Source organism: Marmota flaviventris, chromosome 3, assembly GCF_047511675.1.
Source record: "Marmota flaviventris isolate mMarFla1 chromosome 3, mMarFla1.hap1, whole genome shotgun sequence".
NCBI lineage: Eukaryota > Metazoa > Chordata > Mammalia > Rodentia > Sciuridae > Marmota > Marmota flaviventris.
The window spans coordinates 45,750,226-46,038,583 of record NC_092500.1 but is presented as its reverse complement, the minus strand read 5'-3'; the positions used below and the strand labels follow the sequence as shown (position 1 = coordinate 46,038,583).

At 36.8% G+C, this 288,358-nt stretch overlaps 3 protein-coding genes, 1 non-coding gene and 1 pseudogene across 6 annotated transcripts; 3 read left to right on the top strand and 2 right to left on the bottom strand.

Annotated features, from left to right (window-relative positions):
- The first annotated feature begins 4,324 nt into the window (after window positions 1-4,324).
- Rab21 (RAB21, member RAS oncogene family) lies at window positions 4,325-32,651 on the top strand. Its single transcript, XM_027922555.2, has 7 exons — window positions 4,325-4,740; window positions 16,675-16,734; window positions 17,460-17,567; window positions 20,752-20,815; window positions 28,212-28,266; window positions 28,751-28,839; window positions 31,544-32,651. Exons 1-7 carry the CDS (start codon window positions 4,594-4,596, stop codon window positions 31,684-31,686), a joined length of 666 nt encoding a protein of 221 aa, XP_027778356.1. The 5' UTR covers window positions 4,325-4,593; the 3' UTR covers window positions 31,687-32,651.
- An 8,735-nt stretch (window positions 32,652-41,386) lies between these two features.
- LOC114086862 (disks large-associated protein 5 pseudogene) lies at window positions 41,387-43,842 on the bottom strand (annotated as a pseudogene).
- A 40,074-nt stretch (window positions 43,843-83,916) lies between these two features.
- Tbc1d15 (TBC1 domain family member 15) lies at window positions 83,917-146,272 on the top strand. 2 transcript variants are annotated; one of them, XM_071609678.1, is made up of 17 exons: window positions 83,917-83,999; window positions 101,485-101,583; window positions 101,764-101,838; window positions 104,007-104,145; window positions 109,161-109,371; window positions 119,457-119,559; window positions 120,880-121,077; window positions 122,889-123,017; window positions 123,966-124,069; window positions 125,102-125,196; window positions 131,906-132,022; window positions 137,380-137,420; window positions 140,462-140,561; window positions 140,772-140,869; window positions 142,993-143,109; window positions 143,615-143,701; window positions 144,927-146,272. In XM_071609678.1, exons 1-17 carry the CDS (start codon window positions 83,970-83,972, stop codon window positions 145,143-145,145), a joined length of 1,962 nt encoding a protein of 653 aa, XP_071465779.1. In that variant the 5' UTR covers window positions 83,917-83,969; the 3' UTR covers window positions 145,146-146,272. The 2 variants fall into 2 exon arrangements, with proteins under 2 accessions (XP_071465779.1, XP_027778270.2); XM_027922469.2 differs by having other exon boundaries at window positions 137,320-137,420.
- On the bottom strand, window positions 115,650-115,791 carry LOC114088815 (small nucleolar RNA SNORA66). The gene has a single exon (XR_003582067.1). It is a non-coding gene; the product is annotated as a small nucleolar RNA SNORA66 (small nucleolar RNA).
- An 11,542-nt stretch (window positions 146,273-157,814) lies between the features above and the next one.
- On the top strand, window positions 157,815-248,645 carry Tph2 (tryptophan hydroxylase 2). 2 transcript variants are annotated; one of them, XM_027929241.2, is made up of 11 exons: window positions 157,815-157,919; window positions 160,551-160,703; window positions 163,287-163,470; window positions 163,579-163,679; window positions 168,498-168,565; window positions 187,326-187,522; window positions 192,929-193,064; window positions 211,461-211,587; window positions 239,706-239,801; window positions 248,209-248,342; window positions 248,471-248,645. In XM_027929241.2, exons 1-11 carry the CDS (start codon window positions 157,815-157,817, stop codon window positions 248,643-248,645), a joined length of 1,476 nt encoding a protein of 491 aa, XP_027785042.1. The 2 variants fall into 2 exon arrangements, with proteins under 2 accessions (XP_027785042.1, XP_027785053.1); XM_027929252.2 differs by having other exon boundaries at window positions 157,815-157,923; window positions 160,537-160,703.
- The last annotated feature ends 39,713 nt before the right edge of the window (window positions 248,646-288,358 follow it).

The window sequence follows — 288,358 nt, the reverse complement described above, 5'->3', positions numbered from 1 at the left end:
TTAGTGGAGAAAACTGAGACTGAATCTCAACATTCAGAGGTTGAGAATGGGTGGAGAATTCAGCAAAGATGGAAAGGAAGCAAGCCAAAGGAGTAAGAGAAAAAAAAAAAGATTTTGATGACCTGGAAACAAACAGGGAAACATGAGTCATGAAAGAGAGAATCATCAGCTGAGGCAAATCTGCTGAAATGTTAAGAAAATTGAGGATAAAGAAGTGTGTCCATTTGGTCTGATTTAATGTTCTCCTGGAAAGGCTGGATTAGTTGCTACTCCTATTGTTCCATAATTCCATATATGTGTTTTATGGTATATACCATACCATTTACCATACTTCATCGTAACTGTTTTAACTACCCGTGGCACCCATTAGTGAAAGGTGAGTGACTCACCTGAGATGGAAATTCAACCAAGAGATTTTATTGGGGGGCTGCCCGAAGGGGAAGAAAAGGAGAGGAAAAGAGCAGCAGCCTGAGCCTGCAAGCTTCAGTTTAGGAAGGGTTGCTTAGGCAACTTGGCGGGTGCTAATTGGCAGGGTGACTCAGGAATGGGTGCTGATTGGCAGGGTGACTCAGGAACCAGCGAGTAGATACTGTGTCCGGATTGGTTGAGAAAACTTTTGACTTTGGCGCCGCCCTCCGGAGAGGAGGGGGAGAGGTAAGGGATGACATGATGTTCTTCTAGAGATGGAAACTTAACGTCGGTGGGGAGAAACTTGATGGGGGAAATAAAACCAAAAGGCAAGGTGTCCCACACACCCAACAATTAGATTTTAAGTTCTATGAGGATAAGGACCATGTCTGATTGGGTCACAATAGCATAGTGACTGGCATGTAGTAAAATCTGAATAAATAATTTTTCAGTGGTGAAGGAATAAAGAATGAATGAACAAAAGATGTACAAAGGTCATTGACACTCATTCTCTTTCTCAAATGAAAAATAAGAATTATATCTGATTCCTCAACTCTAGATATTTCATCAAAACTCAACAATTAAAGTCCCTGGACAGTGACACTGGAGGCCATCGGTTGGTTGTGCTGGGGATTGAATCCAGGGCCTGAAGCATGCTAGGCAAGCACTATACCTCTACATCCTTGACTAAGGTTGGTCTTAATACACAGAAATAGTATAGGAACAGTAAGAGGAAGGAAAAGTCCATCAAAAGCAGGACTCAAATATATTAAAATGCTCCATAAACTCAACTTTATAACCACCAGTTCTTCCGCTGTTGCAGAAACTATTAGAGCTGCACACTACCTTTCTATGGCATTTTGTTTTATCATTTGATGCTATGCAATATATTCATTGTTAACTCGATTTCACCCATAAACTTTATGGGATTGTTTGTGGGGAGAAGCTTATGTTGGTGCAAAATAGCTGCATGAATTTGCACCTTCTCATGCCTCAACTCTTTCCCGTCAGGAATCTATTTTGAGTTATCTACTCAGTGAGGAGTCCTCATATTTTTGCAGCTCTTTTTTATCTAAGGAAGAACTGGAGTTCTATTTTTGTGTATGTGTGTGTGTGTGTGTGTTTCCCTATCGTGTTTATGCAGACCAATCAAAGTCGACTGCAAGATTGATCTAAGTTCTAAAGAGCAGAGCATTCATCTTAGAATAGGCGTATATTTCTTTTCATGCTTGGACTAATGTAGGCTACTTGTTTTCTGCCAATATGCTTATGTATTAGTTTCCTATGACTGCTGTAATAAATTATAAATAAACTTGGTAGCTTAAAACAATATATATTTTTTTCTCTTCCAGTTCTTGAGGTCAGGAGTCCAAAATTAGTATGGACAGAGCTGTACTTCCTATACAGGCTTTAGGAACTCCTTGTATTTTCCAGCTTCTGTGGTTGATAGCATTCCTTAGCTTGTGGCTACATCACTCGAATCAATGCCTCTGTGATCACACTGCCTTCTTTTCTGGTATGTAGGATCTCCTGCTTCTCTCATAAGAGTTTCTGTGATTGTAGTTGGGCCCATCCTGATAATCCCAGATAATCTCCCCATCTCAAGATCATTAACTTAATCATACCTATAAAGATCTGATCTTATATATTTGGGGGCCATTATCAGCTTACCATAATTTACAGCTCAAAAGTATACCAACTACTTATTGAAACTCATCAAAAGCTTTTTTTTTTTTTTTTTTTTGCAGTTCTAGGGATTGAACCCACTGAGCTATATATCTCATGTCCCTCCTTTTAAATTCTGATACAGGGTCTCACTAAATTGTTCCGGCTGGCCTTGAATTTGTGATCCTTCTGCTTCAACCTCCCAGGTAACTGAGATTATAGTTGTGTACCAATGCTCCTTGCCCATGAAAAATTTTATACACTCCTCAAATCCCAATGTATGCTAAGCCCAAACAATTATTTTGATTTTAAACATTTTATTTTACAATAAAATGTTAAAATTGTTTTGATTTAGTGATAAATGTAAAGTGCTACATATAGGTTCTAAAATAACCATACTATTTAAAATTATCTGGGATGCATATAATTTGAACTTAAAGAATTGGCTAAATTGAAGAGAGAAGAGAAAGCTTAAATAATAATCATATAGCTTTCTGCATATGTATGAAGATGTTTGACAAAGAATAGTGATTAGATGCATGCTGTATAAATTGAATCAGGAATAATTAACTGCAGGCAGAATCAGATTTCAATCCATTACAAAGAATTCAGAAAGGGCAATGGAAGAGGCCTCCTCAAAATGAAATCACTTCCTAGTTCTGGAAGTGTTCATGAATGTGCAAAGGCCCTGAGGGAGGCATGCAGAGAAAAAAGGTAGAGTATACATCCACAGGTACAATCATGAGAAATTTAATAAAAACAAAATCTCTTTAATGATTGATTCTAGATAGCACAAGTAATATTACTCTTCTCCAAACTAATTTTCTAATTACAGCCAGCCTGATCTTTTAAAAAGTCATATCTGATTATGTCAGCCCCTTAATAACATTCTGCACTAAAACCCTTCATTTGATTAAAGGCCCTTTCTATATTGACTCCCTGGCTTCCTTGCCAGTCTCATCTGGAGTTTTTACCTGCATTCTTGTCATGTTTCAGTTGCTCAACTTTAGAGTCCTTCCTACCTCCAGCTATTGAACAACTTCTTCCAAACCTCAATGCCTCTATCCTTTTTGCCTAGCATACTCAAAGATAGCTTTCTCCAGGAAGGCTTCTTTAACATGCCAAACTAATTGGTTTCCCATGCATACCTGCAAATTTCTCTGAACTGCTTCAAGATGAAGCATTCATTGCATAGTTGATTATTTGTCTTACTAAAAGGTAAGCTCTCTGAGGACAGACATTATATCTTCTTCAGCACAAGGCCTGGCATATAGTGGGCATATGCAAATATTTGTTGGCTGAATAAATGGACTTTTAAAAAATTTGGTTGAAGTGCAAAAAAAGACTGATGGGGGAAAAATGTTTGCCTAACTGATAGCAGACCTCTAGTTGCAAAACTTCAGAAATACCGCTATGGTTTCTTAAAGGAATGTATTTCATAAAAGAAAAGGGAGGCTAATGAGGAAAATTAAACAATCATCAAACAAACTGGGTCCATTAAACTGGAGTCAGCATGGAATACAGAAATCCTGGGAAGCAGAGCACAACAACTTAAGATATATCATGCATTCAGTCATTATTACCAAATATTTGTGGAGTGCTTATTATGTGCCTGGCATTTGGGGCAGGCTGGGCATACAAGGTAGGCAAGTATTACACAGTCTTTGTTCTTACAAAACATACAGCCCAATCGGGATGGACAAATACTTTGCAAAGTAATTTCATTTCAAAGGTAAGCCCTGATAAAGAAGGTATATCATTGTTATGAAATACCTAATTTAGTGGCAGGTAGGTAGGAAGGATAGAAGAATGTCGGGCATGGACTGGGTGGTCAGGAAGCCTTTCTGAGTTATGGAGGCCCTGACGGTCTGGGAAACTCTTAAGTTCGATAACCATAATTTGGAGATTTCAAAGAGAGATTCAAGGGCACCTTGATAGATTTGACTCAGTGATCCCTGGTGTGAAAGGTCTTTTGCCTGGTCAGCAAGGCTTGTCCCTGGGCAAGAATGACAACATTCTGCACTTCATCCCACCAGAGCGGGACCTGTCACAAAGTGCTGGTTCCTTGTTCCCGCAGGGTTCCACCAAGGGCAGGGCAGCCGCCGCCCGCAGACAGCCTGGCGGTGCCCTAGACGCCAGACTTACCCAACTCCACCCTGGGAAGAGGCGTGGAGACCCCGCCCACGCCCCGGCGAGCTCTGCCGGCGCGTCCGGGGGCCGCCCCCGGCCGCCGGGGCCACGTGACCCGAAGTGTGACGTAGGAGGAAGGAGACGCCATTAGAGGGAGGTGGAGAGGGAGCGCTCTTCGCCTTTCCTCCGGTGCCTGACGTGGTGGCTAAGGCCCTTCATTCTCGGACTTTCTCTCGGTCCTTCCAGGCCTCGCCCGAGGACAGAGAGGAGCCAGCGCCGGGTCGGCGGGCCGTTGGCAGGGCGCGGAGTCGGCCGCGGCCGTGAAGGCGCTGCCGCGGCTGTGGGAAGCTCGGCGCAGTTCTTGTGCTCGGGCGGCCAGGAAGCGGCGGGATGGCTGCGGCCGGCGGCGGAGCGGCGGCGGGCCGAGCTTACTCGTTCAAGGTGGTGCTGCTCGGGGAAGGCTGCGTGGGAAAGACGTCGCTGGTGCTGCGCTACTGCGAGAACAAGTTCAACGACAAGCACATCACCACTCTGCAGGTGCGGACCCCGGGCAGCGGGAGGTGGCGCCTCGGGGCCCCCACCTACCTGGGGCGGTGAGGACTTTGCCGCCCGAGTCCGCGGGATCTGGGCTGGCAAACTTCAGGCCTGTCACCTCCACCTTCGGATTGGTTTTCCGAGTTCGCCTTGGTTTCAGGCTAGGTCGGGGCGCCGATTGATGGTGAGGACAGGCTGTTGGACGGCGGGGTGGAAGAACCCTGAAAAGTCCCAGTGTCCCCGGTGGTAGCTGCGCACTTCGGGGAGTCCCCTTCCGTGGACTAGTTTTTCCCCTTTGATGAGCTTCCGCTTGGGCCCTAGGTGTTTTCACCCTACAGTCTCCGAGTAGCAGGGCTTTTTCTGTACTTCGGAAATAGGAACTTAGCTGCAGGTCTGATTTTGCGAAAGGTGATTTGCAACTTAAAGTACTTACTGATGACAAAGTGTTTATGCAAGTTCCATTTTGTCCTGTTAGCAGGAATGGTAAAACAGCCATCTCTGGAGGGTTTTTGAAATGACCGCTTGCTGGTGCAGGTTACGCAGTTTCATTGCAGCCTGCGTGGGTCTGACTTGTGGGTCACTCATTCTGCGAGGTCGGTCGACCCACGTTGACACGTCATGTGAATACTGGCCAGCAATTGGTCCCCAAACTAAAAGCATAGACGCTGCTACTATTCATTTCTTTAACCTGTCATGAAAGGCTGACTTTCTTCTGTACTTATATGGGAAAACGTTAAAATATAATCATTAAGAATGAAGCCAGGCCTTTGAGGAGTATTCTCTCCCCCACACTCCTGAAGAAATCGGTTTGCATTTGTTAGGAAAAGTTTATCCTACTAATCTGGCTTGGTAAATTTGGCCAGAGGCAGTAAAGTCTAGTGGACATTTGAGTTTGATTGCCTAGATTATATCCTGTCTTAATCCATTTAATTAGCTGCTTAAGTTTCTTAATCTGTCTGACCCTAAATTTCTTCTTCTGTTAAAATGGTCATAATAATAGTATCTAGCACATAGGGTTGTCAGGATAAGTATATGTAAAAGCACTAGGACTTGATGCAGTGTAAATACCCTATTTTTAGGGCCCCAACTTGCACAGTAGATTTTAATTAGTAATTGTGAAGTGTACAAGAACATGGATGCTATTTAATGGAATGCATAATCTAACCATTGTGACATTTGATGTTTGATGTTATTATTAAACTGTTGGGTCTAGAATATAGGAAGATGCTGTGATTCTGATTCCATGTTCTATTTTTACCCTTCTGTTCTTAATCCTATGTGAAACATAATATCTGAATGTCAGATTATAAATTGCCACAAGTTAATGATGCAGTGGTGCCAAAGCTCAACTTTGAACCCTGGTCTGACTTAGGATTTTGAATAGTTAACTTTGACTGCGTCTGGATATTGATAAACAAATATTTAGCAATTTCCTTTACGCTAAGATCTAAAATGAAAACTATTATAATTGAGATCTTAATGGTTTTTAAAAAGATAATTTAGTATTCTAACCTAAAAATTATATTTTTATTAGACATCTCAAAAACATGCTCAAAACTAAATACCTGAGAGAAGTCAGTGCAAACCACATAGGAAAGAATAAAGTTATAGTAGATCTTCAGTATCAAAAGCATAAAAGACCTGATTTTTATGTTTATATAACTCATCACAGTATCTGGATTTTTATAGAATTGAGGACTTTGTTGTATACCAATTTATGGGAACAGTACTCTAATCTTTTTCTCTTAGATATCAGTTCACCTCATTTTTTTTTTTCCTGAGAAGTGTGATTTGTGTGACCTAGGAGACACAATGTTATATGCCTTTAATTTCCAAAATGAGAGGATCATGCATCAGAAGATATGAGAAGAGTTCACTTTTTTCTTGTCAAGAAACTTTTCTTTTTGGTTGTTGATGGACCTATATTTATTTGTTTATATGCGGTACTGAGAATCGAACCCAGTGCCTCACACATGGGAGGCAAGCACTCTGCCACTGAACCACAACCCCAGCCCCAAGAAACTATCTTTTTAAAGTACTTTTTGTTTTGCAAACTATGCTCTTATCCATTCATATTTTTTTAAAAATAGTATGACTGATTAGAACCTGATAGTTCATGATTCACTGTTTCAGTCTTTTTTTTTTAATTCTTGAGTCAGTTGATTGTCCACCTTTTTATTTTTTAACATCTTGAAGGTAAAATGAACTGATGTCAGAGAAAGTAGAAAACTACTGAGGTGGCCCATTTCCTTTTTATACAGGTCTAATTTTCAGCAAGTTTTTCTTTGTGTCAAGTCAAACTCTGTTTTTTTGTAGTTACCACCCTAGTTCTGCCCTCTGAATGTTGGTCTCATATGACATCACTTCTGATAGATAGTTGAAGATAACTTATTACATCCCCTTGAGTCTGGTCTTCTTTGGGTAACACAGCTCTAGTTCCTTTAACTGGATCTCCAGTGACATTATTTAAAATCCTTCCACTATTTTTTTTTTAATTTTTACTTTTGTAGTTGTAAATGGACAGAATGGCTTTATATGTTTATTTGTTTTTCATTTTTTTTGTATATGAAAGCAGAATGCATTACAATTCATATTACACATAGAGCACAATATTTCATATCTCTGGTTGTATATAAAGTACATTCACTCCAATTTATGTCTTCATACATGTACTTTGGATAATGATGTTTATCACATTCCACCATCATTTCTAACCCCCTGCCCCCTCCCTTCCCCTTCCACCCCTCTGCCCTATCTAGAGTTTGTCTTTTCCTCCCATGTTCCCTCTCCCTACCCCGCAATGAATCAGTCTCCTTGTATCAGAGAAAACATTCAGCATTTGGTTTTTTGGGTTTGGCTAACTTCACTTAGCATTATCTTCTCCAATTTACCTGCAAATGCCATGGTTTTATTCTCTTTTATTGCTGAATAATATTCCATGTGTATATATACACCACATTTTCTTTATCCATTCATCTGCTGAAGGGCACCTAAGTTGGTTCCACAGTTTAGCTATTGTGAATTGTGCTTCTATAAATGTTAATGTGGTTGTGTCTTTGAAGTATGCTGTTTTTAAGTCCTTTGGGTATAGACTGAGGAGCGGATAGATAGCTGGGTCAAATGGTGGTTCCATTCCCAGTTTTACAAGGAATCTCCATACTGCTTTCCATGTTGGCTGCACCAATTTGCAGTCCCACCAGCAGTGTATGAGTGTACCTTTTTCCCCACATCCTTGCCAACACTTATTGTTGTTTGTCTTCATAATAGCTGCCATTCTGACAAGAGATTTATTAGAGTAGTTTTGATTTGTATTTCTCTAATTGCTAAAGATGATGAACATTTTTTAATATATTTGTTGATTGATTGTATATCATCTTCTGAGAAGTGTCTGTTCAGGTCCTTGGTCCATTTATTGATTGGGTTATTTGTTTTTTTGGTGTTTATCTTTTTGAGTTCTTTATATACCCTAGAGATTAGTGCTCTATCTGATATGTGAGGGGTAAATATTTGCTCCCAAGATGTAGGCTCTCTATTTACCTTACATATTGTTTCTTTAGCTGAGAAGAAACTTTTTAGTTTGAATCCATCCCTTTTATTAATTCTTGTGCTACAGGAGTTTTAGTAAGGAAGTTAGGGCCTAATCAATATTATCAAAATGACCATACTAGCAAAAGCACTATATATATTTAATGCAACTCCAATCAAAATCCCAATGGCATTCCTCTTAGAAATAGAAAAAGCAATCATGAAATTCATCTGGAAAAATAAGAGACCCAAAATAGCTAAAGCAATCCTTAGCAGGAAGAGTGAAGCAGGTAGGTAGCATCACTATACCAGACCTTAAACTATACTACAGAGCAATAGTAACAAAAACAGCATGGTATTGGCACCAAAACAGACTGGTAGACCAATGGTACAGAATAGAGGACACAGAAACTAACCCACAGAATTACAATTAGAGGTGCCAAAAGCATACATTGGAGAAAAGATAGCCTCTTCAGCAAATGGTGCTGGGAAAACTGGAAATCCATATGCAACAAAATGAAATTAAACCCCTCTCTCTTACTATGCACAAAACTCAACTCAAAGTGGATCAAGGACCTAGGAATTAAACCAGAGACCCTGTGTCTAATAGAAGAAAAAGTAGGCCCTAATCTTATTTGTTTTATTTTTATCTGGTGCTGAGGATTGAACCCAGTGCCTCGCACATGCTAGGCAAGTGCTCTGCCACTGAGCTACAGCCCCAACCCTAAAATCCTTTCACTATTTCAACATCTCTCCTAGAGTGTTTAATCACTCTTAGTCATCATCCTTCTTTTCTTACATTTTCTTATATTTGACCTGTTAAAGTTCAGGTACATCTGATTTGCTTCAATGATTAAAGTCTGTTAATTTATATATTTATTAGTTATTTTGCAGTACTAGGGATAGAACCCGGGGACAGAACCCAGGGCCGCACCCATGCTTGGCAAGCACTCTGCCGCTGAGCTACTTTCCCAGCCTTTTTTTTCTTTTTCTTTAAGTTTTAATTTGAGGGTCTCACTTAAGTTACCCAGGCTGGCCTGAAACTTGTGATCCTCCTACATCAGTCTTCAGAGTAGCTGGGACTATAGGTGTGTGTCACCACAACAGCAGTTAATGTCCTTTTAAATTTGGATTTTGTGGGCTGGGGTTGTGGCTCAGTGGTAGAGCGCTTGCCTAGCATGTGTGAGGCACTGGGTTCCATCCTCAGCACCACATTAAAAAATAAACAAATAAAAATAAAGTTATTGTGTTCAACTATAACTGAAAAATATTTTTTAAAAAAATCCTTGATTTGGGGGGCTCGGATTGTGGCTCAGTGTAGAGTGCTTGCCTAGCACACATGAGGCACTGGGTTTGATCCTCAGCACCACATTTAAAAAAAAAATGAAATAAAGATATTGTGTGTCTAGTATTTTTTAAAAAAATCCTTGGTTTTGTAATTCATGAACAATTGTTTGGCCTTCTGTGGGCCAGGAACTTGATGGGTACTGGACATATAAAGGATAAGATGTTCTAATATTTGGTAGCTACTTTTGACTTTTCACCTGAAGATTTGGGAAGAAAGCCTCCAGTGTTCTCATTAGATCATTAATAAAGACTTAAGAAGAGAGAGAAGTCCAAATACAAAGCTTGATGGCCAGTCTCACTATAGTCCAGTGATACATAGCCAGAAATGAGTTTCTCTTGAGAGCCAGAAATGAGTTTCTCTTGAGATATGAAGAATCTTAAAGAGTGGGACTTTTTCAGACTGAACATGGCCACAGGCCATTCCTTCCTCCTTTCTCTTAAATGAGAAACACAATTATTGATGGAGTGTTGTTCATACTGATAATGGAAGCAGAAAACGGTTTAAAACCAACCTTTATGGACTGCTACCTATTGGACATATATCCTTTGGTGAAATTTAAATAGTTATTCCAGCATTAGTTTTGTCCTTACTTTTTGCCCTAGCCACATCAATCTTGCCCACAAGGATTATCATGAGATGTTTTGTCAAATGTTTGCTGGAGACAAGATTTACTGTTTTTTAAGTTTAGATCTATCAGGAAGCTATATGATGTGGTGGACAGTGAAAGGACTTTTAAGATAGATAGGTTTAAAAGCTGATTCCCATTTCATAGCCTTTATGATCTTGGCAGGTTATTCTGTCTCTAAGCTGACTCTTTATGTATAAAATGTGAGTGCCTCACTCATGTATCTTTTAAGTGGATTACATTAAAGGTATCACATGTAAAGCTCCTAGCAAAGTGCCTGATGCATGTTTGTTTAACAAATATTTGCTGTTGAATGAATAGATGGTGCTTACTTTTTTTCTTTCTTTCATGAAAACTCAAAAGAGGGAATGGGGTTATTTGACTTGAATTATTTTGAGAAATTTATGTTGTATCTGAGGGATCATTATATTTTAAAGTTATTTATAGACTTTTTATATAAAAGAAAAATATATTCATATTAGAGGTTTGACTTGGGTTGACATTTCAGTAACTCACTTTTTAAAAAATTGTATTTGTTGTTTTGTTTGTTTTTAGAGTATGATGTTTGCCATGCTTTAGTGTTTTAGTACTTCTTTATTTTTCCAGAGCTTCTCCTAGTTTCTGATAGTTATAGAGTAATCTATAGATAAGTTTCCTGGCCCAGGACTTGAATTATATAAAGTACTCAAGGTCTCCTGTGTGGTTTTCTTACTGATTTGAGGCTTTGATAAATTTGACAAGACCGAGGAAGAGGATTGAAGTTATGAAATTTATTAAGGCAATATTGCTGACTCTAAGCAATTCAAAAACACTTCTGTTTTGTATCTTTTATATGTCAAACATTGTACTAGTGGGAAATGTAAAGATTAGTAAGACACTTAAGCTATCAGTTTACTTTCTTTATTCTTAAAGAATTGTGGGTATTTCAAATTGTAATCACTTCCTGTCTTTGGTATATCTTCATTATATCTGTACTCCAGGGTGATCATTTCCTTTTCTTTATATGTACCACTTTTTTGCTTATTAAGGAGTTTAGTGAAGATTATGTACTCTAATTTAAGTGACTTCTATCAGTTTTTACTAATCTCATCTGTAAAAAGTAATCTTGTTTACAATAGAACCATCATCTCCTCTTCTAGGATTCCAACTGTGGAATTCCATCTGATTTCCTGGAGTCTAGAGTAGGTACCTGACACGTGGTTAGCAAAGTAATGCTGTAAGCTTGACTGGACAGGTAGTATCCTGACAGTTTGGCAAATGAGAAAACTAGGACTTAGATTAAATTTCCAAGGCCCCATAAATAGAAACTGTGTGCCTTTTTTTTTTTTTTTTTAAAGTCAAGCATACTACCTTTTTTTTGTATGCGTGTGTTACTAGGGGTTGAGCCTAGGGGCACTCTACCACAAAACTATATCCCCAGCCGTATTTATTTTTAATATTGAGACAGGGTTTCACTAAATTGCCCCCGCAGGCCTTAAATTTGCAATTCTCCTGCCACATCCTCCCAAGTGGCTGGGATTACAAGTGCAGTCACCACACCTAGCATTTTTTTTTTTTTTTTTTTTTTTTTTTTAGTACTCCTTAACCTTCTTAGCAAGACTTATCATTTAGGTCTGAGAACTGGTTTTGTGTTTTGCATCATAGTCCCTAGACTAGAAATCTTGGTGTCCTTGTTTGTAAGATTATTATTATCTGGAAGCCACATTGAAGTATTTTTATCCCTTTATTATTTTATCACCTATATGTAGTTTTTATCTTTTTTTTTTAAAGAAAAGACTTCCTGAATTGTGGAAACAAAATTCCCAATGTGTACATATCCCATATCTGTGCCATTTTCTGCTTTGTGCTTTAAGCAGCTCCTTAGAAGTGACTATTGGACTTTGCATTTGAAAGTCTTTAATTGGCACTAAATTGATCATAATATCTCTTTTTAGAAACCAAGAAAGGAAATTTAGAAATATTCTTAGTTTTCTGATAACTAATTTTTATTGTCTTTTGCAGAGGGCTAATTTTAAAATTGTCTGCCTGAATCCTGTCTTCTGGAAATGGTCATAGATACTTATATCCGCAACATTGTTAGTGACTAACAAGAATAATGCAACTAGGTATATGCATAGCAAGTACGGGAGATAAAAGTAGGAAGATGTTTGTCTATAATTCCGTTATTGTGTTGTTTGCAACAAATTCCTCATGTTTATAAAATGATGCTTTAGAATTTTGCTTTGCTAGTAGTTAGTAAGCATAGTAAATGACTGGTTATCAAAGAACCAAAAGAACTTTTTTTTTATCAAGTAAGTTATTTTAAAAGACCTTTCATTCATCATATGTAATTTGTTCCTGTTTTTTTTTTTTTTCTATACTCTTTTTTTAACATATTTTTAAAAATTGTCATTCAGTATAATTTCAGAGAAGATTTTGGGTAAATAAACACCAGGTACAAATAACAAATGTCAGCTTGAGCTAATAATAAGAAGATTGTTGATTTTTTAATGTCCCTAAAGTTTGGAAATTGAAATCATTGGGATTCGAAGTAGTGTGCTATTACTCAGGGTTTGGAGGAAAAAGGTAAAAGATGTCTGATTACTTTGATCTTTGTAACTTTGTGCCTACCCCAAGAATATTTTGGGAGGTGAGTTGGTGTCAGAAACACTTACTGTCCAAGTGGAGGACTGCCAGGTTAAGAAACGTGTGTGTGTTCTAGAATAGGGAACTTTGTGCAATGGAAAAAACATTCTGGTGTCAGACTTTCACCCATTGCAGCATGTGGCTGAGTTGTGTGACCTGGGAGAGTCACTGTATTTCTTTGAATCTGAGGTTTAAAACTGAAAAATAAGGGCTAATTATCTACTTCACAAGGTTGTTGCAAACATAATGAAAAAGCCCAATCACAGAGCTTGGGACATGGTCTGTACATTTTTTTCCCTCCTCTCTATAGTCCTTTGAATCTTTCCTTTTAAAAATATTTTTTTTTAGTTGTGGATGGACACAGTATCTTTATTTTCTTAATTACTTTTATGTGGTGCTGAGTATCAAATCCAGTGCCTCATGCGTGCTAGGCAAGCACTATACCACTGAGCCTCAACCCCAGCCCTCCTTAGAGTCTTCTGAGCCCTCCTTAGAATCTTTTTGAGTTGCTGCTATTTAAAGTTATTCTCCTCTTCCCCCCCCCCCTTTTTTTTTAAAGAGAGAGAGAGAGAGAGAGAGAGAGAGAGAATTTTAATATTTATTTTTTTAGTTCTCGGCGGACACAACATCTTTGTTTGTATGTGGTGCTGAGGATCGAACCCTGGCCGCACGCATGCCAGGCGAGCGAGCGCACTACCGCTTGAGCCACATCCCCAGCCCCTCCTCTTCCCCTTTTTGATGAGGGAGAATTCACTGAGATGTACCTAGGCATTTGTAAGTTCCTCAGAAGTGTGGAAAAATTTTTTTTTTTATTTATGGGGGTGGGGGGCTGGAGATTGAGCACTTGACCACTGAGCCACTTCCCCAGCCCTATTTTGTATTTTATTTAGAGATGAAGTCTCACTGAGTTGCTTAGTGCCTCTCTTTAATTGCTGAGGCTGGCTTTGAACTTGCCATCCTCCTGCCTCCACCTCCTGAGTGGCTGGGGTTAGAGTCATAAACAGCCTGGAAACTGTTTTTGTTTTTTAAATGTGTAAATATCTCCAGTTTTCTTGTGAGTACATTCTGGCTTTCCTAAGATTCTTAAGTCCGTGATCACTTTCCCCTTTCATGTTTACTACAGTAAAACAGAATTAAGAATCACTGCCCCAGAGTAAGTATAACCACAAATGGTATTTTAGTAGTCTGACCAAATTAAGTGTGTGCCTTATGGAACTGATGGGGATGGGAGGACAGATTTCAGCCTTCTGACATTGGCTGCTAATTTGATTTTACATTAAACTTTTCAGATTTACTCTCAAGTATAATTGTATTTTTTTTAAAAACCTGTTTTCTCTTAAAGAAATAATAAAATACTAAAAAACTTGGGATGTATATAAAATGAGATCCATTTATATTACAGAAAGAATCTTTTTGAGAAATTGGGACTAAGAGTGGGGAAGTTTTTTAACCTGAAGTAAAAAAAGATTTAGTAGGGTTCCCCTCCCCTGCTTACTTGGGATTTAATCCCAGGCCTCACTCACTGAGCTATGTCCCCCTGTATCTCCAGCCCTGTTTATTTTTAGTTTGAGGCAGTATCTCACTGATTTGCTCGGGCTGGCCTCAAATTTGCAGTCCTTCTGTTTTATCTTGCCAAGTAACAAACCAAATTATTTTAGCTCAATATGTGATATACTAATAGAGCATATTATCCAAGGATCAACCAGGAATGGTGGCATACACCTATAATCCCTGCTACTCAGGACCCTGTCTCAAAAATAAAAAGGTATAGGGATAAAGTTCAATGGTAGAATGCTTTGGGTTTGATCTCCAGTCTGGAAAAACAACAACAACAAAAAAATAGTTTCCAAGGAAGGTTTTAGAACATCTGTTAAATAAATTCAGTTATACAATAGCATTATTTGAGGTCTGTTATGGAAAAGGATGCTGTGGCTTCCACTCCTTCACTAGAGAAATGTGTGTTCAGCTATCAGTCTGGGAGATACCATAGCATAGTGGTTATGAGTTGCATCTGAATTTCAAATCCTACTGTGTTACTGTGTGACCTTTGGCAAGATACCATAATTGCCTCAGCTTCCTCATCTATAATAGTTGGAGAATAATTATATCTGACTCACAGGGCATTAGAATTAAATGACATACTTGAAAATACATACTTGAAAAGCTCTTAGACCACTGCTCATTTCATTATAAGCACTGTGAAAGAGTTAAATAAAAATATGTAATCTAGTTAACAGAATGCTTATCCCTATAAAAGGGTAACTTAGTAGTATGAGACAGTATATATGTGTATTACAAGATTAAGTTCCCTTTAATTTTTCAGATTAGTGTTCAATGTGGATTTTATGCATAGAGTAAGAAAACTTAAAAATCTAAGGAAGAAGAGTATAGATCAAGAACTGGATTTGGAGAGGTGAAGTTCAGATAGAGAATAAATAATAAATAATCAAATTAGAGGGGGATTTTATGAACAGACAGAATTAGAAGGAATATAAATAGGCTATAGAAGTTGGAGAGGAAGTAGAGAATATTGGAAGCTATCTTAGGAAGATAAGTGTGGACAAAATTATTGTAGATGTCTTTGGGTACAAAGATAAGGCTTTGAGATTTGTATATGTGGATTCTCCATCATTCACAAAGGAGAAGCTTATAGATTACTTTGTAACACAAAGTAAACATTCAGTAAATGTTAGTGGTAGCAGTAATGTCTGTAGTGGTTCACTGTAGGGAGGTTATTTCATTGTTTTTGACTCTTTGCCTTCTTACAGACTATGCTGTGATGAGCATCTTTTTCATAAAATTACGATTCCTAAGCAGATACTTAATATTATACTTTAAGCTCTCATGGGAGGGTGATTATAAGTTTCAGAAAGGATGTGTTAAAGAGAAATAAGGGGGATTTACCAGCTCTAGTCAATTCCTTTTGCCAAGAAACCCCATAGTAGTCATCACAAAAGGTCATTATGGTACTAGCTGCCAGCAGGGAGTTTTTCAAGCATACTTAATAAAAATGATAACCTGTTAGGGAACTCTTCTATGAGTAATAAAAATTAAAAAAGAAAAAAAAACAGGGAGGCTTTGGGAAGGTGATTTAGCATGTAGAGCACTAGATCAGAGGTGTTTACATATGGCATAATACAAAACCAATGGTCATAAAACTCCATAGGAAATATGAAAAAAAGACTCGGGAAGTTTGGGGGTGTGGTTATATATATATATATGTATGTGTATGTGTATATATACACATACACACACACACATATATATATATATATATATATATATATAGTGAATTTGTAAATGCAGAACCTTTTTTGACTAATATTGATATACAATAAGTAAACTACCAAACATTTCTTATATCTTAGAAATCTCTTAGATTTTTTCATCCTATTATTATTTAAGGAAGTCAATATCAAATTAAATGCTCTAGTAAAAAAATTGTCCCACATTTAGAGGGGAAAAACTAAGCAAAGTACTATATTGTGTGTGTGTGTGTGGGGGGGGATGAATCCCCCTACACATGCCAGGTATTCTGTCACTGACCTACATCCCTAGCTTTTCTTCATATTTTTAATAACTTTTGTTCATAAAATAATCTTATTTAGGATACTTTTTTTTTTTAGATAGGAATGTAAGTAAGTATTTTTCTGTCTTTAATAAAAATAATGTCTGGTTATAAAATAAAAATTCAAGGATTACTTTTTCTCTCAGATAACTTGTTAAGATTCACCTTGAATGATTCATCTATAGTTTTTGGATAAGTAGCATTATTTTACATGAAAAGCTGTTTAATGTATTTCTCTTTTCTTAGGCATCTTTCTTAACAAAGAAGTTAAATATTGGTGGGAAAAGAGTAAACCTTGCCATATGGGTAAGTTAACTTTTTCATCTGTATTGAGTGGTATCTGCCTCTTTTTAATATTTTGATAACTAATTTGTGGAATACTGATTTTTTTTTCCTAGGAATAGGAATTTGAATTTCTCTATTTTTTTTGAAGTTAACTGAAACTTAGGCAATTTTGTTTATGATTTTAAAAATTCCTAAAATCTGGTTAAGAATTATATTTAAATATTCATGTCATATTGACCCTAGCTACAGAAGGATCAACTCAGGATTCTACTTCAGAGAGTGGATAGGGTGGGTGGGATTGGCTTCCCTGCCAAAGTGCTAGCTCTCTCACTGGTGGAGGGTAGGACAAGGATAATATAGTAGCATCTCTGTAAGCAGGTGGTCCTGGTGCATACTCGCTTTTATTTCTTTTCTCTATGGGGGAATCTGAATTTAGGGCAGGATCTATTCCTGGTTCATAATGTAGCGTTGGCCATTTTGACCCTCTAACATCTGCTTGTTTTTTTAGTAAGGTTGCTGAGAAGAATTGGGAGAGGGAATTGACCTTTGTTTAATAGTAAAACATTTCATGTTAACCTAATTTTTTCTTTCTTTCTTTTTTTTGGTAACCTGTTTCTTTTAATAGTGTTTTGGGATTATCTGACTTTATGCTGTTTTTTCGTTGATCAGAAGTTCACTGAAGTTGCAAAAGCAGACATGCAGACATTTTTTCTTCTGGTTTAATAAACGTTTGTTGCTTTATTTAGGATACAGCAGGTCAAGAGAGATTCCATGCATTGGGTCCAATTTACTACAGAGATTCAAATGGAGCAATTTTAGTTTATGATATAACAGATGAAGATTCTTTTCAAAAGGTATGCTGTTTACTTTTGGGTAGATGATTTAATGAGAAGAACGATGATTTTTCGAGTTTCCATTTACAGTTAGTATGCAGTTTGCATAAAAGGTGACTACTTGTTTTTACTGAAATGTTTAATTTTTATTCATATTAGAGTAATTAATCATTTATTGCATGGCTTTCTCAAAGGGAAATAATTAAAGTTAAGCTTCAGAAAAATACAGGGGCTTTGTTTCTCCCTTAAAAAAAAATCTCATTTATTTGATTCTGTAGATATTGGGCACCTGAAAACTTGGTGTAGCTATGTGGGCTCCCTTTTTGTGAAGAGAGAAAAGGAAGAGCAAAAACCAGTTTAAGCTCTTTCTCATCACTAAATATTCTGGAAGTTACAGGGTAAATTTTGAAAGGACAATATAAGTAGTGTTTGTTTATTTAAAATTCCTTCGTTTTTTTAAAAAAACTCCTCTTCAAACTTGCACTATAAATGTAAGATTTTTAAAGTTGTTTGGGATCAAAAATGATTTACCATTAAGCTTACCCTCTGAATTCTCATGGCAATCAGGATTAGTTATTTATTTGACCTTCCTTCCTAAAGCCTTTTTTGGAATAAATTTGTCAGCAATGTGTAATGAAAGTGGATAATTTCCAAGGCAAAATCTTTTCTTGCCTTGAGTTACAGGTTTATTCTTGTTCAAATTTCTTGCCTTTTTAGTTTAGTTTTGCTCTTTTTTTTTCCAGTAAAATCTAATGGAGCAGATAGATATACTAGTTAGCTCTTGGATTATTAATAACATGGTAAAGCAGTCCAAAGAGTAGGGAAATGAAATAGTATGTATCTTGCTGATTTAATGATTTTTGAAAGTTATTTTGGGGCTGCTTTTTGCTGTTTATTATCCCTTCTTGGATTTTTGCATGAAAATAAATGGTTTAAGTATTTTGTTGATTAAAAGAAAGTCTAGAGTTTTGGATTGAAAAGTGCCAGTTACTTATTAATACATAATAAGAACCCCAAAACTTCATGGCTTAAGAAAGGATTTATTATTTCTCATGATTCTTTGGGTTACTAGGTATATCCTGTGCTTTGTCTGGCATATTGTTCCACCTAATTACTCTTTTCTCCACATGCTTTCTCAACATTCTTTTTTTTTTTTCTATCGTTGTTATTGTTGTTTTTGGTGTGGGGGGAGAGAGTGTCTGGGGATCAAACTCAGGGTTGCTATACATAGAGATACATCTCTAGCCCTGGTTCCCCTTGAATTTGAACTTGTATTTCCCCTGCTGCTATCCGCCACCCACGTTGCTGGGATTACATGCATGTGCCACCGTGCCCAGCTATCATTCTGTATTCTTGCTTAAGCTTTGTGTATGATAACTGGATTTCAAGAGTACAAACGTAGAAGCTGCCCAGTCTTATAACATTAAGTCTGAAACTGGCACAGTATTACTTCTGTCACTTCTCTTAGTCAAAGCAAGTTACAAGTCCATCTGAAATTCTTAGGGTGGGGAACTTCACTACCTATTGATAGAAGGCTAGGTGAAGCTATAACCAACTTTAATTCACCTCAGAATGTACAAGGAGGCCTGTGGAACAGAATATAATTGGAGACGAATAACAAATTACTTTCTGTGTTTTTACGGTTTTTATGGTACTACGGATCGAGCCCAGAGTTACTTCACTAAACTATTTATACCCAACCCTTTTTATTTATTTATTTATTTATTTTTGATAAATACCTCACTTTTGATGCTCTTGCCTCAGCCTTCCAACTAGCTGGGATTATATTGATTGAATACTGGATTGATTGATTGTGGTGCTAGAGATCAAACATGCTAGACAAGTGCTCCATCACTGAGCTGTATCCCCAGCTTAATAACAAACTTTATAAAATTTGATTAGATTAATAGGTTGTAGAGTACAGGGAGTAAAGTAATATGTAATTGGATTCTGGTCTGTTTCTCTTGGGATGATGAGGATGTATATATTTTTTTTTACCAGTTTTGTCATTTTTTTTCTTATGTGAAATTGACTAAATGCTTTGAAATCTTTATGTATTTGTGAACCAAACAAAATATGGGGCTGCACTGAGAAAACTGGTTTAGCTCTTAATAAAGATAAGGCAATGATAATTAATTACCTTTGGTTTTTATAAGGATTTGGGGTTGCTAAAGATAGTTCCTCTGTGTTCTTGCAAGGAGTGTGGAGCTGTTATATTTGTACTGTAGGACCAATGTACATACAGTAAGTGCTTATCATATATCTAATGTGGTTTTTGAAATTTATAGATGTATATGTATTTTTTAAGGAAGGTGTGATTTGACTACACACAGATTAAATTTTGTTACAAGAAAAGAAAGCAGATGTCCCAAGTTTGTTCTTTATCTTGTTCTTTTATTATAATCCTGTTACTTTGTTATAATATTATAAGCACATATTCAGAAGATTAATTTTCTTAATTCTAGTTTACTCCCAGCTGCATCTGCTGCTATGATATACTTCATATATAGTGGAGAATCAGTTTATTACTAGAATTGTCTTATACCAGTGGTTCTCTACCAAGGGATGACAATGTCCGGAAACATTTTTTGGTTGTCACAGCTGGAGGATACTATTGGCTTCTGGTGAACAGAAGCAAGGGGAAGCTATTAAATTATCACACATTACACAGGGTAGTCCTTCACAATAAAGAATGATCTGAGCCAAAAAAAAAAAATATCCAATAGTGGCAAGGTAAAAATATGTATATGGGCTTGTCACACATTAAATGATGAAAATATATTTTGCCATATTCTCTTTTTTGGTGCCCATATACATTTTTTTTTTTCTCTTTAAATGTATGATAGAGAAGTTCTTAGGCCCTCTGTTTAGGAACCAATGACCGTACTAAAGACTATTTTAAGCCCACATTGACTATAGACATTTATTATCATTTATCATAGACATTTATTGATATGCTTTGGTAAATAGCTTTGATTGGATCTATCAAAAATTTATAAAAATCTGTAATTAGAGGTGCATCTGTGGATACATACATATTTAGAGAGAGAGAGAAATCTTCTCATTTTATGTGTTTTGCAGTATAATCTGATAATAGGAAGCTATTAGACATTTTGTGGTATTTTGCCAATGTTGAGTATTTAGGTGATATTATAGTACTAATTCTAATAGGATTTGTTTTAATATTTGTTCTTTTTATACACAGGTAAAAAACTGGGTCAAAGAATTACGGAAAATGTTGGGAAATGAAATCTGTTTATGTATAGTTGGTAAGCTTCATTACTTTAAAAAATCCTTTGTTTTCTTAATGTTTTAGTAAAAAAGTAATTCTTTTTAAAAGTGACATGAGAAAGAAATAATTATAGTATTTTAGTATTAAATATTTTAGAATAACTTAGTATTTGGAGGTGATTTTACAAGAGGTACAAACCCTATACTTCAGGGAACACCTTGGGGAACAGATTGGATGCTAACCTTTTAAGGCTTCAGGTTCTCTAGTCTTGCTTTATTTAGTTTAGCCTTTGCTGTTTTTCACTATAAGATTTTGTTTAAAAAAAAAGTTTAGGAACTATTTTAAATAAGATTAAAGGGGCGGGGGCAGGGGTTGTGGCTTAGCAGTAGAGCACTCACCTTGTACGTGCAAGGCCCTGGGTTCGATCCTTAGCACTACATAAAAATAAATAATTAAATAAAATAAAATTATATTAAAAAAAAGAGATTAAAGGGGCTGGAGTTGTAGCTCAGTTGTAGAGTGCTTGCCTAGCATGCATGAGGCACTGGGTTCGATCATCAGCACCACATAAAAAAATAATAAAATAAAGATATTGTGTCCACCTATAACTAAAAATAAATAAATAAATAAATAAGATTAAAGCTGATTACTTAAGTCAGTATTCTTGTTTTATACATTTAACTATATACATTTTTGGAACAAGGACAAATTTGATTGCAAGGATGCAGTAGATAGATTATGATCCTGGGGTGGAGGAATTTTGTTAGTGGGTGAAATAAGAAGACTTCTAGAGCTCAGTCTTAGACTTCTAGAATTTTTCTTTGGTTCCCTTTATCAGATGATTATTTCTATGATATATTTGTCACACAATAAAAGTATACTAGGAACTATCCTCTGCACTCAACAGAAATTATCTCATACAATCCTGTAACCCTACAAGGGCTTTATAGAAGAAGCTGAGTCCTGGACATACATACTTGCCCAATGTCAGGCAGGTATCAGAGATGGGATTTGAATTGAAATCATTTTGACTTGTGTTCTTATGCTATTAATCCTTAAGATGTGTATTGTCAGTCTGTTTTCTCCTTTTCCATGTGGCTGATAATAGCAAGAATGAATTTAGAGAAATCTGAGTAGTTTTAGTGGAGGATGAAGGTGGTATTTAGGTAAATGAAGAAATGGTCAGTGTGGGAAAATCTTGCTTTTAGCCATAAGAATTATTTTTTTAACTTGAATTTATATTTCTTGCATCTTGTCACCACCAGATTGGCAACTTTACAATCTCATATCAGGGCACAAATTGGGTGGTGTGGGGTGGGGTGAGAAGTCAAAGAGATACCTTTGTCCTGCCTTTTAGTCTAAATGTTAAATGGTTGACTAGATAGCAGTGATATTTCGGACTGAAACACTAGAGTAACAAACTACATAATGTTTGACTCCAAAGTTGCAGTTAGTCATTATGAGGTTTGTGTAAAGTCTTTGTGTGGTATATGGAATTTATCAAGAGTAGAAAAGACCACAGTTTGTAAATGATTGAACGTTTTCTTTTGGAGGATTGTGTCATCTCTCTAAAAAGAAAGAAATTACTAACACATACACATAAGAAAGAGGAGCCTCAAGAGCTTGTTACTTAACCTAGGTCCCTCACAAAAGTAACATTAAAACAAACAAACAAACAAAAAACCTGGCTTAAATAAGCTCATGAATAGTTCATTTAAATTGTATTTTCTTAATGTTCATATTATAAGAAGGTTTGGAACGACTAATATGACATATAAAAAGTTCTCACTCCCTGCTACTGACAAGTATGTCATGGAATTTTAATTAGAATTCAGAGTTAGAACAAAGCTCATTTACTATTGTTCCCAAACTCAGCTACCATATGTGGTGCTGAGGATCAAACCTAGTGCCCCACATGTGCAAGGCAAGCACTGTACCATTGATCTACAACCCAACTCCCTGAAGAAGTTTTTTTAAAAAGATAAAAATTCTTTTGAGTGGCTTCTTTGAATCAAATACTGTACTATAATTGTGATTTAACCTATATGTACTATTCGATAATTGGGAACAGTTTATCTGATCTGACCCAGTGCAAGAATCTCATTTAGATCATCATGTTACTCTTGTATGAAGATTTGTGGTAACACTGTGTTTTTATCAGAAAGGCTACTTTTTAAAATAAACGAATTTTGTTAGTTAAAAACTGATAATACTCCCTATAATCTTACTGATTTTGTGTGTGTGTGTGTGTGTGGGGATAACCTGGGAGTGAACCCAAGGGCACTTAACCACTAAGCCACAGCCCCAGCTCAGTGGTATTTTATTTAGAGACAGGGTCTCTCTAAGTTGCTTAGGGCCTCTTTAAGTTACTGAGGCTGCCTCAGCCTCCCAAGCTGGTGGGATTATAGGCATGTGGTGCCACTGCAGCTGGCTTACTGTTTTAAGTGTACTTTTCATTGAAATATAATGTGTATTAAAAAAAGTGTACACATCTTCAGTAACAACATAATTTTCACAAAATGAAAATTTCATTGTGTAAAGTATGAAAACCCCACTGACACGTCTTTCTTACCCCAGCACTATTATAGTTACCTTTTCTTCACTGCCCTTCACCCTACACCACTACCCTGACGTTTTGCTACGTAAAGTAGTTTTGTTTTGAATTTATATAAATGGAATCATATAAAGTCTTGTGTCTGACTTCTTCAGCTTTACATTATGTTTACAAGATTCTTCTGTGGTGTTGCACATAGTTGTAGTTGATTTTTATTATCTTCTTTGTTATCTACTGCTTTATGAATATTCCACAGTGTATCCGTTTTGCATTACTTCTTACCTCTTGATTTTTATTTTGTTCTCTGTGGTAGTTCAGTGTTTATTCTGTCTTCTGTTTTATTACATTTAGTAAATAGTAATAGTACTTCACAGTACTCTATTGAAGATTTTATAATTATTTGTAAAATGCTTGGCATAGAAATAGACATCTGACAAATATTCTTTTCCCTTTGCATAAGTCAGCACTTCAAACATTTGAAGCCTACTTGAATTATTTGCATGAAGTCTTTAAATTCTTCAGATCCTTACTTTTTTTTTCATTCGGCTTACCTTCTAGACTTCCTAATCATCATGATCATTTTCTCTTAGGTTTGTTCCAGTGTATCAGTGTGTCTCCTACACCTGAAAGAAAAACTAGAACCCAGATGTTAAGCTGATGTATTCTTTTAGGGTCCTCTCCCCTTTCTTTTGGTACTGGGAGCTGAACCCAGGAGTCTTTACCACTGAGTCCCTTTTATTATTTTGAAACAGGATCTAAGTTGCCCTTGAACTTGCTATCTCTTGTGGTAGCCATCCAAATTGCTGGGATTACAGGTGTCTACCACCATTGCCCAGGCTAGCCCAGAACTCCCGGGCTCAAATTATTCTCTCTTAGCCTCTGGGGTCGCTGGGACTACAGTGCTTGCTACCACACTCAGATTCTCTCTCTTTTTTTTTTTAATATTTATTTTTTAGTTATCGGCGGACACAACATCTCTGTTTTGTATGTGGTGCTGAGGATCGAACCCGGGCCGCACGCATGCCAGGCGAGCGCGCTACCGGCTTGAGCCACATCCCCAGCCCCAGATTCTCTCTTTTAATACTTACGTTGTCCTATCAAGATTTGTTAAGATAGCATGAAGTTTTTAACAGCCATGTCAACTTATTGTCTCTTTTACGTAGATAATAGTATTGTTCAGTCAGGCTTTTCCAGCTTGTTCTTATGTAATTTAGTTATTTAAATCTATAGGTATTTCAAATTGTCATACATATTTGAACCTTGGATTTACAGTCAATTCATTTTTTCATGCATAAACTGAATACTTAACCATCTAGAGTCTTCTTTAAGGCACTCGATAACCATGTGTTAATCAGTTATGGAGAACCCCGTACTTTACTAGCAGAGACCTTTTCCTGTAGATTGTTCCTCATTCATTGAATGGCAGTCTTGGCTGTGATTGTTCTATTTAAACTAGTATTCTGCATCAGACTTATCTTTAACACTTGTGTATTTATTAAGTAAATATTGCTAATCATGACTACCATTTATTGAGTGTTGTGAACTATATGAACTACATGGTATTTCATTTAGTCCTTCTAACAATACTACAGGAAGATGATTTCCATTTTATGGATGGATGAATGGGCTTAGAGAGCTTTGTACTTCACAAAAACATGTATCAGGATAGACTGGGAGTTTAACTCAGGTCTGTGTGTTACTTCAGGCCAATATCCTTAAACAACACTGTTGTTTGCTATGTCAGGTTTTGGGCCTAGTGTAGTTAATACATAAAATAGGTATGGTCCTTATCCTTTCAAAGCTTATTGTAAAGGAAGTGAGAAAAAAACAAGTTACCATTGTATATTATGATTTCTGCTACGAAAAGGGAAGTGCAGAATGGAATCTTGTAAGACCACAAATGCAAACCTGTCTAGATTTAGGGAAGTAAAGGGAGATTTTCTAGAGCACAAATGGTTAAACTAAGTTAGCTAAATGCAGCTAGTCGGATGGTGGTAAAAAGTGTGTTACTTGTCATGGAGTTTAATTCTCTATTGATTTTTCGTGATTATTGATCACCCACTGTGATGAATGTGGCTGATATTAATAACAAACTCTTTATTGAACAGATACTATATGCTAGGGATTTTTACCTAATTAACCCTGCAAGGTTTGCTACTATATTTGTACATTGTGAAACTAAGAGAGGTTAAGTAATTTACCCAGGATTTTAGTGCTATGAAATAAACTGGGATTGAAAAATGTTTTATTTTCTTTAAAAGTTGTGTGTCTTTTACTAGGAATTGAACTCAGGGATGCTCTATCACTGAGGTAGATCCCCAACCCTTTTTTATTATTTAGTTTGAGACAAGGTCTCACTAAATTGCCCAGGCTGGCCTCAAATTTGTGATCCTTTTGCGTCACTGGGATTATAGGCATGTGCCACTAAACCCAGCTGGAAAAAGTGTCTTTTCATTATGCCTCACATATCCAGACTAAACAAAATATAATTCTAATTCTTTATCACTAATTAGGCCTTCTCCCCTTAGCAATGAGCTTATCTCTTCTTCCTTTTTTTTTTTTGCAGTATTGGGGATCAAACCCAGGGCTTTGCATATGCTAAGAAATAAGCAAGTGTTCTACCACATTCTTAATTCAGATATGTATTTTTTTAAGATAATTAAACAGTGGCTTTCTCCTTTCCTCAGTCCACTTACAAAAAGAATTAATAAAATCTTCATCGTATACTTTCCAAATAGATTTTGATCAAGTAGATGCTTACTCTGCTGGTTGCCCTTGTTTTCAGGTGCCTTAAGCCTTTCAAAAATCCATGTAGCGGAGATGGGGTTGTAGCTTAGTGGTAGAGCGCTTGCCTAGCACGTGTGAGGCACTGGGTTCAATCCTTAGCACCACATAAAAATAAATAAATAAAGATATTGTGTCCATCTACAACTACAATTTTTTTAAAAATCCATGCAGCTGCAGAGTAGTATCAAATCAAATAGGAGCTTCAGAGCCTTACTTCCTTAGCTGTCTTGCTTTTGAAAAAAGAAATTACAAAGGGTTTTGAACTTTGGAAAGAAATCAGTCACTAACGAGTCAGTTTCCTGTGACATTTTCTGTGCCAACAATCCATTGTGATCACTGATTGTTCTAAGAAGTAGTAGTTATCTAGTAGAGGGATTTAAATTTTTTATTTAAATAATTAAGTCATTAAAATATCTATGATAGTTAATAATGGTCTGATTTATTAAAATTAGTCAAAATTTTGAATGTTATTACATGATAAAACAATTAGTAATTTCCCTCAGTGTTCGTTTGAAACAGTAAGATGATTGATTACCTTCTTTCTCTGACCTCACTCTTTTTTAGGTGTTGATGATTCTGGTGGAATTTTTAAAACAAAGCATTAAAAACCTAAGAAAAAAATGTTTATAGGGTTTTAGTTGGTTGGACCAAAAGTTTTCTTACTATTAGGGGACTAAATTGTTTAACCTTTTTAAAGGTACAATCTTGTGCCTATTAGAGCCACTTGCCACCAGATGGTGCTTTTTGCATTCTTTATAGAATAAAATAACTTGTTTTCCCTCTAGTTACTGTCAAATATACTGGCTACAGTATTTAGCAGATTAAAAATTTTATTGACAAATTATAACATAGGAAATCAGAATTAATATAGAACTTCTTACTAAGGTAGACAGGTAACTGTTCAAAGTAGAAAAAATTCATTACTGACTTCCATGGTACTCACTGATCTTTATTGTTTTGTCTGCTTCTCTCCTTCTCATCATTAGGCTGTAATGGCAAATAGTTTCTTGTAGCTACCAGCAATTAGTGTTTAATTGTTTGAGATTCTCAATATACAGAACTGCTGGATTTAAACTTTTCAGTGCTAAATATTATATCTTTCGTCAGGTGCTTACTTGAATACTTTATCTAAAACTTCTCTAAAATTTTCTTCTCAACTCTATAATGTCCCAAGGGGAAAAAATGACCTTGATTATAAGATTTCTTTTTTTTTCTCCCTAGAATTCATAATAGAAGAAAAGAAATCTTTGAAGTGTTTTTCCTTAAGGTCTTTTTCCCTATTCTTAACTGTTGCTTCAGTTACCTTTAGCACTCTGTGTGTCTGGCCAACTCACCTTAACTTTTGTCCTGTATTTAGTAAGAACTCTGCAATTTACAGTATCTTTATTTTTGTTCTGGTGACTTTTTAGCATAATCTTGGTTTGGTGCTATTGTTTAAAGAGAGCTAAATTTATTTCTTTTCAGCAATTTAAATCTGCATGATATGCATATATTAAGTTCTAATAAGTCACTAAAATAATATAGTTTTTGTCTCTGTGATGGTAAAGTTCTTAAAAATCCATACATTTTAAGTTTTACTTTAACTCATTTATATTATCTAGGAAACCAGAATCTGTTAGGGCCCAAGAAGTTAGCTGAATATATTTTAGTAAACAAAAAGATAGCCATACTTAATTATTGACTGGCTGTAAGTTGATTGGGGAACATAGAAAATTTTTTCCTCTTTAGCCATTAATGTTTTGCTAAAAATTGTAAGTTTTCCCCTACATTCCCTGGGGAGTGTTAATCCCTGGTATATCTACATCAAAGAATAATATATCTCCTTGAAAAGTAGTTTTCTTTGACACAGTCTGAAAATTTAGGGATATGCATTGATCCATTTGAGGGAAGATGATTTGTTCATCTTGACAATTGTGAACAGCTCTCATATGATAGGGATTAACTTTATAGTTTTAAGACATTTAGAAGTCTGATAGGGATTTGTATTATTTTTTTCAGGTAATTAAGATGGCAGTTGTACATTTAGAATTGGCTTAATTTTATTATAAAAATGAATCAATGTTAAGATTAGTATTTACTTTTTTCAAATTAGGTAATAAAATAGACTTGGAAAAGGAGAGACATGTTTCCATTCAAGAGGCAGAATCGTAAGTGTCTGGCACCTCTACCTGCACACCCCCACCCCACCTTGTTACTCCCCAGAAGTCTTCCTCTTTGTATAGTATATATTACCATTTAGATATTACTCAAATCTCTTAAGGTTTTAAACTGTTGAATTCAGTGAAACATGTTTATGTTGGTAGTTTCTAGAGTTTTGACAATATTTAAAAATATTCTGCTTTCAGTTCCCATTTTGATTCGTTAAAAAATAGAATTATGTTAAAAAATTACCATGTTCAAATAGGCAGTGAATCACAAAAGCTTAAGAATTTGAGTTTCAAATTAATCTATAAAAATTTTAAGTCTTATTATTTGTGTTATTTAAAATTTGGTTCCATGTACAGAGAAGTTAAACGACTAATTTTAATTTTACTACACTTGGGTAAATTAATAAGTCATTATTATGTTTTGCTGCTGTAAAAATTTTTTAATGTTTTATATCAATTGCTGATGTTATTTTCTTTTTTTAAGGTATGCAGAATCTGTAGGAGCAAAACATTATCATACTTCAGCCAAACAAAACAAAGGAATTGAGGAACTCTTTCTTGACCTTTGTAAAAGTAGGTATATTCAGATTTAGTGTGCCTAAAAATGGCTCTTTTTAAAGCATTGGTAGTGTTTCTAAAGTGATATTTTGACAATTTCCATTAATGTCCACATAGATGATTTGTTGCATCTACCTGTACTACTGTTTGTTTATTTAACTTATTTTTTAGAAAATTTTAAATATCTTACTTTAGTTGTGTTTTAAATAGTAATTAGCACACATGGAATGATATGAATGGTATGTGCTAAGTGCATAAAAATATATGCATCAGTATTAAAACACCTATAAGAGCTGTAACAGTCTGTTGTAGTGGGTGGACCTTATTTAGATTCTGATTTAACAAACTAGTGAAAAACATTTGTGAAACAATTAGGAATATATAACACTTGATGGATACTTGGTGATTTAAGATATAATTGTCAGTTTTTTAGTGTGATTATAGTGGTATAATTAAACTTTTAAAAAATTCTTTGAGGTGCATATCAAAATAATTCACGAATAAAATTGTTTCTAGGCTTTGATTTAAAATAATGATACAGATCTTTAGGTATGGACAAAATCAGGTGATAAGATTTCATTATGCTATTTTTTTTCTACTTTTACCTATGTTGAAATTTTCTATATAAAAATTGTTTAAAGTAAGTTTTTTAAAAATATGTAACCTGCAAGGGAAATACGTTTTTAAAAAATATGTGACCTGCAAGTTATTTTCTTATATTGCCAGTAGAATGCGTATCATATTTAGGAAAACCCTGGTATATGCAATAAGAGATTGAAATGACTTTGGCAAATTGTATTTCTTAAATTTATGGACCTCAGACTCTTGAGAAATTTGACGAAACTGTGTCTGTGTCTGTCTGTCTCTCTCTCTCTCTCTCTCTCGCTCAAAATGCATACCTTTATAAACTTTGAAGTAAATTTCAGTTTTATGAAACCCTGAAGTCATTCATAATTTTTCTGGAATAGTGATTATATAAATCAGATATTCTTATCAGCAGCATCACTTGAGAATGTGTTAGAAATGCAAATTCTTGGACTCTGCCCCAAACCCCACAGAATCATAATCTCTGGAGATGGCAACAAAAGTCTTTATTGTAATGACCCCCTGCCCCATGATTCTGATGCACACTGAAATGTGCAAATCCTTCACATGAATCAGTTGAGGATCTTGTTAAAATATGTAATTTGATGTTGCAGATTTGCCATGGCTTGAAGTTCTCATTTCTATAGGCACCCAAGTGGTGATGATGCTAGTCCTCACACCAGACTTGTAGTAAAAGGCTCTAGATCCTAATGGCTTACCAATGTGATAAATCTCACACCTTCATAATTTTTTGAGTATTCTCCATATGTTTACTTAGAAATCATGAACCACACATAAGTACTAATGTATATTATACATTTTAAAGTGTACCTAAAGATAGAAATTTTGAAAGGTTGAAAAAAATAAGAAATAGATTTCATAATTTTCCTTATTTCATTTAATTGGATTATCCCACACACCTTAATTTGGAAGCCATTCTTTACAAGCAGTCTCTGAACCCAAATGTTAGAATCTTCATCTTATTTCAGGGACTCCCTATTTTTTTCTCTCATTTTGTCAGTTATGTATTTTGCAAATATTTTCTGCTAGTCTGTCTTGAATTTTATTTTTGTCTCTTAAGAGCAAAAGGCTTTTATTTTGTTTTGTGTGGTACTACGGATTGAACCCAGGGGCATTTTGCCACTGAGCTGTATCCCTAGTCTCCCCTGCTCTCTTATTTTAAAATTCTGAGACAGGGTCTCACTGTGTTGCCCAGGTTCCTGCCTCAGCCTCTCAAGTAGCTGGATTACAGGTGTGTATCACTGTGCCTGGTTTAAAAGTTTTAAAATTTCATTGAGATTGAGTTTATCAATTTTTAAATGATTTTTTTGGGTCTTATTTGAAAATCTAAGCCAGAATCACAGAATTTTTCTCCTACAAAGATTTTTATCCTATGTTTTTTTTCCTAAATTTTTTGCTTTTATGTAATTGTGTTTAGGTAACTTTTCCTGATTTTTGCATATGGTGTTGAAGTATGGGTTAAAGTTTATTTTTTACATATACTTGTTCGGTTCTGGTACCATTTCTTGAAAATATTATTCTTTCATCATTGAATAGCCTTGGCAAATGCGTCAGAAATCAAGTAACTATGTATGTGGGGGTCTTTTTTTTGGACTTTATTTTCTGTTTCATCTTTCATGAAGCAGAAATTGTCTTAGTATATCTTTATCAGTGAGTCCTCCAACTGTTCTTGTAAGCTTCTTCATCTTAAACTCTTATTCATTCAAATATCATTCACTTAAATTATTGAAGAATAAATCCTTCGCCCTAAATATCACTTGTACTTGGAATAACTTGAATTTTGACATATCACTGATATGTCAAAGATTGTATGTTTGGAAGATTGTAAGGATTATACTTGTACAGTTATTTTCTCAAAGCCAAAAAAAAAAAAAAGTTTTTTTTTCTATTGCTGTCACTGTGGCCAATATACCACTGGTTATATTGATGCTCGCTACTGAAACTAGTTCTTGAAACTTGTGTAAAGCTATTATAGTGAGCTAAGTGTTCATTATATTTAATTTCCTTGTTCATTAAAAATCAGAAATAGCTCTCATAGTGGTATACTGAAATTATAGAAAGAGGAAACTCAAAGATTGTAGAATTAATAATTTTTGCTCTCTCCCTATCTTAGGGATGATAGAAACGGCACAGGTGGATGAGAGGGCAAAAGGCAATGGCTCCAGTCAACCAGGAGCTGCAAGGCGAGGTGTACAGATTATTGATGATGAGCCTCAAGCCCAGAGCGGTGGTGGAGGATGCTGTTCTTCTGGATAACCATTCAAGCCTAAGAAATTAAAAAACAAAACAAAACTGTGGATCATTGCCCTCAACATGAAGACTGCCATATTCCAAGTCACATTATTTTACCAATGGAGTTATAGAATTAACAGTATTTTAAATTACATTTATAACACTGCAGAGACCTTAAGTGCTAAACTTAGTGGAGTTTGTGACCAGAGAATTGGCATTTTCTACAAATGTTAACAAAGCAATTACCAATGGCCTTTTTACATATTTTTTTCTTTAATGAGGAATAATATGCATGTAGAAAAGACCTACTTAAAGGCTTCATTTATATTCTTTTAAATCAGATCTTTATTTAATAACTTATATATGTTGTTGGAATGATATACATTTTTGCAGCCCTTTGTATTTTGTGGTAGTTTGAATTGTATCACTTCTAAACAGCAAACTGTTTTTGTTTTTGTTTTTGATTAGCAGATACCTGAAGTACTATTTTTGCAGGGTTTGCACAGGCCCCTAACTGTCTACTACTTTGATATAATCTATATACATCCTGTATGCTGAGCTGGTAAAATACGTTGTAAATTACATATTAAATATTTTATCTGCTTTTACAAGCGCAAGGTGCAAAAATATCTACAGTAGTCTCATTGATGACCGTAAAGTGAATTAACATTTGGTGATAATGTCTTAGCTTTTTGACTGATACAAAGATCATCGCTCCCTTTCACTTTTGTCTTAACTTAAAAGTGGCGTGTTTAAATTTTCACACATATTTTACTTGAATTATTGCTGTTGTCACATTTTTTGCCTTTCTAAGTCCATCTGATGATTGAACAGCAGCATTTGCCTTTTGGTTTGGATTTTGGGTTTGTTTTAGAGTTTTTTTTTGTGTGTGTGTACAAGAGTGTGTGTGTGTGTGTGTGTGTGTGTGTGTGTGTGTGGTATCAGTGTATGTTGTTGGTTTTTTAATAAAAAGAGATGACTTCTGCTGATTTTTGCTTTACAATGGTTACCTTAGAAGAATTTGAGTGGAGCATGCTGAGTTTCACTTCTGCAACAGCTTTAGATTTCTTAGGCTTTATAATAAGCTGGGTTCACTGGCATGAGAAAAGAGGAAGAGGTCCCAGATTGTAACCACTCACGAAGACTCATTCATATAGCATGTTAGTGGTATTTATGCTCCTGAGGCAGCACTTGTGAGCAAGTCTGTTTGTTCATTGCTTGTCAGAGATGAACACAGAACATTCTGTTCATTTTATAAGAGCTATCCTGAGCTTCTGTAGAGGGAAGCATTTCATGTAATGCAGTTATAGCAGACACTGGAAAGATTTATTATAAAATTATATTCTTGTATACTTTGTAAATTAGTCCCTCATTAGACTGCTTCCTTTTAGCATAGGACTGAACTTAAATTTGTTAATTTTAATAGAATCAGGTGCTGCTCACAGAAGGAACACAGATTGTAGAAATTAACATGAATTGTTCTTGTTCTAATATATATATATTTTTCCATTTCTGTCATGCTTGGAAAACTAGTAAATGTTATGTCTAAGTTAAAATGGAATGGTCCCTGGATTTACTTATAAGAAGCAGAGTATACAATAAAGCTGTTAGCATGAGCGATTAAGAGGATATATGGGGTTATAGTTACTGAAGAAGTACTATCATATTTTTAAGTTAATAGCTTAAACCTTCTCAAATGGGTTAAAAGTTGAATGACTTGACACCTTGATGTTGTGATGTTAGAATTTTATCGTAGTATTAAATGTTCTCTAAGCCCTCACTTAACATTCTTTATTGTCCTTGCCAAACTCAGCATACTGACCTCTTATGTTATGTGTTTGAGGATGGTGGGAGTGGGAAGAGTTGGAGATAAGCTAAAATTGTCTCCTTTTATGGGATGATTATGCTCTGTATAATCTCTTGGTTTCCTGTGAAGTCAGTGTTTATTCAGGGATAGAAGAGGCAGTGGGAATCTTGAGTCTCCCATGAAGGTTATGTTTTTGCCCTTTTGGCTCTTTTAGAGGGAGTAAAGAAAGCTTTGCTGTTCCTACTTTTAAGATGATAAATAAGCTTTTCTCATTGGAGTGAAATGTGTTTTGTAAACTAGAGATGAAATTCCGCTTTATTCCAAAAGTTAGTTTTAAAACCTGATAATTGGACAACTGTACTTCCATTTTTTACCCTCTTTATTATTAAATTCCAGATTGGAATAATAAATGGGAATTTAAATTAAATTTATTATTAAATTTATCTAGTTGCCAAATTATTGGTAGGGCATAACTATTTTCCATATTTTTTCCCTTACCTTTCCATGATTTTTGTGTATTTTTCTTAACCTCAAGTATTTTGCCCGCCCCTCTCCCCCTGTGTGTGTCTGTCTCCCCCCTCCCCCGTCCCCCCCTCTCTCTCAAACTTGTAATTCAGGTTAATTTAATAGCAACAATAGATAGTAGGTTATTTCTGTTGTTTTGAATCTCAAAAGGTCTTTAAGGTAGGTATAGGGTGAAGGAGTGATGAAATTGGATCAGTCAGCTGCAGTATGTATAAAAGGAAAGAAAAAGAGAGGATAAACCCCAAGCTAGGAAGTTTTTCTGATACTTTCTTCATTTCTATGTATCTTTTATGTTCCTGTCCTAATAATTGTGCTATTAGGAAGAAAACACAAGTTATGATGTTGTATGTTAAAAAGTATAGGTAGGTAGAACAAATATATTTTGAACTAATAAGTTGAAAAATTGGTTTTAGGATAGTCATTAAAAATTCTCGAGTGCTTAATATTATGTTAAAAGTATATAATCATTCTTTCTGTAATGATGGTGGGTATTCTTGTTTTGCTTTCTGACTACAGGGGAAGGTTATTTTTAAAAATGTATATTGCAACAAGGGGATAACATTAACTTGAAAAGAACAAAACATTATGTTATTGTATGAAATATGAATGTTTGAATTTGTTTTGTCTGGAGTATCTCCTGAGACTACCTAAAGATATGCTTTTTTTTTTTTTTTAACTAATAGAAGTTATTAATGGGGTTCTTTTTCTTTGGCATTAATTAAAGAATGATATTTTCATCTTTAGGTTTCTAGTAATAGAAAGTAAAATTGAGGAAATGGGAAAAGAAGGTAGTGAAGAATGGAATGGAAATCAAGTAGATATTAAACTCTACAACCTGACATTTTTAAAATCACTTTGAAAAATACATTGCTTTTCTCAAGTAGTTTCTAAATAATGCAAGAGAGTCATTGTGCCAAATATTTGAAGGATTTTTAAAAGGTAGATTATGATACTGTGTTTCTTTTAACATATAATTTGCAATTTTCTGTAATATAAGTGCTATTGGGAGTCTAGATCATTGCTCGTTTCTATTACCTCCATATAATATAATTTGCCCATAATATAAATTACCTCTAGAGGTAGTTTGTTCTGTGCTTTTAATATTCAGATTTTATCTTCTGTTCATTATTTGAACTTTTCATGGTTTTCTTTGTAGTTAAAGTGTGACAAGGAATACATAATTTGTGATCTTTTATTATGTTGGGATCTTTTGGTAGAGGGTGTAGACAGTAGTGGCCAGTAGGAGCAACTAAAGATAAAGGACTGAGTAGATCCTTAAGTACTCTTTTTTAAATTAAAAAATGCATTACCTAGATTTTAATAAAAAGCAGGAATTGTTGAATTACATATACTTGATTTCATCATAGGCATTGATTTCACTTGCTGTTCTGTTATTTTTAATCACCTGTGACAGTAGTATATTTGGTACTGTGGATGAAAATTCATACCATAATATGTCTTGACTTTGATGGCCTTTCTCTCTTCAAGAAAACAAATTAATTACAATTTTGAGCAAAATTTTCCTAATTGTGTTTTAGTGTTATATATAATAGAACAAATTAGAAATTCTTTTAAGAGTTTCCAATTTGAAGCAGAAATACTTCTCTTCTAAACAATAGCACATTAATTTGGTACACTTCTTAGTGCTGCTTATACTATCCAAGATTTATGTCTCATCTCTTTTCTGAAAAGCTTTTATGCTTTTTGAGTGTAACTCTTTTTACTGCAACATTTTCCCTTTAGTAAATATGGCAAGTTAATGTTACTTGCTGTACCTAGTAAAACTTTTATTCTTAAAGCATCTTGTCCTCTTTAGAAGGCTTACACATATGCATCTCATGAAAACAACAAGAGATGGGGGTTGCCTTCTTAAATGGCCTTAATTCCCAATATACCAGTTCTTACTCTTGATTTTGGTATTTCTTATCAAATATCTACTCATTATCAAGTATTTAAGAAAAAGCAAATAATTTACTTAAATGAAACATGATGAAAAAAAAAAAGATGAAGGATAACAATAATTAAAGTACAATAATGTTGAAGAAAGACCACAATTGTATTTGCTAAACTGTTATCTTTGGCAGTTTAGGGAAACCATCATATGTAGTACTTCCTAGAAATATAAGAGTTCCTTTTTTTTTTTGGTATGTATTATGTAAGAATACATTCTAGGAAAAAATTAAAAAGAGATGTTGTCAACATGTCCCTTTATGCCCCCTTCCAAATGATAACTATTGCTCTCTTGTATATGCTCCTCAATCACCTTTTCACTAAACATTTATATACATACATGTTTCCTTATAGAAATACATAGTCTTGTGGGTTTTAGTTTTGTGTCTTATTATATACATGTTTTGCAACTTTTACCAACATGTCCAGAAGATCTTGGTTCAGTAAATACCTGCTTTCTCCTTTTCTTCTGTGTCTCTTGGGATATGTTTTTGTTTTGTCATGTTTTTTTCCTTTTAATAGCTTCTTAATTTGCATGAAGCCTTCCCAAAAGGAATGTGGTCAATTAGGTGGATCTCATTGGCATCATAGAATAATTTTAACCAGAATTGTGTTATCTCCTAATCTTGTGAATCAGGAAACTGGAAAGTTATCTGCTAACAACTCATTTGAAGTTTATTACTTTGAGCCTGTGGTCCCCTTGCCCCCCAAATAAAATAAAACTTAGGCATCTACTTTAGCAGATTTTTTACACATTTTTATACAGCTCTGAGTAGTTAACTTTTGTAACATTGGACTTCATGCTACCCAAAATTAAAACTTCTTTGTGTGTGCCTTTAATATAAAGTAAGAAGCAAAAGTCCTTTTTAGATCTCTCTTTACCCTTCACCCCACATCGGTTCTTAGAGGTAATTATTGTCAACAGTTTGGCTTAGGTTTGTGTGTATCATAAAATTTTAGAATTTTTCAGTTTCCCAAGTAACACTTCTACCCTGTGTTAAATCTCATCCTCAGTTAATCCACTTACCAACAAACTAGAATCGCACTTGAAAAAAATTTTTTTTAGTTGTAGTTGGACACAGTTCCTTCCTTTCTTCCTTCTTTCCCTCCCTCCTTCCCTCCTTTTTTAATTTCTTCCTTTCTTTATTATTATTATGTGGTGCTGATGATGGAACTCTGTGCCTTGCACATGCTAGGCTAGGCGCGGGCTCTACTGTTGAGCCACAACTCCAGCCCCAAATCACATTTTTTTTTTTTTTTAAGAGCATACCTTTTTAATGAAATGTAAGTCGGTGTCAGCTCTGAAAGTAGGGGTTTACATACCTGGTTTACATAGGGGAACTAGATAGCTAACTGCTTTCCTTTGTAGTTGGAGTTTAAGATGGAGAACAGAATACTTGACTATACTCCAAGATGTAAGTAGTTCACCCTTGGCTATTTGGTCCACTAAGCACACACATTTGAATTAAGCATTTGATTAAGTGTATAGCTGCCAAACTTTGAGGTGTAGTAATTAGAATGCCATTAGTTGAAATTGACTGAATTTGAGGTAAACTGGACAGAATGTTTTAAAAGTCTTGCAAATAATGCATTTTCAAGCCAAGTTGAAATAGAGAAACATTTTCTAGCTTAGAGGGGGTAATTAAGTGACCCTCTATTCCACATTGCTTTTCCAGATTTTGTTGTAGCACTGAGAAATAGATGGACACCTTTTGCTTATTTAAACAGTTGCCATTTTATTTTGTTTGGTTTATGTTTTCTTTTAATCTAGAAGAAATACAATATAAAAAGCAATCATTGGTTTTGTCTTTGACAGTGTTGCCTTGTTACACAGAAACCCAGGACACAACGCATTCCTAGTCATATTAGGCACTTTCAAAGATTACAACATAGGATAGTTTGTGTATTTCTAGATTCATTTTCTAATTCAAGAATATGGATTCCTTCTTCTTACCTGAAATTAAAGATATAGGTTAGAAAGATATAGTTTAATGAATATCTGAATTTTCTGATTTTATTTCCAGTGCCATTTAAGGATATGTTTGATTACAGTATGATGGAGTTAAGCCTTCTAGGGCACTTCTTGGCCCTTTTGGAAAAATACAGTAAAATCAGTTTTATAAAATGCATTCCTTGAGCTATGTAGAAGTAATTTCTATTCATCTGCATTTTGCATTTTTTTTAGTACTTAGGATTGAACCCAGGACTTCATCTTAGAAAAGATGAATAATTTTAATAATATAGTGTCAGTTCTTAAAAATGGAAAAAGCCTATAAAGGTAAGACAAATCCTTTGAGGCTGGACACGGTAGCACCTGTAATCCCAGCAGCCGGGAAGGATCACAAGTTCAAAGCCAGCCTCAGCAAAAAGCAAGGCGCTAAGCAACTCAGATCCTGTCTAAATAAAATACAAAATAGGGCTGGGGAGTGGCTCAGTGGTTGGGTGTCACTGAGTTCAATCCCAAATAACCCCCCACCCCCACCAAAAAAAAAATCCTTTGATAACTATAGGCTTAATCTCCAGGGTGACAAAATTACTTATCTGGTCTAAAATCTGTGTAATATACCTCCCATATTGAATTCCATTTTAATCTTTATACATATGTGGGCACAATACCTTTATTTTATTTAGTTTTATGTGGTGCTGAGGATTTAGTCCAGTGCATCACATGTGCTAATAAGCAAGTACTCTACCACTGAGCCACAACCCCAGCCCCACCATTTTGACCTTTTAAAACCTGACCATAATCTTTATCTGAATAGTTAATTGCATGAGTAACTCCTCCTTATCAAAAGGTTTTAGGCAGCAGTGGTGGCCCAAGAAATTTATTGATGAAAACCATGATTTTGAACTTTATTGAAGATGGGGCATTATTCAGGGAGAGATGACAGATTCTGAGTTCTAGTTTCTAGGGTAACAGTTTACTAAATGCTAATCTTTGGACTGTTGCCTTAAGGCTGACATTTTATGGTTCTTATTCTTCAACATTTGGTTTGCTGCTCTGCCAGGACTGAAGCTGCCTCTTTCAATCAAAAATTTAAACAACAATTCTAACAAGATATATAATTATTTATAAAGTAATTACCACATATGAGCAATTCTTATCTGTGAAATGTTTGACAGGATAAACTTTTAAAACTAGGGGTAATTTCTTTAAATGAAGAATTAGATGTAAAACAAAGTATAATGTTGATTGAGAGCAACAATCTAGTATATGACTTTATAAAAAAATTCTAAGAATGTGGGTGTATTTAATTAGAGAAATTAAAGTGGGTATGATTTGTGATTGTATTAAAAACCAAGAATCCAAAAGTAGCCACTAAAAAAAAAAAAAAAAAAAAAAGTTGTGAGAGGATCACAGCATTTGTAATGTAGACGTTTTAAAAAAAAAAAAAAAAACGAATAAGCAAAAATATCTGCCACCCTAAGCCAAGCACTGCTTTGAAAGAAAACAAAAGGTTGGTGGGGGTGGGGGGGAACTTGTATAACTTGTATTTAGTGAAAAATGGAAAACTTTAGGATGTCCTTAGCCTAATAATGACTTAAGTCAGCTTAAACTTTAATCATTAGGGAAGGTAAGGATTGGTTCTGTGATCTGCAGTAACTTAAGGCTTAACTAGTATCTCTTTCTCTGTCAGCAAGAAATTAGAAGCTTCTAGCTCCCAGTCATTTGTGTGAATAATTCTAAATTTTTCATGTCATATATTTTACCAGTGCTGTCCTTGATTTTCCTTACCATTTATACTTTTTTTTTTTTTTTGGAGTGCTATGGATTGAACCCAGGGCCTTGCTTATGGTAAGCAAGTGATCTATCACTGAGCTACAACTCTAGCCCTGTCAACACATTTTTTAAAACCTTATTAGGGTTATGCTTGTTTTTGGAAACTCTAAAAGTGGAGAGTCAGATCTGTTCGTCACTATTTTTGCCAGTATAGTATCCAAAAAAAAAATTCATCTCTGATAGGAAAATTTTTAAGTATATGTGAAGTTTTCAGCTTTAGTTTTTCAAGACAATTTTACTATTTTTTTTGTTTTTGTTTTCTGATTTCTTGTCAATTCAAAGTCGCTCATGCCAGTTACCTTATAACTAATTCAACACATTTGATGGGATATGCAAGGCAAAGCATTACTTTAGCAAGTAAACGGAAATGAGTTTTTATTATAATGTACATACTAGGGAATGCTAAAAGGAACCTCTGCAAATGTCCAATCAATCAGATACTCCAAGAATGAAACAGGAAACAAACAGGAGAAGAGGTAAAGCATAAAATAACATTGAGTCATACAAAATTCAGGTTATCACCTAACAGTGATTAGCTGTGTAGATGGATATTTATCTGTTTATCCAAATAAAGTAACCAAAACCAATTCTAGTTAATTTCATTTGAGTACTGTTGTCAGGGCATCCATGGTGGTGATATGAATTCATTCGTTAGACCTACAAATCTCAATTATCTGCCTTTTGATAGAATAATAGTAATTTTAAAATAGGAACATTTGGAAATTTATGCTTCATTGTTGAGATTTGGGAGTAGTATGTACACAGTCAATATAGAGTCCAAGGAATCTAAGGTCAAGGAAGAATTGATTACTGAAGCAATAAAAGGACATCCTTATGTGGCTTGAGAAGAGAGATAGGAATTGCTCTGGGGGTAGCATCTCATAGTCTTGTGGAAAAAATCCACAAATACCCATTTTGGCAGGCAATTTCAAGAGCTGTCTCGCCTGTACTTTCCCTGAATTTTCATCTGTTTCTAGCTTTTACTTCATCTTTCAAAAATTTAATTTGGAGATTAGAATTTTTACCATATTTTAAATGGCCTGGAGAATAAATGAATTATATATATTTTTTGATTTTATGTAGCTTTTTTACCTCTTGTAGTACTAGGGATTTAACTTTTTTTTTTTAAACTTGACAGAGGGTCTCAATAAATTGCCCAGGCTTGTGATTCTTCTGCCTCAGCCTTCTGAGTATCTGGGATTACAGGCACTTGCCATCGTGCCTGGTGATTAATTTTTTTCTTTAAAGATGATATGTAGGTAACTGGTATAGTTTGGTTTGTTCTTTCTACCTAGGTAACTGGTGTAATCTAAGTATAATTAGCTTTAAACCTCTTTTAAACAAGAGAGAAGATAAAACATACCTTTCATTATACATGGTTAATATACGAAATATCCCCACTTCCCCTGAGAAATAGTATATCCAAAATACACTTGCATATGTGAGGTACTGGGTTCAATCCTCAGCATCACATAAAAATAAATAAATACAGATAGTGTGTCCATCTTACAACAAAAAAACATTTTTTAAAATACACTTAGATGACATATATAAGTTGATTGAATAGAAGTGAACACAAATACATCTTGAAACTTCCAACTGTTTAAGAATATTTCACAGCATTGGTAATATGAAGAAAATGTTTAGATTTATTTTTAAATTTAAAATTCTTCTGATTGTTCTCCACTAAGGGGCCTTAGAGGTGAAAAGGTAATTAGACTACCACCAACAGAGATGTGTCTGGCATGTTCTTGATGTCTCCTCTCTATCTGATTACTGAAGTTTAGACCAAATCAAGAAGATGGCATTCAGTAATGACACTTCTATTATCAAGTAGTACTAATTGAGAAGGGTTAGTTTCTTGTGAGGTGTTATTTTGTGATAATATATTTTTTTCAGGGCTACTCATCAAAACATCTTGTGAGGTAATTGAAGACTCTTGTTCCTTTCTTTCTGCAACATCTGAAATTTCTCCCCTTTTGTTAATTCCATATTCATCATGGTTTATTTCAATTAAACCTTGTAATCTAGGACACTGAGCATCTTCTACTATGCTATTCCTGCTTTCAGAAATATTTGAAAACAAAATTTTCTTATCAATGTGTTCACTTTTGGTGCTCTGCGGATCAGGATTCTCTGGTGACATTATATGTCTTAGAAGGTCCTCATCAGCCTCATTCTCCAGTATGGCTTTGCTGATGGACTTAGGTGTTCCATGTCTTTGAGAAAGACATTCAGAGGAAAGTACTGAGAATGATTTAACAGGACTCTTTAGTTCTGAAAAACCCAGCATGGAAAACTATTTTTTCAACTTCCTTTGATATTATAGGGGCTGTTGCCCCTATATTATAGGAGTGTTCTTTCTGTTTAATTTTCTCTCTCATTGCATTTTTTTTTTTACGGCAGTGAGGTGGTTTCTAGGTGCAATCCTTCCACCATCATCCTATTTGTGTTTACTTGCCATGCTTGAAACATTGTATTTTCCAGAAGACTATATTTGTGGCATTATTGTTTTGCCACCCAGATTCCTCGCGTTTGGTCAGATTGTTGAATTTTCAATTTACATCTTTCTGAAAACTCATGCCCCCAAATCCATCTAGATTTGCACAGGTAGTCTCCATTTCACCTCCTTTATATTCCTAATCATTCATCAGTCCTTCAAACTGTTTGAATCTTTCCTTAATAAGGAATTTTGTTTGACCAACTGCTGTGCAAATAAGATCTTTAGCATCATCTAGAATGTCTGGTTCAAGCTTCCTGTCCCACTCAAGGCAGTGTGAAGTCAGTTTTAGTTTCTGACTAGAATATTTCTGAAATATGGCATATCATGTGTTGGCTGAGATATCTGACCTTCATTTAATTCAAATGATGAGACATTTTTATTGAAAGGCCATATGAATTTTTAGTAGTAGCTTCATTTTGATTTAAGCTATGTTCTTGACTTAAAACTGTTAGAGAACCCAAAGGACATTGTAATTTATTTGAATCTTGCTGGGCTGTCTTGGTAGAGTAAGTTTTACACTTTTGGGTCTAGATTTCTTTTGCTTCTTGAGTCTTATCACCTTCTGGTTCTAAAGGGTTCCAGGTATAAATGGGTGTCAAGAAAGCATTGGCACTTGTGGAAGTCATGACTGTTACTTGATAGGTCTTGAAACCATCCAGTGAATGAAACATAAAACCATTAGGTGCAAAGGAATTCTCTTTGTTTTTTGCAGGATTTTTCTTAGGTAAATTTACCATTTTTGATAAGATTTCATCAGAATCCCTTCCATTTCTTGCACTCCTTTGTGAATCCAAAGTATCTTCTTCATTATCAAGATTAAAAGAAACAACCTTCTCAGGTTTTGTTTCTTTTTCACAGGTCTTCCTTTATTTGGTGCCTTTCTTTTAGGTTCATGTCATTAGTGGCTCTTGTGACTGGCTTTCTTATAGTGTTAGTTCAGACTGTTCTGACAGTCTGTATTGTTGCTTGAGAAACCGATTTGGTCATTCTCACTGATATGGGTATAACAGGCCACACAACTTTTTTCTCTTTGTCTAATACTTTCTTTTCTGAAGTCTGTCTTTGACCAGGTCTAATTGCTCAAACATCAATCCCATTCTCAATCTTAGTTTGTTCAATTTGGTCTTTGGCCTTTAATCTTGTAATCCATGCAGAAGATGGAAGAGCCCCCCCCCCACCCTTTTTTTGGGCTCATTTTTCATAGCATTTTGATTTGAGAAAAGAAAACAAGATGCATCAGGTCTATAAAGACCCATTTTAAGTAATCCCCATGTAGCTTTATCTCGCTGTTCTTTTAAATTTTTGAAGTTGGTTTTCTTTGTATTTTTGGAGCATTTGTTTTTGTTCTTCACTTAGGACAATTTTCATTGACTGGCTTGATACTGGCCTTTTCTGAAGCAAGCTCTTGTGATGTCTCATCTAATTCAACAGGATGTTCTGTCTACCCTACAAGACTGGAATATTGACATCTTTCAAACCAAAGTGTGTATTTTGTTGGTATTCCTTATGTCTGTTTTCTTTCTGCGACAGTGATTTCCTATGAGTAATTGTAGTTCTAATCATTTCAGGACTTAAATCCTGTCTGTGATGACTGGCAAAACATGTTTAAGACATCCTGAGACACTTTCTAGTGTGAAACTTCAACCACACTAAAAGTACAAGAGTCCTCTGGGTCTGGACAACCCAAGTCTGGAAAGCGTTTAATCTTTTAATGTTTAGTTTATATCCATTTGATTTGAAGCTTGACTGATGATTTCCTCCAATCACAGTATTCCTAATGTGTGTAGTTTTTAAATGAAACCATATATAACTTCAGGAAAACTGCTAGAGACAATGTATGAATATTGCTAAGAATGTTTAAGCAAATATGAAAATGAAAACCCTTAGTTAAAAAGAGCTGAGACAAAATTACATACGAGGAAGTGAGGGGAAAGGGAAAAATAATACAAGGGGGAGAAATGAATGACAGTAGAGGGGATAGAGAGAGAAGAGGGGAGGGGAGGGGAGGGGAGGGGGGATAGTAGAGGATAGAAAAGGCAGCAGAATACAACAGACACTAGTATGGCAATATGTAAATCAATGGATGTGTAACTGATGTGATTCTGCAATCTGTATACGGGGTAAAAATGGGAGTTCATAACCCACTTGAATCAAAGTGTGAAATATGATATATCAAGAACTATGTAATGTTTTGAACAACCAACAATAAAAATAAAAATAAAATAAAAAGAGCTGAGGATATAGCTACTTGTAGAGCAACCCCTGGCTTCAATCCCAAGTAGTGGAAAAAAAAATATGTGTGTGTATATATATACACATACATACATACATATATTTTTTTTGGAAGAAAGTCAATTTTGCTATCCTTTGTTGATAGGACTGATGAAAGTACAAATAAGCAAGTGAGGCAGTTGCAGAATTTAACAGATATTTTGTTTCCATTTTTAAAATAGACATTAATTATAAACCAGTCTATGCAGAGCATTTAGCTGGTTCTCTCTAAAGGATACAAAATTATTCATGTCCTTTAGGAACTTAAAAATCTAGGGGAGAATACTTAACAGATGTGACGGAATGAATGTAGAAGCATTAAAATGGGGAAAGAGGGGCTGGGGTTGTGGCTCAGTGGTAGAGTGCATGCCCAGCACGTGTGAAACCCTGGGTTTCATCCTCAGCTCTACGTAAAAATAAATAAATACAGTAAAGTTATTGTGTCCAACTGCAACTAAAAAAATATTTTTCAAAAATGGAGAAAGAGGTAAAATTACTACTTGATGATAATGCAAAACTTGAGTTCACTGAAAGTCTTAAAACTAATAAAGTCACTGGGTATAAAATTAATCACAGAAATCCAAAGCTTTTATTTACAGAATAGCCAATTAGAAGATAAAATAGAAGAAAAGGATCCATTTAATGTTAGAGCAAAGCAGAGAAAATACCTATGAATAAAGAAGAAATAGGCAAAAGCACAAATATAAAACTTGTGTTTTACCTTAAAAGGTCAAACTCCTTGGATGAAAAGGCTTAATGTCATACACATGCTAGTTTTACAAATTTCGTGCAGTCTCAATAAAAATATCAGAATGTTTTAAAAAAAAACTAGATAGCAGATTTCAAAGTTGCTACAAAAAAGAAGCAAGGATGGGGTTTAGCTCAGTGGAAGAGTGCTTGCCTAGTGAGGCACTGGGTTCGATTCTCAGCACCACATACAAATAAATAACAAAGGTCCATCAACAACTAAAAACGAAGAAGAAAGAAGAATCATCAAAGCTAGCCAGCAAAACTAAAAAGCAGACCTACCTTATAAAATATTTAAACAGGCTTTTCAGTCACTGAAACAGTTTGGTACTGGCATATGACTACCCAGATCATTAGATGACAATAAAAAGATCAAAAATAGATCCAGATATGGGGATTTAGTACAGGATGAAGGTAACATTTCAACTCAGTGGGGAGAGCATGGTTTATTTCATTAAAAGGTTGTAAAACACCTGGATAACTAAAAAACAAGTTTGGGTCTATACCTTATACCCAAATAACTTCTAACTTTAAATGTGAATACTGACTGAAATTTTAAAATGCTCCAGAGAAGGCCAAGCTTGGTAGCTCATGCCTGTAATTCCAGTGACTGGGAGGCTGAGGCAGGAGAATAGCAAGTTCAAAGCCAGCCTCAGCAAAAAGGAGGCGCTAAGCAACTCAGTGAGGCCCTATTTTTAAATAAAATACAAAATAGTGTTGGGATGTCGCTCAATGGTTGAGTGCCCCTGAGTTCAGTCCCCAGTACCAAAAATAAAAATACTCTGAAAAAGCCATGAGATAATTTTTAAAAGATTTTAGTGTGGCAAAGTCTTTCTGGATTTGATATAAATTCACAGTAAAACTTCACTATACATGTATTAACATTGATAAATTTTATTACTGAAATAAATGCATGGCTTTTTTTGTGTGGGTGGGTGATGCTGGGAATCAATCAAATCAGCCTTGTGCATGCTGAGCATACACTCTACTGAGCTGTACCCCTTGCCTGGTAAAAAAGCAAAAAATTACTTATAGCAAAAAGCACCATAAGTATAGTCTAAAGAAGAATGATAAATTTGGAGTAAATATTTGCAAATCTTAAATATATATTGTTTAATATATAAATAACATCTATAATCCAATAAGAAGTCCAGAAACTCTAAAGGAAAAAAGTCAAACTATAAACAGAATTTTCACAGGAAAGCATAAAATTATTCAAACTAAAAAAAAAAGAAAAAAAAGTTCAACTTTACTACTAACAGAAGAAAACTATACTGAGAGAGTATGTTTATAACCTATTTAAAAATTTATGTTAGTTTTATTAAACATTATTATGTTCTGGATATTATTGGTACAAAAGGGGAAAGCAAGTAATTTTGTTGAGAGAGGTGTGAACTAGAACAATCACTAAGGAATTGTGTGATGAATTCTGGATTTACTTACCCAACCACCAATTTACTTACTCTCCTAGTTGCAGAGATTGAAAAATGAATACGATGTTTCCCAGATTTTTTTTTAGTAGGTAGATTCTAGATGCTAATTAGTTTTCCTCTGTAATATACTTTCTCAAGATTTAAAGGGCAGAAGTAAGGCAGAGGCCATGTTCCTTGAATCGTGCAGGGTGGCAGGAAACATGTTTGTGCCACAGTGATCAAGCATGTGTCCTCCAGCATACTGGATATGGAGAAGCAGTAGTGGGGGCAGCAGCTTCTTAATTTGATATTTGAATCCCTGGATTGTGGTAGATCTTTCTCCAGCTTCCCACGAGTGAGAGGTTATACTGGTGGCCTCTGATTTCTGGTATGATCCTTAATGACTCCTATCTCCACATTGGTTGTAGCTAGGGGTTATAGTTCCATTAGTGAATAAATTGTTTTACTATAGGATTCACTCTTGAAGGCTTAACCCAGGTTACTAAACCCAACTCCTTCAACTGTCCTAATGCCTTCATAAACATGAATTCCAAAACAAGTGAATTGTTTAAAAATATCTAGAATGTACCTGATGTGGTAGCACACACCTATAATTTCAGTGGCTTGGAAAGCTGAGGCAGGAGGATTATAAGTTCAAAGCCAGCCTCAGCAACTTAGTGAGACCCTGTCTCAAAATTTAAAAATGGACTGGGGATGTGGCTTAGTGGTTAAGTGGCTTGGGTTCAATCTCTGATACCAAAATAAATAAATAAATGAATAAAAAATATCTGGAGTCCTGTTTCTAGCATTGAAAGTCGACTGATCTGGAATGCAATTTGGCAAAAGCAGATTTGTAAAGGTATTTCCTTTGACCTAACAATTTTACTTCTAGGAATATATCCTGTAAATATCCTCATATATGAAGGAAATGAGTTTGTACGATAATTTTTGATGCGGCATTACTTGTAAATTAAGCTCAGTAAGGGAATAGTAAAATAACAATAGCAATAATTTGTATATGTATTTAATAGGATTCTAGGTAGCTCTAAAAAAGAATGAAAAACTTCATGTATTTAAAAATAACATCCAATGATACAAATATATGAATTGCCAAGATCATTGTAATGTCATGTGTAGCTAATTAAAAAAAAAAAGTGAGATCCTGTCTCAAAAAATAAAAATGGCTAGGGATGTGGCCCAATTATTAAGTACCCCTTGCTTCAATCCCTGGTACCCCAAAATAAAATTAAATTAAAAAGATAAGCTATAAGTAAAAAAAAAATAACAATAGGCATATTAAGTTTAAAATAATCTAGAGGCACAGTAATATATATTGATATAAATATAACATTAATTGCACATACATGAAGTATACAATTTGACAAGTTTGACCTTTGAAACAACTATCAGTAAAAATCGTGAACTCTTATCATCCCAAAAATTTCATCATATTTCTTTGTAATTCTCCCATCTCTGCTTTCCTTTACTATGCATTATTTTGATTTGTCTAGAAATTTATATAAATGGGTGTGCAAATTCAAGGGTAGATCATCTTTTTACATGTGCAAGGCCCAGTGTTCAATCCCCAGCACCCCGCAATATTCCATCTTTGTGAGCCTCTCTTCTTTCCTATTTTATAGTTAAATCTCTTGGAAGTTCGTGTTGGGACCTCCATGTTTTTCTGTTCCCTTCATTACTTTTTGCAGTCTTTGACCCTAACCTACCACTCACTGACTTTAACTTTTACTTAGGTCAATTATAACTTTTTTCATGATGTCTCTCTTTTTTTTTTTTTACGTATTTTTTAGTTGTAGATGGGCACAATACCTTTATTTATTTTATGTAGTGCTGAGGTTTGAACTCAGTGCCTCATACATGCAAGACAAGCGCTCTACCACTGAGCCACGACCTCAGTCCCCATGATGTCTCTCTTGTATTCCCACATTGTACCCCATGACTTCCTGTCCAATCACCTTAAAATTATAACTTCTTCAGCACTTCCTATTCCTTTTAAAATAGCATAGTTTTTTTTTAGTTATTTATTTTGCTTATGTGTATTTTCCCTGGTTAGAAAATAAAATCAGGGAGGATAGGGATTTTGTCTGCTTGTTCACTGCTGTATTCTAAGTATCTGGAATAATGACCAGTACATTACAGGCACTCATTAAGTAACTGTTCGATGGATGAAGTATGATTATCTATTTTCCTGTGTTCTATATTAGGCCAGAAACTCCTTTGAAGATAAAAACTATTGTTATGTCTTCATTACCCCGTTGGCTCAGTCTGGCCTGTAGGTGAACACGAGTGTGAAAAGTACATGAGAAGTTGCTATGATACCAGTAATTTTTGTAAATGCTTCTAGATGACATTTAAAGACCTTTAACAGTGGTTTTTAAGTTCTATGCAATTCTAGATCTCTATAGAGCCTGAAAGTAGGATTTTTCAGGCAATAAATATTTAAAACTGGGGGTAGCTCAGTGGGAGAGTGTTTGCCTAGCACATGCAAAGACCGGGTTTCATCTCCAGCACTGAACCAAAAACCAAAATGAGCAAACAAACAAACAAAAACACAGAAACAGCTTTTAGCTGGATGTGATAACATGTATTGTAATCCCAGCTACTTAGGAGTCTGAGATAGGAGGATCATAAATTTGAATCAACCTGGGCAATTTACTGAGACCCTCTCTAAAAATAAAATTTAGAGTGGGGGAAAGGTATGGTAGGGCACTTGCTATCCTGTATGAGAACGTAGGTTTGAACTCCAGTACCCGTACCAGAAGGAAAAAAAAAAAACAAACAACGATTTAAGTTGCCTTAAAGAAATTGTTCATGCCTTTAAATTGTATTATTTATTGGGATTCCTTCACTAGAGCACTACTGCTAAAATAAGTTTGAAGTGATAGCACAAACCAGAGACAGGGAAGAAAAGAAGTACAAAGATAGGGCAGAAGATATAGTCTTCATCTTGAGACATTAGGGGAGTTTCTATGCTGATACTTGTACCCCATTCCCAATAATATTGGTAGGGCTAGGAACTGAGCATAGATATATTTTTTAATTCTTCAAATGATCCTACTATGTAACCAAGGATTGAGAACCACAGGAATAATTAATCCTAGAGGAATGGGGCAAGTTACAGGGAAGACAAAAGCAAATCTGGTGAGAAGCAGAATGTCCCCCATTGCTTAAGGTCAGAGTGGGTCAGAGACAGACACTGTTATTGGGTTTTTTGTAGCCATGACTAGTAATTGGGCTCAAACACTTGAGGGGACATAAGAGCAAGACCACATACTTAATGGTTAGTTTATGGGACACTAATAACAACTGACAAATAAAAAGAACACTTCTTCCTTGAAGCTTTCTAAAAGGTTAATTATCAACCAGTTCTTTCAACCCTTAAATTACTTTCTGAGAGTGAATTAGAAAGAGGGCATGGATTCTATTAGAAGATTGTGGTACCACTGTAGATTAATTCTTCTTATTAAATTGTACCCTGTTGTTCATTTTTCACCACAAAGAAGCTAACTTAATCCTTGTTCTGAGCTTGCATATGGAGCAATTCTGGATAATTGCTTATAGAATGATAACCTTTAGAACAGGCACAATCCAACAGAGAAAAATTCATCCTTGGAATGTAATTTCAAATTCATAAAGTGAAACTTAGTATCATGAAAAGAGAGTATATGAGTTTCATGATGTCATATTACTATTCCTAAGGGAAATTTCCAATATTCTGTGATTCAATATAGACTCAGGATAAACATGTGACTTCTAGCTTTTCCGGAGGCATGCTAACAAACTTTGACCTGTTTGAAGATAAGAATGGTTTATCAAAGGTTATTTAATTTCAGTCACAAGTACCTTGTTTGTTAGTATTCTCTTTATGAAGAATACATTCCAATTATAAAACTCTCCATGTAAAGAAGGACATATTATAATCCAGTTCTTTTTTTAAAAAAAGGAGTTTGTTGTTGTTGTTGTAGTTGGACATAATACCTCTACCCTATTTATTCATTTCTGTGTGGTGCTGAGGATCCAACACAGCACCTCGCACATGCTAGGCAAATGCTCTACCTCTGAGTCACAACCCCAGCTCCTAATCCAGTTCTTTGTAAAGAGAAAAACTCTTTTCACCAGACATATTGGAAGTATTTTTTTCCCTCAAATTAATTTATTGTAAGTAAATTTGATGAAATGGTTTATTCCAAGAATTATGTTTTTTAAAAAGCATTTTTTAATTGTAGGTGGACACAATAACTTTATTTATTTTTAAGTTTGTTTTTGTAGTTGTAGACGGACAGAATGCCTTTATTTTATTTGTTTATTTTTATGTGTTGCTGAGGATCGAACCCAGTCCCTTACATGTGTTAGGAAAACCCTCTACCACTGAGCTACAACTCCAGACCTCCAAGAATTACTTTTTAAATTCTTTTTTTTAATATTTACTTTTTAGTTATAGTTGGCCACAATACCTTTATTTTATTTATTTTTATATGGTGCTGAGGAATCAAACCCAGGACCTCTCACATGCTAGGCAAGCGCTCTACTACTGAGCCACAACTCCTGCCCCCTTTTAAAATTCTAAAACAAAAGAATTAAATAAAAGTGGACTTTGACAGAAATGGATGCTGCCTTGTTTCTTCTGCAAGTGTGTAGACTTTTCATTTTGTAGTGATTTGTGTTCCCTGATATGCTTTATCTCATGCTTGACTGATTGCAAGTGTGCAGGGGGGTTAAATGTGTTTGCTATTGGCAATTTAGCATTAATTGTAATACGCTGTAATCCAAATTACAATCTGTCATTTCTAGTCAAATTGTGAAGCACTGTAATTGTATTTTAGAGTTCCACTGCCATTGATTATAGCTACCTCATTTGTGTTTTAATATACCATGACGAATTTGTGAATGGAAATACAATCTTGTAACAAGCCAAGAAACAAGTATTGTTTTTCTATTATAACAGCAAGAAAATTATTTCTTAACAAATGAAAAGAGGAGATGGTAAGACAGTAAAGAGGATTCATTTAAGGATGAAAAAAGACTTCAATTTTCCAGCAGTGCATAAAAATAAATGAATCATAGATATTTAGAGGACATGCTTTTTTAAAATTTTTTTATCAGTTGTTGATGGATTTTTATTTTATTTGTTTATTTATATGCAGTGCTGAGAATCGAACCTGGGGCCTCACACATGCTAGGCAAGCGCTCTACCACTGAGCCACAATCCCAGCCCTAGAGAACATTTTTAAATGAGACATTATAAAATATTTTCTAAATTAACATTATTTTTGAAATCTATCCATGTGCACACAAATTGCTCTCATTCATTCATTTGAATTGCCATATAGTAGTACCCTGGAGCTTATTCTGAAGAAAGTCCATTCTTTTCATGGTGGTCATTCAGATTATTTGTAAGTTTTTACTTTATAAATCATGCTGCAGGGCTGGGGTTGTGGCTCAGAGGTAGAGCGCTCGCCTAGCATGTGTGAGGCACTGAGTTTGATCCTCAGCACCACATAAAGTAAAATGAAGACATTGTGTCCACCTATAACTAAAAAAAAATAATAATTTAAAAAAATAAAAAAATCATGCTGCAGTAAACATTCCTCTACAAGTCTCTTCATAGATGTAAAATATTTAAGAGGAAACAGAAGTGAGATTTCTAGGTTGTATGTACGTACATCTATTTGGTATTGCCAATTGGTTCCTCAAAATTATTATTCAAATTTATACTCCCATTAGAAGTATAATTTATTTTTCTATATCTGTGTATAATTTATTTTTCTAATCTATATCAGATTTAATTTTTTTTTGCCTATTTGATGAATGAGAAATGGTCTTACCATTTTGGGTTTAATTTTACTTTGCCTGGTTAATGAGGTTGAACATATTTTCATGCATTTATTGGTCATTTGAGCCTCCTGTTCTGTTAATTGTCTAAATTTCTCATTTTTCTGTTAAAAATATTTATCTTTTTAATTATGAGAGTCCTTTATAAGTTCTGGATACAATTTTTTTATTGTTTGTGTATTTGATTTATACATTCATTCACTCAAATAATTTGTTGTGCTTCTATTATCTGCCAGGCACTGATTTTGGTCTTGTAGACACAGCAATTTACACAAAATAAACAGACCAAAAAAATCCCTTCCTGTTTATACATTCTTCAATCTAATTGAAGTGAAAGAGCCTACACAAATAGAAATACAATATGAGAAATAAATTATATGAAGGAAAAACAGGTTAAAGGCAGTTGTGAGTGGTAAATAGGAAAGTTCCCTCTGAAGCGGTAACATTTGTGCAGAGGCCTGAATGTAGTGAGAGAATTACCTTTACTGAGGCCGAAGGCTCCTGGATGGAAGGAATAGCAAGTTTCAGGACAACAGTTAGGACCATGTTCGACATATTTGAAGAACAGCAAGGTCAGTGTGGCTCTCAACTAGTGATAGGAGGTGAATTGGAGAGAAAGTTTGCATAAGGCCATGGTAAGGACTTGGGAATTTTAAGTGCAATGGGAAGTCCTTGGAGATTTTTTGCAGAGTGATGAGATCTGTCATACATTTTAGAAGGATCACTCAGACCATCAGTGGAAAATATATAGTGAGGCAAGCCTAGAAACAAAGCAAGAGAAGTATAGGTAGTGCTTTGGATTAGGATAGTGGCAACTGAAGTCATGAGATGTGATTCAGAATATATTTTATAGCAGAGAAAAGATTTTCTGATCAGAGAAGAGGGTGAGAGTGAAACAGAAATCTAGATCAACTACAAGGTTTTAGATCTAAATAGTTGAGTGAATATTGTCCCTGCATATATTCATTATTTCACTGATTCAAAGACACACATGGGTTCTCTGAAATTAGAAGGCAGTTTACAAATGATGGCTACTTATAATCGCTGTCAGTCAGAGAGCAATGTAGTTTCATTGACTTCATAAATTCGGTCATAGTTGCTATGCTGTCATCATTTCAACTGAATGATGTACATTGTCAGTATTGTATATGTTGACTTTAATTGCCATTAAATGACTTTTTAAAAGTAGACTATGATTCATCATTGGAACTAAATTTATTTGGTATCTAGATAGGGTGAAACAAATCAACAAAGCAATAATTGGTTTTATTGAAGTAAATGTTTACTTTGGAGGACTGAGCATAATTCTTTATTTTTTCAGCAACAAATGGCCAAGGACTTTACTGGGATCTAAGTGATAGAGACAACCACAAGTTAATGAAGTTATGTTCTTTCTTCTTTAAAAAAATCTATGTGCACAACAATTGCCTATCACATTCCAGTTCATATAACTGAGGGTTGAAGAAATTGGCACATTGTCTAGAATGGATGCAGGAAATGTCTAAGTGACAAGAGTTGGTGGAACTGATTTATATGTCATGCAGAATTATTAAGGCATTGAGTTTTAATTAAATCGGTAGCATTTTTTCCTTTTCTAGAGTTTTAAGTAAAATAGTAGTGAGACTTAACAATGGATAACTTCCTAGATTTGATAAGATGTAGTCCAGTTAAGAAGTTTTCAAAGTATATAGATAATAGGTAAAGTCATAACTCAATGAGATTCCCTAAAGAATTAAAGCAATTTGAGAAGAGGTCTAGAAATTGAGAGCTGGGAAACCCTAGCATTTGGAGACTGGCCTCACCTCAAGCCCAAAGCTATGGAGGCAGCCAATCCTGGGCTGAAACCTCTGAAACCATGAGCCAAAATAAATATTTCCTCCTTAGAGTTGCTTCTGGTATTTGTCATAGCAATAAAAAGCTAACTCAGAAGGAAAAGCAGAAGAGTATGGTATTCTGGGAAGCCAAGTGAAGGTAGCATTTACAGGAGAAAGGATTATTCAGCTGAACCAATGGCACAGATAAGTTGAATACCAGGAGGACTGAAATTGAGAACTGGCCATTTGATTTGATAATATGGAAGTTACTGATGAATTAAACAGGAGTGATATAAAGGCTCTGGGTTGATAGAGAGCAAGGCAAATTCAAGACTTACTATCTGAGAAACCAGATCTTTTAGACTTCTAACTTTTGGATTTTATTAGTCAAAATCTCTCAAGTTTGGAAAGGTCTCAAGAGATCATAACCCCTGTTGTTTTGTTTGGTCTCTGTATTAGTCTGGGATTTTTATTTGTCTGAATCCAATCACTTCTGTGATTTTTTTCCCCCTCTGGGTTCACTACTGCTCATGTTTGCTTACAGTAACTATTCAGTAGAGCTCTTTACAGATATGACACTCACACTACTAATTTAGTCAATCTGAAAAACATGACCTGCTTGAATTGTTTGAACATGTAGGACACATTCAAGGATGGTATTAATAAATAATAGGAAACAATATGTAAATGCAAACAATGTATCTATTCTTGACATTTAAAATATATAAATAGAAGAGGAGCTTGTTGTTCTGAGAAAAGCTGAAGATGATCACTCAGAAGTCACATTGGGTCTTTCCCTTTTCTTAAAATAGTCAAAATGGAGGTAAATATGTTTGCACATTTTGGGGTTTCATAATCATGTGTCAACTTAGTGATGTCTCAGTGAGTCATTTTCATGAAGGCAGCTTTATCAAGCTGCACCATAGTGCTAAGATATACCTAGAATCCAGGGAAATTGTTACCAGGCCTAGACAAAATGAAAGGCTATAATTCTTAAAATGTTATATGATGAATTATATATATATAAAAAGTATATCAGGTCAGGTGTGGCGGCACATGCTTGTGATTCCAGGGATTCAAGAGGCTGAGGCAGGAGCATCACAAGTTCAAGAATTACCTCAGCAACTTAGCAAGACCCTATCTTGTGGCATCCTGCACAGCCATTCATTCAGAAACCAGTGAAGGGAGTTGGGGGATTGAGAAAAGATAAATAGATACACACAGAGAAAGAGAAAGCTAGAGCTAGGTAAGACATTACCTTCTGATGGAGGAATAATCACCCAGAGCTAGTACAGCACATTTATTATATAGTTTTCATCAAAAGGTTATTTGTGGAAAAGTTTCAGTAAAGCAGACAACTTGAAGGACACAGGACTGGCAAGACATTAGGGTCATCTTGTTATGCTTAGAATTCTCTATCCTTAGGTGCTGGTGCCTGAGCTCAAGGTCCAGACTGATAAAACTTTGCACCTTTGTTCAGAGCCTCCTCAGGCTAGGCGTCACCACAGCAACTGGGCCATCTAGACGTGCACCTTTCCACAGGAAGTTCCCAGCACAGTGCAGGCATGAGGCAGTCAGAGGACCATGATTCAAATCACAGCTCTTCAATCTATCTAAAAAACAGAAGCAGGAATGGGGATGTAGCTCAGTGGTAAAGTGCCCCTGGGTTTATTCCCCAGTATCAAATAAATAAATAAATAAATAAAAAGGGTATCAGACTAAAGTTACTACCCCCTAATTCCAAGTACTTCATATTGCTTATTCATCATCATGACTGGAATTGTGAAAATTTTCATATTGTACTTTATTTAACTACAATCAGTCCTTTGAAAAATGTCAATATGACCCATAAACAAAAAAAGAAAGATGATTGATGATTAGAAGATCATGTGTTTTATCCATTAGTATCATTTATTCAAAACATATCACAAAAAAGAACATTTGTAGAAATAGCTTTTTCTGTAATAATAGATTAACAAGTAAAATAATAATATAACAATAGCAACAACAATTAGGCATTGAAGATCCATTTTAAGAAGACAACTTAGAAAGCATCCTCTTTTATCAAAGTCATAATCAACAAAAATAAATGAATGGAAATATATTCAGCTGATTGAAAGCCCAAGTGAAAGAAGTATTTATAATTCTATGATCAACACTTACTAAACACTCTGTGGGCACAGTGATAGGCCTTATGGTATTGAAACTTTTTCTGCTATTGAATATTTTATAAATTCAGTGAAATTAAAAGATTCTAGGTATGTATTTCATTTGACAAGTAATAATAAGACTCAAATGAATCTTGATAGAAGTAACTTTTTTTAACTGAATTAAGAAGATATTTTCCTGCTTTCCTTGTGATACTGAAATCACAACCTAACAAGATTTCTTATCTCCAATAACAGGAAATAAAAAAAAAGATTACTGCATCAATCTTTGAGAACTAAAGATGAATAGAGTTTCTATAGGTACTATGCCTCCCTACTGCTGAAGGAGTGAACTCTATTTGGACATGTAAGTAAGTGAAAAAATCCAAGTTTCATAGTTAACAAGTTCTGCTATACATTATATTTTCTCATTTTAAGAAATAGAAGCAAAAATAAAAATTTTAAAAAATGTCAGTGAAATGAGGAAAAGGACAGGATCAAAAGCTAGAATTTTTTGAATATATCCTGATTTGTCAGTATTAATTTGAAACCAAATAAATGGTCTACACTGTTGTAAAACAAAAATAAAGATGAGAGAATATAATAACCAAATTGAAAGCAAAATAAAGCAAGAGATCTAAATAGTCAGTGAGGGAAAGTTATTTATTGAAGAGCTCCAGTTATTATGTGATGAAGGAACAGCAATGAAAAGAGCATCAATTTGAAACCACTAATGAAAGAATACCTTTAGGCAGTCATCATCAATGGCTGTTAGAACTATTAGATGGAACCTGACGAGAATATTACAATGGATGAATAGGCCAACAACAACTGAACACGTCAATCTATCAATTTCACAAAGAGACAAGTAGACAGATGTGTCTGCTGGTAGAAATACAGACAAAATTACCTGTGTCATATTCTTCCCCCAAATTAAAACCTAAGTATGAACAAGCTTCTCTACATATCATCCAGTTACACAGAATTCAATAACAAACACACCGTAAGCATGAAAACAGGAAGATCCAGAGGATGCAAAACTCTACTGGATCCATATTTGGGATCCTACAACAAATAACTTACAAGAAAAAAAAATGGCGGGTGGTGGAAGAATTCTATAGATTAAAAGAAGTTTATGAGACAAATCAAATAAATGCAAAATATGGACCAAATGATGAACAATTGAGAAATTCTAAAATCAACGGGTTATTTGATAATGTTAAAGATTCATTATTAATGTTTAGGTGTGATAAAAAGGTTGTAGTTATTTTCCTATAACAGCTGTTTGGAGTTGCTCAAAGAACAACCACCAAAAAACACCTAATAATTAAGTGAGTCATAGAAGAAATGCCATAACATTCAGGGGACTAACTAAAGTGGTAGTTCTAAATTAAGGCTGTGCAGCATGCAGCAGACAGGACGTGCAAATTTCACAACATGTGAAGTTCACAACTAAGAGTCAAAGCCACAAATAACACAAGATGCCAGCTACACTAGCTCATTATATTAATGGCAGAGAGTTACTTTTACAGTTTAACTAGTAATAGGAAGAACCTCAGAACTTGGAATGGAATAACATGATTTTGTAAATGTAACAAACGTCCATCTCAAATTTTCCTCCTTTCCATATTGTAAGTTATACAGTCTCAAGATCCCTGTTATCGACCTGTAACATGTCTGGCACCATCCTTCCACTCTCATGATTGAGTGACAATTCTGGTTTCTAAAATGAAATTGTTTTTTGGATTCTTTCTTTGCTTCTCATATTTGTTTCCACTCAGCAATTTTAAATGATTTTGCTGGGTCAACTCAAGCTACTTTTATTCATCCAATCGTCCAGGAAATGTTTACGGAGTGTCGTTTAAAAACACATGCTGATTTTAACACTGGGGATTCAGTGATGAAGAACACGGTTTCTGCCCTTTGAAAGCAAATGTGGAAATTTTGAAAGAGAAATTACTGAATGAACACATTAGCAAACAAAGTAATCTCAGAATCCTCAATAAGTACTAGGGAGTACCATATGGAAGTCGGGTGGGGGAGTTGTTCTTTAAGATAGACTAGTGATGAAAGACTTCTCAGAGGATATGAGCATTTAATATCTCTATATTTTTATGTGGGGCTGAGGATCAAACCCAGTGCCTCATGCATGCAAGGTGAACACTCTCCCTCTGAGCCACAATCCCAGCCCCAAGCTGAAGCTTTAATAAGGAAAGTGAGCCAGTTATGAGATGAGCCAGAAAAAGAAAACTCAAAGTAATAGGAACTTCAAGGTGAAAACAAGCGACTGAAAGAATGTCAGTGCTGTGGAGTATCTTAAGCAAAGTGGGGAGGAGTAAGACGTAAGAAGAATCTCAAACAGAGCAAGGGAAGAAACTTTATTCTAAGTACAATACAAAGTCACTGGGAGATTTAAAGTAGTGGAAGATTGCAGGAAGCCATCCATGAACTACATGAAGGTCTTCTCTCCGTATGGTAGCTAGGGAGATTTAGGTTTGGCATTGAGAATTATCCATGGTTCTCCCTGGGCAATCGACTGCCCAGTGCTTGTGACCTTTATCTCCGCTCTGCTAGGAAGATCCCTCAGAGTGGCTACAGAGATGCACATAACCCATTGCTCCTTTTTGCCAGAGTCTAGAAGCTCCATCTGTCTGATCAGCTTGCCCATCCTGCCCCAGCTTTTGAAACTACTTTCTGTGTCCTGTGATTTTTTTTCCCTCATTCTATTTTTTCTAGCTTGTATTTCTCAGCCAGCCCATTCCACCGAGGGAGAACCCCATTTCCATGGCCTGAGGAGGACGTGGGCGAGAGAAGAGCATAATCTTGTTTACATTTTTGGATGAACTTTGCAGTTGTGTGAAGAATGGATTGAGTGGAAGCAAGAATACATTTTGGTGACAGGAGACTAGGAATTGTTCAGGCCAATAAATAAATAAATGCAGTGAATGGCTTCAAATAGGATGGTAGCAATAAAGATGAAGACATATGGATAGACTCAAGATATATTTGAAGATGGAAGTGACATGAACTGATGACTGATTTGATTGACAGATTCTCTGTTTCCTAAGGAATACCTAGGCTTTAAATTGATGTACAGCAAAATACTGTAGATGAAATTTTATGATTAAATCCTTCATAGTTCTTTGTATTTGTGATTATATAATGGCTTATTATAAAGCTTATTTCATTAAAAAAGGAATCTTGTTTTAATGAAACTGTTGATTTACCCTAACAACACATGGCAGCAAAAGCTACAAAGAAGTTCAAAGATGTTGAAATTCCTTCCAATGAAGGCAAGAAGAATAATGGAGAAATAAAGGGAAGAGCCCATCCCGGTCATCTGCCCTTCTTTTCTCACCATCCTGCACTTAACATTCACTGAAGACATTCTACAAACTGTAGTCATTCTCAAAGCTGTTGACAAAGCCTGTACTGTTGCTCCAAGAAACTCAGAACATACTCCTTAGAAGAGAAAGTTTTTTTTAGTCTTGTGAGGAAAAAACATAAAAAAAACCCAAAAAAGCAAAACAAAAACATAAAAAAATAAAAAAGCAAAACTACTCCTTAAGTTTGTTCATGCCCCAACTTACCTTCCTTTATATTGTCTTCACTTTCAGAGATCAGAGAGTAGGTGTTCTAATTACCTGCAAAAGTAAGGAGGACTAGAAAACTGATAGAAGGAAAATGATTGAACATATTTCTTAGCAACCTTTCATGTCAGATAAAACTAATAGGGCACCTTTACACCAGCAAGACGGTTAAGGAGCCGGGTGTGGTGGTGCACGCCTGTAATCCCAGTGGCTTGGTTGGCTGAGGCAGAAGGATGGAGAGTTCAAAGCCAGCCTCAGCAATTTGGGGAGACCCTGTCTGTAAATAAAATCTAAAAAGGGCTGGGGATGTGGCTCAAAGGTCCAGTGCCCCTAGGTTCAATCCCTGGTACCAAACACACATACACACACAAAGACTGTTACCACAGTCTGTACCACAGATGCTGGTGAACTGCTGTAGTGTGTCTAAGGTTTACATTACTGTCACCTCCTGGTCATCTGACAGATATTAATCTCATTTGCTGTAATCACTTCTGTTCTATAAAACTGCCATTGCAGTTCAAATGCCACTCTATGAAATGAGATTTTCTATGAATTTTATGAGAAAACGTTAGTGATTTTCTAAGCGCTTCAAGTGGCAAAACTTAAGAGCACTTGTCAAGTGAATAACCATCACATATTTCTGATCATCAAGTGTCATTAAAATTTGGACAACACGACGAAAGATGATGGTGAAAAGAAATTGAACAGAGTGGTCCAATCTTTTCCTTTTATATAGTAAAAACAAAGACCTAGAGTAATCAAGCTCTTTGGTCAAAGTTTCTTAGGTTTATTTAAAATCTCTCTTGGAATGAAACATAAATTCTGTGAATTGGTGTAAGAACTAGAAAGACTCACCACCTTTTCTGTGAATAGCCATGCTTCCGGGAAATTCTGTGAATAGCCATACTTCTGGGTAGTGGCAGAACTGGAGCTAGGATTCAGGTCTTTCAGTTCCAAGATTAAGTGTCTTTGTACAACATCAAAGAAGGCACCTCTGATTGTTGCAACTCCCAGGCCTTGAAGATAAAGAACTACATAGACTTTAAAAAAAAAAATCTTCTGTAGACTTTCCTGCTGATTACACTAATACATGAGGAGAGAAATTCCATACCAAGAATGGTATGGCTGAAGCATACATAATTGTAGTTATTTGATAATTTTCCTGTTGTATTACATTGGGACTCCTTGGTTCCAAATGAAAACAAAATAATCTAAAACTCACTTAAGTAAACAAATAAAAAAGATAATTTATATGTTTATATAACCGAGAAGTCCAAACAGTGTCTCCAGGGCATTGCTCTACCTGATCTCCCTCACTACCTCTCAGTTCTGGTCACCATTTTTAACTTTGGTCTTGGACTCAGTAGCAAATTAGTAACTTGCCGTTCCAACAGACTCAGCAGAAAAGGTGGTGAGTCTTTCTAGTTCTTATACCAAGTAAGATACCTTATTCCTCTATTCAGAATCTTCTAATAGCTCCTCATTGGCCTCAGAAAAAAAGCCAAAATTCCTATGGTGGCCTCAAAGTCTTTGATGTTTTTTTCTCCAATATTCTCTGTCTCCTGCCATTCTCCCCCTTACTTCTTTTACTCAACCACACTTTATTTCTTGCTATCACTTGAAAATACCAGATATACTTCCACTTTAGGTCCTTTTCACTGACTACTCTCAGTGTCATACACTCTCTCTCTCTCTTTATTTTTTTTGTTTCATCCAAGAAAACTTTTCTTTTTCTTTTTAACTCAGGAAATAAAGAATTTCAGAAAGCATGCATAGGAGATTAGAAAACAAAATAATGTTGTCATTCACAAGGAAAAGGTGCATCTAATGTCTTGGGAAAGCTTTTAAATCCCCCCCACCAATTTCTTGCAGTATAATCAACAAATACAAGCTATGTATATTTGGGCTAGTGGTATAGCTCAGTAGTAGAGTGCTTGCCTAGCATACACAAGGTCCTAAGTTCAATCTCCAGCACTGCAAAAAAAAAAAAAAAAGAAAAATTATATATATTCAACATATATAAAATGTGATTTGACACACGTATGTGTTGTGAAGTGATTTCCACAATCAAGTAAATTAACACATCCATCACCTCACGATTACTGTGTGTGTGTGCGCTCATGAGAGAAAGAGAGAGCTGAGAATGCTTCAGATCTACTAAAAAATTTCAAGTATACAATATACTATTATTAACTATAGTTACTAGGCTATATACTAGATCTCCATAATTTACTCCTATTATAACTTACAGTTTGTATCCCTTGACCAAATCTCCAACCCAACCCTATCCCACCCGAGGCCCTGTGTCAACCACTAGTCTACTCTTTACTTATGTAAGTTTGACTATTTTAGAGTCCCCCATATAAGTGAGATCATACTGTATTTGGCTTTCTGTAACTGGCTTATTTCACTTAACATAATGTCCTCCAGATTCATCCATGTTGCCTTGAATTGCAAGATTGTCTTTTTTTATGGCGCGCACACATGTGCTCACACACACACACACAAACACACCATTTTCTTTGCTCACCCATTGGTAGATGCTTAGGTTGTTTCTCTATGTTGGCATTGTGAATAGTGCTACAAAGAACACAGAGGGGAACCTTTTCTGTTCCTTGCTTTATTCTTTCCCAACCAGGGAATAAATATAAGAGAATATAAGTGTTCATGTGAAATCCTAGGTCCTAGCTCTGTTCCTGGGTCTAAAGGTTCTTTGATGATGTCTTTGATATTTCTCATTGCTTACAGAAATTTGGTGTACCCTTGACCATCTTAGGATAGGCTCTAACAAGGCATGCAGAAGGAATGGTTCTCACACAGGAGTGCTCTGGGTTGTATTCTCAACTCTGGCCCTTGGAGGACATTGTGTTGAAGATGGACCAGGGTGTATAGGGAGAAGCTCTGCCCAGCCAGCTACCTTGGGATGATGAGGAAGGAGACTGATGCCTACAGCCTACTGCTCAGCCCTGAAGTCTTTTCCCATTAGCCCTTGATTATATTTATGCCCTGCGGTGCTATCAAAAATCAAATCATAAAAGCCCTAAGAATAGTTGATTTTTAAAAATTGCCTGTGCAAGGGCTGGGGTTGTGGCTTAGTGGTAGAGTGCTCACCTAGAACGTATATGGCCCTGGGTTCAATCCTCAGCACCACATAAAAATACATAAAAAAAAAAAGGTACAATACCCTTGGTGTCTAACTACAACTAAAAAATAAATATTAAAAAAAGAACATACAGGGGATACAGATTTCTCTCTTAGATACTAGTATTTTTTTTTGTTGTTGTTGTTATTTTGTTTTGTGTTTTTTCTTTAGACATATACCTGGTAGCAGAATTACTGAACATATAGTTGTTCTATTTTTAATTTTTTGAGGAACGGCCATATTGTTTTTCACAATGAGATACCAATTTATATTTTCAACAACAGCTTGCATGGATTCTTTCCCTCTTCTCTATGCCCTCACCAACCCTTTGTTTCTTGTCTGCCGGATAATAGTCATCCTAGGAAGTGTGAGGGTGTACTTTTCCTATGTATCCACTTGGCTCTATTTCATCTCCCTGAAGCATTGCCCTAGGGGCTTAGCCATATAACAGTTGCCTTTTCACTTTTCTTTATAGTTTTAATCCTTCTTCTAGGATCTTGTCTTTAGTCCTCCAAACCCTCATGTGTTTCAAGCAGATTCTTGAGTTTGAGTGAGTGGGTCAAGGAGTTTTTTGGGTTTTTTTGTTTGTTTGTTTTTGTTGTTTTTTCTATGTATGTGTGTAATGGGAGTGTTCATGAACCATTCCCAAGTCTGGGGTCTTAAATATGCTCAGTTCAAGTCTGCCTCTACTCCTCACCACTTTGCTAGGCATTCTGGATTATAAGGGAGTTTTCTCATGGGATAAGTCTTAACAGGGAGCGAGATATTGTCATTCCTCTTAGCAGGCAGCCAGTCAAGCCTAGTTCTGTATGTGGAACATAATTTGCTACAATGTGCATAGTGAAGATCAATTGCCCTAGGCCCTGGTGCAACAGTGGGAGACTAACACTCAAATGAAAGCTTATCCACTTGCCACGATTTCAACAAAATAGCACCCTTCACTTGGTACTTTCTCTGTCTTGGCAATTTTGTAGGATCTGTTTCCAGATCTAACTATACCCACCCATATCTCCATTCAATCATACATCAATGTTTACTTGAGTTCTTGCCCCTAAACTTCTTTATTTTACCCCACAACACAAAAACCATATTCTTTTATTTTATTATAAATCTTGTAGGTCCATTAAAATCAGGGTCCTGTTAACTACCACATTCCCCCAAATTTCACAAAATAACTTGTTGATTAAGGAAAGTCAAATTTATTATCTACTGTAGTAAGGGAGGGTACCACCTTGACATAGTATGATCTTTGAAGGGAGAGGATACTGTTAGTTTTGGGGGTTTAGCAGAGTCTTAACTGGGATTGGGCAAAAATTTATGTTATAATAGTTTAATATAGATGGATGCAACAGGGAAAGGATTTTGAAGTGAGTTTTGAGAAGTAAACTGGTTTGATACTTGAGTGGTTTGCCCATTTGAGTAAACTTTTGTCCCAAGAAAGGGCTTGTTGAACAATCTGTTATCCATTTTAGGTTTTGGATTTTTTTTTTTAACATTTTTCATACCTTTATTTTATTTATTTATTTTTATGTGGTGGTGAGGTTTGAACTCAGTGCCTCACACATGCCAGGCAAGTGCTCTACCACTGAGCTACAACCACAGCCCTCCATTTTAAGACTTAAACCTATTAAACAGGTCAGAGGCAAGTAGTTCTCAGTTCTCAGTCCAAATTCTTAGAAACCTCAGATACTGTTCTCCAAGGGCAGGGAGAATATAGTCTTCAAATCTTATTTGGAGAGAAGAAATGCTTGCATTTTGGTGGCTGTGTATATAGAGGTGTTAAGTATCCTCCATCATAAAAAGGTTGAATTCCATTCTTTGAAAACAGATTTAAAAGGAAGGAGAACAGCCAGGCATGCTGGTGCACATCTGTAATCTTAAAGACTTAGTTCAAGGCCAGCCTCAACAATTTAGCAAGATCCTGTCTCAAAGTAAAAAAATAAAAAGGGCTGGGGATCTAGTTCAGTGGTACTGCACCTTTGCATTCAAACTCCCGGTATAAATAAATAAATAAATAAATAATTGGGAACAAATTCTCATGTTAAAAGTGGAAGACAGTTTAAGTTTATATCTCACAATACAGAACTAACATATGATTCTAATAATCATCCTATAAATACTGTTTATCTCAAGGTGATTTTTATTTTCTCTGTATCCTTTTTGGCATTTTTCAAATTTTCCACAATCAATATATAATATGTATTACTTTAGGAATGAAACAAATTAACTAAAGAGAAGTTCTATTTTTTACCATAGTTGATTTGTTCCTAAAGCTTTACAAAGATTGATTTATTTTCCTATTGTAATTACATATCCTGAGTAGTTACATATTTTAACTCTGAAGACATTTAGATAATGGAATACAGAAGAAATTAACTTTCAGAACTGAATATAATACATCTCCTTTTCTTGTCTTTCTCATTATTCTCATTACTGAATACAATATGTAAAAATATATTAAAAATGGTAAAGACTTAGGAAAACACCAAGTAAATAAATAAAACCACATTATGACTTGCCTTCACACTATTCCAGAGATGGTAGTAGAGGAATGAGGCCAAATTATGGGAAAAAGACTTCCTTTGAATAAGAACTTCTTATATTGAGTCTTTTAAAATATTTGTTTTTAACCTATATGTTACCAATTGAAGGTAACAAACCTGATGAGACTTTTAGAAAGTGTTCATATTAAAAAATTAAGACCTGATGGTACCTTCTTCCTCTTTTGTTCTGTACTATTACCTTACACAATAAAATTACAAAGAAATACAAACTTCCTTATACATTTTGTCCAGAAATAACACATTTTATTAGCAATATAATTTATATTCCTTATTATTCACATATATGGGCATTTCCCCAAATGGACTCATGGTACATTTGTTCTATGAAACTCTGAGGGACCTTCTGTAAAAAAAAAAAAAAAAGGTTTTGGCCCGGCACAGTGGCACACACCTGTAATCCCAGTGGTTTGGGAGACAGAGGCTGAGGCTACAGGATGGTGAGTTCGAAGCCAGACTCAGCAACTTAGTGAGGCCCAAGCAACTTAATGAGCACCTGTCCCTAAATAAAAGATTAAAAAATGGCTAGGGATGTAGCTCAGTAGTTAAGCACCCCTGGGTTCAATCCCCAGTACCAAAAAGGAAGGAAGGAAGGAAGGAAGGAAGGAAGGAAGGAAGGAAGGAAGGAAGGAAGGAAGGAAGGAGGGAAGGAAGGTAGGTTGGTTTCTAGTGGGATTTCTCAGAAAATAATGTGCTAATTTGCAATAGTAAATCTCTAGGACAGTAATAGTGTAATAAGAACTTCCCAAATTTATTTGACCAGCAAATACTAGTATCAGTGAAATACATGGGAAAAATGTGCTTTTCTGAATCTCAAAGACTCAATTTTTATTTTTTAAATTTATTTTAGTTGTAAATGGACACAAAACATTTATTTTATTTGTTTTTATTTTTACATGGTGCCAGGGGTTGAACCCAGTTCCTCATGCATGCTAGGCAAGCACTCTACCACTGAGCCACAATCCCAGCCTCTCAAAAACTCAATTTTTAAGTCAACCACTGTTAATCTAATACTTAATGTTTAACACAAAACTGTTTTACAAAAAACTTTGCTCTGTTACTCCAGTTAATCAAATTTGGTCTCAGTTACAAGTATGGAAATGGAGGAGAAAAATTACTCAAGGACTGAAAAGAACTAGAGTCAAGCCTGGAATTATCAGGCCCAGTAAATGGCCATTCATATATATATATGAGGTTTGAACTCAGTGCCTCACACTGAGTTAAATATATATTTACATATATATTTTTTTAAATCACTAAAGCTATAAATAGTTTTACTTATCACCTGGCTCCTTTAGACCTTATATAGCTATCCTCAAGAAATTAATAGCAAGGAACTTTTGGTACTGGGAATTTCATTATAAACTCTAAAATAAAAATTGAAAAACTGTGTATAAAAATTCATACAAAAATGTATTCAATTGCCTCAGGCTTAGTACTACTTCTCTCAAGTTTTTATTATAAGCCAAGTTTCACATTCATTTGTACTTTGTTAGTTATTTTTAGAAATAATTAGGAATGTTTATTCCTATAATATCATGAACAATCAGGGATCCTTGTGCTTCATAATTAGAGTTTGAATAAATCATACTTTTTGAGGCATTACAGACCACATAGAAGTCACAAGAATTGTTCAGAGGCATCCCCACTCATAGTCTAACAGAATAGCCCCAGCAGACTGGTTCTTTATATGAAGTCAACTGATTGGAGATGTTAATCATATATACAACATACTTTTGGAATAATATCTAGATTAATGTTTCCTTGAATAACTGAATATTATAAACTGAATATTATAGCCTAGTGAAGTTCACACATAAAACTGACCATCAGCACATAACTGATAAAGTTATGGGAAAACAGAAACTTTCATACATTGTTGGTAGGAACATAAAATGGTAATATTCTTATAAAGGGGAATTTGGCTTTATTTAGTGAAGTTATATATGCATTTATCCTCTGATCTAACATCCTGCTTCTAAGGTTAAGCATCAAAGACATGCTGAAAAAAATGTCAAGAGATGTAGGCACAAGGCTATTCTTTGCAAAACTATATATCAACCCAAATATTCATCAATAGAATATAAGGCTGGTTGAATAAATGATAATAAATGGTACCTACAAAATGGACTATAAAATGTAAGTATAACCAATGTAAAAAAGAAATAAAATGTACATCTCAAGTCAGTAAAGAGAAAAACACTGCATACCAAGGTTTGTGAGATGTAGCCAAAATGGTCCTTTTGGAGATTTATAAAATCTATGTATTAGAAAAAAAAAATAAGATAAGGAGTTGACTTAAGAAGTTAGGAAAACACCACCAAGGACTTAACCTCACGGAAAGTAGTGGGAAGAAGATAATAAAATAAAAGCAAAAAATCAGTAAAAGAGAAAATGAAGATAGAAGACAGAATCAGCAAGTTCAGCAATTGAACCTAAGAAAGTCTTTTAAAAAATATATTTTTGGAAAAATTTTAAAGAAAAAAAGGACAAATAAATGATGTAATGAATGAGAAAAAACACAACTGTAATTATACTAGAAATAAAAAAGAGAATATTATGAACTGTGTGCTTCTAGTCTTAAGGGATTTAGAGTTGAAAACATCCATGACAATATGACTTAGATGTTTAGGATGTTGAACAACGATGTCAACTTTTTTCCCAGGAAATTTTGCCTGGAAAGCATAATGCTCTAACCAAAAAGTAACATCACCACCTCAGAAAACTCCCACAGATCAACTTTTATTGTCTTGAAACAATAGACTGCTTATTTTGGCAATTAGCTTATAGGTGTCAATAACAGTTTGGTTATCAAGAGTCACTTCTAGATCCTCTCTTTCCTGTGTTTACTGACTTTTATTAATAATATAATAAATTTGCCCAATCTTAATCAGTTCTTTGACTTGAAAGACTCATCTTACCTGAACACCATCTCCAAAACCCTACCAATATTCTACATCTCAATTTTCCCTTGTCATAGTCTGTGCTCTATAACAGAATACCACAGACTGGGGAATTCGTAAAGAGAAGAAATCTATAGTTCAGGGTTCTAGGGACTGGAAAGTCTACCTCAGCTGGCTCCAGCATCTGGTGATGGCCTTCTTGCTACATCATAACATGGCAGAAGGCATTTCATGGCAAGACAAAGCAAACTTTCTAGCTCTGGTTTCTTGCCCCTCTTATAAAAAGTCACTAACATCATCATGAGGGGCCCACTCTCTTGACCTCATCTCATCCTAATTTTGTCCCCAAAGCCCCACCTCAAATTCCATTAACATGAACTTTAGGATTAAGTTTCCAACACATGAACTTTTGGGGATACTCTTAAACCACAGTACCCCTTCTGAGAAGCTGTTAAGATTCTGTTAGTGTAGGGTTCTCTCTTACAGCAGTAATTTCTAGGAACAGCTTTGCTTTATTGACAGGCCTGGTGTTGTAGGAGTTTAAGAGGAAAAATCCCCTCTTTTCTCTTTAAACCTTATGTATATAAAAATGAAGATACTAAAGGTTTTTAAATTTACACACATATTTGCCCTTTCTAGAGCTCTTCATTCTTTGTGGTATATTTTGTTTGTCAAAGCAAGACACAGAGACAACCTGTTTCAAGGTGTGAAGAAACAAGATTCCATCTCTTGACTCAGGAGCTGTAAAGTCAGCTTGCAAAGAGACCTGCATACAGGAGGAAATGGGGAGGTAAGTCTATTTTTGTAATCTACCACAGGGATGGAGAAATCATCTAACTCATTCTCTGCATTTTAGTGGTGAGGAACCTGAAACTCCTAGGTGAAAGATTAGTTTTTAGATGTTCTGCTTTGGGGCTTCTCCGGGATGTTATGTATTTCCATAATTGATAGCACAGTATATTGACATGATAGGTGCTAAGCAAATATAGGATTAATAAGTACCTATGTTTTAATGGGGGAGAACTAAATATATTTGGATTTTTTCAATTATGTGGAATGATTTAGAAAATTAAGGTTTGGACAAATTTATTGAAACATGCAAAGTATTAGCAGAAAAATCACTCAGTAGTATTACATCTTGCCACTACCTTGAGGGTGTAATTTAAAAATTATAAATATATATTTCATAACTAAGCCTTTGGCCAAAAAATAAATAAATAAATAAAAGGAAAGTCATTTAGCACATTTGTTAAGAATTCAATATGGAATGGATTTTGAACATTAAAAAGATCAAGTCTCTGAATTAAACAACAGCAACCCTAGCTAATCTAGAATCCCATAGGGTTGAAGGTAGAGGTGACTGCAGAGCTATTCACTTATTACAGCAATCAGAAGAGACAAGGAAAGCACACCCACTGGAAGTATGGGCAGAGCTCTAAGCTCAGGAGAGTTGGGCTGATCAGTGAGCAGTTCACCAGGCTGTGAGGCAGGTGGATGGGCCCAGGTCATCTCTTCTTTGGTCTTCCACCACACACACTGTGGTCTTAGGAGGCTCCTGAGGCTTGCCCTGCCAACCATACTGTGGGTGTCCTTGGTAGGGGTACCCCTGAGGAGGTAGATAAGGCCTCACATAGGCCCCATTGGTTTTGGTGGAAAAGTTGGGTAGGGGGCTATTGAGCCTGGGCCTGGATATGATGGAGGGTTCTCTTGATTTATCAGGACCTGCAGAGTTCACCTCTCCTCCAGCTGGCTAGATTCTGGTTGGGTCCTGCTGGAGGAGACTGGATGAAAGTACACCAAATACACCACACCTGCTGCCAGTAAGTGAGGAGCCCCAATACCTGACATTCTAGTTGGAACTTCTCATCCTGCCTTCCCATGCTTCAAGTGAAATGTTCAGCTTTATTTGTATATAATAGGTGATGAGAAGATTTGGGACTCTAATCCCTTGATTCTCCTCATGAAAGATAGATAAAATCATCAATGAACATAATGTCTTCACCATATTCTGAGTGATGATAGAATAAGCACCATGGGGACCTTTCTCTTGATTCTTCATCCTCTGACTCTAAGGGAGCCTGGTAGGGTTCCTGGAAGGAAAGCTAGCCAGGGATGGGGGTGGAGACTTCTTCTATGGCAACAGTCCCCAGGAGTTTCCCTGTCCCATAAGCACATAGGTGACCTGCAGGGACACATCAAAACTTCTAATTTGAACTTCCTGGTGATTCTTCCCATTAAACTTGCTGAACTTCTGACTCATAAGAGCAAAAGTTTAGGAGCAAATACACTATCTTCAAATGAAGATGAAGCTTCCGAGAGACTGAGGAAACAAATGTTCAGAAAATTAAGCCACTTTCCCAGAGTCATATTTTTGGTAAGTTAGAGGTAAATGAGAATAATTATACAACATATCAAAAATCTCTGGAACACTAAGAAGGCAGTTCTGAGTTGAAAACTCATTAAATTGAGTGCATTCATTAAAAGAATAGAAAGTCAATGAATAAATGACCTAACATTACATCTCAAAGCCCTATAAAAAGAACAAATCAACACCAAAAGCAGAAGAAGACAGGAAATAAATAAAACCAGAGCCAAAATCAATGAAATTGAAACACAAAAATCAATGAAACAAAAAGTTGTTTGTTTGAAAAAATAAATAAAACTGATAAACCCTTAGCCAAACTAACCAAGAGAAAGAGGGAAAAAACCCTCAAATTATAAAATTTGTGATAAGAAAGGAAATAGCACCATGGATATTGACAAAATATAATGTTCAGAAACTATTTTGAAAATTTATACTCCAATAAAATAGAAAATCATGTTGACAGTAACAAATTTCTAAAGACATATGACCTACTGAAATTGAATCAGGAGGACATAGAACATTTAAACAGATCAGTTTCAAGCATCGAAATTGAAGATGCTATCAAAAGCCTACCAAAGGCTGGGGGTGTGGCTCAGTGGTAGAACACTTGCCTAGCATGTGTGAGGCACTGACTTTGATCCTCAGCACCACATAAAAATAAATAAGTAAAAATATTGTGTCCATCTACAACAAAAAGCCTACCAAAGAAGAAAAGACCAGGACCAGACGGATTCTCAGACAAGTTCTACCAGATCTTCAAAGAAATACTAACACCAATTCTCCTCTTATTATTTCATCAACTAGAAAAGGATGAAATCCTTCCAAACCCATTCTATGAAGCTAGTATCACCATGATACCAAAACCAGACAAAGACACATCAAGGAAACAAAACTTCAGAACATAGATACAAAAATTTTAAATAAAATACTGGGAAATCACACACAAAAACATATTAAAAAGACAGTGCACCATGATCAAGTGGGATTCATCCCAGTGATACAAATTTGGTTCAACATACAGAAATCAATAAATGTAATTTAGGGACTTAAAGGTAAGAATCACATGATCATCTCAATAGATGCAGAAAAAGCATTTGACAAAATAAAACACTGCTTCATGTTCAAAATACTAGAAAAACTATAGGGATGGTAGGAACCTACCTCAACATTATAAAACTATATACATTAAACCCAAGGCCTACATCATTTTAAATGGAAGGAAATGGAATGCATTTCCTCTAAAAACTGGAACAAGATAAGAACACCCTCTTTCATCAATTTTATTCAACACAGTCCTTGAAGCTCTAGCCAGAGAAATTAGGCAAAGAGAGAAATTAAAGGAATAGGAAAAGAAGAACTCCAATTATCCCTATTTGCCTATGACATGATTCTATATTTAGAAGACCTAAAAAACTCTACCAGAAACTTTCTAGAACTCATACAAATTCAGCAAAGTAGCAGAATATAAAATCAACACTCACAAATCAATTGCATTCTTATACACCAATGTTGAATCAGTTGAAGAGAAATTACGAAAACAATCCCATTCACAACAGCCTCAAAAAATATGTATTTGGGAGTCAATCTAACAAAAGAAGTGAAAGACCTCCACAATGAAAATTACAGAACTCTAAAGAAAGAAATGGTGTGCTGAGGCTATAGCTCAGTGGTAGAGCACTTGCCTAGCATATGTGAGGCACTGGGTTTGATCCTTAGCACTACATAAAAAATAAATAAAGGTATTCTGTCCATCAACAACTACAAAAAAATTTAAAAAAAAGAAGAAGAAAAAATGGAAGAAGATCTTAGAAGATGGAGATATCTCCCATGTTCTTGGAAAAGACAGAATTAATGTTGTCAAAATGGCCATACTACCAAAAGTACTATGCAGACTTAGAGCAATTCCTATTAAAATTCCAATTACATTCTTCATAGAAATAGAAAAAGCAGTCATGAAATTCATTTGGAAAAACAAGAGGCCCAGATTAGCCAAAACAATCCTTAGGAAAGTGAAGCAGGAGGTTTCACAATACTAGATCTTAAATTATACTACAGAGCAATACTAACAAAAAATGGCATGGTATTGCCACTAAAACAGACATGACTACCAATAGTACAGAATTGAAGACACAGAGACAAACCCACATAAATACAGTTATCTCATACTAGACAAAGGTGCCATAAACATACATTGGAGAAAAGATAGCCTCTTCAACAAATGGTACTGGGAAAACTGGAAATCCATATGCAGCAAAATGAAATTAAACCCCTATCTCTCACCCTGCACAAAACTCAACTCAAAGTGGATCAAGGACCTAGGCATTAGACTAGAGACCCTGTGCCTACTAGAAGAAAAAGTAGGCCCAACTTGCCATTATGTCAGCTTAGGAACTGACTTCCTTAACAAGACTCCTAAAAATCAAGAAAAAAAAATCAAGAATTAATAAACGGAATGGTATCAAACTAAAAAGCTTCTTTACAGCAAAGGAAACAATCAAGAATGTGGACAGACAGCCTACAGTATGGGAGGGAATCTTTGCCATCTGCACCTCAGATACAGCATCAATTTCCAGGATATATAAAAAACTCAAAAAACTTAACACCAAGAAACAAAAACCTAACAGCAACAACAACTACAACAACAAAACAATCAATCAATAAATGGGCAAAGAAACTGAACAGGCACTTCACAGAAGAAGATATATGATTGGTTAACAAATATATGAGAAAATACTCAACATCTCTGGCAATTAAAGAAGTGGAAATTAAAACTACACTGAGATTCCATCTCACTCCAGTCAGAATGGCAATTATCAAGAATACAAGTAATATAAATGTTTGTGAGGATGTGGAGAAAAAAGTATACTCATACACTGCTGATAGGACTGCAAATTGGTGCAACTGCCCTGGAAAGCAGTATGGAGATTGCTCAGAAAACGTGGAATGGAAATGAAGCCAGAATTAAACAGGTAGAGAGGCAAGGGTTGGATCCTGAGAATGGAGGAATTGAAATGTTAATTCCTTTAAAGCCCTTTCGCCACCCTTATCAAGATAACTTGCCCCTGCTTCTGCTCTAACCTGTTGCTAAGATAACCTGTCTCAGGGATTGACGCTCCCCACAGGAAGTTGTTAATTTTGCCCCCTTCCTGCTCAGATCACTCCACCTTGGCCCCTCCAGCCCATCTACTTCTCACCTTTTGGTCATCCCACGGAGCATCTCCTGGGCCTAGTCAGGAAGGAGAGAGAGAAGGGGAAGAGAACAGGAGAAGAAAGGAAGCCTAAGAGATATAAAAAAGGCAGACCACACTCACTTCTTGGGATACCAGAATACCAGCTATGGCCCCCTTCTCCCTCCCGGGAGAATTCACTGTTATCCTTTTTTAAATAAACCCTGCTTTATATGCTTGCCTCGGTGTGCTTCTCTAAAGTTACACTTCAACATATGAGGAAGCAGGACTCGTTACCGGTTACTAGTGGTATTAGAACCACCATTTAACCCAGTTATCCCACTCCTCAGTATATACCCAAAGGGCTTAAAATCCGCATACTACAGCGACACAGTCATATGAAATTACGAAAACTATCCCATTCACAAAAGCCTAAGGAAAAAAAAAATATATATATATACACATAGCTCAATTCACAATATCTAAGTTATGGAACCAATCTAGGTGCCCTTAAACAGAAAAATGGATAAATAAAATGTGGTATATATACACAATGGAATATTACTTAGCCATAAAAAGAATGACCTTATGACCTTTGACAGTAAATGGATGGATCTGGAGACTGTCATGCTGTGTGAAATAAGCTAATCCCAAGAAACCAAAGACCTAATGTTCTCTTTGATATGCAGATGCTAACACACTTAGGGGAGGAAGGGAAGAATAGAAAGTCAGTTGATTAGACAAAGGGGAATGAAGGGAAAAGAGGGGGATGGGAATAGGAAGACAGTAGAATGAACCAGACATAACTTTCCTATGTTCATATACGAATACACCACAGCGATTCTCCACATCATGTACAATCTGTTTAGAATAAGTTATAGTCCATGTATGTATAATGTGTCAAAATATATTCCACTGTCGTGTATATCTAAAAAGAACAAATTAAAAAAGTATAACATGCTATAACAAAAAATATTTTTGATAAGGTTTCATTCAAGACCATTTCCAGAACACACTCTTTCCCTCCTTCCATTGCCCACAAGGAATCTGATTTCAGTATAATTCAAGGAACAACTTTTTAACAAGAGGGGAGAAAGCAGTACAGGCTGCTCATTAACGTTTCAGATGATACAAATTGCCTAAAATAGTGAGTGGGATTTTTATTTATTTTATTTTATTTTTTAAAATTTTTATTGTTGGTTGTTCAAAACATTACATAGTTCTTGATATATCATATTTCACACTTTGATTCAAGTGGGTTATGAACTCCCATTTTTGTGAGTGGGATTTTTATAGTCCTAGGAATTTGAAGTTTGGTGGAGAATCTACATTATAGATTCTTACAGCTTTTATTTATTTTTTAATTCTTTATGCCATTATGCTTTAACAGCTAGGGAAATCAAATAGTTCCACTCAAGTGATTGGCTCCAGAGCATTCTTAAATTCCAATAACAGAATTAGAAGGCATGATTTCTGAATCCACTGGGTAGTTGAATCTGGTTCTATGTGTACTGAATATAGAATCAGCCAATTGAATAGGTTCTCTGTATATTGTATGTGTTTTTTTAATGTTTGCTACTGATGCAATGTTGGGATCATGGAACAGGGGGAATAGCATTAATTATACTGCTCTTGCTGTTAAGTAGGAAATGTTCACATATAATGCTTAAATAGCTTTTAAAGGGAAAAACACCCAAACTTTGGATGGAATGATTAGACTGGAATAGGTGTTATTTATAAGGCTTTAACTTATGCAAATATTTGGATTTTCTAGTTTTCTATTAGCATCACCAGAAAACAAAATACGGTAGATTCATACAAATATAATTTCAGATGCACAGGATACTCCTCAAATAGTTTATGCATTTTCTTTTTTCTTTCTTCACTTTATAAAAGGTGAAAAATAAAGCATTTAACATAAAGCATCATGACATTAAAGGAGAGAAAAATATAAGTGGTTAAGCAATGAAGCTGAAAAGGAAAAATTTGATACCGGAAAATATGTGCTTTTTAGAAGAACAAGAATACCTCCTCAGGCTTCAACCATAACTCAATTTCTCAGCAGTTAGCTATGTTATGATGCAGAGATAAATGAAAACATTTCATGAATAATCAGCAGTTTGGAAAGCTATTTTTATTATTTTCCCGGCAGATCTTTCATTTCCAAATGTCATAGCATCAGGGAAAAAAAATGGTAGGAATGGACTGTCGCTGAAATACACTTTTCATTCAAAAACTCCCTGCATTCAATTATGCCAGAGTTTGAATTTTAAAAAATGTTTTCAAGAGTCCTTTATTGCTTCTTCAACTAACTCCTACAATTCTCTGAGTGTAGACTCTTGTCTATCATTGCGATGATTAAAGAATTGTATAGAGTGGAGTTTCTTTCTTCTTTTGGGAAAAAAAGAGTGGATTGATGCAGAGATTTCCCCTAAAAACCACATTCCCAATTTGTACATCTTATTCCAGTCTTCCATTCATTTTTGAAGCAAATATTGTGCATCTACTGTGTGGTTTGGGTGGGGATAAAAAGTCCCTACTGGGAGATCATTGTCTATATAAAAGAATTATAGACACAAGTTTTCAGGTTAGTTGAAAATACCAGGACATGGATGGGTATATATGCCGCAGTCTGGCTGGGCACAATCAGGAGCCACTTGTCAAAAGAAACTAACTTTATTTTTAGAACCACACACGCCAAACAAAACAGCCTCTCAGGAAAAACCCTCAGAGCCTCAACTGCCACCACCGGCTTTCCACAAGCCTCTCTCTCCCACCGGCTTCTCTCCACCTCCCACAATCTTCCTGCTCTTGAGGCCGATTGGCTGGGTCACGTGGGCGGAGCCAAAAAAGTCCCCCAATGAGCAGCTCCGTGGTCTGAAAGGGCAGGGAAACAGCCCAATGAGCATCACCGCAGAGGAGCCAATCAGCTAGATGTTGCTGGGGCCGCTGTGAGCCAATCATCAGCCGGCAGCTGGAAGTTTGCTGGGGCCCCTTCAGCTGTGGCTCTCAACATATATATACATTTATATTTATAGAAGTAATTTTAAAATAATCTATAGCTGGGCATGGTGGTGCATGCCTGTAATCCCAGGAGACTGAGGCAGGAGGATCATGAGTTCAAAACAAGCCTCAGCAACTTAGTGAGGCTCTTAGCAACTCAGCAAGACCTTGTCTCGAAATAAAATACAAAAAAGGGCTGGGGATGTGGCTCAGTGGTTGAGTGCCTTTGAGTTCAATCTCAAAACCTGTACATTTAAAACTCTGAGGCTTTTATAATTTAATTTTTAAGTAGCAGTGTTTTTATTTGAAAGTTGTCTGGAGTGTTGAGAAATTCAGTATTTGAAGTACAAGATATTCATTTTACTAGAGAGGCAGCAAAAATAGTGTGTATTCATTTAATTCCTGGACACACCTGACAGGAAATAGGCCCTGGGGATGGTGGTAGCTCTTAGAAGAGCCTGACTCTGAGAGCTTTGTTACCAGAGGCCAGGAGAAAGATTCAATATCTGGGATGATTTCTAAAGGATGGAGAACCATTTACTAGCTGAAAAGGGTAGGCTTAGAAATAAAAATCAAGGAGATTCCAGGCTGAAGAGACTCATAAGCAAAGGAAGCAAGAACACAGAACCAAAAAGAGTTTGGAATAATTTCAGCATTAAGTTTCTAAGTCATCACAGTGGCACATGCCTGTAATCTCAGTTACTCAAGAGATGGAGACAGAGGATCACAACTTTGGGGCCAGTCTGAGCAACTTTGCAAGAATTCATTTCAAAAGAAAATTAAAAAGGGCTGGGGATATGGCTGAGAGATAGAGCATTTGCTTAGCATGTGCAAGGCCCTGGTAGGGAATGGTAGAGAATAAATTGAAGGGGTAGGCTTAGGGAAAGACCCAGGACTTTATCCAATCAAAGTTGATGGAGAAGTAGTGAATAATCTTAAGAGTCAATACACTGTCAGATTTGTGATTTAGGGAAACAAAAAGACAAAAAGATTACTGTGGTCCATTGTGGAGAAAAAAAATAGAAGGGAACAACAGTTCAGATAGAAGTACAAGGAAGTTGTCACAGTCATTTATGGGAGAGATGAGTGTGGCCTTAGATACAATTGTAGAGCTGCTAATTTTCAGTTGCATTAAGGGCTAAACAAACTGTTGAATCCCAGCTATTCATATGGTATTGCAGATTTGTGGGGTTTTTACCCAATAATCATCCTGGTATTGAGCAACCATTTGCTTTAGGAGAGACTGGACACTATTTCTAACCATGAGGTTGTGTGTGTATATATAAATCTGGATTAGTTGAAGCATGGTGTCTCTATTCCCAAAGATCTATTAAATTTATAAACAAGAATGAAATGCAATTCTGGCCAATATGAAAACAAATAATTTGCCTAGGATATAGGCAAAGGATGTGAATAAATATTTCTCAAAAGAAGACAAATGGCTAATAGATACATGAAAAATGCTCACTAGCATGTGCTGGGCCCCAGGTTTGATCCCCAGTATCATACAGGCACAAAAATTATCAACATCACTAATCATTAGAGAGATGAAAATTATAGACACAATGAAATATAACTTCACAACTGTTAGAATGGCTATTATCAAAAAGACAAGATAAGGGTTAGTGAAGATGTAGAGAAAAGGGAACCCTGGTACATTGTTGATGGGAATAAATTAAGGAGGATTATAAATTTGAGGCCAGCCTCAGCAACTTAGTGAGATCTTGTCTCAAAAAAAAAAAAAAAGAAAGAAAGAAAGAAAAGAGGTGGGGAGCTAGGGATGTGGCTGAGTGGTAAAGCACCTCTGGGTTAAATCCTCAGTATCCCCCCCCCCCCGCCCTAAAAACAAAAACAACAACAACAAATGAAAAAGAAAAACAACTGTATGGAGGTTCTTAAAAAAACTGAAAATAGACTTTCCATGTGATCCAGGAACTCACTTCTGGGTATTTACATCCCTGCATTTCAGGAATAAACCTCATTTGGTTATGGTATATAATCCTTTATTCTGCTGTTGAGTTCATTTTGTGGAGGATTTTTGTACAATATTCCTAAGTGATGTTGGTTTATAGTTTACTTGTAAACTATCCCCAGCCCTTTTTAATTTTCTTTTCAGATAAGTTCTTGCAAAGTTGCTCAGACTGGCCCCAAAGTTACTTGTAATGTCTTTGGCCTTTGTATGAAGGTAATATTGGTCTTTCATTTCTTGGAAGAGTTTGAGAAGAAATGGTGATAGCTCCATTTAGATGTTTGGTAGCATTCACCAGAGAAGCCATTTGGTACTGGATTTTTCTTTGTTGGGAGGTTTTTTGATTACTGATTCAATCTCCTTACTAGCTATAGGTCTATTCAGATATTTTATTTCTTAATGATTTAGTATTGGAAGGTTGTCTTTTTCTAAGAATTTACCTGTTTCAGAAAGTAGAATGTTTCAGACATTCTATTTGTTGGCTTGTAATTTTTCATAGTACTCTTTTATGATACTTTTTATTTCTGTAAAATCAGAAGTAATGTCTCTAATTTTATATCTAATTTTGGTAATTTGAATTTTTTTTTTCTTAATCTAGCTAAAGGGTTGTCAATTTTGTTAATCTTTCTGAAGAACTGAATTATGTTTCATGGATCTCTATTTTTCTATTCTCTATCACTGCTCCAATCTTTATTTCATCTCTTCTGCTGGTGTTAGGTTTAGTTTGACCTTCTTTTTCTGGTCTGTAGGGTGTAAAGTTAATTGGTTGAATCTGATTCTTTCTAAATTGGTTTTTATCTTTATCAGCATGTGCGTGTGTGGGTTTCATTGATTCTAAAACATACATTTTCACATGTCATAATTGTTGAAGTCAGGGTGTGTTTTACAATTAAAGTGGAATAAAATGTGTCTTATTTTATTTGGCAGAATTTTCTTCCTTAGTGGTACATAAGAATGTCATTTCTGTTGATGGCATCTTAGATTTGATAAACACAAGTCATATAAACTTTGTAATGAAGATCAGTCCCCCTTAATCAGTGCTTTCATTAAGCACTAAAACAAAGTCTGTAGTCTGCCTGTTATAACCATGACTGGGATCCTAATTAGAATAAGATATACTCCACGTTTGTATCAATATGTCAAAAATATATTCTACGGTTATGTATATGTAAAAAGAACAAATAAAAAAAGAATTCAGGAAAGTTTCCACTAGCTGATATCTAATGGAGAGGTTGGGGAAATCTTAATAGATGAAGGGGGACATGGGATAAGCTCTAAAAGATAAATAGTCCAGTCAGAAGCTAAGGTGAGAGAGAATGAAATGGAATGGTAATTAAGTGTTGTAGTTCAAAGAGGGGATGATCACTTTCAGCTGATAATGTAGCACAGTTGACTAAGATGTGTCTGGAGTGAAGTCTCTATTCAGCTATAAAGCAGCTTGTGACTTTGACAGGTCATTAATCTCTTCAACTGAAAACCTGGGAGATTATCTCTAAAGTCCCTCTCAGGTCAAAAGTTTCTTTAGGGTATTTACCATTAAAATTCTTTTTGACTTTTTGAATGACGAATTATAATTAAGTGAATTATAAGAAATGACTACATAGCTCATGCGAGTGAACCTAGGAGCATTGTAGCTACTCACCTTCATGAAAACAGTAATTATTTTAAGTTATAGGTAAGTCAATGATTACTTAAGTTAAATTTTCTATGCATGTTACTGTAAAAAAATACATGTCCACTTGGTGTATGTATTTATTTATTTTATTTATATATATATATATATATATATATATATATATATATATATATATATATATATATATATATATAAAATGATTTTTTCTTCTAATGTAGTAAAAAACTAAAACCTGATGGAAAACAATCCTGAACTTATCATCTCTTTGCTTCATGTAACATATAACTGTGCTGTTCATCAATGAGGAAACAAATTTAAATTAATTGTTATAAAAATAGTGTCTATTTGTTTCAGGTGTTTGTGCCAGGGGAGGTGGTTTCAAATAAGAAGCATAGCTCCTGCCTTCCAATAGATCATGGCAAAGTAGAAGGCAGTTCAATAAATCACCAAATTTTACAGTGTGATATATGGGAGCTCAGACATTGTGCCTTTGTACTTGTTATCTGTTTTGACTTATCTAGCACCACTCCCTTTTTTCTGAAGTGGTTTCTGTATTTTTCTCTGGGAATTATCCCCCCTCTTATCCCAGGCACTTGGAGTGGAACTGTAGGCAGAAAATTCAAACTTGGCCAATTACAACATCATGTACTTTGGAATACAGTGATTGGCTCATGGACACTCCCATGATCTAAGCCAAGACAGCTGGCTGTAGTCAGAGGGATTCTTGAGACATAACATAGTAACATTCAAGGATCAGCAAATATTGGGCTATGGTTGGAGAATTGAATCTGAACAGTGTGATTTGGGAGATGAAACTGAAAATAATAAGCAGGATCAGTTTATGAAGTTCCTTTTAGGCTATGCTGAAGAATATGGATTTTTTCCCCCCTGAAGAGATGGGGAGCCATTAGGTGATTTTAAGCATGACATTCACATGATCAACTCACAGGATCACATTAATGTTTTAGAAAGATTAATATTGTGGTGATGTGAGTGCTGGGCTGGAGGAAGATGAAGAAGAAAGCAATGAATTAAGATGCAATGAGAGATCCAGGTCAGGCAAGAGAGGCATTTTTTTTTTTTTTCCCCATCAGCTCTCTAGCACACCTATCTGAAAGAGGTAACATGATAGAAACACTTTCTTTAAAAAAACTATTCTGGCTACATCTCAATTTTCAGGGAACAAAAGCAAAATGAAGTTTCATTTTAGACTGTTTCTCAAACTTTAATTTGCATATAAATCAACTTTGAATCTAATTAAGATGCAGATTTTTTATTTTATTTTACTTTTTGGGTACTGGGGATTGAATCCAGGGGTACTTAACCACTGAGCCACATCCCCAGCCCTTTTCTTTTTTTTATTTAGAGACAGAGTCTCACCCAGTTACTTAGGGCCTCACTAAGTCCCTGAGGCTGGCTTTGAATTCACCATCTTCCTGCCTCAGACTCCGGAGCCACTGGAATTAGAGGCTTGTGCCACCATGCCCCGCAAGGAGCAGAGTTTTGTTCAGTATAATTCCAAGGTGGGATTTGCATTTCTGTATTTCTAACAAGCACCCATGTGCTGCTCATGCTGTTGGCCTGAGGACTTCGAGAAGCAAAGGTTTAGTATTCTTTGAGATGTAAGCAGGTGATTTAAGTTAAAAGTGCAGCAGGCAGTAGATGTATGGGAGTATAGTTTAGGAGAGCCGCCTGGGCTGGAGATATTTGGGTGTTAATGGCACATGGGAGGTGACCATGCCAGAATATAAGGATAAAGGCCCAGGAACAGTGTTTGGAGAAAAAGGGAAAGAGGTCTAAGGATAGTCTGTGGGTAGTGCCAGCATTTGAGAGCAGTTGGAGGATAAGTCAATAAGAAGCCTTCAGTTCCCAAGCTTCTTATATACAGCTACCATTTATTGAGCTTCTATTTCTGACACTGTGCTAAAAGCATCAACTTTTCTCCAAACACAGGGTATATTTTTCTCTAACCACACCCCTTTTCTTGCAGGTGAGTCTCTTTCCTGATTCCATGCCTGGCTTGGGCCTGGGGGTTCTGGCCTTGATTGGAATCTCTCAGACCTAGAGTTCAGCCTTCCTAGTGGTGCTATACATTCACTTCTATCTTGGATTGTGCCACCTCCCTCAGTGACTAGGTTCCTAATAGTCACAGACCCTGCGACCCATCTTTTCTGCTATTCCCTTGGATTCCCATTTACTTTAAAAGCCTTTAACTTCTCTCTCCACTGGGTGAACAGAGAATCACTTCAACAGGGTCGGGGCAGGTGTTTTTGGTGCATAGGGACTTTTTATTCTGTTCTGGGCCTGGAGAAGCCCCAGATCCTGTACCAGAGCTATCAAAGAGTAGCGGTTAATCATTCTCTGCGTTCTTTTACAGGACTGAGAATAAATTATTTTAATATTCTTACAAACCTGTTACCATACGTGCATTGTCTTCCCTACAATCACTCCATGCATAATTCCCACTTTGTATTCTGAAGCAGGGATGCATTTAGAAAATTACTTCAAGTCACACAGCTGTTAAGTAACTGAAGCAGTGACTCTAAATTATGGGCCTTAACTCTGGACCCACGAGGGCTTGGTATGCTCAGTTCCTACAGAAATACCTTGCTCAAAGTTATGTGTGAGTGGCAGTAACCAAACTCAAATTCAGAAACCTTGTATTCAGAGGGGTTAGTCTCTTGTGAGTGCATCTCAGTCAGAGAGCTGGCGGTTCTTTATCTTCCCGGATAGCTCACAGCAATGCTATGCTAATTTTACTAAGGTTTAGAGTGTGTTGAAGACTTGCTATGGCCACGAAGCCAGGACCATGATTGCTGGCTCCAAATGTGATGTTCTTTTTATCACACCAAAGAGGCCCGCCCTTCTAACCGCTCTAGGTTGGAAGTCTCGCCCCTAGGTTAACCCCCAATACAAACTACAGCTCACTTAAGAGGCGCCGCAGGAAAAATAAGCTGGCACAGGCAAACTGTTGCACCAGACTTCAGCAGCCACGGAGCGCTCCTCAGCGCGCATGCGTCAGGTCTCGCCCCTCCCCTCGCACGATTCCCGCCACTCCCCGCCCCTTTCCCGCCCGGATGTCCTTTTAGTTTTGCCGGATGTTGTTGTGAATCCGAGAGACACGTGAGGTACGGCGACGTCATCACCAGGCACGCGCAGGAAACATGGCGGCGGCGGGTGTTGTGAGCGGGAAGGTGAGTAACGGCCCCAGGGAACACTCCCGGTTTTCTCCGAGACACGGGTGCTTTTGGTGGCTGGGTCCCGGCAGGGAAGGGGAAACGAGGGCTTATCTTCATCGGGAACAGCCCATGGCGGATGTAGAAGAGGAGGACTGGGTTTTGTCAGCTGTTTTCCCTGAATGCCGGTTCAGCCAGGGAGTAAGAGCCACCGAGGCCTTGGCTCTCTATGCTCTGCTTTGCACCAGAGCCAGGTGGTTTTCGTTTGTATTATTTTTATTTAGGGACAGGTGGCTCTCTAGTGCGGGGGAGGGGCTTCCTGACTCTTGTTCTGTCTACTCTTGACTCCAACGTCTTTTCTGTCTTTTGAGACGGTAACCAGACCTGCAGGTGTCTTTATTTGCTTCCCTCTGGTGAAGGCGTCTATGCTACCTTTGGGAGGACTTGAGTAGATGCTTTGCAGCTGTGCGCTTAGTAGAAGAGAGCCTGTTGGGTCAATTTTACAAATTACCAATTTTTGTGATGGTTGTCAGCAGCAAGATATGTTTCCATAGAGAGAACTGGACATTTGCACCATCCCATGCTTGTCTTTAAAGGAATTTGTTGAATCATTTATTTCTTAGATGTCTCCGGAGTGATTCCATGGGGGTATCTGTCGTGCTGTTTCACAGAGGGTAGGCAGCGACATCCTCCTAGTTGGGTAGGAACTAGATGTGGAAGAGATTTCGTTATGTATTGCCAGTTCAAGTTCCAAGGGCACAGTTTATGCATGTTTAGGGCTGTCAGCTTTATGACATGCAATTAGCAGCATTTCCCAGAGTCAGGGTATATCGTAAACAGCTGGGGCTGATTAGTAATGACTCATAGAACACTAAGGGCTGTTTACTCCTTTTAGAGATCTTCCTCTGTTCCTTGAATTTCACTCATACTCTCCCTGCTGTATTCCTTTCCATTTTGAATTATTTGACACCGTTATGGTTTGATCTATGGAGTAGACTAGGTGGCAGAATAACAAATATGATCTTCCTTCTGCTGTTCATCAGAAGTGTGACCTTGGGAAATTGGGCAGTTACGACTGCTTTGTTCTTCATATGCTTAATGGGCAGAATGGTAGTGATGCTAATAATTATTTCTTGTATTAGAGTACTTAGGAGTACATAAAACTAAAATATGAAATAGATTACATCTTTCATGTACTGCCTCTTTTGAATAATAGGTTGGACATCCTTTTTTGGATTGTTTATGTTCTTACCAATTTTTGTCTTTTTTATTCAAGATGGATGCTGATCTTCTGCTTAACTTTCTTAGAAAGTTATCTTATTTAATTTTCCATTTGGGTGAGCCAATCTAGCACTTTCCAAGAAGAGATGCTTTCCATTTGAACTACACCCCGCCAACCCCCGTTTCAGGCTTGGTTTGATTTTGAAAGAACCCTTGAAAAAGCAGAATTGTGAAATGTAAATATTTTTCACTCCTTCCTTGAAGCCATTATCTTTCACAGTTTGACTTATTAAAATTTATCTTGTACTTCCTATTTTTAAATATTTATTTTTTAGTCTTAGGTGGACACATATCTTTATTTTATGTGGTGCTGAGGATTGAACCCAGTGCCTCATTCATGTCAGGTGAGTGCTCTACCACTGAGCCACAACCCTAGCTCCAGTCTTGTATACTTTTTTTTTAATATTTATTTTTTAGTTTTAGGTGGGCACAATATGTTTTTATTTTTTTTTATTTTTAGGTGGGTGCTGAGTATCGAACCCAGTGCTTCACACATGCTAGGAGAGTGCTCTACCACTGAGCCACAACCCCCCTCCCCCGCGCGTCCCCCCTTTTTGTACTTCTTAACTCTGCTTTATCACCTTTTTATTTATCCTCATCCATTGCAAGTTCACATTCCTTCCCATCACTCCACTGAAACTATTTTTCCATGCCCAAACCTGCTCCTCTTTCAAATAATATTAGGACCAGCAAAACCCACTTAGTTTTCCCTTATTAAGTTCAGTTCTGGTCGAATGACATTATCATTCATCTGGTTGCATGTAAAACAAACTTGGAAACATCCTTTTCTATAATAAAATTTAATCTATAATTCATTCCTACTGATTTTACCTTAAAGAGTTTTCTTAAATTTGCTGTTGCTTTTTTACTCTCAGTGCATAGTTTCTGGCACATAGTAAGTATTCACTGAAAAGGAAAGATAAGGAACATAGAGAAAATGAGGGAGAATTAGAGTGAGACACATGGGTTCACCAATAGTTCTCTTGTTTTATTTAGAACTGTAAGATTGTATTGTAGTGCACTCTCATTTACTTTAGCTTTTTCTATAATTGTTTTTGAATTTTCAACTTGAAACAGTTGGGAAATCAATAGTTGTTTTTTGCTAATCAGAATTTGTTTTGATATTTTTATTAAGAATTTATTTTGTGACTTTAAATTGGCCCCATCCTCCTTTTAGATATGCTTATAGTCCTGTGAAACCCATGTGTTTTAGAAAGATAAAGAATGTTCTTAATATCTAGTAGATTTTCCTGGAGAATTTCTTTCCCTAGACTAGATCTGGTGACATGGTAGTTACTTAGGATATGATATGAAGGTCTTTTTTTCTGGCATTCTTCAGTTTATCAGACTTTGAGTACCTGCTGTCTAAGCTGTGTTCTTTGGATATAAGGGTGGCTGAACATAGACTTTACTCTGGGCAGGATAGTAATTTTCAATTTTAAGTTATTTCAGTTTGTAAGTTAATAAAAGTGTGGCTTTAAAAATAATAGTGTTAAGTCTTAGTTTTTTTAAAAAAATATTTTTGGTTGTAGATGGACACAATACCTTTATTTTGTTTATTTAGTTTTTTATGTGGTGCTGGGTATTGAACTCAGTGCCTTGCGCATGCTAGGTAAGCGCTTTACCACTGAGCCACAACCCCAGCCTCAAGTCTTAGTTTTGATGAGATGGGTGCTGAAACTAGATGAGAGATTATAATCTAAGCTTTTTTAATTGTATTTTTTTTGTGGAAGAAAATCCTTATGAAATCTCCATACTGTTTATTATTGTGCTATAATGTATATGTAGTTGTCAGTATAAGAGGTCATTCATTTAGTTATTTTTGTATCTCCTCAGATTGCATAATTCTTTGTTTCCTGTTAGACAATTGGCACACTGATGTCCTTAAGAAGCAGTGCACTTGCTCTTCATTGAGAATTGTACCACCTCTTGTATCTCAAAGATTTATTCTTTACTCTCAAGATTTCCATGGTGTGTTACCTTTGTAACCTTTCCTAAATTGCATAAAATTCACAAACTTTGTTACATCTTTTTCAGTTCCATAATTAATGAAATGATTAACATGTGCCAAATAAAATTCATTGTTAATTTTTTCCCCTTTGGTATTCCCTATCTCAATAAATAGTCTTTCATCTACTCAGTTTTGTCCTTGACTTGTTCACCTTCACCTCCCATATCTAATCAGTTACAAAGTCCTCTCATTGTCAATTCTACTTAAATATCTTTCTAAGCCACCTCCCTTTCCTCATCAATCTGCAGTGCCTTAGTTCAAGCTAGTATGAATCTCTCATTTTTGAATTATTGCAGCTATTTGTTCTTGGTCCTGCAGCCAGCATGTTGGCTTAGAAAAGGCATGTTTGACCATGGTATTTTCCTCTTGAAACTCTAGTTGTTTTGAAAGTAAACAATCAGGATAAATTCCCAATTCCTAAATTCTTAAGCAAGGCTAATAAAATCATTTATGATCTGAAGTTGTTTGTTTTTGTCTCTAAACTGTTTTGAATCTTCTCTCTGATATTTGGATTTCAGCCATGTAGTGAACAATTGCTCTCTGTTTAGAACATATATCTTCTGTTCACCTTCTGCTTTCTATATCCTTTCTAGTTAAAATTGCTATTCTCAGCTTATCTGTTACTCTAGTTAAGTCTTCCTGAGTCTTACAATGCTTGACTCTGCTGAGACTAGTAAGATATTTATGAGGGCATGCTGCAGCCTATTGGTACTACATGTTGTAATTTCTTATCCTAATCCCCAGGTAGACTGTAAATACTATGAAGGCAATAACTGAATCTTATATGAATCTAGTAGCTTGCTCCAGGACTGGCACATTGTAGGCATTCTTTATGTATTTATTGAAAATGTCTTTTCATTCCAGACCTTGTGCTTTCCTCCATCACATTTTACTATGACCATTGTTTTACATGATACTGTTAGTTTAATCAGATACTTCTTTTGGTGTGTGTGTGTGTGTGTGTGTGTGTGTGTATGTGCGTGTGTGTGTGTATGTATGTTTATTTGTGTTTTTTCTACTGATTACTTTTAATCTCAGCATCTTGTTGATGCTTAGTAAATGTGCTAAATGTTGAGTAAATACTAAATCAGTTTGGGTGGAATGGGGTATGTGATTAGAAGAGTTTGTACAGTCTTTTTTTAAATTTTTTTTTTAGTTATACGTGGACACAATATCTTTATTTTGTTTATTTTTATGTGGTGCTGAGGATCGAACCCAGGGTCTCACACATGCGAGGCGAGCGCTCTACCTCTGAGCCACAACCCCAGCCCTGTATAATCTTATATCTAGTGGAAGTTATTTGTAGAGAGGAGGGATAAAAGGTGTTCCAGGTAAAGGGAACAGAATTCACATAGATAAAGGTGCAAGGCTTTCAGGGAAAGAGTTCAGAGTGGCCTTAGGCAGAAAGGTTATATGTGTGTGGAGTGTTAGGAGGTCTGATGTCATTGTAGAAGTAAAGGGTAAAGTCAGGAGGATTTTAAGCTCAGGTGTGATGTGATCCAAAGGAGAATTTTATAAAGATCAGTTTTTGCAATGGTTATACATTATACACCTTACGCAGATTATTAGAAAGTGACTAGACTGAGAGAAGAGTTCATGATGTTATTTTAGCAATCTTCATGCTATCCCCTATCAGCATGAACATGATAATTCTTCATTAGATTCTAAAATGAATTGATTCTTGGGTGTCAGAGGAGAAGATTGATGGACTTAGGATATAGGGTCAGAGTGGAGAAAGAGGTGTTTAAGATAACTTGAGTGAATAGAATATCTGATAGAGTTGGAAATATCTGAAGACCAGATTTAGATAGAACATATTGACTTTAAAATGTCTGTTATTGAAATGGAGATATCAAGTAGGTAAGTAGGTGTCTAATTACCTTGGCATGGAGCTCATTAGAATATCTGGGCTCTATGGGTGTGGTGAGGCAGGCCTGTAATTCCAGAGACTATAGAGGTTGAGACTAGAGGATCACTAGTTGGAGGCCAACTCTGGTCATTTAGCAAAACCTTGTATCAAATGAAAAGGACTGGGCCCATATGTAGCAAAATGAAATTAAACCCTTATCTCTCATCCTGCACAAAACTCAAAGTGGATCAAAGACTTAGCCACTAGATCAAAGACTTAGGCACTAGATCAGAGACCCTGTGCCCAGTAGAAGGAAAAAGTAGGCCCAGGTTTCCACCATGTTAGCTTAGGAACTAACTTCCTTCATAAGACTCCTAAAGCACAAGAAGTAAAATCAAGAATCAATAAATGGGTTGGAATCAAACTAAAAAGTTGCTTCTCAGCAAGGGAAACAATAACATGGAGAGATCATACAGAATGGGAAAAAATATTTACCATATGCACCTGAGATAGAACATTAATCTCCAGGATATATAAAGAACTCAAAAAACTTAACACCAGTCAATAAATAGGCATAGGAATTGAGTAGGCACTTCACAGAAGAAGAAATATGATTGATCAATAAATAAACGAAAAGATGTTCAACATCTCTAGCAATTAGAAAAATGCAACTTAAAACTAATATTTCATTTCCAGTCAGAATTGGCGAGGATGTGGGTACAAAGGTATACTCATATTGCTGGTAGGACTGCAAATTGATGCAACCACTCTGGCAAGCATTATGGAGATTCCTCAGAAAACTTGGAATGGAACCACCCTTTGACCCAGCTATTCCACTCCTTGGTGTATACCCAAAGGATTTAAAATCAGCATGTTACAATGACTCAGCTACATCAATGTTTATAGCAGCGCAACTCACAAAAGCTAAACCATGGAACCAATCTAGGTGCCCTTCAAGAGATGAATGGATAAAGAAAATGTGATATGCACTGAAATATTACTCATCGTTAAAGAAGAATGAAAGTATGGCATTTGCTGGTAAATGGATAGAACTGGAGAGTATCATGCTAAGTGAAATAAGCCAATCCCAAAGACCCAAAGGCCAAATGTTCTCTCTGATATGTGGGGGTGGGGGGCTAAGGAAGAATAGGGGTACTTTGGATTAGACAGAGGGGAGTGAAGGTAGGAAAGCGGGTATGGGAGTAGGAAGGATAGTAGAATGAATTGGATTGTATTACCCTTTGTGCATATACCCTTTGTGACTGTTGTAATTCTATATCATGTACAACCAGAAAGAATGAGAAGTTATCCTCCATTTATGTATGTGTCAAAATGCATTCTATTGTCATGTGTAACTAATTAGAACAAATTAAAAAAGAAAAGGACTGGGGATTTATTTGACACAGTGGTAGAGTACCCCTGGGTTCAATTCCCAGTACCACCCACCCCCCGAAAAAAATCTGGGCTCACACTGGTGCTTCCTGTGGATTCTTTCTATAGCTGGAAGTTTACGTTAATCTGCCTAATAGTTTTTTAAAGAATTTTTTTTTCTTTTTTAAGGAGGAAAGGTTTATTTTGGCTTATGATTTCAAAGGTTTCAGTCCACGGTCAACTTGCTCTGTTGCTCTGGGCCTGAGGTGAGGTAGAACATTATGGTGGAAGATGTGGTAGAGGAAAACTGCTTAGCTTATGGCAGCCTGAGAGGAAAGGAAGGGGAGGAGGGGGAGGGAGAGAGAAAGATGAGGGGGAGAGATCAAGCCTGGGAGTGAGTGAGTGCGAAGAAGTTGAATTTTTAAAACCTTTTTTGGTTGTTAAATTAGCTTACAAAATTCACACAGGTGCTAAGGTTTCAACCATGTATAGTAGGTGTTGGATTTCCAGGTTTGGAAAGATTTAGAGCAAGAATTTTACCCTGAGACTACAGGTAAAGTTAAAATAGTTGGGTTGGATGTTTTCATTTATCCTCAGTTTTTGAAAGAAAAGATTATAAATGTTTATAATTTATTATATTTATAATTTGTAAATATATTTACATAATATATTTATACACTTAAAAAATCATAATAGAAATAAAAATTCAGTCTCACTTAAGTATAGAAACAGTATTAAAAACTACTTGCTACTTTATTGTGCAACTTCCATATCTTTTTTCAGCTTTTTGTGTCAAAAAAATCACGGACTTTAATAGGCTGGTACAAAACTACATTTTGAATGTTGAATTTACCTGTTTTCTTGCTTCATTTTTGCTTCTTTAATTCTAACTTGTACTAAATTCAAGGTCAGCAAATTTATTCTACATTTTTTGTGGTCCCCAGAGTTAATAAGTTGTGTCTGACATTGCTGAAGAGAAAATCTGCAGACCATCATTGAAAGTTTTGTAAATGTACTTAACTGTATAAGCATCTTAGCAAATATTTATCAAGAGCTTGGGGGCATGAGAGTTTCAATCCTAAATGGAAAACCTTTTTCCTTATTTATTTATTTGTCTTTTTTTGGAATTGGGATTGAACCCAGGGCTTTGCAAAAGTGAGACAAATGCTTTTCCACTGAGCTTCATCCCAGACATTTTCCCTTGTTTTTGTACCTTTTTACACAGTGTCCCTACCCCTGAGAGGCACTTGGAATTTCTATAGTGTAAAGATTTTTACCCTTTTAATGACATAGACAGGTGACAAGGAACTTTGTCTTTTTTTTTTTTTTTTAATCTTTTTAGTCACTATGGTGTCTGGCACATAATTCCTTAATAAAATGTGTTGAATTGAGGTTGTAGAGTTGAGTTTATTACCACCCAGTAGCAAATCTTTGAATGCTGTTGATTCTATTTACTCCCAATAGACACCTAATTCCCAATTATTTTTCTTTTTTATGAAGACATCTATACTTAATTTATTTATATGGTTTTTACAGTTGAAACAATAGGCTTTGCATGTAAATTATGTTTTCTATAGCTTTGTTGATCTACATTGATAAATAATAGGGTGTTAACTTTTGATGTATATGTATATCAGGAACTAAACTAAATCAAGATAATGGCATTTCTACTATCTCCAAAAGTTTCCCCTTGATTCATTGTAACCCATCATTCTCTTCACCTGATCACAGACAATTGCTGAATTGCATTTTTGCTGTTCTGTAGTTTATATTTTCTAGAATTTTATGTGATTAGAATTATATGGTATGTATTCTATTTTGATTTGACTTTCTTTGGAATAATTACTTTCAGATACATTTATGTGGTTGTGTGTATTATTTGTTTATTTTTTTAATTGTCAAGTAATAACCACTTGTAGGCTATGTTTTGTTTATCCAAAATATTGATAAGAAATTTGGGTTATTTCTACTTGACTTTTACAAATAAAGCTGCTCCAAACATCAGTATAAAAGTCTTTGTATGAACCCATGCTTCCAATATGTTAGTTGTATATTTAGCATTTTAAAGCTTTGCCAAACTTTTCTCCAAAGTAGGCATACATTTTATATTCTCTCTGGCAATGTATGGAACTTCCAGTTGCTCCATGTGTTCACTAACATTAAGTATGTCAGCCTTAAATCCTTTCTAATATATGTGTAGATGCTTCTATTTTAAATTGTTCATTTTCTTGTTACTGAGTTTTGATAGTTCTTTTTGTGTTGTGGATACAAGTTCTTTTGATATAAGTTCATTTGGGTTTTTAATAAATATTTTTGATATTTTCCTAATAAGTTATGACTTATTTTGAACTTGAGGAATGCAGTTATAATAATGCTTTAATATCCTTCTCTACTAATTTTATTATTTGTTTTGTATCCATTTTTATGGATTGATTTTTCTCCCTATTATAGATTATATTTTTCTAGCTCTCAGCTTGCCTTAGGGATGTGCGTGTGTGTGTTTACATTAATTTTTTTTAAATTTTTTACTAATACCAGATAATGTGAATTTCATTTTGTTGGGTGTTACATTTTGTTTCTTTCAAATATTCTTGAGATTTTTCTTGGAAGGCACTTACTTGGAAACATGATACTTGGGGGTTCTTACTTTTAAACTTTGTAAGGTGGTATCAATACAGCTTAATGTAGAATGAATTAACACCCACTGCTGTAGAGTATTCTAGCTTTGTGGTTTACGAGGTTTCCCATTTTGACTGGTATAAACAGCTGTGTATGCTTGCACATTGTTTCTTCTAATAGTTTCAGGTGGCTTTTCCCTCTTGAGTTGGGTAGTTTACTGGCACACTGACCTGTTCTCTGCGGAATGCTGGAGGAAGGCTACAGATCTAGAGTTCTCTGTGCACCTCTCTGCTTTTATGTCACTGTTACCAAAAGACCTGAGAAGAACAATATAGAGAAGGGAAAGTTTATCTAGGGCTCATGGTTTCAGAGGTTCAGACCATAGATGGAAGACTCCATTGCTTTGGGCCCAAGATGAGGCAGAACGTCATGGCAGAAGGGTGTTGTGAAGGAATGTAACTCAGGATACCACAGGGAAGCCAGGAAGCAGAGAGAGCTCCACAAATCAAGGACAAAATATAGACCCTAAAGGCGTGCCTCAGTGATGTGACTTCCTTCAGTCATACCCTACCGCCTCCAGTTAATCCATATCAGTGAATTCATCCACTGATTCAGTTATATCTTTCATAATGATAACATTCCACCTATGCCCCCCACCCCAAAACTCTTGCTTATTTTATAATACAAAATACATTTAGTCTGTGTTATAGTTTGGATATGTGGTCTCCTCAAAAGCTCAGGTGTGAGAATATGCAAAAAAGTTCAGAGGTTAAATGATTGGTCTCCTCAAAAGCTCAGGTGTGAGAATATGCAAAAAAGTTCAGAGGTTAAGTGATTGGATTATGAAAGCTTTAACCTGATCCATTGCATTAATCCACTGATATAGATTAATGGGATGGCAACTGTAGGCAGGCAGGGTTGGCTGGAAGAAATAGATCATTAGGGGTTTGCCTTTGGGGTTTATATTTTGTTTCTAGTGAACAGAGTTCTGTCTGCTTCCTGATTGCCCTGTCTGGAGCTGCTTTCCTCTGCCACACCTTGGGCCCAGAGCTATGCACTCAGCCAATTGTGGATTGAAAACTCTGAAGCCATGAGCTCCAAATAATCTTTCCCTCCTCTTTGTTATTCTTGTCAGGTCTTTTGGTTTGGTTACAGTGATAAAAAAGCTAAAACAGTCCATTTCCATGGGTCCCCATTGTCTTAACAGTTTCAGCATTGCCAAGTCCAAGTGTAAAATCTCATTTGAGACTCAAGACAGACTCTTTGTTGTGAGCATAAAGATCAAAAGCAAGTTTCATATATAAAACATATAATGGCACAGAGTAAACATTTTCATTCCATAAGGGAGAAATGGGGGAATAGAAAGAAGAAAAAGGAGAAAAGTAAGGTTGAAATCTACTGAGGCAAATAGGTCCTGTTGCTCAAGATCTAGCATCTGGAATACATGGCATTGTGATGTTCCCTTCAAAGGACTTGAGTAGCTCTCCCCTTTGGCTTTGCTGGTTACAGTCCACATGGCCTCTCTCTTGGCCTGTTTCTGCTCAATTCTTGCAGCTTTCCTTATCAGACGTCCTGAGTGGCATCTCTTAATCTCAGGGTTTCCACTGCAGCTGCAGCTTTCTTCTCACTTTTTCATGCATTGCCCTCTCAAGGACAGCCTGCAGGGACTCCGAACCACTTTGCCTGGATTTCCAGGCCTTCCTTTGAAATCTTGGTGGTAGACTCCTTGACCCCCTAACTCCAGCATCCTGCCTTCCTGTAAACCATCACTACACGGTTGCTGCCAAGGTCTTCCATTACTTTTGAACAGTATCCAAGCCTTTTGGGACCATGACTGTAGGTAGCAGCCTCTGAATGCCTGGGAGACTGAGCATGGTGAAAAAACTTCCTAAGTCCCATGTGCAAACAGGGTCTTCCCATGGTCTCTTCTCAAAGGAATTTCTACTTTTACACCCTTGATCCTGAGATGGGTGTCATCTTGTCAATTCTGATATGCTCTCATTTCATCTTTCCTATTATTTCTGGGTAAAGTACTTATTATCTCTTTAGTGGCTGTAATGCTTTAACAACCATGACTCCCTTCCTTAGCCTCAGTTTTATTCACACTTTTTGGTCAAAATGTGGTTTTCAAATCTTTCTGCTTTGTTTACTGCTTCTGATTTTCACAGTAAACTTGAATAAAAGATGCCAACAATATCTGTGCCACCTGCCTGAATGCTGTGTTGCCTTGAAATTTTCTTTGCCACATTAACTAGTATATTATTTTAAAATTTGTCCTCACAAGAAGTTTCAGGACTTGGGCAATGTAGACAACTTCTTTGCTAGAACGTAACATGAATGGCCTCTAGTGCCATTTCCAATAGAGTCCTCCTCTGAAATCTTATGAGCCCCATCTTTACTGTCCACACTTCTATGGGCATTCTGGTCTTCTGAGCTCCCACCAGAATCATCCATTAAACTCTCCTTACAACATTCTAAAGCTTTTCCAGCTTGCATCTCTAAATTTTTCAAAATTCCTCCCCCCTGCAAACCAGCTCCGAAAACCTATGAACCATGTTGCTAGATTAATCATACCACTGACCCCACTTCTCAGTAACAATTTCTGTTTTAGTCAGCCTTGTATCATGGTGACCAAAAGACCTGACAAGGATAATTAGATAAGGAGGAAGTGTTTATTTTGGCTCAAGGTTTTGGAGGTTTAGTCCATTGTTGGCCGATTCCATAGCTCTGAGTCCAAGGTGATGTAGAACATCATGGCAGAAGTAAGTGGCATAGGAAAGCAGCTCAGACAACTGGGAAGCACAGAGCGTGCTCTGCTCACAAGAAACAAAATATAAACCCCAAAAGGCATGCCCCGAGTGACCCATCTCCTCCGACCATACCCTGCCTGCTTGCCTACTTGGCATAAACTAATAATTTCACTTCTGAAAATTCTTGTATTGTCTCACACATGAGCTTTGGGGTATACCTCATATTTAAACCATAATACTCTCTTGTATTCTGTCCTATGAACTCCAGCTGTCTTGGCATTCCCGATTACCTCCTCTGTCTACTGATATTGGGTTTGCTCTTCATTTTATACATCAGGAGTTCGTTTTACACTTCACTGTTTTCTCTTTTCAGCAGTCACTAACTTTCATCACCTCATGGGTGAAAAACAATGTTTCATAGATTTGATCTTTTCTTTCTTGGTGAGAGATTTAAATTTAATCTCTTGTCACTGAATCTTGGCTGGAAGTGAAAATTATATAGCTCCCCTCCTCCTTTTCTGTTTTTTGTAGTATGTATACCTCTCTCGTCTTTATATCCCTCTGCCTCCCAAATCCTAGGTGGAATGTTTGTGTTCCATATTTGTGTTGTGTCTCCCTTTCCCCCCAGAGTATTAGGAATTTAACCCAGGGTCTCACACATTCTAGACAAGTGCTCTACCACTGAGCTACATCCTCAACCCTGTTGTAAACTTTTAAGATTAGTCCTTTTATTTCCAGGTTTTTGTTAATATAATAATCACTTCTTTCTCGTTGGTCTGGTTTAATTCTCTTCTTTCTTGTACCTTCTGAGAGGTGACATTATCAGCAAGATGTTTTAAGAATTTTATCAGATGCTTATATTTTGAGAATGCCAGCATCAGCACAACCATAGAGGAGTTTTATATCCGTTTGTAATTTATATTATGTTGGCATTGGTAGTCTGTATGTACTTCCACAACAATAGCATTACCTTTCTCCTTTCTTTTAGTGGGGGAGTTTATTGGGCATTGAACCGAGAGGCACTCTACCACTGAACTACACACCTAGCCTTTTTTATTTGAGACAGAGTCTTCCTAAGTAGCTTAGGGCCTTGGTAAATTGCTAAGGCTGCCCTTGAACTTGTGATCCTCCTGCCTCAGCCTCCTGAGTCACTGGGATTACAGGGGTTAGCCACTGTTTCTGGCTCAAATATATAGTTGAAGTCCTATAATTGTTATGGTAGCTCTAATATTGCCTGAAAAGGGAAGAATAGACTATAATAATGCTTGCTACTCCAGAAATATTCAGAGTCAAGTTGGTATGAGGACTATTTTTTCCCAAAGCCAGCTTTGAAGGAAGATAGAAGAAACAATTGTTTCAAAAGTTGTGTCTCTGAGAAGGGATATCTCTAGGACTGGGATGAGTAGAGCTTTTTAATGGGTGAAGGTGTGTATTAGGACCAAAGACAGGAATTTCACAGGTTTTGCTTATTTTCCTTGGATCCTCCTTATCATGTCAAAAGGAACTTTGGCATAAAAAGGAATAAATTTCCTGGGGACCAGCATTTGCATCTTCCTAATTTCAAGGGTAGTGGGGGCATATTTAATCAGTTTCATTGTGCTTTTCATTGACAATATCCCTTCAGTGCCCTTGAGACTTAGTTTAACACTATTTTAAACTTTACATTTTTGTGGGGCTTGGTTTTGCATTTTTGTTATAAAACAAAGCTCAGATAAAGAAAATCACACTTATTGCATACTTTGAATCAGAGGGCAAACATCCTTGTGTTAAGGAGCTGGGGTGTTCTGAGAAACAGGCACTGTGAAAACTACCTCTTCCAACCCTGATTCTTGCGATCAAGTCAGAAAGATTTTTTAGAGATGAGAGAGGTAGGTCCTCTCAGGAGAGGGGCAATGTGCCTCTCCTGCACTCCAGTTTTATTAGGGATCCCAGAGAACTTTCCAGAGAGTCTCATCCAGATCTACTCTTGACTTTTAACTGACAGCAGGGTGACATCAGATTTTCCAGTCTCCACTGTCATGGCAACTCTAGGTGACCTTGATCCATGCTGACTAGTTCTAATTGGATTCTTTTTTGTTGTTATTGTTCCATAACTTGCTTCTTTTACTCTTGACATGTTTCTTGTAAATATTTCCAATTCAATACTATTGACTTGCTTAATTCAACTTTTTTCTCACAGTGACTCTTAAATATGGAAATACCAAAATATGGTTCACTTGCTGAATATCTTGTTTGCTTCTAGTTTCTCATATGTATTTTATTATGAGTGATATTATTTTTTTAGATAAGGATATTTATTTCTTTTTTTAATTTTAATTATTTACTTTTGCATTACAATTCTTAATACACCATTATATCATAACTTAGCATATCTCTGATTATATATAAGGTATGTTGACACCAACTCGCATCTTCATACATATATTTTGTATAGGTACACTCATACACTGCTGGTGGGACTGCAAATTGGTGCAGCCAATTTGGAAAGCAGTATGGAGATTCCTTGGAAAACTGGGAATGGAACCACCATTTGACCCAGCTATTCCTCTTCTCGAACTATACCCAAAGGACCTAAAAACAGCATATTACAGGGACACAGCCACATCAATGTTTATAGCAGCACAATTTACAATAGCTAAACTATGGAGTCAACCTAGATGTCCTTCAGTGGATGAATGGATAAGAAAAATGTGGCATTTATAAACAATGGAATATTACTCAGCAGTATAAAAGAATAAGATCATGGCATTTGCAAGGAAATGAATGGCATTAGAGAAGATTATGCTAAGTGAAGTTAGCCAGTTGCAAAAAAACAAATGCCGAATGTCTTCTCTGATATAAGGGGGGTGACTCCAAAATGGGGTTGGGAGGGAGAGCAAGGGAGGAAGATTACCTCTAGATAGGGAATAGGGGTGAGAGGGAAAGGGAGGGAGAAGGGGAATGGAATGGATGGTGAAAGGAGACCCTGATCACTAATTGGATTCTTAAACATATCTTCTTAAAGATTTTATGGTTAGGAGGAACTGTTTTATCTCCCATAGTTTCAGGATCTGGTCATAAAAATCTCCTGGGTTCTTCTCATCAACATTATCTTGGGCCTGCATTTCTCCTGCAGTTAACAGGCAGTTTGCTGAGATATGTGACATCCTGTCCATTTAGGCCAGGCAGGGCTGCAGGCAAATTGCTTCTTGGAAAAGAAAGCATGTTGGGGGTCAGCACCATCGTCCTATTTAGAGAATTATTCTCTCAACCTCTTGTTCCCACTGTCCTCATCTGTCTGTCCCCTAACATTTGGAACTACTACTCAGGTCAGGAGATTGACCTTTGCTAGCTACTCTAGGGATCTTCTGTGTATCCCTGATCACTATCCTTTTTTTTTTTTTTTTTTAATCATAAGCACTTCTTTTATCTATTTTTAATAGTATTTTGAAAACACAGCTATCGTGTCATACTTTAAAAAGTCCTGATCGGGGATTGTAGCTCAGTGGTAAAGTGCTTGCCTAGCACATGTGAGGCACTGGGTTTGATCCTTGGCTCCACATAAAAAATAAATAAATAAAATAAAGGCATTGTGTCCATCTACAACTAAAAAAATATTAAAAAAAAAACTCCTCAAAGTCTTTCTTCAATTTCTTCTACTCAGTATGCTGAGTACATTTTCCAGTTTTATTTTCCTAAATTTTATGCACCTTTTTGTCTTTCATGTCTCATTTCTCTTTAGATATCTTGTTCATTCTCTTCAAGTTTCAACTTAAATATCTATCATACACATCTGTGTGTGAGGGTCAAATGTGATAATGTAGAAATGTCTTTGTAAAGTAATGCATGATAAAAATATTATCTGATAAAAAAGTATTTGAAATTAAAAAAATTTTTTCATTAATGATCATGAATAAAACTAAAGAGATTGAAAGCTTGTTCTTCTTAAAATGTATCTGAAATTCACTCTTAACATCATAATTATTCCCTGTAGCAAAATAATTTTTCATTCAAATAAGCTTGGAGATAGCTTTTCAAATATTAATTATGATTGTTGATAAAGATAAACAGAATGTCCTGTGACAGAAAGGTACTCCTCAGGAATCAGTTCATTTTAAAGTCCAATGAAGAAAGGGATACGGTACAGACAGACATGAGTAGGGGGAATGTGAGATTAAAGGAATAATTCTATAAAATGGGCCCACTGTGTGACCCCACATGCTTTCTTTTCCAAGAAGCAATTTACCCTGTAGCGCTTCGTGGCTTAAGCAGACAGGATATGTCATATTTCTCAACAAATTGCTTGTTATCTGCAAGAGAGAAAATAATGTTGGTAAGAGGAACACAAATGATCTGAAAGAGGAAGACTTTCGTGACCTTTTTCACAGTCCAGATTCCAGAACTCAGGAAGATAGGATAATTCCTCCTAATCATAAAGTCTGTAAGAATTTAGACTAGGATATAACTTTCATATATTCATATATGAATATAACTCCACATATGTACAACCACAAGAATGGGAAGTTTTACTGCATATTGTATAATACGTTGAAATACATTCTACTGTCCTGTGTAACCAAAAAGAACAAAAATAAAATAAAAAAATCTAATTAGAACTGGTTAGTATGGGCCAAAGTGGCCTAGAGTTGTTGAGGCAGTGGGGACTTGAAAGTCTAATGTCATCCTGCTGTCAGTCAGAAATCAAGAGGTGAACCTGCGTGAGACTCTCTGAAAACTGGATTGCAGGAGAGGCACTTTGTTTTCTCTCCTCTCTGAGAGAACCCACTCTGTCCATTGAGATGATCCTCTTTTCCCCTTTCTAATAATGTCATGCCTGTTTCCCCTTTCTAATAATATCATGCCTGTTACTCCGAGCAACATGTTAAAATCTTTCTGATTTGAATGGGGTTGGGCGTTTGCACTGCCTTAGTTTCCTAGAAGGCCCCAGCCCTATAATAGTGCTATTGCATGACATGAAAGCTTTTTTTCGCCTCTCTGGTGGTGCTGGAGATTGAACACAAGGCCTTACATATGCAAAGCTAGCTCTCTGCTACTAAACTGTATCCCAGCCTAACAACAAAGTTTTAATTGAACATCTGTTTTTGTATTTTAAACTATTTTAAGTAGTTGATACTTGTAGAGTTGTGACTTTTGTCCTTTAATATGCATATGTACTCAGTTTGGGATGATGAACAGGCATGCTGTAAATAAAAAATAAGTAAAGTTACTCCCTTAAAATATAGAATGAAGAATTATATTGAAATAAATGCTTTAAACCAGATGATATAAAAAGGATTACATTTCTTTATTTTATTTTTTTATTGATTTTATTTTTTTAAATACACAACATTTCTTTTGTGGAATATTTAGGAGTTCAAATGGTAATTAAGACTAAATTGCTAAATAGTGGCTGCATTTGTTAAATACATCTAAAGATATTTAAATATTAGTTATTTTATATATGAAATAAATTGTCCTGCAAAAAAACACCTAATAGTTAAGGAACACAAGAACACAGGCTAACTAGAACTCTGACATTTTGTAAGGTACTTGTTTCACTTTAAAATATTCAAATTAGAGATATTAATATAAAAAGTTACATTTTCTTTAACCTTTCTCTTAATTATATTTTTGCTGTTTCAGATTATATATGAACAGGAAGGGGTATATATTCACTCATCTTGTGCAAAGACCAATGACCAAGACAGCTTAATTTCAGGAATATTACGTGTTTTAGAAAAGGTAAGATTCTAGTAAATGTATAATATTAATAGTTTTTGGAAGGGGTTTATTGTGGCATTATTAGAAAGTTTGAATTTAATATGTAAGATACAGTTATGTAATTGAATGGTGAGTGGTAAATGGGTTGAGAATGTACCATATTGTTGAATACTAAATTTAATTTTTGTTTTCTTTCTCTAGGATGCTGAAGTAATAGTGGACTGGAGACCATTGGATGATGCATTGGATTCTTCAAGTATTCTCTATGCTGGAAAGGTATTTAAGAAAAAAAGAAGCTGGGCATGCCTGTGTTCCCAGCAACTCGGAGGCTGAGGCAGGAGAATCATAAGTTTGAGGCCAGCCTGAGCAGTTTAGCAAGATTCTGTCTCAAAATTAAAAACTTAAAAAAGGTTTGAAGGTGTATCTCAATAGTAAAATGCCATTGGTTCATTTCCATATACTCCCCACCCCCAGATAATCAAGGGAATGCTGTCTTTTAAATAACAGCTTTATTTAGATATAATTTGCTGGGTGTGGTGGTGTACACCTGTAATCCCACTGGCTTGGGAGGCCGAGGCAGGAGGATCGTGAGTTCAAAAGCCAGTCTCGGCAAAAGCGAGGTGCTAAGCAACTCGGTGAGAACCTGTCTTTAAATAAAATACAAAATAGGGATGTGGCTCTGTGATTGAGTGCCCCTGGGTTCAATCCCCAGTACCTCCCCCCCCCCAAAAAATCACATACCATACTGTTCATCCTCTCTAAGTACACAGTTTACAGTTTTTTATTATATTTATAGAGTTGTGAAACCATCATCAATATCTAATTTTAGAACCCTTATCAGTCCCCCAAAGGAACTCTGTTTATTAGCAGTCACCCTTTATTTTCCTACCTACTCTCAACTCCTGGCAATCTCTAACCTATTTTCTGTCTCTAAGGATTTTCCCATTCTGGACATTTTATATAAATGCAATCATGTAACATATGGTCTCTCGTGATGGGATTCTCTCACTTGAGAAAATGTTTTCCAAGTTCATCCATGTTATAACATAGTTTTTTTTTTTCCTGAACAATGCATTCATGAATATATGTTTTATTTATTTGTTCCTTAGTTGGTGGACATTGGGTTGTTTTCATTTTGGGGCTAATATACATAATGCTGCTATAAATATTTGAGTACAAGTTTTTGTGTGGACTTTTTTTTCTCTTGAGTATATACCTAGGAGTAGAATTCTTGGTTCATATTATTTTGTGTTTTAATATTTGCTGTTTTCCAAAGCATCTATACTAGTTTCTAGTCCCGTATGCAGTATATGAGGATTCTAGTGTTTCCCATCTTCACCAACATTCGTTATGGTATTTTTTTAATTTAGTAAACCTAGTGAGTATGAAGTTGTGTTAGTTTCCTAAAGCTGCTGTTACAAAGCACCATAGACTAAGTGGCTTAGAACATTGGAAATTTATTGTCTCAGTTCTGGAGGGTAGAAGTCAGAAGTCAAGATGGGTTGTCAGCAGCGTTGGTTCCTACTGAGGGCTGTGAGGGAGAATTTGTTCCTTACCTCTCCTTCTAGTTTTAGGTTTGTAGATGACATTCTTCTTCCCTATGTTTTCACATCATCTTCCATTTGTACATGTCTGTGTTAAGATTTCCCCTCTTAATAAAGGGAAAATTATGTGTTCTTTAGAACACATAACTCATATCTTAATCAGGATATGAGTTATACTGAATGAGGACCAGCCTAATAATCTAATTTTAACTTGATTAAATAAGACCATCAGTCATGTTGGATTAGGACCCATTCATATAGCCTCATTTTAACTTGATTAATAAAATCACATTCTAAGACTTTTCCTTAGGGGTGCAGGGCAGCACACTTCAACCAATAGCTGAGGTGGTATGTCATCATGGTTTTGATTTATAGTTCCCTGATGACTAATGATGTTGAACATCTTTTCATCTGTTCGTATGTGTGTTTTCTTTGGAGAGGTGCCTGTTTTAAATCCTTTGCTTATTTGATTATCTTTTTGTTGTTGTTGTAAAAAAAATTTATTCTCATCCAAATGACATATTTTCCCTACTACATAAATCCTGAGTTGTAGGTTTATTTTGGAAAACTGATTACCTTTACTTTCCCACCAGACTTTTCATCTCTCCGGGCAATCATAGTGAAACCTTACCAAGCTTTTATTATGAAAGCCAAAGCATTTCCAGAAGCACTGAATTGAATTCTGCATGTATTATCATTGATAACCATAACTGTAAGGAAGTGTAGGCAAGCTTTTCTTGTTTTTTAGAAAAGATGAGCGAGGGAGAAAAGAATAGGCAATAGTGTTTGGTTGTCTGCCACAACTTACAAACGTAATTTAATAGAAGGCTGAGGTGGTATGGATTGAAATTAAATTCTAGTTTCAGACTTTAAATATTTTATATGTTATAATTATTTTAGGACTCCAGTTCAGTTGTAGAATGGACCCAGACCCCAAAAGAAAGACCTCATCGAGGATCAGAACATCTGAACAGTTATGAAGCCGAGTGGGACATGGTTAATACAGTTTCATTTAAAAAGAAACCACATACCAATGGAGGTATGAATTAAATTTTTGAAATCTTAAACTGGTTTGCTGTAGTATACTACTAAACATACAAAGAAAATTCTTTAATACTCCTCAGTCAGAAGGGTGATTTGATGCTTCAATATGTATAACTCTCATTTTTGTTTTCATCTTTAAACAAGGATTTAAAAATACTTGTTGTATTTTGTAATTATTAATGGAAAAAAATAGAAATATTTTAAATAATCATCTGTCTTTCATGTACATTTTTCTTAACCTGGGATTTAAAATACCATGTTTTCTCATCCGAAAGCACCGAGGGAGATGGAGTATACTACTAAACTGTACCATTCTACTTTCAGTGTTTACTGGGCTCTTCACAGCTCCTTTTAGTCTCCCCTTTGTTTATTTTAAGATACTGTTTATCTTTCTATATTTAAATTTATATTTGCTAGATGGTGATTATCTTCATATTGTTAACAGAAATAAGAGCCAATTTAGCAGCTTGACATAACTGTATATGCTAATTCATATAAAGGAAATAACTTATATACTGATACTATATGGTACTGTATATTGTACCAAGTATGATGTCATTAGCCCATCTGTGATGTAGCCAGCCTATTTGTGATTTCTTTTTAAAATATTGATTCTTGTATAGAGTTAAAATGTCACATTTAAAAAAATATTGATTCCTTTGTATTTTGTAGCAGAAAGGATATTTTCTCTATGATTTTGGCCTGAATTTAGAAATTATCCATGGTTATCTGTTTAAAGGCTGGCCAAATTTATGGGTACATGTATTTGTCTAGCAGTTTCAAGTAAGCTTGATTTTAATGTATGGCCTGTGGAATTATTCCCACTTTCAGTAGTTATGCTTGCACTTCATCATGTCTAGGAAATAGTTCCAATTAAGAAGTAGATAGTATTTCACAAGCTATTGCTAACAGTCAGCTCAGGCATTGGTGTGACATTTTGGGGAGTGGGAAGGCATTTGGGTTTGCTCTTTCTACTGAAATGGAATGTTCTTACCTTAACCAGAACACAAAATGTTAAGGAAAGATAAAACCATTTAGTAAATGTTGGGGGTTAGATGATTTTTGACATCTCCTTCTATTGTAAGGATTTGTTCAAGATTGGGTTATGTGAAATATTTTTTGTTTGTTGATGCTTAAAACTTGACCACGGGAATGAACAAAATAATTTTTATAAACAAATGAGTTACATGGATGAGAAAAGCATAAACTGGCACTATAGATCTTTTTAGGATTAGTGGTTTTTCAGCCTTGGATGTACTTTGAATTTACCTGGAGAGGTTAGGTTTAAAAAAACAAAACAAAACCAAAATCAAAATACAGAGTTGGGAGAGGGAGCATGGGCATCTATATTTTCCAAAAGGTCTTCAGGTGATTTTATTTTTATTTTTATTTTTTTTAAATTTTTTTATTGTTGGTTGTTCAAAACATTACATAGTTGGTGATTTTAATATGTAGTCAGAGTTGAGAACTTCTGTGTAACTGAGCTTAGCAAAAACCACAGATGTAAATACTGCTTATGTGACTTGGTCACACAAAGTGACTTATAAAGTAAACAGACTTTATTTTGTTAACTGATAAAAGTCAAAGAAACAATTCCTAAGAAATTAAATTTCTTAGAACTTTTTATGAAATATTTTATATTTTTGAAGTTTTTTTTTTTCCCCAGAGGAAGAAGTTTGTATTAATTTTGTCACCTTTTATTTTTACTTTGTACTTTTTTTCTTTTTGGAAAGGCAGAAAGGAAACTTGGGACAAAACTTTAAACAATTTGACTGTTGAGGACTTGTTTAACTTTTTTTCTTTAAATGCATTTAACTTTATATTTCATAAGTTTATTTTACTAAATCCCTTGTTTTTATATACCATATAAAGTTTTGAAAATATTTCTTCCCAGAAAAATACACTGTTAAAAGTTATTACCTATGTCCAAATGTATGTAGGTAATAAAATGTCATGCCTTTCATGTTAATTCTGTTCAAGACGTATGGAGACTTACTGAACTGTTTTGTATTACTTTTTAGTTTTTCCATGTCGGTGTGTTGAAGATTATTTTTACGTGTTTGGTGACAAAAGATTATTAGAACTGCTTACTTATCTTTTCTTTATGGAGAAGGGAGGACATTTCAAATTATCTCTTGGCTTTCTTAGTTTTTCTTTATAATAAATTCTATTTCTGGGTAGCTATCAGCAGCAGAATAACTTGCAGATTACTTTTGCGTTGACTTAATATTAGATTATTAGTGCAAAATGCATCTTTGGGTACCTACTGTATGCTAGCCACTCTTCAAGCACTGGGGATATACCCATGAACAAAATAAAGTTCTTATTCTCTTAAAGTCTACTTTCTAGTGGAGGGACTTGTAGAATTAACTTCTAATATTTCTCTCGTCTTTGTCAGAGCTTTATGTGAAGAAATGTGTGAGGTATTTCCTTTTGAATACAATATGTAATGTGTCTCTTCCATTCAGAAGGGAAAATTTATATAAAATCTTTACTCTTGAAAATGCACAAATTTCTATAACTCATATCCTGTTTTAAATTTACCATATAATTTTCTTATATGAATTTAGATTAAATACTCTTGGTACAATTGAATAATTTAAAATATTGTCTATCTAGTTTTTCATAGCTGTTTTTCTAGAAAACATTTTTTAGTCTTCGTAAATAATTTAGTAGTATGCATTCTGAATAGTTCAGGTACATTCATACTTAAATGATTTGTGGATATGTCGGAATTCTAGAAATATTCTCACTTCATCAGCTTATAGTGGTGTTTATGAGTTCTATACTAGTGAAACATTATGTAAAGTAGTCAGGTGGGTACATGGCACTTAATCTAATATAAGCATTAGATACGAGTTCACCATTCAAACTAGTGTGGAAGCTAGGCACCTCAGTGTAATATAGGTCAATTACTTGAGCCTTTCTGGATATCTTTCAAATGATACTTGTTAAAATGCCCATGAAATGATAGTCCCTATGTTGCTTGCAGATAGAAGTTTCTGTAAGCTGGATTTCTCTTTATCAGTTTAGGAAATTTTGTTTGGGATGATGGAAGCAATAGTGTTCCTAATTAGATGAGAAGATGACATACATGCAGGTCAACACTGATTGGTCTTTTGATCAAGTCTTAGAGGCATCTGTCTTCTATGTAGTTTATCCTTATGGAATTGATTATGATTATGTGGGACAATTCATAAAAATCTTGAGTAGCAAGATAATAATGTGACATTTCTTATCAAATAACAGAAAAGTTTAAAATTTTAGAGACATGACATGCTGTTGTTTGAGTTAAATTATTAAAATAAACTAATTTAGATTAGAAATTAATTATTGGTATTAGTGTTATTAACAAAAATACTGCTTTCCTTTTATAAATTTTTTATTTTTAATAGTTAATCTTTGATTTGTGAACAGTTATGAAAATATTTCTGAACCTAGGATCTTATTTATTATTTTTAAAAAATATTTATTTATTTACTTTAGTTGTAGGTGAACACAATATCTTCATTTTCTTTTTATGTGGTGCTGAGGATCGAACCCAGTGCCTCACACATGCTGGGCAAGTGCTCTACCTCTGAGCCACAACCACAGCCCATAGGATTTTAAATTCTGTAAACATACTCAGAAATGCTAGATTTTACATAACTATAGTTTGGTTTGAACTGAGGTCTTAATTTAACAGAAAGTTGATTTAGCAAGATGATAAAGTGTATTTCCTTCTTTTTTTCCTAAATATTTATTTTCTAGTTATAGGTGGACACAATATCTTTATTTTTTTATTTTTATGCTAGACGAGTGCTCTACCTCTGCGCCACAACCCCAGCCCTGAATTTACTTCTTATTGAAGCTTTCTCATCTTTTCATCCTTAATCCCCCACTGTTTTTTTTTTTTTGGGGGGCGGGGGTGGGTGTAGGGAGGGAAACAAAGCGTCTGTATAGTCACTCCAGTGTTGTTGATGTTGTTAAATCAGTATGCTTATCTTCATTATCAGTATAATCTCTTAAAAATTATTACAAAAGGAAGTAAATAAATAAAAATTTTTTAAAGATGAAATGATTTTCTTAAGAGAATTATGCTACTCTTTTTTGTATGGAGTGGGAAAGATTAACACTTATTATTGTTATATATATATTATTGTTATATACTTGGCCTGTACCACTTAGTTGACAAATATTATCTCTTAATTATTGGGATAGTATTGGAAGGTAACTATAATTATCTCCATTTCATAGCTAAAGAAACTGTGGCTTGGGGCTAGGGATGTGGCTCAAGCGGTAGTGTGCCCGTCTGGCATGTGCAGGGCGCTGGGTACGATCCTCAGCACCACATAAAAATAAAAAATAAAGATGTTGTGTCTACCGAAAACTAAAAAATAAATATTTAAAAAAAAATTCTAGTAGAGGATAGGAAAGGCAGCAGAATACAACAGACACTAGTATGGCAATATGTAAATCAGTGGATGTGTAACCGATGTGATTCTGCAATCTGTATCCAGGGTAAAAATGGGAGTTCATAACCCACTTGAATCAAAGTGTGAAATATGATATGTCAAGAACTATGTAATGTTTTGAACAACCAACAATAAAAATTAAAAAATAAATAAATAAAATAAAAAATTCTCTTTCTCTCTTTAAAAAAAAAAAAAAAGAAACTGTGGCTCAAAGAGATTCAGTTATTTGCCGCAGATTATTCAGTTAGTAAGATGATAGACCTGCAATTTGAATTGAGCCAGCCTGCTTCAAAGTCATGGTCATTTTGGGGCAAAGCTTATATTTTACATAGGGATAACATTTTTTGGATTTATTTGTGTCAGGGTAGTTATTTTAAAAATAATTCTTTTTAGGAAAACATTATGTTGCCATTTCCAATGCAAATGGAAACCATAGAAACATGAATGAATATGATTCCCTGAGTTTAACAGATTTCTCTTAGGCAGTCATGAAGAGCACTCTCAGTACATTTAAAAAGGTGAACAAAATATTTTGCCCTACTTTCTTGTTTTTAAGATGCTCCGAGTCATAGAAATGGGAAAAGCAAATGGTCATTCCTGTTCAGTTTGACAGACCTGAAATCAATCAAGCAAAACAAAGAAGGTATGGGCTGGTCGTATTTGGTATTCCGACTAAAGGATGACGTCGTACTCCCTGCTCTGCACTTTCATCAAGGAGATAGCAAACTACTGATTGAATCTCTTGAAAAATATGTGGTATTGTGTGAGTAAGTATCAAATTATTTTCTACTTATTGAAACTGGATTGTTGTATTAACCCCAAAGTAAGCTAGTTTCACATGTCATTGGGCCTCAGTGCCCTATGTGTATATGAGGGCTTGAACAACTTTATTTTGGGATATTGACTTTGGATCAATGATCAAATAAAAGTTTTTGCCATTTTAGTGATTTCAGTCTGACATATTTTCACATTATTAGTGTTTTAAAGAAAAGACTAATTCAATATTATTATGTTGGAGGGCTGGGGTAGTGGCTCAGTAGTAGAGTGCTCGCCTAGCACATGTGAGGCACTGGGTTCGATTCTTAGCACCACATAAAAATAAATAAATAAAATAAAGTCATTGTGTCCATCTACAACTAAAGAAATATACTTAAAAATATTATTGTTTGAATGAATTATGTGTTAGTAATTTATGAATTATATATTTACTAATTTACCTTTCTATTTTCTGTTAAAATGCAACTTTATTTGTAATGTTGGAACTTTTAAGTCAGGCAAGCCTGTGTCTTTTGAAAAATTATTTGTAAATTGGAAAACAAAGCCTTCTCATTTTTCAAAAATCTTGTCTTATTTATATACCTGGACATACGCTTTCTTGGTCTCATTCTCAACAATTTTTTCTTGGGGGTGGGGTGGGGCGTGTCTGTTTCTTCTCAAGCACTATGCTATTTGCTTGACACTGAGAATGAACAAAACAGGTGTGTTACTCAGTCTCTGAGAATGTATGTTCTTGTGAAGGATGCCAACAAGTAAATGGCAATTAAAACTCGAGAACTAAGAGGGAAGAACTGCAGGGTACTTTTGGGAGCTCCCAGGATTAAAGAAGGGATACATAATTTATATTGGGAAGTGAGGATCAAAGAAGATTTTCTGGAAGCAGTAGCATCTAAGTTGAGATCTGAAAAAATAGTGAATCATTAGTGTGAAAGTTTAGAGGGAGGAATGCTTTAGTAGAGGGAGAGCAAAAGCATGATGTAATCACAGAACAAAGTAGTTCGGTATTACAGGTCTGCAAAGTGGGGGGGAAAGAAAAGTACTGAAGTTACATATAAGGCCAGAGATATGTGTAAGAACCAGAGCACAAAGGATTTTGTTAAGTCATGATAGCAGGTTCCATTCATCCAGATGAGATTAAGGTGGCTGGAACAAGGAGAGTGGCAGGCAAGGTAGAAGTATTGGAGAAATATTTAGGACTAGACTTTGTGGTTGGTTGGATTACAAATCAAATTGAGAAGGGAGAAATTGAGGTTTTTGGCTTGTGAGTACTGCAGTAGATGATTGTTAACTCCATTAATAATTCTTCGCTTTATAGTAGAGTTTAATAGCACCTTGACTAGATTTAGATTATGTAAGGATGGGAGTAGCCTAGCAAATTTGATTGTATAGCTCCTGGCCTGAGTTTCTTTCTTTAACCTCTGAATGGCACTAAGCATGCTGTTTGATACCATTAAGATAAGAAAGTCAGGCTTGGTTGGTGGTATGTTGGTTTTAATTTTCAAGAGAGAAGCTGTGAATAGGTTACCATTGAGAAGTTAAAGTAGATTTCAGGAGAGGCAATGTCATGATTGGAGCAGGTGGTCATGGCAGTTGATTGAGCAGCAGCGTTAGAGACTGTGGAGGCATTTAGCACTGTAGTAAACTCAATAAATGTGTTGTGGTATAACTTACAAGAGCTCATTTGATCTGAGACTGTTAATTAAAGCATATTATCTAAGGTGAGGAATCTTACTCTTTACTGGTAAGATCATACTTTAGAGAAGCAGGCTTAGTTTTAAGTACTGCTTTTATTTTTTTAAATATTTATTTATTTTTTAGGTGTAGATGGACACAACACAATGCCTTTATTTATATGTGGTGCTGAGGACCGAACCCGGGTCCCGCCCGCGCTAGGCTAGCGCTCTACCGCTGAGCCACAATCCCAGCCCTGTACTGTATTTTAAATGTCTTGGACTAACTATTCTGCACTGTGGAGATAACCAGTGTAAGGAAAAGGATCACAATGGTGTTTGGAAGATACTTGAGGGATATGGGAATTTAACTTGAAGAAAAGTCTTTGTGCAACAGTAAATATAATTCTGAACTTTTTATGATGGTCAACAAGGGCCTGCTCTATCTTTGCTTTGTTTTTTATCTTAAATCTCATCTTTAACCATTCTTTGCTGTGTTCTTATCACATGGTTTTTTTGTAGTTCCTAAAATCCCTTAAATTCTTTTGTATCTTAAAGTCCTTTACACATGCTCTTTCTTTTGCCTGGAAAAGATCTTTTGGTCAATTCACAATAGCTAAGCTATGAAACCTACCTAGGTGCTCTTCAACAGAAGAATGGACAAAGAAAATGTTGTATATATACACAAGAGAATATTACTCAGCCATAAAAAAAAAATTTCTGGCGTGAGTTTCTTTCTTCATCAAAATTCCTTTCTGATCTCAGGTCTCAGTTTAGTATTTCCTCAGAGGGACTTTTTTAGATCACTCTTTCACCATCTAATAAATTTCTCCTATCTTTTTTTTTTTGTTTGCTTCCTTCATGTCAATTAAGATCATAAAATAATTTTGTCTATTTACTTCTTTTGCATTCTGTTATGGAATGTAAGTTTCAGAAGGACAGGTATTGCATCTTGTTCCCCCCCCCCCCTTCCTAGCCACAGTGCTGGTTACTTATAGATAAATGCACAGTAAAAGTTGAATGAATAGATGTCATGGTAATTATCAATTGGATATATGATTTTAAAAGAATTATTGTGAGGAATAAATTGTAGGTTTGGATGACTCTATAAGGAAATTAGGAGGCAGGCATATTAAATTCAGGAGGTAGAATTTTCTGTCCTTGATAGATTTAAGGACAGTGTCAATCACATAGACAGTTATAGGGGTATGTATACCTTGAATATGTGTTGGTAGCGTTTTAATGAGGTAGTGAGCTTAGTTTCTGTTTCTGAGTTTGTATAAATGAGAAGTAAATAGAAGAAGCAGCAGTGGTGATAAAAATACTATTATTAGTGAGTCTTAAGTATGTAGCCTCATAATTCACCTCAAATTAATTAAAAAAAATTTTTTTTTGGTACCAGAGATTGAACCCAGGATTTTGAACCATATCCTCAGCCCTCCCCTCCCCCAATTCCATTTCTTTTCTTTTTTTTAAAAAATAAAAAACTTCTTCATTTGTTTATTTTAGATATGCATCATAGTAGAGTGTATTTTGACATGCGTACATGGAGTATAACTTATTCTAATTAGGATTTTATTCTTGTGGTTGAACATGATATAGTTACAGTGGTCATATATTCAGATATGAACATAGGAAAGTTATGTCCGATTCATTCTGCTGTCTTTCCTGTTCTCATCCCCACCTTTCCTTTCATCCCCCTTTGTCTAATCCAGTAAACTTCACCACCCCCACATTGTGTGTTAGCATCTGCATATCAGAGAGAACACTTGGCCTTTGTTTTTTGAGGATTGGCTTATTTAATTTATCATGACAGTTTCCAGTTCCATCCATTTACTAGCAAAAGTCCTAAAGTTATTTTTTTTTATGGCTGAGTAATATTCTCTTGTGTATATATGCACCACATTTTCTGTGTCCATTCTTCTGTTGAAGGGCACCTAGGTTGGTTTCATAGCTTAGCTATTGTGAATGGAGCTGCTATAAACATTGATGTAGGTGCATCCCTGTAGTATGCTGATCTTAAGTCCTTTGGGAATAAACCAAGGAGTGGGATAACAGGTCAAATGGTGGTTAAATTCCAAGTTTTCTCTGTAATTTCCATACTGCTTTCCAGAGTGGTTGCATCAATTTGCAGTCCTATTAACAATGTATGAGTGTACCTTTCCCCCCGCATTCTTGCTAACATTTATTGTTGCTTGTATTCTTGATAACTGCCATTCTGACTAGACAGAGTGAGATGGAATCTCAGTGTAGTTTTTGATTTCCATTTCTCTAATTGCTAGAGAACATTTTTTCATATATTTGTTGACCAGTTATATTTCTTCTTCTGTGAAGTGCCTGTTCAGTTTCTTTGCCCATTTATTTATTGGGGTACTTGGGGGTTTTGGTGTTATTTTTTGAGTTCTTTATATTTCCTGGAGATTAATGCTCTATCTGATGTGCAAGTGGCAAAGATTTTCTCCCATTCTGTTTGCTGTCTGTCCACGTTCTTGATTATTTCCTTTGCTATGAAGAAGCCTTTTAGTTTGATACCATCCCATTTATTGATTCTTGATTTTATTTCTTGCATTTTAGGAGTCTTGTTAAGGAAGTCAGATCCTAAGCTGACATGATGGCAAGTTGGGCAGACTTTTTCTTCTAGTAGACACAGGGTCTTTGGTCTAATTCCTAGGTCTTGATCCACTTTGAGTTGAGTTTTGTGCAGGTTGAGAGACAGGGGTTCAGTTTCATTCTACTACATATGGATTTCCAGTTTTCCCAGCACCATTTGTTGAAGAGGCTGTCTTTTCTCCAATGTATGTCATTATGGCATCTTTGTCTAGTATGAGATAACTGTATATATGTGGTTTTGTCTCTGTGTCTTCTGTTCCCTTGCGTGTTTTGGTGTCAGTTCCATGCCGTTTTGTTGTTATAGCTGTGTAGTATAATTTAAGGTCCGGTATTGTGATGCCTCTTTTCACTAAGGATTGCTTTGGCTATTCTGGGCCTCTTGTTTTCCCAAATGAAATTCATGACTGTCTTTCCTGTTTCTATGAAGAACGTCATTGGAATTTTAATAATAATTCTTTTAAGTCTGTATAGTGCTTTTGGTAGTATGGCCATTTTGACAATATTAATTCTGCCTATCCAAGAGCATGGATATCTTTCCATCTTCTAAGGTCTTCTTCAATTTCTTTCTTTAGTGTTGTGTAATTTTCATTGTAGAGGTCTTTCATTTCTTTTGTTAGATTAATTCCCAAGTATTTTTTTTTCCTGAGGCTATTTGTGAATAGGATAGGTTTCCTAATTTCTCTTTCATCTGATTCATCATTGGTATATCAATTGATTTATGGGTGTTAATTTTATATCTTGATCCTTAGCCCTTTTTATTTTTTATTTTGAGACAGGTTCTAAGTTGCTTAGGGCCTTGCTAAGTTGTTGAGGCTGACTTTGAAATTGTGATTCTTCTGCCTCACTCTCCAAGTCACTGGCATTACAGGCATGTGCCACCACTGCTGGCATCTCAAATTAATTTTGAACTTACTCAGTTATTGTCACTTCTGACTACCCTAGGCATCCCTAGCAAGGACAGATCATTTGCCATGAGAATGAGAACATGCCAAAAAACATGTTCTCTGTTGACAGAGAGGCCCACCCCACGAGAGAACATGCAGAAAGCAGAAAGGGTTATGACAAGCCTGCACCTTGCTCTCTGCTGATCTCAGGAAGGAGAGTTTCTTTAAAAGTGCTTATTTTCATTTGGAAACATGAAGCTATGGAATTGATGTTCTTTCCTACATATTTTTCTCTTTTCGTTCCTTTTTTTTTTGAGGGGCTGCTGTTTCTTAGATGTAACAGTGTTACATGCTAGAAAAAATAGCAGTAATCAAAAAGATATGGTTTCTTCCTTCATGGACTTTGTAGTATTGTGGGAAAGACAAATATCAATTAAACAAATGTAAAACTGTAGTAAATACTCTGAATAAGACATACATAGTACAAAAGAATACAGGATAATATGTAGTTTTGTGTATAGTAGTAATTGAAACAGGTGAGAATGAAATCAGCTGAGGGAGGATAAAGTAGAATGAGAGGTGAGCATAAGTGATTAAATACAAATTTTAATGATCTAGTAAAAGAGAAAAGATAGAAGAGGTTAATCTCTCTCTCTTTTTCTCTCTGTATATATATACACATACATACATACATACATACATACATACATATATATATATGTGTGTGTGTGTGTGTATTTTTTTCTCCTCTTTGAGCTCAATTATTAAGTTTATGGCCCACCAGGATTTGACTATCCTTGAGGGAGGGGATAGTTGTCTGAAGTGATAATTTCAAAAACTATTCCCTAATGTCAACCATTATTCCTTTGTATATTTTCCTGTGACAATATGGGGGCAGTTTACTTTTTGCCCACAAATGGTCTGAAATGTGTAAGAGTAGTACATCTAATATTTTTATCTTCATGGCACCTCTTTCTCCTCTGGGTTGAAAATAAGTGTTGCCTATTCCCTTTCCTATCACAAATTATGCTCATTATATTATGTTTTATAGTTCACCAGCGATTACACGAGTTCAAGTAGAATAAAGGTTCTTCAAATGGTCACCAGTATATTAAAAAAAATGGAGCACCTCAATTAATAGCTTCTGAGGCTAATGTGTTCCTGTCATTACAATTAATTTAATTGAGCAACCTGGTTCCCTTAGCTTTTGCGCCACATCATGCAGAGCTAGTGATGAAGTTTGCAAAGAAAAAAAATTTGAAGGCCTTTGTTTTTGTTAGTTATGATCCAAGTAAATAGAATTCTCACATTTTAAAGTTCAAAGAAATGAAAACTTCCAAATATTATCCTCAACTTTTTGTTTTATGAGGTGTATCAGCATGGGAAGTCTCATTTCCTGTCCCTAGAGCAGTTATCCTAAGCAAAATGATATTCCCAGAGTCATCTTTTTGTGGTTAAAGACAGTTGAAGAAACTACAAAGAATAGTAGTTGAGGAAACACTTGGTTTCAGTTTCATTAGGATGCTAGCCAGTCTGTGCATGGGGTCATCCTTCCCATCTTTTTCAGAATTGAAAACCAAGAGAATTAGAGTAGATATCTGTTTTTTTTTTTTTTCTTTTTTAGTTGTAGACAGATAGCATGCCTTTATTTCGTTTATTTATTTTTTTTAAAGAAAGAGTGGGGGGGAAAGAGAGAGAGAATTTTTTTAATATTTATTTTTTAGTTCTCGGCGGACACAACATCTTTGTTTGTATGTGGTGCTGAGGATCGAACCCGGGCCGCACGCATGCCAGGCGAGCGCGCTACCGCTTGAGCCACATCCCAGCCCTATTTCGTTTATTTTTATGTGGTGCTAAGAATCATGCCTAGTGCTTCACATGTGCTAGGCAAGTGCTCTGCCACTGAGGTATAGCCCTAGCCCCCTGTGTTTGGTTTTTTAAAATTAAGCTAAATTGAAGACTGTTGCCTATAACTTTGGCTATGTTGTCGTCCTAATACACTCCCTAATAATTAAGTATTCCTCCCTAAACAGTAGGTATTTTCTCACAGTAGCAAGGCTTTGCCATATGGTTGAGTAGAGATTGTGCTAGGGATTCACAGCCTTACAAGAGCCAGGAAGAAAGAGGCTAGGCCAACAGTGCTTAGTTTACTCTTTCATTCTTGTAAACCTAATCAGAGTGCAAAATAACCCAGTTTCTTGAGGCTTAGTATTTCTCAAATGGTTGTCTTATCCCAGGAAAACAAGGCATCATATTCATTGACGTTTATAAGTGTTGTCTATTTATCATCACTTAAACCATAATATTCACTTGGGTTAAAAAAAAAATGAATCACAAGTCCATTTTTACTTGCTTTCTTGAACCAAGTTGGTTGCAATGATATAAATGAGGCCTGCTTATTACATTAATATTTTGTATATTTGGCCATTTTTACATTAATAGGTAAATATCCAAATAGTAAAATATTCCCCCTCCCATAGCCAAATGGGTTGTATCATCATAAAGTACCATGTACAAGATTAAGTTCTAGATATAACATTTTGTTATTGTAAATATTGTGTACCTATTTTTTATTCACATTTTTTTTTACTGATATCCTTTGCAATGTTATTTTATTTTTTTAGCGTTACATATTACACATTCCTTTTTGTGTGTGTGTGTGTGCTAGGGATTGAACCCAGGGCCTTGTGCATGTGAGACAAGCCTCTACCCACTGAGCTATATTCCCAGCCCCATATTAGGCATTCTTAATAGCAATATAAATTTGCTACTTCATCTCAGCATACAAACATTGTTCTACTTATAGTTTCTAAATTTATCTTCAGGTCTTTGATTAGATACTCATTCCAAAGCCTGGGATGTACTGCAGAGTTTCCGGGAGATATGCTTCTGTTGTAATATTAGACTATGGTTTTCTTTAAGCTTGTTAGTGGGTTTTAATAGAATTGATGATACTAGCATCATTAAAAGTTTATCTTACTGTTGCAGTGAGTTTGAAAATTTTGAATAATGTTGGCATAAAAGATCAGCTTCCCAGAATACACATTTGTAGATTAAAACAGTGTTGTGATAACCTAGTAATTAGAAACATTGTAATAATATTATAAGGGCAGTCGTCCCCCTTTTGGAGTGTATAGTTGCCTAGCACTACACTGCTTGTCCCTTGACTGACGTTTTAATGTTTTGTTGATTCCTTCAGGACAATCAGGTCTTAAATTTCTTCTTATTTCTCTTTCTCATATGGTTCCTCCACCTATCATTACAGAATTAGGTATAAAAAACAAAATATTTCCTTTTAAGTAGTTTTTGGGGTTGCTTGTTGGTAAGTCAGTTTTTTTCTTCCCATCTTCAGTTTAGTGACCACTTTAGTTGTTAAGGAGCCATAGAGTTATCTGAGCTCAGATAACCAAAGGTTGCATGTTTTTTGGCCATCATCCCCTCCCCCCACCCATGATGGGCAGTGTTTTATTGACTTTCATGACCACTTTCTAATTAGTATTTTAAAGAAATAATTTGATGTAATTTATTGTTAGAAACAAAATATCCACAGTACTAATAGTGCTGCACTAAGAAAAAAAATGTTCTTGTATTAATTTCTTTTGTTTTCTGAGCTACATTTAAAAGTTGGTCTAGGCTGGAATTGTGTGGCTCAGTTGGTAGAGCACTTGTCTAGCATGTGAGAGGCACTGGGTTTGATGCTCAGCACTGCATATAAATAAATGAATAAATAAAGGTCCATTAGTGTTATAACCAAAAACAAAGTTGGCCTAGCATTTTAAAAAAAAAATGCTTCGTGAGAATTTATAAATCTCCATCATACCCACTATCCCCCAAAATTTTAGGAAAATACGTTTGATGAAAATTGAGTGTTTTCAACTACATTTTCCCCATGTCAAAGAATAACCTCAGTTTCTTTTAAAAAATCACTGGGCTTATTAGCTGCTATTGTTTCTTCAGATTCAGTGTTGTTTCTGACTGTGTAAGAATAAGATCTTGTTTTGGATTTCATATTCTCTGTAGCATTCTTGTTACGTCCTGTTGTGTTAGAATTGAGAAGAGATAACTGTTATTAAAGATCTTATCTTGAAAATTTATAATAACCTAGAGGTGTTAACAGCAGTAAAATAGCACATTTAATTTTGATTTTAAACACAAAAGTTATATGTTTATTACAACCTAAGTATAAAAACTTACTATATGTAATAGAAAAAAGATTGGATAATTAGTCTCATTACTTGAAATTAGATGTCTAGTTGGAAAGCATGTTATTTATTGTGTAATTACTAACAAGTGTGGAGAGAGACTTTCAGAATTTCAATAAGCAAGAAAACTAAAAATATACTGTTACGTAAATAATATATAATAATCTTGTTAAATATGTTCATATGTGTGTATTGATAACTGTGGTTGGCATGATTAATAATCTTTACCAAATAACTATGTATCTGTATTTTTAAAACGTTGTAAAGCAGTACTACTTACCAAACTGTGGAATGAAATTGGGAACCATTTCAAAAAAAGACATTTTTCTGTATTGTTCAGATCATATACAGTTGTTTGGCTTTTTAATTTTTATGATAATAAAGGCAGACATTTTTAAAAAACTTTTCTCCTATAATTCTAAACAAGAATTTGGGTTCATTACAATTTAAACATCTTAGCTTTGCCTAGAATAAAAATGTACTTATTAATTTTTGTATACAATTTGTTAATTTAGTATTTGCTAATTTATTATGTAGTTGAGAACTCATTTAACATAGTTATTAAATATTTGCTAGACTATTTGGGAAACTTCTAGAACTGGATGTTAAGTTTTTCTTTTGCTAGGAAAAGTAACTATGCATTAGTAATTGTGCAGGCAGTGTTGATGTAGTATGCTAGAAGTTTTTATAAATCCCCTTTTCATTACAGATCTCCACAGGATAAAAGAACACTTCTTGTGAATTGTCCGAATAAAAGTCTTTCACAGTCTTTTGAAAATCTTCTTGATGAACCAGCATATGGTTTAATACAAGTATGTTTCTTAAGTTGATCTTGTATTAATTAATTTGACTCAATATTTTATATATATTCTACCTTTTACCTTCTCAGAGAATATTCAGAAATGAGACTTGTGTGTGTAAATCTTTATGGAACTATACTCTGTAATTTTATAGAAATAGTAATATGATCCATATTATTTGCAAGTCCTAGAAGCTTCCTTGGTTATTATTTACTCTTAACACAAAATTTTCCCTTTATCATAATACTAAAATTGGATATCAGTAGATTTTCATTACAGTGTTCATTGGTTAAGAGTCAAAAAGTAAACAAATTTGAATTCATAAATGATCAATTTAGGGAGAATCTGGTTTGAATTTTTATTTTTCATTTACATAGGTTATTTTGGGGTCATGATAATCTAATTCTCTAAAAGTATTTTAGCATGTTCTTGCATTTGGCTAAAATTGTGCACTTAGCACGGCTGAATTTCACTCAGATTACTATGTGAACTAATGAGATGGTTACTTATTCGTTTATGCACTTATTTATTTAACAGATGTTTGAACACATATTTCAGGCACTGAAATATATTTCTTTGGTTTTGAAGATATAAAAATTAATGAGATTAATTAATTAATGAGAGGGAGCTTTTTAGGAAGGAGGATAGGAAGCTAAAATTGTTTAAAATAAAAAGGGGACAGCTTTTCTTATTATGAAATAATCAGTTACTTAATAAATATTTTGCTAAACTTGAATGAACAAGCAGCATATGTTTCAGAAGTAACCCTCGGACTTAACAGCAAAAGGCTTTTTCTACTGTTTTCTCGGACAGCATTGTCCTAGAACAAATTATTCTTACTGGTATGATTTTTTACTATCACTATAATTGGGTTAAAATGTCAGCTACTATTTAAATACCGAGCTTCTAAATATAGCTGTCAAATTTTGTGCTAGGTGGTAGCACACACTTCAAGGAATATATATTTTTTTTTTTGTAAAGGCAAGACTGCTAGACAGAAGAAAGCTGTTGTGGGTCATTCACCACTGGAAAGTAAGCACTGCATATATTTCTGATATATGCAGATTAGATGAAGCCTGCAAATCATTTGTTTATCTGTAATTTAATCAGTAGATTCACTTGCTGTTTATTATGCTATTTTGACCAAATGAAAGGTTGGCTTAGAAAATTTAAATTTTTCTTCGAAGAAAAAAATCAAGATAATCTTAGAACACTTTATTTTAGTTCTGATTTTTCCTCTTTAAAAAAGCTTTACTTTTTGTCCTATAGTGGGGGATATTATTACTCTTTGTTTGAATGAATAATGCCGATATTTTCCTTCCTGTTACATAGAAAATTAAAAAGGATCCTTACACAGCAACTATGGTAGGATTTTCCAAAGTGACAAACTACATTTTCGATAGTTTAAGAGGCAGTGATCCCTCTACACACCAACGACCACCTTCAGAAATGGCAGATTTTCTTAGTGATGCTATTCCAGGCCTAAAAATAAATCAACAAGAAGAACCAGGATTTGAAGTCATTACAAGAGTGAGTGGAGATTTACATTTAATACAGTCTTATTATTTTAATGGGAGTATGTGCACTGAATGCTGTAGAAATGAAAACTCAATATTAGTGACATCTGCCTCTTTCCCCTAACTTGTTTTTACAGCTTTTTGCTAACATTTCTGACAATTAACACTTGTCTTCCACCATATTCTTGATTGTTTTCCGTTTAACACTTTCTCTTCTTTAGTGTTGTTACTCTTTTTTCTTTTATTACTTTTTTTTCCCCTGTTAGGGGATTTTACCACTGAGCTACATCCCCAGCCCTTTTTATTTTGAAATAGGGTCTCCCTAAGTTGCTCAAGGTCTTGCTAAATTGCTGAAGCTGGCTTTGAACTTGCAATCCTCCTCCCCTGCCTCCTGAGTTGCTGGGATTATAAGCCTGCACCACCATGTCTAGCTCTTTGATTACCTTTTTTTTTTTTTTTTTTTTAAATTTAAAAGAAAATCTTTTTGTTTTTTTAGTTATATATGACAGTATTTTGATTACCTTTTAATAATTGTGAACAGGTTGTTTTATTAAGTGAATAGGAGTAAGTGATTGGTGAGCTTTGCGTATTGCCTCTTAGTTCTGTTCCTGATTTGTGTTTTCTTGGGAGGCATCAGAGACACACTCCGGTTTTTCTTTTCATGTGAGTCTTTTATTTTTTAAGTCAAATGGTTTTTTGGCCCTATTAATAGTACATCTTAATATATGCTTAACAAGAATTTTTAATTTGTTATAATTCTAGACTTACTTATAGAAAGAAAATTATAAATATCCAAGTTATGCTTAATTAAAGGTTTTATCTTGGAATTGGTATTTTTAAATTACCAACATCTGTTAATTGAATTTAAAAAAAAGAGCTAGAAAATGTCAAGTGGAACTAATGGGTTATGAGTCAGTTTTTTTTTGTTTGTTTGTTTTTTTTTTGGAGGGGGGCATCCAGGGATTGAATTCAGGGGCACTTGACCACTGAGCCACATACCTAGCCCTATTTTGTATTTTATGTAGAGACAGGGTCTTACTGAGTTGCTTAACACCTTGCTTTTTGCTGAGGCTGGTTTTGAACTTGTGATCCTCCTGTCTCAGCCTCCTGAGCTGCTGGGATTACAGGTGTTGCCTGGCTATGAATCAGTTTTTACAAATACAAACTTTAGTTTGGAAGAAGAGCTAATTTTTAAAAAATTTTTATTAGTTATTGATGGCACTTATGAATTTATTTGTTTATATGTGCTGCTGAGAATCGAACCCAGTGCCTCACACATGCTAGGCACCCCAACCCCAGAGCTAATTTTTTTAAAAATAGTTTTTAGTTGTTGATGTACCTTTATTTTTTATTTATTTATATGTGATGCTGAGGATCGAACTCAGTGCTTCACAAATGCTAGGGAAGTGCTCTGCCACTGAGCTACAACTCCAGCCCCAAGAAGAGCTAATTTTAAGACATGGTTAATACAAAAATTTCTCCTTTTAAAAATTTTTTAAAACAATGTAGCATACTACTTGATTTGAAAGGTCTCACAGAGTTTATATGTTGAATGTTCTGTATTTACATAACTGAATCCCAAAATAGCAAAGAAATTTTTTTCTTAAATGAAAAATGTTTTTAATCTAAGGGATTTCGTATCTCTGAATTTGTAACACAGTTATTTGTATAGTAAGAGGCGGAAAATGTATTTAATGCTAATTTATAATCCATGGACTAAACACTAGAAAATAAGGAAAGAGAACTCAAGTTTGAAAAATAATGTTTCTGTATACCTTGATTTAATCTAACTTGTTAAAGAAGTACTCTTATTACTTATTTTAGATTGACTTGGGAGAACGACCTGTTGTTCAAAGGAGAGAGCCAGTATCACTGGAAGAGTGGTCTAAGAACATTGATTCTGAAGGAAGAATTTTAAATGTAGATAATATGAAGCAGATGATATTTAGAGGGGTAATTTAAAAACTCTAATATTGATTATATTATATACTGCAAGTATTGAGGTATTTGTTGTTAGTTTTTTTTTTAAGGGGAAGAATGAATTATTTCTTTGAATGATACCTTATGATTTTTTTTAAGGGTAAGAATGAAATATTTCTTTGAATGATACCTTATGATTTCTGGATTGAGAGGGACAGAGCAAAGTACTTATTATGTCCCTGGGGGTCAAGTATGGAGATAACTGCCCCTTAAACCTAGGGGCAGATATTCTTCCTTAGTTGAAGTTTTATGGGTTTTGTGAAGGAGGCATGTACCTCAGTAGCATTTGCCTTATCCAGTAATTTTGGGCTTAGAAAAACTCATTAGCCCCACTGTTCACTATATAGTCTACTATGTACTCTGCATTGTTGTAAACTTTCTAGCAGCTTCTTACACCTTCAGATTCTTGAAGTGAAAAAGAAAATAGTATTCACTGAATTGAACTATTTTTATGTATAAAACTACCTTTTTTTCCCCCCAGTACTGGAAATTGAACCCAGAGGCATTTTACCATTAAGTATGTCCCCAGCTCTTTTTATTTTTTATTTTGAGACAGGTTCTCTCTGTGTTGATTAGAGCTTTGCTAGTTGCTAAGCCAGCCTTGAGCTTGTGATCCTCCTGCCTCAGCCTCCCAAGTTGCTAGGATTATAGGCATGTGCTATCATGCCTGGCTCTCCATTCTGTATGTGAGGCAGAGTCTTGCTAAGTTGCTTAAGGCCTCATCAAGTTGCCCAGGCTGGCCTCAGATATATGATTCTCCTGCCTCAGCCTCTTGAGTTCTGATATGAAAGGCATGTGGCACTGCGCCCAGCTAAAACTACCTCTTAAATACTAGTTTTCTTATTTATTTTCTTGCCAGTTTTGTGAACTTACACTATTGCTGTTTATTTTTTGCTAATTTAATGTACATGCTTTCTTCAGGGTCTTAGCCATTCATTGAGAAAGCAAGCATGGAAATTTCTTCTGGGATATTTTCCTTGGGAAAGTACCAAGGATGAAAGGACTCAATTACAAAAGCAAAAAACGTAAGTACTGGTCTTTGTTTATCAAAGAAATTTCTGTAACTTAACCATACAAATTAGCTTAGAGTTTGTAAATGAGAATTTGAAATAGACTAGAAAAATAGGAAAATAATTTCATTTTTATTATTTTAACTTAAAAATTATGAGCACTATAATTTATTTCTAACTAGAAACAGTTAGAAGGACCTCATTGTATATCGGTGAGTATGTAAAAGGTGAGTATGATAGAAAAATTCAGGTCCTCTTGTTCCAACCTTGTGTACAAGCTTTTTGCGTACTTTAAAGATAATTATTTAGACCTGCATTTAAAAATGTATCTTGTTCATTTTGACTCAGTTATATAATTTATTCTGAAATTATAAAAAAAAAAAAACTCATGAGATAAGTATGTTTACTATTTAGGTTAGTTACCTTTAAATTATTTTCATGATACTCTATAACATACTGATAATTCTTTTAGAAGAATGTTACTGTTTTAAGTTATTTTTTATACTGAAAAGAGTATATTTTGCAGGTATATTTCTTGTTCCCCATTGTCAGTCTATCCTTTGACTTAAAGCTACTTCTATCCTTTGGGGCGTTTTCAAAATCTCTACCAATCCCAGTACTTCTGAAATATTTTTACATTAACAAATTTCTACAATAGACTGGTTGGAAAATGGAACTCTTATATCACATTAAAAAATCACATTTAAAATTATTCAGAAACTTTAGTGGTTAAATAATTTTAATGACTAGAATAACTTTATGTATAATTTTAAGAATTGGGATGTTTTTAAAAGTGTACCTAAAGTTATTCTAGCATGTAGCCTAACTTTATCACATAAACTTTGTGACATGTATGAGGTTATTTTTTGGTTGTTTTCATTCATTTACCATAACGTAAAGCAAAATTTCACTGTCATATTTATGAGTTACCATCCCACTAAACATCATAAATGCTTTGCTGTACTATTTATAGAAAAACCCAGTTAAGCAATGTTAAAAGAAAAGTTTTCAAATAGTTTTTTTTTGGTATAAAATTGTTTTCTATAGTGATGAATACTTCAGGATGAAACTACAGTGGAAGTCTGTCAGCGAGGAACAAGAGAAGAGAAACTCGAGGTTAAGAGATTATAGAAGTCTTATCGGTAATTTTTCTTAACTTTGGAAATGTAGGAGAGGGGTTTACATTGAAGTCTTGATAAAATTAAAGAAGCAAAGATTGTTCAGTTTCAAGGTTCAAAAGAATCAAAATTGCAAAGTACATTGGGACTTGTATTATAAAGCTCTTGATTTTTCTCATCCAATAGACATGAATTCAGTCATTATAAGTGCTGAGGTACTCAATTTTCATTTTCAAAATGGGAATAAAAAATTGTTTAGCTTTATTTGCTTGTTGAGTTGATTTCATTTTTAAAAACTTTAGTTTTTCTTTACTATGAAAGTGATTTGTGTTTATTATAGAAAATTAGAAACTAAACATGAGTAAAAGAAGAAAATAAAAATTAGTTTTGTTTCTGTCTCTCAGAGATAATCATGGTCAATAACTTTGATTTATATCTGTCTGGACCTTCTCTAAGAATGTATACATTTTATTTTTTAATTAGGTAAATAACTTAAGTAGTAAATTTTTGTATTTGAAAATAGAATATTTGATAGGGAATAACTATTCTCTTAAGAGGTGATTGATAGAATTTTATCATAAAAGTATTAGCCTGTGTCTAGATACTCATTACTGGGTTTTCTTGCTTTTATGATAAAGACCAGGTTGGTATCAATTATTGAAGGATACATAGTTTCTGTTATGTACCTTACAAGTCTGTTGTCTGCCTCAGTTCATAATATCTACTTTACAAATGAGAAAATGGGAGAATCGAAAGCATAAATGATTTGTCTAAGGTCACATGGTTAAGTTTGAGCCCAATTTTAATATTTACTGTATTATCATATGGTTTTTCTGTAATTTTAGGGTGACTTTGGATATTAGTGGAACTTAGATTTGAAACTTTTATATTGGCTTTGGAAAACCATAGCATCACTGGTATATAGGGATGTGTTGCCACCACCTCTCTTCCAAGAAAAATTCTCTCAATTATAGTGGAAAGCCCAACATACCAGTGATTTAGTACCTATAACAGAATAAACTGTATCCCTCTTCTATTAGGGCAAAAGGTTGGAGGTCCTGAGAAAGGGAGTTATCTAAAGTTTCCAAATAAAACTCCCTGTTTCCATTTTCAGTAGAAAAAATGGTAATGGATATTTTTTTCCCTTGCTTGGAAATAAAATATTTAACCTGGAAGGGATCTTAGAGGTTAACTGATTCACTATTTTGAATCTTTTTTCCCCTACATGACATATTCTCTTCCTTTTATATCAAGTACCTTTGATGTTGACTGTCATCTTCTCAACTTTTTATTGTGTCCTATTCGCATTCTTTCCAGGAGACTGGTAGAAATATCCAGATATTTTAAATCTCCATAGCATAATTTGAATTGAGATGTATTTTAGTAGTTTTCTTATTTTTAGCAGATAATAAAATTGAAGTCCAGAGAAGATTAGTGAATTTTTTAAAGCCATCTATTCATGTAGTTCCACATTCTAGACTTATAGTCAAACCTAATTCTTAATTAAATGTCCTTTTAACTATACTATGCTATTAGTATAAATATAACAGGTTAGTTTTAAAATTCTTTTTCTGTAATACTTTTTCTAAAAAACATTTTTTGAGAGCATTTATTTTTTTTATTGCTGTGACCAGAAGACCTGACGGGAACCATTAGGGGAGGAAATGTTTATTTGGCTCACAGTTGGTAAGTCTGAGTCCCCAGATGACCAACTCCATAGCTCTGGGCCCGTGGTGAGGCAGAACAGGAACATTATGGTGGAAGGATGTGGCAGAAGGATGCAGCTCTGGACATGGCAACAAGGAAGCAGAGGCATGTTCAACTTAGTGGGGACAAGACATAAACCCCAAAGCCACATCTTTAGTGACCAATTTCTTCTAGCCACATCCTACCTGCCTACATTTGCCACTTGGTTAATATGTTATCAGTAGATTAATCCACCAATTAGGTCAAGGTTCATAATCCAGTCATTTCACCTGAAAAATTTTACATTTTCTAACAAATGAGCTCTTGGAGGATATTGCATATTTAAACCATAACAGTTTGCCAAAAGCTTTTTGGGAGGTTTTAATTAATCTTATTAAGAGCAAAACTGGGGCTGGCATCATAGCGCAGCGGTAGAATGCTTGCCTAGTATGTGCAAGACGCTGGGTTCGATCCTCAGCACCACATAAAAAAATAATTAATAAAATAAAGGAATCGTGTCCAACTACAACTAAAGAAAATATATTAAAAGCAAAACTGTACAGTAGCCTGTAGACCATGTGAATTATGATGAGAAACTGGCATGTTCAAATATGATAAACTATTGCAGCATTTTAAGTTAGGGTATCTTATTTATATTTTAAAATAATTTTTTACTGCTCTGAGGAAGTGGGTTGTATAAAGGTAAGGGTAGGAATAGGCACTCCAGTTACTAGGAGGCAGGTATCTATGCAAGAGATGATGGTAGCAGAGATATATAGAAATAGAAGGATTCATGTCCTATTTTGGTGATATAATTGATAAGATTTTTTATTGTATTAAATATGGGGTGGAATTTAAGATATGAGGTATGGGGAAATTTAATCAGGTGTTTTCACCTAATAAAAGTATTTCACCCCTTAAGTTAAAACATACATATGAAATGTTAAGAGCTAATCACATAGTCTGAAGTGGTCTGATAGGAGATATAAATTTGGGTATTATTAATATCCATGAAATATATTACTTAGGATTAAGAGAGACAATTAGAGAGCCCAGGGACCCTTGTCTTTTTTTTTTAAATTTTATTTATTTATTTTTTTGTTTAAATATTTATTTATTTATTTATTTATTTTTTGAGAGAGAGAGAGAGAGAGAGAGAGAATTTTTAATATTTATTTTTTAGTTCTCGGCGGACACAACATCTTTTGTTTGTATGTGGTGCTGAGGATCGAACCCGGGCCGCACGCATGCCAGGCGAGCGCGCTACCGCTTGAGCCACATCCCCAGCCCCGACCCTTGTCTTTATTTCACTGTTTTCTAACTTTGCACATCAGAATCACCAGGGCATCTTTTAAAATCACATTGATTATTTTAAGCATTCCTACATTCATTCATTCAATTAAATTTACTTAGTGCCTGTTATGTACTAGGCTCTCCTCTAGGCATTGGGGATTCATCAGTGAACAAAACAGGCAAAATTCTTGCCCTCAAGGAGCTTCCATTCCTGTGGGGAACAGACAGTAAACAAGATCAGTAAGTAACGTGGTATGTTAGTGGTAAGTGCTGAATAGAAAAATAAGGCAAGGAAGAGGTTAGGTAGCTTGTGTGTGATGTTGCATTTGCAGCGTGGGCAATTATAGAATGCTTTTATTGAGATACTGATATTGAATATTGAGTAGAAACTTGTAAAAGGGGAGAGGTAAGTGATGCAGATTGGTATATAGGTAAAAGGCATCCTAAGCAGAAAGGATCAACTTGTCTTAGACTTGTTTCCATCCCAGAATGTTTTTACATGTTTGAGGGTATAGAATGGAGACAAGTGTGACTGGGATGAGTTGGGATGGAATATAGAAACTGATGAAATCAGAGAGTAATTGTAGAGGATTAGATATAGATCTATGTAGAGCATTGCTATTGTAAAGACTTCAGCTTTTATTCTGGGTGAGATAAGAAGCCAATTAAGGTTTTTTTTTTTTTTGTTTGTTTGTTTTTTTGGTGGTGCTGAGGATTGAACCCAGGGCCTTGTGCATGCAAGGCAAGCACTCTACCAACTGAGCTATATTCCCAGCCCCCAATTAAGGGTTTTGAGCAGAATAGTGACAATGATTTAACTGTCTGGAGATTAAGTGTAGAGTGGCAAAGGTGGAAGGAGAAAGATCATTTGAGGCTATTGCTATCGTCCAGGTGAGAGATGATGTTTGCTTGGTCTGGGGGGCTAGCAGTTAAGGGGGAAAGGTTTGACTAGAGGCTTGAAGAAGTGGGTATATGCTATGCAACTATCTGGGTAAAAGGCATTCTGGGCTCCTGACCTCTGCATGTTTGAAGAAGAACAAGGAGACTAGTGTGGCTAGAATGGAGTAAGGTTGGGCTGGGAAGTAGAATGAGTTGGGTGGGAAAACTGAATATTTGTTTCTAAATGTATTTTGAAGGTTTAACTAATATATCAGTGTCAGACAGGAAGACAAAGTTTAAAGGATGATTCTAAAGTTTTTAGGGGAACATCTGGAGAAATGGAAGTGCTGTTTTACTAAAATGGGAAAAGTTATGAGTGAAGAAAGTTTGGAAGAGAATGTTTGGAATTCAGTTTTGGACACTAATTTTGAGATGCTTCTTGGATGTCCACATCTAACTAGGAGGAAGTCAGAAGAGAGAAAAGGGCTAGAGATAAATTTAGGGGTCATTAATATATATATGGTATGAGACTTCATGAAACTATGAATTGGAAAACTAGATAAAATTCCCAAGGGAGTAATATATTTAGAAAAGAAGAGGTATAAACCGAGGAAAAATTAGGAGCAAAGGAAACTGAGAAAAAGCCAGAGGAAAAGAAAACAAAATCTTGGTATCTTAAAAGACAAATAAAGACTGTATTTCAAGAAAGTATGACTAGGATGTCATATAAGATGAAGATTTGGATTCACCATTACAAAAAATATTGAGGTTATTGGAGATTTTGATTAAAGGAAAATTTTCGTGGGTTGGTGGATGTGACAACCTAGAGGTAATCCAGAAGGAGAGGACTTGGAGACAATAAGTACAGCTCATTGAAGTTTTGCTCTAAACAAGGAGAGAAAATGGACTGTAGTTAAGAGGGAGAAGTATAAGAGAGGTTTTTTGATGATAAAAGAAATAATGGCATATGGTTGAATGTTATGGGAATAGTTCAGTAGAGAAGAAGAACTGACGAAACTGGAGGAGGAGGAGGAAATAAAATTAGTAGAGGAACTACCTAAGAATTGCTACAGTCCTTGGGTAGCCAGTGGTAATGGATTTCCTACAGAAAAGAGGGGCTGGTCCTAGCCATAATCATCAAAACTCATTATAGTGATAGGAGAGAACAGAGACTGTATAAACTCATGTGCAGTTTTGTGGTTAGAATCGTGGGTATCTGGGAAGTTCTCCTTGAGTAGCTTACATTTTCCCAGAGGTCGGAGGCAAGATGTGAGAGTAAAATGTGGGAGAAGGTGGAGGCTTGACAAGAGGTGTAAAGTAGTTAAATGAATTGGGAGAATGAATGGACAAGGGAAATAGTGCATGATTGCCAGACAGCATTATAGGCTCACTTGAGGTTGGTGATGCCAAGTGGGGTCAACCAGCATGATTGTGTTTTTCTTAAACTTTTTTTTTTTTAGGTATACCAAGTTCCATGGAGAATTAGATTTCACTAGGGCTTGACTTAAGTGCTCATTTTGCTTCTACAGATACCTTATAAATTACCATTTTTATATATCATTTTTTTGATCCCTTTTACAATTTCTGCCTGGCTTGTCATTACTACGTATCTACATAGGAAGAAAGAAATACTGATAGTTCATGAGGATCTGAACAACTTTTTACTGTGTTTAAAATACACTAAGGCTGATAGTCTGTGTTGGCATTTTGTCATTGTAAATTGTGCTTTAATTAGTAGAAAATTATTTGTCAACTGTGAAATGAGAATGAAATATTTTGACATTTTAAATTGAAATTTTATATTCATAGCATGAATTTTTTGGTATAGCTTTTTTGCTTATTTGTTTGAGAAGTATGTATATAATCCTATAGATACCTGCTTGTATTTTAAAAAACAAATGTATTTTAACAGAAAGATGGAATATTGTTCTAATAATTTTTAAAAAATATATTTGTATAATCTAAACTTATGCTATCTATTATTAGATTCTACTTCATTGTGAAATACCATCCTATTTCTGTGTAAAGAGTTTTGAAAGTTTTTCAAATTATTTAGTTTAATAGGGGGAGGATAATTAAAGCTTTACAACAGACTTGATTTTGGAATAAATCATTTTGAGTTTGTTGTTTCTTCCTGATTTTCTGAGAAATTCAAGTTGGAGAATGCCTTTTTTGTTGTAATCTCACAAAATGCACTTAGTAGGCATTAGTATTGGTGAATTGAATTGTTGATACTTTTGGATGTGCTCAAGGTTTCTGTTTTTAATGATGTGAAATTCATTTCCATCATCAAAGTATGGATTTTAATTTTTTAAAAATTATAAAATTGCTTATAATATTTAAACTGAATGGTATGTATATGAAAATATGGAAGCAATTTTTCCTAAAGATAAATTTGAAACATAACAAGAAAGTTGATAATGCTTCTTATAATGAAGGAGTAATCATGAATGAAATAAATTTCTGATTACACTTGATTGGCTACTAACTTTTTAAAAATTATTTTTTTCAAGTACTACTACCTATCACATGCATTAATGATGGGCATTTTTATTGCTAACTAATGTGAATTATTAGTGTTGCTTTTAATTCATTGAAAATATTTTTGACTGTGCAAATAAAATGTTTCTATGTTTAGATTAAAACTGAAGAATACTTAAAAATTTGTGAAGAAGTGAACTTTTTTTTGAACAATATTCCAAAATGTCACTTTACTCCATATTTGAAATATAATTTGATGAATTTTTCTTTTTTTATGTAAAACTTGGCAAGAAGTGAAATTAATAGCAAGTAATTCTGTACTTATAAAGATATAAGCTTTATAAGAATCTGTTTTTTGAGAGGTTTTCAAATATGTAATAATTTCCCTCTTTAGAAAAAGATGTTAACAGAACAGATCGAACAAACAAATTTTATGAAGGTCAAGATAATCCAGGGTTGATTTTGCTTCATGACATTCTGATGACCTACTGTATGTACGATTTTGATTTAGGTAAGTTCTTCTCTGAAGTCCTAATTTAAAAAGACTTGTGTATTTTTATTTTAGAACTTAAGTTTATTAACCAGTTAAAAATAGGTAATAGTTCTGTGGACTAGATTCATAAGGATTGCTCCTCAGGGGACTAGAAATTTATAAGGCATAAATAAGTATGGTTCTCAAGCCAGGAGCCCCAAATTTGCTGCGATAAACTTACAAGGGCACTGTGGAATCTTTTAAATTTTTGAGAGAATTATAGTGACATATATATAGAACACTGTACTAAGTACTAGCTGAAATAGTTAATTTAACATTATGTAACTATATTCCTTTGATGAAGTTATATATTTGCAGAACTGGGTTTTTTTGGCCTTCAATCAATTACTGGTTGAAAGTAAATGAGAATAGTGGTATTTAGTTGAATTTCAAGGTTTGATATGCAGTGTAGTACCCAACAGATGCTAAGTTTTTAGGGCTTAAACACAGGCTGATTATTCTTTATCTGAATGCTTTGGACCAGAACAGAAGTGTTTTATTGGAGTTCATATATATATGAACCTTGTCATTGCTGAGGCTGGCTTTGAACTCAGGATCCTCCTGTGTCAGACTCCCCAGCCAGTGGGCTTACAGGCATGCGCCATCCCACCTGGCTCTAGTTGAGCATTCCTAATTTGAAAATCTGAAGTCTGAAATGCTTCAACATTTCATATAAGCACTCAGAAAGTTCTAGTCGGAGCATTTCAGATTTCATGGTTTGGATTAGGGATGCTTAATCTGTACTTATGTTTGGACATAATTATGTAATAATTGTAGCTGTTATTTCTTTGAGTCTAGAAGTACCTTCTAAAAAATTACTGGGAGAGTAAAAATGCCATGAACTGAGAAAACTTGGGAATCAATGTACATTTTATTTCTGGTATGGTTTGATGTCTTGCATAGGTAGTTCATATTATTTTGAAGGGCATTTGAAATTTACTTTTCTTGGTAAATGTTCATACCAAATATGAGTTGTTAGCACTGTTCTGGAGGTGAAAATGGAAAATTGTATACAGAAAGGATGCTAAGGGGTGGAAAACTTAAGGAACTAGTATTTTAAGCGACAAGAGAATTTGAGCAGTTTCTTTAAAAGGACCAACAAATCCCAAAACATCAGCCTTTAAATAAGTAAGATGAGCGAGTTCTTAGTTACCTACCATGTGAATTGTTTCCAGTTAGACAATAATAGAAATAGGTGTTTTCCAGATTACTTTTGTAGAGCTTTAAATATCTGGAGAAGATGTTTGGATACTTTGCACATTGAACCCAAATAAACCTTGAATTATGGATACATTTCCTTCACTATTTGTATGTATTTATATTTTCTTTTTTTCTTAAGAGAGAGAGAGAGAATTTTTAATATTTATTTTTTAGTTTTCGGCAGACACAACATCTTTGTTTGTATGTGGTGCTGAGGATCGAACCCAGGCCGCACGCATACCAGGCAAGCGCGCTACCGCTTGAGCCACATCCCCAGCCCCTGTATTTATATTTTCTTGTCTTTATGAATTGAGGGAAGATGTAAGTTTGTTTGTGGGTATTGAGGTAACAGCCTATTTGGTGAGAATAAATTGAAAATCACAAGGTTTTCTTTAAAAGCTAAAATGCAGCCAGTCCTGTCTGTCGTATCGTTAGTGAGCTTCAGAGTGGATCATTTAAAGCATATTGGTAGAGTGCTTTTCATGTTACAGAGTGAGTTTTACTTTAATTTTAATAGTAGTCTTTTGAAGAAGTAGGGAAGTAATTCCCACTTTATGAGTAAGGTTATACTAATAGAGACAGTGACTTGAGTTCACACAGGTAGTAAATAATTGGCTTGGAGTAGAGCCCCAGAACTTTATTGCAGGCTGGCATTCTTAATCCCTCCATCTTTAGTACCCCAGTCCCTTGCTGTTTTAATTTCTCTTACCACTGTAGAACATCAGAGTATTGTTTTTGGCAATAGTAGTCATTGCTCCATTCTCTCAAGTGGTAATTTTGAGAAAGGAATTTGCACATAGTCCTGTATCTTGACGGGAATACATTCTGAGAAATGTGTAAACTTGCCTCTCCCATTTGTCTATATTAACTCCACATTCTTTCTATTCAGGCATTTCAGTTATCTGAAACACAGTCAAGAGTCCCACTGATAATTCTAGACTTAAGAAAAGTGAAGATAGTTCTTATAACAGCTATGGACCAATGTCTCTTGCCCTTTATTTGCAGTAGAGCAACCTGTGCTATAAATTTACCCTGTCTCATAGGTGATTCCATAATATTGAGATATTTGGCACCTTAGCCTATAGATGACATGTATTTGCATTAAATTCATTCTCAATAATGAGAAAGTTGACCACATGATTAAAAGCAGAACTTAAGAGTAATTTTTAATTTGGTATAGATAACTGTATTTCAGGAAGTATCTATGGGAGATATCTTTTTTACAATGTATGTTGATAATCATGATCCTGCATAGATGAGAAAAGGTTAAATTACATTCAAAATATTACGTATAAGAAGGCAGGAGAGTGTCTAAAATTCTTTTAAAAGATGATTTTTAGTTCTCAATATATATATTTTGTATTTGATACTCCAAGGGATAAGCTTCAATTACCTGGAAATTGACCTGTATGTACATTAAATTTTCTTTTCAGCACAAGAAGTGTACAATAGGATGATAAAGAGTTCATTTCTCACACCTCTCAACTGAAACAAATTTGCTTTGAAAATAATTTTAGGGAACTACTTTAGAAATTATAGTAGTACTGATGTGCATCAGTCAGCAGTAGTGCAGAATCTGAGTGCCATTGAATGCTAATTTAAACACCTTTAATCTTTCTTTAATTAAAAGGAATTTGTACATTAATTCCATCCCCATAATTCATGGCATACCCTAAAGAACATTATGTATAAAATAAAATAGATTTAAGGCTATCAGAAGACAAAGATTAATTTGACAACTGGCTTCAGCTAAGACTTATAGAAGAAATATGGTAGTGATCTCATATGAAAGCTGAAGACTTAAAGGATTAGCTTTTTAGAAATTTTTATTCATTATAACTTAATAAACCCTTTTCTTTTCCTAGAGAAAAGGTGCTTTGTAAATCTTTTGAGTAGCACTCTTTGAAATTTTTCCATCGTAGACCATATGCAATCAGATCCAGTAGAATAATACTCTTTTGCACTTTGTTGAATTCAGATTAGATTTCCATTTTGTCTTAATTGATTTAGACTTTATATTTGTAATAGATTTCACTGTGTTAGTGCCAGGTAAGAAAGTTCTGATGTTAACAATTTAGTCTTCCTTCCAACTTATTCTTTTTCTTAAAGTGTGCATTATTTTAGAAACCGTCTTCATAAATTTGTAGAAGTGCTCACATTTAGATATCTTGTCATATGCCATTTTTTCTAGCTCTAATTTGTAAATGTCTTGATAACTCTATTGTCTGCTACTGTAATAATTGAATGTCTTCCATGGGAACCTAGATATCTTTTTATGCTCATGTGAGTACAGCATACTTTGTCACAGAGGACAATGTAGACCCAATGAATTTATAGTAGGATGTGTGGAAAGGCTTAGCAGTAGACGATAGGGTATAGACTCAAAGCAAATTTAGCTTCATCTATTTTCATAAAGAGATCTGAAGGCCTTTTTCTGTTACATGTTATTTTTATTTTTGGTACTGGGTATTGAACTCAGGGGCACTCAACCACTGAGCTACATCCCTGCCCTGTTTTGTGTATTATTTATTTAGGCAGGGTTTCGCTGAGTTGCTTAACTCTTGATCCTCCTGCCTCAACCTCCCGAGCCGCTGTGATTACAGGCATGTACTATTGTGCCTGGCTTGTATTACATGTTTGATCTGAGTTTTCTGAAGAGATTTTGGCTTACCTGCTTTCTGGGGTCATTTTTAAAGTTTTCCTCCAAAACAATGATACATAATTGTGTATCATCTCTAGCAGAATTACCCACTCCCCCTTTTAATTATAGACTTATGGGCTTCAGTATGGAAAAATTTTGGTGAATAAAAATGTAACCTTTGGATCTGCACATTAAAGACTATATTTTCTGCAGATGTCCCAAGCCACCAACCAAGAAATCTCCATTTAATTTTAACAAATGTACAAAAGCTTCCAAAGTTGAATATCCCTTTGTTGGTTCAAGAATTGGTGTCTGAAATTGAATTGTAAAAGAAGGAAATTAAGGGGTTTATAGCATGGAATAAAAAGAAACTTGTTATATTCAGATGAAAAGCAAACCAACACTTTTGTTTGTTTTAAAGTGAGGAATCTGAATTCTTATCTTACCAATTTTTCTTTTAATCAAGTATTGTAATTAGTGTCATGGTTGAGAAATTATAATAGCTTTAAGAGAAAGGTTAGAGTGACAATTTAACTACAAAAATATTGATTGGGTTTAATCCATTTGCTAGTATTGTCTGGGTAAATAGTAACAAGAAAAGAGAAGGATGTGGATATGATATTTTTAAAAGTTTTTTTTTGTTTTGTGTGTGTGTGAGAGAGATTTTGTGTGTGTGTGTGTGTGTGTGTGTGTGTGTGTGAGAGAGAGAGAGAGAGAGAGAGAGAGATTCCTTTTGAATTACCAGTGGTCTGCTTGCTAAAGCTGTTGGACCCTTTTCTATTTTATTTTACTTATTTGTAGTAATTGGGCATTGTTGACCACTGTGGCCTTTCAACATTCTTACCTGGATTTTTGCAGCATTATTCTTCCTTAATTTTTTCCCCTTGCCTTCCTGACTGTTCTTATTAAATATACCTTTGAATACGTGTTCTTATATTTAATCTTCCTCTGGTTTCTTCTTTATCTCCTTTTCTCATGATGCTGTTGCACATTATTTTTATTATCTGCTCTTTATAGGGATACCTTCACTAAAATGCGTTCTCCAAGATACATATGTGCTTGACATCTCAATATAAAACAACTTATATTTCTCACGTGAATGCTTCTTCATCCCCCCCGTCCCTCTCCCTCCCTCCCCGTCTCTCTCTCTCTCTCTCTCTCTCTCTCGTTGTGTGTTTGTGTGTGCTTGCACGCGCGCTCTCGGGGTTGAACCCAGGGCCTTGTGCACCTTACCAACTGAGCTGTATCTCCAGCCCCCTGTTTATTTTCGTTTTTTCATGAAAAGAAATACCTGCCACTTTTTTCATCCAAAGGCAATACATAATTTTCAGTGAAATGGTGATGAAGTGCATGCGCGCGCACACACGCACATGCGCTCACACACAGTTACATAAAGCATAGGTTTTCAGAGATAATATTATTTTCTTCTTCTTAGGCTATGTGCAAGGAATGAGTGACTTACTTTCTCCTCTTTTGTATGTGATGGAAAATGAAGTGGATGCCTTTTGGTGCTTTGCCTCTTACATGGACCAAATGGTAAGAGCAGGGATTTTTTTCCTTAAATGAAACTCATTTTGAAAAATTTAGTTTTGTAACTAAAAATGTTGGCAAGACTATGGGAGAAAAGGTACATGCATACATTGTTGGTGGGACTGTAAATTAGCGTAACCACTCTGGAAAGCAGTATGGAGATTCCTCTAAAAATTAGGAATGGAACCACCATTTGACCCAGCTATTCTGCTCCTCAGTGTATATACCAAGGATCTAAAATCGGCATACTGTAGGGATGCAGCAACATCAGTGTTTATAGTGGACAATTCACAATAGCCAGACTATGGAACCAACCTAGGTGCCCTTCAACAGATGAATGGATAAAGAAAACGTGGTATACATACACAATGCAATAATGCTCAGCCATGAACAAGAATGAAATCATGTCATTCGCTGGTAAATGAATGGAACTAGCGACTATAATGCTAAGTGAAATCCTAAGACTCAGAAAGTCAAAGGCTGAATGTTTTCTCTGATTCGCAGAAGCTAGCGTAAGATTAGGGGAAAGGAGAGAGAGGGAGACGGAGGTGAGGATGGGGAGAGAATTCCATCAAAATAAAAGAAAGATCAGGGGAGTAGAAGAAGGTGATTGAGGGAGGCAGAAGGAGTGGAATAAGGGAAAATTAGGGGAAAGAATCTGACCTAACTTTCCAATGTACTATAGTGATTCTCACCATTATGTATATTTACAAGATATTAATTTGAAAAAAAACAATAAATAGAAAGATCTGTAGAGTAGAAGAAAGTGGGGAGGGGAAGGGTAAGTACTGGGGACTTAATTGGAGCAAATTATATTCCATGCATTTATAATTATGTCAAAATTAATCTTAATGTTTATAACTATTATGAACCAATAAAAATTTAGTTATTTAACCTTATTATATGACTGATTTTTATATTTAGCCAACTATGATGGAGCTTAAAAAATTAATCCATTGTATTTTCCCTCTTTAATAACCTTTTAAAAGATTTGGAAATACTGGTGTTGTTTTTAATATAAAAAGTAGAAAATATGTGCCTGTAGTATAGGAATAACCAGGATTTAATATCAGTAAGTGCTTATGTTCTTCAGAAGAGCCATGAGTCATTATAGAATATTGATGAAATAGATGAAGTACTTGAACTCTTCCTTCATCAGTTTAGCCATGCCAAGTAATATCCTAACCTTTTGTGAACATTTTGGATTTTGTCATAGTGATTGATTTTTCTCCACGTGTTTTAACTATTTGTAAGTCTGACACTCTTAGCAATTGTTGTTTTCCCAGAAGTCTGTGATTATTAGAATTCAACTATGTCTATATAGACACGTTAGTTTAAAAAATAAAAAGAATTTATTGTCAGCAGTTTATCTAGGAGAGTAGTGGAGAGAATATTAACAGATAAAATAGAAAAGTCTTCTCAAGCAATCTGTTAGAACAAAGGCAGAAAGAGGTATGAGTAGATAAAGGCATATGAAATCCGAAGACCTGACTATATACATAGGTCACTGTATTTTTTCAAAATAAAATTAATAAATTTGATGCTGGCTCTTTTATGTCAGATATTGAAATGACTTGTTTCAAAGGGGATAAAGTACTTTGAATCGATAATCATTTAAAATATTTCTGAAATGTAGAATTTAACTCAGAGCTTCTGGGGTACAAATGTGAAATTTGAAAGTTGTACTCTTTTTTTCTTCTACCCTTTTTGTTTATTTTTTTTCTTCTTTTAGTATTTTTCACTTTTGTCTATTTCAAGTCTCTTGTTTGTAGTTTGAAAACTAATCCTCACTTAGTTCTTTTCCAAATAATATATTTGATAAGATTGATTAGTTTTAAAATGATCTTTTACTGTTAAATTAATTTTTAAATTAGTCCTTTGCCAAAAATTAATATTTTTGGATTATTTTAGAATAATTATCAATTGTAATAATCTGGTGATATAATTTGCCTTCCTTATCTTTTTGATTGATTGATTTGCCTACCTTCTTAGTTCTAATTACTCTCAAGTGCTCTAGAAACCTGAGGCATTTGTTATAAAGGTCTGTACAACTGATACTAATTACATTACAGCTCTTGTCTGCTTTCTTTGTGTTTTTCTTGTTTATTTTCTTTTCACTAGAGTTAGTATGTTCCTTGATAAAGGAATCATGTTTTTGTTTTATTTGTAGCTTACCAAAATTTTCTTAATGCCCAATCTGAGGTAATTGAACAGATTTTTGTAGAATAAACATGAATCTTTAAACCTCTTCTTATAGTAGGTATATATCTTCCCAAATTAACATCATTGTACTGTATTTAGCTTCTTACTATAATAGTTTTCAATTAAATGAAACCAGTATTAGTATGTTCAAATATATTGACATATAATGTCATACAGTGCATGTATACATACCCAAGAAGTAGTTAATTTTTAAAAATGAGATATGTGTTAAAATGAAGTTAATTTTATTTCATGTGGTAATTTTTTTTTATTGGTTGTTCAAAACATTACAAAGCTCATGATATATCATCTTTCATACATTTGACTCAATTGGGTTATGAACTCCCATTTTTACCCCAAATACAGATTGCAGAATCACATCAGTTACACACTCACATTTTTACATAATGGCATATTAGTGACTGTTGTATTCTGCTACCTTTCCTATCCTCTACTATCCTCCTCCTGTGGTAATTTGAAGGAATACTTAATGATGGAAATAATCTGATAAATGTTTATTTCCCAAATATGTTCCTTTCACCAAACCTTTTATGTTGTGAAGAAATAAATGTGTCAGTGTGCTGCTGCTATTCCTGCAATTCTTTTTTATCTAAATCAAATGAATAGGGGAGAAAATAATCCTTAGTTTAAGACCAAGGATTTTTTTCTCTTCCTTCTCTTTGTAGTATTGCTTTAGCTTTTGAATTAGTTGTGTATTTTTTAACATACTTGCATGATAGAAGTAGAACATTTGTCCTTAGACATCATGCTTTAGTTATAGTGGTTATGTAGTATAAAATGTTTTTAAAATATTAATTTGTGGTAACAGTTGTTTCCTTTTGAAGCATCAAAATTTTGAAGAACAAATGCAAGGCATGAAGACCCAGTTAATTCAGCTGAGTACCTTACTACGATTATTGGACAGTGGATTTTGCAGTTACTTAGGTAAGTATAACTATCTTTATAAATCTTAAAACATTTTGTTCATAAAATGAATTAAATTTGAATTGTTTACTTGAATTGATAGAAGGCAGTTAAATAATATAGGGGTTCTAGTCACCTAAAATGCAGAGAAAAATTGCAGTTTGAGAAAGGTCCCTTGGTTTTGACATAACTAGTAGAATAATTCATATATGTGTTTTTTCTTCTGTATAGAATCGCAGGACTCTGGATACTTGTATTTTTGCTTCAGATGGCTTTTAATTAGATTTAAAAGGGAATTTAGTTTTCTGGATATTCTTCGATTATGGGAGGTAAGTTCTGAAATTATTATGCAAGTGTAATATTTATAATGGAAAGATTCAATTTTTTCTGTAGAGTATAAATGGATTGTCATAGCCCAAGTGAAATTTTTAAGGTACTTACCTTCCAAAATTCTTGTAAGTTTGCAGTCTGTCCTTAAAAATTAATGACCTCAAACCTAATATATGGTCTTTTGGAACTTCTTTCTTAAAATCACAATTACTATGAGATTTGAGGCCAAGAGGTATACCAGAATAGTTCCCTAGACCATTTGCTATTTATATTCTTTCTTTGGGATACTCGAATTTATGTGAGCCTCTGTCACATTCTGGTATAGGTTTGTTTAGCATTCAAATTGATGAGCCAGTCAGTTGAGTTGGCACTTAAGCTTAGTTTGTGATCTGTGGTGTTAGGAGGGGACTGGCATGTGTTTTGCTCTTTAAAAGAAATGTAAGTTACAGCAAAATGGCAAGAATAACATAACTAACATTCCACATTCCAAATTTAATATATATAAATATTTTTTTATGTTTACTACTAGTGAACCCTTTCTCTCTTAATCTTTCAAGAAAAAAAAAAATCAAAGCTAGTTAGTCTTTTTCACCATCCCAGTTCCTTTTCCTTCCTGACACTCTAGAGGAAATTCATTATCATAGTTTTGGAGTACATCCTTTTATTCCATTTTGCACCTCTGGCAAATCTTGATAAAAAAAGAAACAAAAAACCCCTTTAATTCTCAACTGTCTGTTAATAACAAATCAGTCTACTTTTTAATACAATATTGGTATAATGACTGATTGTTGCCTTTATACAAATGAAGGGATGACCAAAATTTTCCCAAGGAAATAATCCATTTGAATAATAAACTTACAGTGGAACTCCAGTGTCCTCTAAGACTTTTACAACTGGAAATTGATTCCAGTTACCATTAGAGAAAGCAGTGTGTAATGGAAGGATCATTGCTTTGTACTTGTTAGATCTGTTCTGAAATTGGAAGTAAAACTCCAGGTTCTTTGATAGAATCATGTTTAAATGTGTATCAGTTTTGTTAAACTAGAATCTCAATTTCTTTAAAGGATGAATTAATATTTATTACCGCAAAGCTAGAATAACTCCTCAATCTGTGTTTATCAAATAAATTGGAACTTTTTTTAAAAAATTTTTTATTGTTGGTTGTTCAAAACATTACATAGTTCTTGATATATCATATTTCACACTTTGATTCAAGTGGGTTATGAACTCCCATAAATTGGAACTTTTAATCGAAACTTTGAGGTTAATTTTATTGTAATTGAACTTTGGGAAATTGGAATTAGTTTGAAAATGATTTACTTCTTTTGAAAGAAGTAAACATATTTCAGGGATGCACTAATAATGTTGTTTGTATGAGCCTTTTTGTCTCTCCAGAAAAGGTATTATTAGGTACAGCAATTAGGTACATTAACAAGGTCTTAAAATCTGAGGGCATTACCTATATTCAGGGAAAAGTTTAACTACTGATCAAACATTCTATGTTTGGGTAAAAATTTTGGATAATTGATTTAGTTTTTATCATAGCTGGAGGATACTCTGAATTATATAATACAATATAAAGCTTTATAAATTTGGAATGTAGAGCTACCTATGTATGTTTTTCATCCTATATACTGTATAATTAAATCTTTTTTTAAAATTCAGCACATGTGAGGCACTGGGTTCCATTCTCAGCACCACATAAAAATAAATAAATAGACATAATAACTATTTACTTATTTATCTACAACTAAAAATAAGTAAGAAACTGAAGGTTCAGAAAAATACTGAAAGTTCGTCTAACCCGTATATCATAAACTTAACCCCACAGCTATGGTTTCTTAATAACACTTATCATATTGGTAAAGTTCAATGATTTGCATATGGTAGTTATCCACAGATCCAAATTTATAATACATCCAACATTAGTCTTGATACTAGTTCCTTTGTAGTTAATTAGTTACTTTGTAAGACTTCTTCACTTCCTCATTCACTAGCTAGAAAAATAGTAGGCTGTTCCAACTAGACAATTTCATTGCTTCCAAGTTCAACATTGTATTTGTGAGAAAAATATTTTAGAATTGATATGACTTACTAAATAATTCTTCTATTTTTTTAATAGGTAATATGGACTGAATTGCCATGTAAAAATTTCCATCTTCTTCTCTGTTGTGCTATTTTGGAATCAGAAAAGCAGCAAATAATGGAAAAACATTATGGCTTCAATGAAATACTTAAGGTAGTATTCCTTTAATCTTGATTTTATTGTTTTGGCTTTTTCCTCTATTTGGTGTTCCTGATATGAAGAACATATTCTTGCAATGTTATTGAATCCCTTGAGTAATTACTTAAATTTTATTGGTAAAACTTTGACTGGTTTTCTGAGAATGATGGTTCACCATATACATATTGACCAGTTATTTTTACTTGGCCAATGAGGAAGAAAAGGAACATGCAACAAATGCTCTTTTATGTAGTTTTGTTTTTGAAAAAATAATGCTTTTGCTTATTAACTTTGAGATAGCAGACTTGAGACAGCTGCTAGATTTAATGTTCCATAAGCTTATTAGCTTTAAACCTTAAAATAATCTGATGAAAGATATATTGGATTTCCTGTGTATTTGTAGTCTGTGACTATTTCTTAAGTTTTATTTGCAGTGCAATATAACTGGTAATAAGTTGTTTGTATAGTAAAATGTAATGGTTTCAGTTTTGATTATCATTTATTTTATTGGTGTTTTTAGCATATCAATGAATTGTCCATGAAAATTGATGTGGAAGATATACTGTGCAAGGCAGAAGCAATTTCTCTACAGATGGTAAAATGCAAGGTACACATACAATGTTTCAAGTGATTGCAAGGCTTTTATTCTTTTCTCTTTTTGACGGAATCAAGAAAGATTTTTCTTCTTAGAAGTAAAATAAGTGACAGTTTTAGCAAGATAAGAGAAGGCACAGAGAATTGAACAGCTTTTTTTTTTTAATATTTATTTTTTAGTTGTAGTTGGACACAATACCTTTATTTTATTTATTTATACTTGGTACTGAGGATTGAACCCAGGGCCTTGCACGTGCCAGGCTGAGCCATAACCCCAGTCCGAACAGCTTTTTGTTTAGTATCATAGATTTATAGCACTTAATTGAAAACAAATGGCTACTTATATCAGAGAGGAAACATTTAATAATAAGGCCAAGTGGAAAAAGTAATGAAAATATTTCTACTACAGCTAAAGAGGATATAGAATTAAAGCAATGATACATTATTGAATTAATGAATACAGAATAAGGAACTATTATTAAATGTGTAATGCCCCAAAATAAAAAGATTCTAATAAAACATAATTAAATGAGTACTAGTCTGTCATTGCATTTGTATCAACCAAGCTCTTTAATTATTTGTAAAAACAAGGTAAATTTGATGTATTATCTGAATTAAAACCAAATCAATGTATATTTTAATATATATATTTAGTTGTGAATGGACCACAATACCTTTATTTTATTTATTTTTTTGTGGTGCTGAGGATTGAAACCAGTGCCTGACATGTGCTAGGCAAGTACTCTTCCACTGAGCTACAACCCCAGTTCGTTTGATATAGCTTGGCTTGGCTTTTATATTTTTATAAGAATTTGTGTTCAGTACATGTACTTATACTTAGTTCAGCTCAAACATTTGATAGCTTTTCTGTTTCAAAACATGTCGATTAGATATTTCTTCCATTGTTTACTGAGAGAGATTATATAAAAAATATTATTATAAAAAAGAGAAAGAGATAAATACTAAATACTAGAAAACTATATTTGTAGTTGTGCTTGGATGGAGTGGAGAGTGACTAATTTGGAAACTGCTTGGGAATCACTCATAAAATAAAAATAAATGGCTAGAATTTTGTTTGGAATGGAGAATCAAAGTGTGGAGATATATGACATTTACAATGTCAGAACAAATCTTCAGATTCTGGACTCAGAGTAGTCTTAATATAAGTGTTACTTCATGATTATTTTTCCTTAGTAGCAAATGTGGTTTTGTTGTTGATTTTTTTTTTTCATATGCAGGAATTGCCACGAGCAGTTTGTGAGATCCTGGGACTTCAGAACAGTGAAGTTACAACACCAGATTCAGATACTGGTGAAGATGAGAATGTTGGCATGACTCATCCTTCATCTACGTTTCATAGTAACACCTTGCCCACCCTTGCTGCTAGTGGAGCCAGAGATGACAGTCCAACACACATATCAGTGCCCCCAAATGTCAGCAGATTAACACCTGCATGATCATTTGTCTTGCTATTTTTTTTTTTTAAAGACACTTGGTTGCAACTCCTTTTTAAGTACTTGAAAGGTGGACATTTAAAATCTTGGTATTGATCATGCTTTAAGGTTTATGGAAAGAAAGTGTACTGATGTTCTTGCATTAAAGCTTTACAAAGTTTTAAACTAATTATTTTTGTAGTTACTTCTACCAAATAGCCTTTCCTTTTCAAAAACATTCCTTAGTATTTTTATAGCCAAGTACATTTTATTTTCTTGCTGATGAACTGGAATTGGATAAATATTACAAGTAGATGAGTTGGAAATTATGCACTTTGAAAAACATTTAATTTGTTTACTCTTTAAGTTTAGTGGGTTTCGAATTTGATTAAATTAAATGTTGAGCCTTTATATAGCATTCTGAGCTGAGAAGTAGATTGTTACCCAGTGATGAAATTTAAAAAATAAATGAATTTGTTTTTTTTCTATTGTTTACAACAATACTCAGCTTAAATATTTATGCTGGTTGATTGTGATTTAAATTGGACATTTTCATCAATGCAATTTAATGTGTAGATAAAAAAACTATTCAACCATTATAAGTGGATTGGCAGTATATTTTTTACATTGAACTTTTCTTCACTTGTACATAAAGACTAAATGTAAGTACTATTTATGAGTATAAGAAAGGATAGGCATATTTTCTTTAACTGAATAAACTTGACTATTGATTTATATAACCTGATTCAACAAAATTAATACATGGCTTCAATATGAGATCTTTTTCAAAACTATTTTCTTAACATTTATTTCGTGAGAGTACATTCAATCCTGTACTTGGTATAATTTTAAAATTAATTGCTTGTAACCTCACTTTACTAATAATGTTTATTATCTTTCCTAACAATGCATTAACTGATTAATCAGGTCTTTAAATTTTTATAAAATGCTTTTTGCAAAAAGCTTATGTCAAAAATTTCAAGATACTATCATGAGTCTCAAAATAATACTTTTTTGTATGTGAATGAAGCTGTTGTTTTTACCATGCAGTATTGCATGATTTTAAGTTATGTGGAATAAACATAACTGTCCCGTTTTAATTGTAATTTGTTAACTCCTGTACATATCATTAAAATAAATTTGAAGTTGAATTAGTGTTTTCAGTTACATTACGTTTAGAAATAGTCTGCTAGTTTTTCGTCAGAATAATTAAAAAAAAAATCCAAGATAGACTTTAGTACATCTCATATTTTTATGTTATTGAAATAGTCATTTGAGCTGTGGAAGTGGTAAAGAAATGTGACTCATTATAAGTGAAAACATTTTTCATAAGCATGAAAATGGGCATAGTGTTGCCTTGGATAACCTAATTATTTGACTGAGTAAAGCAACTTACTATAATTGATGTCAATAGTTTTAAGGTAAAAGTTGTGTAGTTGTAAAATGGTCCAGTAGATAGCTGCTCCCCCATCCCCAGAAACTTAGGGAACCAAATGAACTTTTTTCTTAGTTGAGTATTAACTGACAATCATGAACTTTTAGAAACCTTAGATTTTAGTTTTTAATATCATGTGTGTTATCTTTCATCAGTTAATAATGAGTAAGCCTATTTGGAAAAAAAGTAAACTGATCAAAAACTCAGCATCTCCAGCTTTTCATTTCCTGCTATTCAGGAAATTGCTTAGAACATCTTGATGTCCTCCTTGTTCTTCCTGGACAGTGACTTTTTGGTTATTTTCCTATTACGTAATATGATATCTACTTCAGATAATTTTTTAATCTAAATACATTCAGTTAGTTGAACTTTTATCAAGTTTCATTATAAAACTGCTTGTTAAAACATAAGTTTCTCTAAACAGCGAACTTTTCTACGTAGTACATTTTCAATATGGCAATGAAAATATAGTATAGTGCTAAAGTCTTAATCAGTCCACAAAATCTAGGTAGCAGACACCATGTAAATTTGAACTGTTGAGATTGCTGAAATATATAGTTCAGGTAAATTTCTTCATCTAACTTTTGATAGGTTGTTTATTTCTGTTTTCACAAGATACTGTGTCTCCATCCCTATAATACACAAAATATGTGCTCTATTATTGGTATGTAAAGTTTTTAAAATTCAGATAGTTTTTTTTTTTTTTTAACTGTTAAGTATATTTTCAATTCTGTTCAGTTCTGAACCTATGGGAAACCTGTTTGCATTTAAGAACTTCCCTGTTTTCATTATTTCATATGTCTGGATTCCTCATCTCTTTATATATTAGGAACTTTAATCTTGGTGATAAAAGACTACAACTTTTTTGAACAGTAAGGAAATATAGCCTTTTGATATAATATATTTGACAGCATAATCAAAAATTGGGGCACGACTCTTACATAAAGCTTTTTTTTAAACAATCGTGCTGGTATTATTTAAAAATCACTTATTATATTACCATCTTTGGTGCAAGATTAGGGTACACAGACTACTTATGAATATATGTTAATGTGGTGGTGATGATTATGCAGTGAAACATGGTAGTGAGTGATTCTTGAATGCACCACCATTTGAATGATGCAACTATATTTGGCCTGTTCTCTCCTTGAGATCTTATGACATGGGAATTTTAAGTGTGGATTTTTTCCCAGTACTGGGGATGAACTCAGGGCCTCTTGCATGCCAGGTAAATGTTCTGTGGCTGAGCTATATCCTCAGCCCAGTTGTGGAATTTGGAGTATTGTTCTAATTACAAATGTTTTCCTCACTTTTTTTAAAAGTAGACTACTATGTATTCTACCCATCTTGACATAGGGAGAAATAATGTGTTGCCTTTATACAGAGGCCAAGATTGGGGGAAGGTGAACAGTTTATACTGGATGTATTCCTACTACTCTCTTTGATAACCTCAGCATCACTCTCTGCCCATGGAAAATTATTATGAGCTCAAGTTAAGAAAATTATTATAATCAAAGATCTATAGTAATCAGGAATATTTACCTAATCTGGTTCAGTCTCTTTAGATTAAATTAGAATGTTTGGATACTAGAACATAAACTATTAAATAATGCCTCTCTTAGTTATACCACTGTTGTTCCTCACATTTTTTTTTTTTTTTTTATGTTCTAAAAACAATGAAAAGAACAAATTCCAGTGAGCTTAGCTGTGATCATCTGGTTCAGCTCTTTTAATTAAAAATATTATTAACCTCAGAGATAGACTTTTGCTGTGACAGTAATAGGTGTTTCCAATACCAGTCTAGATTGGAGGTATAAGATTCAGTGACTTAGTATACTGCTTAAAAACGAACAGGACTCTTGTTAGATTGCCTTAGGTGTTAGATGGTCTGCTTGTATAGAAACTAGGATTTCTTCCATAGGTGTTGCTGACTCACTTTGCAAAAGCAAATTGTTCTCCAGTGGTGGAGTCATCAAAAGTACTTCTGAGTGATCAGCGTTTACACTGTATTTATTATTTTGACTGGTAAAAATAGGGAAAGAATCTTTTTCATCAACATTGCATACCAAGGATGGGTGGGTGGCACACGCCTGTAATCCCAGTGGCTTGGGAGGCCGGAGAATTGAGAGTTCAAAGCCAACCTCAGCAATGGTGAAGTGCTAAGCAACTCAGTGAGACCCTGTCTCTAAATAAAATACAAAATAGGACTGGCGATGTGGCTTAGTGGTTGAGTGCCCCCAAGTTCAAAATAAAACATAAAAAACCCATCACATACTAGAGAAGGGTTTCATTAACTATAGCTTACAGAATGTAAGAGTTTAGTTTTGCAGTGGCACATCTCTTTAGGAAAGGAATTTAAGGAATAAAATATGCAGCCAACTTTTTTTTTAAATATCTTTTTTTAGTTGTATTCGGACACAATACTTTTATTTATTTATTTGTTTGTTTATTTTTATGTAGTGCTGAGGATCCAATCCAGCACCTCACACATGCTAAGCCAACGCTCTACTACTGGGCTACAACCCCAGCCCCACCAGTTAGTTTTGATGGCAGATCCTTAGAAGTTTTACATACCTTATTTTTCTTCTTGTTTTCTTATTTGTCTATCACCTGAAGTTTTCTGGTCACAATTTAGGAGTTTCATATCTGTGTAAACACGGGTAATGTGAGTTTTGTTGGCAGATGGTACTTCTGGACAAATAGTGTAACTTGTTTTAGATGCTTGTTTTCTCAAGTTTAGGATTGCTTCCTGGTAGAGTGTGATGCTTAGGCCACCTCATAAAGTGTTTTATATTCGTTTTTAAAAATTTTATTTATTAGTTGCTTTATATTCTTGCAAAAGACTTAAAATTTCTCCTGTAAGTCAAAAAATTATAGTTTGTCCTGTAGGTCAGATGACAAAAAAATTAGTCAAATTGGATTGTTCATATTGGAAAATATCCACTGTGTTTATGCATGTGATACAGAAAGGGTCAGACTATTGGGATAAGAGTGTAGGTTTTGGAGTCAGTCTTGGATTTGAGAGCTAGCCTCTTAGTTTTGTGCACATAATCTCATCTGTAGGTGGTGACAATGCCTACCTCAATGGTGAGGAGTAAATGAATACAAATAAAATGTTTTACATGGTGCCTAGCATGATTAACCACTAATAAGTGTTGTCATTATCATTACCTGATGGCAACCACCACAGACCATCTTTTTGTCTTAAAGTTGTATGGTTTTCCTCCCCAAACACCCCATCCTACTGATACAGCCTTGGGGTACCTGTTGGTTAGTTTTCTTATGACTGGGGTCATTTTGATTTCAAATTTGAAGTTGTGTTCTGTTTCACCTTTGCTACTGCCTCACTGGCCCCAACATAAATCAGTGTCCTTTGTGCTTCACTTTTATCTTCAAACTGCGCTTAAATATGTTTGTCTTCTTTATTCTCCCTTTGCAAAGGTTGTTATAAAAACATGATGAGAACACAAGTATATCACATTTTCACATTTTGCTTATTAATGAAGTCTTATTCTTGGGCCCACTTTGGTCAGTATAGTATATAATCACAAAATAAACCTGATAACCTATATGTGTCTACATTAAGCATTTTTAGTAGTATGGGGCATTACAATGTCTATTTGACAATGAGCATTTTACTAGGGAACAAATTGAAACCTACGGTTATAGGCAGCTGTTTTGGGTTATGCTTTAAATAAATTTGCACTTCAGTCAGACTAATACCATATTGGCCTTCTTGACTTGATTTCCAGTTATACTGTCCAGATCTGGATGATTGATATAACCTTCGTGCAAAGTTCAAGTTCACTTTATACTTTTTCCCCTCAAAATGGTAGTTGATTCAGTATTCAATTGTGATCAACAGGAATAAATACATTGTTTCCTTTTTGTCAGTAGACACCTTCATTTGTTGTAATGTAAATGGAAATGGTAGAAACACTTGAGTATAGTATAGTTTGGAATTTTTCATGTGAGTATAAGCACATTTCTTGTTAAACAAAATGGACTAGTAATCTTTTTTTTTTTGGTACCAGGGATTGAACTTGGACACTCGACCACTGAGCCACATCCCCAGCCCTATTTTGTATTTTATTTAGAGACAGGGTCTCACTGAGTTGCTTAGCACCTTGCTTTTGCTGAGGCTGGCTTTGAACTCTCAATTCTCCTGTCTCAGCTTCCCGAGCCACTGGGATTACAGGCTTGTGCCACCATGCCTAGCCTAATAAACTCTTTTTTTTTTTTTTTTTTAATATGATGGACTAATAATCTTATGAAGACTTTTTACTGAAGTTCAGGAGAGAAGGGTGTTCTAATGTCCCAAAAGAACTTAAGACCTTTTTCATTCCCCACAATGCTGCCTTAATTTTTAAACCCACTTGTAGATAAAGTGCCAAAATAGGCAAATATTTCATTAAGGTTGTATGTAAGCTTGGTTTGTGAATATCTTGAAGTGGAAATGATGGTATATGGAAGCCTGCTTGAGTTTCCTAAAAGTGAGTCATTTCCTGTTATTAATAAATTAATACCAAATCATGGGAAATAGGGCATAAACTTATTTTAATTATAATTAAAAGCGCATGTTAATAATGTTGAACTGCAACTGCCAAGGAACATAGAGTATATATGCCTAAAGTATTTGATTCTATTGATTCCCAAGTTGTAGGAATCAGTATCAATGGAAAAAGACTTCCAGCTAAACTGATCATTAGGTTCGTGTGTGCCATTTCTCTTTTCCTTGTTCAACATAGGTTTAAGCATAGAAGGCATACATACCAAACCTGCTTGTGACACACACATGGTAGACTGAAATGATGGCTTAAAACAAGACAAGTTATTCAAGAAAATCAGACTTTTTATTAAATCCAAATCTCAAGATAATCAGTGTAGCTTCTCTTTCAAATATCTCCATATCCTCACATCCCCTCTATTTTTTAAAAATTTCTTAGATGTTGATGGACCTTGATTTTATTCATATATTTATACGTGGTGCTGAGAATCGAACCCAGTGCCTCACACATGCTAGCCAAATGCTCTACCACTGAGCCACAACCTCAGCCCCTCCCCCCAGTTCTTTAATAGTTTCTCACCTGCTTTCTCCATTCACATTGGGGATACCAAGCAAATTCTCCCTTTAGGTCTGTCTGTCCTTTTATCTTTTTCCCCAGACACATTTCTTTGCACCTCTGAAGCTTATCCTTCCCTTGATGACCGTGGATTTCAAGGTTCCTTCTTATTTGGCCAGGGTAGTAAGGCGAATCCCTGAGGACCCATCTACATAATGGCAACTAGTAGGGAGGGAAAGCTAGATTGTTGCAACTGTGGGTCACAGATGTTCGGCATTTCCTTTATTCTCTCAGTTTATTTACATCACTTTTTCTTTGTTCCTGTATTCTGCTGCTTCTCAGGATGCACTTCAGGTTCCAGGTGGTTTAGGGTGGTTTATAGTATTTCTCTTGTTTTCACTAGTATTCTCTATCACAACAAATATCTATGCTGAGAACAATTGGCATCTTTAAGATAAAACTTGCCTAATTTTGTGGTTCTCTGGGATCTCAGCTGTTTACCATCATGGCCATTCATAATCACATGTCCCTCTTCCACCTATAGAATTTCCTGGAGATTTCTTTATTTGACAATATCCCCCTCCCTTTCTCACTTCCTGGTGTCTTTAACTGCCTGATCCAAGCCAATTCTGTCAGTTCACATTATAACTGTTGACTTCCTGTTTGTCTGGATTATGAGGACAATCACCTCATTAAATCCCAGGTATCCACATCTCTTCATTTTGTGACAAAGATTTCAAACCAATGCCTAATATTGTTTTACTCTGGTTTCAGGGTCAGTGTGACACTTTGAGCATGCATTAACTGCCAGCTCCCACGTGGAGCACTGCATACATTCAATTTAATCAGCCCCATAAGATATAGATATTCTCACCCTTACATTACATAAATGAAGGCTGAGAAATGGGAATTTGTCCTTTTTTAAAATTTTTTTTTTTTTTTAGTTGTAGGTGGACACACAATATTTTTATGTGGTACTGAGGATCGAACCCAGTGCCTCACACATGTGGGGCAAGCGCTTTAACCACTGAGCTACAGCCCCAGCCCCTAATTTGTCCTTCTTAAGCACAATGAGGCAGATGACAAAGCAAGATTTAAAATCAGGTTTATTAAAACCAATGTCCTACGTATGCAGTACAATTTATTTTTAGTTTATATATTTATAATCACTGTTACATGTGCATAAGGTTACTAGAAGATTTCTTGTTGTAAGAAACTGTCCCCCTTTTTTTTCTGTTCACCCTTCAGCGGCAAGATTTCTAACTTTGGGATGATTATTTTGCTATTTACTTCTGTATCTCAATGTTGCAGATGTATGTATTGCTACTACTTTGATTTTCAGTTTTAGGCATTACCATTGACTTTCCATCATGGAAGATGGGAGCTTAGCTCTTTGTCTCCTTCCCTTTGTCTGACTATCACATTCTTACTTCCTTATCTTTCCATCTTACCACATTGTTGTTATAATATTATTTAGGTCAATATTTAGTACTGATACTATTATGACTTTGTAAATGCAATTCTCAGATGACACAGGGTTCCTCTTTTGCCCTTTGATTATTCTTTGGAAGTTATTATCAAGGATTTTTATTTGCTGATTTTTTATGTAATTTTAACTAATCCAACCTCATATTCTACCAAATATTTAAATGGAGGCTTGTCACTGTTAAAGAGTTTAAGAGCTCTGAATGCAATCTTGGGTTCTAAGTATTTTGAGGTCTTTCCTCTTGGCATGGTCAGATTCTTCAAAGAAGGCTTATCCCTTTATCTGGCTCTCTGTCTTCTGAGGTTTAGGAATCTCAAAATCCAGTACATATATTTATTTAGTCATTTTCTTTTCAGGATGGTACCCATGCTCTCAACTGTGCTTTTAGAGGTCCTTTGTTTTACCCTTTTCCAGAACATAACTCCATTTATCTACCTAGGGTCGGAGCTAGGGGGGTAAAAGGGGAGGTGGCTTGGCTATCTGGGAGAGGTAAATAAAAGGTCTTAACTGTTACAGCTTTATTTTGTGGTATTTGCATACCATAAGATTAACTTCTTTAAAATGTACAACTTGGTGGTATTTAGTATATTCACAGGATTGTGCACCTATCACCAATATCTAATTTTAGAACATTTCATCACTCTCTAAAGAAGCCCTGTGATCTATCAGCAGCTATTCCTCACTTCCTCCTCCTTGCAGCTCCTGGCAATGACTTAGCATTTTTTTTTTTAGACATCTTACAGACACTTTACATGAACAAAATCAAAATACATAGTCTTTATGGCTGGCTTCTTAGAATCACATTTTCTTTTTTTTAAATTTTTTTAAAGATTTTTATGTGGTGCTGAGGTTTGAACCCAGAGCCTCACACATGCAAGGCAAGTGTTTCTACCACTGAGCTACAACCCCAGTCCACTTAGAATCACATTTTCAAGGTTCATCTACATTGAAACATTAACTGCCAGCTCCCTTTATATTGCCAAATAATATTCCATTTATGATGTGATATTTTGTCTTTTCATCAGGTGGTAATATTTGAATTGTTTCTACTTTTGCTATTATTAATGCTAAGTGGATATTTATATGCAATTTTTGTATGGATACATTTTCATTTTTTTTGCAGAGTATAGCTTGGAATAGTAGTATGACTGTGCCCTATGGTAACTCTAGGTTTAACTTTTTTGAGGAACTGCTGACTTTTTTTTTTTTTTTTCTGAGGAACTACATCATTTTATAAAGACCTGGAGTAAGTTACTGGGTTATATGGTAACTTTGTGTATTGTGTTTTGAGTAACACCAAACCATTGTCCAAAGAGGGTACACCATTTTCCAACACCACCAACAATATATGAGGGTTCTAGATTTTCTGCTTCTTCACCGTACTTGTCATTTTTTTTTTTTATTTCAGCCATCCTAATGGGTCTGAAGTGCTGTCTCATTGTGTTTTTTGATTTGCCTTTTTCTAGGGATTAATGACAGAACATTTTTTTTTCTTGTGCCTATTGGCTATATATTTAGAGAAATGTCTGTATAAATCCTTTACCTATTTAAAAATTGATCTCTTTTTTCATTGTTGGTTCTAGATACTGTCTTCTATAAGATATATGATTTACAAATACAAATTTTCTCCTATAGTGTGGGTAGTCTTCTTGCTTTCTTGATGGTATACCCTGAAGCACAAAATTTTTAAGTTTTAATGAAATTCTATTTGCCTTTTTTTTCCTATGAGTGCTTATGTTTTGGGTGTCTATGAAATAATCCAAGGTCACAAAGATTTACTCCTATGTTTTCTTCTAAGAGTTTTGTGCTTTTACCTCTTGTGTTTGTGTCTATAATCCATTTTGAGTTAATTTTTGTGTGTGAGGTGAGGTAGAAGTTCAACTTCATTATTTTTCATGTGAATATCCAAAGTTGTCCCAGAATATCCAAAATTGAAAAAATTACTTTCCCCCTCATTGAGTTGTTTTGATGACTTTGTTGAAATTGTGTTGATCATAAACAATAGAGTTTATTTCTAGACTATCAGTTTGATTCCATTTATCTTTATGTCTGTCCTTAGACATTGCCACACTGTATTGGTTACTAGAATTTTGTTGTAAGCTTTGAAAGTTGTCTGACTGCTTCATAGACTTTGAATGACTGTTGTTCATTCTCCTTCATTTACCCCCTCCCCAATTCCAAGGGTATGTGAGCATTTGGGGAATTCTGTAGTATAAATTGAGTTGCTTTTATAAGAGAGAAAAAAAGTAGTTAAATCTTGAATATCTTCAATGAATGTCTTCAATAAATGACTTTTAATATCTTTTTTCCCCTGGCTCCCACATACAAACAGGATATTGCCCTGTGGAATTTACCCTTTCATATCTCTGGTTCTTTTCATTGCATCTTTTATATTATTGGCTTAAGCCAGGTTGTCATCTTGGCTAGACTATTTTAAATCCTATGTGGTTTCTGCCTTCAATCTTGAAATCTTCTTCCAAGGTGCTACTTTTCTAAAATATTAGTATGCTTATGTGACCTTCATGCCCTTCCAGTTGTGACCCTCACATATCAGAAAAGGTGAAGTGCAAAGCCCACATGATGTCATTAAAGGACCCTGCTTTCCTCTTTAGCCTTGTCTCATTCAGAGTCCTTTTTTTTTTTAAATAAAAAATTTTAAAATATGTTTTTGGTTGTAGATGCACATAATATCTTTTTAAAAAATTATTTTTATGTGGTGCTGAGGATCAAATCCAGTGCCTCACATGTGCTAGGCAAGTGTTCTACCACTGAGCCACAACTCCAGCCCATCATTTGTCATCCTTACCTAATACCTATGCACCATCATTATTGAGCAACAGTGGTTCTATATTTTCTTATGTTGTCCCCTTTGCATGGAACCATTGCGTTTCTATTTCCAATTTCTTTGTGACTAATAAACAAACTCACAATTAAAGATTCAACTTAGATTCTCCAAGAACCCTCTTCTGATCCCTCTAAGGTAGAATTGAATACTCTGTCCCATGTGCTGTTAATGTTTTATGTAAAGAATTCAATATGTTTTGTTTCACTTGTATATTTGCATAGATGTTTTTTGAGCTAGACTGTAATCTCCTTGAGGGTAGGTACCTCTCATTCATCTTTGTATTCCCAGAATTTAGTTCAATGCCTAACACAAATTTTATTAAATGACACATCTTCCCAAACTCTGTTCTAGTTGAAATAATCTATGTATGGTCTGTAGAGCCTACTTTTGTTAACATGTCTTGTTTAGTACTCAAGAGACTGTACAATGTGGTGGTGGAGAGCATGGCTTTTGGAGTCAGAATGGCTGAATTTGAATTCTGCTTTAGTTAGTAATTGTGTGAATCTTTGCTAAGTGTTCTAAACTCTCCATGCCTCAGTTTATCTACACATAAAATGGAAATAATAATGACCACCTTTTAAGTATTGTTGTGATGATTAATCATGTTTTGACTTACAAAAGTATATAGAAAATTCTTAGAATAGAAATTGGGAAATACTAAGCACTTAGTAATTTTAGCTATTATTTTGATCATTACTTCAACTTAAACTTGCTTCTCTTATTAGCTGATCTTTTGAGGAAATAGAAGCCAAATAATCATTTTGAGAATTAGAGAAAATAATAATTAAATACTCCAAGAATCCAGAAACAATTAAAACCTAGTCAATAGTAATTCATTAACTCCTGTTTTCAAATTTTTAATCTTTTTTTCAATATAGATAAGCTATGGCAGCCCCAGATTTTGTTTAGTTTTTTAGTCAGACAAGCACAGTTGGTTAAGAATTTTCCATTTTTCAGGAGATTGGCAATATTTTTCTGTGGCATGGTAAAATTTCTTCTTTCTAGAGTTTGACTAGTAAGAATATTGTTTAGACTATGCATTTCAAATTGCTGGATTTGATCTAGTTAAAAGAGGAGTGGAAAAACTCAGTGACCATCAAAAGCATTAAAGGAATGACTGTTATACAGGTATTTAGTTTCCTTTTATTTCCAGGTAGGAATATTCTAGGGCTAGTGTTTGAGCTATATCTACAGGTGGCTAAATCAAAGTCTCACATTTTCTTTGCAATAAGGTTGCCTGATCATCACTCTGTACAGAGATGAGAGGATTAGGAAGCAGTACCTTTTATGAAAGCCACTGCACATACAAGCACACACAAAATCATAACATCACAGGTTAGAAAAAAATATTAACATAAACAGTAGATCTTAAGTTTATTTCTTCACTTTTAGAATGAAAGTACAGAACCTTTGAATTCATAGTTACTTAAAGACTGAGGCTAACCTGCTAGCAGCAGGCTAAGAGATGAGTGCTAACATCAAGGAACAGCTGTTTCCTTGTTCAAATAACATCCCTTTATGTATTGTTCTCCACCACCTCTGCCCAAATATCTACTCGACCTATGAAACAAACAAATCACATCATGAGCAGATAACCCCAGGCTTCAAATATGTAATCTGACTGTGGCCATCAGCAACCAGAAATGAGTTTCTTTCTAATCAGCTTTCCATCAGTTCTCAGTCACTCATATAAAGGAGTCTGGGGAGGGGAGGATTCTCATTGCTCTTCAGCACCAGGGTTCTGGACAGCACTCCGAGCAGCCTGCAAAAGCGCTTGTCCTCTTCCTCCCTGCATCTCCACCAGAGCTTCTATTGCCCCTGTAGGCTCCCCCTGCTGCTGAGAAAAAAAATTACATCGGGATTCATGCAGCCGGCAATGATGATGTTTTCCAGTAAATACTGGGCAAGAAGAGGGTTTTCCTTGGATTCAGCGGTGCCTGAAGAGCATCAGCTCCTTGGCAGCTTAACAGTGAGTACTGGACACCTGGCATTCAAGAGAGTTTTCTAGGGCTACGCTCTAGTCTTATCCTCATCATATGGACACCTGGTGTAGAGTAAATATACACACCTTAATTCTCTGCTTCTCTTTTGTCTGCCTCTTCTCTTCATAAAGTAAAGCAGATGTACTTCTGCGTGCTAAATAAACTTTCTTTCCTCAAGGTAGAAGTGTCCTAAACATTAAGAAGGAGAGTTTGTATGAACCAATGTCCCAAATCCATAACCAAAAAAAGAATGTAGAATTTTGAAAGCCCATTTAGGAAAAGGGAGATGAAATAGATTTCTATGGTTTCCAGAAGCTTATAGAGTTTCCTACACCCACTCCAAGTCTATGAAAACCAGTCATTAAACACAGAACTAATATTTTGTATTCTTGTTTGTAGGGAGGTGCAGATTTTGGAAAAAGAAAAAGATCAAACTTGGTTCAAAAGTTTTCTTGAATGCCTCACAATTTTTTTTTCTTTTTTTTAGTACTGGGGATTGAACCCTGGGTGTTTGACCACTGAGCTACATCCCCAGCCCTCTTTATATTGTTTTAGAGACAGGGTTTTACTAAGTTGCCTAAGTTGACCTTGAACTTGCAATTCTTCTACCTCAGCCTCCTGAATAGCTGGTATTACAGTTGTGGACCACCATGCTTGGCTCATTACTTCATTTTTTTTTCTTTAGTGGTGCTGGGGATTTAACCCAGGCCTTGTGCATGCTAGGCAAGTACTCTACCGATTGAGCTACATCCCCAGCTCCTCATTACTCCATTTTTAATTGATGCAGTTGTGTAAGCAGTATTCCACTTGTTTGAGAATTTAAAGGAATTTTTATATTTAAATGTTAACAAAATTTTTAAAAACCCAGTATTTGCAGGATTTTAGATCCTGATTTGAGGTAACAATCATGGGATTTAATAAAAATAGTAGTTTTTATTTCACAGCAATGAAATAAAAATATATCCAGGTTCCTAATCATTAAAAATACTAAATGACATTTCACTCATGTACTATCAGTGTTCACCAGCCAATTCCAATTCAGTTTGTCATAGAAAAATCTGTTTTAATATTGTAGCTTCAAATATGGGCCAGAGGGATGCATCATACTGGTATCTTATTATGTGTAAAAATGCTGAAAAGTAATCACAGCAACTTGTATAGAACTATTTAAATCAATTTGTGAAAATGAGGCCAAAAATGTAAACAGATTTTCTAACACTTAAATATCTGAATATTTGGATGAGATATTACATCAAGGAATTTTGAAGTTATAATGAACTTCTAGAAGGAAAACAAAGAATACTCAGAGTAACGGTTAATGTATGATCCTTTCATATTAAAAGAGGCACTTAAATATCTGAGAACTGTGTGTTATACTGTGAGGAAGAGGCAGATGTTGAGAGTACAAAGACATTTGAGTTTTTAATCATGCTGTCAAATATCAATGTCTATATAAAATTCTTCTCCCTCAGGTTATAAATAATACAATATCCATTTTAATTACATATAAATCTAGTGAGGCAATACTAATGTATGAAAATAAATCCAGTAGAGAAGTCAGAGGAAGACAATGGCAAGTCACTGTTCTGTTGGTTCCATATTAAATATACACTTCTCAGTTTCATCAGGACACAATGGATGGGTGTGGTTGTATTATATCATCATTTTCCAGGGAGATAGTTCTCTGTTTACCAAACTCTGCATTCACATATAAAGAACATGAAACAGACCATCACATTTTCTCATTGTCTGTTACATGAAAAGTTTCCAGCTTTTTTATTCTGCATTTATGACATTGTGATCTGAGTTGTTAGCATTTTTCATTTTTGTCTTTAGCTAATGGAACTTTATTACTCAGATTCTACTGTTTCCTCCTAATAGCTAGCTAATTTTCTTCCTTCCTTCCTTTTTCTTCTTTTCCTTTTTATTCATGGCTGAATTGTAACAGTCACTTTTCATATACCATCTTCTGACAAAGATGGCCTCTTTTCTCAGCTTCTTCCATGTGTATTTAGATTTACAATGACAATTCACATTGACAATGTGGATCTAATTGCACAAAGCAATCAGTTTCAGTACATGTTCTGACGTATTCAGGATTAAATGGATATTTTGTCTTAAAAACTTAATTGAAGCTAAATTTACCATTGTCAAAAATACATACTTGTTCTTACTTTTGCTATGCTTAGCAACCAATACAGTTTCCATAAGAATAATTCCACTAGGCTAAAAGAGCAGATTTCATGCTGTAAAATAAACCTAGATAAAGAAAGGCAAGGACTATTTATACATGATAGTTTATACTTAATGATGATCAGATTTTTGTTGCCATTAAAGTGAAGCAAATCTGATCTCCCTTTTATTTCAACCTCTAGACTTTACATGCTGTCTTGGAGTACTGGAAAATAATATCCCTGAGTAAATTAGACCAATATTTAAAGATGAAAGTTATGAGTGCCCTGGCAACTTCACCTTGAGTTTGAATGATTGGTGGGGCTTCTGGCATATGAATGGGATATCTAGCTGGGGTGGGAAAATGATGATAGAAAACTCTGGAATCCTAACATATTGTGTGTGTGTGTGTGTGTGTGTGTGTGTGTGTTTGTACTTTCTTGAAGCTGAATAAAGCTAACTCTAGCAAGAATGACGACAAGAAAGGCAACAAAGGAAGCAGCAAAAGCAATACTGCTGCCGAGAGTGGCAAGACAGCTGTCATTTTCTCCTTGAAAAACGAAGTGGGTGGATTGGTGAAAGCACTGAGGCTCTTTCAGGTGAATATAAAACATTATCACATAACTTTTAAAATGACGGTGTCTCTGGTGACAAACCTGCCATTTGCTACAAAACATTACTGAGTCAATTTCCAGATAATGTGGGGAGAGATTCAAAGGAAACCAAACTTCATGAAGCCCTACAGGAGGAATTGATCTCCCAAACAATGAAAGAAGCACACTCACATGAACTGTGATTTATTAATTAAATTAATTCAGAATTAGCCAATTAGGAACTTAAAGACTATTGCCAGGTGAGAAAATCCACAAGTTAAAAAAGTGAACCTCACACTTGGAAATGCAAACACCAAAGGAACCAAATGGGGTATCTTTAAAAAACATAAGTATGAAGTTTGATTTGCACCAAATCTGTGATTTGGGACCCCAAGAAAGAGCCTGGGTGGAGATAAACCTAGGAAAACCTAGAAGAGCTATTGCTTTCTTGCCAATGTACACTGGATGGATTCTCCAACCATTAGTAAACATGCTCCCTTACAAATGCATTTCCTCTGGGGACACTAGCTGTTGATTAGAGCTGTGAGATAAGAAGCCTAGCTGCCCTTGATGCCTTGGGCTGCTGTGCAGAGAAAAGATAGTTGGAGCTGCAGTCAGGGGATTCAGACCTGTGTTCTCCTGGTTCTGTGTTCTCTAATCACGAACTGCTACCTGAGTTCAATTTCTTTATTGGTAAAGTAGCAGTTATAATTCCCAAATGACTGGGTTGTTGGGATGAAATAATATGAGTGAAAATACTTTGTAAAGTGTACAGATATGAGGCATTATCATACTTCTACGATGATCACAGACAGGGAATTAGCAGCCTGATTTGGCAACCATTTCCTTGTTCCCTTTTAACCTTGAAGAAAGGATCAGGTATCATAAACAGTGGTAATTGAAATCTGGGGTAGTATTTTATACATAATTATGTCATCTCAGGCTGTGTCCATACAGTGCCCAAAGGAAAACCAATTCAATTAGACAGCTAGGTATAGTGGAAAAATCCCTGGAGAAGGAGTTAGCAGCCTGAGTTTTTACTCTGCCATCAGCTAGTCATGGGGCCTTAGCTAAGCCACTTAACCCATCTGGACCTCTGTTCCCTAAGGCTAAAAATATCTGCTTCAACCAAAGGACATTAAAAGTCCAAAGGGATATAATGTATGTGAAATCTCTTGAACCTTGAACTTAATCTTATTTATATTATCAGGCAATTTAGAAAATAGAGCATTATTTTCTAAATATTAAAATAATAAAAAACCATTTGAACAGTTTCCCATAAGACTTGTTTCTTTATGCAGGAGAAGACTCTGTCTGATCCAATTCTGGCACTGAAAGCTACTTATCCTGCTCCTATGCGGAAAATTCTGAGCTCATCCAGGAATTGTACTGATAATCAGGGTGTACCATCTGGAGTGATGGGGATGTATTGCTTATTGGTAGTGGGTTGGGATGGAGAGGAGAACCTAGTCTTCAATTAATTAAAGGGAAAAGAAGTGTATATCACTGGGGAAATTCAAACCTGATTTTTAAGCATGGAATTACTATTTTCCCTTTCACCTTATTATAAGGAAATCCATCTATCTCAGAGTGATAGTTGAATAATGCTGGCCTGGAGATTGCCAAAAGAGAACAGTTATTAGTAATCCCATTTGGGAGTGATGATGATGATGATGATGATGATTATCCTTTTACTTTTTTTTAGTGATAGCAGGAATTGAACCCAGGAGTTCTTAGCCACTGAGCCACATCCCCAGCTCTTTTAAAAATATTTTATTTAGTGACAGGGTTTCACTAAGTTGCTAAGGGCCTTACTAAGTTGCTGAGGCTGGCTTTGAACTTGTGATCATCCTGCCTTGGCCTCCCAAGCATCTGGAATTACAGGCGTGCATCATTGGGCCCAGCTTATTTTACCTTTTGTTTTGCCTCCTGTGGTAAATATTTGTTTTTCTTTTGCTCCCACAGATCCTCTTTTTGCTGCTTTTTGTTCTTTTCCTTCAATTTGGCTATGCTTTGGCTAGTATTTCCCACACCTCAGGCATTTTCATATAACCTTCCCCTTTCTGCCTGCCATTTGTATTACTTTTTTTTTTAAAAAAAATTTATTTAAAAGGTTATTTTAAAACTTTATTTCAAAAGGAGGCTTTATATCACTATAAAATCAGGACTTTGGGTTTTAGTTGTTTTTCAGAAACATATAAAAATACAAGATAAAAATCTTGGGATTAGATGATAATGTAATAGACAAAAATTTTCCCAAAATACTCATGCACCACCAGTGGGATGTGAACCACTCTGGGAAACAGTGATGCTCATAATTATAAGATATTTTATATGGCCCTTTATATATCTTAAATGCTCTCTTCATTTTTAATGAGACTGGACAAACTACACAGAGGCATAACTATACAGGTCTCTTACTAATAGAGATAATAGTTTGAAAAATATTCACATGTTAGTCAAAGAATAAGAAAATTGTCTTTTCCTTTGTTGTGGATATTTGATACTTTGTTGCTTCAGAATCAAACAAGGAAAACATTCCTTTTACTGTGACCTAATTGTGACTTGGAGATATTTCTTATGTAACAGGAAAAACATGTCAACATGGTCCACATTGAATCCAGGAGATCCCGGCGAAGAAGTTCTGAGGTTGAAATCTTTGTGGACTGTGAGTGTGGCAAAACAGAATTTGATGAGCTCATACAGTTGCTGAAATTTCAAACCACCATTGTAACACTGAATCCCCCAGAGAACATTTGGACAGAGGAAGAAGGCAAGAGAGGGTTTTGCTTGTTGGGTGATTTTGCAATCTGACAAATGTTGCAAGGGGCAAAATGCAATCTGTGAGCTAAATTTTGAATCTGTACTGTGTTTTCAACAGAGCTAGAGGATGTACTGTGGTTCCCCCGGAAGATCTCTGAGTTAGACAGATGCTCTCGCAGAGTTCTTATGTATGGTACTGAGCTTGACGCTGACCACCCAGTAAGTGTCTGGTGAAAGAAATTTCACACATGCTTTTCCAGATCCTCCCAGGTGCTGGGGAATGGGGAGGAGCCTGTGCCATGTTTCATCACATTGTAATGCTTTATTGCAGAGCAATTTATTATTCATTCCCCAAAACTGAGAACAGACCTTCAAAGGATAAAGCTTCCCTATACACATGTGTTAGTTGTAAGCAGGTTAGAAAGATGGCATTTTCACATAGCATTTATTTTTTTAAAAGGGTTGCATAGAGGAGGAGATTCTATACCCTGGAGAATATTTCTGTGGAATTAGACAGCCTGAAATATACTTGCAGATGGTGACCCTTGGAAAAACGATGAACTGAAATTGATCACACCTTTGGGAAACTAGGGAGGACTAGGTGTGATGGGGCTCAGTGAGAGAATAAAATTCTTCTTGCCATTTTCCTTGACTGGAGGTAGTTAGGAGCAGAGTAATGTGGTTGACTTCAGTCTCAATGGAAAGGCAGAGGGTTTTAAAATAAGGCTGTGATGGAGGGTGTATCTCTCCCCACATCTACCCTGAATCTATCTACCACCATTCTTTCCACTACTCCAATAAAAATGACCATTTTTAAAGAAATATGATGCTGGGGTAAGAATTTCCCATTATTCTTCCCCCTCCCCTCTTTACATCAGTTTTTATTTAACACGAGAGACCTGGAACTTCTTTATGGTCAGAGTGAAGCACAGTTAATAGTCTGAGAGACGTAAGCAATGCGCCTATTCATTTTAAACACTTTTTCCTTCTCTAGTCTCCCTTGTCTAAAAATGGGCAGATAAAAGGGTGAGATCCAAGCAGATCAGTCTTGCTTATAGGAAGCCTTTGTGTTATGAAAGCAATAGTTTACAGATATTCATGTTATTGAAATGGATAACATCTGGGGAAGGGGTGTTTGAAGCATGACCACACACTATGCAGTGTCTAAATATGGGTATAGTACCAGCAGAAGAAGCAGCAGCAGCATCTGAGAACTTGTTTTAACCAGTCCACACTTAAGTTTGAGAACTGCTGTTTTAAAGGAAACTATGAAAACTTCACCCCTAGGGAATTTTTCAGACTAGCCAGTCATTTAGCATAATACATCAATTCAGACCAATTCAAATATACCACTTGAACAAACCATCAAAGGGACCTAATTCAATTACATTGTTTTTAAAAGCTAAATTCATGCAAGGACACAGTGTGTTATATTTACCAGCACACACTAAAATGTCAGACTATTTACAAGAATTCCCACGTAAGTCTCCTGAACATTGGAAAACAATCCACAAGTGCCTTTAATAATCATCCATTTGTTATCTTCCCCTTCTCCCAACCCCCGAGGAGTCAGAGTTAACTCAGAAGCCTGATTTAAGAGATTAGCAGGACCAGGGCTTCACAGACACCAGCTGTTATCTTGCAGAATGACCTTGGCCTAGTCCCTCTACCTCTGCGCCCCAAGTTCTTTACGTAAAAGTGGAAATAAAATTCTTATTGACCTCAAAGGGGTGTTTGAAAATCCTAGTTAATAAAACAACTGGAAGGCATTTTGGCAAGAGTAAATGCTTAATTCCAGTAACGGAAATGCTGTATTAAATCATCCAGATCATTGCCTGGACAGTAAAGGATTTTTCGATAACCTATTTCCAAATGCTCCCTTTAGTCTAGTTTGAAAATTACTCAACCTGGAGAAAGGGGTTTAGACATTTTCTGGAAGAACCACAGGAAGTACTGACCTTGCTGAGAAAAAAAAAAAATTATTCCAATACTAAGAGTAAATTTTCCTGTGCTTAATTTTATTCCATTACTCCTAATTACACTCACTTTATGATACCTTCTCTTATTTTCTGTGCAACCACTTGAAATAATTGCAAGTACTTAGAAATCCCCTACCTCTCCTTTCATTTTTTTTTAACCACATGCATTTCTTTTATAAGCACACCAAATGTTCATTATGCAAAATTTGATATTGGTAAGTTGGTGTGTTTTTAAGCTAACAAAAAGTTGTCTAGGTACTTTTGTGTCTTGAGAATAATCTTAGTTCTGAGATAGACACAGGGATCCTTGCAACAGGGCTAGTTCAGAAAGGGCTTGGAATATATCATGCTGCTGGGTGGAGTTCCCTAGAAATGGTTAAATATCTAGATCAGTGGCTCTTAAGCTTTCATGGAAGAATCATCAGGAGAACTTTTAAAAATGCAGATGGTGATTGGGCATTTCTAGTGAGCTCCTAGTCAAGCCCTACTGTGACGGGGAGATGGGGACCATACTGAGTAGTCAGGATCTAGACTGGGAAGGTCTTTTAAAGTGTGGCTCAAGGTCCACTTCTAAAATGCTCATAATATCTTGAGGATTACCTGAAGCCCACAAAATGGGAACTCTCAGGGAAGACCCGGGCATCTGCATGTAAGTGGATCTGAGAAGGTTCTGATGAGCTCTGAGTGTAAGAGCTGACAGTTTTAAAAATACTGATGCCAGGGCCTCATCCTAGAGAGCTTAAGTTAGTACCTCTGGGAATATGGCCAGGTTTGGAGTACTAGTTAAAGCTTTCCAGGTGATTCTAATATCTCACCAGGGTTGAGCTATTTGGGATGGCTACTTGAGTGTCAGCTGGTAAATTGAGCTGGGTGCTTTAGGGTTCAGGATGGGTCTTGAGCTCCCTTCGATTTAAATTGAAGGTGGGGTGGGGGGGAGTTGTGTAGCAGGTATTTGCTGGGTGCTAGGATTGCCAGATTTTGCAAATAAACATATACGATGCCCAGTTAAATTGGAAAAATTTGTTGTTTATCTAAAATTGAAATTTACCTGGACATCTTGTATTTTATCTGGTAACACTGTCCCTGCTGTAATTCAGAATGGATGGGCAAGGAATGCTATGTCTCTGTAATCGCTAGTGCTGATTACTTTGCCAGTCATGGTTCAATCCAGGAAGCTCTGGCTCGCCCACAACATGTGCGTAATCACTGCCACTCCAGGCTAATGAGGCATGATGAGTACATCTCTCTCTTGCGTCCCTGGAAAAGGTGCAGGTGTTTGCTGAGAAGAGACAGTTGAGATTCTTCTGGAAGCCCAGCAGATTATGATGCTGTTACCATGGTGTCCAGTCTGGCAGGAACCAGGGAACAGATGCTTCACTGTTCACAGGACGCTCCTTTTTGTCGTGGCCTACTTTCTTTTGAAGGATAAAGTGCTTGGATTTCTTGTTTTCCTACCCCAGGTAGTCCCGTTTTACTAGTGGGTATTGAAGTGGACTTTCTAGCATGTCTGGTTCTACCTTCTACAGCAGGAGGCCCCCCCCTTTTTTTTTTAGGTCACAGACCCATTTGTAAATGTGGTAATTATGGTCACAAAAATTTTGTCTGTAGACATTTTAGCCTGCCTATGGACCCCACTTAAAAACTCTCAATTCAGAGCTGGGGATATAGCTCAGTTGGTAGAGTGCTTGTTTAGCATGCATAAGGCCCTGTGTTCCATCCCCAGCACCACAAACAAAAACAAAAACAAACTCCCAGTTCATAGCACAAGAAAGAAAGTTCTAGCTTCTGGGTAGAGGATGTCACATTTCTGTAGGTACTGGGGTAATCTCAGGGCATTTTTTTTCCTCTCCCCTCTTTAATAATGCTCTTGTTCTTCTTGAAAGAAAGGGCATTTTTCATTACTGTCCAGCAGACAGTCCTGTGAAGATTCTTGGCCTTGAGGCCCATTCTCTTTCAATTGACAAGAGAATGGGACCATTTCCTAGTGTGTTTGGAGGTCCTTCTTGAACAGCCCACCTTGTAGGAACATCTGTATTGCCACAGAGGTGGTCTAGGCCTTTGTGAGCCTCATCCCTATTCTTTACTGTCAACCCCATGGTCCCCGAGGCTTGTCTTCTTGCTTGGCTTCTGTCGCCCGAGACCACTGCTTCCTGGTCAAAATCCTAGGGGGTTACTTGGGTTGTAGAGGTAAGAAGTTAGATGCCAACAATTCCTCCTGGGCTTCCAGCAGCTTGAAGAAACCACCCTGGAAAAAATTGATTGTCTGAAAGTATGGGAAGGAAAGGAAAATGGGACGTATGGTGGCAAGAGGAGAAATTGTTGAGTACATCAGGAAATCCTCTCAGAAGGATTCCACTTGACTGAAAAATGACAGACACAGTATTTAATTTCCCGAGTGGATGATGTTAGATAAAAACCTTGAAGTTGGCTAAGACATATAAGAATTATAGTAACTCAGAGTGGAGTGGAGCTAACCTGCTTCCCTGTGCATTAATCCCTTACCAATTTTGCATTGTGTGGCTGCAGTCATAAAAGACAGTAAAACGTCTTTAATTTATACTAATTTGGGGATCTGATGATTATTCTGGAAGACAGTGTTTTTAATAAATGTTACATTTATTAGTTATTTACACAAATCATTAAAATTAGGTTAATTCACTGAATAACAATATTACAGAGACTGGTTTTAATGAATAGGATAAGTTTAACTTGTGATTAAGATCAATTACATGTAAATGATACTTGAAAACTAAAAGATATTGTTCAAAATATCAATTTGCTTAAGTAAGCCATTCTGTTTACCTAGGGGAAAGGTAAACTGTAGACTGAATTCCCACATATCCCAAATTGGTAGAGCCTAAGTCGAAATTGCCCAAATCGAAAGAGGTTTTACTGTAAGCACAATTTGCCTTAGCCTGTGTCATCAAGTCGGTCATCTGAGGATAAGATTTACATTTGAATTGAACATTCAATAAACACCACAGTAATTTTCTTTTAGCTCTTCTGCAGCTAATTTTTCAGCACTTTGTTAAATAACTTAATCTCTTTTCTGTTTAAGGGATTTAAGGACAATGTCTATCGACAGAGAAGGAAGTATTTCGTGGATGTGGCCATGAGTTATAAATAGTAAGTACCTGTATAAGTCTTTCTTGTCACTGGCTGGTTAGGAAAAAACACATGCTGTGTTAAACAGACCTGTCTTCTCTTCACTTTAACTTTGCAGAAGGCAGACGCGAACCATTTTAAACATCACCAACTCCATAGGCTTTAAATGCCAACACTGATGTTTGACATCTGTGTATAATTGTAAAATAATGAGATCTGCGGGCCACATGCCAAGTTCTACATTTACACCATTGTGTTCGCAGCTCCATTAAGGCAGGCAACCATTTCTGTGCACTCTGCAAGGCTTGGAATCTGTGCTTTAGTTTTAGTTTTGACATGACTATTCAATAACCCCCTTCAATGTCCATCTTTTCCAAAATAGAGGATTCAGCAAGAACAGAGGAAGGGGTCATTTAAGCAGCCATAATTGAAATATGTTCTGAAAACTCTATTTCTGGAAACTGGTGGTGGTGGCAGAGGGGGGGTGGGCGTTGTGGAAGAGTTTCATAATCCCAGATCAGGGCTGGGATAAAAGTGGAAAACCTCACCTTTTGGGGTGACAATTGTGTATAATGGATGAAGGCAAGTAGCAGTGACAGGATAAGTTCATGAGTATGAAATAAATTTGGGAATAAAATATAAAACCATGCCTGGTAAAGGAAAGATACATTTTTACTCTAGTTAAGACTAGATGAGAAGTTTAACTGTCCTGACAGGAAAATTTTGTCTTTGGTGAGAATTTAGGATATTATGTGTGTTACTGAGGGCATCAGGATTGCTTTTTTTAAACTTAAAGAACTATGATACACAAATGCTTAAAGCCAAGTGAGAGAATTTTGCAGTATCTGTTGGGTCAATTATTTGCTCATCCCTAACTTTCCTTGATGCTTGCATATTCTTCCTTCCTCCTCCCAAGCCCCAGGCATCCTTCATCCTTTCTTATAAAAATCCTGTTAATGAGAACCAGAATTCCTTGCATATGCTTTTCCACATCTACTCTTTTCCAAGCAGTCTGTTCCCCTCTATACTGTGATTTTCCACCCCTTGCCACGTCAGTATGTGCATGGCTTGCCCCAAACCCAACTTCTTGTCCCCTTTTGCCCTCAGTACTTCTTTTTTATCCCTGCTTCCAGAGTTTCCCAGCCAAATTGCCAAGGGAGGACCCTGAGGGGCTGAGTTCACTTTTCACATCAGGCCCTGATAAGTTGTTGTTGACCTTAAGATTGGCTCCCTTTGGTTCTTGGGCCTTCCTGTGGGGTCAAGTCATGCCCATGTTGAGGGATCCTTAGATGGTTGTGGGCAAGGCGGTTCTTTGGGGCATGACCTGTCCAGGACATGGAAAAAGCTAAGTATTGGGCAGAGCATATAGAGACTTAGAGTTTGACATAGAATTTTGTTGGCATGATGACTAAAGGTCTAGCTCAAGTGTTACTTTTTTTCTTCTTTGGAGGGCCAGAAAGTGGACAAAGGCAAGCTGATGTAGTAGTGATATATAAAGGCAGCACAAACCATGGTCAACCAGTTTCAAGGAGTACTGCTCATAGGGAGTCATTTGCTTTTAAAGAAAATGTATTTATATGGAGAGAAGGAAAAGAGCATATGGTGAAATGATGGAAGGTAAAGTCATCAAAGTGTTAACGAGCATTTGCCACCTTCCCATAGCTTAAGAGTGAAACTGAACTGTGGTGTCTAGGGGGAAGAAAGTGGAAACAGGATGTTGGAATAGGTGGAGGTTTTATACTGAATTAAGGAGGACTGGGTGGAACTGGGGCTCTTGGAATATGGGCCCACCTTAGATGGCTGGGGAGTGCTCAGGCCTAAGGCATGTGGCTTTTGTAACTGAACAGGAGACTGAGGCAGGCAGGAAATTGCCAGCTCATCATTTTACAGTGATCATTTTCCAGAAACAGAAACAACTCTCAAATAACTCACAAAACTCTCCCTGTTGTCCTGATAGTAGAGGCCAAATTATATCTGAAGGCTATTTGGTAGATATAGAATCAAAACAAAGGGTGTTTGCCTAGGAGGGCTTGGAATCTAGGGACATTATAACCTGCTCCTTGGACAGGGCTGAACCCAGACCAACTAGGCGGAATAGCAAAGTGCTTAGAAACTGGGGCACTGGAGTGGACAGTCTGGATTCAAGTGCTGGCTCCACTGCTTCCCAGCTGGTGGCTCAGCCTAGCAGCAGGATCCATCTCATGGGACTGTAGTAAGGATTTACAAAGAGATGCATGTTCTGTGCTTAGTGCCAGGTCTGGCATGTTATCCATGATGATAATTGTTAATTATCATTATTGTCTCCCTGCCACCTTTTCCACGGGCTGCCTCCTGTTTGTAGCTGACCTACTCTACTTCAGCTGTGTTAATACCATGGTTTGTGCTGCCTTTTAAACAAATATAACGTTTTAACAAATATAGCTCAAATATCTCCAGAGGTATTCCTTGCAGGAAACTCTTTGGTTTTCCATCAGTAGACTGTTGGGTACACTGATGCTTTTCATGCTGACCAGTATCTCTCTTCATGGAAAGATTTCATAAAAAGCAATCACATTCCCATATTTGTTTGTGTGAAAAAAGCTGTCAAAGTACCAATAACAAGTTGCCTTGGGTGCTTCTTGTGAGTGGATGGAATGAGGAAGGTGCCTATCAGGAGTAGGAAAATCAAGAAAATGTGAATCCAGGATTTGTGGGAAGTAGAGAGCAAAGGATCCTTCCTGAATACCCCTTATGCTGTCGTGGCTGAGGTTTCTTGGAGTGTGAGGGTGGATGAGGTTAGTCAGGTGTGTGCATTCTTGCCAGCTCATTTCTGGCCTCCTGCATCTGCTCTGGTGTGGTGGGGGGAGGGGGATGAACTAACACATTCTAAATGAGCCTTGGCCTTTGTCTCCAGTTTGCCATGCTACAAGTAAGCTTTCCTTTTAGTTTACAGAAAAAGAAAGACCCAATTTCTCATTGAAATAGGCATTTTCCTAGGGTTGATCACTTTTGGAGTGTACAAAATAGAAAGATGTCAATACCATAACTACTCAAAATAAGTTCATTTAAGTGTACTGTGGCCAGATTTTCTAAAATTGGTTCAAGGAGCCGATTATTTGAGATTTGGGGTACTGTTGAAAAATTGAGCTTGTGAAGTTGCTGCCTATACAGTTTGATGATAAAATTAGGAATATTCTGGGGCTGGGAGAATGGGGATATGTCCGTCAAGGGGTATAAAGTTTCAGTTAAAAGGAATAAATGATGAGTATTTGAGGCAATGGGTATGTTAGCTTGAGTCAGTCATTCTGCATTGGATGCATATATCATAGCATCGCTTCTTACCCCATTAATACAACAATTATAATTTGTCAATATTCAGTGAAAAATAAACATAATTAGGGTCCATTTTGACCCAGGGTAAACAATGCCATTCCCAGTTGACAATTAGTTAAGGCTTTCGGGACACTGAGGAGAAGTCATAAATATTAGGTCAGAAACAGGAAAAGATGGAGTACAGATGTTTCTAGGTTGTATAGGGATTGGCAGGATGTAGTCTGAGGTGTCTAAAGGTAAGGAGAAGGAAGATAAATGAAATACAGGATAATATATATTGAAGTCACATCAGGAAGAACTCTGGGGGATTCATGTTGAATACTGTATTTTCTAAGATAGTCTTGAAAGGATAAAACAGGGGGAAAGAACCAACACAAGCAGAGAAAAATGAAAAAATTCCACTCTATGATGAAAAAACAGCAGGCTCTAAGTCTGTATTACCATGAACCCGAAAGAGGTGAGGGAGCGGGAAGGCATCCGCACGCTGAGATTGTCAATAGAGGCCACTCAGGCGAGGTTCTGATTGACAATGCAGCTGAGAAACGTGATTGATTAGCCAGGAGCCGGCAGCCGCCTGCAGATCAGCCTGCGCTCATGGCAGGAGTGTCGGGAAGGCCTAATTGCTTCACTAATAGTAGCAGAGGAAACATTTATTAGTGCAGATATTATTTCTTATAGAAGACCCGAGAATGAACATTCTGGATCGCAGGACACTGTTTGTAAAATCAGCCCTGAGAGAATGTCTAACTTGTGGGACGTACCCCTTCCTCCCGAACTCAAATAAAAGAAATCCTAATGTAACAGGGAAAAAAAAAAAAAAGCACCCCATGATTAGATAATGTGAAGTGCATATAGACTTGCATTTCGGAGGAAATGGAAGCGCGTGGGGGGCAGATAGCATGTGGTGGAGGAGAAAATTATGATTGTGATGTGGTAGCTGTTGGGTTTATCTCAAACTATCCAGTTTTCTGTCATTGGCACCTTCATATTTTAACCCCAGATGCATTTTTGTGCCTTTCAAAATTGCTAAATTATTGGGGGGAAAAATAAGTAACAATTTTTTTAATTGACTAGAAATAAATTTTTCTTTGGGGGCTAGTGTAATAATTATTCTTCAACAACATGCATGCATATTTAATTTAATTATATTTTTGTTGGGGTGGTTATTTCAATCTATTTTATTCTCTTGGAAAGAGGCCTCGAGCTCTGACTTTAATTATGCCACTCTTGTTTGCTTAAATTGATTTTGAATATTACTGTGATTATGTTTTGTTATGAATGTATTTCCTCCTGGTTGAAATTAAGGTGGCACATGAACCTCATGTTCTTCTCAGAGGAACTGATTCCTCTTTATTTATTTTCCCATCTCAGGAATCTGAAATATAAATGGGTAAATACAAATGTCAACAGGTAATGTAAACAAGAAAATTTCAACATGCCAGAAGTTGTGACCTAAATTAGGGTTGAAAAATTCCCTAATTTGCCAAGAAAATTCATTTGATTTCAAATTCAAAGATCCAAATGATTTCTTAACATTTTTCAGCTTCAGTTTTCTCCTCTGTAAAATGAAGATAAAAATATATCATCTGTTTCTTCCCTGGGAGTATTTTTTGGATTACGTGAAATAAATGGGTCATTGCTATACAATGCACTTAGTTATCTTTATCAAAATCAATCAATCAATCAATCAATCAATCAATCAAAGAATCCAGATGAAAGACATGGGATTTACTCTACCCCTGACCAATTTGGGGCTTTGGTTGCTTTCCCTTATTTCTCTTTAGATCTAAGAAACAGTGTGTGGAATGAGCTGCACTGCCTGGGGTGAATCCCAGGCTTACTGTTTACCACTTTAATGACTGGGCAAATTATTTAAGAATTTTGTACCTTGGTTGCCCTATCTGTAAAATGGGGATAACTCTATTACTACATTATAAGATTGTCATGAGGATTAAATGAGCTAATTAATATAGTATCAGCAGAAATTAGCCAATATAGACTCAGCATTTAGAACACTATTTAGGAAGTGTTAGTTACTAATATTATTTTCTCATCCTTCCTTTTTGTCTACCTGCATGCTTCAAACCTGTTATATTACCCTTTGGTTGCCACCTTTCTTCACTCCCCTCAACTGAGACTTTCTTTCTTTTGTTCCCCCCCACCATTTGGTAGCTTAAAACAACATTTTTTTTTTATCTCATATAGTTTCTGAGTGTCAGGAATTTTGGAGCAGTTTAACTGGGTGGTTCTGAATCAGGGTCTCTCATAAGACAAAGTGTTGGCTAGGGAAGCAGTTATCTGAAGACTGGACAGAGGATCTGCTTCCAATGTGGATACTCACAGGGTGGTTGGCAGGGGGGCCTCAGGTTCTCAAAGCAAGACCTCTCTACTGGGTGGCCTAAGCATCTCAATATATTTCAACTGGCTTTCACCAAATAAAGTGATCCAAGAGACAGTGAGCAAGGCCGAATCTACAGAGCCTTTTACAACCTATCTTTGAAAGTGACATACCATCATTCTTGCTATAATACTTATGGTTACCCAGATCAACCTTGATACAATGGGTGGGGAGTGGGGACTGACTACACATGGACATGAACACTAAATGGCAAGATTCTTTGGGGACCATCTTGGAGGTTGGATGCCATGCACATTTAATTTGTGTTGCATTTCATTTCCTCAAGACTCTCTCTAACTGTTTTACCATCGTGGTGCTGATGCTTTTTCTGTAGAACCAGTACCCATGAAAGCAGAGGTAGAATAGTATAGCAGAACTTGTAGCCAAAGGTATAGGCTTTGCAGCTAGACAGAACTGGGTTTAGCATTTCCATCCATCATTTACAAGCTCTGTGGACATGAGCAATGACCTAGTCTAAGTCTCTTCTTAAAATGGTCACAATCTTTATCTTGCATGGTTGGGAGGATTAACAATATTACAGGGCTCAGAATGTTGGCAGGCATAGGAAGTGTTGACTCTAAGATACCCATGATGATGATTTTTATCATGTGTTAAGTAGCTAATGGTTCTCTGATTCCATATAATCAATTGTTTATCTCATTAAAAATGAGTAAAGGACCTTAAAGAGTAATTGAATTAAGGAGTTTTAGGCCCCATGGTGTGATGGGTTATAAGAGCATTTCAAAAAGCATGTGTGTATTCGAGGGGATATTCTTTAGTTTCTCATAAGTCATGCTTGTAGCTTGCTTCTTCATTCTGAAAAACTGACCCTCTTAAAGGTCACTGAGTTTCAGCCAGGCTAGGGGTGAAAGTACAACTTGGAACTGGGCTATGCTAGACTCACCCTGAATTGCTAATGATGATAGAAATGTTTATCATAGGCTGACCTCTCAGCTCTCATTTTCAGTTTTCTTTTCTTAAAGTCCTGCCGTGTTCTGAGTACTATATTAACCATATCACTTAGGTTCTGTCATTTAACCTCCCAATGAGCTTTTGAGATAGATGCTATTATAATACTCATTTTGAAGATGAGGGAACATCAGGATCAGAGACATTAGGAAACATGCTGAAGATGACATAGCTGATTGTGTCACCTGCGTAAACACCCATTGCTGATCGTTTAATTCCTCTGAAATGGAGCAGTAAATTGAAGATTAGAGTATTTGCAGTACTAGTGTCATTTTCCAGAGGCCGAATAGTTTCTGAATAGTGTCACTTGCTTTTGGGAGTTTTAAGAATGCTGCTCTTGTAGAACCTAAATGTCTTTGCCCAAGAGGCCACACCTTTTTTTTTTTCTTTCTTTAATTTTGTTTTGAAGTGTCTGAAACAATTTCCACTTTACATAGGTGGTTTCACACACAAGTTGAAAATAACCATGATAGAACCAAGTGACTTGGCATTTTTAAAAGTTTTTCTTCTCCTTGCAGAATTCTCAGCATATCTGAAATGCACCATTCTTGTCGGTGTTTAAAACATTTAAGGCTTTTTGGAATCAGCACTCCAACCAGCCTTTGGCTATGTGGTCTTTCACAGGTGGTTTGGGACATCTGCCTGGCTCTGGCCCAGCAGAACCACTTCCCAGTCCTGTGTGGTGAATTTCCTCTGTGCTCCTAGGACCTGGACTCTTCTCCTCCCACCCAAAGCCAGACCCTCAGGGGGTAGAGAATGAATGGAAATAAAACACAGCTGGGCCTAGGTTTGAAAAACAATTGCCAAGGATTCAGTCACTCTGTTTTTTATTAGTTGCTAGCCTCTTTAGTTCTTGATTTTCTGATTTATAAAATTGTACCCTTTGTGATTCATTTGCTCAGAGCTCAAGTACTCAGCAGAACAGAGACCCTAAAACAAAACAGCCCCAAATGGAGACTAGCATATTTGAAAGCGTAATCATTGCCCAGCAGGCACATTCAATCTGGGTGACTCGTGAATATTCTACAACGGCTGTATCAGAGAGAGGGAGAGTTTTCTTTTTCAACGTGGAGTGGCGTTGATTAAAACCTCCTCTCTTCATCAAAGCTGAGAGGAACATTTTCCCCCCCACTTTCCTTTCCTCACCCACAAGGCCAAATACTATATAATGTCAAAAGGAAACCCTCTGGGACTGAAATTCAGGAATAGATGTTTGAATGGATGCGTAAATATAAAATGGATTGCCTTTGAATGAGCATATTGGTTACCAAGCCAGCATCTCACTTCTCAGGTCTTTGCAATTTCTTCTTTCATGAAGTGACTCTGCCAGGGTCAGCCAAGAGCATGCAATGAAAACATGCTTAGAGACAAAGAAAGGTACCGGACTTCAAAGAGAATTGTTTTGCAGGCCCTCCTTTTCCCTCCCAGTCTCAGTACTGTGCTTATTGGGATTTCTCCTATTCACAGGTAGCTGTGACAGGTTAGCTTTGTGTTTGTGCTGGAGGATTTCTGATTCTGAGTCTTTCCTAAGAGACATTTGCAATTATTGCAACTTGTAGGAAAATAACTGGGGTGGCCCCACCTCCCCACCTTTTCAGAAATTTCAGTTGACCTTAGCGTTTCTCATTTCATGCCAGAAGAAGCATGATTTATGGATCCCGCTTGGGTTCAGAATGTAGCTTAAAGGAATACATTACTAACAGGAGTCAAGAGTACCACATTACCTCTTTTTAGATAGGCAAATCTTAATTGGAAACATAACAAATAGAAGATGGGGAGGAAGAATAGAAGGGAAGACTGTGCTTTCTCAACTGAGAGAAATTTAGCTGGGGGTTTCAAGTTTCATTCATTGTGATGTGCTCCTCCTCGGTTTCATTGGCACATGGTCACCTTGATGAATCCTGGGATGTGGGAGAAAGCTTTAATTTTTTTTCCCCTTCTCTGCCTATTTGAGAAGAGGTACCTTAGAAGGGCAAAAATGTTTTCTCCCTGACTGAGCTAATTTTGTCCCATCCCATTATCCTCCATTGATTTGCTTTCCCAGGTTTTGAATGAATCTGAGATATATGTTGTTGTTTGGGTCCTTCGTGACTCCTGCATAAACACTAGTTGTTGATGCTTTAATTTCTCTGAAATGGAGCGGTAAATTGAAAAGTAGAACAAAACCAAATATTTGTAGTTCTAGGGTCATTTCCCAGATGACTAGAATCGTTTCTGAGGAAGGTCACATTAGGGGTTTGAAAAGTGCCTCTCCTATAGAATCTCAATAGCTTTCTCTGCCCAAGAGGCCACACCTTTTCTTTTCTTTTTTAAAAAAAATCTGTGTAGCAGCTTTCATTTGACATCGGTGGTATCACACACAAGTTGAAAAGAAGAGCAACAAAATTAAATGACTTGGGTCTTTTAAAAAGTTATTTTGCTCTTTACAGAATCCTCAGCATATTTGAAATGCACAGTTCTTGTAAGTATTTAAAAGACTCCAGGCTTTATGGGAGAATCATTTTCATGCCAAATGCTTCTCTCCACCTGAAGTTTAGCTCAATGGCTAAAAGAAAGGGAGCCTGAGAGTTGTAAAGAGACACAAAAGGGAAAATTGATTTGGAAAAGGTTTCTCCTTTTCATATTTTGGGCTTGGTGGGTTGTTAGGTGTGCATGAATGCCTCAGTAGGATGTTGTCTGATTATAGCCTGGCTCCCACAGCTGTGGAATACATTAACACAGTATGACCCCATGTCACTCACTGACAAGGACAACCATGGCACCAAAATCTAACATGTTTCACAGGGAAAGAGGTGTGGGTATTTTTACTTTACAATGATTTCCATGAACATGAAGGATTCAAATTACTTCTACAAGTCCTATCTGAGAGGCTAGTGGATTTATATGGAGCAGTGCAGTTTTGTCATATCCAGAGCTATTCCCAACCCTGCAGGGAATGATGAAATTTTACTCATTTTTGTACACCTGGAGGCAGGGAATCAACTGCATCGAGTATCTGTTAGGTACCAGGCACAGACTCAGGTGCTTTGCAGACATCATCTTAATCCATTCTCACAGTATAGGGTGGTAGTCTTGTCTCATTCAGTGTCAAATGAGGAAACAGAGGCCAAACCCCATTATTGGGAATACATTGGTAATGCAATACCTTGCATTGAGGTGCATTAAGAATGAGATCTTTTTTTTTTTTTTAAATAATGTTATGGTGCCTTAATTTTTATTTATTTTTATGTGTTGCTAAGGATCAAACCCAGTGCCTCATATGTGCTAGGCAAGTGCTCTCCCACTGAGCCACAACCCCAGCCTAAGAGTGAGATCTTTAAAACTTGGCTGTTTAGATCTGCTATGCCACTCATTGGCTGTTTGACTTGAACAGATAACTGTGTTCATTAGCTTCAATTTCTTCAAATCATAAAATGGGGATACTAACAGTCATTTATTCAGCCCATAAAAAGAGCATAATCCATGTAATGAGCTATTATTTTATTGTTATTTTTCAGTTAAATGGATTGGTGAATGAATGAGTGTTTTTATTAACTTTCATAAACCATGAACTGTAGGGTTAATTGTGCTCCTGAAAAAGGCTGGGACCAGGAGTTAGCAACTTTCAGTCATTGTTGGTCCTGATGCAAGATGTATCAGACTGAATTTGGAGCTCTTAGTACCCTAGCTTTGGGTCTCTGCTTCTAGTGACCTGAAATGGTTGATTACAAATTGGCCCTGGGGTACTTAATCACTGAGCCACATCCCCAGCTCTTTTCATTTTTTATTTTGAGTTGCTCAGGGCCTCACTAACTTGCAAAGAGTAAGCCTTGAACTTGTGATCCTCCTGCCTCAGCCTCCCCAGTCACTGGGAATACACAATGCCTGGCCTGTGTTGGGTTGAGTTCAGCATCCTTATGTAAGGTTGAGCATGTACATACTGATGGATGTTAATCCCTGCTGTTGATATTTAATATCGTGCTAGTTTTTGCAGATGAAATCCACTCCTCTGTAATGTGAAGAGGGCTTTCTATAAGGTGAGGAAATGGTAGGAAGCCCTATCCTGTGGTGTACGGGACAAATAAAAACAAATAATTTCCAGGAGTTAAATCTTCACTCTCCCTGAGGCTCCAGAGGTGCAGTAGTTTATTTTCATTATGTCTCTTGTAAAGGCATCACCAATATTAACAATGTGAACAAAACAAACTAATGTTTTTGTTTGCTACCATCTGAAAGTTCCTTAGGGCCCATAGACTCATTTACGAAAATTCATGTGCACAAAACTCATTTGCAAAAGCAAATAAAGTATGTGATCACAAATGCTCTTTACCTGAGTGGCCTAGGGGAGTAGCTGAAAAGGCGTGTGTGCCTTTACACTTATTCTCTGCTGCGGTTTAGCAGCACGGGCATCCCAGCCTACTCTCAGATGAGCCCCTATAAGCCATGTTATGTCAGGCGACTTGAATTCTTTGGATTCTTGTGTCACTCCTATGATTTTTACGTTGCTGGGCTGCTTTGTGAGTTTCCTTTTGTGAAAAATACCATTAAATCAGTGTCCTGTGGTCTTGAAAATAGCTTTGAAAGTTCATTCATTAGGATCCCAAACCAGGGAAATAATCTATATTTAGTCAACTTTGGACTTTAATGTCTTTTTGGGTTTGTATATGCTATTTCTTTCTTGGGTGAAATTTTGGCTACAAGTGTGATGGGTGACAGTGTTTAGACAGGGATCAAGAAGTCTGAATTGAGACAGTTAGAAGAAAGAAATACTTACAGATAAATAGTACATAAGGATAACTGAAAACTACCAGAAAGTTTATAAAAAATCACAAATTTAGAGTGTTTTTCCCATAGCTTAAAATACTTGAGTCAAGAAAGAGGTAGGACAAATACATATCTGTCAGACTTTCTGATTCACAACTGTTATTTTTCTCAGTATTTAAATTTATGGCTTATTTTAGGCTGACTGATTGACTTACTCATTCAACAGATGTTTATTGAACACCAAAATATGACAGACCCACTCTAGATGGCAGGGATATGAACAAAGCAAATACAAAATCCTGCCTTTGGAAAGTATATATTTTAAGGAGGGGGAAGATTTAGGGGAGTAATATACATATATACATATATTTTACAAATAATTTTTATTTTTGATTAACATGTATTAATTGTACATATTAATGGGGTTCAGTGTGCAATTTCCACACATGCATTCATCATGTACTGATCAAATCCTGCCATGCTTTTATCCATCCTCCTTCACACACACAACTTCCCAACCTTTGTTAATTACTCTTCTATATTCAGGTTGACTGTAACCGCCATATAAGTACTGTAGTACTTATCTGTGTATCTGGCTCATTTCACTTCATATAATGTCCTCCAGTTTCATTGAGTTTGCTGCAAATGATAGGATTTCATTCTTTCTGGCTGAATACTATTCCATTGTACATATTTGCCACATGTTTGCCTCATATTCTTCATCCATTCATCTGTTGATGGGCATCTAGGCTGATCTCATATCTTAGCTCTTGTGAATAGTGCTGCAATAGACATGGATATGCAGGTATCATTTTGGCAAAGCAACAAGCTTGTTTTTTTACCTAGATATTGCTGATCATAGTTTATCAAAAAGCTATTCAATGTCCTCTATGGTCTGAATTCTGAAGTATAACTTTATCAAGTGCAGGAGCCTCAGATATTTCTTACCAATTCTTAGAAATCAGTAGGAAAAATGACTTTTATTTTCTGGTTTAACCTTAATGGAATTCATCCACTCCACTCTGAGTATTTCTTTTTTTTTTTTTTTCCTGGCAATACACTTTTTTTTTTTTTTTTTTCCAGTTTAAGGGGCATCAGCAGTTTTCTTGTTAAATACTCATTGACTCCTCTGGAGACACCTGGATGCAGATGATTTCACGAAGCATAGTACTGAACACGGGTTCCTTATGGTTATGGTCACTGACTATAAGTGAGAGTCATTTGGTACTGATTGAAATTTCTACACACTAGGTGTCATCTTAGTTGTGAAAAGTGTAATAAGTACTTAGTAACAAGTTATAGTAAAATTTATAAATGATGAATGTTTTCTAAAAAATTGCACTTGATCATCAAATGCAAGATTATTCTAACAATGATATTAGAATAATGTCAATCTTACTCTTCTGTATTCTTGTATGCTTTCTTGGGTAGGAAGGAAGGGGGATAAATTACAGCTAGCTCCCTGGAAATTATGCAGAAATCAGGGTATGGTTGTCGAGTGCAGCAAACACCTGTCATAAGTCAAGAAGGAACAAAGAGATCGATAGACTTGATGTTCCCATAAACTTTCTCCAATGGCCTTGTCCAAATCCTTAGAGGAGCTACTAATTGCTAATGAGTTGCAAAGTTGGATTTTACATTTCATCTCTTCTCATTTGTTTTCTGTAAGCCCCAGGTGGAAGTGTCAATCAAAAGGAACATGCAAAGGTGGGGAAGGAGAGAAAAGATGAGGCAAAGATGAGAGGGAAAGTTTATTCCAGGAAGATAAATAGCTCTTGAATAAGTGAGGCATCTCCTTCCCTAAGGAACATGTAATGAAATAAAATAGAAAATGAGTTCTTTCCTAACTGTTTTTATCAGATTCACCCGTTCCCTTAACCAATTCTCTGTTTACCTTCTGCTCTGTTTGGTCCTTGCTACTGAGAAAAATCCAGCTGTTTTCAAAGAACACAGTCAGTGTTGTGTTTCAGCTAGTCTTGCTGTCTTGATGTAAATACTATCAATTGTAGCCTGTCACATCTTCCTCCACTGAACAAGTGAATTGCTTCTCCACACTGGAGTTCCTCCAAAGATAATACAAGCAGACAGACTGCATCTCATACTGGGAACTGTAGCACTAAGGACACCAGGAGGTAGTCGGATGTACCACCACAAACAAATGTTTTTCAATTCCCCAAATAAAAACAAACAAATACATACACACACACACACACACTCACACACACACATACACACACACACACATGTAAGAAAAGGTGCTATTAGACCTGTTGGAGGAGAGAATCCAACAAAGAGTTAAATGTAAGTGAAAGAAAGTGGTGTTGTTTATTCATCTGGCTATAGAAAGACCTCCCACAATTTCAGTCTCAGTGGGGCATACAACCCTGGATTTCTGTGTCAAAATGTATTTGTTAAACAACTTTGCTCTAACAAGCTCAGAACTTGCACAGAATAACTCTTTGTGTACTTGCCCCCAATTAGGTGCGTCTGTGTACTTTCTACTCTCTCCTCTCTGCAGGGACGTGGCAGGTTTTTTTGGAACCATCTCCAGTGTCTAGGAAGAGTGGGATTTTAAACATACAGTCAGAAAGATGCCCCCTGAAGCCTTCAATGTTTCTATAGAAAGTTCTTAGTCATGTCTGAGTAACATAATCCCCCAGAGGTTTTCCCTATTGTCAAGCCCAAATCCCCGCGGTGACCATTTCAGTCCCTGTCTAGTGCGGTCCTCACTGAACACGGGTTCCTTATCAATGTTTATAAAGCCTTAGTTTGCCTTCTTTGACAAGAGGCAGAATCCACAGTGAAGGAAAATGGTGGAAGTCACATCTGCTTTTCTCTAGAGAATTAGGAAGCTGTGAATAATAATTTTGGTGGTGGTTGAGAATTCCAGAATTCAGCCAATTCTATATAAATGGAAGGGACTCCCTAGATATCCAATTAAATAATTACATGCAATTAGTCTGTTCAGGAGTATCATCTTGTTGGGATTTATACCAACATAAAATGGTTTTATTTTCCCACTCATAGATTTCAACTGTATTGTGTTGAATACCACTTTCCTGCTGGGATGCAAGTTCCTTAGCAACATCTAATTTCCTGTCATTTTCAATTATTAGTATAGTCTCATTTGGGTATTTAAGACCTGGTTCTGTTCATTTAAAAAAGATTAATCTCAAATTTGGAGTGAATATGTGTGTGTGTGTGTGTGTGTGTGTATGTGGGGTTTTTACTTTGGGAGGGTGGGTGTGCTCTGGTTCTTCTACCTCCTTTCCTTCCCTCTTTGAGGACCCAGTTCCTCTGGTGTTGCGGGGGCTGGCAGGAGGGTGCAGGCCAAGGTCTCTTTATATGATTGCTGGAATGTCAGAAGTGGGCAGGTCTCAGGTCACACTCACCCTGGTTCAGATTCTTTCTGGGATGTTCTTTGGCCTCCTGGGAACTGAGAGGAACTGAATGGGGTGGGACGTCCTTCCAGGCACAATACATTGGGTCTCCCAGAAATCTCTAGATTTTGCTGGGCATTAGGTTGCACATTCATGGGAACCTCAGATTTCAGAGGACACGTGTCATGGGGTCCTCTTTAATCCCCCATTAGTTGTCTGTACTCCTAGTCTTCTAAACACTCTTCCAGGGACTGTCTGTCCCTCTTCTTTCCTGGATGCAACCTGAGGGTGGGCCTGTGGTCCTGCTGCTCAGCAAGGGTCCAGCTGAGAAAGTTGGAAAAACTTCTAGCAGGGATCTACACTCCCTAGAAATGATGTCATGGAGCAGCCTGCCTTCTTGGCTTAGAGAACATGCCCTTCCCATAAAACACTGCCCTCCTCACAATCCTCACCGTCTCTTATTCCCTGTTAGACTGGTGTGCCAAGTCTGGGGATGGGATGGGAACTGTGGTATGGGAGGAGTTTGTTGGTGGCAGGGACATTTCTGGTGTCCCCTAGTGGGCCTTGTAAGGAGTTGGCTTCAGTTGCTGTGGGCTTTTTCAGGAATGTGGAGTACGTAAGTGACTTCAGTTTTGGATAGAAGCAAGATTTTAGGATGCTGAGATATGTCTGTTATACATTCATTATAACATGTACACACAGAAATGCCAAAGGATGTTCAGGTATATATCCAAGGCCTGAAAAAGTTTGGGACACCCCTCTGGCACCCTGATCAGATGAAATTCATTTTTTAAAAAGTCACATTTACCCATAATGAGTACAAAGAAATACAACACATCTGATTTCCCATGACTATAATCTTTTTTTTTTCCCAAATATTAAATTTCAAAGGATTAAAAAGTACATAGGTTACCCTACATTCCTGTTGTCCCAAATACATGTTTATTCTTTTGGGGAACCCAGCGCTACCTCACAGTCTCACTGAGAAGGTTAAAGGAATGAGTTCATATGAAGGTGCTTTTTGTGACTCACGAATACATGCTAGTGTCATGATGTCATGTGACGGTAGATAAGATGTTCTATATACAAATAAACATTCCTTCAAGCCTCATTTTAGTTTAATGTGAAAATGAGTGAGGTATGAAGTAAAATTGTCATTTTATTGGCATCTTGAGCCAGATTGACTAGATTTTCAGCCTGATTCCATGATTTCAGACAAGTTGTTTAATTTCTCTGAGCCTCAGACTTCTCATCTGGGCAATGGGGATAATGATGGTATCTACCTCATGCGTTGTGGGACTAAAACAGGTCATTTAACATAAAAACATTTCACCTTAAAAAACTGCCAGGTACATAGTAAGCTCTGGAATATTACTTCTTATTATATACATGTATGAACTACATAGAAAAATGGAATTTTCTTATTTTTTCTATATTTTAGATATTTTCAATAGAAATGAAAGGATGAAAGTAGCCCTTATTTTATGATGAAGTTGATTTTTAAAATATTTGTCTTAAAGAGTTGCCTATGGTAGAGGTATATGAGAAATTTCCCCATGTGACCAGAGGTGACTTAACCTGGGACAGGTAGCCCTACCCAGTATTGGTTAGCGGGCCCTGTAATCAGTGGGCAGGTCAGCTACCCAAGAAGGCAGATGAGTAGAAACAGATGAGAATATGTATACAACTATTTGTATTTCCAAGACTGCCTTGCTGAACATTCATTATTAAGTAACAGAGCGTTATGTTCTCTCTTCCTAACCCAATTCCTATGTACTCTTTCTGCACTTTGTTGGTGATGTTCAGCTCCCCACCCTTTGGAATGCTGAGAGTTTGCAGATGGATACTGAAGGGAAAGTTTGACCTAACGATTCTTTTCAAATGGCTTCTCGATATTTCATTTACTGTTTCAGCCTCGTTGCTTTCCTACCTTCTGAGTGGCATTCCCCTGATTAGCTTTATTGGCCTACCTGACTCAAATTGATTTAGCTCAATTTTCTGGATGCACAGGCAGATGATTTATATATTTATTTCCTTGCATCTTTTCTATTTTTATCTTTCCATATCAAACTTTCACTCTGAATTCATCACAGATGCTGTTAGTTGGCAATTTTGATCTTCCCGACAAATATTTGCCAGGTTGTAATTTTTTATTTGTTATCAATAGCCAAGTTTAAATAAGGCTAATCTTATTCTAAAATGGTTTATATAAATGTTAGTGTTGGTATGGAGAGAAAGTAAATGTTAATTTTGAGTTTTTTATTCAGTATATATTTTTCCCTCATTGCTCCCATGTAATGCCATTACTATCGTTGTTGTTGTTTTTTTTTTAAATAAAAACAACTGGGGGACAGTAGGAATCACATTTTGACCTAAACTTTAAACAGAAAGTATTCTGACAAGAACACTAAAATAGGTAGAGGGTTGGGGTTGGGAGGACAAGGAGGGATCTCTTTGATAGCTGCTCTTGTTATTGTCTTCTTTCTTATTTACTACCACAGAAGATTATCTGGAATGAGCCCAGCTCCTTGAAGATGTCCTGTAGTGACCCTGGGGAGCAGTTTCCTTCTTGCCTGTGCATGGTTCTGTGGTGACCTCCTATTCTAGGCTGGATTAGTAGATTCTGGGGGTAGAAATTCTGGTTGTATATATGGTGATTTAAAAAGAGGACCACTGAACCAACAATTACCTGTGGGCCACTTGTGGGAAGCAGAGCAGGGGACCTGGGTGGGAAGGTGGAAGTATATATATTTCCATGTGTTGTGCATATGTATTTGCTGACTGCAGGGATGGTTTTTGATGAGTGGCCAGGGTGGGCAGTGGGGGCTGTGTAACATGTTATGAGAGGTTTTCCCAAACCCTAATTCATTTTCAGAAGAGGTATCTTAATTAGAGGTTAAATTCAGGTTCTAATCCCTCAATCAATAGTCTGTAAAAGTACATGTCTATATTCCCCTCTTCCTGCTGACCCCAGGATACTTTGGGGATCCATGTTCCTTGCTCATGCTGCTGGCTGCTATTAGGATAGCACTTCCTTCTCACCTTTTCATCTGGAAACTTACAGATCCTACCTAGCCAACAAGTCTCAGCTCCAGCTGTGCCTTCCCCAGGAAGTTCTCCCTGACCACTCCAGTCCAGATGACTCTCAATAGTCCAACCCAGTCATCAGCATAGAACTATTTGGGGGCCAAGTAAAAAAGGTGCTATTAGAACATAACTATGTCCATTTGTTTACCTATTATCTGTGGCTGCTTTGAGATACAGTGGCAGGATTGTGACAGAGAGCACATGACTCACAAGCCTAAAATATTTACTTTTTGATTCTTTACAGGAAAAATTTGCTGACCCCTGTCCTAAACTGGGAGGGCTTAACATGTGTACCTTTCAGCATGACCTGCAATAAATGCTCCATATTTTGTGATTTGCTAGGCTCTCACTTTTAAATTCAGCATAGTCTTTTAGTATTTGCCAGACATTTTGGGCACTGAACAAATAATCTCAAAATTACAATTGGAAATTGGAGTGAGTCTGGGCAGGGGACAAAGAGAACCCACAAGGCAATTTTATTTTCAAGAGACAATATTTATTATTGTTGTCTTGTGATTGCAGAAAAGACATTGAGAGCACAGCTTTGTACCTAAACCAGTTCCTTCCAACCCAGAACCCTTATCTGTTACCAACCTCAGTTTAAGAACATAACTTTGATCAAATTTCTATAGATGCCTATACAGGACATACAATGATGTAACATAATTTAAAAGTTAACTGGAAGTCCAAATACACACACACACACACACACACACACACACACACACACACACAATTAGAGGATTAGCATTTATTTAAAAAAAATACCTGATGAAAACCTTTTGAACATTCAGGTGTTCTACTTTATGAGAATGTGACTTTCATTAAGATCAGAATACACTTAACTCAGTGGTTCAAAGCTATAGTCACTTTTTTCTTCTTTCCTGTCTAGTGGTCAACCCATTCCCAGGGTGGAATATACAGAAGAAGAAACTAAAACTTGGGGTATTGTATTCCGGGAGCTCTCCAAACTCTATCCCACTCATGCTTGCCGGGAATATTTGAAAAACTTCCCTTTGCTGACTAAATACTGTGGCTACAGGGAGGACAATGTGCCTCAGCTTGAAGATGTCTCTGTGTTTCTGAAAGGTAAGGCTTTCTATAGACTATCTGGTCTTGGCCAATATCCTTATTTGCCTTTCAAACATAGCACACATAGCAGCAATGGTCTTTATACAAAAAAGAAAAGTAATGCTTTAAAGAAAAGCATTGAACCAATAATTACCTGTGGGCCACCTGTGGGAAGCAGATCAGAAACTCTGAGCAGGGAGATGGACTCTGCCATTTATATAGTGTGGAGCCTGCTGAAGTCCCACTCTCTTTGATTGGCCATTACATGTGGTAAACCACAAAGAATATTTGCAAGTACAGTTTTTTTTTTTTTTTTCCTGATCCAGGAACTACTCTGTGTGGCTATTTGGGTATGGAATAACAACAAAGGTGACTTTTTATTTGCTTTGTTAAAAACCATGTACAAGCTGGGTGTGGTGGTGCACCCCTGTAATTTTGGCTGCTCAGGAGGCTGAGGCAGGAGGATCATGAGTTCAAAGTCAGCCTCAGCAATACTGAGGCGCTAAGCAACTCAGTGAGATCCTGTCTCTAAATAAAAAACAAAATAAGGCTGGGTGTGACTCGGTGGTTGAGTGCCCCTGAGCTTAATCCCCAGTATCCCACCCCCCAAAAAAAGAAAGAAAGAAAGAAGCCATGTACTGGAGATGGAATGGTGGCACACACCTGTAATTCCAGCTGCTTGGGAGGCTGAGGCAGGAAGATCATAAATTCAAAGCCTGCCTCAGCAACTTATCAAGGTCCTAAGCAGTTTAGTGAGACCCTGTCTCAAAATAAAAGATAAAAAGGGCTGGGGATGTGGCTTAGTGGTTAAGTGCCCCCGGGTTCAAGCCTTTGTACAAAAAAAAAAAAAAGTCATCCATACTTTTTGGATGAAGAAATATCATAGATAATGGTGAATTCGCCTGGGGCAAATCAGTCAGTCAGTGCATCAACCAATCAATACTTTAAAGTATAAATTGTATGTCAGGGACTGTCCTTGTTGGTGGTGGTACAGTGGTGAACAAGATGAACCACAGGGAAATGTCACTTTACATTCTGCATGGTCCCTCCTTACTGACCCTGCTGGGACAACAGCTCTAGGGCTCTTGTGAGGGATGGGGAGGAGGCAAGATTTCATGGTGGTTTCACCGTGAGACTCCCTCCGCTCTTTGTGGTTAAAGCCTTTTGCCCTCTGCTCTTTTATCTCTTCTTCTTTTTCAAGGCCAATTGTTGGAAAAGTAAAAGTTGCTATTCCACTTCCTTTCCTGACACTTGCTTCCTTGCCTGTGTCCCCTGTTTCTGTCAGCAGTATTTTATTCTCTAGACTCACCAAGCTTGCCTGCAAGGACTCCACTGAATTCCTGCCCATCCCCACCTCCTCCCATACTTAACCAGTCTTTGTATTATTGTATTATTGCCACTGTAACAAATTACCACAAAGTTTGTGACTTAAAGCAGCACAAATCATTATCTTACAGTTCTGGAGATCAGGAGTCTAAAATCAAGGCATTGGCAGGGTTGCATTCCTTCTGGAGGCTTCTGTTCCCTGCCTTTGCCAGCTCCCAAAGTCTGCCTGAGTTACTTGGCTTGTGGTCTTTTTCTCAAATTACTCTGAACTCTTGCTTCCATTGTCACATCTCCTTCTCTGACTATGACCCTACTACTTTCCTCTTAGGAGGACCCTTGTGATTATAATAGCTCATCCAGATAATCCAGGATAATCTCCCCATCCCATGAACCTTAATTTAATCACATCTGCAAAATCCCTTTTGCCAAGGCAGGTAGCATGTTCACAGATTCAGGGACTCAAGACACGGGCATCTTTGAAGGGCTATTATTCAATCTCCAACTATTGCTGCTTCTAACTTTGTGACACATTATAAATCTGTCCTTCTCTGCCCCTCATTCTACTGTCACTATCCAAATTGAGGTGCCCATCATTTTACAACCTTCATGCCTATGGAATTTTCTTCCCCTCTCTCTCCTGCCCAGTGCTTCCACATAAATATTGCTTTCTAAAACATTACTTTCTCCCTGACAGCTCTGCTCAGAAACTATCAGTGATTCCCTGTTGTTTTTATTGGCAAACTTTTTTGTAAAGGGCTAGATAGTCATTATTTTAGTTTTTATGAGCCAAGAGGGAATATCAAGGATATTTTTTGGGTACTTATATAACCATTTTAATATGTTCTTTTAAAAAATGTATAAAATAGGCAGCAAACGATGTGGCCAGAGTCTGAACTGGCCAAGTTTGTCTCCTCGGTGGTTGCCTTGTACAGGCTGTGGCCTCTCCCTGTGGGCTCTCCATACTTTAGCTTCCTGGAAAAGTCTTTCCTTGACCAAAAAACATCATCTCTTCTCCACCTATTCAAATTCTACCTTCAGGACTTAGAGCAAGTCCTGCTTCTTTTGTGAATCCTGATCGTCACAGCCACCATAGTCTCTCCCCCTGATTCCAGTCAATATCATCTGTGTATCAGGAAAAAGCTTTACAAGCTTTTATAGCTGGTACACTGATCCTCCAATGTGTGAACATTATCTACTATACAGTATTTGTTTCTGAAGAAAAGAAATTGAGAACCACTGATCAGTATCACTTAATTAGCACCTAATTACATAATGCCTTCTGTTGTTGTTTAACTAGATTATATTGTCCCTAATGGCCCTATGGTCATGTTCCTCTTTGTTTCCCACAGAGTTATGTATATACTCTATTTACCATGGGCTCCAGTGTTCTTTCTCAATACAGTAAAAGTGGTAATTAGAATGCCATCTCATAGTTTTTGCTATTTCTGACTCCCAAATTAATATTTTCATGAAAGGCTCTTTTTAATTGACTCACTTTAAAAAAATTGTTTGAAAAGAAAACTTCTAAAACAATGATATCTACAAATTTAACATTCTTGATATCATACTTGCATATTTTCCCCTAATTTACATAAAAATGAAATGTGTCGGGGTTGGGGTTTGGCTCAGTGGTAGAGCGCTTGCCTAGCATGTGTGAGGCACTGGGTTCAATCTTCAGCACCATATTAAATAAATAAACAAACAAATAAAAAAATGTGTAATTATTGAAATAAGAAAAATTCTTCTGTGTACCACTACTCATGTGCCACATGTGGGATATACTGACTTGATTGATGTAATGTAGAAAAAGAAGAAAATATGCTTGTCTTTTTTATATACCATGGGGAACAATCTGAAGTGAAAACTTTTATAATGAACACAATGCTACTAGAGTTATAGTTTTGAGGAGGCCTGAGAAGTGTGTTATTTTCATGTAGGTACTAGAAATTTCAGGATGAATTTGTTCCACATACGTAGTTCTTACTTTTTAAGACCATTTCTAACCACTCTGAGGTATTCTCCTAATAAGTTGAAGTTTTTGGAATTGGAGCCTTACAATATGGCAGAGAGTATAAGAATTTTTCTCCTGGACATTATGCCAAGTGAAATAAGCCAGATACATAAAGACCAACACTACATGATCCCACTTATATCTGGAATCTAGCAAAGTTGACTACATAGAATCAGACAAATGTAGCTACAGGGGAGGGGAGGGAGGTACAGGAGATGGGGAGATGTTGGTCAAAGGGTCCAAAGTTGTAGTCATCTAGGATAAATGTCCAGAGATCTTGCTTACATTATGTTGACTGACTAGTAGTTATGTATACTCTAATGGAGATTTGCTAAAAGAGTAGATTTAATGTTCTTTTAATATACACACATTCACACACAGGTAAGTATGGACAGGATATGTTATCTTTGAAGGGATAAAAGAAGTAGACAATAAGTAAAAAGGAGACATAAAAGAGGGACAGGGAAAAAGATTTTAATTCAAAAGTTCTGTATACTTTTCCAGGGCTGTCACTCCCCACGTGAATTTTTCTTCTAGACCTGTTATTTCCAAATTACTGGAAAATCTGTCAATCTACCTGTGCATTGTTAATTAATACTCTTTGCCCTAATCTATATAACCCAATATATAGATTAGGCAAAGAGAGATACAATATATTGAGAAAGCTATAATTTAGGGGACTTTTTGATGCTATCTATTGATCAGATAATAAAGACTATGTCAGCTTAAGGATGCAGAGATTGAACAAGACCACCAAAATCTGTCTTGAAATCACTGGACTGATATCATTCCTAGAAATCTTTCCATACTTCCCCATCCCAAGTTTCCTTTAAAAGAAGAACTGGGGCTCCAGAAGGCATCTCTTACTCTTGAGGCAGCCTGCCTTTCCCCTTGAAAGAGCATTCCTTGCTTTATCCCCAAAGGCGTTTCTTGAGGTGGTTGTCATTCTCCCTGATTATGTATTTGCTTTCCTAAATAAAGCTCAGTGTATGCCCCTGACTGGTGTGTGCTGAAATTCTTTCCTGTCACATATGTCAAGAACCCCACTAGTCTTGAGTTGAGTTCTCTGTTCTCTCCAAGAATTCCTCAGGCCCTTCTTAGGAGACACCTCCTCTCCAGTGACAGCTTGATTGTGACAATCATTTCCCTTTGTTTATATCTGTCAAAACATGTCTTATGCTTTAAATATATATGTGTCTATTAAATATATGCATATGATTAAATATATATGTAATATTTAACCATTCTTGTGAGAAGAGGACAATATAAAGCTGCCATTTCTATATCTATATCTATCTATCTATCTATTTATTTATTTATTTATAAAATGTGTTTTAGAAAAAAATAGAGAGTTGTAAGATTTCTGGGCCTTCATTAGAGAGTAGCATTAGATAGGTCACCCTGAACCTGAGAACACTGATGAAACTGAATGACATAGGGTAATTTTACAGATTTTATTGTGCTCTTATTTTATTTCTCTTACCATAAATATAGCATGTAGAGCTCCAGAGTACCTCTTTAAATCCTAGTAATTAATATAGTATCACATAAAACATCAATACAGAATGAAGGAGTGAGAGGTATCCACATAGGAAGCTGCAGTGTGAACTGATCCCTAGATGCTAGTGAAGGGTGCCTTGCTGTATGCCTTGGAACACAAGCAAAGGGAAGAGGGTATCCCCAGGGGAGGCTTTTAGAAAGATACAAGGAAATGTTTGATAACAATTACTTGAGATTTTAATCTTTTCCTGTGTCTTTGGGATTTCTTTTCCTAATTTGACTTCTGAATTGAAATCCCTTTATATGTATGTGTATATACACACACATTTTTTTTTTAACTTCAGTTTTTTACCTTTCCCTCTTAAGGAATGTCTTATTCCTGTGGGAACCATAATTTGTGAGAGAATTTTAGTCACTAGAAACCCCAAATGTGATAGTTGTTAACAGGATATGTCATTCAGTAGTCAAAAGTTTAGAATCTTGATTACTTTGATTCTAGAACATCCTTATAAATAATAGGAACCCCTGTATGGGCCCTCAGGCCATGTCAAATTAATACTTAGTTGGCTCTCCTCTTGTCTCTTTAGAGAGGTCTGGCTTCACGGTGAGGCCGGTGGCTGGCTACCTGAGCCCGCGAGACTTTCTGGCAGGACTGGCCTACAGGGTGTTCCACTGTACTCAGTACGTCCGACATGGCTCAGACCCGCTCTACACCCCTGAACCGTGAGTACCATTTCAAAGCCAGGCTGGATGGAGACCACCATACTGTGGAGTGGTCAATGCTCACTTGACTTGAAAGTAACTTAGGCTCTCTTTTACCTCCAGGGTAGTTTCATCTTTCTAGGCAGGTGAGTCATAGCACATACCCAAATAAGAAAGGGGTCATTGAAGGAGCAGACTTCTCAGCTCTGGGTCCTTGATACTCTTGCTCTAGCTCATCTCTCTAACTTGAGCCCATTGCTGAACCTCCTGCTTGGCCAGCTTTGCATCCTTGAGGAGGAAAGGATGGTATGAGGGTAAAGTAAGATCAGACACACAATAGGACACACATAACTCTATAGGAGGCCCCTCTTTGGTCCAGGAGGCTCAAACACACACTATAGCAACTGGTTACTAAACCCCTCTCCTTTCATCTTTTATCACCCCAAACTCAGAACTCTGTGCTGTTTTCCCTATCGTCTTAGTTTCTTGAACATTCTTCCAATCCTACCCATCACCTCCAGAGACCTATGAGGTTTGTGATTCTTCTTCAGTGTTGTCAGCTTTCCATGAAAGAATCCTGCTTTGGGGCTTTTGTACATTCTCTGCTGCACAATGGTGGGCTGAATGGGTGGAGGAGCTACACGGTGTGCCATACTGTTCTATCATGGGTGGGCAATGGGGGTCAGCTGCAACAGCCCCACAGGTTAATCATTTGGCCTCATTCCACATGACACTGTACAGTCTACAAGTGTCAAATGCCTTGTATCTTGTTTCTTTGTATGCTTTTAAAAATGTGACAAATACATATTGGAAGACTGCTATGTGCTTGGATTGTTTGAGAATGGAACACCAGGCAACATCCCTGTCCTCCTGGGGGAATAAGGGAGATGAAGTTAGCATATAGACAGATAGGTGGAAATACAGGCAGGTGTAAGCTCAAAGTATCACTATATACTGTAAAAACAGAGTAGGGGGAGGAGACAGAGAGTCATGCTTATTGCTTGTTTGGATTGGATCATCAGGACAGACTTGTGGGAGGTGACATTTCAACAGAACCTGAATGTCCATATTTCAGGGTGAACAATTCCAAGCCAAGAAAGCAGCAAAGCAAAGATCCTTAAGTCTGACAGCCCAAGTGGGTTTTTTGCCCCCTTGGGCTCCATTTACATGAGTGTCCCTCCCTAATCTTGCTGTAATCTGTTGCACCCTATTCTTCAAGCCACTCAGGTTATCACTTTGCTTATGATGCTATTTTACTTGAATAAGCTTGTGATTAATGGGCTGCCATGGTCTTCACTGGGGAGCAGAGAGCCTTTGAGGTTCCAGCAGTTAAGTAGCCGAAGTGGGCAGGGATTAGAGTTGAGTCTCTGAAGCCCCACTCCCCCTCCTAGGCTGGCATGAGTCACTGGCCTGGTAGGTCCCTGCAGGGTCACTACATTGTTTTTCAGTTCTGTTCAGCTTCCCTGAAAGTGTTTGCAGGGTAAACAAAGGTTACTTATAGGACTCAAGACATTTGGAAAAGAAATGCTTCTTAGAGTGCTCAAAGGAGCATTGTCAGAGTTAGAAAGGCAATCTCTAAATCTAGCCCAGAGGGTTTACAAATGGCCCTGTTTACAAATAGCAGGCACTTTGTTAGTTCCCTTTGAATAACTGGCCCTCCTGAGACCTGTGATAGCGTGCCAATAGGTATGCAGAGAAGAGGGCAAAGAAATGAGATTTTAGCCACAGAGGTCTATAAAATTTTGGGATAATGTGTTACATTTTTACCAAAGTACTTTTCAGCCAATTCATTCGGCAATATTTATGTGCAATGTTAGCAGGGAGGTGCAGTGGATTTAAAGATGAATAAAATATAGTAGCTTTATTTTATTTATTTATTTATTTTAAAGCTGCTCACATTCTGGCAGGGGAGATAGGAACATAAATAATTAGGAAAGAGTGTGGTTAGAGCTATCATCAGGGTATATACAATGTGTTAGAGGAGCACAGAGGAGAGAGGGACCCTGAAAGGCTTTTCAGAGATGGTATGATATGAATGGAGGTCTGGGAGGGTGAATAGAAATTTCACTTTTGGGCAAGGTCTGGTAGGGCGGGAAGGGAAACAGCAAGTGCATAGGGGGAGAGGCATGCAGAAGGCATCAGTGAGCAAGGCTTGATGGAGCAGAGTGGTCAGGGTCCGGCTTATGTATTAGGGATGAAACCTATTTACAAGGCACATTTAAACTAGAACATTCAAGTTTCATTGTGCAGGCCACAGGGAACTCTCTGAGGTTCTGAAGTGTGATCTTAAGCGTATTTGAGAAAGATGACTGGGGTGGGGATGGCAGAAGCCTTCTGGCTGCTTCTAGCCAGGGAGCTCATATTCTAGGAAAGGAATATAGTTAATATGGTATTGAGCTGGGAAAGGCCAGGGAGATAGTACAAGAGGGCACCTATGTGATCCTCTCTTAAAACTGTAGAGATGGAATATTCACTAATTTGGTGAATATAATAGAAATAAGGAAATAGAGGGCCTCCAAGGTAATGCTGAGGATTTTATTGGGAAGTCTAGTGGGTAATTCTTTCTAATAATGATTGAGAATATTGGAAGAGAATCAGACCTGGAGGGAAGATGGAAGGAGAAAGGGAGAGAAGAGGATTTGGGGTTTGGGTATATTGTCTTTGAGGTGTCAAGGGTGAGACCTCCAGATGGAGAAACTCCTGGTAGTTGGAAACAAGGGCTGATTCAGAGGTGAATCCAAAGCTCCCACAATAGAGTTGAGGTTTTTTTTTTTTTTTTTTTTTCAGTTCTAAGAGTCCTGTGACCATTCAGACAAGAGGAAACAAAAATCAGAGTATAGAAACTGGGGATTCATTAACTTAGTGTTGTCTTTATAAGCTTTTTTTTTTTTTAACATTTGTTTTTAAAAATTGTTATTTTAGAAACAGGTAATACATGTACATGGGTTCCTTTCCTTGTTCTGTTTGTCCTCTCCAGAGGCCACTACTGATGCTAGTTTTTATTGCATCCTTCCAGAAATATGCTATGCAGACTAAATTCTCTGCAGAGATCCCTTTAATCTTTGTCTATCACAAAAGCATATATCTCTCCTCAGCCACATAGTTTGAATCTATGGAATACTTACTGGAAGAACTGTTTCCTGCTCAGGCACTTTCACCAGCATTGTCTTTGTAATGAAATCCCCTTTTCTCATTCGGAAACCAACAAGAGGGCAGATTCTCCAATTTACGAAGTTCAACTTGGCTACTATGTTTGTTGCTTGTATCCTGCTTCCAAATAACTGCTGAACTGTAGTAGCAGAGACAGCAATAATAAGACAAAGATGAGCCACAAGGACCCAGGTAGAAATGAGAACAGAAGCAGCAAAAAAGACATTATCTGAATAAAGGGATTTTATTTCCCTTTTTGGTTTGTTTAGAACGTATTTTGCTCTCACAGCTTTCAACACACACTGGGTTTTAAACATGTCTTTGGCTTATTTGAATATTTTGCATTTTAAAGGCTCTGGGTGTGCTAAACCTGGACATACAGGGGGACATGAATTTAAAAAGTGGTGCCAGGTTGGATTGGTTCCCTTGGGAAAGTTTTCTAGCCTGGAGTATAGTAGAGAAAGTTCTGGGGAATTGCTGGTTTTCTTGGTGGGAGGAGTTGCTTTTCCGTGTGTTTGCACTGGGGTTAAAGGTCACCGCTCTGCTAGGAGGGAGATGCTGTTGTTCTTCCTCCCTTAGAGCAGTGCCTGAGGCAGAGATTTGCACTTCAGTGTTGCCTAGAGAGTGCTTTGATCAGCTGTGATCCCAAGCAAGTCGTGACTAATCAAGTATTGATGTTTACAAATGATTCCCTTTACAAAATACCAATTGGGTCAGATTCAAGGCTATTCCAATAAGGCCATCCCTCTAGCTCACTGGGATGAGAGGGAAAGATGCAGAGTGTCAGCATGGGCATATGAGCGTCATCCAGCATGTATATAGTGGCAGAACAACAATTTTAGAAGTCCTACAGTGTCCCTGATCTGTTTTTTGTCTTTCTGGGAAAAGCTCATTTGTGTACTCTGCCATGTTGTGTCCTCTGATCACCTCACCCTCTTTTAGAACAGTTTCTAACTTTGATTGACACTATTCACACTTTGGGTCAGACAGTTCTTTGTTATGGAGGGTTGTCCTGTGCATTGTAGGATGTTTGGCAGCATCCTTGGTGGCTACTCACTAAATCTCAAAAGTACCCTTCTACCCTACCCTCCACCTCAACTGCAATAACCAAAGATGTGCCTAGGGGGCGATAACGACTCTGATCAGGAACCACTGCTTCAGAATAAGTCCGCTAGCTGTATTCCCTTTGCTTTTCTCTTTGCCAGTAAGCATGCTCCCTCCCTCCTCTTAGAAGCAATCTGTAGACTTTGTTTCCTTTTTAAAACTCAAACCTGGAAATAGCATTCCTTTGTTTAACCTCTGCGGATTCCTTGCTACATAAAGGGAAAAAAAGTCTGATCTTATCAAACTGTTTCTGCCTTCCTCCTGGCCCCTCTGAAACCTTCTGCTCCAGTCACTCAAGACTTCTCACCATCATGTGAACCTGCCACTTTATGCCCCCAGCCTTCTGCACTGTGGTTCATTCTGTCTGGAATGAGCAACTGGTGATGTCCTTTTAATTTTGTAGTATTCAGTTCAGTTGCATCCTGCTCCATGAGGACACTCCCAGGTAGAGGTAGGTGTTCCTCTAGCACAATACCTTACTTCTATTTTAGCCCTTACACCACTGCCTACTAATTACTTATTCATGTGTCATGTTCCTTTTTTTTTTTTTTTTTTCTGGAACTAGGGATTAAACCCAGAGGGACTTAAACACTGAGCCACATCTTCAGCCCCTTTTAAAATATTTTGTTTAGAGACAGGGTCTCACTGAGTTGCTTAGGGCCTCACTTAGTTGCTGAGGCTGGCTTTGAACTTGTGATCCTCCTGAGCTGCTGGGATTACAGGTGTGTAGTGAACTCATGGCCAGTTGGCAAAGGGAGAAAGCATAGGAAACAAGAAGATCCAGAATGAAACTGGAGTGGATCCCTGACCCTGGCATAAAAGGGAAAACTAAGTCAAGAGTGGGATAAAGCCATGTATGGCACTGCTAGCAGGAGGTGCCAGGGTTGAGACATACAGAGTCCCAGCTCTGTGGAGAAGTCCTGGGCACACCCTGCATGGCAGTGGGTCCCTTTGTGAATGGCTATGCCCTGTGCTGGTGAGTGTCCCCATTCATCCCATCTGCTTTACTCTGATTTCAGGGACTGATACTGGTCATCCCTCCACGAATCGAACATTTTTTCATGTTCAGTGTCTTCAGGCAAAACTGTGACACTTTAATGATAGGATATTAAACAACAATGAAAACTATGAAGCTAGGTCACGTGGACCAGAATAGTGTTCTCTTCAAACCACACCTACCAGTGGACAGTCTAACATATTCATTGTTTTTGGTAAAAATAGTCTCAGAAAAAAAATGATATTCACTATGAAGCTGAAGAAGAGGATCCAAAGAAAGTATGAAGTTTGTCTCTATTGCCCCCTTATTAAGAAGAGAGAAAGAGAGGGAAGGAGGGTAAGAGAAAGAGACACCAACTTCTTTCATATGGTGCAAAGCTTTCCTTTGTTTTCCTCTTTGGGTAATAACATAAATACTGTCCTACCTGAAAGGTAGAAAAGCTCTTTGCCACCCCTTAAAAAATAATTCTGTCCATGACAAGCTCAAAATTACATTTGAACTACTTTATTGCATTAGGAAGAAATTCTGTGAAATTGGTGGTTTCTGCTGAGCACTGGTACAGGTGTGTTTGGGGCTGCCACATTGGCAGCTATGTTCTGATGGCTGAAGTGGATGGGTGCTCCTTCCCCAGGGAGAAAGTGGACCAGAGACGCAGCAACGTTTCTGCATTTGTCTCTAGACACTCCTTTGAAGAGTAGGGGTGGAATTGGGGCTGATTCAGTTCAGGAAATTCTTGGGCATCCAGGGAATAGAATCAATTGGAGGGGAATCTTTCCCTCATTCCTTTGCTGCAGAGGCTTGGCCTGGTCTGGTCTCTGACTTCAGGCTTCTTATTCTCAGAGAGTGTTTTGGATTTTCAAGTGTTGTATTTATCCCATTCCCTGTAGCTCTGTCTTAGTTCATTTGGCTTTTCTTCCCTGGGCACTTCCTTCTAGGGAGTCTGAGGTCTCTGTCTGTGGTTCTTACAGACTCTTTTAATGTGTTTTGTGCAAAGTGGATGTTGGGCGCTTGCTAATTGCATTTGCAGGTGCACATTTACTTGTGTATGAGGTTTGCAATTCTCTCTGTGGTCCTTATGTCCAATGATACCTTAGAAATGCAGAGCTCTCTAACAAGAAATGCAATTGAATAAAATCATATTCTCCTGGGCCCATATTTCATGTTTTCCTTCAGATACTAGGAGTTGACTGAGGTCTAGGAAATAAAGGACAGGGAAAAAAAATCCTGCTTTCTAAAATACTGCATATGTTATGTATCTTCATAATAACTGAAATCTTGTTCTTTTCAATTTAGTCCAAACCCTACCCTGGCCTAAATTTTTGGATGTAGACCAGAGGAGTCCAGGTGTCTCATGGTTCAGAGGCCAGGTGCCCTTTGGAATATAAAACAATACCCGGAGCAGTACTGAAACACACAATTATAGCCTGACCCCTGCACACCTTCAGGGAGAAGTAGCCAGGAATTTAAATACAAACATACATTTTTTGAAGTCAAGTCAGTAAAATATCTATCTTTCCAGAAGAGGTATTACCAAAGTGATAAAGCAGTTTGACATGAGGAATTTCTTCTTAAAAATGTTTTAATGAAAATATTTAAAAATATTAATTATATTTTATGTTTCGGATGTTAGGTTTAGCGTACTAGTAACAAAGGTATACTTGGTACAACATAGTGTAAGCACATTAAATCAATGATTCTAGGTTTAGGGGTACATTGGGATGATTAGTCCTTCAGCAAATACTAATGGGGCACAGATTCTGCCCTGGTGATGTCACTTTTCAAATTGAAAATTAACTTTCATGATTAGGAAATAATTCACAACGCCATTGACTAATACTGCTGCATTTATTGCCATAATACAACTAAATGCATTTGTATTAAGGAAGATCTTTTTCCCCCTACAGTTGAACAGTTTAGGGGCAATTAATGTTATTTTTAAATATAACTGTTTTAAAGTTTAAAAAAGGCTTTGCATTCAGGTGATTTTTCTTATAATTGCTGCTGTGTTTCAATTTTACAAGAAGAATAAAAGTGAATTATTTCTGACAATATTTTTCATCTGCTTCTAAGTAAAGTGAATGAATTTTATGCTTAGCCCTTGCTTGTGTGAACAGAATCCTCTCTAAAAGGGGCAGGAGATGTCATTTATTTCCTTTTCTTGGGGTTCAGGCATTCATCCTCGTTTGTTAAGAAATAATATCAGCAGGTAAAGACACAGGCTTTTGCGTTTATAGGAAAGGTTGGCTGTTACTGTCTGATTGAACAGATGCCTCTCACCAGGCCTGCAAGGAGGGGGAAAATACCATCTGGCCTTTCTGAACATTCTCTCCTTACTCTTACCTGAGAGATTCTGGGTCTGTAAACTCATGGGACTTAAGCCCCAGCCATCATGGGTATTGTTGCTATCCAGCCTTTCTGAAGTCAGGTGTGGCATGGTCTTGCTGCAGAGCTGGCAAGATGAACCAGAGCTTTCTGGACTTTCACTGTCGCCCCTGTGAGCACTGTTTAGCTTAACTAGCTCTTTCCCGTGAGACCTATGAGCTCAGAGCCAAGCCTGCCCAGCCAACTGACCTCCTTCATGGTGCTGTTGTCTTCCTTGCTGATCAGACTTGTAGAGCAATGCAAATGCTAGGGCTTTCCAGAAAATGGCGTGTTCTCAGAAAGCTGATCCCATCTGGATTCCCTTTCCTGCTTTTTAACCCAGAGCTTATACGTTCAGTTTAGGGGCTGTCTTCTCCTCCAGGAGAAGTTTGGTTTGGGCTACACCCAGGGCCAATGAAAATAGTCATCCCTCCTTCCTCCAAGATAAGTAATTTCAACGACCACCGTCACAATGGCAATAGCTACGATGCTTTTCTTAGATAGCAAACATGTATACACTGACCTTCACAGTACATGTTTGCTATTTGTATTGCCAAGCACTATTTTAAGTGTTGTATATGAATGAATTAATTTAATACAACAACTCCTTGCGTTTTTACTGTTACTATTCCGAGTTTATGAAAATGAAGCATAGAAACGTTAAGTAATTGCCCAAGGTAACATAACTGTTAAGTTAGGTAGCCAGGATTTGAACTTGGAGAGTAATGTTAAGATCTGTGGACTTAACCCTTACTCTGTGTTAAGCAGTAACACTAAACACAAAAACTCAAAACTCACATATGCTGAAGTTGAATAGCCTTTTTTTAAAATTGAGAACTTTGTATGTGATTCAAAAGTGACACTTTTTTTACTTGTTGGCTTTGCTCTGCCTGAATACTCAATGTGCCTACTGGAGAGGCTAGTCTTGTGCTGTCCCATTCAGTCCTTGGCCGAACTACCAGGCTTGTTAGAAGCCGGACCTGTTCTTTGATCCTCACAGGATGGCTTGCCTGCTCCATTTATCATGAGGAGGTATCTCCTGTTTCACTGGGGGGCTATGGGGATAGGGCCTCACTACAGTGTAGTACTGAAGATAGGAGACTGCTGTGTACCATCCTGAGGCAGAAGGATCTGGGACTGCAGGCCAAAAAACCAGGCTCTCAGTGTGACATTGGCAAGCCATTTAACCTCCCTGTGTGAGGGATGATGAAATAATGCTTTGATCTTTAGAGAGAAAAAGCTTGATATAAATACCAAATAAGTGCACTCTTTCTTAGCACTTCTTAAATTCATTGAAGGCTCTTGCCTCATAAAATTCCAGCACATCCTTAGTTACAAGGTCCACATTCTTACACCTGGACTTTCAAGTTTTCAATCATTATATTGTGTCTCATTTTGTGATATGCCTAAAAGCAAAAATAACCCCTATTGCAGTGCCTATTGTCTGAAGAGCTCCAAGCTAACAGTACACATTCTATTAAAACAAAAATCCTATACATTATTTAAGACCTGTGCATTGTGAAGCCAAATCTGTGCCTAAGTGCTGCTGTAGCCCTGTTTTTGCTCTTGTGAGGCTCTCTTCAGTAACTTGGGATAAAGCTTCAGCCACTTTTTCTTTTTCTTTCTTTCTTTTTTTTTTTTTTTTTAAACTGATTCAAAGTAGGGATTCCTCTGCCTTCCTACCCACTGTACCCAGGATTGTCTTCCTTGTGTGATGCGCATAATCCAAAATTAGCACTCAAACACCTGCACTTGAATCAAAATTCATATCTCCTCAGCACCCTGTCATCAGGGAGAAGTTCATTAGGTACTTTCAGGTGTGGAGGATTGAGATGTCCAGGGAACAGTGTTTTAAGGAATATTTGCATTTTAAAATTGAAGTTCAGAAGAAGAAATTCAAAACAATTGAATTTTCAATAAAAAATGTAATCGCCATCCAGGCCTCTTCACTACAGTGTGGAGAATGACATCCAGGGACAGACCCAAGAGAGACAAAAGGTTTCTGCTCTCTTCACTCAAATTCTGCTTGTTGGCATCATTTCATTCACCTCTGTGAGGTGTTGCCGTTTTACAGATGGCAATTCCAAGGTTCAAAGAAGTCAGGTAATTTCCCTAAGGCCACACAACTAGAAAATAGCCAAGCCATGATCTGGTCCAAAGCCCTTATACAACACTAGAAATTAGTAGAACCGTACTTGGGTTTCACTTGGATTCCTTTCTATTTGGAGCAATAGAGCCCCATCAACACCTGCTCTATTCAGCTCAATTCAAAAACTAGCTATTGGCATTTCTCCTGTGCCAGGCTTTTCTAAACACTGGGGACCCAAAGAGGAGCATGGCATGACCTCTGGCCTGGAGAAACTTATTGCTTCTTACCTAAATCAATACCATCGAAAAGAGCAAAACTCACTTGAGTACCATAAACTTAGGTCTAAACATAATTTAATGTAATATGAATAACAGTACTTAACTCATAGGAACTTAATGCTTTCAGTTCATTGTCTTACTACATTGTTCAAGAACATCAAGTGATAGTGACCTTTATAATTTCCATTTTAGACTTGCAGCCCTTGGGCACCTTGGGGACACTGGGCTTGGCTGCCTTCTTCAACTTCTTGCTCCCAGCTGCTGCCTTCTTGGCCTTGCTGCTGCTGCTGCTGCTGCCCTTGTCCTCGGTGGCAGCGGCCTTCGGGGCGCATGCTTGTTGGCTGCGGTGCCCTTGGTGGGTCAGGGGTCCTTGTGGCACCGTGCTGCCGGCTTCTTGGGTTTGTGCACGGCAGGCGTGGAAAAGGGGCACACTGTTAGCTGGCCGCCAGCTTTTGGCGATGGAGCTTCAAGGAGCCGGTGCCACCTGTGCCCTTGACTTGCAGTAGCAAGTCATTCTGCACCAGCGTGCACCAAGTACTTGAGGAGGACTTCAGCTTTGCTTATCCAAGTGGAGCTTATTTGAAATGCAGAGTGGTGGTGTACTTGAACCTGTGGGAAGAAGCAGTCAAGATATGTGACTCTCAGACTTGAGGGTATTACCAGGATTGCTGGACTAGTACAAGATTTCTGATTTAGTAGTCTGGGTTCTTAATAAAGGTGCTATGAAAGAATGTAAGACAGGAAAATAATTAAATATTTTTACTGTGTTACTGTTAGCATTCAGGGATATAGCCATTGATTTTACTGAAGAGGAGTGGGAATGCCTTCAGCCTGCTCAGAAAAACTTATATAATGATGTGATGTTAGAGAACTATAGAAACTTTGCCTTTCTTGAAGTACCCATCGCCAGCTGACAACCTGTTTTTCCCCAACCAGACCTCAAATGGAACTGACTTCTAAAAGGGAACTCACGTCCCCCACGTTGCCCCCCATGTCTTCAAGCCACCTCACCTGTTCGACACCCCTTTTCAGCTCTGAAGCAGCCAGAATGAGCCGTCGCCCCTTCTCCTTACATCAATAAAGAGTTCCTAAAATTAGGGGGAATGAAGCCAGAGATGGATAGACAGTGTAGATAGGTAAATCAAGTCAGGTTGGATGGATATAGGAGGCCCATTTTGAGTGAGTCTGGGAAGTTGAAGACGGTCTCCTGAGATTACTGTTTACAAAGATGTAGAGCCTGGCCAAATAGGCCCCCAAATGAGGGAACCATGATTGTTTCCCAAGTTTCCAGACAAAGGGGGGAATGAAAAACCAGCCTCTACCTCAGAGCAAAGCATGTCCAAGGAAGGGACATGACCTTTGTCCCTGGAAAGACCCATAGAGCACTCCTAGGCACATTCCCACCCTGCTAAGTTGTTTATCTACAAATAACAGGAGAGATCTGCTGAGCCAGGTGTCCCTGACTCAGTCAGGCTAGGTGGGGATCCATAGCAACCTCCTAGCAGCCACCAATCAGCATGAGACAAGGAAATACCTGGGATGCCAGATGACCCTCCCAGTAGTTTATGGTGGTTGATAACGTGTTGGAAAACCACGTAATTCAGCATGAACACCCCTCTTGGCTTAAACCAATCAGTTCAAATGAATACCCCTTTTGTAGTAACCAATCATCCCTACCCAACTTGTTCCTGCCATTGAATGTGCTAATCATGTTTTAGAGTTGTTATTTGACTTTCCCACCGAGTGTGATGATTTGCTAAGAGATGCTATGATGTATGTGGCGGTCTCTGCCTTCTCCAAAGAATGTATAAAACTGCTGCAAACCCTGGGCTTGGGGCCTCTCAGCATCACCAGTTGCTGTGTGTGTGCGCGGAGGACCAAGCCAGCTCGCAATAAACACCTCTTTGCTGTTTAAAAAAAAAAAAAAAAAAAAAAAAAAAATATATATATATATATATATATATATATATATATATATATATAATTTCCATTTTATAGATGAGCAAAATACTATGTCTATGCTGATCAATATGGCAAGATGTGGCTATTGACATTTTTAAAGCAAAATTAAATAAAATCATACATTCAGTTAGTAATACTAGCTACATTTGAAGTGTTCTGTAGACATCCTTTGCCAAGTGGCTGTGCTATTATTGGTCAGCACAATAGAGAGCAATTTTCGTTTCTGCAGAAAGTCCTATTGGACAGTTGCCTGCATCAGTAATTTGCCTACATGAGAATGTGGGAAATGGACTTAAGTCTGACTGAGTACATTCTTTTAACTCTTATGATATACTGCTGCCTTAATTTTAGAGAAATTGGGGAAAGAGAGGGAAGGTTAAAGAAATAAGAAACATCTCAGAAATGGTGGGGGACTAGTAGCCCTTGAAAGAACCAGGAACTATTTCTTTTTTGTTGGATCAGAAATGTTAATACTTGCTGTTTGTCTTTTAATGAAACCATAAGGTGACTTTTGCTAAGAGTTATTCTAAAATTGTGATTTATTTACTTTTCAGCCTCAGCTCCTAATATAGTACCTGGTACATAATAGGCACACAATAGATGTTTCTGGAACTGAATTTTAATATAACTATAATGTCTGCCTGTCTCAAAAGAATCGTAGTGAAGAGTAATGTTGGTGGACTTCTTTAAATTCCTACTGGGGGAAAGAAAAGATTTCCTCCAAGGCAACATGCAAGGTCTGAGCTTGGGTTTTGTAAAAAGATGGCCATATTTGTATTTATCTACCCTGTGAGAGGGCCATAAGAGTGAGCCATCCTAAGAGCTGCCGAACATCTTATCTGGGCCAGATTTTACAGTATGCTATTTTAAAATCTAAACTAAAGAAAGTTTGTATATGGCTCCAAAGCAAGCACTGAGAAAAAAATTGCTTCAATACTAAATTAATTCCTGTTATCATCTTAGTGCAGTGAAAACAAACCAAGTCATCCGCCTGCTACGTATCTTTGTGTGTTATCCCAGATTACTTGCATTTACCCACCAAATGTTGTGTGAAAGCTGAAGAAATACCCTATTTTGGCTCAGCTCACCCTCTGCTTCTTTTCATCAATGCAGGCTCTGCACCCTTCCCACTCATCCTTCCTTCTCTCTATGATTTTGCTAAAGTGTTGGCTTCTGTCATGTAGAACAAACAAAACCTATAGAAAAATGTTTTCAAAGACAGATGCACCGATTTGGGATGGGAAGCAAACGCAGGATGCTCACTCACTGCCTCTTAAAGGCTTTAATTTACAGCAAAAATAAAAAAGGAGTTGTTCAATACTGAGCACGAGGAGTCAGCATGGAAAACTGATAAGAGGAAAAAAATGCCAGACTCATTTTGAATTTGAACTTAACAACCAGGACCCTTATTTCCCTGCAGCAAAATGATCGCAACTTTCTTCGAATGATTTAAGAATTCCCTGGAGACATTTTTCCCAGGCCCTTTTGTGGGCCTATCTTGGCAGGCTTTAGAATCCTCCTAACAGGGCTTATCAGAGAAGATTCCAATTTAGAGCAGCAAAAGTCTAGTGTCTGATATCAGCTCTAGCTATTTTTTTTTTTTAAAGAGACACGATGTTTTACAGTGTTAACAGTTTTGAAAGGTCCTACGTTTCCAGTGAACAGAGAGCTCTTTTGTGAAAAGGACTCTGAAAAGCATTATTCAGGTGAAATGCATGAAAGGAATGGGAGTTAAACAGAGAAAAGTTTGCCATCACACAGATTGGAGGCAGCATGTGCTGACAGGTGCAATTATGACCAAATAATTGAATCTTTTAAAAAGAGATTTGGTGAGATAAGGCAATAGCTGTAGACTAACTTTGGAAATCTGTTCCTAATTAGATAGTCAGGGGACCAGCTATGGTTGATACAACCAATGCAGGGATCTTAAACTACTTTACCTGCAGGATGTGGTTGCATTGTAAAATAGGGTGAAATGGCATATTGTCAGCCCAACAGACCTTAATTAGTGCCATGGTTGGAGGGAAGGTTGTGTGGTCTCCCTCAGACTCCCCTATAGCCTGGAACCTCTTAGCTCCCCCAAAGTGGTGGCCAACTCCGATTCTAAGTGCTTCTGTCTCAAAGAAACTAAAGAAAATGTAAGTTTGCAAAGTTAATAAATTGTTTTCTTAAATATTTGTTTCTTTGTTCATTGGTTAAAGTGTTTCCAGGCATTTCAGTATCCTCTGTCTCCACATGCCTTAGCCAAAGACATTGCAATAGAGAATAATATGGTGTTTATTTCAGATCATGTTCTACCAGACTAAGAAAAGATAAGAACCTTGTTCCTGGTCTTGAAATATAGGAACTTAAAGCCTTGACCCCATGAGAAGTGAGGTTACCGTACACACTCAATCCATACTTTGTTCAGGATCAGGGGGACAGTTCTTTCCTAGGGTCTCCGCATGGAGAAGAAACAGATGTGTGAAATACAGCACAATCATTTCTGCTTACAACAGAGCAAAGGGCATCCCTAATATTCCATTAATAATTCTGTTAGACATCTTGCTTCAGGCTTTCATTTTTAGTGAAACAATATAACTTATTCTGTTATATTGTATGATTTTTTTCTTCCAAATATATAATTTCTTTTATCCTGTGTATAGTTGGATTACTTTGTCATTGTAATATTATTAAAGGTTCCTAAGTTGGCTAGTGAGTCACAGGTTTCTGATAATGACACCTTAATATAAAATTCAGGTGATAACTCCTTTTCTACCATGGAGAATTGACTCCTTAATGTCTTTGGACCTCTAGTAATTTCATTTTACCTGTGTAACTGCCAACTTTTTTTCTTTGCTTTTACCAATAAGGACTCCATCAGTGCATAGGTAGATGGGGGACTGTCTTCTGCATCAGCCTTTTTGAAGTATTTGACAAGCTCAAAAAGTAAGTCTACTATGGCACTGAGGGTCCCCTGCTGCTGTAGCCATGACCTCTCCTGTTCTCATCTTACATTATTAAGCACTTTAGCAGGGTCTGGCCCATAGTAAGCATTCACTATCATTGTTATTTTAGTTTTTGATCACCTTTTTTATTCACACAATGACTTAATACTGTTTTCAGAATTTTCCTGGGGTTTGATATCTGATCTAACTTGGAATTATTGTTGCCATATCTTCTTCTGGGATCAGCAGGATGCTTTAGTATTTACATCATTTGTTAAAATGCAGGTAGTCAGATTTTTTATGGTGGGCCATTTCATCCAAATTCCAACATTGGTGCAGGCTGTATGGCCTCTCAAAAAAATTGATTGCAAGAGTTAATTTATAGGGTCTATTTTCAGCACAGGAGTTAGACATGTAACTAAATCAAATGTGTGTGGAAGAGTAATTAGTTTCCTATTCACCTTTCAGTCACCACCTTCCTTATTCTCCACTATCATGATGTGATTTTAGTGGAACTAAACTTAGGCAGCTCAAAATTACATAATCACATTCAGCTTTAATTTTAAGTACTAGTTGTTTCAAACCTGCTAGGATAGTTCCCAGTGTCAGTTATGAGAAGGGTCCCATCCCTGGCTATATTTTCTTTTTTTTTAAGGTACCAGGGATTGAACTCAGGGGCACTTGACCACTGAGCCACATCCCCAGCCCTATTTTGTATTTTATTTAGAGTCAGGTCTTACTGAGTTGTTTAGTGCCTCGCTTTTGCTGAAGCTGGTTTTGAACTAGAGTTCCTCCCGCCTCAGCCTCCTGAGCCTCAGGGATTATAGGTGGCACCATCCTACCCAGCTGGCTATGTCTTCTTATCACTTGGGGAGCTTAAAGAGAGAGAGAGAGAGAGAGAGAGAGAGAGAGAGAGAGAGAGAGAGAGAGAGAGAGACTGACACTCATGTCTAGTCTATCTCAGAGAACTTGATTGAACTGGTCTTAGGTGGGGCTTAGCCATTTGGCTCCTCAAGTGATTTGGAGGGTTGAGAACTATAAGTGGCAGGGAGAGATTTAGGACATACTGATTACAGTTTTATTGTGCTATCCAACTTGATTGAACTCTCCCTACAGCCTGAGCCATGCCCCTTTCTCACTCACGCCATATCTGCAAATTAAAACGAGAGCAGAAAGAGCATAGCTTTGTAGTCAGAAAAATTTTAATTATAAATCTTTTCTGTGTCTCTTACAAAAAGTATGACCTTGGTAAAGATTCTTAAATTTGCCAGGCATGGTGGCATATGCCTGTAATCTCAGTGGCTTGGGAGGCTGAGGCAGGAGGATCTCATGTTCAAAACCAGCCTCAGAAAAAGTGAGGCACTAAGCAACTCGTCGAGATCCTGTCTCTAAATAAAAATACAAAATAGGGCTGGTGATGTGGCTCAGTGGTTTAGTGCCCCTGAGTTCAATCCCTGGTACTTCCCTCCATCCCCAAATTCTTAAATTTACTCAAGTTTATGTTCCCCATTGGCTAAGTGGGTATAATAAAGCTTCCTTGTAAGTGAGGATTAAGTTTATAATGTGTTGTAAAAATATTTAGTACTGAATCCAGTAAATAACCACTCAGTATATTCTTCTTTTTTTCCTTCTCTTTTTTATTATTTCATCAGATAAAATAGAGTCTGGGATAACATTTATATATTCCTTTCTGCTCTAAAATCCAGTAAATCTGATTCTCCGCTATAAGCAATGTGCTTGGAGAATAACCTCCGTGTATTCTTTACTATAAAATCAGATTCTGTGCAAATAGGATGGCTATTGGCATACAGTTGTCAGAGGATGAATCTAGTTTCTTCCAAAGTCCTGTCCACATATTCTCACTTGGCTGCCCTTTAAACTGATGTGTTTACCAACTGTCTGGCCAATGTTGGGGATGTGGTTTGAGTTGTGGGAACATGATTTTCTGAGTAATGTCATCTGTTTTATGTGACCATCAATCTCATGCCATTTGCCACCATTTACTTGCTTCAACCAAACGATCATCCAGCTGACTTTATCTATGTCATAATGGTGGTGGCACCTGGCATTAGTCCTGTAGCACCTTTTAAAGTAATACACTTCAGAGGAACACACATAAAATTAAAAAAAAAAAAAAAAAACCAAAAACCTCTTTCAATTACTTCCTGGCTAATTAGTTTGTTTTTTTTTGTCAAGAAAGTGAAATGTTGCACTATTTCCATCCGTGCCAGAGTGACAATAAAATTCATTCCACTTCAGCTTGGGATGAGGGAACAGTTCCTTCTTTGTGGTAATGACTCAGGTAGGCAACAGCCTTATTTTGCTGTGACACATATCTCTCCTTTGCCCACGTATCCGACACCACATGGAAGCTGATGAAACTGAAAGATGTGTTTATTTATTATTATTACCTAGTTCAGTTATCAGTTAGAGAACTGGGAGATTCTCCCAAGCTGCTCTCTGAAGGCAGTTGCTTATATTATAGTGAGACAAATTCCCTAAGGAAATGCCACTTTGATAATGATAACATGACCCTCTGTGGTTTTCCAGTGCCTTGCAAACTATAACATGGATGCGCACAAATTTAAGGATTAAGAGCATGAACTTAAAAATCACGACAAGCTGAATTACAATTTTGGCTTTCTTCCTAATTAAAAGAGAAAGTCACAATAAGTTTAGCTTATTTTTTTTTCTTTTTGCAGAGATGGAGAGTGAACCTTGGGTCTTAGTCATTCTAGGCAAGCACCCTACCACTGAGCTGCATCCCCATCACTAGTTTAAAAATCCTAATTGATTTTTATTCATGATTTCAGAATTGGGCGAACTCTAGAACCACAGTAGGTCAAAGAATTCTAGGGCTGCAAGGTAGTCAGACATCTGTGGGCAGGAAATGGAAATGTTGGGGTTGACTAAAACTCAGCTTTTTGTTACAAGAGTGACCCTCCCAGCTAGACTAGTTCATTCATTACAGGGGACTCAAACATGGGGGGTATTCTCAGGCTTAAATTTAATTTATTTTAACACTCTCTATAATAGGAATCAGCAAAATTTTTGTAAAGGGTCAGTGAGTAGTTATTTTATGATTGGCAGGCTATGTGATTTCAGTTACAAGTACTCACCTCTGCAGTTGTAGTCAAAAGTAGCCACAGACAATGTATATATATACAAATGCGTGTGTCCATGTTCTAATAAAACTATATAAATAGACACTGTGCCAGATTTGGACTGTTGCTGTAGTTTGCCTATCCTGATCACTAGGATCTTGCACTAATTAGTTACTTTAATTTTCTAAGGTTGTTTTGAGGATTAAAAGATGTAATGTATACAACAAAAAATCATGTGCTTAGCATTGAAAATAATGGTGGCTTTTATTTAAAGTATTGTATATCATATAACTTCAGATGTCATTAAGAGTAATATATTACTGGATTTCAGAGGTATTAAAGTATGATTAGTGGTAATTAATTATAGTAACAAGATTATATTACAGATTTTATTCTTCTATCAGTGGTGGTTTAAACACGTTTTTGTAATGTTTTTTATTCTCAGAGACACATGCCATGAACTCTTGGGACATGTCCCACTACTTGCGGATCCTAAGTTTGCTCAATTTTCACAAGAGATAGGTCTGGCATCTTTGGGAGCATCAGATGAAGACGTTCAGAAACTAGCCACGGTGAGTTAATTTTCAACTTAAAAATCTGTCTCTGTCCACTTGTAAGATGAAGGAAGCTTCAGAGTCATTGATTATGAGTTATATGCAGATTTTTCCTGGATGGAGCATGGTTTTATGTTTCCTAACTTATGTTCTTTGAAAGAACAGTGAATTCTTAGTTTATTGACCACTAAAATATTTTTGTTCAACAGTTGTCTATATACAAAGAGCTAGAGAGAAAATATTTTAGGTTTGCAAGTCATTTAGTCTCTCTCACCATTACTCAGCTGAGTCACTGTGGTACAAAAGTACCACAGATAATACGTAGATGAATAAGTGTGGCTGTGTTCCAATAAAACTTTATTTACAAAAGCTGGTAGTGGGCCAGATTTGGCCTATGTGCTATACTTTGTTTAATCCCATGGAAATATGAGTAGTAGCAAAAGGTATACATTTATGGTAAGTAGGAATTGTATCTGGTATTATCTCTGACTAGTTGATATGGCTATGATCAGACATGATTTGAATCAGCAGTAAGAAACTCAAGCTCAACAATTATTCTAAGTACAAAACTAGAAAATGATTTAATAGATGCTATAATATCAGCAAGGTTATTCTCAATACAAGCAATATAGGAAGAAAGGGTTGATGTTGGCTGAAATATTTAAGCTGTTGAAGAGCTAGAGTAGAAAGTTCATATATTGTCCTTAACCCTATTTCAAAGAGCTCAGGTAGGGGGCATGGAGGGGAGAGATTAGCCAACTCCTTTACCTACAGAGACCAGATAGCCTAGATGAGCAAAGCTACCAGAGGAAGTAAAAGGGAATCTTAGATTGTATGTATTTGGTGCAGATACACATCAATAGCATAGATATTCTTTATTTCCCCCCAAGAAATAAATTTTCTCCTAGAGTTCTTAAAATATACAATACTTTCAGTATATCTTCTGTTTCCTGCTGCTGATGAAGATACAGGAACTATGAATATTTCTGTCTTAAAAGAGAAACAACAGTGAACACATCTAAATGGTAATAACTCTTGGCGTCCACATGGAAATAGGTAGGGGTCAGTGGGGACTGAGGTGAACTGGGGGAAGCATGTCCCCCTGTATAGCTGAAAACTGGTTCTCAGCTCTCATTGATGGTTTTCAGAATGCATGCTAGGCTTTGTGTTGCCAAATTTTGAGAGACTGGCACTCTAGATTAAATTTAAGGATTAAAAAATTTTGGCTAAGAAAAAAAAATACCGTAGTGATCTAAAGAATATATTTGCATACTGAATCAGGATCTTGACTTCCAACTTATAACCTCTGCTTTAGGAATCGTATATTTTAGTGACTTAAAATAACATTATATGTATTATCTCATAATTTCTATGATTAGGAATTTGAGAGCAGCTTAGCTGAATGGTTTTGGCTCATGAAGTGGTGGTCAAGATGTTGGCTATCTGTAGTATCTGACGGTTTGGGAATCTGCTTCCAAGATGGCTTCCTGAAGTGGATATTGGGGGAGGCCTCAGCTCCTCACCACATGGGCTTCTCCATATGCTACTTGAGCCCCTGCCTTCTTCCATAGCAAGCAATATTGGGGTGGCAGGAGAAAAAGAAGAAGGAAAAGGAGACATAATCTGTAATATCTTTCTTGACTTGATCAAATGCTAGCCCTATTGGCCATATTCTGTTCATTAGAGGGGTGACTCATTACAGCCCACACTCAAGGGGTGAGGAATGAGATTCTGTCATTTAGTTAAAAAAGTGTCAAAGTATTTGTGGACAAAATTTAACATGACCTATGTATCCTGTTATTTACTTCTTAAACCTCGGTTCTGGCTTTAAACTTTATGTTTAAAAGCTTTTTGGTACCTTTGAAATTTCCCTTGAAATCTTCTGGTTTCAGCTTTGACCCTCTACATCTTGAAAATAACACCCTTTAGAGTGAATATATCTTAGTCAGAGATGAGCATATTGCTTATTTGTCTGACTCTGAACAAACTGGAATTCAACTCTGCCAGGCTCTGTTGGTGTTTTCTCTCTCTCTCTCTCTCTCTCTCTCTCTCTCTCTCTCTCTCTCTCTCTGTGTGTGTGTGTATCCAGAGAAGGAGAGGACTGAGGTATAGTTCATGGATGGATCCTAGTGAGTGCTTATGTTCCTTTTTAAAAGCAGTGACAAGAAAGCAATTTTATTGTTCTTCCTTTATATTCTCCATCAAATGAGGATTACTTAATTCTATTATTAAAACTTATTAGAAAAGAAGATAACATGGTCCTCCTCATTTTTGAAATTTATTACCTACATAGATAAAACTAAGAGTTTTCAGAGAGAAAGTTTATGCTGAGTCTCAAGAGGGGAGAAGAAGTCAGCTAAGTGGAGAAGAAGGCAAACGGGAGAAGAGGGTCTGTTTCAGAGAGAATATGTCATCCCTATGGTTTGGTAGGACTCTGTTCCTTTCTGGAGGTGCTGGGGAGCATCTGTTTCCTTGCAGGAAATAGGAATAGACCTGTGACAGATGAGGGAGGATCGAGTGTCAACTGCTTGCTATCTTGCAGTGGCTTTGGCAAACAAAAACAAACAAAACAAACCTACAGAATAAGGCTCTAGATGGCAGAATAGAGATACCTAACACTAGTTTGCTCAGCCTGTGGATGGAAACCATATGACAAGTGTGTAACTCCTTGTAGAGGTGATTGTTTGTGGGTGAGCACCAGAGATTGACAGAACAGAAAATGGAACTTGGTGAAGTCCAAAGACAAGGGAGAAACAAGCAAAAGAAATAGAATACCCCAGCATCTGGCATCTCTGTCGGGGGACAGGGACTTTCCCTTCTAAGGGACTAAGGTGAAAGAAAAACAGTGCAGTGCACAGGGCTGCACCCTGCAGACAAATGGAGTAAATAGGTGACCCAGTGTATACACAGCAAGCCAGCTTTAGAGAAGAAATTCATGGTATCTTTCAGCAAACTCTGAGTGCTATAGCCTGGAGCCATCTTGAGAAGGGTCTTATTGTCAGAGACCAAACTCTGGGGGGCAGAAAACTCAGCATAATCACTCTGCTTTGGGCCAGCGGCAGCCACAGGAGACAATGGTGTTGTGGGGGGAACGTCTCTGACACAAACCTGCTGAGAGATTTATAATGTGGGGAACTCAGGCTGCAATGTGGAGGGGAGTGGAGGGCATAGCGGTTCAGTAATCCTGGCCTCTGAGAAGTGGAGTGACACAGTTGTTTGTGGTTTTGCATGGGGCCAGGTTGGAGGGTGCCGAGATCAAAGCTAGTTGGTTGCCTGGTTCCTGGATTTTCCTCTCCAGCACAGAATTTGGTGACTCAATGCTTCCTCTACCCTTGGAGGCATTCTGGGGATTTGCAGGGCTTTGACATTCACAACACCCCCAGTTACAAGACTAAAACCCTCTGGAGCAGATATAGGCCTGGCACAGTCCACATTCCACTAAAACCCTGTGGATAAAAAGGGCTTACTGTAGCTCTGACATTTGCCATACCCCAGGGTGTGCAGATTAAAACCCTATGGAGTGGCTGGGAATGTGGCTCAGTCATAGTGTGCTTGCCTAGAGTGCATGAGACCTTAGGTTCTATTACTAGCACTGCAGAAACAAAACAAAAACCAAACAAACAGAAAATAACAGCCTCTAGAGTGAATATGCCCTAGGTGTGGTCAATATTCTGCCTTAACCTGTTTGTTGAGAAACATGGGATGCAGCCTACATACCATCCCAACTTCCCAATTTATTTGACAAGAACTGAGAGGAATTACAACAAGCTGCAGTTTTGACCCTTCATCGCCCCCAACCCCTGCCATACTTCTGCTAGGAGGAATTAAACTTACCTCCAGCCACAACCCAGTTTCATCAGAAGCCTGGTGGACAATTCTATTTAAAGAAAAGGGAGACCTAAGTTCCAATTTGTCAACCTGTTTCCAGGTGGGGAAAGGTAGGAGAGGCTGAGATCCAGCTCTTGGGCAGACATTCTCACAGTATTGGCAGATTGGAAGAATACAACAGTTGATGATATTACATCAAGGGAAGCCCTCAACACTGATTACAACCATGCCTTGTCAGATTGCATAGGGCCGATAAGACTGAAGGTGAATCCATAGAGGGAGAGCTGTGATTCTCATGTCTCTCTCTCTTTGTGAAGCCCCTGGATCTGTGGCAATCTCCAATTAGAGAACAAGAGCTTCAGGACTTTGAACACAATTGGAGCAACCAGCATTGGAATTGTTGTCAAAGAATAAAGCCACTATCAACAGTGCCTGTGGAAGTCCCCGACTTCTGATGGGGGGTCCTACTCTCATAATAGGAGTAACCAGAGAGGGTGCATTCCACAGAATCTGTTGCCTAGAGCACATCTGCCTGAAGTACCAGAGTGTCACTACTCTTATAAGCTTTGTAGAGATAGTTAACATTTCTTACTCCAATACAAAATGCTCTGTGTCCAAGTTTATGAATTGTAATCAAAGAAACTAGAGAGTATACTATGGAGTCCAGTTAGAAATAAACTAATCTTCAAGTCACGCTGTCAAAAGAAGCCACATATTGTGAAGGCCACCACAAAAAAAGCAGAAGAGATCTCCATCCCCATAGATGCAGAAATTCCAACATAGAAACACAAGAAATATGAAAAAACAAAATAATGTGCCACTCCTAAGGTTTGTAACTCCATAATAAGAAATTCCAAAGACATCAAGTTGCATGAAATGCTGGACAAATAATTCAAAATGATGATTTTAAGAAAGCTCATTGAAATCCAAGAAAATGCAAATAAACAGTTGAATGAATTGAGAAAGACAATACAAAAATATGAGTGAATACTTTCATAAAGATATGGAAATTAAAAAAAAAAGAACTCAACCTCAACTTTAGTTGAAACAGACAAGATCAAAGAGAGGAAAGTATTGGAGTTTGAAGATGAATCTGCCAAACAGCAATAGGAAAAAATAAGAAAGGATGAAGAGAACATACAAGATCTCTGGGACATCAATAAAAGAGCAAACATTTATACAATTATTATATTGGAGGGGGAAGGGGTACCTGCTGAGAGCAGAGATGACCTAGTCAGTGAAATAACAGCAGACTATTTCCCAGAGTTTTAGGAAGACATGGACATCTAGGGGTAGGAGATATTTAGAGCACCAAATAGGCATAATAAGAACAGAAGCTTTCTATGGCATATTATAATTAAATTGCCAAAAGTACAGGACAAAAAAAATACTAAAATCTACAAGAGAGAAGCACATTTAAAGGCAACCCCATTAAACTGAAAGCAGATTTCTCAGCAAAAACTCTTAAGTCTAGAAGGACATGGAATAAGGTATTTCATGTTCTGGAAGGAAATTCCTGGCAACCACAATTACCATACCTAGCAAGGTCATGTAGAATTGAAGGAGAAATAAAGACCTTCCAAGATAAACATAAACTTTAGAATTCATGACTATTAGATCCATGTTATAGAAGATGCTTAAGAGAGCTCTACAACCAGCAGAGGAAGAGAAACATAATCAAGAGAGCATGTCAAATCATAAATTCCACCAAAAGGGTAGACATGCAAATGAGAAATAGGAAAGAATCCCAGACATTATCAATACAGTAAACCATCAAACTTCTAAAGCAAATAGAAGATGAAAATATGAACATTGATATTCAAAACAACCAGTAGCTTTTAATAGTAACTCTGAATGTATATTGTCTTAGTTCACCAACTAAAAGACACAGACTGGCCGAATGGATTAAAAGCAAGGCCCATTAATATGCTGTATACAAGAGGCTCAGCACATTTGTAAAGACATAGACAGGCTGTAAGTGGAAGGAAGGAAAAAGATATTGTAAGCAAAAAGAATCCCAAAGCAAGCAGGAATAGCTATATTCATATTCAACAAAATAGGCTTTAAGACAAAATTATTCAGAAGAGACAAAGAAGGTCAGTATACTGATCAAGGGAACAATACATCAAGAAGATATAACCATTATAAATGTATGTGTACAGAACATTGGAGCACCTGATTTCATAAAACAAATGCCACTAAACATAAAAGGTGACTTCAATATGCCAATACAATAATAATGGGTGACTTCAATACCTTATTCTCAACAATAGACAGATTATCCAGACAAAAAATTAACAAAGAAATATTAGAGCAAGGAATGGTGGTGCATACCTATAATCCAAATGATTTGGGAGGCTGAGGCAGGAGGATCACAAGTTCAAAGCCAGCCTCAGCAAGTTAGTGAGGCCTTATGTAATTTAAGGAGATCCTATCCCAAAATAAAAAATAAAATGGGCTAGGAATGTAGCTCATTGGTTAAGTGTTCCTGGGTTCAACCCCTGGTACCAAAACAAACAAACAAAAACCACAAAACACTCCCCTGAAACCATTAGAGTTAACCTAGACTATAGATCAAATAGGCTTAATAAATATCTACAGAATATTCTATTCAATAGCTGCAGAATACACATTCTTTTCATCAGCACATGGAAATTTTTCCAAACTAGAACATATGTTAGGCTGAAAAGCAAGTCTTAAGAAATTAAAAAAAAACTTAAATAATTTCTTGCATCTTATCTGATTGTAATGGAATGAAATTAGAAATCAAGCCAGGTGTGGTGGTGCATGCCTGTAATCCCAGCAGCTTGGGAGGCTGAGGCAGGAGGATCACAAATTCAAAGCCAGCCTCAGCAATTTAGCAAGGCCCTAACCAAGTCAGAGAGACCCTGTCTCTAATAAAATACAAAAAGGGGCTGAGGATGTGGCTCAGTGGTTGAGTGTCCCTGGGTTCAATTCCCAGTACCAAAAAAAAAAAAAAAAAAAAAAAAAAAAAGAAATCAGAAATCAACAGTAAGAGAAACTATAGAAATTATATAAATACATGGAGATTGAACAACACACTTTTGAATGAGATCAGAGGGGAAATTAAAAAATTTCTTTAACCAAACAAAAATGGAAACTCAACATACCAAAACCTGTGGAATACAGCAAAAGTGGTACGAAGAGGAAATTTTTTAGTAATAATTACCTATAAAAATATCCCAAATAAATAACTCAAAGATGCATTTTAAGTCTTAGAAAAATAAGAACAAACCAAACTCGAAATCAGAAGAAAAGAAATATAAATATTAGAGCAGAAATAAATGAAATGGAGACTAAAAGAATAATACAATGAAGCTAAGAGCTTAGAATTTACAAAGGTAAATAAAACTGACAAACCTTTAGCTAAACTAATCAAAAGAAAGAGAAAACCCAAATAAATAAAATTAGATATGAAAAAAGGAGAAATGTTTATATTAGATACCACTGAAATTCAAAAGATCATTAGGGAATATTTTGAAGAACTCTTTGCCAATAAATTGGAAATTCTAGGAGAAATGGAAAAATTCCTGTGACCTACCAAATTGCACCAAGACGTTATTAAAGAACCTAAATAGATCAATTACAAGTACTGAGATTGAAGCAAGAATAAAGTCTCTTAACAGAAAAGCCAAAATGAGATGACTTCACTGCTGAATTTTACTAGACCTTTAAGAGAAAACTAACACCAGTGCTCTCAAATTATTCAATAAGATAGAAAGGGGAGGAACACTTTCATTGGTTAATTTCCTTCCAGGGCTGCAAGGATGGTTCAACCCTTGCAAATCAATAAATGCAGTACAGCACATAAATACAGTTAAGAATAGAAATCAAAGGATCATTTCACTAGATGTAAAAAAAAGCATTTGATAGAATTCAACATCCTTTTATGATCAAAACCCTGAATAAATTAGGTATTGAAAAATCATACCTCAACATAATAAAGGTTATATATGACAAACCTACAACAAACATCATACTGAATAGTGAAAAATTGAAAATATTTTCTCTAAAATTAGAAATAAGACAAGGGTGTCCACTCTGACCTCTCTTACTTGCTACAGTACTTGAAAATATTATCCAGAGCAATCAGATAAGGGAAAGAAATAAAAGTGAAACAAACTAGAAAAAACAACCCTAAAATTCATATGGAAACACAAAAAACTTTGAGTATCTGAAGCAATCCTGAGCAAAAAAGAGCAATGCTAGAGGCATCACCATATCTGATTTCAAAACCTACTATAGAGCCACAGTAAAAAATACAGCATGGTATTGGCCTAAAGTTAGACCTGCAGATCAATGGAACAGAACACCCAGAAATAGATCCATATAGCCTCAACTAGTGGATTCTTAGCAAAGGTGCCAAAGACACACTTTGGAGAAAGGACAACTTTTTTAACAAATGGTGCTGGAAAAACTAGATATTCACTTGTAGAAGATTGAACTAGGCCCATATGTCTCACACTATTCAGAAATCAACTCAAAATGTTTTAAAGACCTTAACCTAAGATCTGAAACCTTGAAAGTATGAGAAGAAAACATTGGGGAAATACTTCAAGATATTGACACAGGCAACAATTTCCTGGATAAGGACTATAGGTAGCCCAGGAAACCAAATCGAGAATTAACAATAAATGGGATGACATCAAACTATGGAGCTTCTGCACAGCAAAGGAAGTAATCAACAGAGTGAAGAGACACCCTACAGAATGGGAGAAAATGTTTGCCTGCTATTCATCTGACAGAGAATTATAATCAGAATATAAAAATAACTCAAAAAACCTTACAAAAGAGCAAGTAATCCATTCAAAAGGTAATAATCTGAACAGACATTTCTCAAAAGAAGAAATACAAACATGTTAAAATGTCTTTAGTTAGAATAGCTATTATCAAACCCTCCAAATTTAACAAAGGCTAGCAAGGATGTGAAAAGAAACTCTTATATATTGCTGGTGGGAATGTAAATTAGTATGGGCACTATAAAAAACAGTATATGAATATTTCTCAAAAACCTAAAAATAGAACTACCATATGATCTAAGTATACTGCTTTTGGAGATGAAATGGTATACATCCAAAGGAAATGAAATTGCATACAAAAAGATACCTGCACACCCATGTTCATTGTGGCACTATTCATAATAGCCAAGACATGAAATCAGTCTAGGTGTCCATCAACAGGTGAATGGTTAAAGAAAATATGATATATGTACACATTGGAGTATTATTCAGCTATAAAGAAAGATGAAATTTTGCCATTTGCAGGAAAATGAATGGAACTGGAAAATATCATATTAAATGAAATAAGTCAGACACAGAAAGACATATCCCATGTTTACATATGTTTCTCATATGTAAAGATTGAAAAGAAAAGAATAAAAAGTGCAAATTGGGTTAGCTGGAGAGAACAGAAGGGAGGAAAAATATGAAAAGGGAGGGGGGAGTCATGAACAAAGCTTGATATATACATATATAGAAAATGTCATAGTAAAACATATTAGTTTGGACAATTAATATGTTAACATAATAATAAAATGAAATACTCATCAATAAAAAACAAAACAAAATAAAAAAGCAGACTATGAACTTGTAAAACACTTCAATGCAGAAAATTATGAGTCTCTTCTAAACACGATGGAGGATTTGGGTGTGTTTGTGTTTCTCCCTCGTTTGACCTGATTTTCTCATTTTCTTGGTATTGTCTGAGCCCCTGCCACAACTCCCCTCTGACTTTCATTTCTCACAAACCTTTCAGTTCCAATTCTTTCCAATTTTGTAGAATGGCTGTTTACTTTGAATAGTGTTTGGCAGGCCAAAGGGAAAGTATTTTCTGTGTGATATGGAGGGTATGGAGGAGGACAGACTCACAGTATGACCATGCTAGGATGACTTTTTCTGAAATGATACTAAAATTGTTATTGACTTCTGGAATTCCATCCCATCCCTCAGTTTAAAACAAAGTGAGTGGAAAATGGCCAGAAGAATGTCTTGAAAGAAAACATAGATTCCAACCAGGCAATTTCAAAGTAAACCCTGGAATAAATAGCTTGTTAGATAACGTGCATATTAATGATTCCGCAAGCCATATAGAAGGTAGGTTTAATGACTCACTTGCAAAGACTAAGAGATTGAGTTCAGGGCTTTCTGGAGGGGTAGAAAGTACTATGGTGGGAGGAGTGGTGGCTGGTTAGGCCAGATAAGAAATGGAGGTACTTGGTTGATTTCCTGAGTTGTTTGCATTAAGCCCCCTGCAGAAGCACTAGAGGGAAATGAGAGATGAGAAGCACCAAAGTAGAAAAGTCTGCAGAGAGGACCAGTAAAAAGCTACAGAAATCACTGTTTCTGCAAAACAATGAGACAGCCTGTATTATTTTTTTTACTCTAGGTGAATTTATATTATTAATGATTCTGTTTATGTAGTACCCATTTTTCCTTGTTTAGTGAGTTTAAGCACTGATGAAAAAGAGAGTCCTGCCTAGTGAAAGCAGACACTTAATACCTTTCTTTGATGTACTGTCAGCAAATCTGTGTAAGGTAGAAAATAACTTCCATTAAGACTAATTGGTACCTCCAACTTGGTTTTGTCCAAACCTGCTTTTCGACCTCTGGGTCTGATTTTCAGAGGGACCAGGCTACCTTGCCTGTAGCCACTGTGTCTCCTTGCTGTATTTCTATGATGTTTATTTTGACATTTTAATAATACTCAGTTTTGAGAATGAAGCTATCTGTACTGTTTTATTTGGGCAATGATTTCTATGCCCTGAGAACCAAATAAATGAAACTCTTTTGTATCTGAAGAAATTGATGATGATGCTTGCAAAGTGTATTTCAAATACATTGTTATGTGTGTAAATAATTTGCCCTCTGGTATCCTCTGGATAATGAATAAGGCCACAGGATTTGGCAGCTGTATTCTTTTCAGACTCATCGAAGCTGTCCAAGGTCTGTGCAGGATAGATATGCAAAAATATTCCCAATAAGGGTTGCTTAGAGTATGTTATAATTTTGAGACCAGCCATTTCTATTGTAGTGCTGGCTAAAGTGGATTTAATAGATGAGTGTGTACATTAGCGCCGTAAACTTAAATGGCTTTAGTGGCTAGGTAGGTAGCAAACATGTGTGAAACACCTGATATAAGATAATAATAAGGCATTTAGGACCTTTGGAAAACTAGGAAATATATATTATGCCTTAAGGTCTTCAGATGCAAAAATTAAAACAAAATGAAAGGTTCTTTGGCTACAACTCATGGCTGTGAGCAGAAACATGACTACTTAATCTCATTTACCAGCCCTTCTCTCGGAAGTTGAATTTTACATTTGGAATATACCATGCTTGAGGGACAAGCCCATGCTAGATCCTTCTTTGTGTCAATTTGTGCATTCTCAATTACTGTTTGCTGGATGATGCTTCCCCCCAACCCTGCAAGAAAAGATAGTTAGTTATTAGGGTGAAAAGTAAAGGTAAGTATCTTGTTGTAGTTGAAAGGTGACTTGGTTTTAGTAACTTTAAACAGTTATGCATATGACTCTCATATATCTTTTTGGTATGTGTCAATGATTTATTTAATTAATGAATAAAGGAAAAGTAAGATGGTAAATCTTGCTTAAAGAAGAATTGGAAGTAGTTACTAGAAGGAAGAATCCTGGAATTAGATACAAAATGGTTTATGTTCCTGTAGGCCTTGAGGCTATCTTTTCTACAAGGCAGAAATCATTTGCATGTCTAGTGGACAAAAATAATTTGCAATTTTTCAATCTTCTTAAGTTAACATATAACTTTATAGCATGTGGTCTGTATAGCAAATAGAAGGTCAGACCAAAATTATATCCTGTAGATCAGTGCTTTTCAAACTGCGATGTGTATAGAATAACCCAGGGGTTTTGTTAAAAATGCAGATTCTAATTGGGTTGGTCTGTGTCAGGGGCTGAAACCCAGGATGCTGATGCTGCTTGTCCGAGGTCCATGCTTTGGTGGCAGGAGAAGCAGGTGCTGTCTAATAGGTGGGCCTGTTGGACAATGCTTAAGTATGTCTTTCAAAAGGCACTGAGTAATCTTTCAGCCTCATTTTCATATTTTGAATAGTTTTTCTAAAAACTATGTTAATGAGTATCATCAGATAAATATGTGCAGTATAAAGTGAGTTCATGTATGACCTATTTGTTCAAGGCCTGAAAATGGATCCTTGCATCCATATGGGTCAGATCACTGGTTCTGTTTTGTATCTGCTCTCATATTCTTCTTTCATTTGCTAAGAGAAGTTATTCAGTTGTACAGGAATGTACAAATTTACTAAACAAGTGGACTTAGGAACTAGTCCTGGAAATACATTGATTTTCCTTTCCCCAAATGTGAGGATATGTAAAGGAACATCTTTCACCAAATTGTGCATCTCATCCTATGATGCAGATGGCTTCAATTCAGTCTATTCATTCCTCACATTGCAAAGGCATTTGCAACAGACAAAGATGTGCATCATCTGTAGGAGAGAGCAGTCAGTATGAACACACTGCAGATGTTTACCAAGCAGAATAAATCAGCGTCTGGCCCAGTTGGAATTTTCCCCTATGGAGTTGTTGACCCTGAAACCTGTTTACCTTCCCTGTCTGATGGAAGCGGTTCTGTTACTGGTCTTGATAATGCTGATGAGAAGAGAGTCTTGGCCAAGGGTAATGAAGGATTAAGCAGTCTTTCCCAGGACACGTTCTCAGGATGTTAGCTTTGTGAAATGTTATTATGAATTCTGTAAAAGAAGGAATCCATGAGCAAATATATTTGGGAAACACTAGGTGAAACCAACAGCTTTATAAAGTGTGGGACTTTTTAGAATCTTTAATAAAATAATATGCAGAGTGAATCTCCAAAAATGGTAAAAATTATTTTTTCCCAAAGTTACCACATTTCCTCCATTCTGAGATACCACTGGATGTAAAGCATACTGTTAATAGTGCTTTTTGTGGATGATGTTTGTTTGGGGGCAAAAGATTCAGCTGGTAAAATAGTTTGACAGTGTAAAATGAAGCTTCATTTTGGAAATGTTAAAATGTGACAAAATGAACTTGAGAATTAAGAAAATGTGTTTTGTGGTGGCAGTCTCTTTTTGGAAACACATACCAGCATCCTAAGCTATTAATATTCCAAGAGGGCACAGTTTAGGAGATAGAAGTATAGAATGTTTTTTTGAAAGGGTAGATTTATTGTTTGTAGAGAACTGATCACGAGCTAAATTTTTTTTTCCAGGAAATAATTGTCAGGAAATTAATAAAACAGAGTTCTGTTTGTATCAAACAGATAATTTTATCAAACAGTGTTTGTTTCAAGTAAATGAGTTTGCATTGGTTGGGGCCATGAATCAAGCATGTTTGAATGTCCAGGTATAATCAGTACTTTTTATGCTGAGAGTGGTTTTGAAACAGATTCAGCTTAAATTAATAATCAACTATAATTCATGTTAGAAGTGCAATTATAAAGGTAATCTTAGTTTATGAATTGCTTATTAATATTTTCCTGGTCTCTATTGTCTTTAGCTACCTGGCTGTGAGTAGGGAGACTTTGGATACTGAAAGGCTTATGCCTGTAGTTCTTTTTCAACAAGGATAACATTAAAAATGACCACTTTAGTATCTCTACGGAAACAAGCCCCAGGCTTCTTTAATCCATGTAGAGTCTTTGAACTGGTTTAGCTATTTGGATCATTTGATACAAAGCTGACAAAGGATTGGAAGGAATGCACTTTTATACATTCTTAATTGAGCTGTTTGGGTGGATGATCAGTTTATGTGTTATTTCTAAGAGTAACTTAATTAAAAGTTAATAATATCTCTTCCAACTCATTACTTTCACTTTTATATCTGCTGTGCATATAGAAAAGTAGTAGCATCTTGCAAGGAATACTCTAACTCTTTAACCCCTTAGAACTTAACTTCTTTTTCACTGTTTTGCCTTGGTCTTTTTCTGCCCGGGTGTTCCAAGGTCACACGTCCCTCTGACTAATTCTCTTCTGAGAACATTTAATTTTGTAGCCAAGGCTGTTTTGCTCTATCCCTTTGAGTATACTTCACTTATGTTATTTGTTGTTGTCCTTATGAGGTATTTGCCATCTATTTATGCTATGATGAGAACACCATAGTTATTTGGAATTTTAAAAAATGGGCTCTACTTTGCCCACTATGTTTAGAAACAGATCTATTTGCAAACTGGAATAGTTGGATATTTTTGCAACTCAAATCTTTCTTTGTCATTTATAACTGTGTCCTAGGGGCCTCAGAGAGTCATCATCTAACTGCAGATGGAAATCAAAACAAAACAAATCTATTTTATTTATTTGGAAACTCATAAAACTAGTGCTGCTTTGGTCCTTCTCTGAGTGCTGAGCAAGTGCTGAGCACACCTGCTCTGTACCCTGTCTCTTTTGTCCTCACAGTAGCACCACAGTCAACAGCTGGTATCTCCCAGCACTCACCAGAGCTTGCTGAAGACGCTATTCAGGATATCTGATAGGCATTGTAGAGAGGTTCAAACTTTCCCTCTGAAGTTCAGGATTTGAGTCTGCTGAAATAAACTGGCTACAGATGGATGAACAGGAGATAGAACATGCACATTTATTGATGTGCATAAGCACAGGGGTCACACAAGTTGGGAAGTTCAAAATGCAAATGTGAAGTATTGTTTTCTGAGTTCCAGCAGCAGTAGGTGGTGTGGTGCCTAGGGTAGAAAGAATCTGAACTTAAAGTTTAGCACATCTGGGTTTGGTTGCCAGTTTTGTTACTTTCTAACGCTGTGTTCAGGTTAGGCACAAAGATACAAATTATATCACTTCTCTGTGCCTCAAACTTCTTTTTAAAAATGGGACTCTTCTACCACCCCAGTGCTGAAGGAGGAGCAAATGTGATAACATATCTTGCCCATATGTATGTCACACCACGTCTGCCTCATACCCAGGTATGGTAGTACTTGATCTCATCATTGCCTAAGAAATACTAAACTACGCCAAAGGAGCTATGTTGTTTAAAGAGTTTTAAAATCATTTCAACATCCCCCCCCCCCCCCCCGCAATTCTCCAGACCTTCCCAAGACTTAAAAGTCCTGACATTGAAACCTGCTTACTTTTTCTTCTCAAAGCAAGCTAGGATGCATTCATCAGGCACAGATGATTTCTGCAGTCATTTTAATTTCCATGAAGATGTACAAAAGAAAAGAGTTTTCTGGTTTAACTACAATGGGGTAGGCTCTCAAAATCTTAACTTGTATTAACAGAAATTTCTGTGATGCAATTCCATTTCTAGCAAAAGCAGAAAGAGGATGGTTGGGATTTTTTATGAGCTAGAATAGCAGAGGTAATGTTATATCAAACTATAGGAATTTAATTACCCTATTCCACAAATGTAGTTTTCAAATAAAGGAGTCAAAAGGATTTCCAAAGCTATTCTTCTGAACTGGGATATAAAAACCCAGAATACATTTAGTAGATGTAAAATGTATTACTGTACATTATGAGCCTCCACAATGAATGGTAGCACAATACGAAACGCGACATGAGACTGAACACACAGTGATTAAAAATCTCTTTGCTGTCTTCTTAGAAATATTACAATTTGCTTGGAGTTTTATGTGCTCATTACTGTAGGGATGGGCATTTCTGGAATATTTCTGGTGGGCACAGTTCACACTGGGGAAAGGTCTTCCAGAAAAATGGAAATTCCATCAATTTGAGAGATGAAATCCAGACTAGGTGTAAGTAAGAAATACTGTTAGGGTTGGGAGGAATAAATCACTTGGGAGACGGGGGAGCACATCATTCTTTTCAGGGTCTAAAAGTCTGTCCTTTACATAAAAAAATCATCCCCTGACTTAGGGACTCCTCTGTTGAAAAGTCTTTACAGACACTATTGTTTTTCCTTCTTATTATAAAACTGACACATACTCATTATAGAAAATTCTGAAAAATGGATAAGGAAGAAAAAGAAAGTAAAGAACATTTATAATATCACAGCAGCAATAACCATTCTTAACATTTTGGCATATAGCCTTCAAGTTTTTCTGAAAAGTCATTTTGACCCATCGAATAAGGACTTCGTGAAAGGGAATCCTGGCTTTGGAAAAAGGAGTAACGAGGTGTTCATCCATTTATCAAACACTGTGCTGTCAGGAGAGACTTTATCTTTTATATCCACAGAAGAAAGGATAAATTGGAAATAGTCTAGAAATACAGGGTTTATGAGTCTCACTCAGTTAAGCTACAGTGTTTCAATGAACGTCAGATGTGGCTAATGAGTTTTGTTTGCTTTTCCTTCTTTTTCTCAGAAAAAAAAAATCAACAGACACCACATTTTTCTTAAGCAATTGGTTTCCATACATGTTCCTCAACCTCCACATCTTGCATTAGTCTTGTCCCCATTAGTGAGTGCTACTTTTGTCCAGTCACCTCATTATTCACCCTCTCCTATTGTTCTCTTTTTGAGTAAGATCATAGACATCTGCCAGTAGCAATAGTATTCTAAAGCTTCCCCATAACATTTGCTCCCAAATACTCCTACTGCTCCGGAGTAAGAGGGAAACTGGAATCCATAGCAAACAGTGAACCCTACTATAGTAGACTATGTATTTTTCCTGGGCCTGGGCTGTTTGGGACTGGCATGAGAGGCAGTATTGTGTGGTGAGTGATTCAGAGCGCAGATTTTGGGATCAAATTACCTAGGTTCATATCCAGGCTCTGTTACTGACTGGCTAGGTGATAAAAATTAGGTGAGTAAAAATTATTCATGACATTGGCTAAAAAATGGTAAGGCAAACTTGACTCAGGATCATCAGGACAGATAAAGGGACTGCTGCAATGGGGATTTGCAATAGAGGAGAGAGATTGGGCTCAGCTGCTAACAAAGAAATGTGGGAATTTGTAACCAAGGAGTGGGATGGGGTGGGGGGTGGTCAGTGCATGGAGAATTACTGAAGGAACCGTGAGAGGTAAGGAGGGATCCTAACTAAGCTGACCTAAGAGGACTCATGCTGAAGGGAGGCCAGGATGTCATACATCACTGGGAGATGGGTGGGGCATCAGGAACCTGATTAGACACTGAAGGTAATCAGATATCAAGCATGGGGGATTCTGGCTAAACTGACTTAGCAGTATTCTTGCTACAATTGGACAATGCAGAGATGAGCATGAAAGTCCCAAAGTTAAGATCAGCTGAAAAGGAGCCCAGGGGAAACTGACTAGTTTGGGCAAGGAGAGAATCTTTGTCAGTGACTTTAGACAAGTTTAATCTCTTTGTGCCCAAGTCTCATCACTTTTGAAATGAGACAAATAATACTATCTAATCTTATGGAGCTGTTGTGAGAATCGATGAGATAATGCAATAATGAAGCTGCTTAGCACAGTGCTAAGTGTTAAAAAATGCCAGTTAGCGTATTTCGCATGATGGAACTCTTAGACATCTAGTTGACCATATCAGTACTTGCGTACAGGAAAGGCCCCTGGAGAGTTTCTACTTTCCTGTGTGACCTTGGTAATTCTCTAACTTTCGACATCTCAGGTTTTCCTATCTGAAATGCAGACTGTGCAGTTTATTTTACAAAGGGGTTTTAGATGGAGATAGCGTGCTACTTTGCAATGTAAAGTGTTTTATCTATAAATAATAGAAGTAAGGCCTCCCTAGAAGATGTCAAGTTGCTCCCTGGAGATGGAGGAGGCCTCCCCTGACTTAATAGCACACCTCCCCTGAGTGACCGTAGAGAGAGGCAAGTCGCAGGAAGCAGCTTAGGAAAATAAATGAGAAAATATTGTTTGTGCCAGGGAGAGCCCATGAAATATGAATTCCTGACTAAACTTCTCAAGCAGATTAGGAGTGATGCTGTTCATTGATACATGCAGCCCTCCCTTAATAACTAAACAACGCAATAAATTTGGGGTTTCAAATCTTGGCTGCTGTTCCTCATGAGCTCAAGCTTCTGCTAACTCAAGCCAGGTACTGCAGTTGGGCTGTAAGAGGGTTGAATTAACATAAGAGTATGCAAGGAAGCTCTTGGCAGAGTGCCCAAACAGGTCGTTTGCTCTAGTTTTGGATAAGACTCCATGTTTGTACACAGGGGTCCTATGTTGCTGTCCAACTAACAAGGTTTAAACGTTCTCTGTAACAAAACAAGGGGAAGTGCCTTAAAATGGCTTATGTTAGAGACATTTAAATGTTTAGCTATCATGCAAGCTTTTTCATTTTTTTGGTTGTTTACTTTTTCCTTTCTCAAATCTAATTAAGAAGACTTAATTCTTCCAAGATAAAAAAGTCGAATCTATAATAGGTGAGGAAAGGGACCCTGGATGCTACTCCTTAGAAAAGGTGTAGCAGACAGGAAGATGCTGATTTGTAATCCAGGAAAATATAAATAAATACATCCCTAATTTAGCTTGCATCTTGCTTAAATTTTTAAACGATGTCTACATTTACTCATCAGAGGATATCACACAACTGTTCCCCATTCCTGGCTTTTCTTAATAAGACCAGCCTCCTTGGCAGTCAGATTGCCTTTACACAAGGGGACAATTGGCTGGAGCTGAGTTGCTGTTTTCCCATTAGATGGGCTTCATGATCCTCAGGTGGGAAGTGGAATATCATCTCAGTTACCTGCCTTCCCCCTACCCACTGATTAAGGGGCTTTACTGATTAGGGGAGGGGAAGGTGAACAGAGAGATTGCTGTTCTAGGCAGCAGCAAACACACCACTCTCTTGGTAGCCAGAGCCAGAGAGTAAGTTTGGCAAAATAGCTTGTCATGGGACACTGGAAATATTTCAAGTTGTGCCATTCTTTATCATCTCGTGAATTCTCATCAGTCAGAGTTAATTTTGTGCCTATCAAGTAATGCATCTAAATCAAATGTAAGTATGTATTGTTGTTTAAAGTAAGACTATCTATCTTATATTTAGTTCTGTACTTGTAATATGACTTTTTAATAAGAAACAGTGTGTTGTATTTCTAACCTACCCTCATTTGTTGTTTGAGCTCACTTGAGCTATGCTCATTGAAGTACTGCTTCCCACTAGTAACACTCAGAGGACTTTGGCTTCCTTTTATGACTGGCATGTAGTGTGCACTTCTGGCTGACTCCTTGCAGGCCTGTGCTGTGTTACTTAGCTGACCCAGAGATAACCAAAGAAAGGAGGGCACCTCCCCCAGGGCAAGCCATGGAGGATGACTGTAGCAAGCTAAACACACCCTTATCTGCCATGGCACAGTGAACTCAGCTGTCAAGGACTCAATTCTGGGGTCTGGTAGTGTTCAGTTACTCTGGGAACAGGAGGAGGATAGCGGACTATAGTGCAAACCATATGCTATAGTGCAGGCCTACACACCTGCTTCCAGTCCAGCTCTAATGTCCCTAAGCTTGCTGAAGTTACTGGACCTGTCTTAGTTTCCCCATCTGTAAAATGGCACATAGTAAGCGTTCAGTAAAAGGTAGTATTTATTTCATTTTCTTTACTTTGCAAAGAAAGTGGTTAAATGGTTAAATCAGAATGGTTAAATGATTTCCCAGGACCAAGTAAATGGCAGAGCCTGCCCTTGAACTTTGGTCTCTCAGTCCAAAGTCAATGTGCTCAAACTCCCATGCTCCATTACCTTCCCAGTGCCTACCTCTCAGGGTTGTAAGATGTAAAGTGCTTAACACTGTGTCTGGTGGAGTGTAGGCTTCAATAACTGGCAGTGATGATGATTAGAGATAGGGAAGCTCGGCTGAACTTAAATGCCTGCTAGAGTTTCAATTACCTGTAAACCCTCATTGTGACAAGGACCCCACTTCACAGGTATATCTTTTCAGCCCCATTTACACATACAGATAGTTGGTGTTGAGTGGGAGAGATGATGATGGTAGTGGTGACGGTTAGTGACTAGGAAAGAAACACGACTTCATTAATAAAAACTTAAAATAGAAAGCTGCTCAGTGTAATGGAGCAGCAAGAATGGCTCTCACCGCTAAACATACCTTTCTTGTCAGTTCTCAGATATATAATCATCGTCCAGGATTCCCAGTCTTGCCTAGAAAGAAATAGGTGAGAAAGTGGAAGCTCTTTAGCCCTCATGTCTAGGAGGGTGTTGCTTTTAGTAATGCAGGGATAAAAATAAAACGACCCTCTAAAGGCAGTGGTGACGACCCACAGCTCACTTGGAAGTCAGTAAAAATCTCATTTTTCATACGAGCGTTGGAGAGCTGACCTTTAAAATCACCACATCTGGGGAGAATGTGTGATTTGATGCAGAACATTTCAGGGCAGGCTCAACGATGAATGGTTGAGAATATGCTCATCAGTTTTCTTCTCCTTCAAGGAACCCAGAACTGCTTAGGTTATAAAAGTCAGCTCTTGGACACTTCCAAACCTGTAGCATTTGCTTAAGTAGGTCTTCTGCACAAAATGGATTAAACACATATAGAAACGGAATGCTGATCCATGCAGCTGGTATGAAAATGAGGGGTGTGTGTGTACGTCTTCATAGTGGAGTTTGGCCATTTCAAGGTAGCTAGTTGTATAATAAGATCAGCGAAGGGACATTTTGAAAAAGATGAAATTGCTTTAAAAGAAGAACCATACTTTGTGAATCACTTTGTTATGGAGATGCTACATTGAGGCTCATGAACTGGATCTGGGGTTCAAGGAGTAATACTACTGAATATAAAACTAGCTTTTGATTTGTGAAACTTGAAATACCTGCTGGTCTAGAAGGCATAAAGAGAAGCCTATTTGTATTCATAATACCTATTTGAAAGAGCTGTGGAATTTTGTGGAAAACAGAATTGGCTGGATAGACATCTTACAGATTAATCTCCAGAAGAAAATATCTGTTTGATCTTGTGTGTCGTCATCTGCTAACTGAAGGTCTGGGTGGTGATACTTATATAAATTCCTCATAGCTTTAATTCTGAGCAGTCTGGGCTGTGAGGCACTTCAGTGCTTGAATCTGTCACATCACAAACTCCTCCATACCTTGACCAAGCATAGTTAGCATTTTCCCTGGCTAAGCTTCAGTTGGCTGCAATCTTCAGAAACAGCAAACTGAAAAACTTTCCCCCTGACATTTTTGGATGATGAATCAGATGTCAGAATCAATGAGTTTTCAGAGTTGCTGCTTGTAATGAGGAAGCCTGAAGCCACTTAACCACGAGGCTGCTGAGCTTCTGTAGGAGATACCTGCCAGTCAACTTGCGTCCATGATCCTGAAGGCCTGCAAGGTGCCGGGCTTGACTGTGGCAAGGAAGCCCACTCCTTCCTTCCTTTCTGACATGGAGGGCTGTTGGCTGTCCTTGAAGGGAGCATAGAGGAAGGCCAAGGAACAGATCTATTTCTGAACCTGTAAGTGAAAACCCATTTGATGACGAATGTAGAGGAGTTTTCATCTTTTTAACGTCTGTAATATTGGAAAAATTGGCTGAGATTAGTGATTACTGACCCAGGCTGTCCCTGACTCTATTGGCATGACCTACTGGGGAACTCTTCTGGCTTATGCCCCTCCCTCCATCCCTCCATTCCTTCCTTCCATATTTGCTGAGGGTCTGCTACATGTCAGGCAGGGTGGTAGAGACCAGACATTAAACTATGACAATAGCAAACAAACAAGCCAAGTCAGGCCCTGTCCCTGATTTTAGGAAGTTCAGTGTTTGGTGGAGGGGACAGGTTAGAAGGATGGCAATTTCAGCATGAATCCAACAGTGCTACCTAATCTGGGAGACCCACAGGAATTAGATCATGACAAGAGCATTCCATTCAGGGAGAACCCAGATGGAAGAGAGCAAGGTCAATCTGTGCTGTCGTCACCAGTTCTGTGATGGGAGGTGAGTAGGGAGGAAGAAGATTGAGAGATGAGGATCTAGACCCTGGAGAAGGCAGGGGCTGGATCATGGAGGGTGTTTTCTGCAATATGCAGAAGTTTGGACCTTCACTCTAGGGTAGTGGGACAGTGAAGGTTTGTCATTGGGCTGTCACATGGCCATGGTGATCTGGCAGGGGGATGGGAGTATCCTGGATGGATCTTGCTGGAGTTTTAGGGGGACCAGTTCCTTCGGTGGTACTGATGTTCAATGAATGCATGGCACTCCTCTTAGTTTATGAGTGGGAGGAAGAGGATGGGGAATTTTTCTTTCTTCCTCCTCCTCTTCATTTTCAGTTTGGAAAATACCATTAGAGCCTGGTGTGGGGACTGCTAAGTATTAAGTAAAAACAAGTCATGTGGCCTTTGAATTCGAAAATGCCCAAAAGATAAGCTGAAGAATGGGCAATAAAACTTATATGGCCAGAGGGCGCTTAAACCATGCATTTATTTTTCAAAGCAACCACCGCAACAAAAAAATACAGGCAGCAGTAGTCAAGGAGCACACAGAAAAATTCAGACTGACGCAGGGCTGTTGAAAATCCGCCTATGTCGACGTGTTCTTCAATAAAAGTTGTTTTCTGCTGACACTCTTTTTTTCCCCCCTACAAATGTTCCTCTTATATTTGATGATCAATTTTCCACAAGGTTTGCCATAATGTTTCCTCAGAGTTTAGGACTTTACATTTTAATTCCTTTGATGGCTGTTGTAACCTAAGACAATGTGCGTTGTTTTCGCAAGTCAGGGGTGTCATTTTCTAGCTGACAAGACATTACTGGGATCCCTTCCCTTCTCTTTTTCTCCACTTGTGTTGCTCTATCCTGGTTTGAGAAGGGTCACTGGCAGAAAAGGCAGTTTCGACTGGAGCCCATGACCTGGTACGCAGTAATTTGACCCATATCTACCTTCCGATGACACATATTTCCCTTAAGCACCCCCCATCCCACCTGCACCCCCAGGAACCTGGACCCAGTCACTCTTTCAAGGAGCTTGTTTTCCTGTAGCCTGGCTAAGATCCCATTAATTCTTCTAAGTCCAATACAAGGTTCAAATTCTTCCTGTCCTGAGACAGACAAGTAAACACAATTTAGACAGAGTGAGACCCTTATGGTAGGATTAAAACCAGAATTCTTTGTTATTTTTATTTGTCGTCTCTCTATGTCCATATTGTGCCTTTTTAAGCATAGAGATGGTCTCTTTAGCCACATTTGTAATTGCAACTAGAACTTAGAAGAATTTAACAAATATAAAATTTTTTTGATGCTAGGGATGAACTCAGGGCCTTGCACATGCTAAGCCATGCACATGCTCTACCACTGAGCTATACCCTTATCCCCCCAACAAATATAATATTTAAAATGACATTTGTGACCTTCTGAGAGTTATGGTGGTTTTCATTTAGAGACTCAAGGAGAGAATATGGTAAAATAGGAGAATAGAAACCTGGATATAACTACAGTGCCACAAGGCATTTGGCTGCTGAACTTGGAATTTGTACAAAGATTATTCTTAAATCCGTGAACATTTGAGGAGTGGCTTCATTTTGCTAAGGGCCAGATGGGGCTTCAAAGGCATGGAATAAGTGGCCTGAGATTGTAGAGCTACTGTGGTCCCAGGACTGTGGAGGAACAGTGTTGACTGGGGACTAGAGCCCTGGATCAGACCTCACATTTCCCAGCCCTGTTTCTACCACTTTTGCACTCATATTTGATATGGCACTAGTTAGATAATGGCAACATGTATGGTAAAATGTTGAAGCATGCAAAAACCACCTTTCTGCTCTCTTGAGGTTCAGACCCAGAAAAAATTTTTCCACTCTGGACCTTTGTTTTGCAAATCAAAGCATTGGGGCAGGCATAGACACCTTAGTGTGATTTGGCTTTAAGTACAACTCTTGGGAATAGTTGGAGTTTAAATGCTTGAAGAAAAAGCAGCAAAGACTGATGTCTGGTGGGAAGTTTTGTTTGAGTGATGGGGCACAGGTGTGGCTGTTTCAGAGTCAGTGAACCCCATGTGGCTCTAGCAATGCAGCCTTCATTTTCACTTTGGTTCCCAATGTTTATTTCGATTGCCTTAATATTTCTATTCTAAAGATTCCTGCTTAGCCATCAAACATCATTCTTGTTCCAATACTATGATCATTGGCAATTTAATCAAGATTAAGGAATCTTGGCTAAAGTTAGAAAAACACTCATTGTTTATAAACGGAAATTTTGATGTAACTAAACTTCAGATTAGTAGCTGGAGGTGGGTGGTAGATGGGGAACTTGAAAGTCTCTACCTTTTCAACAACCTTGCAAATGTATACTTTGACATGCTATTTGTTCGAGGATGGAGAATCTTACCAAAAACTCTGTGAAAGGGAGGCTGTGAGACACCGAGTCCCTTTTATGTGTTTTTATCTACAGTGACCAGAGCTTTAGATCCCGATGTTAGAACAGCTTTGAGTGGCATTCTTCCTTTCTGGGATTTATCCTTTTGTTATGACATGGGCATCTAATAGAACAAACGCTTGTTACACAGGTGTTGGAGCAGTGTCCTGGAGGTCCCAGTTCTACAGGCATTGAGCCTTTATTTGCTAGATCATAAAGAAGTAGTGGTGCTGGTGGACTGGTGTGGGAGGCAGAATCCAGAAGTGGGTCAGGGAAGCGTGGGTTGCCAGGGGCACTTGAGGAGTGGGGTTATAGCTATTTACACCCCTTCTGGAACGATTTCAGATTTCAACAACAGGAACTACTTTGCAAGTGTGATTGCATTCTGGACCAGTAACAGCCAATCACTAATGGCAAAGAATGCTGGATTAGCAGTTGGAAACCTGAGTTTAATTCCTAACTCTGCTAACCCTTAGTTGTGGGATCTGAGCAAATCATTTAAAATTTGAGCTTCAGTGTTACCACTATACAAAGGAAATAACAAGAACTGCTCTGTCACAAGTGTGTAGTAAGATAGCATGTAAGGATAAATAGGATCTAAAGAAGGGCCTGAGGAGTTCTCTTATAAGAAAAGCACACAAATATATCATATAACTTTTTTAAACCAGTGACTATCTTTTTGTTTTGTTTTGTTGATGGACCTTTATTTTATTCATATGTGGTGTTGAGAATCAAACCCAGTGCCTCAAACATATGAGGCAAGTGCTCTACCACTGAACCACAACCCCAGCTCCAACATCTAACTTTTTGTTATGTTAACACATTTCAGTCACTCTTTCAACTTCTTGCTTCCTGCCCTTGTGCAAGATATGTGAAAAATGGAATTCTAGGTATACAATGATGCATATTACCACTTAAAGATATATGTTACCAATATGTAAGATCAAGTTTTTAGGAAAGGTGACAGAGAAAATATGTCACTAATTTACTCACTTGGGTATCTATTAAATGACATGTTTAAGCCAAATTTTCTGGAGAAGGTAAAAAAAATCATACTTGAGCTTTCTCCTAGTAGTTTATAGTGCCATTTAAATCCAATTTTTGTACCTACAATAACTTTTGGGCAGAATTTATGTAATTATTTCAAAGGATGCAGGGAGTATGAGAGGCAGGAGGTAAAATCTCCCATCAAGAGGCAAACTGAAAGAGTAAATTCCTATCCCATCAAAAGTTCCTTGACAAATTTGGACATTTAATTGGAATATGTGACGTTAGCAAGAGCTTTAGGTACCTAGCACCAAACATAAGAAGGGTGTTGCGTGGTGTGATTTTGTGAATCACCACAAGGGACCGTTGTGTACTTCATTGGTGTCCTGTCATGCCTGGGGACTTGGTTCCTTCAGACTTTTATCACTGTCCATCTGAAACCTTTTCAAGAATGATGCACTACCAGAAGTGATCTGAAGATGGCAGCATTGGGCGACCTATCTCCTTTTCCTAAGAGCACTACCCCAGCCATGTTCCACAGCAGTGTTTGGATTTCAGATTGTCACTCAGACTTCCTTCGCTTTAATGACTGTGTGTGTGTAAATGACTCTGCTTTTCTTCTGTAGAAGAGGTCCGATCTATCATTCCTGTTTTGGTTTTCAGTTAATGATTGTATATAATTATACTCAAGTAAAATATTTATAAATAATTATATATTATTAGTGACATATAAAATTTGGAATTCATGAACATCAGTGCTGATGAAAGGTACCCTTCAATTTGGGAGGTGCTAGTTTTGGTATTATTTGTTTATGTTTAAAAGACACCAGCAGCCAAGAATTGGCAATTCTCTTTTGCAGGTTTTTTTTTTTTTTTTTCAAACAAGGCTCAGAATATGTTTTCACTCTTTATTTTTATTTTTTTATAATTGCTAGGATATTTGTTTGGTAAATCTCTAGGGAGTATATTATATATCCACATCTGGAGAGTTCTCAGAGGAAAATAAACTCTATTTTCTTAAATTTTCAAGAAGCAATTAGTTATCCTCAAATTCTGAAGGGTCCTCAAGAGGTCAGCTAGTTCAACTCTAAGCCAGCTTCACATATAAAACCAGACAGTAGAAATGTGTGGTTGCTCCTTCCTCCTAATTAGTGATCTAATCAAGGTCTTCACCGGTATCGAAAACAGAAAGAAAACTACCCTGAACAAGTTCATAATTCAAATTTTGCCAACACTTGAGTTTCAGGTGCAATTTACTATTTCTCATTATCTGTCAGTCACACATGGAGCTGCAAATGGAAAACTCTCTCCAAGCAAAAGTTCTCATTCTCTGAGGACAAAGGGCTGCAGAAGCAGCATCTAGGGGCTTTCTTTGGTCAAGGAGCACAGGAAACCAAAGGGAAAGGTAGTTGGAGAGCAAGCAGATGGAGCTGTGTGAGGTCAGAGTTTCTGGAAGGACTCCCAGATGATGTAAGGGCGAGAGCACAGTCTACACCACGGGAAGGAAGATGCACGGTGGTTCTTCCCTCTAGGTTGCTCTGATGCTAGAATCATATTAACTACACACTGGATGATAGATTGACTTTTGAATCTTTAGTTGAATTGACATAGACCTTTTAATTCCTGCTGTAAAATAGGGTGGGAGGCCAAATCTCTGTGAAAACTGTGAACAACACACCAGATTTTCTCAGAGGCTGTCTCTGCTTGTTTTGATTTGGATAATAGCCGTGACCATGAATTATGTATGCATTGATGTAGCATAAGTAAAATTAAAAATGCACTTAATAGCTGACCTAAATGTTCCTGTAGCTGGCTCCATATGTGTATTTGGGATGCTTTTGAATATGACAGCACATTTTTTCCCCCCACAAACTCTTTTATATTCAATGTTAAATCTTTAAGGATGTCATGTCATGGGCTATAAAGGCAGTATAAATTAGGGAAATCAGCCAAAGGCACACTAAGAAGGTGCCATGAGATTCTAGTTTTCCTGTTTTAGACCACTCAACTTCAGAGGTCATCCTCACACTAAAAAATAAATAATGCCTTCCTAAACTGTGGGACATCTTAACCTCCACATGAAAATAGAACAAACTGCTATGTGCTACAAATACTAACTATTTTCTGCCCCTTCTCAGGAGTGTTGAAATCCTCTTTCTCAACACCTTCAGTGCTCGGTTGTCACTAATGCAGGACAGTGTTAATCTGATGCAGCTTTTATTGCTCATTGTCAGCTTCTCACTTATATGTCAGAGCAAAAGTAGTGTGTTTGTAGACCCTCTCAATAGCATCTGTTGGCTGTGCAGAAATTTCTTTGTCTAGGTTGATTTTATAAATCCAACAGAAGTGATTGCAAGTTTTAATATCCTGGGGAAGCTGTAGTACTTGATTTTGATACATCTAAGGTCATTATACACACACACACACATATGAATCCACACATGCATATACATATGCATACATAGCTATACATTTAAGATCTTAATAAAACACACACCAAAGTTGTGGTTATGATAATCTGGTAGGCATATTCTTGCTTTCTTGGTCTCTCTCTCTCTCTTTTTTTTTTTTTTTATCACAACTCTTTAGCAAGCATTGGCACCTAATAGGTATTCAATAAGTTTGTTGAATGAATAAACACATTACAAAAATCAGTTTGAGATGATTGGATTCCAAGCAATTTTTTCCACATTTGCATGAACTTTTTTATGTCATTGGAATTCAGGTTGGTAAATATAGTGACATTTTCTTATGGTGTTACCACTGTGATAGTAATTTATTTCTAAATCTGTGCTTTTATTTTTAAAATTATTGCATAGGATAGGATTTGACCTATAGGGTTTCTGAATCTAGGAAGTATGAAGTATCTTAATACTTTACCCATATAATTTAAATTTATGGAAGGATTATTCATTAAACAAGAGAGTAGATTTCGATAAATGTTGTTTTAAATGTTTTTAAGTTGATAACATTGAAGAAATTATGTACAGTGCAACCAGTTTACTTTGGGTGCCATTTTATTCTACTGAGGAACTTGTTGACCAATTCACTGGATGTGTGTCTATTTTTTTTTTCCAGTGCTATTTCTTCACAATTGAGTTTGGCCTTTGCAAGCAAGAAGGGCAACTGCGGGCATATGGAGCAGGACTGCTTTCCTCCATTGGAGAATTACAGGTATGAAGCTGTGAATGAAAATATCCTTCCCAAGCAAACTGGTTCAAGGTCATGGAAAATATTGATTTGTTTGTCTGAGCATTTCTACTCACAGATACCCCATACATATTTAATATAGAGGATTTGGCACCTCAGATGTGGGTGCTGACCTAACTTTTTGCACTTCTGAAAGTGGGTCATGCCTTTCTGGGTTTCTGGTGTGACTCAAATGGATGAACAGCTATGTGTACAAATCAACAGGAAGGATAAATGTATCCTCAAGTGTTTGGTAACAAATGGCTGGCCTAAATTTAGTGCTGAAAAGTGGGCAATGACCTAGCAGTGATCCTACTGATTGAAATTCACTTGTGAGGGTGGCTTGGCTACACTGATTTCTGTCACCTCCATTGTTCCCATAGACTCCCTCCCCATCATCTTCTTTCTAAAGGGGGTTTTAGGTTATTTCAGTTTCTTTTATGTACATTAATTCAAAATTAATGGATATTAAAACACTTGTGTACATACAATTTGAAAAAAAACTAAGGATATTGTCAAAGAGGAGTCTAATATATGTTAGAGATGCCTAGAGAATGCTATTTTTTTGCCTTAAAATATAGTAAAATGATCATTTATTCAGAAATTATGGGGCTTGGGGCATTCTGATATTAATAGTTTGGTAATTTAAGAATTGCTATCTATGCATCACTGGGGGATAGCAAGTTTTGATGAATTTAGAATGTAATATTATATACAATCTGGAAATGGTGCTAGAAATTAATTCAATATTACTTTGATTATTTAGACCAAGATCAGGTTATGTACTATCCTAGGGTTTTTATTTTGAGATTGGTTATTCTTACATAATATAGTTGGGAAAATATATTATTATTGGAACTTTTTGGTTGGTTGTATTATTATTATCTTTTAGTTGTTGAGGGACCTTTATTTTACTTATTTATATATGGTGCTAAGAATTGAACCCAATGCCTCACACATGCTGGGTAAGTGCTCTCCCACTGAGCTACAACCCCAGCCTCAGTTGGTTGTATTCTTAAAAGATGCAGTTTCACTGCAGTTTTACCAAGTTTGCTCATTCCATGACTCCATTCCTTCATTAATTCTTCAAAAGCTTGATTGAGCACTTACAATGTACCTTGTACTGTGTCAGACACTTGCTATGAAAAGACAAATAATAATGATGGAGAAGAAGAATAGGAAGAAAATAGCACAACAACCTTAATAAACCCTTAAATAGACCTTAGTGTTTTGGGTACTTTAGCCATATTAATCCCCTTGATCCTCATAATAACCCAGTGAGACAGGTGGTGTTATTATCACAGATGAGAAAACTGCAAATGAGAAAACTGAGGCATAAAGACATTAAGGGATTTGTCTAAGGTCACATAGCTAGTAAGTGTTGAAGCTGGACTCAAATGCAGACCGTCGAGGCCCCCAAGAACTGAGCTCTTAACCACCAGGCTATGCTGCCTGGGACCCTGGCTATTCGGGGGTCGACTTCTAGTGCCAGAGATAACCCACAAACCGGATAATAAAAAAAGGTGACAAATGTGCCTGGTACATCTTAGGCCATGCCTGAGGGAGCTTCCTGACAAGGACCCTGCTACCCAAGCTGATTCTTGAGGGATGGGAAGGGTGAGTAAGGAAAGGACGATGCGCACAGATCAAACAGTGGACAATAGAATGTGTGCCCTGGACGCTGGTCTAAGCCTGGCCCAGTTGGGGAACTGAGGCTCAGCATGACTGGAATAGAGGATAATGGTCAACATTAACACACACACACACATAACAACAACAACAACAATTACAACAATAAACACTTGAAGTAATTTTTTTAAAGATCAAATTTTAATGAAAAATCCATTTGGGGTTAATTTCAGCACACTGGCCCCCCAAACCCCAATCAATAGGATGATATTATATCTCTCCATAAGCTCATGTCTTTTACAGGGTGTTTTTTGATTTCTCTGCAAAAAGTGTTAGTGAGAAAATGATGCAGCTCAAGACCTATTTACATTCTCCTCAGATGGTTTATAAATTATACCAGAAACAAAAGAAACAAATCTCTCTCGTGGCCCCCTACTTTTGACAGGGTCTTCTGGTCTGGTTAATGAGGCATGTGCAGGCAGCACTGAGGTGAATCTGTTGTTTTTGCTCCTATTGATGTGGACAGAATTGTCTGGGAATGGAAATCAGCCAGAAATACATACACCAAAGGGCATTGTCCGCCATGCATCTAGTCGTTCTGGTCCATCACCTCTAGTCGTTAGCATTCTTCCATTCTCAAATTTCAACACTGGAACATCCTTATGATTGCTACTTCAGACCACTTTTACAATTCAGAAATTCTTTCTCTAAGAATATCTTCTGCTTGTTCACAGAGAATGCATAACATGAGATGCTTTCCTTAGCACCCTCTCTCTGCCTAGCTTCTGTAAATGCCCAGAGCCCTCTTAGAGCTCTTCTCAATACTTTGATTTTTTTTATTTGAATGGATAAATGATGGTTCTGGATCCAATATAGGGATAACTTTATGAAAAGTATTATCATAATTCCTGTATGAACATGCAGTTTTGAATGCCTCTTGCAGTAAATATTTTATGCTGTGCCAACTGTTGCCCAAATGTAGGATCCTGCTAAGTTGTTTGAGGTTTGGCATAGTCTTTCACATAAGTACTCACCTTTGGTCCCAGAACAGAACACTTCCAAAATTTGTGCTGTAACACTTCCAAAATTTCCCTGAGGCGTAGATGGTGCTCTTCAGAGCTGACCAAATATTTCCAAGTGTTACCTCTGTAGTTTGGGGGATAACATTCATTTTTCTCTCATTTTTTGGACAAGTCTTATTTTTTTATCTTTAAAGACAGAAATGAAACAAACATGGAAAATCTTTTAAGAGCTAAAAAAAAAAATCTGATAACCATAACTACTATTCCCTGCCCCTCCATCTCTGTGTTGTACAGATCTGATCTTTGGCAGGCACTCCAAAAGTGTGTCAGGGTGGGACTTTTCCATACCTTCCATCACTGCAGAGAGCAGTTAATCATGAATTAAGTCGTCTCAAAAGCTGACTTTGAAAAACAGGTTGAAAATTGGATAATTGATTGCCATTTACCCACAATCTAGCTTGTATCCTTTATTTCACACTCTTTTTCTCTATATCCTAGAGTTGATCTAACTCTATAAATCTAGGCATCATTTTTCATCTCTTATTTGCTTGTTCATTCATTCATTTTATTCAACAAAAACAAAATTGATTGTCCAATATTTCAAGGAACATGGGATCAAGTAGGAATCCTGTAAGAAAAGGATGGATATAGATCTCAGCCCAATTCTTTTGGAGAAGCAGCAGTGAAATTTGTTCACATTAGGTGCTCAGGAAATGAATGCTAATTGATAAATTGTGAGTTTTATCTCAAAAACCTAATCTATCTCAAAAGCAAGAGCCAATTCTATTTCTTTTTCACTTCTTTATATTTTTCAGGCTGCAGATTAGATTTTTATTTTTTATAAGTGGTCTTACCATCCACCCCATAGTAGTTGTTGGAATATTTCATATAAATACATTTGTTTTCCTTTTTCATGTTTTGACAAGGCTGGTGGTTTAAGCAAATGTAATTATTATTGCCTTTTGGCTTTAGTTTTAGGATGCCCTTGTGAAGTGAATTTATTGTGTTGCCTTTATATAGCTATTAATCAGCATTCTCAGAACAGCTTTCTATTTATTACAATCATTTGTATTTACTGCTACTTCCAGCAACTCTGGGAGGTGGTCAGAATTATTGCCAGGCTGTGGAGAAGAGCCTCCAGAGGCTTGAAGTTTCTCTGAGGTCATCTAGTAGGTCAGTGGTATCGCCAGAGTTGGGATTGTGCTGCTGAGCCCCTACTCCTTAATCCTGTTCAGATGTCTCCTGCCTCCTCTTCTCCCTCCTAGTGCTGTAAGGAGCAAATGATGGAGGATGGGAGCTGAAACTGTCTCTGGCCTTCACAAAGGGGTTGCTTGAAGAGGAGGTTGGTTGTTCTTTTGTCCATGCAGCTTATTCCAACTGGTATGACCTAAGCATTGATGATTTAAAAAAAAAAAAAGTTGGATGCATCATTGGCCTTTGCAATAGGGATATCGATGGCATGTTGTGCCTGGCTTGAAGGATGAGCCTGTGAGGGGGGGTCAAAAAATACCACATGCACACATACACACAATGCACAGATACATATATTTGTTGTTCTGATGTGGGAAAAGATGATTGTGGTGTGAGTGTAGGAGTGTTTGTGAATTCTTATTTGGAATCTAGGGCCCAAACTACCCATAAACCTGACTTCACACTTGAGTTTTTTTCAAACTTTAACCAGTCCTAATATAGAGAGTGAGGATCACAGGGTTTACATCTAGAATAGTTGAGATAATAATTCTGAGTCATTGCAAAGACAGGTGTCTGATGAGTGAGCCCAGGGCTGGTATTCTTACAGACTAGGTCCTGGAAGTCTCATGGCTGGGGCATGCTTCTTCCCTGGAGAGAGGGGCTGCACACATGGTGAAAGGTATGGCTGAACATAGATGTGTGCCAAGCTTCTTCCTTGGACTAAATAGCAATAATACCTAAATACATTGAGTACTTCCCAAGTAGGCATTTTGCATACATGACCTCATTTAATTCTGGCCACAACTCTGGGTTATAGACACCACTAGTTTTCCCATTTTTCAGGTGAATACTAGAAAGGGCCTATAGAAGTTAAATAAATTGTCTTAAGTCATAAAGGCAGGAAGGGATGGAGCCAGATTTGAACCTCAGTTCTTTATCTTAAAGACTTATTCTCTTAATCACTGTATAATATTGTCTACTAACAACTAAATTTTAGGAAATTTTGATGTTGAAAAGAGATTTTTTATAATTAATAGTCTGGAGTGACAAATTAACTTTAATTTGTCCATTATAGCTGATTATATTGGTAATGGCCACCTATGTGGGGAAGGGTGGCAAGGCCATTCCCAGGCCCAGTGGGAGAGGCTGTTGTGATCAATTACACTGGCTGGAAGGTGGTGTAAGTACTGCATATTTACAGACCCTGTTAAAATTATATTGCAAGAAGAGCTGCAGAATCCATGCAGCTCTAACATCTCAGTTTATCAAAGTGGAGAGTGCAGCCCAAACTGAGGTAGTTTCACTCATTTGCTATCATACACCTAGCTTCTGTGGGATAGCATCCAGGTTTACATGTTCCAGACCTGTGCCCTTGTCTTTAGCACTGTAGATAAATCCAAAAACAGTCCTTGCAGAGTGTTCAGAGAGGAGAAGGTGACTCCCAAGCACTCCTGCAGTTTCCAAATGGCTTGAGAGTAAAAGACTGTCAGCTGGATTCTGCCAGCATTCTAAAGCTTCTCTCCAGGGGAAGTTGGGTTGATTATTGCTGACTTCAGGAATTTAGATGCTTAACGCTTCAGGAAGGAAGTGTTAGGGGCATCAAGTAGTGTGACTCAGTATTTAGAGAGGACCCACTCTGAAGGTAGATGAGATGGCATAATAGCTGCTTACCAAAACTGAGGTGGCTCACAGACACACATGGGTAGGAATCAGGAAGCAAACCCAGTAGGGCCTCTCTATTGGACAAGGGAGTTTGGAATTAAGGGAGACACAGATTCTATCTTGTACTCCTTGTGTCATTTGGTAGTATTCAGAGACATGATATCTCGTGGGTGGTAGGGGTGCTGTCACACAGGAGAGCTCATATTTAGGTAAAAGAGACCATTTGCAGGTGTGGGCACTACCTCAGTTGTTGGTCTAATCATTGGCTGCTCCCTTAACTCTAGGCTTCTGTCATTTTCCAGACTAATCCATGGGTAGCAGGATTAGCCCTATATTTATTGCTAGTTAAGGAACAGCACTGGTCCCATAAACTGCAGGGGAGGTCCCTGGTAAGTGACCAGTATATCACAAACAACAGGCTTCTAAGAATAGATGGCATTTTTTGAGTGCTTAAAACAATTATTTTTTCAGTTTTTCCATTTAAATATGGTATCAAACAAGGGTAATCTATGTTGCCTAATAGGCTTTGCCTCAAAGTATTTGCTGTGAAGCCACTGATTCTTCTCGAAGTCTGATGCAGGGCACCCTGGGTCTTTTGTTGGATCTATTCTAATCCCCATTACCTGCTGAAATGACTGAATGTGGTCATAATAGGATATTGTTACCTGATGATTTTTTTTTCTAGAACCATACTGATTTCAGTCTGTTGTGCACACATGCATCATGGAAGCCCCCTCTACACATAGTGACAACTGAGGGTGCTAATGTCCTATGGAGGTATTGGAGACCCAATGAATAGATGAGTTTCACTTCTTTTTGTGCTTGTCTTTGACCCAGTAAGAAGTCTTTGGCTCAGTGGTGATGTCCCAAGGAGCCATGACTTAAATGTTCTTATAACCTGTTCTGCTACCACTCTGTCTGCCTCTGAATGCAAAAATAAAAAGTCTGAGGACGCGGAGTCAGCCAGGGTCCCTCCTTCCATCTGTGCGTGGATGGGTGAATGAATAATTACAGCAATGCACTACAGTTAAATGTAACCACTGTGTACAGCTGCAAAGAAAGTAGTTTCTGATTCTGAAAACCATGACAAGATGATGGGAAGCCAATTCTTTTGCAGAGAAGCAACAGTTCTCATCAAAGGACATTTTGTTTTTTGAAACCGTGAAGTTGTTTTTAAAATGTGGACAGAATTATTGGTCATGTGGAACCAAAATCCCCTGATGTTCACTGTGCGGCATTGAATCCAGCACAAATGCATTTGCAGGTGTAGTGACCTTCTCCTTTATAATGAAGCTGTTCTGTGGGCCAAAAAAATGAGTTCACTTCGAGAGGCCCTCTGCATTCCCTGATTCATATATGCATTGATCTGGACAACAGGACTTTGCAGGAAAGTGAACCACATGCAGGGTAGAGCAGTGTGCCCCTTCTCTTACGTGTCAGTCCTTTGGTTCTCAATTGCATTTTCAAATGTAGGGAACCACAGCCTTCTTCACAGAGGGCTGTAAATCATTCCATGCATTTTGAAATGGCTGGGGGAATGCACCAAGAATATTGATCAGGAAAGGATTTTCAGAATTTCTCCAGGAAATCTTAGCTGTTAGAGATTAAGAAGGCAGAAAAGTGCTTTGGGTGAAATCCAGAGGCTGGATTAGAGAGTATCTTTAGAATCATCCACCCAAACCTCTCATTTACACTAGAGGGAATGGAGGCCCTGGGAGGTTAAATGATTTGCCAAGGTTACCCGGTTAGAGGCAGCACCTGCACCACAGCATCGGATTTCTCACTTAGTTCAAGGCAATTTCTGTTAACCCCCTCCTGTCTCTCTTAACTAACTGACCCCTTAAATTGAAAAGAGGACAGAATCTAGGGAAGTATTTCTCAAACTATGTTTCACAGCCATTTATGTCAGGGTCACCTTGGATGCCTTTCCAATGCATATTTCTGGAATTCATCAGACCTACCAAGTGAAATTGAGGCCTGGGCATCTGCATTTTCACAAGCTCCTCAAAGGTAATTTAGGTACAATGCACTTTAAAACCATCCATTTATTAATAGGCAGGTGGTGGGAAATGGCCACTAATTTTCAACATCACTGAATTTATCTGGAGGATACGGTCATTCTTATTTTCTTGCTGATCTTCTTGCCAGTCATATAGGGAACTGAACAGAGCTAATGATGGTTCAAGGAGTAATTACAATGGCTTTCTTGTTTTCCTAATGCCTGCTTTGGGCGTAAGTATAACTATTAATATTAGCTTTTTTTTCCCCCAACTGGCAATATTTGTCTGCTGTATATTGCTGTGCTGTCTGTGATAGAAGGTAAATGAATGCTTTGTAAGCATCCTCAAACATACAGGCCCACTCCAGTCTCTGTTGATACACAGGGTCTGGCCTCAAAACGTCTAGCAACGACTCCACAAATAGTTCAGTGAGAGTCCCAATTACCTCTGCACGTAGGTAATTATTACTTCTGCCATTTAAGTGAAATTTCAGTACATTGCTTATAGCAATAAATTTAGGAGCATGTTTATGCTGTCCCTGCTTCTATTCATAGCATAGATTTAAAATTCCATTTCTGTTGGGATATAGCTCTGAACTGTCCTTCAGTAAGAATTTGGCTGATGATAAATAAAATAATACCATGATCTCATTTTTTTCCCCTCAGCACCTAACAGACTTGAAAAATAAAAGCAAACCAATCAATCCACCAAGCCCCCCCTTCTCCCAGCGCCCCCCACAATGCCAATTTTCCCTGCAAATAGGAGAGTTGTGTTTCATGGCAGTTCTGTAGGATTACTGCGCCATCAAATGTGCTGTAGAGGTGTGATGTCTTGGCACTTTGGAGGACTCTTTATGGAGTTTAATGGGCTTTGTGGTGTGTTTTGCAGCATGCTCTTTCTGACAAGGCCTGTGTGAAAGCCTTTGACCCAAAGACAACGTGCTTACAGGAATGTCTTATCACCACCTTCCAGGAGGCCTACTTTGTTTCAGAAAGTTTTGAAGAAGCCAAAGAAAAGATGAGGTAAACTTGCTTTTCTTCCATCTATAGAAAGTAACTTTTTGTTTTTCTGGCTCTGTTTCTTCCTTCTATCTATCTCTTGTACCAATAGGGGTTGATCACATATCCTTCTATTTCTGTTTATTCTGCAGGGACTTTGCAAAGTCAATTACCCGTCCCTTCTCAGTATACTTCAATCCCTACACACAGAGTATTGAAATTCTGAAAGACACCAGAAGTATTGAAAATGTGGTGCAGGACCTCCGCAGTGATTTGAACACAGTGTGTGATGCCTTAAACAAAATGAACCAATATCTGGGGATTTGATGCCTGGAACCAATGCTGTTGCCAGCATGATTTTTTGGGGTTGCAGAAGCAATTCAGTCAATGTCATATAACACCAATAACTTTCTGTGTCTTGGCTTGGCTAGTAAGCATGCAATTCTGTATATCTATACCTACTTGTAACTTACTGTGTTAATGTGTGAAACACTGTAAGGAACCCAATAGCAGATAACCCTCATTGTTTGAAAGATTGTAATATGTTTAAATGTCTTAAGTAGCTTTGACATTCCTGCTTAGCATCCCTAACCAAACTGCATCTTCTAAAATTTGTAACAAGGCGCCCTCTTATGATTCTAGCTTATGACCTTTTCTTCCTTGAATCTGAGCTATTCTCTGTTCATTAGATAAAATGAAAATAGCAGTGAAGCAGTTTCTATTTTCAGTCGTATCAGTGTTTTTGCAGCATTATTCGAGATAAACTCAGAGTTGTAGGAAACTTCCTATTACAGTAACAAAAGATTCATTATTCTATTTCAAAAATTGTTGAGGTAACACAGTAGTTGAAATGATTTGAGAATGAGTATTTATACAATGTAAGAAAAGAAAACATTTTACAAACAGGATATATAGGTTGCATTGACCTTGTAGAAACAGTTGTGGCAAGCTTCCTGAAGTATTTTGAAGAGGATACTTCCAGAAAGAATATGAGGAGAGAGTAAACACTGGGGAATAAATTCTTGGTACTATGTATTTCATGCTGGAATAAAGTGAATTATCATCTCAAGTGTTTAACCCATTTCTCTGGTCAGAAGTAATAAAATCATAGGGCTACAAAGATCACCTGTGATTCCAAAGAGGTGGAAATTGAGTCATAGAGAAATTAAGTGATTTGTCCAAAGTAGCACAATTAGTTGTGCACCAAAATTCATAGATGGTTGCATTTTCATTTTGGATTGTTGAGTTCAACTTGGCGTGAGTGTGTGCTTACGTGTAGTCAGAGAAGGGAAACAAATGCCTGTTAGAACTGTTTGTCACTGCATGGGAACTTGTTTGTAACCATTGTCTCCTCTCTCAGCCATGCACCAGACCAGATCAATGGTCAGTTGTCCATATTCTCAGAGTTTGGACAACTCTGGGCAAAGATGGATGATACACCACAAATTTTTGGTGATCCTTGCTATGAAAGATAAAGTCAGGCCACTAAGTGAACAAATAAAAAACTGCATTTTGAAATGGCTGGGGGAATGCACCAAGAATATTGAATGAGTGAATGAACTTCATCTTCTGATTCCCTCACCAAACACAAACAAAAACTGATTCTGAATTTGGCAGGTAGTAAGAGTTCTGAATGCTTAAGTGGTTGGGACAAAAAGAGGTAGAGAAAGAAAAGATGACAAAGTGGCTTTTAAACTTGTAATTCCAAAATACTTATTTGAGCAATTTCCAACATTGCTGATAGGGGTCCCAGGGCATCCTGGATCCATGTTCTTGGTATCCTGAGCAAAGAATTGAGCCAGACATGAGAGGTTGGTGAGCAAGGCAGTGGTTTATTTTAAAGGCAAAGTAATGTTTTGGGAGAAGTGAGAGAAGCAGAGTGGGCCCAGCTGCCAACCATCCAAAGGTCCTGTCTACACTGCAGAGGTGGCTTTTATTGGGCTGCACTAGTACTCCCCTCTTTCCCCTGGGTGGATATGGGGTTAACTGACACCTTGATTGATAACTGAATTTTACATAATTTCTTTTCTATTGCCCATGTGTAAGTTTATTTTTCCCTTAAAAAATTCACAGACAGGGAGCGAACCCCAATGCTAAAGATATGTTAAATAGCAACAAGTTAACTTAAGTCCTCAGGCCTTTGGGCTATTGCTCATGCCCAAGACTGGGGAACTTTCCTTCTTGGTCTTGAATTTCCCTTGTGGTTCTTTAGCTTTCTCATGCACAGCAAGATGGCCTAGCGTGCCCTCACAGGAAGGGACTCCAGTTGGAGTGTCCTCAGGGCCCTGGGTGGAGGTGAGAGCCCCAAGGTGTGGTCCCTTGCCAGGGCCTGGTCTCCTACCTAACAAAGATGTTCTTTTAATAGGAAATTACATCAAATTTCAAGCTAATTCATCATCTTATATGGGACTCATTATGGATCAGAAATCTTTGGTCTAAATATATACAGGGGAAACATGAGAAAGAGTTCAAAAACACCTTAGGGGAGATAAATTTAAAATAAAAAGTCTGATGTTTTGAATGTTGGTTCTTTTAAAGAGGAGATTTCATTTCTGAAGCATTCTCAAACAACCCCTGCCCCAAAACAAAACAAAACCAAAAAACCAAAAAAAAAAACAAACAAACAAAAAAAAAAAACAAAAAAAACAACTGAGTTCCTGAAGGCATTTGGTGGCTAGAAGGTGACAATCTTGAAACATAAATGCTGTTCTAGGGTAAGGGGACAGTATCTTGGAAAATAATCATCAGAGAAATGATGAATGCACTGAAAAAAAAAACTCTAAAAGGATCAAGCAGTTGTATATCTTTATAGTTTTTAGAACCACAAACACATAGTTTCTTATATCCTTCTTAGGTCTAAATGACTGTGAATTTCTAAGTACTTATAATCTAGCACAAAAAATCCCCCAAGTTTCAGGGCAAGTTGCTTAAAATTCTTCGAGGAGAAAATTAGCTAAGATACTCTAAATATCTGCTTTTCCTGTTTCCATAATTTGATGTTGTTTGAGACACAAGTCCTAGAGAGTCCTGTCATTTTTTTGGTCATTAAAACAAACATAAATGCCATCAGAATTTTCTGATTTAGCTCCACTAAGGATAACCTCTTAGTCAAATGTACTTAAGGGAGAATTATATTTAATTGCAAACAAAAGCTCTAAACAAAAATAACATTTGAAGGGCTGGGATTGTAGCTCAGTGGTAGAGTGCTAGCCTTGCGCGCGAGAGGCCCTGGGTTTGATCCTCAGCACCACAAAAAAATAAATAAAAATATAAAGTTATATATATGTAAAAGAATATTATAAAAAATAACATTTGAGGTGTCTTCTGCTTATTGTGGAATCTTCACTTTTCTTACATGTGCAAAAATCTATTCTATTTTTGTTTCAAAAATGAAGAGCTGCAAAGTAAATAGGCTTTCCCACAGAGCCTATATAGGTATCATACAAGCAGGAGGAATTACTTGATTCTTTTTAGATTTGTTCTCCATTTGGAATAGCAGTAACCATGGCTTTCACCCTGTGAAACAATGGAATCGTGGTTTTCATTTGTTGTGAGCATTTAACATGCAAATGCCATTACAGCTAATGGTGGGAAAAATCCTATAAAATTTAATAGCCATCATAGGAAAAGTGTTGGCAGAAAAAGTCCTCAAATGGAAATAGTGCAACAAAACAATCACAGCCAGCTTCTTGTCATATCTGATACCTGCTCAGTGTAACCATTTGTCTCAATTAAGCCTCCTGACTTAAAGCTAAATTAAATAGATCCAAGGGCAATTATAAGTTTAAAGACACTTGCTTGCTGTCATCTCACTGTGAGTTGTTACTTTATTTTGGCTTTGCTGCTGACTTCTATAATCAGCTAATCAGAAATCAACAGAGTTCCAGCAAAATCAAGTTTCTTATGCATTGCACTTTGCAAAGATAGATAAAATCTGATTAGTTTGGGTTTATTCTTGAAGCATTTTATCTGTTATGAGTTGGGGTTAATAACCAGAGTATTCTTGAATGATTAGTTTATTTGACATAATAAGAATAGTTTGTAAATTGTACCTATTAAGAGTGGGGAATTTTGACCCAAGTTTTATTTATTTGTTTTTAGTACTTTTGTGGTAAGGTTTGTGAAAACTTGAGTTTCTGATTTATTCTCATTTATTTACTGTGTAATTTAGAAATTATGCTTTATAGGGACAATATATCTGTGCTTGTCTTACTTGCACATTGTAAATGGGCCTGAGCCTAATGAATGTAAAGTATTGCAACATTTACCAACATGAAGAGTCTAAAATGAAAAACAGTATGCTTTAACGTGGAGGCGAATAGAAATACAACGTTTCATTTTCAAATGGAGTCATGGCTCACATCATCTCATTTTCTTCATTCGAGGAGGAAAACATTAACAAGAGATGTAGTTGTCCTCCAATTCATTTGATCTAATTTTCAACTTCTAAAGAATCAAGCACTGATGCTTACTCTCATGAACCTTGTCTTACTTATAATGAAAAAGAAAGCAGCCTAGAGTTTTCTGGTGTGTCTGAATTTTTTTTTCCCTCCTTCAGTTTCCCAGGATGTTCTCTTACTTTGGGAAATGATTCTTATGTTGACTACCACATTCTGGGAACAGTCAAGGGAATTAGCAGTGGGACACTGCTTCTTCTAATATTAGATTTGCATATTTCACAATAAGCCAGTTTTGGAATGTGAAGTGGTGATTCTTTGTAATGTGATTTGGGGTCTCAAAACACTCATCCAGCGGTTTAGTTACATAATCAGACACTGTGCTAGACCCTGAGGGTATAGTGGTGAATAAGAGAGAGGAGCTTTACGCCCACCTGGAATTTATATTCCAGTGCAGGAGACACAGGTAAAACAAAACAAAACAAAAAACCCACATGGTGTGACAAGGTGACAAATTTTATGAAGAAAATAGGGTGATTTGACAAAAACAGTGGGGAGATGAGGCAGGAGGGCCTGGATAGCCTTTCTAAGCAGATGGTATTTAACCAAGAACCATAGGGTGAAAAGAAGCCAGGCAAGGAGAGGGACACAGAAAGAATATTCCTGGAAGAGGGAACAGCAAGATCAAAACAAATGATGCAGCTGAGGAGAAGATGGATTGTAGTGGGCTGAAGTTGAGCTATTTGAAGGCAGCCCGGAAAGCGAAGGTGAGATGATACAGGATTCCATAAGGAGTCACGTGTACTCTAAATGCAGTAGAGGCACTGGAGGGCTGCAAGGAAGACGGTGACAAGATCTGATCCACACTTATAAGAGCTTACTGAGGCTGCTGTGTGGAAGTGGATTGTAAGGGGTGGGTGTGGGACAGGAATCCAAGTAGCAAAACCAATCAGGGAGCCATTGCGGTATTGGGGATCTGCAAAGCTAATATCTTGCTGGATCATGGTGGACATTATTAAAATTTGTTGTAATTAAATAAGCTATAAACCAAGTGGGTGAGAACCACCAGATGAAAGACTGAGGGAAACTGGTGTCACCAGGACCTGGGTTGATTCTCATTTGACTGGAAAATCACTCATCCAATGAGATCTTGTGTCTTTCCCAAATACTTAAAGATTTTTGGACAAAACAACATCATGTTAATCTTCCCCTGGTTAGTTTACCTCTTAAGGAAGAAAATCTAGGCTGGGCTGGAAAGCAAGTGCATTTTTTTTTTCTCTCTCGGGACTCATCAGTATTGATGAGAGGAACAAAAATGAACTAGGAAATGGGACTGTATTGGTGAATATCGGTGGTGAGGACATATAGAGTAATTCAGGACAAAAACTCCCTCACCTCTAGGCAAACTAGTTTTATTCACTGTCCATCAAGGCCATTTCTGTAGGAATAGGCCACTTAAGTGAGTTAGTTAAGTTTATTTCCACTTTTCTCATTGCCTCCCATCTCCCCCAATGCATATTTCAGATATCCCAGAAAAGGCTCTCTTGCTGTGATTTCCTCATCTCTCCAAGAAGGATGGGTCTGGTGCAGCAGCTGGAAGTACATTTCCTTCTTTGGGAAGATTGCAGTGAGCCTGATGTTCAACCCAAGGGCATCTGTGGTTATGGTGCCTGCAAACAGCATTCTCATAATCTAGTCTGGATACAGTTTTTATAATTGAACAACAAAAACATCTGACAGATGTGGGCAGGGTAATTCGAAAGCTAGATGGCACAAAGAAATCAAGTTCATTTTCTGTCAGAAAATCAAATCTTTAAAAGCTCGCCCTCATTTTATGTTCAGTTGGGGAAAGATAATATAAATTACAGAAATGTGATAGGAATTTCCTGGTCCCCCTCACCCTTTCTGGATTCCTTGCAATCTCCTTGCTTTTTAGCTTGTTCATTTCCATGGAACTAGCAAGATGCTGATTCAGTAGGTCTATTATTCCCAAAGGTTTGCAAACCACTGAACACATCTAATGTACAGCTTGCCCAATTTTAGTGAACAGCTAACTTCACAGACGTTAATGAGGCCAATTATTGGCAAGTGAATTTGAAGTGAAGAACACATTAGGTTTGCCACTATAGCAGTTATTTGTTTATTGGGATTGATTGAGGCAAACTTCCTTTTGATCATTACATCTGATTGATCACTACGCATGGCATTATGAAAGAATGAGGTTCCCGAATCAGATAGTTACTTGGAAGAAAAATCTCTACCTTGCAAGGGGAGAACATGTTCCCCTATCCATTTCAGTGTGAAAGCCTAGCCATTAAAAAGGAATGGATCCTAATTAGTCTCCTCACAAATCTCTAAAACTTTTTGGTCTTTCCTGTTGAGCAAAACTTAAAAGAAGCCTAAATTTCTCCCTTGCCCGTGTATAGTCAATATCAAAGAAAATAACTTGCACGGTAATACTTACTGCTGAAAATGAGCGCAGACATAGCAATCCTGATTTGAAGAGGCATTGGAAAGTATAATTTGATTCACCCAGCCAAATGATTACTGCAAGTACAGATCATCAGCAGGGCCCACTCCAGGACATTTGAATTGGTGATCAGCTGACAGCTAATTGCCACACTGAGTCTGCCTCTTGAGCCTCTGCCTGGAAACAGAGAAAAATCCCTACTACTCTTATAGACTCTGCGCCTAGATGGAGGCTATTTTTCTATGTTGGAAATATGTCTTTTAGGGTGGTTGTTGCTTTGCTTTTACCAACCAGCTGTTGTTTATTCAGCATTCACACTTTATCCAATAACTATACCCCCTTTTCCTTTTGTGAATACCACCCCTGCTCTAAGTCCATACCTTGGGTGGGGCTGATTCTACCTCTGAGTTTTAGAGGTGGGTTCATGACCAGGGATTGGTCAATGAGCTATTATATCTTCCTACCTACAATTGGTTCAGGGGTTGAGTTGGACCAGTTAAAGTTAAACCCTGGACTTTTCTGGAACCCCTGAAAAAGAAGTGTGCTGCATTCTCTGTGAATGTAAAGGGGCAGAATGTGAGTCTGGATCTAACACAGATTGCCACATAGAGAATGTAGGACCAGGAGTAAAAGAGATGATGTTTTAATGACACTGTCAAGTTCACAGATTTAGCTGTGCCTGTAGTTAGCAGTCCCTTTGGACTTTCCAGGTCCAAACTAATAAATAGCCCCTTCTCCTCCGCTCTCATTTTCCTGCTGACATAAAAAATGTGCTAACACCCATGAAAAAGGCATAAGAGGAGAGGCAGGAGATTTGGGGTTTTACATTCTTCACACTTGACCTCTTGGTTCTGGGAATCACAAGTTCTGAAGAAACACTGTCTATGTCCCTTTTGGCTTGGCATCACCATAGAAATGTGGACTATCTGCTCTGTTTCTTCTCTAATTTTGGAAACAGACTTTTTCCAGTGAGAGGTAGCCAATAAGATTTACAACAGAAGGGTTTGTGTTTCAGGTGGCAACTTGAGATTTAACCTGTAGGTTGCTGATTTCTTCCATGAAGAGTGAATATCTAAGCAAATTCAACATCAATTGAGAGGTAGCTTAAATAACGGGATGAGACTTTTTCTGTTCCAATTTTTCACTGCAGCACTTGGGAAGCTCTGGTTTTCATTAGGATTTGACTCCTTTAAGCAAAAATCATCTCCCAAGAAGAGTAGAGAGAACCTAGACTTTGAAATCAGGTAACTTTCTGCTTATTAACTAATTGGGTGATTGTTATAGATTTACTGACACCTCAGGAGGAGGCTTCAGTTTTGAGTTTTCCATAAAGTAGACTGTTTGCTGCATTATCATGAGAACTAAATATATTTAGTCACAAGCTGCTTAATGATGGGGTCAGCTTTGTTAGGCAGTTTTTTCACTGTACGAACGTCATGGGGTATGCTCACACACACCTAGATGGATTAGGTCTATCACTTGACATGGCCTCTTAATACAATTAGGGAAACCAGTCAGCAGAAGATGTAAGAGGGGCTACTCCCAGCACAACGCAGCATACTGTTTCACAGTAAACTTAAAAAAAAATTTATCTAAAATAATAATAAAGTATAGTTTACTAAAGACATAAATCAGAAATCACAGCCATTTATTTTCATCAAGTGTTATGTCTTATCCACAGTGATATGTGCAATACTTTTATATGATGGTCAGCAGCTAAAGCCTGCAAGTAGGTATTGTGCTATGACATTATGATGGCTCCAATATCACTGGGAATTTTTCAGGTCCATTATAAACTAATGGGACCACTGCTATATATGCAGTCTGTCATTTATGGAAATATCATTATGCAGTGCATGCCTGTATATTAAATCTGAGTCTATAAATTTCATCAAATTGTGGCAAGTTGACTCTGAGCCATTCTACAAACGTCTAAAATGGGAAACAGAGGGCAGAGACGTTGTTGTCATCATGTTCCAGTCACCAGACCATCTACTAAAAGTGAAGCCCAACCAGTCCCATTGATGTCAGAAGTGCTGTGTTCCCAAGGCTCCATTTAAGAAAACAATTGCTTGGGGTTGTCTCTGACAAAAATAAAGTCCTAGTCAAAGGGAACAAATTAACTCCAGAATATAAATGTATTTTATTTGCTGAGCAGGAAAGGGAAGTGCTAAGTGAAAATAGGAAATTGGAATATTATGTGTTGGAAGAGCAATTCCTTTCATCCCTGCAGCTAATGGACTGAGCAAAAAGTGAACAATTTGTTTCATATGATGATTCACTAACACTAACTGACAAGGTTTCCATTTCTGAGTCCCGCTCCATGTTCAGCTGCTTGTTTTGCAGTGTAATAATGCAATTATCTGTCTATCTTTTGCAGTGCATAAATAGGAAGGCTGAAATGTATGTGAGGAATAACCATAACCGCTTCAATCCTTCCTGGTGAAGGAAAGAGTGAGGGAAAGGCAATATGGAGTGTCGCCTGCTTGTCTTAAAATAACCATCTGTTTCCTTTGTGATGTCCTCTTCTCTGGAATTCACTTCTAGAAAAATACTCTGATGTGAGGCGGAGAACAGTTTCACTTGGACCTTTATTCTTGCCTCCTTCTCATCTCTGCATCAAAGGAGCCTTCATTGTAACCACCACCTTAGGCCCACAGCAACTACCCTTGTGGTTTGCGTTGACCTAAGGAGCTGGGTTGGGCACAGGGGAGACCTGACACGTGCCAGCTCACTTCGTCTCACTAGGGTTTATATTGAAGACTGGTCCAGTCTTAGCTTTATTTTCCATTTCTCAAATTTATTTTGTGGACTTTTATTTCTCTATTATTTGTATAATTTGGGTTCACTTGACAGATAAAAGGGAGCTTTATTATAAATGAAACCCAAGAGAAGGGGTGTAATGAACTTTCAAAAAGGACTAGAGCTGGTCGCTGGAAATATTTCAGAATTATCCCTTAGCCTTCACCTCTTCCTTCTCTGCACATCGGTTTCACTTCTTGTCTATGACTCTCTTTTATTCTTTTTCTTTCTCTGTAGAGGGTATACACACACACACACACACACACACACACACACACACACACCATCTACTAAAAGTGAAGCCCAATATATTTTTAACTTACCCATCTAAGTGGTAGAATGTGCTGACTTTATGACTCCTGAGTTTACATGTTGTACTTTTAGACAGATTCATTAAATATGAATTTAAATTCCAAATTCTCAGGAAAGAGTGATTTAGTGTGGATCAGTTGTCCATTCCTGATCCTGTGGATTATGGCCCATGTGGAAGGGTAAAGTGATTTAAATGGGGCTGTAGAGACCCTTGTCTGGGTAGAAAGGCAGGTGTGAGAGAAGATGGCCTGGGCAGAAACCCAAAGAGGCTTTTATAGTCCAGGCTACAATTATCGTCCCATTTTGAAAATTACCATGCCTAATGGAGCTTGTCCTTGGATTGTAAATGAGCACACTTGAGGTTGGTCTGCATCCCTATGTCTCATTTTTATCATCCTCTTTTGGATTTTCTTTTTCTTTTTTTTTTTTTTTGTACTGAGGATTGAACCCAGGGGCATTTATCCCCAGCACCCCACCCCCCACTTAAAAAAAAATTTTTAAATTTGTTTTACTTAGTTACACATGACAGTATAATGATCTTGACATATCACACATTTGAATCAGATGGGATATAATTTCTCATTTTTCTGAATATACAGGTTGTCTTTTTATTTTATATTTTGAGACAGGATCTTGTCAAAGTTGCCTATGGTCTTGCTAAGTTGCTAAGGCTGGCCTCAAACTTGTGATCCTCCTGCCTCGGCCTTCTAAACTGCTGGGATTACAGGTGGGCACCACCGTGCCCGGCGATTTTCTGACTTTTCATTCAAATGTTCCAGTTTTTAGTGTGAGCGAGGTGAGCTCATGCTGGAATAAACTATCATTGGCCATCTGTCCTTCCTTTCTCCCTCTTCCTTAACTACTGTACCTCACTGAGGTCATATCAGATGTAGATAGCGAAGGCTCCAGTGGGCTTTTGCTGTGAAGTTGTGACCAGAAAGGAAAGACTGTGGAGACAGAGGAGGAAGATCTTTAAGTAAAGTTTAAGGAGGTGATGGACTTTGCTGAGCTGAGCCCAAAGTCCCCCTGCCTAGAAGTGTCAGTGGAGCATGGAGCACTGAGCACTGGGTGCATTGATGAGCAAAGCCAGACAAGTTCCACCCATGTGGACTATGTGTTCCTACTGGGTTTCCTGCCTCATTCTGGGCGTGGTATTTTTCTTTAAAGAACTATGTAAGAAGCAGGCTGACACCGCAGAGCTAAGCTGTTCTGCTAGCTAGATGTCATAGGTGAGAGGTTTGTGGTACCTACCACAGGGAAATTTGATCTGGATTTCTTTTTCTGTCTCAAACTTTTACAAAACTTTTTTCCTTGGTCCACTGTGACCTTGGAGGTGTGATGGGCTGGGCTTGAGCTCCAGAGGTCTTTAGGTGTCAAGTGCTTCCTTTAATTTTAGGGAGAAGTCGACTCATTAACTTCATGAGTGCTTCTGAGGAGCAGATCACCTATACTAAAAATGTCTGTGACCACACAAAGGTTTTGAATATATTTATAGCTTCCCTTTTTCTTTTTTTGAGGCATGTAGCTTTTAAAAAATGAGTTAAGGTGTTTCACTAGCTAATCATGGTCTATCATTTAGAATTAGTTATTTCAATCCAGGGAAAATTAGATAACTGCACACTATTATTAATTACCTTGTTTTATCAGGATTAGTTTAATATCCATTATTTTTTGTATACTATATTTATGTATAGTATAATTGCTATACATAAAATGAAATCAAAGAGAACATAATGGTGGATTTGTTGGAACATATCACATAGACCTATTATTTTAGAACTGCACATATAAAAAATAAAAATGTTTCTCTTTTATTTTAGGTCCCCTTTTTCTTCTTCTTCCTGAATTGGGGTTTAAAGCTTATATTGTTGATATTCTGTAGTGTGGGTGAGGAATTATGTTTGCTTAGGAGGCTTAGCAGATGTGTGGGTTTTCTTTTGTTTGTGATGTAGGGCTAAAAATATAATACTGGGGTCAGATAATGGAAATGAGTAACCAGTTCTGCTACTAACTAGGGAAATTGGCTAAAGCACTCTATTTTATCTGGGAAATGGAAACTAATTTTAGTACTGATTTTATAGAGTGCTTGTGAACATTAAATGAGATGGTATGTTCAGAGAACTAAGAATAGCACCTACCAACCATCTCACAGAGCCCTTAAGAATAAAAGAACACGTGACGAGCATTTGGCTCAATGCTTGACACATGATATTTGTAGGCACTCAATAAATGTGAGCTATTATTAATGTATCCATTTAACAACCTCATGGTTATAGCTGTAACTTTTTATCATACAAGTCATACATCAACTTTTTTTTTTTTTTTAAAGTCAAAGATACAAAAGAGTAGAGGACAAAGTTTTAACATTCTTCTTTGTCCCCCACTGCATCGATTCAACAGCTGTCAGCCTTTGGTGTAGGGAGGTTTTGGTACCTTATTATTTCCATCAGTTCTTCCACATCGTTCTTCAATATTGATATACTTTCTGTTTTTTGATTAATACAGAGTTCATATCAAACAGGTTGGAGTTTTCACCTTGGAATTCTTTCCATGCCCAAGTGTGTAAGTCTACCTCCTACATTTTAAAAACAATTTCATCATATCTATAGTACAAACATGCCACAATTCATTAACTACTTTTGTCTAATGTGTGTTTCTGTTTGTAATTTTCCATTATTACACATGGTATTGCCAAAAATATCCTTCATATAGTTCATATTCTTATTTCTGAACATTTGGCTATTTCATGGGATAAATTTATTTCTTAAAGTGGAATTTTAGCATCAGTGAATGTGCACATTTATAATTTTGATAGCAATAGCCAAACTGCTGTTTAGAAAAAGCTTCATGAATAATATATCATCAATTTAAACTGCCACTAGTGGTCAGAATCCCCATTTCTTATAGATTCACCAACATGGAATATTATCAATCATAAAGATATTTACCAACTGGAAAAGCACAGAATGAAATATCATATTTTTGTTCAATTTGCATTCTTAATTACCAGTGAAGTTAAAATACTTTTGTCAATCTGGAAATTTTTAGCGATTATTTCTTTGAGTACTTTTTAAAACTTTGCCCTCTTTCTCCTCTTTTTTCCAAGACTCTTATGACAGGAATATTAGATCTTTTATTATAGTCCCAAAGGACCCTGGGGTTCTTCTTACTTCTTTTCAGTCTGTTTTCTCTGTTGTTCATATTGCTTAACTTCTCAGTTTCATTGATTCTTTACCTGTCTCATCTGTTTTTCTGTTGAGACTATCCATTTAAAAAAATTGGCATTTATATATTTCAGGTCTAAATATTCATTTGGCTCTTTTTATATTTTTTATACCTCTGCTGAGAATTTCTATTTTTCACTTGTCTCAAGTATATTTTTAATTGCTTTGGAGGCATTTTTAAAATGCTTTAAAACATTTGTCAGATTATTCTAACATCTCCGTCATCTGGATTTTGGCATTTATTAATTGCTTTTTTCCATTCAAGATGAAAATTTTTCTGGACCTTTATATGATGAGTGACTTTTGATGGAAATTTGGTCATTGCAGATATTATATTATGAGACTCTTTGTCTTATTTGCATCTTTTGATTTTATTAGCTTCCTCTGACACCACTCTGGGAGGAAGTGAGGGGCCCATCTTGTAAGATGGTGCCAGGTGGGGGCACAAGTCCAGGTTCCCCAAATAGCTTCTGTTTTTTTAAAAAAATTTTTTAAATTTACATATGACAGCAGAAGACACAATTGTTCATATCTCTTGTTGTATACAAAGTATATTCACACCAATTCATGTCTTTATACATGTACTTTGGATAATGATGTCCATCTCATTCCACCATCGTTTTTAACCCTGTGCCCCCTCCCTTTCTTCCCACCCCTCTCCTCTATCTAGAGTTAGTCTATTCCTCCCTTGTTTTTCCTTCCTACCCCAATCAGCCTCTTTATATCAGAGAGAACAATAGGCATTTGGTTTTTTAAAATCTTTTTAAAATTGATTTTTCTATATATGATAGCAGAATGCACTACAATTCTTATTACACATATAGAGAACAGTTTTTCATATCTCTGGATGCGTACAAAATAAATTCACACCAGTCATGTCTTCATACATGTACTGAGGGTAATGATGTCCATCTCATTCCACCATCTTTTTTACCCCCATACTCCCTCTCTTCTCCTCCCACTCCTTGGCCCTATCTAGAGTTTGTCTAATCCTCCTATGCTCCCCCTCCCAACCCCACTATGAATTAGCCTCCTTATATCAGAGAAAACATTTGGCATTTTTTTTTTGTGATTGGCTAACTTCACTTAGCATTATATTCTCCAACTCCAACCATTTATCTGCAAATGCCATAAATTTATTCTCTTTTAATGATAAGTAATAGTCCATTGTGTATATATACCACATTTTCTTTATCCATTGATCTACTGAAGGTCATCTAAGTTGGTTCCACAGTTTATCTATTGTGAATTGTGCTGCTATAGACATTGATGTGGCTGTGTCCCTGTAGTATGCTGATTTTAAGTCCTTTGGGTATAGACCGAGGAGAGGGATAGCTGAGTCAAATGGTGTTTCCATCCCTAGTTTTCCAAGAAGTTTCCATACTGCTTTCCATAGTGGTTGCACCAATTTGCAGTCCTACCAGCAATGTATGAGTGTGCCTTTCCCCCCACATCCTCCCCAACACTTATTGTTGTTTATGTTCTTAATAGCTGCCATTCTGACTGGAGTGAGATGAAATCTTGGAGTAGTTTTGATTTGCATTTCTCTAATTGCTAGAGATGTTGAACATTTTTTTCATATATTTGTTGATTGATTGTATATCCTCTTCTGAGAAGTGTCAGTTCAGGTCCTTGGCCCATTTGTTAATTGGATTCAAATAGCTTCTGTTAATGACTACAATGGGGAAGGGCTCCTCTTATTTCTGAGGGGGGGGTAGAGGTTCCTTGTCACTCCTGTCTGCATATGGTCCCCACTGACACCATGAGAAGAGGACCTAGTTACTGTCTAGTGGTGATGAAAATCCCAGCTCCCTACCCATCCTTCTGTAACCCCAGAAGAGGCATTGGGGAACTTCACTGCAGAATGCCCAGAATGCCATATGATCCAGCAATTTCTCTAGTGAATATATATATATATATATATATATATATATATATATATACACACACACACACACACACACACACACACACATACACACATAAAGGGAAATTAGTGTGTTGAAGGGATATATGTCTGCCCATGTTTATTGCAGCATTATTTATAATAGGCAAGACATGAAGTCAATCCAGATGTCAGTTGACAGAAAAGATGGACAAAAGAAAATATGCATATTTATGATGGAATATTATTCAGTCACAAAAAAGAATGAAATCCTATTTGAAGTGGTGTGGATGAACCTGAAAGACGTTATGTTAAGTGAAATAAGTCAGGCACAGAAAGACAAATACTACATATTCTTACTTATAAGTGTAAGCTAAAAAGTTGATTTAATTGGAATAGAGAGTAAAATAGTACCACAAGTTGGAAAGGGTAGGAATGGAGAGAGAATGGTTAACAGGTACAGGGATGTAGTTGGATAGAAGGATAACTTTTTAAAAATTTTTAAAATTTTTATATGAGGAGTGGATTGCATTATAATTCATATCACACATATAGAGCACAATTTTTCACATCTCTGGTTGTATACAAAATATATTCACACCAATTCATGTCTTCCTACATGTTTTTTGGAAAAAACTGTCCACTATCACTTTTAACCCCATGCCCCCTTCCTTCCCCTCCCATCCCTCTGCCATATCTAGAATTTGTCTATTCCTCCCACCTCCCCCTCCCTACCCCACTATGAATCAGCCTCCTTATGTCAGAGAAAATATTCGGCATTGTTTTTTTGGGATTGGCTAACTTTACTTAGCATTATCTTCTCTAACTCCATCCATTTACCTGCAAATGCCATGATTTTATTCTCTTTTATTGCTGAATAATATTTCATGGTGTATATATGCCACATTTTTTTTATCCATTCATCTAGTGAATGGCACATAGGTTAGTTTCACAGTTCAGCTATTGTGAATTGTGCTTCTAAACATTGATGTGGCTGTGTCCCTGTAGTGTGTTATTTTTAAGTCCTTTGGGTATAGACCAAGGAGAGGGATAGCTGGGTCAAATGATGGTTCCATTCCCAATTTTCCAAGAAATCTTCTGACATTTTAAGGCATAGTAGGACAACTATGATTGATAACAATAAAATATTTTGAAATATTTTGTATATTTCAAAATAGCTAGCAGAGAAGATTTTGAATGTTTCCAAACTAAGCAAATGACAAATACTTGGGGTGATGGATATACCAATTTCCCTGATCTGATCATTACACATTGTAAACATGTATTGAAATATCACCCTGTGCATAAATATGTACAATTATTATGTATCAGTTAATTAAATATATGAATATGTTATGCTCATTTAAATGTCATAAAATCAGAAAAAAAGACATACCTAAATGAAATAATCACAAAATTGATGAGAAATGTTAGTGTATCGGTTACGATGATGTCTACTAAAAAGAGGTATTGGTTTTGTCCGGGAAACTTTTCCTGAGGGAGTGAAGTATAAGCTGAAACCCCAAGGGGGATGATGAGGGAAGACAATGAACGGACATAGAGTTAGCCAGCTTTTTCACACTGTGAATAAAAGACCTGGCAATTTTAGAGGAGGAAAGGTTTATTTGGGGGCTCATGGTTTCAGACGTCTCAATCCATAGACAACTGGCTCCATTCCTTGGGGTCAGAGGTGAGGCAGAACATCATGGCGGAAGAGTGTGTTAGAGGGAAGCAGCTCAGGACATGGCACCCAGAAGCAGAGACAGCTCTCCTTACTATGGAGAAAAAATAAACCCAAAGGCATGCCCCCAAGGACCCATCTCCTCAAGCCACGCCCTTCCCACCAAGAGTAACCACTCAGTTAATCCCTATGAGGGATCAGTGCACTGATTAAATTAAACCTATTATAACCCAACATCTTACCTCTACACTTTCTTGTATTAGCTGCCAAGACTGAAAAAGTTGCTTTTCATCCAAAGACATGGTGCCTCTTAAGCTCAAAGCTTCTCTTTCCTGGCCAATAGTGACAACCCATTTCAGCTGAAGTTTAGAGTAATTCATTTTTTTTCATAATCCAGAGACAACTATTTTGCTCCTACAGTTTACCGTTAGAGTTTATTAGAAAATAGACTAAGGATGGAGTTGTAGCCAGATCCTACAGGTGGGTCTTTATCGCCTTTAGTTGGCTCTTCTGATTTGGAGAATTGTGTTCTCATGTTGGCTGTGATATTAACTAGTCTGGGCAAGCCATTTCATCCCACTCAGCCTCAGTTTCTTTCTATGTATAAAAAGAAAATTGGAGCTGGGCGTGGTGGTGCAGGCCTGTAATCCCAGCGGCTTGGGAGGCTGTGGCAGGAGGATCAGGAGTTCAAAGCAAGCCTCAGCAACTTAGTGAGGCCCTAAGCAACTCTGTGAGACCCTGTGTCTGAATAAAATACAAAAAAGGGCTGGGGATATGACTCAGTGGTTAAGTGCCCCTGGATTCAATCCCTGGGTACAAAATAACAAAATAAAAGAAAATTGAATTATATAATTTCCAAGACTATTTTCATTTTCAAAATTCCTTTAATATAATTTCCTGTTTATTTTGTTTTTGTGTCAACATATATAGGCTAGATTTTTCCCACTCTATAAAAATTTATCCACTTCTCTGTTGTATAGGGGTATTAAAGTTTTTTTTTTTCCCGTGTTTTCAGAGATTAATTTTCGAGGTGTATTAACACCGTTGAACATCTCTCAGTGTCCTCCTGATGTATCATGTCAGTCTCTTTCCTTCTATTCCTCAATCACTAATTGTAACTCCCTGTCACCACTGTTAGGAAACCTCCCCAGAGGCCATCGAGCCACACAGGCAGAGATATTCTTTCACTTCAGCCACCTTTTAATTTTCGCTTTCTCATTGACCTGTGTTCATAAGCAGCTCTCTCACATTAATAATGTATTATTTTTCTATTGTTGCTATGACAAATTGCGACAAGCCCAGTGGTTTAAAACAACACGAATCTATCACCTTAGGTTCCACAGGTTAGAAGTCAACACCATGGTCTCATCGGCCTCAAACGAAGACACCAACAGGGCTGCTCTCCTTTCTGAAGGTTTAGGGAGAATCTGATTCCTTGCCTTTTCCAGCCACTAGAGATGGTGGCATTGCTTGGCTTCTGGGTCCTTCCACTGCCGTGCTCTGACCATGCTCTGTCATCACCTCTCCCTTACTCTTTTGCTTCCCTTCTACTCGTAAGGACTCTTGGGATTACATTGGTTCTGCCTGAAGAATTCGTGATACTCTGCCTATTTCAAGGTTAGCTGAGTAGCAATCTTAATCCCATCAGCAGCTTTAATTCCATTGGCAACCTCAGTTCTGTTGTGCTATGTAACCTGAAGTATTCAGGTTCTGGGGGTTAGGTTATAAATATATCTGGGGGGATGTTATTCTACCTACCACAAATAGAGCCATCTTGTAAAATTATAGCTATACTATTTAGGCTTACTACAAAGATTCATGTACATCTTACCCTTCCTCACGAGATAAAATAGTGGAGAGTTTTAAAGGAATCAACAGTGGTATTGGCTAAGAGTTGCTGAAAATTCCAGGTGGGTTTTATTAGATTTGCAAGCCTTCTTCATAGTACCTGTTACTTATGTGATTAACAGATTTCCAGTACAAAGGGAATCTCTTGTTTTCTGCTCAGACTCCTTCTTAGAACACAAAGCTTATTAGAACAGAGTTTCTCTTTTTTAATGGTCTTGGAGACTGCAAAGTCCTCATTAATTAATTAAAAAACATTTATTTTAGTATCTTTGGGCTTATTCAGGTTGACATTCAATTTCCTCCTTACCTCTCTGAGTAGAGAAACACTAAATCTACATGGCTCCAAATTATTAACTGCAGAGCTAAACATTGATAATGAAAAAATATCACCACATTAGTTCCTAGAATCATTCATTCTTCCTGAATGGCTGCCTTCTATTGGCCTGACATTACAGATAAGCTAGACAACTTCCCAATTTTCAGATTCTCTACTCTAATGGGGAATTACAGGCCGGTAAACATCTTCAGTCCTTGTCTTAGTTCATTTTCTATTGCTATAACAATATATCAAATACTGGGTAATTTATAAAGAACAGAAGTTTATTTGGCTTATAGTTCTGGAGGCTGAGAAGCCCAAAAGCATGGCACCAGCATCAATAGTTGTCATTTGGTGAGGGTCTTCTTGCTTCTCATAATGTAGTGGAAGGCATCACATGGCAAGATAGAGCAAGAGTGCTAGCTTGACTTTCTCTTCCTCTTCTTATAGAGCCATTAATGCCATCATGTAGCCCCATCTTTATGACCTCATCTAATCTGTATTACTTCTCAAAGGCCCCACCTTCAAGTATCATTAACATAAGAATTTTAGGAATAAATTGTGGAGATTAAGTTCAAGTTAACACCTGAACTTTTTGGTGATACATTCAAACACAGCAATCATCTTGTTAGTGACAAGTCTCTCAGTAGGATCAAAATAACTACTTGTTAAGAAAAAGATGAATGAGCCCCTCTTTTGTAATTTTCTTTCCTTCTTTAAAACATTGGCTATCTGAAAGGAGTTAAAATCAGCATACTACAATGATGCAGCCATTTCAATGTTTACAGCAGCTCAATTATGATTGCTAAGCTATGGGACCAACCTAGGTGCCCTTCAATAGATGAATGTGTAAGATCAGGCACCATTGACCAAAAGGAGGCAGATTAAAAGCTGCCAAGCAATGTTCTCTCTGATATGTGGATGCTAAACCACAATAAGGGGGTGGGTGAAGAATAGAAGTTCAGTGGATTAGACAAAGGGGAATGAAGGAAAGGGAAGGGGGATAGAAAAAGGAAAGAAAGTGAAATGAATCTGATGTAAGTTTCCTATGTACACATATGAATACACCGCAGTGATTCTCAGCATTGTGTACATCCACAAGACCTGGATCCTAATTAAAATAAAATATACTCCATTGTTTTATTTTAAATTTTTGCTGCTGTGACTAAAGTACACAACCAGAACAATTGTAGAGGAGGAAAAGTTTATTTGAGGGTTCCTGGTTTTGGAGGTCTTAGTCCATAGATGGCTGGCTCCATTCCTTGGGGTCTGAGGTGAGGCGTAACATCATGGCAGAAGAGTGTGGCAGAGGGAAGCAGCTCACATGGTGATCAGATAGCAGAGAGGGAGACTCCACTCTTCAGATACAAAATATACACCCCAAAGCCACACCCTCAACAAACCACTTTCTCCAGACACATCCTACCTGTCTCCAGTTACCACCCAGTTAATCCCATCAGTGATAATTTTACTTATTAGGTTGAAGCTATAACACAATCATTTCTCTTCCAAACCTTCTTGCACTGTATCACGTGAGATTTTTGGGGACACCATATCTAAACCATAACATCCATGTTTGTATAAATATGTCAAAATCAACTCTACTGTCATGTGAACTAAAAAGAAAAAAAATTGGCTGGCTGTTGACTAGTGAGAAGAGATGGGCTGTGAATCTAACTCTGAATCCTAATTCTACTAAATCTGAATCCTTACTCTGTATGTCACTGTGACCTTAGAAAAACTACTTCATCTGTTAGAGCCTCAATTTCCTTATCCTTAACATGGAGATAATATTGTCTTCATATGTTTGGTTCAAGGATTAATTGAAAAAAGACCTTAAAAATTCCTTGTACAGTCTTTCACATCATAGATGTTGATGATTACTTTCATTTTCATGTTTGATGATTTCTTCATGTGTAACAGCTGGCATACCCAAACAAAAAGTATGGCTAGGAGAATTTTATTAGAGGGGTTATTTTTCTGATTTTTCACTCTCTTGTACAGAAAGCTTTTCATTAGAACCTTTGCCCTATTTGAAAAGCATTGTTTTTGTCATTGCAAGATGTTTGAGAAATTAAGAAAAATATCACAAAGCAAAGTGCCAGGCATACCTGCTACAAAGACTCATTTTTGACATTTTCATGTATTTCTTTCTCTCACTCCTGATCTTGCATAATATTAGAGGTTTTCATAGCTACAAGTAACAGAAACTCAAACTAGCTTAAGCAAAAAATGGACATTTATTGAAAGGGTATCCATGAAATTCAAGAACATCAAGAAAGAATGATGCTAGTAACTGATAAGTCAGCAATAACAACTTACTTTCTTCATTTTTCTAAGGCAGAATGCTTTCCTATCTTTGCTATTTTTCTTCTCTTGAAGATTGGATTTTAACTCTGGGCATGCTTGTGGCTTTATATGGCCTTTGTGTAAGTTTCAGTGAAACTGAGCTGCTGCATCAATGAGCTCCCCAAATGTGATGTTTTTAAAAAGTTCATTTCTATTTTTCTCCAGGTTAATGAGACGAATTTACTTCATACAGTTATTCTGAGATCTTGGTTTTTCCCATATTTTTTTTCTCTGCCATTCCCTAGATACTTGTCCAGTTTGCCTGCTTCATGGGCATGTCCATGTACCAATTCATGAAACAGAATGGGAAGAGCTAGTCCAGGAGAAAGGGTTTATCTTTAGGTGATAATGCAGAAGTTGCATGCCTTATATTCACAGTCCTTTGACTTGAATTAAACCATATAACCATGGCCAGCTGCAAGAAGCTGGGATGTGATAAACCTGTCTGGGCTACTAAGTGTCTAGCCACACTCTATGGTTATGAACAGAAGGGACTATTAGACAACTAGAAGAATCTGCTATGAATCTCTAGTTCAAGAACCCCAATACAGCTCCTCTATCTCAATTCAAACTCTCTTGTGTGGGGCTTTGATTTGTCTAGCTTTGGGAAAGGTCTAGCTTTGGGAAAGGTCTACCCCAGTTCAGTCAGTCCTTGTCTTAGGAGACAGGATCGTGGGGACTATGGCAACATCACAGGGGTTCTGGGTAAAGTCCAAGAAAGGGCAATGCATGCAAAATGCTCATCTGTATGTGATTGCATATACTCACTCTGAAATCTCTACTATAAATATATAGACAAATATTTGGGTATTTTTTTCTCTTCTTCAAATCGTGTATTTTTATTCCATCCATTATCCACATTAACTAGTTCTTCGAGATTTAAATAAACTTAGCTTAAAGTCATTGAGTCAGAGAAAATAGTTCTCTTTTCCTTCTGGTTATACACCTAGACCACATTTCTTAGCCTTCCTTGTAGTTAGACGTGGTTGTATTATTGAGTTATGGCTAAAAGAATGTAGAACATAGAAATATCTTGCATGATTCTCTCTCTTGCACAGAACTAGCTGGATGCTGAGGTTGACTTTATAATCCATGTGCTGCGTTCTCTACTTGTCTGGGAACTTATATAACTTTGTAGAGCAGAGCTCCTAACCTCTTCCTCACCACCAACTGAAGTGTGATGTGAATCAGAAATAAATTTCTGTTGCTTTAAACTTCTGATCTTGAGACAGCAGCTAGAGATACCTGAATACATCCACTAATTTCTGTTTTATAGGGTGTCTAATGTCCTGGCTATGATTTCTATCACTTCTTGGAGGCTCATATTTTTATGACAACTCTCTTTTTTCCTATTTTATTAAAACTTTGAGAAGGATCCGTGTGCTACTGAGAAGATTGTGTATTCAGTCATTGATGGATGATATATCTATATATGTCTGTTAAATCTAAATTATTAATTGTATTTTTTAGTTCTACAGCTTCTTTATTTAGTTTTTGTTTGGAGGCTGTAGCCAGTGATGAAAGAGGCATGTTAAAGTCACCCAGCATTATTATGTTGTTGTCTATTTGATTCTTGAAATTGAGAAGAGTTTATTTGATGTACATAGATGCTCCATTGTTTGGGGCATAAATATTTATGATTGTTATGTCTTGTTGATGTACAGTTCTCTTAAGCAGTAAGAAATGTCCTTCTTTGTCCCTTCTGATTAACTTTGGCTTGAAGTCCACATTATCTGATACGAGGATAGAGATCCCTGCTTGTTTATAAGATCCATGTGAGTATTATGGTTTTTTTTCCTTATCCTTTTACCTTCAGTCTGTGGATGTCTTTGCCTATGAGTGAGTCTCTTAGAGACATATATTGTTGGCTCTTGTTTTTTAATCCAATCTGTCAGACTATGTCTTTTGATAGATGGGCTTAGGCCATTTACATTCAATGTTATTATTGATAAATGATTTTTATTTTCTTCCATTTTGATTTATTTCTGGTTTTCACTTTGAATTAATTTCTCCTTTGATTGACTATTCTTCTAGTGTAGTTCCTCCATTTCCTTGTTTTTACTTTTATTTTCTACTTCTTTATGAAATATTTTATTGAGTATATTTAGTAGTGCAGGCTTTCTAGTTGTGAATTATTTTAACTTCTTGTTTATCATGGAAGGTTTTTATTTCATCATCATTTCCTTGATTTTGCTGGATATAGTATTTTTTGTCTGGCAATCATTTTCTTTCAGAGCTTGGTATATTTTATTCCAAGACGTAGGTTTGAGTGTCCTGGGTAGAAAAATCAGCTGAGATCTGGATTGGTTTCCCACTAAATGTGAGTTGTCATTTTTCTTTGGTAGTCTTTAAAATTCTATCCTTATTCCTTATGTTAGTAATTTTTATAATAATGTGACTTGGTATGGGTCTGTTGCAATTTTGTATATTTGGGGTCCTGTAAGCCTCCTATATTTGATTTTCCTTTTCATTCTTTAGGTTTGGGAAGTTTTCTGATATTATTTTATTGAAAAGATTGTGTATTCTTTTGGTTTGTATCTCTGAGCTTTTATCTATCCTGATAAGTCTTATATTTGGTCTTTTCATGTCATCTCATATTTCTTGGAAATTCTTTTCATGGCCTTTTCACATATTTCCTCCATGGCCAATGTTTTATTCAGCTTTTTCACTGCTGTAACTAAATGACCCAGCCAGCACAAATGCAGAGAGGAGGAAAAGTTTATCTGAGGGTTTATGGTTTCAGAGATCTTAGTCTATAGAGGGCTAGCTCCATTCCATGGGGCTTAAGGTGAGGCTGAACATCATAATGGAAGAGTGAGGCAGAGGGAAGCAGCTTACATGGTGATCAGGAAGCAGAGAGAGAGAGACTCCACTCTCCAGATACAAATGTATACCCAAACCACGCCTCAATTCCCACTTCCTCCAGTCACACCCTACCATTTCAATTACCACTCAGTTAATCCCTATCAGGGGATTAAACCATTAATTGGGTTAAGACTCTCACAATCCAACCATTTCTCCTTTGAGCCTTCTTCCATTGTCTCACACATGAGCTTTTGGGGGACACTTCACATCAAACTACAACAATCAAGTTTATTTTCAAGATTATACATTTTGTCTTTATTTCATGAAACTCTGTCTTCTAAGTAATCTAGTCTCCTGGTAATGGCTTTCCATTGAATTTTTAATTTGGTTTATTGATTCCTTCCTTTTGAGGATTTCTGCTTGATTTTTTTTTCAGAATCTCTAGCTCTTAATTGAAGTGATATTTTACTTCTTGTATTTTCTCTGATTTCACTCCTTACATCATCCTTTACTTTGCAGACCAGTTTAACTATGAACATTATAAACTCTGTCTCTGACATTTCTTCCACTGTGGTGTCAATGGATTCTGTTATTGAATTATATTGGTTGGTTTGGGGCCATTTGTTCCCTTGCTTTTTCATGTTGTCCATGTGTCTACCCATCTAACAGCATGGATCTGAGACAGTAGAGTTTTGTCCCTGTGGACTTACAGTGTCCCTGAAGGTTTCCAGTACCTCACTGTTTATGTTGAGACAAATAATAACAACAACCAATGCAAACAACATAAAGCATTAAATAAATACTTCCTGTTATGATATCTATAATGTTAATTATCACAATAAACAGAAACAATATGATCAATTATTGCCCACAGTAAAAACAGCAAGTTTGCAAAAGTATTTACAATTTCAAATGGTGGGCAGGGAGAGAACAGAAATGATGCAGGATGTAATGATTATGAGGGAGTAGAAGAGAAAATACAATTAAAATGTTAAAGGAAGAGTGAAAGAGAGAAGAATAGAGATTGGCTGTTTTAGTGGAAGAAAAGAAAGAGAATAAAGGGAAACAGATAAGTTAAAGAAAATATATGAAATTAAAAAATTTAAAAATAAAAATAAAAGAATACAAAAGAAAACAAAATTATACTAATCAAACATCCTATTACTCAAAATATTGATCCATGAAAAAATAACTGCTTTCAAAAATGCTACAAATGAGAAACAAGAAACAAATATGAATATGTATAAATCTCTATGAACACATTCAGGTCACAACTGAACAGAGAAAAGAAAAGAAAATCTTGATGAAGAGTTTAAGAATTTTTTCCTTTGGAGTTAAAAACTTCCCTTCTCAGCAGTGTTAGGTGGTTATCTGGGGTGTGATGATTGCTCCACCCTCAGGGTAGGGTTGCTGGAGTGTGAGAGGAAATCCCATAGGAGGAGCTCCTAGAGGTTGGGTTAGGCTTAGGTCAATTCTGGGTTCTTTGTTGAATGGCAGTTGGCCTGATAATTTTAAATCAGTGCACCTCCAAGGCCCAGCAGTTGCTGATCCATGCTGGGAGGCTGCACACCACCAGGGATTTTCCCCTGGGTTCCATCCATGGGTTGAAGGAGCCAATCCTTAGTTCCCTCCATCACCCATGGATCCTGTATTTACTGATCTCTCAAGTTCATCCCCAAACTCAATCACTCTTGTTCCCACCCTTTTGAACTCCCAGGTCGTTGGGTCTCTCCCAGCCTGTCCTGCAAGTGCACAGACTGGAGGGGAAGAGGGAAGCCAAGTGGATTTCCATGACCTGTATTTCCTTGTGTAAACCCCTCTACACATTCGATTTTCTCTTGGTCACTTAGGCATACTCTATGTCATGTGGTATGGGCTTGCCAGCCTGTATATCGGACCGAGCTCAGGTTTGCCAGGAATCAGCTCTACCAGCTGCTGGTCTACATGCCACGGCTCCAGAATGGTTCCTTTCTCTGTCGTCTGTGAGCAGACAGGAGAGATGTGCCTTCTTTCCCACACAAGGGTATTGTGTAGCATGCCTTTCAGGTTAGTTGGGCAGTGTCTTTCTCTGATCTCTCCGAACCCAGATATGCCTCAGGCTTCCTAAAGATGTAGGTTCCTTTAATTCCCTTATCCCTCCACTTTGTTCCTCAGGAGATAGCTGTGGTTGGTGCTGCCAGTGGCAGTAGCGGCCATGCTGGGAATTTCTTCCTTATTTATTTATTTTAAAATATTTTTTAGTAAAAAAAAATTTTTTTAGTTGTTGATAGACCTTTATTTATTTGTTTATATATGGTGCTGAGAATCAAACCCAGTGCCTCACACACACTAGGCAAGTGCTCTACCACTGAGCTACAACCCCAGTCCTCTTCCTTATTTTATTATATCCAACTTCCTGAGTCCCCAGTTTACTTTGAATGTCCAGAATTAATTCCCAGTAAAGCCCCCCACCCTTTATCCCATCCATCTTGCTGAGAAGCTGTCTCTCTGTTTTCTTGGTTTCATACCATGCAGCAGCCAGGAAAACAACCTCCTCTGTTCTGCCATCTTGAAACCAGATTATTAATACTTTGAAACTCTTCTTTCTCACCCATACCAAATCAGGTGAAAGAACAAAGGACTCCTGGATTTTGATTTTCCCAAAATACCATTATTTGAGACATTTACATGCATGACTTCCTTGGCTGAAGATTCACAGAAATCTCAGTGAATTTGGATATTTTAAAATACTTATAAGTCTCTACTTAGGCTACTGCTATATTACTCGGTTTCCTAGTCCCTCTTCGTTATTCCTTTGTATACTTACCCCCACTTCTAAGTTAATCTTTTTTACAGAGCAGTCTAGGTAGGTACTCTGATAAGACCCAGCCCATCCAGGCTGTCTCCAGAGAGCCTCCTTGTCTCAAAAACCATACTCACTATAGCCTCTTAATCTATTTTGACCTCTAAGCCAGATGCAAACCCCTCCCACCCTCCCATATTCTTTGGATTAATATAAAGTAGCCCTTTACCATATTGGTTATCACACACACACAAAATAGCAAAATCCAAGTGGTTAGCTCCTTTTGAAAGAAAAAAATAGAAGAGTTGGCAGCACTGAGTGTACATTCTGAGATTATCTTGGGCTGCCACTATTGGTTGTTGAATGTGTGGGCAGGTGCCCTGCAACCTGTTCCATGTATTCCTGCAGCTGTGGATCATGTCACTCACTGTAACACTTGCCTGACTTCTTTGGGTATATGGCTTTGCTATTTCTCTCCCTTCTGGATACAGTCCTAGCCTGATAAGAAGAAAGTGGCTCCTCTCAAGACAGCAAAGATTCTTTCCCCTGTACCCATACATATTGCCTTTTTCATTGATTATCTGATTCTATCAAGACCCAGTGGTAATGCAAATGTATCATAATTTAACCCTTTCTCTAAAATTGTTAACTTGGATTGTTTCCAAATCTTTGTGTATAAATGTTCCTTAACTTTCCATTTTCATAGTCTAAATTCTAGATATAGTACCATTTGGTAAATAGGTATGAAGAATTCATAGTACCTGATACATGGCATTAAATTATTCTGCAAAAGATTATATCAGAGATGAGTTGTGACCCTACAGTGGTTGACTCAGTCTTGAATCACAGTTCCTATAATTCCTGGAAGGGTTCTTCGAATTTGAACTTTAAGTTTGACTGAATTCATAGGAAAACATGAAAGCTACATATAGTTTAGTATCTATTAATCAAAGTACATTTATATATGACAAACCATAAGTGAAGATAATGAGAATAACATTTTGATACATTCTGACTAAAGAATGAGTACAAACCTCTCCTAAATGTGGCTTAGAGAAAAGTTTTGGTTGCAGTTTTCCCTCCTGAGCTATTCAAGTTTTGTTGATCTTTTCTGTGTGTTTCATGGTGTTCCTGTTCCACATTAGAAGTCTACTTCCTTTGAACAGGACATTTCTTACTATTTGGAGAAAATTTTTAGTTTCCTTCTGCTTCCCAAACTGTGGTCCATCACAGAGTTCAAAAGAGACTACTTTCTTCTTCTGCCTTGCTAAATCCTCTCATCCGTGTCCCACCACCCCTGCAGTGCTCTCCCTGTGCTAGGGAGGTTCTCTGTTTTGCAGGTTCTCTGTTTTGTGACTTGCCTGGTTGAGGTAGTTTTGTCTAGCATTTTGGATTTGAGCATAAATATTGAGGTACCTCATGTCGTAGCATAATCACAGTCATATTTTCTTTTTATGTCACACTGCTAAAAATTCTTCTGGACCAGAACAGATCAGTTTAATTATTTAAATACTCTTATCCATAGTCATGAAGCCTATACTAGTGAATGATGAATGTTAAGTTACGACATAATTGATTACAGCAAAACACTTATTCTCATATAAAAGGAATCAGACGGACACTTCAATGCAGAGATTCACATCTAATAAGGAATTCAGGAGCAGCTTGCCTTAAAGGCAAGTGTGTGCTTGATGTTCTTGTCACATTGCTCCCATTCCAATCATTATAAGACTTGACACAAATAACAGTGAAAATTAAAGTCACTGTCCAGTTCAACCAAGAAATGTTTTCTCCAAGTTTATAAAGGACTTACTTTGGTAATGAATCATTTGATGTCTCTGTCTTGCTTGTTTAAATTCTGGACTAGTTTAAAGTCACCCCAGAAGTTCTTTAATGTAACTCTGTTGGTTAGTTACAGTGGTTAACTGAAGAAGTTGGTTAAAGCACTGACTTATTTTGAAATGATACCTTTAAGATTTTGTCTAGCTTTGAAAGCATAAATTTGTATGTATTCACCAATATTTTGATGTAGACCCACTCTTCATTTCTAGCATAGGTCCCCCGACTGAGCTCTGTGTCATCTATCTTGCACCAACCACACCCATAATTCATTGTCTCTGAGTTCTGGTTTGGCTGCTGTAAGTGGAGCAATAACCTAAAGACATGGGTAAAGCAACCCAAGTGCTGACACCTTCTACATTTTTATGATTCTTTAAAAATATTTTACGGCTGTCTCACTCACACCTAATCTGACAGCATATTTCTTAGTGACTCACCTTTATAAAATCTTTCTAGCATCCAATATAATTTTCAAAGAAGCCACACTTTTTTTTTCTTTTGCATTTATGTATCCTGGACTTACCTACTATATCATGAAATTATGTAGGTATGTAATTACAAAAACAAGTTTGAGAGGCATAAACAATGTTGGGAACAAATGTAACTGACTCTAGGCAAGCACCCAACTCATATGGTGGGAGCAGAACCGGAGTCTGCTCTGTGCTAGTGGCTTTCTCATGGTTCTGGCCTCTGTAGAAAAGCTTTTCAGAGAATGGGTAGCATCATGTCATATGGTGAGCTTGCTAAGGGAGATAGCTTGAGAGTTCTGCTTTACTTCTAAGGTCCCTACACATGTTTTAGAGAGAAATTTGATTGATACCATAATTTCAGTTAAGGCATGAAATAGATATTTTATAGACCCCATAGTCTTTTGAATTTCTGGACTATTTTACCATTTAGTTCCTGGCACACTCTCTAATACTTCTCTTGACCTAATTCTTGGCAGTTGAGCCTTAGATGCGTCTTCCAATACACTGACTTCTCACTTTCTTCACCTCTATCCTCCATTTACCTAGCTCTCCATGCTCTGGGCAGTTATTCAACCTCAAAGTCATACCTCAATGTTGTTGTCAATTGCAGCCTCCCCAAAAGCTTTGTTTCAAACAACTACTTCCTGTCATCACTAACCCAATGGTGAAGCTCCCTTCAGTAAGCACAGCACAAAATCCCTCAACCCAATATTTTCCCTTTCTCTCACTGTGTTAGTCAGTTTTCCACCAGTATGACCAAAAATACCTGACAAGAACAATTTAGAGGAGAAAGAGCTTATTTTGGGCTCACAGTCCGTGGTCAGCCAACTCCTTTGCTCTAGGCCCAAGGTATGGCGGAACATCATGGCCGAAGGGCATGGGTGGAGAAAAGCTGTTCACCTCATGGCATCCTGGAAACAGAGGTTGGGAGGAGGGAGAGGAGGGGCTAAAGGGAAGAAGCACCTTTCCAGGGCAGGCCCCCAGTGACTCCTCACCTCATCAAGCCATCACCTACCTGCTTACAGTTACCAAGTAGTCCATTCAAGCTAGGATGGGCTGATTAGGTTATAGCTTTCATAACATAACCACTTTATACCTGCATATTCCTTCATTAACACAGGAGCTTTGGGGGGGAACACTTTATATCTAAACTATAACACTCACTCTGTTCTTGTACCCATTGTTTGTTCTCCACCTTAAATTCCACAGCCAATCACTATGGCTTCCTTGCCCATACCCTCAAGTCTCCTGCTATTGTCTCTTGCTTTATAAATATATATATATTTATAAAGCAAATATATATATATATATATATATATATATATATATATATATATATATATATATATATATATATATATATATATTAGAAATCCTAACCTTGATTAAATTTAATTACCTTCCTACTCTTTGGTTACATTCATATAACAGAACCAGATTGTAGACAAATGCACACCATGTGATTGTCTCCACTTTAAATTTGTGATTACTCAACTTGGGTGGGTCTTTTGCAGCCTGACCTTATGTAATCCACTTGATTTCTATTTTCTAGAATCATTTAATACTTCTCTGTCTCTGAATATTTACATTTCTCCCCCATCCTCTCTCTTAGCTGAACTGGCTTCCTATTCCATTAAGAAAAATAAGCAACAAAGAGAAACTTTCTACAAGTTCCCCTCTAACACTATCCAATTTCTAGCATTTGTTCCCAAAATAATATGACTTCTTTTCTGTTTATTGGTAGTACCCCTCTTTTATCAAGTTTTCCTTTTCTGCTGGATTATTTTCATCAGCATGTGGGGGAAAAAAGCATCTCACTCCCATTTAAAAAATAACAAGCCTCAAAAATCTTTCTCTTGAATCTCATTTTCCCCTCTTAATTTTCCTTTGTCTTGCTTTTCTATATAGCAAAACTTGTTAAAGAGCAATCTATAAATATTGTCCTCTTTTTCTCTTCATACTCTCTTAAACTCATTCCAATTAAATTTGTACCTCTACCCCTCAATCAAAACATAGAAAGGTCCCTGGATGGGATCCACTAGTAGTTTTCATTCTTCATCTTACTTGACATATCAATACATAATTTGGTCCAGTGGTTCACTCACTTTGTACATTTTATTATTTACTAAATTTCTAGGCACCAATCTTTATAGAACTGCTATACCTCTGTTGGCTTCTACTCATCTCCTTTGCTTGTTCTTCCTAATTTCCTCAACCTCTTCATTCTGAAGTATATGATGGCTTGAATTTTGTTTATTATTTTTAATCTATATTTACATCTTTGGAGATCTTAACTAATCTTATGGCTTTAAATACCGTTTAAACTCTTATGACTCTTACATTTATATTTTAGCTTAGACCTCTTTTCTTTTCAATTCCTATGCAATCTCTGCTTTCAAGCCTCATTAGAAACTCAAGATTAATATATCCAAGAATAAAATCTTGATTTTCTTCCTCCAAACTTCCTCTTCCTGCAGGTTTCCTTATTTTAGAAAATATAACTTTATCCTTCAAGTTGTTCAGTGTATCAGTTAGCCATTGCAACATAAAAGAGAGAGAAGATGGGAGGGGAGGGAGGGGGGATAGTAGAGGATAGGAAAGGTAGCAGAATACAACAGTTACTAATAGGGCATTATGTAAAAATGTGGATGTGTAACCGATGTGATTCTGCAATCTGTATTTGGGGTAAAATTGGGAGTTCATAACCAACTTGAATCTAATGTATGAAATATGATATGTCAAGAGCTTTATAATGTTTTGAACAACCAATAAAAAAATAAATTAAAAAAAAATAAATGTAAAATAAAACTTCTAAGAAATGAGAAAGCAAAAGTATTTCATCATTGTTGTATAGTTGCACTTGCAGTTTTTAAAATTTTTCTTCCACAATATAATATTCAATAATGATGCATCTTGCCATCACTGACATTAAGTTTAATAAAATATGACAATAATCACACCTAAAAAAAAAAAAAAGCCAACTCTGTCCTTAAGGGCTTACAACAGCAATCATCAGTTTTACTCACATGTCTGAGGTTGATTTGGATTTGGCTGATCTAGACTGGGGCAAGCTGGGTCCCTCTTCTTCAGGCTTCAGAGGCTTAGGTAGCTCTAAAAGTGCATATTCTTTTTTTTTGGTACTGGGATTGAACTCAGGGGCACTCAATCACTGAGCCACATCCCCAGACCTATTTTGTATTTTATTTAGAGACAGGGTCTTGCTGAGTTGCTTAGCGCCTCACTTTTGCTGAGGCTGGCTTTGAACTCGCAATCCTCCTGCCACAATCCCCAGAGCCTCTGGGATTACGTGCATGTGCCACCATGCCCGGTGCGTATTCTTTTTATGCTGATGACAGACGTATAAGAGGTCAAGAAACGATGTGCAAAGCCACTTAAGTCCCAATCTCAGAATGGACAGGGAGTCACTTCCACATAATCAATTATCAAAGTTAGGTCTGAGGTTAAGCTTGTAGTCAAGGGGTGGGAAAACGTGCTGCCCCTAATGGGACCATGGGAAGGGCATGGGTGCTGGTGATTATAGAGTTAGGGTTAATCCTTTGGCTGACCACACTTAGCCCAAATCCTTGATGTCACAGCTGACTTCTCTTTTTCACAATCCCTGACCCCCCCCAATATCCAATGAATCAATCCTATTGACTTTGCCTTCAAAATATATTGAAAATCCAATTGTTTCTCACCATCTCCCAGATACCACCTAGGAACTAGCCTCCATCATATCTTGTTTGGGTAGCCATAATAGACTTCTATCCTGTCTCCTTTTTGTTGCCCCCTTTTCTTCAGGGTATCCCTTTAACAGGTCATCCTATTAAAATATGTGAGAGGGTGTCATTTCCCCCCCGCCCAAACTTTTAAGAAACTTCTCAACTCAGAGAAAAAGCAAAAATCCTTATACTGACCTACATGGACATACACCATCTTAATCTCATCCCTTATGTCTATGATAGCATCTTTACTTTCTCTGCCTCACGTTGTTCCAGGCCATTGTACTCCTTGATAGTCCTGGTGAATATCAAATACAGTCCTGCTTCAGGATCTTTGAACTTGCTGTTCCCTCTACCTGAAATGCTTTTGCTCCAGGTATCAGCCTGTCTTACTTTCTCCTGTCCTCAGGTTTTCACAAAAGTGCTGCTTTCTGAATGAGAATTTAATTATTCCATTTTTTCCCTTCATCCACTCCTAAATCTTACCACCTGAGCACTCCTCATTACCCTTTCCTGACTTATTTCTCCATAGTATTTTTCATTATCTAATATACATCTGTTTTGTTTATCTTGTTGATATTTTCTCTTTTTTTACTGTAATATTTTATAGTCTTCCAGTTAAGGTTTTTTACCTTCTCTATTTCACTATTATTCCATTGGTGTCTGGAAGAATGTGTGGCACCCAGTACACTCTTAAATATTTTTTGAATGAAAAAGTGATTGAATAAATTTTAATTTTTCATTTGCATTTAGTTTATAATGGGCATACAGATAATTTTTTTGCTTATTTGTGAATATTTCCCAGTACATAATCTTAGGGATGCTTACCTTTTCTAATATTATTGATTTTTAATAGTTCTTTTTTACACTCAGCTATAGATTTAGGAATTGTGTTTTCCCAAAATTTTTATAAATTTGATATCATTGGATTGTTATTAAAATAATGAAGAACGTATTTATTAAGATGACTTATTTTCAACTGAGATTTATTTTCCTTTTTCCTCCTTCTTGTTTAATCTGTAGTATTTACTCTGGACAGCACAGAACCTTTATGATGTGTTCCTTTTTGTCAAATGACTAGTTTTGCAATTTCAGCAAAAATGGCCTTAGTTGTGGAAATAAATAACTTTAATTCTCCTTTAGGTTTGCAGATGATTAAAATTGAGAATAGGTGGGCTGTTTCTTTCATGTGTTATTTCCTCAGCTTTATAATTTTATTTTCAAGCTAGTTTATTTTTCTAAGCCCTCCCTTCTTCCCTCTGCCGAGGGCAGAGTAAATCGCTTTACCTTGCAGAAACGTGCCAGCAGCATCCTGCAAAATCTTTGAGGAAGCTTATCCATTGTCATTAATTTTGGAAGATTCATGGAGCTCTGTAAAAGACATAAAAAGTCAGTGCTTGGAAGCTGGTGATTATTATTTTTTATTTTTCTTTCCTTTCATATGCAAGGGGTGGGTGGGCATATTGCCTTAGATTTAATGATAGTGATGCATGATCAGAGATAGTCATTCTTCCCCAGCTCTAATGGGAGGAAGTGACTGCTCATCCAGAAAGATGGAGGCTGGTCTGCAGTAAGAATTATGTGTGTCTGGATGAAAGGAATTCGTTTGGGTCTCCTAGCATATATCAATAAGTTTAGTTTCCTTTGTATATCTTACAAAGTTCCTTTCATTTCTTTTACTTTATGAAAGGTGATTGAAGTGAGGTTTAAAGGAACTAAATATATTGCTGCAATTCTCTGCAACTATTATGTTTTCTTCCGTATGTCAGGCTGAGGACAATTATCAATAAAATATATAGAATTATTTGGTGCTGACACACCACTTATCACACACATTTGTAAAGGCACAGGGGATATGTTGGGTTAGGTTTTCCAAGTCTTTACAAATAGCTCTTTTGATCTTGATTGTTTTCATTCATATTTAAATGCTTTTTAATTCATATTTTCATCTTCAGTCTGTTTAGGGGGAAAAAATCCTCATTATCCTGCTTCTTCATGTTCCACATCCCAGAGGAGGATTTTTTTTTTTTTTTTTTTGGCAGTCAGGCATAATCTTGTTTTTATCCCCTTGAAATGATCAAATGGTAGTTTCTCTTTACATGAAAAAAACAAAAAACTGAACTTAAATGATGTTATTTTTAAGGGCTGGCATATATTAAGAAAAATAATTTACATCCAGTATTTGCTCTTTCTTAAAATAGAAGCAATAGACCAGTGAGTGTGAGAATGAACAGTCACTTAGTATTCTCCTGTAGAAACCCTTTCCATTTGTCTCTATGATATGATGCTTTCTGTGGGGCCCACTGATTCTTTGCCCCCATGTCTCTTCCAGAAAAAAAAAAGAAGAGTCTGCCTTAAAGAAACAGATAGGAAGAAAAATGAATGGCCATATCGCCTTGGCTAAACTTTGTAGATATTTTCAAAGTTAATTTCTCCTGGAGGAAGAGCAGTAAGCAGTCATTCACTTTGGAAGGTCAAAGTCTTATTTTTAGTCATTTAAAATGGAAATGTTAATAAGAAAACAATTAGAGCAAACAGTCTACAGCCCATGTGAGAATCATCAAAGTTATGAAGAAGAGGAGGCATTTAAGAGATAAACATAATTGCTGAAATTAGGTTGCAGAGAAAAAAGGAGATTAAATTGAAAATATGCTGTGGGATTTTAATCAGATCTGTTCTTTTTTACAGCTTCTCAAAGCATTTCTCCCTCCAAATCAGGTAAAGGATGATCTTGCTCTTGGGTTTAGAGGGAAGTGGGTGTGTGCTTCATAGACTAGACAGTAAACGTTCAATTTGCCTTCCCGCTTCCCACTTTGTGATTCTCTGTAGCCCAGCCACGGCTTTGGGTTGCATATCATGGGAGGGCCATGCCCACATGTCCTGGGGTAGGACCTTTCCTCAGTGGATGTCATGCCCACATACCCTGCTGCAGGCCCTTTTCCTCAGGGGGACACACAGGGCTTCAGTGAGAGAGGGATCAATTTGGCTTTCCTTATCCCTACAAAAAGCTACAAAAAAAAAAGAAAAGAAAAGAAAAGAAAAGGACTGGTTGGACCCCAGCACAGCACACCTTTTAAAAAAAATACTTAAAAACACTGGAATAGGCAATATTGTAGAAAGAGATTTTAACTTTCTGCTTTTGGAGAATGTCAAGGAAAGCATTCAGTTAATCAACAGCTATTCACTGAAGCTTATTCTGTTTTGATGCTCAGGGTTTTCACATCTGCTATCACATGGCTACACCAGGACACTGGGAGCTTGTGGAATTTCTTGTCCCACATCACTTACACTTTGCCTGTGTGAAGGTGGGAGGCCCCGGCCCCTCTAGAAGAGCCAGAAAAGGAGCTGGTGGGTGAAGGCCAGTAACATTGCCTGTCTTTGAGTCCTTACAAGCTGTGACACTTTAGTTATCCAAGGTTTCTGCCTCAGTTTCCTCATCAATAATATGAGGTAAATACTAGTATCAACCTCACTGGCCTAAGGTGAAGTGCTGAGAAGGTGTCTGACACATTGTAGCTCATGAGATGGGAGTGGAGGAGGCTGATAATAAGAACGATTCTACTTTGCATTTAATGTGAGATGTGACTGAACTGTATAAAATTAAAGTGACTCATTAAAAAGTGCTGCAGCAGCAATGAATTTTATTCCACCCCAACACTTAGGTGTAAGATATTTCTTTTTCTTCTCTAAATCACATTTAATCTGATCTAAGCCTTCATCTCATTTTAGTGGCTGGAATTTCAATTTTGGTAATTATTAGCGTTTTCTCCTCTCGGAGTTGAATGCAGGTGCTGGGGAGGGTGGGATGGGTGGAGGGTAGATACATCTTTGGTTCAAATAGCTCTCCACTCCAATCCCAGTCGTAGAAGGGAGAGGCTGTGCTACAAGCTGAGGCTTGGGTGTTTGTGAGGCTGGATGCCTCGGCACTCGCTGACCTGTCTACATATACGGTGCCATCATTCTTTTCAGGGGTCCAGCCAACTCCTCATTTTGTGGAATTTCATTGTAGAACCTGAGGATCTTAGTCCCTTTCCTAGCGTTGGGAGAGGTTTTTGATCCAAGAATTCGACATGTTGCTTTCTCCTGTAGACCTAGCATAACCCCTTAAATGAGTTCAGACTTTTAGGGGGAAAAATCCAGAAGGATGAATAATCTTCAAGCAAATTCTTCTTTAGCTATGTAACATGAATGTTCTCAAAAAGAAGACATAATGCCTGGTGGCTGTCTTGAAGCAAGAGGTAAAATTATAGGAATAAGAAGACACGTATTCATTTTTCACCATTTTGGTCTCAACATTGGTTTTAGAGTACAGAATATGGGAGTTAATTTTCTCTGGAGTTCCTTTAATACCCCTTTACACTTTCAAGAATAATCTTCTCAGTGTCTCATTGAAATCAATGCGTCATGTTAAATGGCAGTCAATGCAATTTTAGTAATTTCTGGCCCATTTTATGGCCCATATATGTACTTTCATTGGCAAATGCAGCATGATTCTTCCCAGAGGAGATCTCAAATGATGGAGGTGTAATGCACACCAGCACAGGTCTTGAGGAACTCAAATACACAAAGGTAATATGGAATCTGTTAGGTTTGGCCCGAATTCTAAAATAGGTGTTTTGTTTTACAGAATTGAAATACACCTGTAATTTACTTCTGTAAAAGTTACTATAAAATAGATTTTCTTTCTTTCTTTCTTTTTTTTTTTTTGTGATACTAGGGATTGAACCCAGGGAACTCTGCCACTGAGCTATACTTTCTATCCTTTTTATTTTTTGTTTTGAGACATGGTCTCACTAAGTTGCCCAGGCTGGATTTGAATTTGTGATCCTCCTACCTCAGTCTTTGGAGTTGCTGGGATTACAGGTATGCTCCAGCATACAAGGTTTTGTAGAAAAAAAAATATATGTATATATATTTTTTTTGCGGAGAGGGGGAGTACCAGGGATTGAACTCAGGGGTACTCAACTACTGAGCCACATTCCTATCCCTATTTTGTATTTTATCTAGAGAAAGGGTCTCACTGAATTGCTGAGCAACTTGCTTTTGCTGAGGCTGGCTTTGAACTCATGATCCTCTTGTCTCAGCCTCCCGAGCCGCTAAGATTATAGGCATGTGCCACTGTGCCCAGCTTGTGGAATAGATTTTAAAAAGTACTGCAAACCAGGCTGTAATCATTCATGACCCTGGAATCTTTGCCTGACCTTGAAGGAATTTCTGATAATCTGCCATTCCTCATTGCAGGCTTACTGATTGCTTCTTCTCTTTCATTCTCTGGTTTTTATTGTTCATTTCTTTTGTTCCCATTACTTATTCTATTTTCCCTGTTTCTTTTTCCTAGTTTTCTATTTTAGAGAAATTATTTTCCAGACCTATCAAGGACAGTCAGGAGTAAAAAGACTGTTAATTTCTATTTAGAGTTCCCCCCCATTTTAATCCTAAAAGCTGCTTTAATTTACTATAAAGAGAATATTATATATATTTAATATGATGCCTAATTATTATCATTATTTTTCCTATCCCAAGTATCTAACTGTAACTTAAGGAAGCAGCATAATTTCACAAAATATCATTCTTAGAGTTCTAATTAGAAACAATAAGATCAATTTTCTATACAACAGTATTTATGTTTTTAAACTCGTAGACCTTAGTCTTCCTTTTAAGACTAAACAGTAGTATTAAGATCAGGACTTTTAATAGTGAAAGTCCATAGATTTTTGTTTCCATTAAGAAACTACGTAAGGAGAAGGAAGATGGCGGCGAGGGGAGTGCATTGTCCCCGTGTGCTGCTTCACTGTGTGGGAGTATGACAAGTCAGGACGGCTAAAGGATATTTTGTTAGGAATTTCCAGCAATAGTGGGGTGCTCCGGAACCTGGAGGAAGGATTTCCATCGCACGAGGATCGGCTACGGGGACTCAAACGCGAGAGGTTTGTCGCACGGAGGGTAACACTGCTTATTCAGCAAATCGCCCCTCGGCTAAAGTCTGGGATAGAGACGCAGGGTTACAGCGCTGCAGTTTCTGCCAGCTGCGCAAGCACCGTACTCAGGGCTGAATTCTGGGTTCGAGACGGGGGAAGGAAGCGGTCCATCTCGGTTCTCCACACCGGTCAGACCACAGAGGAGGCCAGCAGCCACCATGTTGGTAAACTGACGTCACCACCCCTGTTTTTGACTGACCACAGCTCATTCAGCCATAGAACAGGTAATTTCAGGCTGCAATTCGCCTGCGGCTTGCAGACAGATTGCTAGGGCTCAGCGCCTGGGTGCTTCTTAGAACCTGATCTTATCAGAGTGAATACCGAGCGCGGGGCGGCCGAGTTCCGGCTCCCGGAACTGAGCCCGCGGGGACTGCTTCTTGGAGCTTACATTTATAGGAGCTTACACCGAGCACGGAGTGGCCGAGTTCCGGCTCCCGGAACTTCCCTGGCCCGGGGCTAGGAGCCCGCGGAAACGGCTTCTCGGTCCGGGTCCTGCTGAGGGCCGGTCAGGACTCACCCGGTGCTTTGGTTGCCTGGCAAGGGGAACGAAATGCTGCCATTCGCATAGGATACCAACATGGCAGAGATCTGACGTCTGCAGAAAGCGGCGGAGGAGGGAACTTCATCAATACCAGTGGTGACATAAGCAGTTGGTCTCCTGGTAGGGGGGGTGAGGCACAGTCACCCGAGTCTCCTCAATTTGTCGTCGAGCCAGAGGGAAGGAGCCGGGCCGCTGCCAGCGCCCGGAGCAGGCCCAGCGGCTCGCCAGCGTGGTGACCGCGTGACCCCAATTGGAGAGGGGGCGGAGCGGAGCCGCCACCCGCAACCGCAAGGTGGGCAGACCCGCGACCCAGTGGTACATGGGCGTGGTAGGAGGGGCAGGGCAGAGCCGCGGTTCGCGCTTGCAAGGTAAACAGACCTGTGTCAGCCTGGCGGGTCAGGCCCAGTGGCCTGCCAGTGTGGTACACACGTCACCCCAACTGGAGTAGGGGCAGAGCAGATCCTTCTCCCACGCCCGGATCAGGCCCTGCAGGTGTGGTGGTCACGTGACCCCAATTGGAGTGGGGGCGGAGCGGAACTGCCACCCGTGCCCGCAGGGTGAGCAGACCAGTGATCAACCTGCAGATCAGGCCCAGGGGTCCGCAGGCGTGGTAGGAGGG

Coding starts and splice junctions, on each gene's coding strand:
- Rab21 (XM_027922555.2), top strand. CDS start 4,594: ATGGCTGCGGCCGGCGGCGGAGCGGCGGCGGGCCGAGCTTACTCGTTC. Junction 16,735..17,459: donor GAGTAAACCTTGCCATATGG/GTAAGTTAACTT, acceptor TGCTTTATTTAG/GATACAGCAGGTCAAGAGAG. Junction 17,568..20,751: donor ATGAAGATTCTTTTCAAAAG/GTATGCTGTTTA, acceptor TTTTATACACAG/GTAAAAAACTGGGTCAAAGA.
- Tph2 (XM_027929252.2), top strand. CDS start 157,815: ATGCAGCCGGCAATGATGATGTTTTCCAGTAAATACTGGGCAAGAAGA. Junction 193,065..211,460: donor CCGCTCTACACCCCTGAACC/GTGAGTACCATT, acceptor TTTTATTCTCAG/AGACACATGCCATGAACTCT. Junction 211,588..239,705: donor ACGTTCAGAAACTAGCCACG/GTGAGTTAATTT, acceptor TTTTTTTTCCAG/TGCTATTTCTTCACAATTGA.
- Tbc1d15 (XM_027922469.2), top strand. CDS start 83,970: ATGGCGGCGGCGGGTGTTGTGAGCGGGAAG. Junction 123,018..123,965: donor AGCAGATGATATTTAGAGGG/GTAATTTAAAAA, acceptor TGCTTTCTTCAG/GGTCTTAGCCATTCATTGAG. Junction 140,562..140,771: donor TGGATTTTGCAGTTACTTAG/GTAAGTATAACT, acceptor TCTTCTGTATAG/AATCGCAGGACTCTGGATAC.